The sequence below is a fragment of the Microcaecilia unicolor genome, chromosome 9, assembly GCF_901765095.1.
Source record: "Microcaecilia unicolor chromosome 9, aMicUni1.1, whole genome shotgun sequence".
Taxonomy (NCBI): domain Eukaryota; kingdom Metazoa; phylum Chordata; class Amphibia; order Gymnophiona; family Siphonopidae; genus Microcaecilia; species Microcaecilia unicolor.
In genome coordinates this window covers 185,304,854-185,593,211 of record NC_044039.1, presented here as the reverse complement: position 1 = coordinate 185,593,211, position 288,358 = coordinate 185,304,854, and the positions used below count along the sequence as shown (strand labels likewise).

At 44.2% G+C, this 288,358-nt stretch overlaps 2 protein-coding genes across 2 annotated transcripts; both read left to right on the top strand.

Moving 5' to 3' along the window:
• Window positions 1-114,037: 114,037 nt before the first annotated feature.
• On the top strand, window positions 114,038-229,598 carry LOC115477494 (inverted formin-2-like). The gene is made up of 5 exons (XM_030214405.1): window positions 114,038-114,225; window positions 205,717-206,134; window positions 219,903-220,018; window positions 225,812-225,971; window positions 229,561-229,598. Exons 2-5 carry the CDS (start codon window positions 205,732-205,734, stop codon window positions 229,596-229,598), a joined length of 717 nt encoding a protein of 238 aa, XP_030070265.1. The 5' UTR covers window positions 114,038-114,225; window positions 205,717-205,731.
• Window positions 229,599-235,306: 5,708 nt separating this feature from the next.
• LOC115477492 (inverted formin-2-like) lies at window positions 235,307-286,236 on the top strand. Its single transcript, XM_030214403.1, is given in 17 exon segments — window positions 235,307-235,828; window positions 235,831-236,151; window positions 242,921-243,063; window positions 243,494-243,555; window positions 247,425-247,527; window positions 247,962-248,047; window positions 250,869-250,969; window positions 251,101-251,171; window positions 251,294-251,401; window positions 253,238-253,308; window positions 254,769-254,886; window positions 261,319-261,483; window positions 264,739-264,841; window positions 266,085-266,249; window positions 269,212-269,961; window positions 275,211-275,270; window positions 282,139-286,236. Coding segments are annotated over 16 exon segments (2,847 nt in total). The 5' UTR covers window positions 235,307-235,401; the 3' UTR covers window positions 275,264-275,270; window positions 282,139-286,236.
• Window positions 286,237-288,358: the final 2,122 nt, after the last annotated feature.

Below are 288,358 nucleotides of genomic sequence, written 5' to 3'. Positions count from 1 at the left end.
CAGCACGGAGAGGTGCGGCTGGATTGTAGACAGCACGGAGAGGTGCAACTAGAGCGCAGACAGCCCGGAGAGGAGCAGGAGTCAGACATTTGGTGGCAGTGGTGGGATCGGTCGAGCCCGAGTTCCAGTAAGCCGAGGAGGAGGACGTAGGATCGAGACGGACCAGAAAGCTGGGGAGCTTGAACCCGAAGGCGAACAAACCTCCTGCTTCCGGTGAGCATAGTGGGAGCAGGGGGGGATTGGAGGGCGAAGTGGAAGTGTTGTGAAAGTCCACACTTGGGTTTTGTTTTCTCTTGTGTTTTCTTATAGGAAGAAGATTAAAGTTATCGGGATGGATCCGAAAGAGATGTTTGCCTTTATGACTCACCAATTTCAAAAGCAACAAGAGATGGCACATAAACTTATGGAGGAGTCGTTGGCAGCTTCCCGAGCACAGCAGCAGCCACTTTTGGACCTATTTCAGGAATTTCTGCGGACTGGAGGACGAATGTCCGGACCTAACGAAAATGGGACAACCGTGCGGGGCGAAGGGGCTGCTGGACTGGTAGGACCTGTGGGGGTGAACTGGTTACCTTGGGGAAAATTAACTGAAGCAGATAATATCGAAGATTATCTGGGGGCCTTTGAGAGGGTGGCGGTGACAGCAGGATGGCCTCAGGAGCAATGGACCCTAAGACTAGCTCCTGCACTGGCTGGGGAAGCTTTAGCGGCTTTTCGGGCCCTACCTACAGGACAAATAACAGACTACCCAAGGCTGAAAGCCGCTATTTTGGATAGGTTTGGGCTAAGCAAGCATACGTACCGAAGGAGGTTTCGGGAGTTCAGGTGGGTGGAGGGAGAGACACCTAGGGTACTTGCTCAGAAACTAAGTGATTTGGCAGGAAAATGGTTAGAGCCTGAAAGACGGTCCATGCAACAGGTAATGGAAGACCTGGTGCTGGAACAGTTCTTGGAGTCCTTACCTAGAGGGCTTCAGGTTTACTTGATTAAGCGAGGCTGCAGTACCCTCGAGGAGGCAATCCAGAGCATGGATTGTTTCCTAGAGTCGCAGCATTGTGCCCACAGGGGAACCCCGCCGGGAGGGGGAAGGGGAGGTCCAAAAGGGCATCAGGTTCCCGAAGGTAGGGGCATGAGAGTGTGGGAGGGGAGTAAAGGGGAAGAAAGAATGTGTTATCGTTGTGGGCGGAAGGGCCATGTGAGGAGAGACTGTGTGGTGAAGTTACAATTGGTGGCTGGAGGGGGAAAGGGGGGCAGGGAGGAGTTCTGCCAACGGGTAGAAGTTATGGGGGTGGGGGTGGAGGGGCTGTTGGACTCTGGAGCAGACCAAACTATGCTAGCCCAGTCCTTGTGGGAGAGGATCAGGGAAAAGGGGGTTGGGGGAGGGGGGAAGAAAGGGCGAGAGGTCACCATACAGTGTGTGCATGGGACTTCCAGTAGGTACCCGTTGCGGCAGGTGAGGATCGTAGGCCCTTTGGGGGCTCATTGGGTCTGGGTGGCGGTACTACCTAGGTTGCCTCAGGCCCTTATCTTGGGAAGGGATTGGCCCCCATTTTCGCAATATTTGAAAGAGAGAGAGGGGTTAGTGGTTACCCGGTCCCAACGGGGTGCGGAGGGGACGGAGCAGGAGCAGGCTTTGGCCCAGATATTTCCGTTTCAGATGGAGATATTGGGGAACCCGGGGAAAACCAGGGATTCGGGGGGGCATAGGAAGACGGGGCAGCGTCAGCGGGCTCAGTCTATGAAAGACTTGGAGCAGACGGCGGATTTCCCTGAGGAGGCAGGGGAGGTGCAGGAACAATTCCCCTCTTTTAAGAGGGAACAGCAAGCCGACCCTACTCTGCAATATGCTTGGACGCGGGCAAGGGAGGGGGACAGGGAGGTGCAGGGACCTGGGTTTGTGATAGAGCAGGGCCTTCTGTTTCGGACACCTGCAGGAAACGGAGGAGAGGGGGGACGGAGCCAGTTAGTGGTGCCGAGGGGATTTAGGAATCTACTGTTACGGGTAGCTCATGATCACCCTCTGGGGGGACATAAAGGAGCTCAGAATACGGTTTCCCAATTGTTACGGCGCTTTTATTGGCCCGGGATATATAAAGAGGTGGAAAAGTATTGTGAGTCTTGTCCTTTATGTCAGAAGGTGGCCGAACAGGGTCCAGGGAGAGTCCCTTTACATCCTTTGCCCCGCATAGGGACACCCCTAGGCAGGATTGCGATGGACATAATTGGTCCTCTTCCAAAATCGACTCGGGGGTTCTCCTATATCTTAGTAATTATGGATATGGCCACCAGGTTTCCTTGGGCCATTCCGTTACGAAGCATTTCGGCTAAAGTTATTGCTGCGGAACTTATTCACATTTTCTGTGAAGTAGGATTCCCTCGGGAGGTGCTGACTGACCGGGGGTCTAACTTTAGATCACGGGTTCTAGCACAGGTATGGGAGGCCTTCGGGATTGTTCACATTTGTACGGCTGCATATCACCCGCAGACCAATGGCCTGGTAGAACGTTTTAATAAGACCCTAAAGACTTTGCTTAGGAAGGGAGTGGGCTCTTGCACGGAGAAATGGGATCAATTGCTGCCCTTTGTCCTGTATGTCACGAGGGAGTGTGTGCAGGCCACCCTAGGGGTGTCGCCCTTCGAGTTGTTCTTTGGGCGGGCACCAAGGGGGGTCTTAGATATAGTGAGAGAAAGATGGGTACCCCCGGAAGCCGAGGATAACACTGTAATATCTTATCTGCATGATTTAAAGGGGCGCTTGAGGCGGTTGGGGGTTTACTCTAGGGGCCGATGGCAGGCGGCTCAGCAGTATCAGAAGGCCGCCTATGATAAAAAGACCCGAGTCCGGGAGGTGGCGATAGGGGATAAAGTGCTGATCATGGTCTCAGATAGTCCTCATAAATTTAGTGGGAACTGGAGGGGTCCGATGATAGTTACGAGGCGGTTGGGCCCAGTCACGTATGAAGTGAGGAATGAACGGGGGAAGAGGCAGACTTATCATATAAATTTGATCAAACCTTGGCAGGCCCGGGAGGTTTGTTGGGCGACTGCAGAGGATTTAACGGAGGAGGATCTCGGTCCTCAGATATCGGAGATGGATTCTAAAGGGGGGTTGCAGGTGGGAGAGGATTTAGAGGGACCCCAAAAAGATCAGATAAGGGCTCTTTTGGGAGAATTTAAGGATGTGCTGACTCCTTGCCCCGGGGCAACGAGATTGATTACGCACGATATTGTAACGGGGGAGGGAAAGGTAGTAAGGCAAAGACCGTATAGGTTATCACCCATGAAGCAGCAAGAGGTGAATCGGCAGGTTAAGGAAATGTTGGAATATGGGGTGATTGAGGAATCACACAGCCCCTGGGCCAGCCCGGTAGTGCTGGTGCCCAAGACCGATGGAACCTGGCGGTTTTGCATTGATTTTCGGCAAGTTAATGCTCTATCGGACCCGGATGCTTCTCCAATGCCGAGGATAGAGGAACTACTAGACCGACTAGGGTCAGCCCGGTTTCTGTCAACGCTGGACTTAACAAAAGGCTATTGGCAGATTCCGCTCTCTACGGCAGCTAAGCCCAAGACAGCCTTTTGTACTCCTCTTGGCCTGTTTCAGTTCAAGCGGATGCCATTTGGCTTGAATTCAGCGGCGGCCTCTTGCCAACGCCTGTTAGATCAGGTGTTGAGGCCTCATCAGGCATATGCCGCCGCGTATCTAGATGACGTCATCATACATAGCCAAGACTGGGGGTCTCATCTTCTACAGGTGGGGAAGGTATTAAAGGCTTTTCGGCAAGCTGGGCTTACACTGAATCCCCAAAAATGTTATTTTGCACAGAGGGAGGTGAAATATTTGGGTTACAAAGTAGGAAATGGCCAAATAAAACCATTACAGGGTAAAGTAGAGAGTATCCAACTGTTTCCCCGCCCGGAGACCAAGAAATTGATGAGGGGTTTTTTGGGGCTAGTGGGATACTATCGGAGATTCATTCCTCACTTTGCTACATTGGCCGCTCCTTTGACCGAGATGTTAAAGAAGGATAGGCCCAACCGGTTAAGGTGGGGGGAGGTGGAGCAGGGAGCGTTTGTGGCCCTACGGCAAGCCCTGTGTGAGGAACCTGTACTTAGGGCCGTAGATTTTGATAGAGAATTTATTCTACACACGGACGCTTCGGGCACTGGGTTGGGGGCAGTGCTGTCGCAGGTTTTTGAGGGGGAGGAACACCCAGTATTGTATTTGAGCCGAAAGTTGCTCCCTCATGAAACGAGGTATGCCACTATTGAAAGGGAATGTCTAGCCGTGAAATGGGCCATACAAAAATGTCAGTTCTATCTGGAGGGACGGACATTTAAATTGTTTACAGATCATGCCCCTTTAAAGTGGTTGTCCCGGATGAAAGATAGCAATGCCAGATTGATGAGGTGGTATCTGGCATTGCAACCCTTTCAATATCACATTGAGCATAAAGCAGGGAAGTTGTTGCCTCATGTAGATGTCTTGAGTCGGGTTGCTAGCCCGGGGAACGAGGGAAGGTTGGAAAAATGGGCTAGCAATCGCTTAAAGAGGGGGGTATGTGAGAAAGGGGGTGACAAACCGGAGGGGTGGTGGAGGAAAGGGCTATCTGTGCCCGCCAGGGATCAAAAGAAGAAAGAGTGGGACTATAAGAACTACAAGTCCCAGAAGCCCGAGCTGAGCAGGAAGCAGGAGTGGGAGGAGAAGTCCTCTCAGAGGGGGAAGGGGGAGGAGGTTGATTGGGAGATGAAGTCAGAGGGAGGGGATGAGGAACACCTGTGGGAGAAGGGAGTGGTGGAACAGATGGATTGGCAAGGGGGGGAAGGGGGAGGGGAAACAGAAGAAATGGATATCTCAGCATTTGCTCAGGGCCATGAGGAGAGGAGAAAGAGGGCTGGGTGTACTGGATCACAAAAGGTATGAATTCTTTAACCCGGTGGGTGGTTGTCAGGAGTTAGTGCTGACAAATGAGGGAGGTGGGTCTCTAGGTGTAGCCAGTATGCAGTGCTAAACCTAGAGGAATTCATACCGTAGGGGAAACTTTGGAACTTTATAGTGTTGCTTGAGAAAAGCTGAACTGTGTGATAAGCATTTGATTCTGAATAGAGACTCTAAAGAAAGGGGCCTGTGCCAGGAACAGGTCCCGGTCCCGAGGCCTGGTCGGGGACTTAATAGCCGGACTGGAAAGAACCTAGGCGGCTAGTCTATGAGGAGTGGGACTTCACCAGGAAACAGATACTTGCCAGTAGCCGGTAGGGGTTGAACTAGGGGGTGGGCTACTGGCTGGAGAGAACACAACGGTGTAAGCCTGAGGGAGGTTTGCATAACTTGCAAGGATTGCAGACAGCACGGAGAGGTGCGGCTGGATTGTAGACAGCACGGAGAGGTGCAACTAGAGCGCAGACAGCCCGGAGAGGAGCAGGAGTCTGACACTGTTTCACTGCTCCTGTCTAATCCTTTATACTCCAGTGCTTTTTGTACCATTTTTCGCCATATTGAGTGGTAGTTGACGGTGGTCTACACTTAAGATTTTTGGGAGGATGTCTCCTTTGTATGGACTAATGGGTCCTTGGTATAATTATTTATTTATTTATTTATATCATTTATACCCCACAATTTCCCACCACTGGCAGGCTCAATGTGGCTTACAACATTTAGTTAACAAACAGGAAAGCAGTGGCGTAGGAAAGGGGGCGGTGGGGCGGTCCGCCCCGGGTGCACGCCACTGGGGGGGTGTCAGCTCCGCTGGTTCCCTGCTTCCTCTGCCCCGGAACAGGTTACTTCCTGTTCCAGGGTAGAGAGAGCAGGGAACCAGCGGAGCCGACGCAGCTCCCAGCGACGTGCACTCGGGGGCGGATCGGCCCTCTCGCCCGCCCCTCGCTTCCTAATTCAAGTAAGAATGTGCTCTGGGGGGGAGGGTGCACTCCGGAGGGGGAAGGGTGCGCGCCAAGGGGGGGCACCGTGCTGCACCCGGTGGGGTGCGCAGCGGCGACCCGCCCCGGGTGTCAGCCGCCCTCGCTACGGCACTGCAGGAAAGTACAATAAATGGAAAGTGATACGAGGGGCGGAAAGGTACAGGGTTAAGAGAAGGTAGTTAAGTCCACAAGATCTTTAGAGGAGTTGGAGTCCAGGAATCACAGAGGCAGGAAGGGATCTTTAGGGTAAGCTTGCCCAAATAAGTAGGTCTTGAGAGACTTCCTGGATGCCTATTGGAAAAAACTTTATTTCTTTATGTTGGTTTATTACATTTTCATTACATGTTATTAGAAATGTAGTTACATTGCACATGGTTGATAATTAAGGGCTTCTTATACAGAGAATACTCATGATGTATAGAGCATTCAAGTGAGCCAATTTTGCGGCTAGGGTCACTGCTATTTATGCTCGGCTGTAGATTCAGCCTATACTGAACCTTCTCTTGAGCCCTTTTATTCAGGAGGTATTATAGTGTATTTTTCTTTAGGCGTCCGATATACCTCTTTATTTTGGGGATTGACTGTTTTTGAGTTGTTTGGAAACAAAACAGGAAGTGTTAACAGAATATCCTGTTTCATGTCATTTTTTTCTAAAAACATACAGAAGAAAATCTAAATATTGTCCCCCAAATCCTCTTATTCCACTGGTGGTCAAACTACTGTATCTAGATGAGACAGGTATTATCCCTGGTTGCTCCTGCCCTTCAGGTCTACTAACAACAAATGGTACCGAAGGGTCATTGCTGTGTACTTTTCTGTAGGAAGTGGGCTTTTAAAATTATTTCTTACCTTATTTGAGCAGATTGTGTTACCAGGTGTCTGCAGATTTTTTTTTTAATTAACTCAAGCATACTAACAAAGATGAAAAATGTCCAAAAAAATTGTCCATGTTGTTATGCATATTTTATGTTACTGATAGTTGACAGCTTGACTGTTTATTAATATTGCATTAGAATAAAAAGCCCCCCCCCCCCCCCCAATATTCAGCCACTGTCAGGCTGTGCAGTGAGTGCCCAACACTGGCAATCAGACGAGATAGTGAAGGTAACACACACAGATGATGTCAGTACAAAATGTCCAAAGGCCTCAGTTATTTCAAATCAGAAGTTCATACAGAAAAATGTAGTGGACTCGACATGAATCGTGTTTCGGCCACATAATACCGCAACTTAAAAGAGCAGGTGTGAGGGAGTCTATTAGGACACTGCCCCTTTCCCTCAGAGAGTCAGAACCACCTTAGGCCCCATAGTTCCGCCCAAAGAGGAAGTGACATGGGAGGGGTGGAGCCATGAGGACAGCTGCCAGGAAGTATAAAAGGCAGCATTAGAGTTGGCTTATGGAGACCCAGAAGGATGCCCCACGGCATATGACTCCACTACCTAGGTGTAAACTACAACAACTATAGTCAGGTAGGCCAAGTTCAACTTGGAACCTAGCAGACTTTGTATTTTGACCCAAGAATTGATAGAGACTGCACTGGTAACTGGAGAGCCAGGCCAGAGATAAGTAGAGTGTGCTGTTGTGCCAAGAGACAGGAACATATGCCATGGCCCTGCAGCAGAAGACATTGTCACATACAAGGATTTTTCTTTAAGTTTACCTTCTTCCTTCCTGTCAATTGAACCAGACCTCTTGCCCAACACCTTCAATAAATATTATTTGCCTTTACCTGTAATTGCTGTTTGGTCTGTCTTACCTGGGCCCTTGCTCATCGTACCACATATTGTGGCAGCAATGGGATGAGCTTACCGGGGCTCTGGGCCTTGTAGGACTGTCATGCAGGAGCATTGGGCAAAAGGGATAGCCCTGCTCTAGCTAGTGGGGGGGGGGGGGGGGAATATAGTTAGTCCTCGACAGGCAGGTTTTTATTTTTGTTCCCTGGTGCCATGTGCAGCTCGGGGTGCTAGCACTACAGCACAAATATGGAAAGGCTACTCCAGGCCTTAGTGGAGGGCCTGCAGCAGATCTAACAAGTGATACAGAGGCAATGGGAGCACCACCAGGCTTCCCAGAGATCCCTAGAAGCCCAGTAGAACTCTCTGACCCAAGTGGCACAAGCATTACAGACCTCTAGGTTACACACTCTGGTCCTGGTGTTACCAGAGATGTTACCGGAAGATGATCTGGACTATGTCCTGACCAATTGTGAAAGAACTGCCCACCTGGCTGGTTGGCCAGAAGCATCATGGACAGCTAACCTGGAGAATTTACTGACCGGTAGCAGCCAGACTGCTTTTCAAGTTGGCAACTCCAGTGGGAAGGCCACCTATGCAGAAGTAAAAGCCACAATTCTGGAGAGGGCAGGCTGTATACAAGAGTCCTACCAGCAGCAATTTTGGAAGATGTCTTGGCAAGTTAAAGAGAATCCCCAGGGTTCTTCTACTGACTCATTTCCAGGACTCAAGTGGCCTGGAAATGGCTGCAACCAGAAGGCAAGACCAGACATGCCTCACACACATTTGGTGTGTAACACAAGCATGTAGGTCCTCTCTCCAGCTCACATGCTTAAACTTCCTTTTCACACGCATTGGTAGCCAGCTGATATCAACCCCATGGACTGTCTCTTTCCCTTTAATTTTGCCCTTTGACATGGTGTCCCTCACCCCCCTTCCCCCCAGACTGCAAACCTCAAACCTTTCCTATACAGCCGCCAGCATCGCAGCCACGCTGTCTTCAGCCAGTGCAGGCACCACTACCATGTTCTCGGATGCAAGTTACATCAGAGGAGGTGGGATGCGGCAGGGGAAAGAGTGCCTGCACCGGATGAAGACAGCATGACTGGCAGCTCTATAGGAAAGGTTTGAGGTTTGCAGTCCGGGGGGAAGGGGGTGAGAGATGCCAGGCTGGGCTGGACTGACTCAGCTGGGCCAGGGAGAGGGGCGGTGGGGAGAGTGAGAGATGCAAACCACAGGAAAGGAGGAAGAGATGTGGGGCCTTCATATTTGTTGGATTTACACTGGCTACGGTGGAGCTGAGGGTGCAGTTTAAATTAAGGATTTTAGCTTTTAGGATTTTGCACAGTGAGGCTCCTTATTATCTAGTGAAACTGGTAAATATCTCTACTAGTTATAAGTCTGGTCATTTAAGGGAACAATGTTTATTATATTACCCGCCAGTGCATGATGTCAGATATAAGAAACAGCTGTCTACTTCCATCTCTTATAAAGCAGTAACATTCTGGAATTCATTACCAGTAGAACTTCAAAGGATACATAATTATTTACTTTTCAGGAAATTGTTAAAAACTATCTCATTTCAGAAATATATTCAGGATTAATTACTGGGTATTTTTTTTAACTCGTTCATGTTTATTGTATTTGTAAATGCAACTGATTTGTATTATTTGAACATATGGTTCATTGTTGACTTTTGTAGCCTGCTTAGAACTAATAATGGTGTTACTGAGATATAAGTCCAGTGTAAACTAAAGTAATGTAAAGTAAAAGAGGCAGAGCATGCTGGACCTGTGGGGGGGGGGGGCAGAAGGAGGGACACCTGCTGGACCCTGGGGAGCAGGGGAGAGGAGAGGAAGAGATACTAGGACTTGGGGAAAGGAGAGATGCTGGCCCAGGGAGGGGAGACAGGAGGGAAAGAAGAGAGAAGCAAGCTTCTAGAGAGGGGGGATCAGCAAGGAAGAAGGAGGGATGCAGGTTCACAGAGAGGGGCGTAAGCGGGAAGGAAGAGATTCAGGCACTGGGGGTGGGGGATTGTAGGAGGAAAAGAGGAATGAGGGAAGAAGCTGGATATATTGTATGCTATGAGTACAAGTGCTATATATCTCAGTGGGGTGGGGAAGACTTCGTAAGTGGAACTCAGCGAGTAAAATGTTGTAATAATATATTGGATTCTTGATAATGAATTTAAATGTTGGGCAGATTGGACAGACCATCTGCCATCATTTACTATCGTTACTATCAACTTTCAATCTCCTTCTCTCATGCCCCAGCTCTCCCATTTCCCCAGCCTCCTATTCCCTTCCATCTACTCCCCATTACTATATTTATACTTCTGTAGTCACTGTCTTCCTCTCGCTCATCTTCTTCCACATTTCCAGTACCTCCCCTCTCTCTCCCCATTCTTGTAGCACAGAATCTCCTCTTCCTCTCCTACTCCACCCTACATTCTTGGCCTGATATCTCCCTGACCCTTTCCCTCCATCCCCTAGCATCTTTTTATCCCACTTCTCTTCCCTCCTGACCGCCAGGGGTCCATCATCTCTCCCCCCACCTTCATGGTCAGTCATCTTTCCTCCCCTCCTTGCTGCCTATCACTTTCCTGCTTTCCTTCCCTCCTCCTACCCATGATCCAGCATATTTCTTTCTCTTTCCTCCCTTCATTCCATTTTTCTTCATTACTCCCTCCATTCCACCTCCAGGTCCAACATCTGTCTCTCTCTCATCCCATCCTCCCCCTTTCCTTCCATGTCTTGATCCAAAATCTCTCTTTCTTCCTGACTGCCCTCCCTCCTCAGCACAGCCAGATCTGACATCTCTCCCTTTTTCATCCCTCCCTGTATTCCATTAGCCACCATCTTTCTCTCTCTTTTTCTCTGTCTCTCTCTCTCTGCTTCTGGGCCCATCATTTCTTACTCTTCCTTCCCCCCCCCCCCCCCCCCATCCTGGTCCACCATTTTCCCCCCTCTTTAAACCCCCCTCAGCTCCAGCATCTATTGGTCAAGACCTTTTGGTCTAGCATCTCTTCCCTTTCTACCCACCCCAGTCCGATATGTCCCTCTCTGCAAATGTCATTTCTCCTCCTAGGGAGTGGCCAGCTTAACAGGAATTCTGATACACTGCCTGCGGACTCCCTGGAACTTTCCTTCTGCCATGTTCTGCCATTTCTGTTCCACCTGGGTGGAACGAGGCACAAGGAAAGCTCTTGGGAGGTCACAGACAGCTTATCAGAATTATTGTCAAGCCAGCAGCTACCTGAGAAAAGAAATGCCTTTTTCTGCCTGGGAGAAAGTCAGCAGAAGGAAAGCTCTAGGGAGGAAGCTGGCAGCATATCAGATTCACTGTCATGCGGGTGACCCCAGGAAGAGAAAATCCTTTTAAGGTAGACAAGGAAGGTGAAGGACAGGGAGGAAAATGTCAGACCAGGGTGGAGAGAAGGGGAAAAGATGCTGGACCACAGGGGGCCCCTGAAGCTGTGGGGTCCAAGGAGGCTGCTCTGTTTGCTCCCCCTAACGCCAGTTCTGGACATCCTGCATGCATTCTCACACTGAGGCGCCATAAGTTGGCACCTAAATTTAGATCACATAGCTACCAATAGCACATGTATATTACAGAAGTCTATCATATACATATGTCATTGACACCAATAATTGAAAGTTAAGCACATAAATTCTAGGCTTTATTCTACAACCAATGCACATAATTCACCCCTATGTCACTTAGGGTTAAATTCTATAAATTGCACCTAAAAAATCAACACCAAATAAAACCCACTTAAGCACTATTCTATAACCCGTGTCTAAAGTTAGGCACGGTCTATAGAATACTGCTTAAGCACAGAGTTCATGCGTAAATTTAGGCATGTCCATTTGCACCAAAAACAAATTTGGTTCAGATGCCCTCAGCTAGATTTACACATTCTATAAATGGCGCCTGAAAATTCCTTGTGGAAAAATAATATGCCTAGGCATATTCTCTATAGTAAACCTAAATTTTATAGAATAGGCTTAAATTTCCATGCAGTATATAGAATTACGCTGAGCGCCTCTCCACACAACCAAATCTAGTTGCAGCCATTTACACCATGTTTTACTTGGTAAAAATCCCAACACCTAAATTAGGCGCAGAGCGGGTGTATTGTATAACAACATGCATCGATTTTAGAAATGCCCACGCCCTGCCCCCTTTTCAACTATGTGACTTAGAATTTACCATGTTACAGATTACGCTTAGCGCATTGTGCACATAAATCTTAATTAATGCCAATTAGTGCTGATGATTGCTTGTTAGCATCCAATTAACAGTGCTGTTTAACTAGTTAAACAATTGAGTTACACACATTGTTATAGAATGCCCTTCGATTTCCACGTAGAAATTAAGACGCAATATATAGAATCCCGGGGAGAATGTTCTTATTCTGTAATTGTGCATGTAACTGGAATCCATATCCACGCTCTGCCCCAAAATGCCCATGACCATCCCATTTCCACACCCCCTTTTCTGGGACACAAATAAAATTTAGGCACAGATCATGCACCTAAATTTACATGCATACCTGTTAATTGATTTCAATTAGCACTAATTGGTGGTTAAAATGTCAGTTATTAGCACTAATTGGCTTGTTATTCAATTATATTGCACACATAAATTGAGCGCACTCCCAAATTTGAGCGTGCAATTTTTGGTGACTTTTATAGAATTAGGAGGTTAGCATGCAACTGCCTGGGGTTTACCTGTGGGCGGAGCATGGGTGTGTTACCAAGTGGCATGGGCAACATATAGAATACTATTAGTTGCACATGTTCCATTTATGCAGAAAATATCCAACTTCTTTTCAGTGATTCTCATTCACCCTCCAGTTATCCATCTATTTTAGCAAAACTGGATGCAGTTGCTGATTGGTTAACTGCTAATAGATTGAAACTAAATTCTAAAAAAAAAAAAAAAAACGTGATGATTTTACTCTGCCAAATTTCAGCATTAAGGATACTTCTCTCCCTTAACTGGAATTCTAGGCATTACCCTGGATAATACCTTATACTTTCAATCTCATATCTCAAACATAGCCTCCTCTTCTTTCATAACTCTTAGACTTATTCACTCTATTTGTTCCCTTCTTCAATATGATTCCCCCCACATTTTTTTACATTCATTAGTATTGTCTAAACTTGATTACTATAATTTACTTCTTATTGGTCTCCCTGCTTACCAAATTGACAGACGTCAACTGGTACAGAATACTGCGTTGAAACTCTTGCATGGTTTTTCCAAATCTGACCATGTTACCCCTCTCCTTATGTTTAAAAATTTGCTCCCAGTAGCATACAAGATTCCTTTTAAGCTCAATACTCTATCCTTTCAGATTCAGTCTTCGGGCCTCCCTTCTCTCCTTGACAATTTTCTGGTTCGTTATTCACCCATAAGAGACCCTCAATTCCTCACAGCAACATCTTTTAACCAGGGGTGTAGCCAGACTTCGTGATGGGAGGAGGCCAGAGCCCAAGGTGGGGGGGGACATTTTGGTCTGCTGCCCCACCGCCACCTCACCGCCCTGCCACTCCCCACCCACTACCGCAGCAAATACCATGGCTGGCGGGGGTCACCAACCCCCACCAGCTGAAGCTTTGTCCTGCGCTAGAGACCGGCACTGGAGAAGGCTTCAGCTGGTGGGGATTGGGGACCTCCCACCAGCAAAACCAGGGCCCAGAGGAAATTTGGGGGCCCCACGTAGCTACGCCACTGCTTTTAACAATCCCTTCTATGCAGCAGATTTTTCTTGATACTTACAGAAGTTCTTGTTTTAATGTAATGGCTCAAATCCTTTGGAATTTGCTTCCTCTTTATCTGAGGATGGAATCATTTTTCTCAAAATTTAAGTTTATTGAAGACCTGCTACTTCTCTATGGCATTTGACATGGACTCTCTTCCATGATTTTACTCCAGTTGTCTTTCTTGAACCTTAATTTTAAGCCGAGACCTCCTTTTTGTAATTTCCCTCCCCCTATTATCCCTACTTGCATTACAAACTCCCCCTTTCCTTTCATTCTTTCCCGTTACTGTTTGTTCTTGTTTTTGTTTTAAACCTTGATTATGTTGTTACACATGTCCTCCCTCACTCTTCTTTTACTTTGTAAACCACTTACTCTATATTTATATTTGCGGTATATCAAAGAAACTGAACCTGGTGCACATAGGCAAGCCAAGAGTAGCCTAATGATTAGTGCAGTTGCCTGAAATCCAGGGGAACGGAATTCAAATTCCCACTGCAGCTCCTTGTGACTTTGAGCAAATCACTTAACCCTCCGTTGCCCCACGTACAAAATAAGTACCTGCATATAACGTGTTAACCACATTGACTGTAGCCACAAAAAGGCAGTATATCAAATCCCATCCCCTTTCCCTTGAATAGTAGTAAATTGGCACACTGCAGCTTTTTCCTAGTAATCTATAACAACAAGTCATCAAAGAATTGACACAAGGTGGTGCCTACATGTTGGCACCAATTTATGATTATTATTATTATTATTTATTACATTTGTACCCCGCACTTTCCCACACATGGCAGGCTCAATGCGGCTGACATTGTAACAATATAAAGTACATAAGTACATAAGTACATAAGTAGTGCCATACTGGGAAAGACCAAAGGTCCATCTAGCCCAGCATCCTGTCACCGACAGTGGCCAATCCAGGTCAAGGGCACCTGGCACGCTCCCCAAACGTAAAAACATTCCAGACAAGTTATACCTAAAAATGTGGAATTTTTCCAAGTCCATTTAATAGCGGTCTATGGACTTGTCCTTTAGGAATCTATCTAACCCCTTTTTAAACTCCGTCAAGCTAACCGCCCGTACCACGTTCTCCGGCAACGAATTCCAGAGTCTAATTACACGTTGGGTGAAGAAAAATTTTCTCCGATTCGTTTTAAATTTACCACACTGTAGCTTCAACTCATGCCCTCTAGTCCTAGTATTTTTGGATAGCGTGAACAGTCGCTTCACATCCACCCGATCCATTCCACTCATTATTTTATACACTTCTATCATATCTCCCCTCAGCCGTCTCTTCTCCAAGCTGAAAAGCCCTAGCCTTCTCAGCCTCTCTTCATAGGAAAGTCGTCCCATCCCCACTATCATTTTCGTCGCCCTTCGCTGTACCTTTTCCAATTCTACTATATCTTTTTTGAGATACGGAGACCAGTACTGAACACAATACTCCAGGTGCGGTCGCACCATGGAGCGATACAACGGCATTATAACATCCGCACACCTGGACTCCATACCCTTCCTAATAACACCCAACATTCTATTCGCTTTCCTAGCCGCAGCAGCACACTGAGCAGAAGGTTTCAGCGTATCATCGACGACGACACCCAGATCCCTTTCTTGATCCGTAAAGAATTACAAAGTCGTAAGAAAAATATACAGTATGTAGGAAATGCAAAATCAGGGCTTTTTTGAGGGGGTACTGAGTACTGGCACCTTTTCCATTGTCTGCTAAAATTGACCCATGGACCCCAAATTTTAATGAAAGAGCTCAGGCTCTACATACCAATTCTGCCTTGTCATAGATTCTGTGAGTGGTTGCATGGGGCCTGGCTATTGTGGAGTGGATCCCTTAGTGATCACCCCACCCCTGAAGGGTGGCCTAGCTTTTGAGTACCTGCACCTTTTTTGCTAGAAAGAACGCACTGCGCAAAATTAATGGGGTTAACGGATAAGTAAATTGAACATAAGAGGAATTGGGTGCAGAAGGAAATGAGCGTTGGGAGGTGGGCATAGAAAGATGGAAAGGAATGGATAAGGGGTAACAAAAAGGATAATGGGAAACATGGTCAATTTATTGAATTGCACCATTAGGCTTTTCCCCATTCTTAGTGTACAGGAAAACAGCTTTGTAAATTCAGCCCAGAAAAAACAAAACCTACAGCCCTAAACCTTTTCCACTTAGGAGTGTTCCTACATTTATAAATAAAAAATAGATAGATCGATAAATAAATAACAGTTGTGCAGTGCATGTGCATTATTCAGACTGAACACTAATATGTGTTTCTATAATACACACGCGTTGCATTACGTGTTTTCAACAGTGTATCTCACATATATACACAAATTATCCATACTTAGATATATAATGTGAGCTAAAAAGCTTTGTAGGTACTTCACGCATTCCTTTTAAGAAACCCGTCTGGCTTGAACTTCAGATAGCTCTAATGCATTATAAATTATTACTTTCATTAGTGCTTGTGAAATCTGACAGATCCTGATGGATGCCACGTCCCTCTGCCAGCTGAGACATTTTCAAAGCACCTGGTGAGTTGAAAAGACTTAACAGACACTCTGGCACCTGATCCACAGTTAACACACATCTGTGTCAATAAGATAACTGCAACAGTTGATGTATTCTTAACCCCCACCAGCGCTGCTGCTCCCTAGGTTTCAGTGTTAGTGGCTTTATGCAGCAGTTCTCCGATAAGATTTTGCCAAATCTTCTCATCTCCCAGGAAAATAGATATGACATGGTAGAAACAGAGGGGTCCTTTTACCAAGGGTCCTTTTTACCGCAGCAGGTAAAAGCCCCCAGGTACACATGGCCATGCGGTAAGAGAAGTCTTACCACATGGCAATGCGACGGGGACCCCTTATCGCCACCCACTGAGGTGGCAATAAGGGCTCCCGTGCTAGCAGTAACCGGGCAGCGTACGGCGATGCCCGATTACCGCCAGGTTACTGATGCGCAAGTCATTCCCAGGGGTTTTCTTTTTCCCTGGAAATGGCACGCGGTTGGGGCAGGACTACCGCCGTTGGCCATGCTGGCCTGGGCTTACCACCGCTCTGTAAAAGGACCCCACAGTGCCCCCCCAGATCCATATATACTGTACATCACCCTAACCACTGGCCTAGCCATAGTGACATGCTGCACATCAGCTTGCTCCTGCAGAATCCTATTCATGTCACAGCATTGGGAACAAAAATACAGTCTTTGCCTCAAGGAAGGACTCACAACATCCATCCAGCAACTAGCATGTGTGGTCTTCTGTGGCCCGTGGAGCAGTGACAAAGGGATTGTTTTCTTGGTGATGCTTCAACAGTTCACATAAGAGCATTGTTTTAGTGCAAGAAAGTTGGACTAAACATTCCCATGCACATCACTTTCCTCTTTTCATAAACTATAACATCTACTTACATGTTTCATTCAGACATTGAGAGGAAATCCATTCACCCAGGCTACTACGTTTTGAAAACTGCTCTCACTCAGTAAGCCTAATAGTAGATGTAGTTTTCATTTTAGGCCCCTGCATGGACTTTTAGATGGACTGAGAGATTTTCATTGGGGGAGGGTATGTTCGGTGGAATCAGAAATCTATGAATATTCATTTTCCATAGAAATTTTACACACCAAAATACAGCTGCAAAAGTCTTTGGATACCTTGTAAAGGGGTAAAGGGTCATGGATGTGATATACTGCCTTTTTGCGGTACAACCAAAGCAGTTTACATATATGATATGCAGGTATTTTGTCCTTACTGGCTCACAATCTGTTTTGTACCCATGGACTTTGCAGCTAAGCAGACAGTTTGAAGCAGTGGCATAGCCATGGGGGGTTCTCAAGAGCCTGAGCTCCCTCACCTTTGGCTTGGGCCCCCTCTGCTTTAATGGCTGGCGGGAATGCCAAGACCCACCAGCCAAAGACTGTACGAGTCCCACCTGAGCTGTCCTAGCAGTGCTTAAGTCAGCAGGCATGCTTTGGACGCCAATGCTGTCTTTCTCGCTCATGTTCAATTCAGCGACTGAACTGAACATGTGTGAAAATACCAACATCAACAACTGAAGTGCACCACCAACTTGATCGCTGCTCTGGCAGCACATGCAGGATTGGCACAGGAGATGTCTTTGGCTGGCAGGGCATGGTAACCCCACCAGCCAAGGTAGATTTTAATATTGTGGCAGTGGAGGGGGGTGGCGGGAAGGGAAGGGGAGAGAATACCTGGCACACTGTGTTCCCCTCAGTCCACCTTTGGGTCCCTGAAAAAATGGAATTCTGGCTATGCCCCTGGTTTAAATTGTGTTCCTCTTCACCCCCCCCCCCCCCCCCCCCCCACCACAAACACACATACACAATTTTCACAAGGAAAATCATGGATGGCTACAAACTGACTGTTAGCTACCTATGACCTACTGTCCATTTCTCCTGCAGAAACTGTGATTACATAATAAGGCATTTTGTCACAAGTTATATTTTTTTGAGATGTGACTAAGATCCTGATTAAATAAACTTTTATCCCATAGACACAGAATAAGAAAAAAGCCTTAGCAGTACATTAACTAATGGTTCAAAATTCAAACAGCTAAACTAGAGATAGCCCTGCTAAATCAATGAGATTCAACTTTCTGTGTGCTCCCTAGACTCAGTGGCTCCTGACTTGCCTGTAGTGCACTGTTCTGTCTGGTGGGACCATAGGCCAGTCACTTCCTCTCAAGATAAGGCTCACAAATGCCATGCTGCTTAACCTCTGTACTGCTTTGGCACCATGGTCCTCTTGCCACGTCCAATAACCCTCTCTGGGTCGAGCTGCTGAACATTCATTCTCTTCATTCTAAAATGCCCCTTATCTCTGACCTCATTATGGGCCTCACTGAGACCTGGCTAGAGCATCTTGATGGAAGCATGTCCTTCTGGCTACAATTTTTCACACTTCAACAAATCTAATAAAATTGATGGTGGGGTAGCTATCATCTACCATTCAAGGTCTCCCCCACAAATTCAAACTTAGTGGGTGTGACCTGATTCTCTGTTAGAGGGGCAGCCTTCTATACCAGTTTTTCTTGAGAAATCCACCTTTTTTACAGATTAACTGGCTGTGCTGCAGCTCTGTCTGTACATTTTAGACTTAGCAGCTCTGTCTCTGAATCTCCCCCACAAATTCAAACTTAGTGGGTGTGACCTGATTCTCTGTTAGAGGGGCAGCCTTCTATACCAGTTTTTCTTGAGAAATCCACCTTTTTTACAGATTAACTGGCTGTGCTGCAGCTCTGTCTGTACATTTTAGACTGTGATAGTTCTTATATACCCTCCCAAGCAACCTAATCTGCCTGCAGATAACTGCTCTGTCTCTGTGTTCAGGCTCTTCACCTCCTTTCCTCCCACATTTTTCAAACATAGTGGGTGTGACTTGTTCTTACTGGGCAGTGCCTACCTGCCTGCTGCCTACCATTCCAGTTTTAAGCCTCTAATCCAGCTCTGCCGTTCTATCTATCGCTTAACACCTCAGTCACTACATATATACCCGTAACACCTCAGTTACTACTTATGGCCCCTTTACACATTCTTTTCCTTGCCCTGTCCCTTCCTAATCTTTTTCCCCTCCCCCTACCGCTGTCTACCACTGGAACTCACTGCCCACCCATGTCCTCTCCCATCTTGCTCACTACTGCAATACCCTACTCACCCCCGTCCCTCACCACCTCACCATCTCTCCTGTCCCCCTCCTCCTTCCTAGCTCTCAACCTTCAACACTTCCTTCCTGCCATTAACCCATCCCCATTCCTCCTAAGCGCATCCCGTCTTCGTCGCCTTCGTCGCCCTACCTCCCCCACCCTCCTCCGCACTCTCTTGCTCCTCCTCCTGCTATCCGCAGGAGACATCAATCCCAATCCAGGTCCCCCACACCTGTCCTCGTCCTATCCATGCAAACGTTTCCGGGATGTCTCCAATCTCATATCTATTCCCCTCCTCCCCCCCTCTTCCCTCCCCTTCTCATGTGCACTGTGGAATGCCCACTCGGTCTGCAACAAACTTCCCTTCACCCACGATCTCTTCATCTCTCATTCCCTTCACCTGCTTGCCCTAACTGAAACCTGGCTCTCCCCTGACGACTCTGCCTCAGTTGCGGCTCTATGCCATGGAGGCTATCTCTTCTCCCATACTCCCCGCCTAGTTGGCCGTGGAGGAGGCGTCGGGTTACTACTCTCGCCCTCCTGTAGCTTCCAACCCCTCCTCCTACCACAGTCTCACTGCTTCTCATCCTTTGAAGTCCACTCCATCCGTCTATTCTACCCGTTGCCACTCAGAGTGGCAGTCATTTACCGCCCCCCTGATAAATCCCTCCCTTCCTTCCTCACCGACTTTGATGCCTGGCTTTCTGTTTTTATTGAACCCTCATCTCCATCCCTCATTCTCGGAGACTTCAACATACACGTTGATGACCTGTCCAACTCTCACGCTTCTCAGTTCCTCACTCTAACATCCTCCTTCAACCTCCAGCTATGTTCCACCACCCCTACTCACCGTGATGGCCATTGCCTTGACCTCGTCCTCTCCTCTTCCGGCTCACCCTCCAATTTCCACACCTCAGCTCTTCCTGTCTCTGATCATCACCTGATCACCTTCACACTTCTTCACCCTCCCCTTCAGCCCCGCCCAACATTAACCACTACTTCCAGGAATCTCCAGATTATTGACCCTCCCACCTTATCATCTAGTATTTCTAATCTCCTCCCCTCCATCATGTCCTCCGAGTCTGTTGACGAGGCTGTCTCCGCTTACAATGCCACTCTCTCCTCTGCTCTGGACACCCTTGCACCATCCACCTCCCGTCCCACAAGGCGTACTAATCCCCAGCCCTGGCTGACCCCTTGCATCCGTTACCTTCGCTCCTGCGCCCGATCTGCTGAACGCCTCTGGAGGAAATCTCGCACCCATTCAGATTTCCTTCACTACAAATTCATGCTATCCTCCTTCCAGTCCTCACTATTCCTTGCCAAACAGGACTATTACACCCAATTGACTAATTCTCTCAGCTCTAACCCTCGTCGTCTCTTCGCCACCCTTAACTCCCTCCTCAAAGTGCCCTCCGCTCCCACCCCCCCGTCACTCTCTCCTCAATCACTGGCTGACTACTTCCGCGACAAGGTGCAAAAGATCAACCTTGAGTTCACTACCAAGCCACCTCCTCCTCTTCACCCTTCAACCCTCTCCCTCAACCAACCAACCCAGACCTCCTTCTCCTCCTTTCCTGATATCTCCGAGGAGGAAACCGCCCGCCTTCTTTCCTCCTCAAAATGCACCACTTGTTCCTCTGATCCCATCCCCACCAACTTACTTAACACCATCTCTCCTACTATCACCCCCTCCATCTGTCATATCCTCAACCTCTCTCTCTCCACTGCAACTGTCCCCGACACCTTCAAGCATGCTGTAGTCACGCCACTCCTCAAAAAACCATCACTAGACCCTACCTGTCCCTCCAACTACCGCCCCATCTCCCTCCTACCCTTCCTCTCCAAGACACTTGAGCGCGCAGTCCACAGCCGCTGCCTTGATTTTCTCTCCTCTCATGCCATCCTTGATCCGCTTCAATCCGGTTTTCGCCCTCTTCACTCGACAGAAACAGCACTTTCTAAAGTCTGTAATGACCTGTTCCTTGCCAAATCCAGAGGCCACTACTCCATCCTCATCCTCCTGGATCTATCCGCCGCTTTTGACACTGTCAATCATGACTTACTTCTTGCCACACTGTCCTCATTTGGGTTCCAGGGCTCTGTCCTCTCCTGGTTCTCCTCCTATCTCTCCCACCGCACCTTCAAAGTTCACTCTCATGGATCTTCCTCCACCCCTATCCCCTTATCTGTTGGTGTTCCCCAGGGATCGGTCCTTGGACCCCTTCTCTTCTCAATCTACACCTCTTCCCTGGGCTCCCTGATCTCATCTCATGGTTTCCAGTATCATCTCTATGCTGATGACACCCAACTGTATCTCTCCACACCAGACATCACCACGGAGACCCAGGCAAAGGTATCGGCCTGCTTATCCGACATTGCTGCCTGGATGTCCAACCGCCACCTGAAACTGAACATGTCCAAGACCGAGCTTATCGTCTTTCCACCAAAACCCACTTCTCCTCTTCCTCCACTTTCTATCTCAGTTGATAACACCCTCATCCTCCCCGTCTCATCTGCCCGCAACCTCGGAGTCATCTTTGACTCCTCTCTCTCCTTCTCTGCGCATATCCAGCAGATAGCCAAGACCTGTCGCTTCTTCCTCTTTAACATCAGCAAAATTTGCCCTTTCCTCTCTGAACACACCACCCGAACTCTCGTCCACGCTCTCATTACCTCTCGCCTGGACTACTGCAACTTACTCCTCACCGGCCTCCCACTTAGCCATCTATCCCCCCTTCAGTCTGTTCAGAACTCTGCTGCACGTCTCATATTCCGCCAGAACCGATATACTCATATCACCCCTCTCCTCAGGTCACTTCACTGGCTTCCGATCAGATACCGCATTCAATTCAAGCTTCTCCTTCTTACCTACAAATGCACTCAGTCTGCTGCCCCTCACTACCTCTCTACCCTCATCTCCCCTTACGTTCCCGCCCGTAACCTCCGTTCACAGGATAAATCCCTCCTCTCAGTACCCTTCTCCACCACCGCCAACTCCAGGCTCCGCTCATTCTGCCTCGCCTCACCCTATGCTTGGAACAACCTTCCTGAACCCTTACGCCAAGCCCCCTCCCTGCCCGTCTTCAAGTCTTTGCTTAAAGCCCACCTCTTCAATGCTGCGTTCGGCACCTAACCCTTACCGTTCAGTGAATCCAGAATGCCCCAATTTGACTGCCCCTATCGGACCGACCGTTCACTTGTCTATTAGATTGTAAGCTCTTTGAGCAGGGACTGTCTCTCTTTGTTAAATTGTACAGCGCTGCGTAACCCTAGTAGCGCTCTAGAAATGTTAAGTAGTAGTAGTAGTAAGGTCAACCGTTGGTCTTTTAAATTCCTTCATTTCTTTGAAGCCCATGTCTTGTGTTTCTCCTCTAGCTCTAAGTCATTTTTCATAGCATTGCTTCACCATCCCCTGCCCCCTCTGTTGCTTCCCTTGAAGACCTGACCTCTATGCTGCCTACTCTCCCCTTCTTATCATAGGTGATTTCAATATCATAGCCACTGGCCACCTTTCTGAGTTCTCAACCTTATTTACCAACCTTGGCCTTCATCAACACGTTTCCTTCCCTACCCATATCTCTGGCTACACTTTGGACTTAATCTCATCCCTTCTATCAGAGCCTTTGTACTCAGACAACTTGACATCACTCCCTCTCTCTTGGTCTGACTATCTTTTTTCTCTGGCATCCTTCTGCCCTGTCCCCTCCATTAGCCCCATAGATGCTGCAACAACTTGAACGCTTGATGTCCTAGGTTAGCTTAAAACTGACTTCTCTCTGCCTGCAGAGTCTTCTCTGGATACACATATATCTACTCTTTCAACAATCCTTTTAGACATGGGACATGATCTTGTGGTACCTGCTTTACAGCGGTTCAGACTAGAATTAACAAGAACTAGCGCTCTTTCCATTATTGGCCCTGTAGAATGGAACAAATTGCCACTATGGCTGAAAAATGAGTCACACTTACTTTGCCTGGCATATCATACATCTGATTGAGGAGGACTGCCTTGTATTGATTGAGGGAACTGTGGACTGGAACTTATTTGAAATTGTGCTGATTGTCTCTTTGCTAGGCAGACCCCCGAGTTGATGAACTCCCAGCATGTGACCCGCAATGGCACTGGCAGTGCTGTAGCCCCAAAGGGATTGGAAGGCTTCTCCTACATCAGAGGAAAGCTCCCCCCGGTAACCAAGAGCAACTTCAGCGGTACAATGAAGCCTTGAGACATGGAGCATAGAGCTGCCTGTGCTCTTCAGGCAATAGGACAGCAACAAACCTCAGGTGAGTGGCTGTACTCTGGGATTGCCCATTTTAAAAACTTCCCCAATCTCTATCACCACACCCCAACTTGGACCTAGGGGAATGTCTGTACTCTGCACCTGGTGAGTGCCTGCACTGACTAGAGGTGAATGTCCGGGATGAGTACCTACAGACCTGTGGTGAATGTCTGTACTATGTGATCAATCACTTCAAAGAATCCCCGGATCCCCAACCCCATTCCCAACCAAATGGATTTCAAGAAGGCACCAACAACTGTGAAACCAAAGGGAAAGGAAGCAATATTCCCCAACCAAATGAAATGCTCCATACAAGCACTGCTGACTATTTGGTGACCTGTCCCAATGACCCAATCCGCTGAGATGTGAGAGTGCTCATGAACAACAAACTAGCTGAGCCCTGCTACTCTCCTGCTTACATGAACCAGGAGTAAGGCATCATCTATGATTGGTTCAGCTCTTATCTGCCAACCTCATTTTTCAGATATCCAGTTGTGGTACTCTTTCCACATCATTTCTTGTCCCTACACTTTTCAATGCTTTCATAGCTGTACTGTCAGTGTTAATCCAATTCCTAGGCTGCAATCCCTACTGTTAAACTGATGATATATAGATTCTTTTCACTGTTTGGCCTTTTTCTGTTTTCATTTCCCCCCTCTTCAGCCCTGTTTTAATGCTGTTGCCAACTGGTTTGATGGAAATCATCTTTTCTTACACATTTCAAAATATGAGACCATTCACTGCCCCAGCCCTAAATCAGTGGTCCCCTCCCCTCATTAAGGATACTGTTCTACCGTTTAGGGACACAATACATGATCCTAAATTGTCCTTCCAAGCTTAGGTTAATGCCATGGTCAGATCTTTTTTTAAGTTCTGCATAGGATCAAGCCTGTCAAGCCTTTTATCACTTCAACCAACCTTAAAACCTTGCTCCTAATACTTGCCATCTCCTGTATCGAGTATTGTAATGTATTGTATAATGATATTCCATATAGTACTCTTCAACAACGTATTCAATCTGCTGCTGTTAAGCTAATTTATAATAACCATAACTACAATCATGATTTCCCTTTACTTAAGAAAGAATCCTGACTCCTTGTGTCTGCTTATCTCCAATGCAAGATCTTAATCTTGGCGCATTGTGTCCTTTACACGGATAAACCTAGCTATCTAGCCAATCTTCTTTCTTTTTACAAACCATCTTGTTTCTTACAATCTTCCCAGGCAGCTCTATTCTCTTTACTTCTTCCTTCATGTCTCCATTTGGATATCTCCAGGGGCTCAGCTTTCCCATACCTGGGCCTTCATCTTTGAAGCTCTCTCCCTTTTCACATTCGTTCGGAACCTTCTCTTCCTAAGTTTAAGAAAGCAGTCAATACCTGGCTCTACCAACTTTTCTTCAACTAACCCTCAATAGGAGCAGCCACTTACGTTGAGCCATTTCTCCTTAAACCTCCTTTATTTTATTCCTTTCCTTTCCTCCCTCCAAACCCTTTCCCTAGCCTTTCTTGTTTCTGTCTCTGCTATATTCTGGAATTCTCTAACTGTATTGGATTTTAGTGATGTAAACTGTGATGCTATGCCTTTGTAATAAATAAATAAAGTAGATTGTTAGCCACTAGAATATACACAAATTTTATAATGCATATACCTTTGGCCACATCATAATCACTGCAGAGGGGGTTTCGGAGGCATGGCTAGAAACTAGTACGAATGTGCAGCATTTTGTGTTTTGTTTTGATATCATTCTAGTGGTCTGTTTTTTTGCCATTTCCTGGTTTCTTTGCTTTTTTTGGGGGGGGGGGGAAGGGGTGGTTGTTTTGTTTTTAGTGTATGCTGGCTAATAGTGCAAACTAAAAATAGGAAATGTGCTGCTAAAATTATCAAAATCCCCACCACCACCACCACCACTCCCTCGGCATCTTACCCATCCACAGACTGCAAAGGGGCAGGAATGATCCCAAGTGCATCTATACTTTCAGCCCTTTAAACAAGTAAATATTCCAAGTTTAAGTGCTAAGGCCGCATCTTTAAACCAAGCCTAAAGGTTAAATAAGAGCATATATAAATTAAAAATATGAAAAGCTCTGTTAGTATATATCAGAAAACTGGAAGCAGCTGTCCTTCTCTGTTATGACACGGCAAAGCACATGGCCTGCTGCTCCCTTGTGCCAGAGCAGCTTGCTGGGTTTCTCCCTCATGATTGCTCAGTACATATGTTGCTACTTCCAGGGCTAATGAGGTTCTCTGGCTGAATGCACTTCTTCCTACATCCACTGAGACAGGGGAAGAGCAAAACAAAAGGCTCCCTGGGCACATGTTGGATCTGTTCAATTTGCAACCTGGATAGCCAGAGAATGAGCACCCGTCTGTATTAAACAGTTAATCTTTACTAGTCTAGGAAACGCATGCTCAACCTACTAATGTTACTACTACTTATTTCTATAGCACTACTATATGCACACAACACTGTACATAAACATATAAGGGACAGTCACTGCTCTACAGAACTTACAATCTATTCAAGACAAATAGCACAAATAAGAGATTAGGGGGCCCTTTTACGTTGTACGTGCAGGACATCAGACTCATAGAAATAGAAGCCTTGCGCCAGAAGAAGAGGACCTCAGCTGGCGGGGGTTGGGGTCCCCTGCCAGCAAAGGTAGCTGATGGCGACGGCAGGGGAGGGTTGGCGGCGGGAGGAGGGTCGAGAGGGTCGTCGGCAGGGGGGTTCAGGGCCAAATCTACGGGGGCCCAGGCCCCCGTGGCCCCACGTAGCTACGCCACTGGTACTCACAGGTTTTTCAGTGCCAGGCTGTACCCAATACCCGCAGTGAACATCCGAGTATTCAGCAGCTGCCAGAAGCTGATATTTAGCACCAGTACTCAGGAAGCGATCTGGGCAAGTTATCACAGCTATTTCTCTTCCTGGAGAGTTATCCAGGTACCGGCACTGAATATCAACGGTTCCCAGATAACGTCCAGCTCCACCCTGGACCTACTTCAGCACTACCCAAATAGTGCCGAGGCAGGCAGAGATAAGATTCAATGGTATTATCCAGATAGTGCTTCTTTCAAAAAGTACAAAGACCGGGGGACACTCAATGAAGTTACATGGAAATACTTTCAAAACAAATAAGAGGAAATATTTTTTCATTCAAAGAATAGTTAAGCTCTAGAACTCATAGCCGGAGGATGTGGTAACAGTGTTTAGCGTAACTGGATTTAAAAATGGTTTGGACAAGTTCCTGGAGGAAAAGTCCATAGTCTGTTATTGAGATAGGCATGGAGGAAGTAACTGCTTGCCTGGAATCAGTAGCATGGACTGCTGCTACTATTTGGGATTCTGTAGGTACTTGTGACCTGGATTGGCCACTGTTGGAAGCAGGATACTGGGCTAGATGGACCATTGGTCTGACCCACTAGTATGGCTATTCTTATGTTCTTACAATGATGTAACTGGCTGGAAATGGCTGTCACTTGTTCACAGCTATCCAGCCATTTTCAGTGGCACTTAACTTTTATCTTCACTGAAAATGACCAGTTAGCGCCAAATTCAAGAGCTGCTACCTCATGGGCACTCCAGGAATTGGGTTAAGTGCCAGTATTCAGCCCCTCACTGCATAAATTGGGCCGCATAAATAGCAGTCCTATCTTTAAACAGTTTGGCTTATGTGGTGAGGGGCTGAATATTGATATAACCGACTATGTACAAGCTCCTGCTTGTACCTAATTATCAAAGAGGAAGGATATGAGAACTTTCCCATTGAAAATTGCCATGGATCCTTGTTTGCATTTGGATTTAGCTCACGCCCTTTCAGAACTAAATGAGTTACATTTAGGTACAGTAGGTATTTCCCTGACCCCAATGACTTATAATTTAAGTTTGGAGCTACTACTTGAAACAAAATGAGTTTATTTGAACTTTGCACTTTGACCAAATTACCTAAAGTAATAACTAAAATAGAAACATGATGGCAGATAAAGGCCAAATGGCCCATCCTGTCTGCACATCCTCCACAACCACTAACTCTTCCTTTTCCTAAGGGAGCCCACATGCTTGTCCCATGCTTTCTTAAAGTCTGACACAGTTGTCGTCTCCATGACCTCCACTGGGAAACCATTCCATGCTTCCACCACCCTTTCCATGAACAAATACTTTCTTAGATTCCTCCTAAGCCTGTTTCCTCTTAACTTCATCATATGCCCCCTCATTCCAGAGTTTTCCTTCATTTCAAAAAGGCTCACTTCTTGTACATTCATGCCCCTGAGATATTTAAACATCTCTATCATATCTCCTCTCTCCCTCCTCTCTTCCAGCGTAAACATGTTGAGGTTCACAAGCCTGTCCCTATATGTTTAATGTCCAAGACCGCTTACGGATTGCACACAGTACTCTAAATGGGGCCTCACCAGAGACTTATACAAGGGCACTTTCACCTCTTTGTTCCTGCTGGCCATCCCTCTCCTCATGCGCTCTATAAAACCTGCAGTCTGTTTGTTCCGGTTCCTAAAAAAAATTATTGAGGATGTCTAGGCATCAACGTCTTCCATTATTATTACTTATGGTTAACCAAAGTTTAAGTTTAACGTTAGGACTGGTTCCTACATCTTACGAAAACCTTCTAAGGCTGATCTTGCTTCTGTACAAAATTATAGGCCTGTGTCAAATTTATGTTTGCCAACTAAAGTGGTAGAACAGTTGGTGCTCAAACAGTTTGAAGATACTAATGTTCTACCTCCTCGACAAGGGGGATTTCATAGAGGACACAGCACAGAAACAATGGTAAGTTGTTTTCTGAGTGAAACTCACAAGTTGTTAGATAGGGGGTACGTTGCACTTGCAGTTTCATTGGACTTAGCATAAGCTTTTGACCTTGTTGGTCATGACCTGTTGTTACAAGGATTAAGTCCTAAAGGAATTTCATCTACCGTTTTGACATGGTTCAGTTCAATTTTTTAACAATAGAATATATGCAGTGTCAGTAGACAATAATGTCATTTCCAAGAACTATCATTTAACGTGGGGTTCTGCCCTATTGCCAGCTCTCTTTAATATCTCTATTGCACCTTTACTAACGATTATTCAGGAATTTGGAGTTACGGACTATTGCTATGTGGATGACATATTAATAGTAGCAAAAATAGATCCTTTAAAGTTAGATCTGATAGTACTACAAAATTGTTTAACTGCAGCTGTCCAGTGGTTGAAAGAACATTGTCTGGTTTTGAATATAGATAAGACCTTGACATGTTGGATTACTGGTCAAGAATCTCAGTCAACCTTAGTGCCAACTTTGTTAGGTAAGGCTATTCTGTACATAGCTAGTTTTAAGTATCTGGAGATAATAGTAGATTCACAATTGACTTTTAATGATCATATATCAGAAGTTATTTTAAAAAATGTTTTATATATTAAGGCTATTGCACTCAGAGAAACATTACTTTGATGAACAAACTTTACATACATTGATTCATGCATTATTTATTTCCAAGACTGACTATGGTAATGTAGCATATGCTGGATGTTTAAAATCTAACCTCATTAGTTTCCTGCACTTAGACTATTTGGTAACTACAGAAAATATGATCCTATTACTCTGCTTTATTTGAAATGTCATTGGTTACCTATGAAATATAGAGCTTTATTTTGAAGAGTTGACTCTGGTCCACCAGGCATATTAGGCCCAAAAGCCAAGCTATTTACATTCAAAGACCATTCTGCATACTCCGGCCAGAGTCCAAAGATCTTTACAGGATCATAGGATGATTGTACCACAATTAAAAAGAGCTAAATGGGCCTTAACAAGAGTAAAAGCCTTTTTTTTTTATTTGGGGGCCCTTTTACTAAGCCGCATAGGTACCTACGTGCGCCCAATGCACGCCAATTTGGAACTACCATGTGGCCCAGGCGGTAATTTCATTTTGTATGCGCGTCCATAGGCGCACCGGATATTTTCCAGCGCACTGTGGTAATTGGCATTGTACCTGCGCTGATAATTACCGCTAAATCAATGGGTGGCAGTAAGGTCTCAGGCCCAAAATGGATGCGTGCCCATTTTCATTTTGCTGCACGTCCATTTTCGGCTGAAAAAAATACCTTTTTTGCAGGTGCGCTGAAAAATGAACCTGCGTGCGTCCAATACATGTGTCTATACCAGTGCAGGCCAGTTTTTGGCGCACCTTAGTAAAAGGACCCCTTTGCCCCTTCTTTGTGGAACGATCTCCCTTACTATATTCACGCAAAGGCAAATTTTAATAAGCTTACAATCTTATTGAAGACCTTTTTTTTAAACAAGCTTTTGATATTGATTTACAGGATTATAGTAATTAGTGGTCCTGCACAACACAGTCTTAATGAAAAATGAAGTATTTATATTTGGCTGATTCTTGGGTGAGTTTTTTCAGGCTTTTCTATTATATAAATGGAGTTCCTCGTGTTTTTATTCTATGAATGTTTACTGTAAACCGTTTTGTTTGATAACAGTTAAGTGGTATATTACATTTTTAAATAAACATAAGTGACTCACCCAAGGTGACAAGTAGAGTGAGAGGAACTGGAACTCTGATTTTGCTGATTCTCAGCCTGCTGTTCAATCCTACTGGCTCTCAATCCAGGCCTCGTACACTCCCAGCCAGTCAGGTTTTCAGGATATCCGCCACTATATGCAGATCTATTTCATGCATATTCATTATGGGTAACCTTAAAACCTGACCGGCTAGGTGTGTCCTGTCAACTGGACTGAGAACCACTGCTTTAAAGCAAAGGGAATGCAGCGTGTGCATTGAGGTTTTTTCACGCTAGCAGTTTATCAAACCTCGTGAAGAGAAGATTGTAATTCTAGGTGATAAAATTAAATGAATTCATTTCATAAATATAGCTACCTTAACTACACCATTGTTGCATCCCAATTATATTGAGATATACGGTTCTGTATTTCCCAGGAAAAAAAAACTGACAGTCTCAGCAATGCAGTTAGCAAGTTCCTGACTGTAGCTACTCACACCGAATGCTGATGAAGTCAGTAGAGCAGAGTACAAATACTGAACAGTGTCCCTCCTGCAGTACAGCCAGAAGCATAGCCAGGTTGAGGGCGCGGGGGGGGGGGGGGGAGCGGAGAGCAGACTGCCAACAGCATCGGTGCCTATTTTAAATGCAACAGAATAATAGACGCTGGTGCCGTAGGAAGTCCGATTGGGGGAAGCGACTGCTCCTCTGGTGACCCACCTAGCTACGCCTCTGAGTACAGCCATAGGTTTCACTAAGACGGTGTTTCCCAAGTCGGTCCTGGAGTACCCCCTTGCCAGTCAGGTTTTCAGGATATCCACAATGAATATGCGTGAAAGTGATACTTCATGCAGGGCCAGCCTTAAGCAAGAGTAACAGGGGCGGCCACATAAGGACCCATGCTCCTAGGGGCCCTCATGGGCATAGGGAGAGGTCAAGGAGGCATCACCCCAAATTTCTTAGCCACTGCTGCTATTCTCCTTTGCCCAGAGACATCTCTGCCTCCTACAACCCCCTCCACCCACCCACAAAGTTCATCATCTCCCCCTCCCCCTCTCTCTCAATCAGTGGCGTTCCTGGCCTGGATGGCACCCGGGGCGGAGCGCCGATGCGCCCCCCCCCCCCCCCGCTAAATGACACCTTCCCCCCTCCGGTCAAATGACCCCCCCCAGGTGCATGCCGCTGGGGGGAGGTGCCGCGGCATGCGCCTGCTCCGAGTTCGCTAAACTACGCTTCGCTGCAGCTCCCTCTGCCCTGGAACAGGAAGTAACCTGTTCCAGGGCAGAGGGAGCTGCAGCGAACGAGCGACGAAGTTTAGCGAACTCGGAGCAAGCGCGCGCTGCGGCACCCCCCAGCAGTGTGCACCCGGGGCGAACCGCCCCCCCCCCCTTGGTACGCCACTGCTCTCAATGTATATTCCGACGCTATCATTACGCCCTCAAAGCGAAATATACATTTTTTTAACCTCCTGCCAGATCCTTTCAGTTAGATTGAGCTCGCTCTTGAGCTTACTCTCATTTTATGACCTGTTTTGTAGAAAAAGGTTCCTCCCTCTGTGAGATCTATTAATGGTCTTTTGGGATTTCGTAAGAACATTTTTTTTTTGTTTTCGTTTAGCTGTTTGATGAGCTGAAATGCTCATTGTCAGGCTGGAACTGTTGCTTAATTGTATTTTGTTGCATATTGTACTGTTTTATTACATTATGAATGTATTTCTGTAACCCGTTCTGGGTGCTGTCAGGAGGATGGGCTCAATAAAAACATAAGAGTAGCCATACTGGGTCAGACCAATGGTCCATCTAGCCCAGTATCCTGTTTTCCAAATAGTGGCCAAGCCAGGTCACAAGTACCTGGCAGAAAATAAATAAATAAGAGTCTGCTCCTTTGCTTCTATTTGATCCAAAAGGAACACTCTTGAGATAAAGTGTGCATTCTTTTAAAAAAATTGCCTCCAAAATAAATAAAGTGAACAATCTTGTAAAAGTCAGGAACTAAACAAAATGTAAACATTTGTGGGCTGCACACCCGTGCTCTGTTTTGTTTCCAGCTGCCCCTACAGCACTGGCCTCCCTTGGGTTACAGTGTCATTAGACTTCATTTGCAGCTATAAGGGGGAATTGTCCTCCCGAGTTTTGTATCTTCCAACCAGTCCTCAGCCAGGGTCCACAATCGATGGGTTCCACCTGATCCTAGCCAGGTGGACGCCTTCTGGCCACTAGATGTTGCTGTAGAGCAAGGGTGGGAGTCCTTGCATTATTTTTGCAGCCGCCTCAGCCAGCATGTTGCATAGAGTCCTGCCTGGGAATCTTATCAAACACAGGGCTTCAGAATAACAACTTTACAGCACTGCCACTAAGCTATGCTAGCACTGGAAAATCTACTGGGGAAAAAAAAGCCACAACTTTGTAAATGTTTTCAGAATGCTCCCATGTTGTATTTTTTTCATTTCAGATTGCAATCATCAGCGTTATCCTATAAGGTGACAGCCACAGTAGATCGGGGTGGGGGGGGAGGTGAGTGGAATTTATCATCTGGATAACAACTTTGTGACCATTCAAACTATTTCAGGATGGAATTCAGTTAGAAAAAGCGGACTGGAGGAGTGGCCTAGTGGTTAGGGTGGTGGACTTTGGTCCTGAGGAACCGCGTTCAATTCCCACTTCAGGCACAGGCAGCTCCTTGTGACTCTGGGTAAGTTACTTAACCCTCCATTGCCCCATGTAAGCCACATTGAGCCTGCCATGAGTGGAAAAGCACAGGGTACAAATGTAACAAACAAAAAAAAGTGTTCTACAAATCCTTTATTGTGATGGTACATGCCTGGGACACACAAAAAGTAATATGTTAAAAATTCATAATTTTCCATGTATCCCATCCCACGGGATCATTGGCATCCCTTCCCCCTCCCCTTTCCTATTTATTTTGAAAGTTTTATGGGACGTGCAAATGAGAAAAACTGAAAAAGGCAACAAAGGTGCAACACTTGAGTTCATGCTCAATATTTTATAAGCGAATAAATGCGTTTTATTATTATCATTTTTAATTTGCAGGTACCTAGAATGGAAATGCTTTGGCAGTTTCATATCCATAGTATTTTGTTTTCATCACATTCTGAACTGCATGCAGCCATAACCACAAATACTTCACATGGTACTTTGGATTTAATAGCTCACGAGGGCTACTGTCTGAATTACTGCGTTTTATTTTACGACCAAATTACAATTATATACACAAGAGCACATTTAAAATACCCAACTGGGTAAAAGAAATGATTGCTTTGTTAAAAAATATAAATTTTTATGCAGGGAAATTATTGGGCCGCTTTCAGTCGGTAGTGCATTAATATGCATGAATTTTGGTTTTACTTTTTCCTTTGACCTTTATCTCGACACACTGTGGCGTATTATCTTCTAACTTTAATAAAACAGTAATTCACTGATGGTTTTTATGACCTACTAATTTGTCTGGGTTCATGTACACTAGGTTTTATAATTTCTCTATGCAAATCGATAAAAATCCTTTCATGTCTTATTTAAATCACTGAATACTTAAACAGGATGCTGGCACGCTGTCTGCTGTGCTGCACAGGCAGCAGGCACCGCTTGTGATGGGAATGAGAATGAAGCAGTCTTGCCGGGTTCATGTTTTCACCAGATTCGGGGAGGTTGGAAAGTCCTCTTTTAAATGTGGTGCCCTGGCACGAAGAGAACTTAAGACCGGCATAAATAAAGAGGTATTGACTGTCTTTATAATATGCATAAATATTGAAATGTGCCAAAATCTCACCATAAGCACAGAAAAGGAATGGGACTTGATATACCACCTTTCTATGGTTACAATCAAAGCGGTTTACATATTGTACACAGGTACTTACTTTTGTACCTGGGGCAATGGAGGGTTAAGTGACTTGCCCAGAGACACAAGGAGCTGCAGTGGGAATCGGAAAAAAATATACATATGTGTTGAACAGGAGAATCCTGCTTTCTGGAGAGAAGCACGTGCTTGAAGTATTTTACAGGTGTCCAGCTCAACATGCTCTTTTATTTGTGACTAGTACCTTGTTATGCCAAAGAAGCACAGAAAGATTTTTTCTTCTGTTGTCAACAGTTCTCTAGAAAGCCATAAAAAAGGTTTAAGAAGCTGAGAACTAACATCCTGCTTTTTTTCTAAGTGAATTTTTTTCCAAAGTAAATTCTAAGAGAATTTTTCTAAGTGCTGAGGTCATGGCTAATGGTAGCCCTCCTGTTGCCAGACACACACTGACAGTAACCGGCTGCCTCCCTGTGTATGGGCCAGGTGCTCCCTGTGCACTCAGGAGAGAGGGCTGTCAGCCGCCGACTGCAGGGGAGGCCACTTCTGCTCCCATTAAGGGTCTCCAAAGGAGGCAAGGCACTGTCAAGGAGAATGAGACCCAAAGGAGTACAGGCCAGTTGAGGTCTAAAAGCTCTCAATATGTAAATTTATGTTATAAAAGGAAAAGAAATGAGTGAATATGTACCAGACAATAAGCTAACTTGATAACACACAGCCCTTTTGCTATCTTATCACAGAGCGTGGATATGAAGGGTTTCATTTTCCAGTATGCCCCTACTTTCTAAGAACGACAGGGCACAGAGAACGGGCACCATTACTTGAGACTAGAGGAATCTCACCTTGCTCAAGCAAGAATACTGCAAACAGGCTCCATCCACTAGCTCGTGGGACCAGATCTTTTAGCTAATTTGCTCGTCGCTTGTGTACTGATAGTGATCTAGTTCAGTTTTGGAAGAAAACATGAAGAGGTCCTTTTACTGGGCAGTGGGGCCTTATTATGCCCTTCCACAGATTATTCCCGTGGACTAAGGCCAATTTTACCGCAGGAATAAAATGGTTGATTTTCAGAGTTTTTCAATAATGGCCAGGCCACACGTTAAAGTTCCCATTTGCGCCTGGCCATTAGGGTGTGAGCCCCTACCGCCACCTACATTATAGGTGGCAGAGGCCCACATGCTTAAATCTGTGCTAATGTTACCCCCTCCCTTTTTATAAAGCCATTTAAAGTGAATGGGCTGTGTCGGCATTATCACACTGGCAGCCGCTAGTGCGGCTTTGTAAAATGGGGAACCTTACTGCACGGCAATGTAGCTGCACTAACCAATTAGTGCAGAACACGCCCACTCTGTGCTCCCAGATGCACCCCCTGCGCCAAAAAAGAAATGTAATTATTTACGGATGAGTAGCACATGCGCTTGACAAAATTAACATGGAATGCCTCAGCACACCCCGCAGTACACCATTTCTTTCTGTGATAAGCACATGGAGTGGAGGAGTGGCCTAGTGGTTAGAGCACCGGTCTTGTGCTCCAGAGGTGGCTAGTTCAAATCCCACTGCTGCTCCTTGTGATCTTGGGCAAGTCACTTAATCCTCCATTACCTCTGGTACAAACTTAGATTGCAAGCCCTCCTGGGACAGAGAAATATCCAGTGTACCTAAATTCACCTTGAGCTACTACTGAAAAAGGTGTGAGGAAAATCTAAATTAATAAATAAACGTTAGTGCTTACCACAGCTTTGCAAAAAGGCTCCACCATGACCCTGACCTTGCTGTTTGCTTTGTTCAAGTCCACCTAGTAGCATCATTCCATGACTAGAAAATGTTTCTACCCTAGAGATTTCCATGCAGTGGAGGTAGTGCATGCTAAAGAAAAAGTCCATAGACCATTATTAAATTGGACTTGGGGAAAATCCACTATTTCTGGGATAAGTCACATTCTTTTTCTGTGCCATCTCTGTGTTGCATTGTATCCTTTTGACTTAATGTAAGCCACATTGCACCTGCTTATGTGGGAAAATGTGGGGTAAAAATGCACCAAATAAATAAATAGATAAGCAGTATAAAATGTTTTGTACTTTTTGGGATCTTGCCAGGTATTTGTGATCTGGATTGGCCACTGTTGGAAACAGGATGCTGGGCTTGATGAACCTTTGGTCTTTCCCAGTATGGCAATACTTATGTACTTATGTAGCTTTCCAACAGAAACTAAAGGGAGTCCTGCATTTCCTGGGCACATTACTTTCATATTTCCTTCCTTTAAAAGGAAGTTCTATAAATGCATGTGATCTGAAGGAAATATAATTCATTTACAAGTGATGCTCTCTTGTCAGAGCTCTTCCAATATCTCGCAGGCTATAGCTTTTTCCTAAAGAAATCTCATGGGGCAAGCCAAACACCCTGACTTTTCCATCAGACGATGGGTAAAGCTAAATCCTCAAATATAATCATGCCTCAAGAAATATGTTAGTCTGTATGGTACCATCAGCCTTCTACCTGGATAAAGGACATACATTAGCAGAGTTTAGATCTGTCCAAAAATGTTCTAAACACATTAGCATTTAACTTTCAAAAAGGAGACTATGATAAAATGAGAAGAATGTTAAAAAAAAAACTTAGAGGAGCAGCTGCGAAGGTCAAAAATTTACATCAGGTGTGGATGCTGTTCAAAAATACCATCCTGGAAGCCCAGGCCAAATATATTCCGTGTATTAAAAAAGGAGGAAGGAAGACCAAACAACAGCCAGCATGGTTAAAAAGTGAGGTGAAGGAAGCTATTAGAGGTAAAAGAAAATCCTTCAGAAAATAGAAGAAGGAACTGACTGAAAATAATAACTCACAGCATAAGGAATGTCAAGTCAAATGCAAAGTGCTGATAAGGAAGGCAAAGAGGGATTTTGAAAAAAGATTGTATTGGAGGCAAAAACGCATAGTAAAAATTTTTTTAGGTATATTAAGAGCAAGAAGCTGGCAAAAGAATCAGTTGGACCACTAGATGACTGAGGGGTAAAAGGGGCAATCAGGGAAGACAAAGCCATAGCGGAGAGATTAAATGAATTCTTTGCTTCAGTCTTTAACAAAGAAGATTTGGGAGAGATACCTGTGCCAAAAATGGTATTCAAAGCTGACAAGTCAGAGAAACTGAATTAAATCTCTATAAACCTAAAGGATGTAATGGCGCAATTTGACAAATTGAACAGTAGCAAAGCTCCTGGACCAGATGGTATTCATCACGGAGTACTGATAGAATTGCTCCCCAGCAGGGCCGCCAAAAGGGGGGCAAAATTCCCTGGGCCCGGGCTTCCCTGGGGGGCCCGGTGCTGGGGTCTCTCTCTCCCTCTTCTGCTCGGGAGCAATGGCGCGGTGAGGGCGATGCGCCCCTGCTTTAAAAAAAAAAAATCTCTCAATCGTCAGCACAGCACCTCACGTCTATGTGAAAGAAGCAGATTGCCTCGGACCCCAGCCTTCCCTCACTGTACCCTGCCCTTCTCTGATGTAACTTTCTATTTCCACAAGGGCGGGACACAGTGAGGGAAGGCCAAGCCCAAGGCCATCTGCTTCTTTCACACAGACGTGAAACACTGCACGCTGGTGCTGCACTGTCGATTGAGAGATTTTTTTTAAATGCAGGGGGCTGGGTGGCAGACAGAAGGGGGCAGTCGAAGGAGCTGATGGTAGGCAGGTGGAGACTGGGGGGAGCTCAGATGGGAGAAGGGGGCTGGATCTGGAACGGGGGTCTGAGAAGGGACAGGAGGGAGAATGGGGGCCAAGCCTGGGGCAGCGGCAGGTCAGAGAATGGGTCTGGGCTGAAAAGGGGGGGCAGATGAGAGAATGGGGCTGGGGCTGAAAAGAGGGGTCATAATGCAAAACAAGTGGAAGACGGGGACTGGAGCTGGGGGCTGAAAAGGAGGGTAGGTGGGATAAGGGGGCTAGTACTGGAACTAGGGGCTGAAAAGGGGCTGGGGATGAATCTGAGGACTGGTGGTGGGAGAAAAGGGCTGGGACTGAAACTGGGGACTGAAAAGAGTGGGCAGAGAGAGAGAGAGGGGCAGATCCTGGATGGAAGGGAGAGAGAGAGGGAGGGCAGACCCTGTATGGATGGGAGAGGGAGGACAATGGTGGATGGAAGGAGCAGAGAGAGAGGGTAAACTCTGGATGGAAGGAAGGGAGAGAGAGAGCAGACAGTGGTTGGAAAGGGGAGAGAGAGAGGGCAGACAGGGGTAGATGGTGGATGGAAGGGGCAGAGATAGCAGATGCTAGATGGAAGGGAGAGAGAGGGCAGACGACCTGAGGGGAAAAGCAGCCGCAGGGGAAGGACACGCAGCAGAACGAAGAAGATCAGTGTTTTTAAGATGATCTCTTCTGCTGGCGGGGCCTTGGGATCCCTGCCAGCCAAGGTTCTTAACAGTTGCGGCAGGCGGGTGGTAGCAGCGATCGGGGAGGGTGGGGTGGAGGCGACAGCAGTAGCGATGGGGGGCAGCAGCGATTGGGGGCAGTGGCAGTGACGATCCTGGGGGGGAGGAGGTGGCAACAATCCTGGAGGGGGAGCCCAGGCCCGGCTCAGTCTCTCAGTGGCGCTGCTCCCCAGAAATGGGGTTTAGATCCAGTAAATTTGTTTACAAAAGTCCACGTCACTGTGATGTCATTGAAGTAAGCTGATACCGCTTTTTTATTTTTCAAATAATAGTATTTTTACAGTGCAAACATTTTTGAACATGCAAAAATCACATGCTAAAAAGTCTGTAACTTCACCATGTTTATAGATAATCTCATTCCACTTGGCAAATAAACATGGATAGTGACAATAAATAAAGCTATAAAATTTCACATTGAAATTGCAAGCGGTTGCCGAGAAAACAGCAAAATATCTGTGCTATAGGTATGCTAATGTTTTTAGCATGCGGTAACACTAGAGATGCCCATGTGGACATCGCTAGCATTTAGCGTGCGCAAAAAACACAAGTGCACCTTAGCAAACAGAGCCATTACTTTTTTTAGCAAACAGATTATTTGGTTTAAAAGAATTTAGTTTGGCTTATATTGTATTTGGGGTTGTTTTTTGTTTTTGTTTTTTTTTGTTTCTACTGTACCTTTTGCTTTATTTAAATGTTAATGCCTCTGATACATGAGAATTTCTTCACTTGTTAACCACTGTGAACTCTTTGGGGATTAACAGACGGTATACAAAACTCGAATAGAATATAGATATATATATAGATATCAAATTACTCATACACTGTAAAAACAAACTATAACATTTGAACAGCTCTGAGCCCTTCCATTAAAAACTGCCATTTCTGTCATTTGGAGAACCCTCAAAGAGAGAACACATCCCACCCAACCCTGTAGAATTGAAACATGTGTTTATGTAAAAGCTTTTGTTGTTTGTTCTTCATGATTGATTAATACTTAATATTTATGAAGCTGCTGGATGGAACTGTTACAAGTTTAGAAGCAATAAATTAATAAAGTGTGGTATGATTTAAAAACAATGAGCCTGGCTTCTTAGTAAGTCTATTTGTCATTCATTCATTTAGAATTCCAGACTCCTGATGCAGATGCAGAACCCGACCCCCCCCCCCCCCCCCCCATCAGCACAGTCTCAATGGAGAAGCCATTCGTCTAAATCCAACACTTATTTTCATGTCAGGTTTCTAAATGACTAGACTAAGAAGCCTGACATATTATACAGTTATTTTTATTCATTAAAAATTTGTGTTGTGCACTTCAAAGGGAGGTTCTGGTATAAATTCCTCTTTGTGCTATCTCCAAAGGATTCTATGGTTCGACACTTTCCCCAATAATTGTAGCCATAGCCCTGAAAATCATGGCAGAATCTTGAACGCAGTGATCATCACAGAACAGTAGTGGATATGAACCGGGGCTTTTTTTGAGGGGGTACTTGGGGGGGTACTGAGAACCGGCACCTTTTCTATTGTCTGCTAAAATTAGTCCGTGTTCCCCATGTTTGTTTGTTTTTTACTTTTCCATCTTTATTTATATATTTTCAATTTACATCCAATGACATAAACAAAGAAATTCAGAATAATAAAGGGAGAATGAATTCTCCATACTCACAATAATTTAATCAAAAAAGAGAAAGTTTAAATTTGTCCACAATAAAGCAGTTGAAATTGGATCAAGATACTAGGAAACAAATATGTGGTCCCTAAGTTTTAATGAAAGAGCTCAGGCTCTACACACCAATTCTGCCTTGTCATAGATTCTGTGACTGGTTGCAGGGGGCCTAGCTATTGTGGGGTGGGTCCCTCAGTGATCAACCCATCCCTGAAGGGTGGCCTGGCATTTGAATACCAGCACCTTTTTCGCTAGAAAAAAAGCACCGATATTAACACCCTTTAGGACTGATCCACAAAGCTATACTAAGATTAATGCTACATAGCTTCCAGTTTTAGCATGAGGCATACAATTGGCATTAGCTAGTTACAACAGTCAAAATGAATATAGTATATGCAACAGGATGGTTCCACATGCAGTGAAGACATTCACAACAAAAGATGGTCTTTATTCTATAGAGGTGAAATATAGAGGAGTGGCCTAGTGGTTAGAGCACCGGCCTTGCAATCCAGATGTGGCCAGTTCAAATCCCACTGCTGCTCCTTGTGATCTTGGGCAAGTCACTTAACCCTCCATTGCCTCAGGTACAAACTTAGATTGTGAGCCCTCCTGGGACAGAGAAATACCCACTGTACCTGAATGTAACTCACCTTGAGCTACTACTGAAAAGGGTGTGAGCAAAATCTAAATAAACTAGCTGTTGAGCCTGTAAAAACGGGCTAGTATAGGAAGGGGGGGTTGAAAGGCCCCTCCCGCCACCGAGTTCGCCCCCCCCCCCCCCCAGAGTCGTCGACACCCACCTTCCACCCGGTCGGGCCCTTGCTCCGCTATTGAAACAGCGAGGGCACGCAGCTCTGCTGCTGAGCTGCCGTGGCCTTCCTTCTTCTTCTCTGCCTGTGTCCCGCCCTCGTGTGACATAACGTCGTCGAGGGCGGGACACAGGCAGAGAAGAAGAAGGAAGGCCGACGGCAGCTCAGCAGAGCTGCGTGCCCTCGCTGTTTCAATAGCGGAGCGAGGGCCCGATCGGGTGGAAGGTGGGTGGCGGCAGCGACTCCGGGTGGGTGTCCCTCGCAAATGCTCTCTGCCCCGCCCCCGCGTCAATACGTGATGACGGGGGCGGACCAGAGAGCATTTGCGAGTGAGTACGACACTCGCCACTTATATATATTGATGATACTAAAAGACTCAACACAGCACCATGTTTCAACCAATTGACTGCTTCAAGAGTCTGATAAACATCACTAAATGATATAAGGCAAAAATACAAGTGCTGAGAGTGCAGGAGTCTTTAAAAAGACTGTCAGTGCACTTATGGAAATAAAGGACAAACAGCCTTGCAAAGCATGTCAGGTCTTTTAGAATCTTTCACCTCTATAGAATAAAGACCATCTTTTAGTGTGAATGTCCTAACTGCATCATCATTTTTCATTGCGTGTGGGAACATCCTGTTGCATACATTACTCCTTTTGACTGTTCTTTACAATCTTAGTATTTTTGTTCTCCCACCTTGGTGGGTGTCCTATTATCTAGTAAGAAGCATTTGTGTACACTGCTATGCTAAAACAGTTGCAACCATTTTTGCATGGTCCATGCTAACCACCCTGTTACATAGGGTCAGTTATTATGTTAACAGAGAGCCTTTAAATCCTTGCTTTTCCCTCTCCCCCCAATCTCCAATCCCTCCAGACAATTTATTCATTTGTTTGTTTGTTTGTTGCATTTGTATCCCACATTTTCCCACTTATTTGCAGGCTCAATGTGGCTTACAATATTCCATCATGGCATTCGCCATTCAAGAGTAAAGAAACAATTGGTAATACATAAAGAACAAGTATAGCATAATAGAGTTAAGCAATCTGGTATAAAAAGAAGACAATCAGAATAACAGGTAAGTGGTGATGCGATACAATTCCTATTATTGATCATTGTGGTATGCCTTGTTGAAGAGATAAGTCTTCAGTGATTTTTGAAAGTTGATTAGGTTGGAAATAGTTTTCAGGTCAAGTGGCAGTGCATTCCACAGCTGCGTGCTCATGTAGGAAAAGCTGGACGCATGTGTTAATCTGTATTTTAGTCCTTTACAGCTGGGGAAGTGAAGATTTAGGAATGTGCGTGCTGATCTTTTAGCATTCCTGCGTGGCAAGTCAATAAGGTCTGACATGTAGGCCAGGGCATCTCCGTGAATGATTTTATGAATCAGCATGCAGACCTTGAACGCAGTACGTTCTTTAATTGGAAGCCAGTGTAACTTTTCTCTTAGGGGTTTAGCACTTTCATATTTTGTTTTTCCAAATATGAGTCTGGCTGCAGTGTTTTGGGCTGTTTGAAGTTTCTTGATGATATGCTCTTTACAGCCAGCATATAGTGCATTGCAGTAGTCTAGATGACTTAGCACCATTGACTGTACTAGGTTGCGAAAAATGTCTCTTGGGAAGAAAGATTTTAATCTTTTGAGTATCCACATTGAATGAAACAATGCTTCCTTCTTCACCAACCCAAAGATTTCCCCAAAGACCATGCATGACATCGATTTGCGTAGAATGGAGGCTGTGCGGGCAAATAGATCTCATTGCCAAGTCATTGGGGAAATCCTGAAAACCTGACTGGATTGCGGCCCTTGAGGATTGAGGTTGCCCACCCCTGCTTTAATACATCACCCCTTTGGCATACATATGCAAAATGTAAATGATATCATTTTATTGTACATATCATTGCTTTAGTGCCATGATTTAAATGTGAATATTTTATCTGAAAGGAATAAAATTTTGCAAAATTGATAAAAGATATACCAAAACAAGTGGGTGGGGCAGAGTTGCAGGAGAGTCAATACAGGGTACTACATAGAGGGTACATCACACAAACACAAGCAGCAAGGGCAGGATGGATATCTGATGCCCAATGTCTTAAATGTCATAGAGAAAGTAATACATTTTTACATGCATTTTGGAGATGTGATAGAATAAAAGTATTTTGGAGAGCGTTACAGAAATATCTTGAACACCTCTCAGGGCAACAAATAATTCCGTCCTGGAGAGGAATGCTTTTGAACAAAAGTGATGCGTATGGGATTTCAGATAAAAATTTGGAGTTATTATTGTGTAAAGCATACGCAGTGGGGAAAAAATGTATGCTAAGACACTGGATGCAAGAGGAACCGCCCTCCTTCTGCTATTGGAGAAACACACTTCATGAATTAATGCTCTGGGAGGCCAGGGGGGCATATGGTAATCCAAAGAAAAGAAAGAATTTTATCGCTGTTTGGAATAAATATTTGCAAAATATCTCCCATAAAACAAGAAGTGCTGTGCTAAATAAAATTGGAACACCCTAGATAACGGTGCACTCAGTAGACATGCACTACTAGCGTTAGACTGGTAAAGTCCTGTAGTGGACATTGGAAGGAATAGATACCATGAAGTAATGAGACAAAGGCGAAGATGCTAGGAGGGGAAAAGGGGGGGAGAAAAAGATGCAAAATATTGATGATGGAAGTTAAGATGTATGTATACAAATACGATATGTTATTACAATTGTAAAATGTTAAATTTAATGAGTCTGTTCAAAGTGTTGAATCATCAATAAAAACCGTTGAAACATAAATGCGAATATTTTGAAATATTGTGGAAACCACTACAAACAGGCATCATTTTGAAGGAGGCACCAACCTGGACAGCAGCACAGAAGGACCTCTGCAACTGCCAGCTAAATTAAAGAGCTCTGAAGACCCCAAGGTAGGTCCTGTGAGGGTTTGGGGGGCTGGGGTTAGGGTAGGGCTCTGAGGGGCAGGGTTTCCTTCAAGGGGTGGTGTCACTGAGTTCGGGCAGGAGGGGGTTTGGATCTAAAAAGGGTGATCAGGAAGGAGCTGATCTAATCGAAAGAGCAAGAGAAAACTATAATCATGGGAAGGAAGACATTGAGGAAAACTGGTGCTGTTGCATTTAAGTTTAAAAGTGACTCTGATAAAAATGAGTGGAGCCACATTGTAAGTTTTCCAGCTAAAGTTCACATGAATCATAGACGCTGTTTGAATGTATCAGCCGATATTCACAATTCACTTAACTGAGCAGTGCATAATATGAAATTCAATAAGGAAAGTGATGCAGAATAATAAGAAAAGGAGCCTAGATTACAAAACATTAAGCAATAATACAAGGGGAAGGGAATAAAACATTAAATTGTTAACATTAAATTAAAATCTAAGCCAGACAAGGAGGGAAGGAAATGCTAACAGAAGACAAGGACTGTGATAATACATTACTGTCAAGGGGGACGCCCAACAATGACTAGGTATGAAGTTGATTAGCTTGAGGATAGGCCTGAGTGAAAAAAAGAATGTTTTAAGAAGTATTTTAAATTTAGCAATTGAAAGTTCAAATCTAACTCCATAGGGAGGGAGTTCCGTAACACAGGTGCTACTACAGAGGATCTTGCAACATGCGATTTGATTTGTAAGTAAAATGTTGTAAAGAATGTAATGAGCAGAAAGGTATATAGGGAATAAGAGATCTATTCAGAAACTGAGGAACACCAGTCTGAAGAATCTGAAATACAAGAATAATCATTTTTTAAAAATTAGATGAAAAGAAACCAGTAACTAATGATCACTAATAAGTAAGGGAGAAGCATTCAAATTTGTTAGCACTGCTGTATTTTGAATTAATTGTAAACAGTGAATCTAATATAATGGGGAAGCCACTGCTTGCCCTGGGATTGGTAGCATGGCATGTTGCTACTATTTGGGTTTCTACCAGGTACTTGTGACCTATGGGACTCACTTCTGCCTATCACAGTAGTCAGTATAAAATGGATGCCACAACCTCCAGCAAGTACTGCAAGGCTGCTGCTAGAGGTCGCAGCAGTTGGCATTGCTTCTGCCCATACAACTCCTCTGGACCACCAGGCAGGCCCGGGGAGTCCTATAGGGGTAGAGGTGGGTTGAGAGGATGGGGGGATTGGGGTTGCAGGGGAGGGAGAGGGGATTTGGAGGAGCAAAGAGCACTTAATGCGCATCATGGCTGAATATCAGCCAGAACCTGCATAAGTCCCTGTGGCTTCCTTAAATTTACTTAGCCCTGGATATTCAATATCAGTGCTCGGATATGGCCCAGGATTGAATATCCAGGGTTAAATCTGCCAGTCTGCATATCCATATTGTCCACTATCCCTTCCTCTCCCATAGAGATCCTGCGTACTTGTCCCGTGCTTTCTTGAATTCAGATAGAGTCCTCGTCTCAATCACATTCACTGGGACACAGTGGAAAAGAGGGAAGTGCAAGATAGGAGCAGGCAGCAAAAGACTACGTTTATGGGCTGGCTCCTAAGTTCAAAGAAAATTTGTCTTGGACTGAATTACAACAAAATAACACGCAGAAAAACCCACTTTAAAACATAAGTAGAAAGAAGCAGATGTAAAAATGAAAAAAATAACAATAAAACAACAATCACAACCAAAGTAACTCTTCATTGCCACCATGCCACACCCTGGATTCCATAATGTCTAACAAGAGGAGTCAACTAATTACGCAAAAAGCCAGTCACCCCAATCATTATCCCCCTAATTCTATAAACTTGCACACCCAAATTTCCAACTAGCATGCAAATTTGTTCGTGCAAGTTATAGAATAAGGTCAGTTGCGTACATAACTTAATTTCATAATTGGATGTTAACTGAAGTGGGGGTAGGGTGTTGGATGTGCCTGATAATTTTTTGGTACGTGTGTTGGAACAGGATTGAAATTAATATTCAAGTGACAAAGCAGGGGTGGGAGGGAATATTAGGTGGGTTGTTCTGGGGGAACTATTCTTTTATTTTTTCTGGCTCCAACCAGAAGCCCCATCTCTTCAGCAATAGCAGGCCTATCTTATTGATCAGCTTCACTTGGAACATATCCCAATTACTGATTTACAGAGTGCTGAGGGACAAGCTTTTCAGTCATTGTGGTAACCCTTTTGGATCACTTTTGGGCTCATTTTCGAAAGAGAAGGACGCCCATCTTTCGACATAAATCGGAAATGGACGTCCTTCTCCTAGGGTCGTCCAAATCGATATAATCGAAAGCCGATTTTGGACGTCCCCAACTGCACTCCATCGCAGGAACAGCCAAAGTTCAAGGGGGCATATCAGAGGCGTAGCAAAGGCGGGACTTGGGCATGCCTAACACTTGGACGTCCTTGACCCATAATTGAAAAAAAAGGATGTCCCTGACGACCAGATGGACGTTTTCACCCGGACCTGTTTTTCTTATGACTAAGGCACAAAAAGGTGCCTGAACTGACCAGATGACCACCGGAGAGAATCAGGGATAACCTCCCATTACTCCCCCAGTGGTCACTAACCCCCTCCCACCCTCAAAAAAGAATCTTTAAAAATATTTGTGCCAGCCTTTATGCCAGCCTCAGATGTCATACTTAGGTCCTTGACAGCAGTATGCAGGTCCCTGAAGCAGTTTTAGTGGGTGAGTGCACTTCAGACAGGCAGACCCATCCCCATCCCCCTCCACCTGTTACGTTTGTGGAGGAAACAGCGAGCCCTCCAAAACCCACCAGAAACCCACTGTACCCACATCTAGGTGCCCCTTCACCCATAAGGGCTATGGTAGTGGTGTACAGTTGTGGGTAGTGGGTTTTGGGGAGGGGGGTTGTGAGGCTCAGCACACAAGGTAAGGGAGCTATGTACCTGGGAGCAATTTATGAAGTCCACTGTAGTGCCCCCTAGGGTGCCCGGTTGGTGTCCTGGCATGTCAGGGGAACCAGTGCACTACAAATGCTGGCTCCTCCCACAACCAAATGACTTGCATTTGGTTGTTTCTGAGATGGACGTCCTTGGTTTTGAAAATCGCTGGAAATCAGAGTCGACCATGTCTAGGGGCATCCATCTCTAAGGACGACCAAATTTAAGGATTTGGACGTCCCTGACGGTATTTTCGAAATGAAAGATGGACGTCCATCTTATTTCAAAAATACAGGTTTCTCCACCCCTGGACCAGGATGTTTTGCGAGGACGTCCAAATCGAAACATGGGCATCCCTTTTGAAAATGCCCCTCCACGCCTCATAAGGCTAGGAGCAGACTTTTGAATATATACGTACCTTTTTAGTGATTGCTCTGACTGGCAGTAGTGCAGTGATGATCCTTTATATTTTGTTCTTCTAACTGTGAGGGGGCAGAGGAAATGGGGTTGTTCATTGTTCGTGTTTTGACTTACCTTTGTCCTTCTTGATTATTGCTTTTTCTTCAATAAACATGATTTAAACATAAGATGTTCCGCCTCTGTGAGCCACATCCAGCCACATCCACCTTCAATCAATTCAAAGTGAACAATATTGTAAATTCCCTAGTGGCAGATTGGTGTTACTACCGCTTAGTTGGGGTTTCCCACTTTAACCAACCACTTAGGGGTTTCACAAAGAGAAGTGAGGAAGTGTGAAGTGGATTTTTGGAATCTGATGTTGAATATGTGCATGAACCTTTTACAGTACAATGGCAGTGAAACAGCACAGCATTGAAACCAGTTTCTCAGTTATTAAAAGCAGTGGCGTTGCTGGCCTGGATGGCACCCGGGGCGGAGCGCCGATGCGCCCCCCCCCCCCGGGTGCAGCACGCCCCCCCGCAAGATGACACCTCCTCCCCTCCGGTGAAATGACACCCCCCCCCGGGTGCACGCCGCTGGGGGGGGAGGTGCCGCGGCGCGTGCCTGCTCCTCCGAGTTCGCTAAACTTCGTTCATTCGCTGCAGCTCCCTCTACCCCGGAACAGGAAGTAACCTGTTCCGGGGCAGAGGGAGCTGCAGCGAACGAACGAAGTTTAGCGAACTCGGAGGAGCAGGCACGCGCCGCAGCACCCCCCCCCCAGCGGCGTGCACCCAGGGCAGAGCGCCCCCACCGCCCCCCCTTGGTACACCACTGATTAAAAGTTTTATTGCACAAGGGCTTTAAAAAGATAACTGGTTAAAAATACACATTAAAAAACAACAAAGGCAATAATGTTTAAAAGGTACAGCTGTTCAGTTAAAAATTGTTTAAAGTGCTTGGAATCTTAATTGCACAAAAATGAATAAAAAAAACTCTGAATTAACAGTGTTGTACAACCTTTCATTTTAACATTTAGCTAATCAATAGAAATAAAACAAAATAAAACACGGAAAAGAAAATAAGATGATACTTTTTTTATTGGACATAACTTAATACATTTCTTGATTAGCTTTCGAAGGAGTTGTGGAGTTCTATTGATTACCTCCACAACTCCAGCTTCCACCCTTCACATACAAAGAGATCCATTATTTACAGCCAAGCCACAAGATACCACCGTATCTGCTCTGACCCAAGGGACAGAGACAGACACCTTGAAATCCTGACTGCATCCTTTGAACGGAAAGGCTACAACCCCAAAATAATCTCCAAGAACATTGCCTCCTCCCTCAAAACACCCAGGGAAAATCTGCTACAGTACAAAGAAAAAAAAAGCCACAGACAGAATCCCCCTTATAGTGACATACAACCCAGAGCTGGGAAAATTAAGAAAAATCATAAAAGATCTATAGCCTCTACTCCAGGAGGATGAATTACTGAAAGAGATATTCCCATCCCCACCAGTGCTTGCTTTCTGACAGCCACCCAACTTAAAACACAAGCTAATCAGAAGTAAACTCCCAACACAGACTCAAAAAGAAGAGAATGGCGCACATCCTTGCAATATATCCAGGTGCAAGCTATGCCAAAACATTTCACAGGACCCCACAGTCATTCACAAAGGAAAAATATTCAACATAAAGGAATCCTTTATATGCTCATCTTCCAATGTGGTATACATCATTCAGTGTAAAAAATGTAACGAAGGATGCTATATTGGAGAAACATGCCAGATGCTAAAGACAAGATTTAATTTACATAGACATCACATGAAAAATGCCAGTGCCAGACAGGATTCCACCCCTGTGGGGAAGCACTTTACAAAACCAGAACACTGTACAAGTGATTTCATAGTAATAATCCTGAAAGGTAACTTTAAAACAATACAGGAACGTAAGACCTTTGAAGTCAAAATGATTGAATATTTTGACACCCACCAGACAGGACTTAACATTAAGTTGTACTGCTCTGTTTGTCACCCTCCTGTCTCCATGCATATCTCACCTATCCACCCCTATCCTATTAGACTATCACTGAAATGCTTTGATGTTCCCATGCATATCTCCTTGTCTCTCACTATCCACCCCCACCCTGTTAGACTGTCACTGAAATGCTTTGATGTTTCACTTTTATATACTGTCATCTACCAACACTTGCTTATTTCCAATCTGACCAAGAAGAGCAACCTTCGAAAGCTAATCAAGAAATGTATTAAGTTATGTCCAATAGAAAAGATATCATATTATTTTCTTTTCCATGTTTTATTTTGTTTTATTTCTTTTGATTACCTTTAAAAGTGGACTAACACGGCTACCACACTTCTCTACTCAACATTTAGCTACAATTGCTACTAGAATTCCTCTGAGACCCTTCATCTAACCAATTTCTATCATTTACAGAAATTCAACACAAGTTATGCATCAGATAAGTATCCCCTCTTTTTCTCCCTTTTAATTCTTGAGTTTTCTAAAACATTTTCATATCTCTTCCTATAAGAAAGGAGGTGTGGGGTGGGGGTTGTCCAAGGAGAACCAAAAATGAGGGCACACATTGGTATCTGTTTATCTGAGCTTTGAATATGAGCCTTGAAGTACAAATAACCTTTTAAAAGCACAGAGGAACAGCGCAGATGTGTGTCTGCAGTTCTGGTACTGTCTAGACTTGCACACATGAGCCTCACTTAATGGAAAAACCTTGTGTGTATGTGCCAGGCATGTAACTCCCCCTACGTTTGGTTTCAAAATGCAATTTAACCATGCATAAAATTTGAATATAAGCATCAAGCATCCCTTAGCTTGCTTTCTTAGCTGTTGTTGCATTATGGAGTTCTGTACTGTGGGCTTTAGAGCGAACATTTGAGCATCAACCTCTGTCAGAACTGATCCAAGACAAGAGCTGATTTAATTCTCTTTCAGCTCAGTTAAATTATCAGGGATTAGTCTCCAGATTTCCCTAACTCAGAGACACTTCTGGAGCAGAAGCCTAAATATCAGCACCAGAGCTTGCTTGCTTTATTTATTTATTTTATTGTGAACATTTATATCCCACATATTCCCAACAAGGCGGGCTCTATGTGGTGTACAATGTTAGGAGAAAGTACAACACAATAACAGTAGTGCAAAGCGGAAGAGAGAAAAGAAAAAAAAAGAGTAGATAAGGGGAGGGAGGGAAAACTGGAGGGGAAAGGAAGGCGGAGATGCAGGGATCAAGCTGCTGAGGAGAATGAACGATCACATAGGTAGGTCTTCAGGGATTTCTTGAATAGGCTGTGATCAGTGGTCTCTTTTAACGCTGATGGGAGAGCATTCCAATAACGGGGGCACTGGTAGCAAAATGAAAAGGCAAAGAGCTGCTTGTATCGTAAGTTCCTGCAGGTAGGAAAGTGGAGATTGAGGTAGGAGCGGGATGACTGCACGGCATTCCTGGGTGGGAGGTCGACCAGGCTGTACATGAGCGACGGAGCGTCCCCGTATATAATCTTGTGTGTAAGGGCACAGACTTTGAATTCAATTCGCTCTTTGATCGGGAGCCAGTGGAGCTTCTCACGAAGAGGAGTTGCTGCCTCAAAACGAGATTTCCCAAATAGCAGCCTCGCCGCTGTATTCTGCGCTTTCTGGAGTTTTTTAAGGGTATGCTCCTTACAACCGGTGTAAATACCATTGCAATAGTCAAAATGGCTCAAGACTACCTGAAGAGGGTAAATGGCAGGTACTGCTTGATACGCCTGAGGGTCCTCATGGACAGGAACATTCGCTTCATAATGGATGAGACTTGTAGATCAAGAGTCAAGTGGGGATCCAGAATGACCCCTAGGAGTTTCAAACTTGCAGCGACAGGAATGGAGAAGTTTTGCGCAGTAACCGTGCCCGGTATAGACTTTTTGAACTGGGAGGAGAGGATGAGGCACTGCATTTTATCCTGATTAAGTTTAAACTTGAATGTGTTAGCCCAATTGACCATGATGGCGAGACTGTCTTGGATTTCCGCTGAGATTTCGGCAATGGAAGACCGAAAGGAGATGTAGATAGTCACATCGTCAGCATAAATGTAGGGATTCAGGCCACGGTTGTGAAGGGCCATTGCTAGAGGCGTCAGCATGATGTTGAACAAGGTAGGTGAAAGGGGTGAACCTTGAGGAACCCCACAGCAAGATTTCCAGGAAGGTGAAAAAGAGGACTGGACCTTGACCCGATAGGATCGGCAAAATAGAAATTCCCGGAACCAATCCAAGACGGTACTACCAACACCATTTTCAGCTAGTAACATGAGGAGGAGATTGTGGTCAACCATGTCGAACGCACTTGACATATCAAACTGAAGAAGTAAGATGTTTTTACCAAACAACAGCTCTTTCCTAAAGTTGGACAGGAGAGTAACTAGCACCATCTCGGTACTGTGGTGAGGTTGGAATCCTGGAGCTTTCTCCAAAGAAGAAATCTGATTTTTTTTTAATATCAGCTTTACACTTCAATTCTCAGCTGTCTAACAGATAAAACATGAATAATTTCTGCCCCACAAACCACAAACTCAAACACAACAAACTCAGAACCGCTCCTGAATTTAATCAAGTATTGTTAATGGAGAAAAAATGAATAAAATATAGCAAAGCAGCGTCTTCCTATATTAGGCATACTCTGATCCTCCTTCTATGCCCCAGACTTGGTCAATATTTTGTATAAGTTGAATAAGCTTAAAACATGGGCTTTCAGATATTCCTTTCAAACAAATCAAGTCCTTTTATCTCTCACAAGGATGTCTTTCTTTTATTTCAAGCTTTCACAAGTCCTCCTTGCCTCAGAATTAGGGTTACCATATTTGCGAAGACAAAAAAGAGGACAGAAAAAATAAAAATGGTTGCTTCCTTTGCTAAAGAAATATTTAATCATAGCCTTTAGTTAATGAACACACATCAAACAATGACTTACAATACAGCAGTAGACAATCTACTTTTCAAGAAATTCTGGATTTGAGTCTGATTGAGTCTGAGCCCAAACGTACTTATCAGAAGAGCGCATATCCATCAACAACTTTGGTTGGCTTCTGAGATACATGTGAAAGTCTTTGCATGACAAATGCTTAAAATTGTGTTGCACAAACAAAGTTTTATTTGACAGATTCAACCAGCAGGGGAACAAAGAGGGGATCAGTAATGCCTTTCTCTCCCCTTAGCACCCCCATTGACTAAAAGGCCAGAGATGGTTTGTCTTATTATGTGGGTAGGTGTGTTGATCATAGGCACATAAAAGAAAAAGAGGACATTTCCCCAAAAATTAAAAATCCTGGAGGACATATCTGAAGAAGTCAAGAAAGAGGACATATGGAGGGGCATAATCGAAAGGGGAACCCAAGTTTTCCTGAGGACGGCCTCGCAGGACGTCCCCGCGAAAGGGCGGGGAAACCCGTATTATCAAAACAAGAGGGTCGTCCATCTTTCGTTTCGATAATACGGTCGGGGACACCCAAATCTTGACATTTAGGTCGTCCCTAGAGATGGTCATCCTTAGACTTGGTCATTTCTGATTTTCGTCGATAATGGAAACTAAGGATGCCCATCTCAGAAATGACCAAATGCAAGCCCATTGGTCGTGGGAGAAGCCAGCATTCGTAGTGCACTGGTCCCCCTGATATGCCAGGACACCAACCGGGCACCTTAGGGGGCACTGCAGTGGACTTCAGAAAAAGCTCCCAGGTACATAGCTCCCTTACCTTGTGTGCTGAGCCCCCCCAAAAAAACACAAAACCCACTCCCCACAACTGTACACCACTACCATAGCCCTTATGGATGAAGGGAGACACCTAGGTGTGGGTACAGTGGGTTTCTGGTGGGTTTTGAAGGGCTCACATTTACCAACACAAGTGTAACAGGTGGGGGGGATGGGCCTGGGTCCACCTGCCTGAAGTGCACTGCACCCATTAAAACTGCTCCAGGGACCTGCATACTGCTGTCATGGAGCTGGCTATTATATTTGAGGCTGGCATAGAGCTGGCAAAAAATATTTTAAAACATTTTTTGAGGATGGGAGGGGGGTTAGTGACCACTGGGGGAGTAAGGGGAGGTCATCCCCGATTCCCTCCAGTGGTCATCTGGTCAGTTCAGGCACCTTTTTGTGGCTTGGTCATAAGAAAAAAAGGACCAAGTAAAGTCATCCAAGTGTTCGTTAGGGACACCCTTTTTTTTCCATTATGGGTCGAGGATGTCCATGTGTAAGGCATGCCCAAGTCCCACCTTCGCTACGCCTCCGACACGCCCCTGGGAACTTTGGTCATCCCCGTGACGGAAAGCAGTTAGGGACGCCCAAAATTGGCTTTTGATTATGCCCTGTGAGAAGGACGCCCATTTTGCGATGCGTGTCGAAAGATGGGCATCTTTCTCTTTCGAAAATAAGCCTGATGGTAACCCTACTCATAATCAGTTTCAGCCTTTCTCTAAGGCCTTTTCTGGGCTTTTTACAGCTCTTTCTCTCTTTAGTGAATTATTGTTGGATAATTAAAATAACCAATTGTTATAGTGTTGTTAGTTTTCCTAATATCTTTTAGTATTTCATCTTCTGTCTGTTCTTTATGATCAGGTTGATGGTAGTTTAGCCCTACCAGTATTCTCTTTCCGCTCACACAGGGTCACATTACTGTTTCCTGATGAATTTTTATTCTTTCACTCAATTCCATCTTTAATATATAATGCCACCCCTACCCCTCCAATTTGATGCATCCTATCATTGCAATATAATTTGTACTCTGGTAGCACAGTATACCACTGGTTAACCTCCTTCCACTAGGTGTCTGAGATGCCTATTATATCTATGTCTTCATTTAGCGCTATATATAACTCACCCATCTCATTTTTTAGGCTTCTAGCATTTGTATAGAGACATTTAAAAGTATGTTTTCTATTTGTATCTACAACTTACTTAACAGTTGGCAGGGATATATTTGCTCTTTGTTTGCTCATCTCTTAAAGGTACCTGGACTACTTTTCACTTTGTTGCAACCTTTCTATCGGGATGCACTAAATTCCCTATTTTAACAATATCCTTCAAAGATTCCTTATTCTGAACTATGTGCTGCTGAGAAACTGCTGATTTTCTCCCAGGTTCTAGTTTAAAAGTTGCTCTAGCTCCTTTTTTCAATTTTGGCACCAACAGCCTGGTTCTACTTTAGTTAAGGCGGAGTCCATCTTTTCAGAGAATAGGGATCTCCCCTTTCCCAGAATGTTGCCAAGTTCTTAACCAATCTAAATCCCACGTCACTACAACATTGTCTCATCCATGCATTGAGACTCTGGAGCTCTTCTTGCCTCTTGCATCCTGCAGGTGGAACAGGGAGTATTTCTGAAAATGCTACCCTGGAGGTTCTGGATTTTAATGGTCTACCTAAAAACCTAAATTTGGCTTCCAGATACTTCCTTCTACATTTTCCTTTGTTGTTGATCTGACCTGTATCAAGACCACCAGCTCTTTCTCAGCACTTTATAAAATCTTATCTAAGAATAGCCATACTGGGTCAGGCCAATGGTCCATGTAGCCCAATATCCTGTTTCCAACAGTGGCTAATCCAGGTCACAAGTACCTGATAGAAAACTAAATAATAAGTGACATTCCATGTTACCAATCCCAGGGTGAGCAGTGGCTTCCCAATATCTATCTCAATAGCAGACTATGGACTTTTTCTCCAGGAATTTGTCCATACCTTTTTTTACCACATCTGCTAGCAACGAGTTCCAGGGCTTAGGTATTCATCGAGTGAAAAAATATTTCCTCCTATTTGTTTTACTAGCATTTTCATGTAATTTCATTGAGCGTCCTCTAGTCATTGTACTTTTTGAAAAAGTTTTTAAAAAATCAATTCACTTTTACCCATTCTACATCACTCAAGATTTTATAGACCTTAATCATATCTAGGTGACATGTGATGTCTGCCTCCTACACACAGGTAACCAAGCAATCCTCACATCTGCCAAACATCCAACTATCCACCTGTCTAATAATCAAACCTCCAACTAAAATGGCCATCCTAACCTTTCCTATTATGCAAAAGCCCCAGGAAACTCATCATCGGTGTGAAAGAATATTATGACACCTGGATGGCAGGCCTTAGCTACAAGATTTATTCCTGCATTACCAAGGTGATGCTCTCCTGTCAAGTGACCTCCATCTTTCAAGGCAGCACAAAGACAGCCAGACTAGAGGATGATTTCTCTACTGTATCCCTGTAGGTCTCCTCTCTATATCTGTCTGCTTCTGCTCCTCCAAGTCTGGTAGCCTCAAGAGATTGGACTCATTCTCTGAGAGCTAGGAGCTCCTTGCACCAGGTGCACACATACGACTTCTCACCAACTATTAACAAATTGGTGAAGTTCTGAGGGCAAAAAAGGCCCTCAGAAGTATCTTCAGCCTTTATGTCTGAAAGTTGCCCCTTCAATAGCTAAAATCTCATCAAGAAATAAAGAGCAATATACAAGCATCTCTTAATCTTAGAAATCATTTCTGGAAACAATTCCATTAATGAAGATCCAACTTCTACAGCTGAACGTTTTTTAAGTTTAAATGTAACCCAGTGGGTTAAAAAAAAAACAATTTGCAAAATGTTACCCAAGTCCGAGATTTGTGGTGGTGCTGCATGGGTCCCGTGTTTCCAAAGGATGCCGGGACTGCGCGGTTCAGTTGCACAGGCGATCAGCAGGTTCTCCAACACTCACTGTAAACAAGATACCTGTCCCAACTACCTAATGAAATCTGCCCCGACCGCTTCATAGCAGACCTCACATCCCACCTAAACTACATGCTTCAGCAAGGTCTCTCCCCGAAGGAAAATGGCAATATCCTACTCACTCCGATACCAAAAGACACCAAGAAAAAAACTAATGAAATCACTAACTACCGTCCAGTAGCATCCATTCTGTTGTCAGTCAAACTGATGGAAAGCATGGTAGCCAAACAACTTACAGACTATATAAACAAATTCTCAATATTACACAAATCACAGTCAGGTTTTCACCCCCTCCACGGCATAGAAACAGTACTATTCACTCTCCTAGCCAAATTCAAACAGGAAACAGCAATAGGCAAAAACATCCTCCTTCTCCAATTCGACATGTCTAGTGCATTCGACATGGTAAACCATAATATATTAATAAGATTACTAGATAAGTTCGGGATTGGTGGAAACATACTTAGCTGGATCAAGGGTTTCCTAACCACAAGAACACATCAAGTAAAATCAAACTCAAACATATCATCACCGTGGAAAGCAGACTGTGGAGTACCACAAAGATCACCGCTATCACCGATCCTCTTCAACCTAATAATGACCCCACTAGCCAAGTCCTTATCCAACCAAGGCCTTAACCCTTTCATCTATGCAAACGAAGTCACAATATTCATTCCTTACAAATCTAAATTGACTGAAATCACCAACGAAATCAAGATCAGCTTGAACAACATGGACTCTTGGGCAAACACATTTCAACTAAAACTAAACAAAGAAAAACACACAGTCTCATCCTCTCATTCCTACACAGTGCGGATAACCCCACAATTATCAACACCCCAGATTACACCCTTCCTATCTCAGACAGCCTGAAAATCCTCGGCGTTACAATGGACCGCAACTTAACACTAGAGAGCCAAGTGACATCCACAACAAAGAAAAAGTTCCACTCAATGTGGAAACTCAAACGCGTGAAACGCGTGTTCCCGAGGGGAACATTTCGCAACCTGATACAATCAATGGTACTAAGCCATGTAAACTACTGCAATGGAATATATGCGGGATGTAAAGAACAAACCTTAAAGAAACTTCAGACCGCTCAAAACACGGCAGCTAGGCTTATCTTCAGAAAAATGCGATTTGAAAGTGCAAAACAACTTCGCGAAAAACTACACTGGCTCCCAATCAAAGAACGCATTGTTTTCAAAATCTGCACTCTGGTTCACAAAATTATCTACGGTGAAGCTCCAGGATACATGACAGACTTGATCGACCTACCAACTAGAAACACATCCAAATCAACACGAACGTACCTAAATCTGCACTACCCAAGCTGCAAAGGACTCAAATACAAATCAACTTACGCGTCCGATTTTTCCTACATAAGCACACAGCTGTGGAATGCATTACCAAAAACCCTGAAAACTACGAACGACCACCTAAACTTCTGGAAAACACTAAAAACTAACCTGTTTAAGAAGGCATACCCTACCAGTCCAACATAAATGCCTGATCTCTACAACACGACAAAACTAAAGAACATAATAGACATAACACAACTCTTCCGTTGTACGATTCCCTAGTGTGGCTGTGCCACATGAACTTTATCTTACCACAACATCACTTTGTATTTGTTTACACCGGTGTCTGTAACGCCTCTCCGGTACTATGTAAGCCACATTGAGCCTACAAATATGTGGGAAAGTGTGGGATATAAATGTAACAAATAATAAATAAAAAATAAATAGAGTAAGTACATATGTATTGCCATACTGGGAAAGACCAAAGGTCCATCAAGCCCAACATCTTGTTTCCAACAGTGGCCAATCCAGGTCACAAATACCTGGCAAGATCCCAAAAAAGTACAAAACATTCTATACTGCTTAACCCAGAAATAATGGATTTTCCCCAAGTCCATTTAATAATGGTCTATGGACATTTTCTTTAGGAAGCCGCCCCAACCTTTTTTAAACTCCGCTAAGCTAACTGCCTTTACCACATTCTCCAACTCGTTTTAAATTTACTACATTGTAGCTTCATCGCATGCCCCCTAGTCCTAGTATTTTTGGAAAGCGTAAACAGACGCTTCACATCTACCTGGTCAACTCCACTCATTAGGCGAAAATGATTTCCACGCAGATTTTCCAGGCAGCATATATAGAATCTCCCCCTATGTCTTTGAAAATTATCCCACCCAAATTACAGTATCCTGCACAATGATACCTTCTAATTTCTGCAAAAAAATGTTTTTTTGTGGGGGGTGGGTGGATTTTATGTGAACATTTTTGAATATCCAACAGTATGCATGTAAATATAAACTTTTCCCCAATCCCAGGAATGTATCTGCTCACTGTGGTTGAAAGTATACATGAAACTATTTGCATACCTTTTACCTAATCAGGCAGGCAGTTATGGAAAAATGTCATTTCTGTTTGCACAATCACAAAAGAGAGGGTAATACAGCATACAACCATACAATATAGACAAGAAAAAGCAACACTGGGCCTTCAAGAAAGAGACAATGGCAGTCCTTTATTGTGAAAAAGACCCGACACTGGCCGTGTTTCGGCGCACAAGCGCCTGCCTCAGGGGTCAAAGTGTGTCTTCACAATATATAAGCAGGAATGTTCAGACAGTCTGAGTAAATTGCCAGCCACCACTGAGCGTTTGTTCAATCCTAACAGACGCTGTCTGTGTGAAAACTGCCAAGAGATAGGACAGACGCCATTACCAGCTCATTAATTAGAGGTGAGCAGTCAAAAATGTTTAGTTTTGTGTTGTTTCCCCTGTCTTTTATCGGAGTTTTCATTTTATTCATTTTTATTTGACCATTTTTCAGTTTGTCAGTTGGCAACAATAGTGCACACTATGTGGAAAGGTGGCACTCTCTTTCCTCAACAGGGCGTGCATACATGCACAAGTCTGCATAAGTGCACTGGTTTGCACATGTGTGGTTGTTCCATTAACAAGAAATGACAGCCCATCTCAAGTATTAATCAGTCACTGCAGCAATGATAATCAGAATCTTTGGTGCCTGTTTACGTATCTCATCCTTCAATTTATGGATCTTTGTCTCCCTCTGGTGGTGCAAGGTGGGCAGTGGAATATTTAGGTATAGTATGTTATATTCAGTCATTCTCTAGTGATAACTCAACCACTCCTTTAACACAAGCTATAGAAAATTCAAAGTTTGATTTCAAACTGCAGAAAGGATAAGGATTTGGGGATGGGAGAAAAGCATCTGGCTAAAGCAAGAAATGACGATTTTTCTCTAGACATTGTTTACCAAATCTGGGAACATAAGAATTATGATACTGGGTCAGACCAAATATCTATCTAGCCTAGTATCATGTTTCTAACAGTGGCCACTCCAAGTTACAATTACCTGACTGGAGCCCATAGAGTAGCAAAATTACAATTTACCTACACCCAATCCCCAGGGATAAGCAGTGGCTTTCCTCAGGTCTACCTCAATAAAAGTTTATGGACTTTGCCTCCAGCAAGTTGTCCAAACCTTTTTTTAAACTCAGCTATGCTAACTGCTTTTACCATATCCTCTGGGAATACGTTTGAGAGTTTAACTATACAATGAGTGACAAAAAATTCTCCTATTTGTTTAAATGTACTACTACATAACTTCATGACATCTCCCCTAGTCTTTCTACTTTTTGAAAAGAGTAATCAACTCATATTTACCCATTCCACTCTACTCAGGATTTTATAGATCTCTATCATATCTCCCATCAGCCATCTCTTCTCCAAGGTGAAGAGCCCTAACCTCAAAAACCTTAATCACTTTGGTCACTCTTCTCTGTAGTGGAACAGGTCATACGCACAGTAAACCCACAGGTATCATAGCACATTTGCCTCATAAGTAGGAAATAATAATATATTCATACATTTGGGTTACTTACCTGTCCTGGCTGTTCCATACTTACCACCTCCCCAACTAGACAAACTCCTCACATAAGAAGAAAGCCATGGCTTCCTCTGGCCCTAAACAGTCATAAATTGTAACCCATAGAAAGGATAGGGCAGTAGGGCACTATTAACATCCCTTCTACCCCTTCTGAATTAGGTTTAAAGTTTATATGTACAGGGACAAAATTTTCAAAGACATCCAATTATTTTTATTTATTTATTTATTTAATTTTTATTAGGATTTATTTACCACATTTTTGAAGACATTCACCCAAGGTGGTGTACAGCAAGTATAACCTGGACATGGCAATAGACAATTACATCAGTAAAATATTCAAATCAAAGTGCAAATCACAGCGTACTATGCTACATACAACATCACAATACATATTTAAATATCAAAATAGGCAGCAAAGGGGACAAACAGAGGTGGAAGATATAGACAAATGAGATACAGTAACAGGAGTTTGGGTAAATAAAGTTGACTAACTTGAAGAAAAACTGTTTTCAACTGATCTCAACTAGAGTAGATTAGATCAAATATTTAGAAAAATGTATCCCCAATGAGCAACTGCTTTGCAGGGAATTCTATGGGGAAATGTCCGTGGTAAATGCTTTCCATTCTACAATAGAGCCAGTAGAAGAATTTGTAAGCCATATCTTCTCTCTCTGAAGTAAGGAAACTTCATGTATTAACCCCCCTGTTCACAAAGCCTCGCAGCAATGGGTGGTGTCAGCAGTACTGAACCGAGGCTTAGTAAACAGGGGCCTAAAAGAGGATTTATGTATTTCTCATTCCGATAATGGCGATCGCCACTACGGCATAATGTAAGCCACACTGAGCCTGCAAATAGGTGGGAAAATGTGCGATACAAATGCAATAAATAAAATAAATTTAAGCATGGGTTTTTACAAGTCGTCTTAGGGTCCCTTTCACTAAGATGTGCTAGGCACCAATGCGCACCTAACAGCAAAAATGGCCTAACGCAGGGTGCACTAAGGCATCCTAGAAACCGTGGACCATGTTTCGCTAACCTGCTGTTTCAAGGGACCCAACTTTAACACCACATGTTGTCTGCAGAAAGTCCCGACTGACCCATTGAATAACTGACAAAAAGATACTACTACTACTACTTAACATTTCTAGAGCGCTACTAGGGTTACGCAGCGCTGTACAATTTAACAAAGAGAGACAGTCCCTGCTCAAAAGCTTACAATCTAATAGACAAGTGAACGGTCGGTCCGATAGGGGCAGTCAAATTGGGGCCACGGCGTTAGCTGTAATGCACGCTAACCCACGCGTTAACAGCCTAGAGTACTTTTGTAGAAAGGCCCCCAAAGTATGAAACAAAAAAAATAATAATTTCAGCACTGAGGACAAATGTATTTCCTCAGTCAACACGGCTGTCATTATAAGCTTTAAAAAAAAAGAACATCTCTGGAGGTTTCAAAAGAAACTGGCTTTTTACAAGCACTTCATTTGAGGTTATTGCTTCAGTGAAAGATATCACAGCTCACAGAATTGCAATTGATTTAATGAAAAAGGCCACATTTCAGGTTAATTGATTAGATGAACAAGATATGTGAACCCCCCCTCCAAGGGCAACATGGTAAACATTCTCAGGGAGGCAGAGGAGAGGAAGAAATTGACTTTGCCTTCCAGAGTGAAATTGCAGGACTCCTTGAGGAGACTGCGGCAGCTATCACAAGTTTGCTAAGCAAACTTAAAAAAAAAAAAGTTTAGAGATGAGGTAGCCGTGTTAGTCCACTTTTTAAAGGCAGTCAATAGAAATAGAACAAAATAAAACATGGAAAAGAAATAAGATGATACCTTTTTTATTGGATATAACTTAATACATTCTTTGATTTGCTTTCGAAGGTAGCCCTTCTTCGTCAGATTAGAAATAAGCAAATGTTGATAGATGACAGTATATATAAGTGAAACATCAAAGCATTTCAGTGACAATCTAACAGGATGAGGGTGGGTTAGGTGAGGGACAGGGAGATGCATGGAGGTCAGGGCTGCCGAGAGACTGGACCTGGGGCAAGGCCGGGCCCAGTGCCCCGCCCCCCCCAAGGTCGCCACCGCCGCTGCTCCCCCCTCCACCCCCCCCCCCAGGTCGCAACCACCGCAAACCCCCTCCGTCCGCCACCGAGCCGGGCCCCCTGCATTGAAATCGGAGTCTCACCTCCGTGAAAGCAGCGCTGCAGGCAGCAGAATGCCTTCCTTCGGCCCTCCTTCCCTCCTTGTGTCCCGCCCTCACAGAAGTTGTCAGACGAGGGCGGGACACAGGGAGGGAAGGAGGGCCGAAGGGAGGTGTTCTGCTGCCTGCAGCGCTGCTTTCACGGAGGTGAGACTGCGATTTCAATGCAGGGGGCAGACGGTCGACGACAGAGGGCGGGTGGGACTGCGGCGCCGGGCCCCCCTTACAGGCCCGGGCCAGGGGAATTTTGTCCCCCCTGCTCCCTCTTCTCGGCAGCTATGAAGAGGGTGACAAAGCAGTACAATTTTATGGTTTATAATGGGCTATAATGGTAAAATGGCCGATTTTTTTCTATTTTTAGTATTAATGACCACGCACTAATTTTCCCATTAGAGTGTGGCCATTAGCATTTAGGCGGTAAGAGCTCATGGGCTAACTATGCACACATCCGTTAGCATGCAGTAATGTAGCTGCGCCAACCGATTAGCACAGAACATGCCCACTCTCCACCCCAACCCACCCCAGCACTAAAAAAATAAAAGCACGTGGGGAGCATGCACACATCCAAACATTATTACTGTGAGATGTCTCAGCGAGCCCCGCGGTAAGGCATTTTTTTGCTGCAGTATGCACGTGTTAGTGCTTAGCTTAGTAAAAGAACCCTTATTACAACAAAAAATGCCCTACCTTTGTCAACAAAGCGATGCTAGATTGTACTGGAAAGGTCTGGATTCTAGAAAGCGGCACAAAACTAAAATTTCAATTAAGAAATTCACTAAAAATTGTGTGTAGAAAAAAAATGTCCTCTTTTTAAACTTATCATGCCAGTTAACGTAGAGCATCCTTTAAATTATTTGTATAATCTCTCTTGTCGTCCCCCTTCTCCACTGCTAACTCCAGGCTTCGTTCCTTTTCTCTCACAGCACCTTATGCCTGGAATAGACTTCCTGAGCCTGTGCTTCTAGCTCCATCTCTACCTGTTTTCAAATCTATGCTGAAAACCCACCTTTTCACTGCTGCTTTTGGCTCCTAGCCACTACTCATTTGCCTCCCCCCTTGTTCCTTCTCATCCAGTACTTCCCTCGCTCTTAATTGTCTTGTCTGTCTGTATTATTTTAGATTGTAAGCTCTATTGAGCAGGGACTGTCTATCCGTGTCAGGTGTTCAGCGCTGCGTGCGTCTGGTAGCACTATACAAATGCTAATAATAATAATAATAATCAACTAGTTATTAAAAATAATGCATCAATGTTCAAAGGCATTCCCACTGTCTGCAGGAGGCAACAACCAGGTAAGAGTCTTCTAAAAACATACAGATAACTCTTGTCCATATAAGCCACTATCCAGCGAAATTTATCCACTGTAAATTGGAGGGTGAAGCTTGGCTAGTCACCCGCAGGGGCACAGCCAGACATCGATGGGAGGGGGAGCCAGAGCCCAAGGTGGGGGGGGGCACATTTTGGCCCGCCTTCCCGCCACCGCTGCCCCCACCACTGCCCTCCTGCCAAAGGTACCTTGGCTGGCGGGGGTCCCTAACCCCCGCCAACTAAAGTGTTTCTCCCGTGACTGAAAACAGGATAGGGCGCTAGACAATGTGAGACCAGCGTAGGACAAACGCTTTAGCTGGTGGAGGTTGCGCATGCTTGGTTTTATTAAAACGAGCGTGCACAGTGACTCAGGACAGGGCACTAGGCAATGTGAGACCTGCGTGGGACAAACGCTTTAGCTGGCAGGGGTTGGGAACCCCTTCCAGCCAAACCAGGGGCCCTAGAGCCCATTTGGGGGACCCAGGCCCCCGTGGCCCCCCATAGTTATGCCACTGGGCTAGTGTAGTCCTAAACGTTATATGGAACTTGGTGAAATTCCGCTATTGTCCAGATAACGTATGCAGTCAAGTTTAAACATAGAAATAACAGGAATAACTTTTAAAATGTAGTTTTACAAAGCATTTTTCATATATACTGCATGTTTTATACACACTTACTTTTACTCAATTCATTCTTAGAGATGTAGTCAAGTATGGCCTATGGGTTATGTGGGGCCATGTTTAGAGACTCATTTTGGGGCTTCACTTGCATAAATCAGAGGGAACCAAAAAAAATCAGGTCCATATGAGAAAACCACAGCCACTGATGCATAGGGCCAGCCCGAGGTCTAGTTTGGATGGATCAGGGGTAGATATGTGATGTTTGCCTGCAAATGTCATGCCCAGTGTGGTCAACCAGACAGTCAGGGAAAAATATCCTGCAGTCAGCAGTGCACAGTGCAGAAACTCAGGTAAAACACAGGAAGGAGTTCAGCAGGTCGTTTAACACTGCGGTGTCCCAGAAAAATCACTTTAATCATTCAGATCATTGGAGTTAGCACAGAACAAATAATAAGGCTTCAGTTCATAATCCTAGCCCTCACTCAGAGGGCAGAAGTTTCTCAAACAAATGCAAACCCCAAAACGGGTGTGTTGCAGCAGGCTAGAGCCCAACAAACAGGGCCAACACCAAAACAGGCATATATTCAATTCTAAAACAGTGCTCACATTCTTAAAACAGTAAAAGAAAAACAACCCCTAATAAGTCTCTTGTCCCTCTTGGGATAAAACAAAAATTAGGGACAAGAGGAAGGAGATCTCTACCCAATCCTTAACTTGCACGACCCTCTTCAAGGACCTCCTGGCAGCAGCAACAAACAAAGTGAAACTCAGCAGGCCCAAATTCTGCCTGCTTAAAAAAAAACAGCCCATAATACAGCACCGGCTGTCTTTATTGCTGCCTCCAAAAGAAAAAAAACCAAGCCCAAAGTCCCAACTCAGGCTGTTCTCAGTTCTTATTCCCTTTACAAATAATGACCCCCATTGGTACAAACTAAAGCAGTCAGATCTACTGCCTTTCCGGTGTGAGAGTTCAAAACCAGGCAAACAGTCAGAGCAATCCAGGGCTTTGTCCTGTTTGGGAAAGGGTCCTCGTGGAAATACTTGCACCCCACACAGCTATGGAACTCCTTCTCTCAGGCGCAAACAGCAGCCAAGGAGCCCGGCCTAATAGGATGCCTCCCCAGTCCAACAACTGCAAATTCATTTTCAACAGCAATGAGAGCAGAAAAAAATTAATTCTTGTAGCTTCTGCGTCTCAGAAGGCCCTGCAAGCTCAACTATTACCCATGGCCAAATACCTCAAGCCTGCAGTTCACCTCTGAGCTCAGAGACAATTAAACTAGCCCCGTCTCCAAGGTTCTAAACTATGGAGAGGAAAGAAAATTAAAAGGATTTTAAGACCCAGTAACCCAATTTGGGGTATAGAAAATGTAGTGTTGTTAACACATTAGGTTCTTTTGTTGCATAAACATACATTTAAACATAAACTAACAACTGACATTTCTCTAACAGATGCAGTAGTATTGCTTAGGAACAACAGTGAAGCCATCAGATAAGTAGTAACCAAATTTTCTTATTTGCTCTCTCTTACTCTGTAGTTATAACTTTCCTTTGCAGTGTATGTCTCTTTTTGAACTAATTTATGTCTTTCAGGTGTGAACACCCAGATCCAGTCTCTAGGACAGATAAGTTAAGTTAAACTCAGAGACTTTTCAGTGTCCTTTCCTTAGCTGTGCATGGATGTGAAGACTTATCTTTCGTTCTTTCTTCTTGCTTGAACGTTGGCGCTCAGGTTCTTTTCTTCTAGTTCAGGAACCTACTGCCTTACACTGTAAAGAAAATCAGGGATAACTGTGGCTTTCTAGCTGACAAAATAAATAATAATTTTGCAACCTTAAATAGTTTTTCTATTCTTTTACTGTATACCCTAACTAAGGAAGGACATTCTTCACTGAATCCTGCAGTCACACTGCCCACAGAAACTGGGTCTCTCCAAAATCATGCAATCTTCCACACTAACACACCAGCAGATCATGCAGAACACACAAGCTGCAATACCCCTGGCCCAACTTTAAGCCTTGGAGACCAGTTTTCCTAGTGACTTAACTGGGATTAATCCACTTAAACAAACTTGTTGTACGCAGTCATGCACTTGGTCTCTCTACCTCAGTCTTAACTGCAAAATTTATAAACAACACTCAAGAAAGTTTTAAAAAATCAGTTTTAGATTTTTTTTCTCTGCTCAAATCCAACCCTTTTCACCTCCAGCTCACTTCACCTTTACTTGATGCTCAAACACTTGCAGAAAAACTCACTTTCAAATACTTTCTGTCTCAGAAATCCTATCATGCAGTCAGAGCTCCCTCACACACATCCTCACTCTTCGGTGTCTTCAGCCCCTCTCTCCACTCCCAGGTAAACTGTTGCTAAGGGAGACGGTGACTCTGAGTCACCAGCTGACCTCTGCTAGCCAATCAGGTTTCAGAACGCAGGATGTTTGCATCATGGACCCTAATTTTTCATAGTCTCCATTTTGGAAAATAGTTTCTCCATAGAAAATAATAGAAAAGTTATATTTTTAGAAACAAATACCATAAAATTTCTATACAATTTGATCAAAATATCTTATAACCATTAGTGCCGTCGAACTACACATCGCAGAAAATCAAGCCGTTGGGATGTAGGAGAAGACAGCTTTCTCAGTAGACTGACCACATAGACATTCCAAGAGAGCAATGAGGCACCCTAGGGGGCACTGCAGTGAACTTCCCTTATCTTATCTGCTGAGCCCCACAAAACCCACCAAAAACTCACTACCTCCAACTGTATACTACTGCAATAGCACTTATGAGTGAAGGGAGCACCTATATGTGGGTACTGCAGGTTTCTGGTGAGTTTTGGAGGGCTCACAGTTTCCACCACAAGTGTAACAGATCGGGGGAGGTATGGGCCTGGGTCCACCTGTCTGCAGTGCACTGCACCTACCACTAGCCTACTCCAGGGACCTGCATGCTGCTCTAATAGACCTGAGTATTACATCTGAGGCTGGCAAATAATGATTTTAATTACATTTTTGGGGGTGGAAGGGGGTCAGTGAACACTGAGGGAGTAGGGGGTGGTCATTCCTGATTCCCTCCAGTAATCATCTGGTCATTTAAGGTTCCTTTTTGTGCTTTATTAGTTATAAAAACAGATCTAGCTGAAAATGTTTTGGTTTAAGACCTGGACGGTTTTGTTTTGTTCCATTATGGCTGAAAAATGTCCAAGTTCCCGCCCTTAACATGCCCCTAACATGCCACCTTGTGATTTGAATGCACTTCTGATGGACTTCATAGAAAAATATCTAAAAAATGGTTTTGAAAATACCAATTTGGACATTTTTGTGAGAAAAACATCCAAATGCAGATTTAGGGCCACTTTTTGGACATTTTTCTCTTTTGAAAATGAGCCCCATAGATAGTATATATGTATCCAGATTTTTTTTCTTATAGGACACAGAGGGGCCCTTTTACAGAGTGGCGGTAAGCCCAATGCGGGCTTACTGATCGCTCTTCCGGGACTACTGCCGGCCCGATGTGGCTGCTGGCGGTAGTCCCGCCCCGAGCGAGCACCATTTCCATGGAAAAAAGAACCCCCTCCCCCAGAAATGGCTTGCACGGCAATAACCCTGCAATAATCGGGCAGCACGGGTTAGCGTGGGAGCCCTTACTGTCATCTCAGTGGGTGGCAGTAGGGCTCCCTGCCACATGGCCATGCAGTAAGAGTTCTCTTACCGCATGGCCACGTGCGCTAGGGGCTTTTTCACCCTCTGCGCAGGGTCCTTTTTCCCGCAGCTTGGTAAAAGTACCCCAGAGATAGGCAGACAGTCTTTATTCTTTTATTTCTTTAAAAATAGCCACAGGTACTGAAGATCCTCATTTGAAGAAAGAACAAGGGTCAGCCCCAATGTGGAAGAAAAAAAGAGAAATTAGAAGTCAGATAAGTCTTCTTCATCAGTGTACTCACATCACATGTAAACACTGAACCAAATACACTTTTAAGAGTGTTTTCACACAATTAAATGAGAGACTCTGAGTAAAGAGAAATTATACTCACCTGAGAAAAAAAAAGGATAACCTGCATAGAGTTATTGGATTGAAGGCAAACTTGCCATTCTCCTGCAAAGGAAGTAGGAGTCATAAGAAAAAGAACTGATATATTTTTAGGTTATCTGGAGGGAAGAGATAAACCTTTCAGATTTAACAAAATTGGTTATACTTAGCTGATATTTAGGTGTATTCCTTGTTGAAGAAATCTTCTTAACTTCATTGAGGATAAAAGCTGTTTTATGAGAATTTGAAGTGAAAAGGTTTTGTAAGAAAGTTTCAATGCACTTTCTGTAAAAAATCAGCTGAATTTATATATCTTTTAATTGCTGAGGTTTATATTTTTGTCTGGTTTAACTTTGGATTTGGTTTTAACAGCTTACTTGCCCCCGTGTTTAGTAAGCCACGTTAGCTAGTGGCTGATGGTGGGCTAATGCTGACATAGCCCATTTGAATGGTCTGTGTTGCTGCGTGGCTTAGTAAACAGGGGAGGGGAGGTTAAATATTTAAACTAGGTTTGTTCTTCTGTGTTGCCATGCACCACCCACCCGAAGGTATGGGCTGAGTATCTGTGAATTCCACAACAACACAACAATCCAGGTATGTCCAAAAACCCTTGGCAAAAGTCCAAAAGAATGCACCTCAAGCAAAACAATAGTCCAAAAGAAAAGGTCCATTCAGATCCTCCACAGCAAACAAAAGAGAGCCATCCACAATCCTTCACAGCAATCAATTGTCCAAGTAGAGGTTCATCCACAAGGTTCCACAGCAATCCTCCACTCCTTCTGGCAGAAAGCACACATCTCTCTCTCTCTCTCTCTCTCTCTCTCTCTCTCTCTCTCTCTCTCTCTCTCTCTCGGCTCTTCCCTTAAGGTCAGGGTGATTTTACAATTCTACCCTAGTCTATGCCCCCCCCCCCCCTAATTTGCCCTAATGTCCTTGGAAGTTCAGATCTTTCCCCTTTGGGTCTAACAGAGGCCTTTACTCCATTCTTTGGTCCTTTTATAAGGAATGTTCACAGAATTCTTCTATTCATGCAAACAGTATGCAAATGAAGATACTTGCTCAATCACTGGGCACCTATTGCTTGTCCCCAGCTGGCAGGGAATAATGTCACTAAGTCTCAGAAGGGGTAGTTTCCCCACCAACACCAACACCTGTCACCTCTCTTGTAGCTTTCCTTAGGGCAGTTGACTGAGAACCTGGGGAACTGGGTTTGATTATGGCTACCTGTGACCAGGGCCGCCGAGAGATTGGGCAGGGCCTGGGACAAGGCTGCCCCCTCGCCCCCGCCCCCACTGCCAACCCCCCCCCCCCCCGGTTGTCGCCGCCCCCCCCCCCAAGGGGGGCCCGGCGCCACAGTCCCACCCGCCTCCGCGCCGGGCCCCTTCCAATCGAACCCCCGCCAGCAGAAGTGCTGTCTTCTGATTCCGGCGTGCGCGGCCCACACAGACGTGCTCCTCTCAGTCTCAGCTGATCTTCGCTGTACTCTGCAGGGCTTCTGTGCGTCTGACGTCCTGCACGTGCAGGACGTCAGACGTACAGAAGCCCTGCAGAGTACAGCGAAGATCAGCTGAGAGGAGCGCGTCTGTGTGGGCCACGCACGCCGGAGTCAGAAAACAGCACTTCTGCTGGCGGGGCTTCGGGTGGAAGGGGTCCAGTGGCGGTGGCGGGTGGGACTGAGGTGCCGGGCCCCCCTTGGAGGTCCGGGCCCCGGGAATTTTGTCCCCCCTTTCCCCCCCCTCTCGGCGGCCCTGCCTGTGACCCTGGGCAAATCACTTTACCCTCTATTGTCCCAAGTACAAAAAAACGTAGATTGTAAGCCCACTAGAGACACAGTACCTGCATATATGTAAACTGCTTTGGCTGTACCATAGAAAGGTGGCATATCATATAGAAACATAGAAAAATAAAGACAGATAAAGACCATATGGCTCATCCATGCCATCTACCATCCTTTCCTCTCCCTTATAGATCCTTTATGCTTGTCCTAAGCTTTTTCAATTCAGATACAGTTTTCACCTTCACCAGGAGGCCATTCCATGAATTCCTAGAATCAGAGTAGAGGTCGACCAAAGAATTTCCAGCAATTGAGTATAAAAAACACTCTTTTATTGGCAAAGCACCAACAATTAGGACATGGCAAGTGCAACAAAGCCCATAGGAATTGAATAGGCTTTGTCGCATTTGCCGTGCCAGAATGCAAGCCCTCCAGGGGCAGAAAAATACCTGCTGTACCTGAATGTAGCTCACCATGAATTACAACCGATTAAAAGGTGTATGCTAAATCCAGAATCTCTGTTTTCCTTCCTTCCTTCCCTCCTGCCCCTGTTACAAATTGACTCCCATTTTTATTTATTTATTACATTTGTATCCCACATTTTCCCACCTATTTGCAGGCTCAATGTGGCTTACAGAGGTCTGTTATGGCAATGCCATTCCAGTGAGTCAGATACAATTGGTGATGTAAAGAGATTGAGAGTGGGAAAGAGTTCTATGAAGATAATTATTAAAGAAGAGTAATGTGGATGTAATATTATGCTATGGGTCCTCTTTGTAGGCTTTGTTGAAGAGGTACGTCTTCTGGGATTTGCAAAAGTTAGGTAGTTCTTCGATTGTTTTCAGGTCGGCAGGTAAAGCGTTCCATAGCTGCGTGCTCATGTAGGAAAAGGAAGTCGCATGTATAAGCTTATATTTTAATCCTTTGCAGTTGGGGAAGTGTAGATTCAGAAATTTTCTAGATGAGCTTTTGGCATTTCTGGGAGGCAGGTCTACTAGGTTTAGCATGTAAGTCGGGGCGTCTCCGTGGATGATTTTGTGTACACTCGTGCAGATCTAAATTAAACCATTATTAATAACAAGACTATATCATATATGATCATTCACTTTCATACAATAAAACATATAGATATAACAACTAATTGACTCTGTATGTATAAGTCATTTGGCAATGACAAACTTGTGTGTCAGAAAATTCTAACGTTAATGGCTCTTCAATTCTGAAAACCTTTGGTTTGGTATTCTGTGTGGCCTGTAGGTGGCGCTGTCATACAAAATGAAAAATCAAGACCCATGCTTTCTGTTTCAGCAAGATAGCGGCACTTTGACAACCCTATAAATCTACAGACCAAGATTCAAAAGAAGTTCTACATTCACCAGCAACTGTAAACATAAAGCTTGCCTATTATATTTTAAAACCTGCATGAATAGTATTGAGCTATTGAAATTGCTAAACAACCCAATGGTGAGAGCTGACCAAAAAATTATCTGGATAGCAGCTATATTTTGAAAAACTGAAAATGTATTTTGTTACCTTTTTCAGCAACATAGATACTGAGAGCCACAACTCCTGAAGATCACAAGTAGGACCACTGCTGGGCTAAACAATGCCCCTCCTCGTCATTTTACCCACTTTTCCAATGGCTCTGGTCACATATATGAATGATTTTTGCTCATCTTCCCCCAAAAAACTATTTCATCAAAGCTCCTTTCTTGCGTGAAAAAAATGCCTTACATGCTGAAAACCTTTATAAAATTCTCCTTTATGTCTATTCCAAAATAAAATATGTCTCATTCTCAAAATGATGTAAAAAGAAAACAGAATATCAGAGATTGTTCGAAAAGGCAATATCATTATGCCTCTGCATATAGATCATTGGTGCATCTGTAACTTGAATACTGAATGCAGGTCTGGTCTTCCCATCTCCGAACTGATATAGTAGAACCAGTTCAATAACAATGTTTTCAACTTAGAGCTCTATGTTGTATAATGACACGTAGCTGTTCACATTTCTGCTCACAAACATATTAACATAAGAATGGCCATACTGGGTCAGATCAATAGTCCATCTAGCCCAATATCCTGCTTCCAACAGTGGCCAATCCACATAGTAGCAAGATTCCATGCTACATAACCCAAGGGAAATCAGTGGCTTCCCCATGTCTGTCTCAATAGCAGACTATGGGACTTTTCCTCCAGGAACTTGTCCAAACTTTTTTTTAAACCCAGGTACGTTAACCACTTTAACCACATCCTCCGACAATGAGTTCCATAGTTTAATTATTCGTTGAGTGAAAAAATATTTCCTCCTATTCGTTTTAAAAGTAGTACCATGTAACGTCATTGTTACGTCTGTGCTCACCTCGCTCTCTGGTGACCAGAACCGGTGGCTGCTACGGACTATCTCCCGGTCCAGAATTTGGTCCAGTCCAGTCTGGATCTTCCAGGCTGCCGGATTTGTCTGTCTTGGTTGACCCTGCACAGCTCCCGTAGTTGCCTGGTGATTGCGGCAGCTAAGCCTCAGCTGCTGCTAGGCTTATTAGCCATTTGGAACCTCTCTGCCTTTGCATCGTCTAAGGCCCTGGTATGTTGGTGCTTGTTGCACTTCAGCCTGAGTTTGTTTCCTTGTTCTAGTTTCTTGCCTGAAGTTCTTGCCTGTTTCTAGTTAGTCTATGTTTAGTTTAGGGTTTGCTTTTTCTTAGTCTTGCTCCTTGCTTGTAGTTCTTTGTGTAGTGCTTAGGTTTCTGTGTTGTCTGTCTTCAGTGGCTGCTTGCAGTTTCCAGTTTCTGTTCCCTAGCTTGTCCTTTCCCTGCCTTGTGTTGTGTTGTCTATTCTGTGAGTCCTGGCCCAGTTTCCTGCCTTGCTGCCCATGTTTAGTTCTTTTCCCTCTGACCCTAAGTCCCTGAGCTGCCTAGCTGTTATCCAGTCCTGCCTTGCACAGTAAGTCCTGCTGGCCACCTGCAGCCAGGAGCTCAACTCCGGGTGAAAAGTGCAGGTGAAGTTTAAGGGTACCTGCTCTGCTTTAGTCCTGCTTGTTTGCCTCTGCTGCAACTCCAGTCCGGGGTCCAGTCCTGTTCTGCCTAGTCTCCGGTGTGGGGTGGTTTTGCCTGCCACTGCCACTTCTCGGAAGTGGTCCAAGGGCTCAAAACCCAGTTTCCAGCTTTGAAAACGTGACAGTCATTGAGCGTCCCCTAGTCTGTGTATTTTTTGAAAGAATAAGAGAAGTGTGGTAGCCGTGTTAGTCCACTTTTAAAGGTAATCAATAGAAATAAAACATGGAAAAGAAAATAAGATACATTTTTTATTGGACATGTATTAAATGTATTAAGTTATGTCCAATATAAAAGGTATCATCTTATTTTCTTTTCCATGTTTTATTTTTTTATTTCTATTGATGACCTTGAAAGAATAATCGATTCACGTTAACCCATTCTACATCAATCAGTAACATATGTTTGACATTATTTAAATACAATTTGCAGCTATCTCTGGCACGCACGTTGTTTCCTCTGCTAAAGCCCTATGAGCATTCTGTGCAGATTAATATGCGCACTATTCCGGCGCTAATTGCCCTTACCACCTACGGTTGGTTTTGAGAATCGGCCCCTGAGAGAGGTATGTTGATGGTGGAGGAAAAAACCAAAGAGGAGAATACTGGTGCTAATGAGTGCAGGCAATACCAGTGCTGGCCACATGAAGGGTGAATGGTTTGAAAGACAGACTAGTAGTGCATTGTGGGTAGGGTGTGACAGAGAGACAGATAGCATGTGATAATAGGAGTTGAAAGAAAGACAAACATGGATATATGATGTCATTGGCATGTGCCAGTCAGCAGTGCCACAGCTCTGATTATGTTTTAGTCAGGGATGAAATAGTCTAGGCTCAGCTAAGCCATCCCTTCCAGAAAGAACAAATGTCTGTCAGTAAACCTACAAATTGCACTCATACATTCACTTTCAGATTTACCATTACCAAGCCTGACAATTTCTGAACCATCTTGCTGATGGACAGTGAATTCTGAGCCCATCGGTTGGCACCTCCACTAATCTTATCCAGTTAGAAAAAGATATAGTAACCCGCAAAAAAACTGTAACTCTTGTCATAAGTACATAAGTGTTGCTATACTGGGACAGACCAAAGGTCCATCAAGCCTAGCATCCTGTTTCCAACAGTGGCCAATCCAGGTTGCAATTACCTGGCAAGATCCCAAAACAGTACAATACATTTTATGCTGCTTATCCTAGAAATAAGCAGTGGATTTTCCCCAAGCCCATCTTAATAATGACTTGTGGACTTTTCTTTTAGGAAGCTATCCAAACCCCGCTAAGCTAACTGCTTTTACCATATACTCTGGCAATGAATTCCAGAGTTTAATTACACATTGAGTGAAGAAGTATTTTCTCCGATTTGTTTTAAATTTACTACTTTGTAGCTTTCATTACATGCCCCCTAAGCCTAGTATTTTTCGAAAGAGTAAAAAAAGACATAGGGATGGCAATGAGTTGTAGGTACACAGGATATGAAGAGAAAGGCCGATGCAATGCTGCGAGAGGCTTTAGTGCACAACGTAGCGCAGGTTCTGCAGCCATTTTCAGCTTCATTATGACCATCCTATGCAGAGAGGCATTTAGTGCAGAAGAAAAGTGTGTGAAAAGAACTGTGTAATCATCAGCTCACTGCTCATTTCAATCCTGTGGTTACGAAGGTATTAGCTATTACACCCAGGTGCAAAGAGGCACACGTAAGACTTAACACTGGGGTTTGTAATGCTGAGGATTTAGTCTAATGATAAGTAGAATGTTAGCTTGCACTTCTGTGGCTTGCATTAGTGAGGATATGGTGTCAGTGTGTTTTCTCGTGCCAGCAAAAACTACCTACAGTTTTTCTCTTGTTTTATTGAAGAGGATGTGTAGACAATCTAGAGAAGAAAATAAGATTAAAATGGAAGAGGGATCAAGAGCAGAGGCGATCACTTTAGTGAATGTGAAATGATGGGTAAAGCACCCAACAACAGAAATCTACATTATATCATACCAATTCTACTTTTGTGTAGTACAAACATTTTGCGTTCCATATATGCACATCTAATGCACGTAGCCTGATATTCTCATAGGGGTCCTTTAAATAAGGTGCGCTGAAAAATGGGCTGCGCTAGTGTAGGCGCGTGTTTTGGGCTTGCGCAGATCCATTTTTCAGTGCGCTTGTAAAAAAATGCCTTTTTTTAAAAAAATTTGCCAAAAATGGATGTGCGGCAAAATAAAAATTGGCGCGCGTCCATTTTGGGTCTGAGACGTTACCACCAGCCATTGACTTAGCGGTAAGGTTTCTCCCGTTAACTGTGCGGTAGTCACCTATGCGTGTCAAGTTGGAGTTACCGCCCGATTTTCGCCACGTGCCAGAAAATAAAATATATTTTCTGGCGTGTGTAAAGGATGCGCGTAAAAAATTAAATTACCGTACGGGTCACACGGTAGCCAGGCGGTAACTCCAAATTTACAGACATTGGGTGCACATAGGCGTCTACGCGGCTTAGTAAAAGGGCCCCATATTGCGATATATGCAAATGCAATGCACCATCAGGTCCTGGTACAATCTCTGTGCAAAATGTTAAGTCTGCTGCTAATGCATTCCCAATGCATTATAATGTGTGTATGTTTCCTTATATAACCAAATAAGAGGCGTATGCAAAGCTGTATCAGCAGTAGCGTACCAAGGGCGGGGCGGTAGGGGCGGTCCGCCCCGGGTGTCAACGGGTGGGGGGGGTGCTCTGCTGGCGAGTCCCTACCAGCTTCATCCACCCAGCAGCTGTGTGGTGCGACGCCTTGTGCGACTCTGCACTGCTGTAAAAGAAGAAAATCGCCTCGTCGGCCCTTCCCTCACTCTGTCCCGCCCTCAAGGAAATAGGACGTTACATCAGAGGGCGGGACACAGTGAGGAAAGGGCCGACGAGGCGATTTTATTCTTTTACAGCAGTGCAGAGTTGCGCACGGCGCCGGGTGGATGGAGCTGGTAGACAGGTGGGGACTGGGTCGGGGGGGGGGGGGTGCGCACAGCAGCGATTCGCCCCGGGTGGCAGTGAACCACAGAACGCCACTGTGTATCAGTTATAAACTTTCCTCTAATTTAGACACCACCAAAACATGCATCTCCTGATTTACAGTACTCTAACCCTCTATCATCTCATGCTCAGATTTACACAGCTTCTGCTTGATTTGTGCACGCAAGTTATAGAGTGCTAGCAGTTGATGCCATTAATTAGGCTGTAATTGCTGCTATCAATAATCAGCATTAATTGCTGTTCATTGGCAGTAATTGGCACTAATTTAAATTTATGTTTGCAACTGTACTTAGTCCCTATTCTGCTTTCTTGAATTCAGATACAGTCTTCGGTCTCCACCACCTCCACCAGAAGGCTGTTCCCCACATTCACCCTCTTTCCATAAAGTAGAATGTCCTTGGATTACTCCTGAATTTATCCACTTTCACCTTCATCCTATGCTCCCTCATTCCAGAGCCTCCTTTCAGATGAAAGAGACTCACCTCCTGTGCACTTACTATGCATCTCTATCATATTTCCCTTCTGCTGCCTTTCTTCTAAAGTATACAAACTGAGATCCAGTCTATCCCCATGTGTTTTATGACGAAGACCACTGACCATTTTAGTTGCTGCCCTCTGGACTGACTCCATCCTGTTTATATCATTTTGAAGGTGCCATCTCTAGCAATTTAAACTTTACCCCAAATGAGGTCTCATCAGAGACATAAACAGAGGCATTATCGCCTCCTTTTTCCTGCTGGCCCTGATGATCAAAAGTAAATGTGGATGCTAGAGGCTATTAGCACCATAAAAGTCAGACGCTAGAGGCTATTAGCGCTATACTAGCGCCTGCATTTGCTCCCGCCCCATGATCTGAGCTGGCCAGCATGTGAAACAATGAGCTCACCAGCTCTGACCGCAAGTAGCGTGCAAATGGCATGCTAAACAGGACCTTACATATTCCTCCCCAATGCTCAGTGGGCAGCGTGCCAAACAAGGCTACTGCTGCCATGGCAAATTCTATGCCAGCTTGGAGATGGCGTTGGGGTTTGCAGAGCATTAGGGAGGAATGGGGAGCCCTGTCCAGCATGCATCTGCATGCTAGTAGGCTTCCCCATCCCACCCCAGGCCAAGAAGCCCCTCCCCACAAGCCATCTGTCATGGAGCTTGATCCCCCCCCTTGGACAGAGACCCCCTCAAACCCCCCTGGATATAGAGGGCCAGCCCTCCAGCCCACTCCCCCGGTGGTCTAGTGCCCCCAAACCTCACCCTTCCATACCTCGAAAAGATGGAGGAGGAAGTAGCACTCCAAAATGGTGGCACCCTGTCCTGCCCAGCGCATCCCAGAGGCCGTTTTTCGGTGAAATGGGTCCCGCTGTTTTTTTATGCAGCATACAATTTCTGTTGGTGTCATTTGAGCATATCTACACCATAGGCACTTTAAAAACTGATGCTGAACTGTTTAATGCTTAAAATATTTGGAAGAAAATGTAAAAACATATATTTCTACCTACAAGAGTGCGGAAAAGCACTGAATAAATTTGGACACCTTCTTCACACTATATTGAGAGATTTGTTTGCTTTTTAAAATCTAAGTACACCACATCTAACGCTCTCCCTCAATCTAACTGTCTGGTCACCCATCTTAGTGTCCACCAAGGGGTTCTGTGGAAGGTTTTGCAGTTATCAGGCTTTGACAGAAGAAGTCCGTGCGTGATAAGTGCAAAGTGTGAGCAGTAACTGTTGGTTGCCTGCCTAGCATGTCCTGTGCTTCTACCACACTAGTTCCATTATTTTTTTAATTAATTTTAAATATAATATCCATCCAAATACAGTACAGAATATAGTAAACTTCCATTCCATTAGAAGAACCATATGATAACAAACATATAACTAGATTACTGTCAAAGTTCAAAAATTCAAAGTAAGTATACAACAGGTATACAAAAATGGAAGTTGTATAAAAAGAAATGATAACTTAAAAGGAAAGACTAGGGACAGAGGGGAAAAGAAAGGGAAGAAAGGGGAAAAGGGGAAATCATAATATCGTGCTCAGATGGCTAACTAGTAGAATTTGATTCCAAATATTGCTGCAATGTTAGCCAAACGTTATGATGAGACATCTGGAAATGACCAATCTTGGCCATTCAATATTTATGAATTTGTAAGACATTATTCTACCACACTGCAGTAAGAAGACTGTTTACAACTAGTTCAGGGTCAATTCTATAACACAGGTGTTAATATGTATGGCATCTCCCTCTTCCGTTTAATTTCAATTATATTCCGTCTTTATAACACCAAGCTTCCCAAGGCAGGTTACAACAACAGTTAAGATGAATTCATCACGAAACAGGATATCCTCACTGAAATCTGGCCATCTGTATTGTATAGGACAGTGTAGAAAAATGGCACAAAATACAGAGTTTATATGCGCTGTTTCAACTACAATAATTTTAAAGCTATTTTAGTGATATTCAATTTTTATTTCATAATATTTATATCTAGATGCAGTAAGCTTTCAAAACAAATTGAAAAGCTGTCAAATAAGTTAGAAAAAAAGAAACTTTTGTCCTCCATCTTTTAAGGCACTGCCTATCCAACTGGAACAGCTTTAGACTTTTTACAGATGGGCCACGCATAGGCAGTCCGTTATTTCTAATAATCTTTTGCTATGGTTTTCAATAGTGTTTGCTATTGTTTTGGGTGAACTAAAATGCCAGCAAGCTCCGCCTACTGGCTTCAGCCCATATAATAGACTAGATAGGCTCACCTCGTCTCCTGTTTTCATCCAGCCTCCTTGGATGAAGCACCACCCACCGCTAGCAGCAATGCAGTTGGGGGAATCCTGCTCATCTTAGAGGGAACCGTGCTGGGTAGAGGTTGCTGCAGAGGCAGGCAGTGTGCCTAGCCCCAGAAGAAGGAGACATGGTCTTTGTGCAATGGTGCCCCCTAGTGGCTGTATTTAAGACCCTTGATTGCAAGGTTCTGGAAGCAACTCTTGTGCATGGCCACCAGGCAAAGACTGTTGCTGCAATGACTGGCAGAGGGGGAGTGCAAAAGAGGAAGAAATCCCCAGGCAAATGGCAAATCCCAGCCCTGGCTCTTACTAAACTAGAGAGATGTGGACATGAGTTACACAGCATAAAGAAAACAGTTGTAAGGCAGCCAGCTGAGCATTGCATTTAAAAAAACTAACTGGGGCAGAGCTGTGAGTCAGCTAGTGAATAATGATTTCATTTGTTAGAGCCCTTTGCCAACTTTTGTAGTAATGGTGTTCCTTAACAGAGTTCCCAGTGTCACAGGACCCGATCACCATGGCTAGTTCTAAGCTGGCCTATGCCAAAATGTCTTCCATCCACATTCAGCGTTGTTGTTGTAGGGTATAATAAAGCCATGGGCAGCATGAGTCATTTTTCAGTGGAAAGTTACAGAAGCATGTAATTGTGGGGCCATTTCTGGATGCTGTGCTTGGCATATCATGACATCCCCATTGCACTTCATTAAGGATCCCGGCATGACCTAGTTAGGACACTAAAAATAATTAGCACTTGCTAATCCTTAAACCATTGGAAGAAAACATAATTAAAACATAATTAAAGGGGGGGGGGTCTTGTTTTCATTGATGATACTTATTTATGCCCACAGAGCACCTCAGGATAAGCAAGAGCTAGGCCAGTTACCATAGCATAAAGCATTGCTTTAAATCAGGGCTGGAGGCAGTACATGCAAATCTCCTTCATGCATATTCATTGGTGTTATGTAGCCCTAAGGACCAGAATGCCCAGTGGGCACTGCTCACCCCTCATTTAAATGATCCCAGAGTCAGTGCTGCACACAGTTACAGAACACAGATTCCTTTTTGCTTTTGGCTGGTTACTTGCTAATGAGATCTGTAATGTCATTAGTGCTAATGAGGCACAGACTTCTCAGCAAAATGTCAGGCTTCTCTTCCCAGACGGATACGGATGTACAGACAAGACACTTTCCAGGCACAAGTCCAGTAGAAGCATTTTCAAGGGAAGAGAGATGCAGCCAATACTCTGTTTCTTCAGCAGCATTCGGGGATCTACAATGGTTTTGCGCTAAGCTACAGGTCATTTGAACATTACAAATTCAGCAGGTCTATTTAGGAAGGCTTTTCCTGGTCTAAAACTTCTTTAAGACTCGGAAAAGGGGCCTTTTCCACATAGCTCTGTTTGCAGTTATAAGGAGACTAATGAACACACTTATCCAATGGTAGGCATTCCCAGGGCTAAGCCGAGAAGGAGATACAAGGTCCCTGCAAACTTTATAAAACAGAATGCATGCACGCATTTACACCTGCCTGACAGCAGGTGTAAATTTGTGTATTTGAATTTGTGTGCATTCTAGGTACTTATTTTATAAAGGCACATAGGTGCCTCTATTCGCTTTATAAAACACAAGTAGAATATTCTGGTAAATATGTTTTATAATGAAGAAAAGGCAAATGTGTCACAATTACTCAAATAGCCTTCTACCATGAAACAAAAATTTATACTGCGGACTATCAAAAAAATTAGCACTAAATGACATCAAAATCATTTATTTATTTATTTATTGCATTTGTACCCCACATTATCCCACCTTTTTGCAGGCTCAATGTGGCTTACAGGGTGTTAATATGAAAAAGTCATTACATAATCTTAGATACAGTCGGTAATAATCTGGAGGAAGAAGAGGAATAAGTTAGAAGGTGTTCGGTGTTAGGTAAGGTCGTGTGAGGGTGTTTTAAAGCATTTGGGTGGTGTAAGGAGTGATTTGTTTCATTAAGGATTATTTCATTTATTTACCATTTATATACTGCCCTTGTCCAAAGCAATACACAGAGGTGTACAAAGTCCCAAAAAGTCTTAAAGCGAAAGGGGCAATAAAATGTTAGCCTTCAACAACTCAGCACCTATTGTATTAAACACAAGAAGTCATTTTTAAGTAAGTGAGTGCAAAATCAACAAATTAAGTCATATAGGAGCCTCGGCAGCAACTCGTTCCACACAAGGCTGTAACCCTGCGGCTTGCCAAGATCATCATCAGCTCCAAACTTTTCTACTTTCACCATTTATTTCCATCAATGCTTTAGACAATATCAAACTTTCAAATTTTACTTAGAACTTCTAAGACGTATCTGTATCATAAGATGGACCTCTGCCAATGTGGGCCATGTTTCGCCATGCTGCATCAAGACAAAAGATCCTTATAAACGATGCCACATTATTTCGGTGTCTACATTATGCACTTAGGGGGCCCTTTTACTAAACCACATAAGCATCTATGCATGCCCAACGTGCCAAAATTGAGTCACTGCACGACTACCGCATGGCTCTTGCAGTAATTTCATTTTTGGCGCATGTCCGATATGCGTGGCTGAAAAATAGTCTTTATATTCTGACACGCGTATTGGGTGCATGCCAAGTGGCATTTGACATGAGTAGGTCATTACCGCCTGTTTACCACGTGAGCCTTTACCACTATGTCCATGGCTGGCAGTAAGGACTCAGACCCAAAATGGACATGTGGCAATTTTCATTTTGCGGCACGTCCGTTTTCGGCAAAAAAATTTAAAAAGGCCTTTTTTACAGGTGCGCTGAAAATGATTCTGAGCACGCCCAAAACACGCATCTACTCTACCACAGGTTATTTTTCAGCGAACCTTTGTAAAAGGGCCCCTTAGCTAAGTGCCCTTACCATCTCCTCTTGAAGAGGTGGTGAAGGCTCCGATGGTAACCCGACAGTAATCGGGCAGTGCATGGCACTTGCCTGATTACCATCGGGCACACCTCTCAGTGCTAGAAAATAAAAAAGATATTTTCTAGCACAAGAAATAGCACAGGCATACCAGGAACAACCGTCAGGCTCCTGGACGAGCTCGGAGGTAGGGCCAATTTACTGTGCGCCAAGCTAGCAGTAACCCTACTGGCCTTTAGTAAAAGGGCCCCTTTGTCTCAGATCAGGAGAGTATTAATCTGACGTGACATTCCTGCTAGAGCTATGAAGAGTGTGCCAAAAACAATTTGAAAAATTGAAATGTGATCGGACCGTCTTCTTTCTTTTATTTTCAGGAGATGAATTCACATTTTGATATAACTGCACTGCTTCAGAGATATCATGTCAGATTAATAATCTCCTGACTGAGACAAAGTGAAATGTTCTACTGAAAAGATAAGTTTCTCTTGTTTGAAAACTTTGGAGTGATGAGGAAGCAATGGAGCTTAAATGATTTTAATACCCTTCAGCACCAATTTTTCTGATGGTCTGCGCAGTATAAAGTCTTTACAAAAGAAACATAAAATAGGCATATTATTTACATTTTTAGATGCCCTCATAAAATCAACAAGTAATGACAGGGTGTACAGAGTACTTGCATTTATGGGTTTAACCCCTAATTCTATAAAAAGCACTAAAAAATGTGCACGCAAATCTGGCCATGTACCCAAACTGCATGTGCAATTTAATTAACAAGCTAATTAGTGCCAATAATTGGCATTTTAATGAGCAATTATTGGCACTAATTAGAGTTAATGAACACGTACGCATGTAACTTTAGGAACGGGATAAATTTTACACGTGGTCCAAAAAAGGGGACATGGAAAAGGGAAGATCATGGGCCTTTTGGGACTGTGGTTTCAAGTTATGCATGTAATTATAGAATATGGGGCTCCACGCGCAAATTTAGGTACGGACATTTGCGCCACATTTGTGTTGGTGAAAATGGCCGTGCATAAAGTTAGGCACAACCCTTGAGTGTAAGCACTATTCTATGAACTGAGCTTAACTTTAAGCACGGTTTATGGAATAGTGCATTTTTTGGCACCATATATAGAATTTCCCTCTTAATTCCAAATACTTGGATTCTATAGGACATATAAAATGACACCATAAGACGTGTGCATTTTTTACTACCATTTTGCTTTATAGAATATTTGCATAGCTCTTATGATGCAATGCGAGGATTTGATTGCAGAATACTTGATGATCAAATAAAGTTGTTCTTGAGGAACAAATCCAGCATGGCACTGACAAGTAAAAGAGCAATCAGAAATGCCATCGGGTTACACCCAAATGCAACTGCAGGGTATTCCTTTCTATCTTTACTAATGAGCATTCCCGTTAATAAATGAATGTACACAGAGAGATGGTTCAATAATGGACAGCTGTTATGCTGCCTGTCTATAACCTCACAGTTCCACCAGCGCCTCACTCTTTTCCCCCAATTAACACGAGAAGCAGAATCTGTCTTGTATCATTACACCCAAACTTAGCTGCAACACTTCATTGTACCAGAAAATTGCAATGCAGATGTCACTGTTTTGAGCTAAAAGAACAGCCTGTTCTAGCCTGTTCCACATAAGCCGGCTTTTGATGCGGTTGCCCCAGATCTTTGGAATAAGATCCTCTTGCTGTTTTTGCATTTTAAATGTTTATTAAAAGCTCATTTTTTGACATTGGCATTTCCTGTTTTAAGTTTGGGGATTGAAGTTTGTTTTTTTTGTATTATAAGCCCCCGTACTAGCAGAGCAAAATATAGCAATGATGTTAAAAAGTCATGGTGTTTCCCCAAATAAACCGTACGCCAAACCAGGGAGGTTAACAATAAAAATAAGTTTTATTTTTAACATTTAAACATAAAATCATAGCATTCTACAGTGCTCATTGATTTCAGCCACATAACAAACATGGACATTCTGGAAACATTTTCAACCTCTCTTTTTAGTTTAACAATTACATTTTTCCAATAAAATATTTTGTTAAGTTAGCTCATTTAAAAACTTGACGCTGTAAATGTATGCTTATCTTTTGTCCTTCAGCCTGATTAGTGTCTACAGGACTTGGAATTCCCACCAGGTAAGTATTCGGTTCTATTTTTTCCCTATCTTTGCCCTTCGGTTCCTATCTTTGTGTCTATTCCTTTGTGTATATTTTCTCTATTGCTCAGTTACTTAACTCACAGGTCTTTTTTTTTCCTCTTCCAAGAGCTCTCTTGCATTGAGTAGCTTCTTTGAAAGTTTTCAGCAATGTCTTCTCCCAAGATTTTCACAGGTACGTATTGCACCACAGACTACATCCTACTCTCCTAACTCAACAAAAGGAAAGGAAGGAAAACCCTGTCTCCCTAATATGTCTCCTACTGTGTTCCAGCTATTCCCTAACAAATAAAATGAATGATTAAATACCATAACATTTTTTTTCAAACCCACAGTCGATTGCCATGTTTATATCTTGTATTTCTCCTCTCTTTCAAACTCTCTCTCTCTCTCACTGGCTTTGCTCAGTAAGTTTTTTCTATAGCCATCAAGCTCACTCTCACTCAAGTTTCAGGCTTCCAACATTTCTTTCCCAGATAGGGTCCTGCTTGCCCTCTGTCAACAGTCTTGAACTCAGCAGACATTCTTCTCAGTGCTTTCTGTCATAGGTAATCACCAACTCACCACCACAAACAATTTACCTCCAGCAGTGACCATAACAACTTTAAAGTTCAGTTTACCATCTCTTCATGCAGCATTCTGTTCAACTTTGAGCCACTACAATGCAGGGCTCTTTAAATTAATTACCATGTAATTATCACCCCTAACACAAAGTTTCTTTCAGTTTTTCCTTTAAATCTTTCACACTTATCATTTTTACATCCTCAGTCACACACATCTCCTCTCATTATTTCCCTCCCAACTGCCTGCTTCAGCAATTTAGAAACCTGCCCAATCACTGCGGTCTCGAGACCCTGTAATGGAAGATTTAAAGGATTGCTTTTCAACCCTGCTTTGATCGATAATGAAATCTGAAATCTTGTCTTTGACCGAAAGTAACTTTCCTTGTAAATACAAAAACAAGTTGGAATGTGGAAGATAAGGCACATTTCTGACCAATTCAGTTTGTGCAAGAGGGAAACAGGATATGCTCGGAGTTCAGGAGATGAGCCACCTGGCTAATGGTTTGTTTACTTGGGCCGGAAGTGTGTGACTGCATCCTCATGTACATTCTTGTAATTTTCCTTAGCTCTGAACATGAGTTCTGAGCCTAATAAAAAGGGGAGTTTCTTTCAGTGAAATTGGGGGCTCATCTGTGAGTGGAAGCACTGTACAGAGGACTTGTTCCTGGTCAAAGAAGCTCCTGGCTTTCACTACAATGCCCCCCCCCCCCCAGCTGATGATAAGAACCTGGATGATGTAAGGACCAGTGATGATTGTATGTATAGTGTATTATTGCTTCTTTTCCTGGTCTAAGAACTCTTAGCATTGCTTAGATGTAGAGACCAGTGATGTAATGATTGTATATATAGCTAATCATTGTAGATTTTAGCACCTCTAATAAAGGTCTCATTTATCTAATACGAATCGCTCCGCTTAACACAAGAGTATCTCTATTTCAGGAAGCAGGTGAAAGCATGGCTCTTCAACCAGGCCTGTAACAGAAGAAGTAACTAACTTTTTACTCTCACTCACACACACAAGGAGTAACTCGGGCTGCACATACTGCAGCAGGACATGTTTACCCACTCCTACCCTAACTGAGATAATATTTAACCATCTCTCTGACTTCATGTGCACATTTTTTTAAACCAGTCACCTTAATTTCTAACTCTTCTCACTCTCCTATCTATCTATATGTTCCATCTTTGCTTTACCCTCCACTATCAATTGAAATGTTCTAATACGTATTGTGTTGACATTGTAAGTAGTATACTATCAGGCTTATTTTTGAAAGAGAAGGGCGCCCATCTTCCAATACAAATCGGGAGATGGGCGTCCTTTTCACAGGGTCACCCAAATCGGCATAATCGAAAGCCGATTTTGGGCGTCCTCAACTGCTTTCCATCACAGGGATGACCAAAGATCACGGGGCGTGTCGGAAGTGTAACGAAGGCGGGACTGGGGCATGCCTAACACATAGTTGGCCTTGACCGATAATGGAAAAAAGAAGGGTGTCCCTGACGAGCACTTGGGCGACTTTACTTGGTCCTTTTTTTTTTTATGACCAAGCCTCAAAAAGATCCCCAAACTGACCAGATGACCAACGGAGGGAATCGGGGATGACCTCCCCTTACTCCCCCCAGTGGTCACCAACTCCCTCCCACCCTACAAAAAACCTTTTTAAATATTTTTTGCCAGTCTCAAATGACATACCCAGCTCCCTCACAGCAGTATGCAGGTCCCTGGAGCAGTTTTAGTGGGTGCAGTGCACTTCAGGCAGGCGGAACCAGGCCCATTCCCCCCCCCCCCCCCCCCCCACCTGTTACACCTACCAATTTCGGACACCCTAAAAATTCTCGGAGTTACCATTGATCGGCACCTAACACTTGAAAGTCATGCGAAAAATACAACCAAAAAAATGTTCAACTCAATGTGGAAATTAAAAAGAGTAAGACCATTTTTCCCAAGGACCGTCTTCCATAATCTGGTACAATCATTGGTACTCAGTCATCTAGACTACTGTAATGCACTCTACGCTGGCTGCAAAGAGCAAATACTCAAAAAACTCCAGACAGCCCAGAACACAGCAGCCAGACTCATATTCGGAAAATCTAAATATGAAAGTGCTAAACCCCTACGTGAGAAGCTACACTGGCTCCCACTCAAAGAACGCATCACATTCAAGGTGTGTACCATAGTTCACAAAATCATCCATGGCGAGATGGAGCTTGACATACCGGCTCAGGAAGTCTATTCCAGGCATATGGTGCAGCAAGATAAAAGGAACAGAGTCTGGAGTTAGCAGTGGAGGAGAAGGGTGCAGATAAGAGAGATTTACCCAGTGAACGGAGTTTCCGGGAAGGAACGTAGGGAGAGATGAGAGTTGAGAGGTACTGAGGAGCTGCAGAGTGAATGCACTTATAGGTCAATAAGAGGAGTTTGTACTGTATGCGGAAACGGATAGGAAGTCAGTGAAATGACTTGAGGAAAGGGCTAATATGAGCATAACGACACTGGCGGAATATTAGTCGTGCAGCAGAATTTTGAACAGATTGAAGAGGAGAGAGATGGCTAAGTGGGAGATCTGTGAGAAGCAAGTTGCAATAGTCTAATTCCAAGATGGATATCAAGATGGATACTTTTGGCCAGTCCTGGTTTTAAACTTATCAGTGGCGTAGCCAGACCTAACATTTTGGGTGGGCCCAGAGCTAATATGGGTGGGCACTATGTATATGGGTGTGAGTAGTGTTTCTTGGGACACTCCTAAATAATGCCTTAGAGTGCATTTGATGACAGATTTTTAATAAACAGTCTGCCCAGCAGTTGTCCTGCATCAACATAAACCACATACATACTTAGAACCTATGTTGCAAACCTTAATACCACCAGTTCTGAACACACAAATACCAATAACAGCACCTTTAAAAAGGCAGCAGTGAATATAAACAACAGCAATGTGTTCCATTGGAACAAAATAGACAAGTCAGACTGATACAGATCCCATACAAACCATATGCAAGCAGAATCTCTCACCTGGGTCACATGCAGAACACAGATTAACCCTCATCAATTGAGAATAGAGGACCAAGCTTTTGAAATTGGCCTGTAGCTGAGTATGGGAGCGAAAGGGGAGGATGGGGGGCAAAGGACATCACTACACATGGATGGGAGCGGGAGGGGAGGTAAGCATGGCGCCCTCTTGCCATGCTTACCTCGTGCAATGGAGCCGGCTCGCCCCATACAACAACCGGCTCGCAAGAGCTGTCAAAATTTAACTAGCGGCTCTTGCGAGCCGGTGCGAGCCGGCTCCAGCACACCACTGCTTATATCCCAAAGGTACGTGGTATTTGTAGTCCCTGATTCTACACATTGAAATCAGTGCTTCAGGTCCCATAATGCATCAGGAAGATGCTGCCAGAAATCCAGGACTGGCTCAAAATCTCTCTCCTGGAACTGGGTAATTTGGAAGCTCTGCTATCTTTCTTCTATTATTTAGAATTAGAATAAAAATTCCCACAAGTTCCAGGTTAAACATTTATTTATTTTATTCATGACATTTATACTCCACATTAGCCCGCTATAGACTCAAGTTCAAAGTGGCTTACAAACAAACAATAAAGTGAATAAAACATAATAATGTACAGAGTATAACACAAATTACAATAAATTCAAGAAGCAAATTAATACATGTGCAGTAAGTGACCAGTTTAGACTATCTCAAGGACAAACAAGTAATTAAGGGTGGATAGGTGAGGGCATAATTAGGCAGGTCTAGATGGGAAACGAGATTAAGAAAAGGGTGTGGATAAAATTCAAACAGAGTTCTTTGTATTCAGAAAGGCCAGACTGAAGAAATGTGTTTTTAGAAGACTTCTAAAAGTTAGGTAATCATCTGTAAACTTGATTGATTTAGGAAGAGAATTCCACATTTTGGTGCCTTGCTAGGAGAAATTAGCTGAATTTCAAAGCTGTCTTGTAGGCATCAATGCAAATTCCAAGCCATTTTGTATTAAATTAAGAGAGATACAAAGTCCGATCTTACAACATTCCATAATACATTTTGGGAATAACAGAGCTACCCAGTTCCAGGAGGGAGACTTTTTGTTCAGTGCTGGTTTTAAATTTACATCCCAATGCAGAAGTCCCTGATTCTACCCATTGAAATCAGTGCTGCAGGTCCCTTAATCCATAAGAATGAAGTTGGTTGAAATTATTATTTATTACATTTGTACCCCGCGCTTTCCCACACATAGCAGGTTCAAGAACCTCCTGGAACTGGGTAATTTGGAGGCTCTGGTACACTTTAAATTGTTTGCACCCATTCTGCTGTTTATTGAGCCCGGAGCCAAAACAGAAAGTGTGATCTTCACTGGGAAGCGCACTTAGGAGAGCAGGATTCTTGCCAGTCTGGGGAAAGACTCAGCAGTTCTAAGCAAATGACACAGGGGACTGCCTAAGTGCCCCTAAGTGCTTCACAGTACCTTCAGAAATCAGGCATTCGCTGTCTAATTGCCTGCTTGAGCCCTGTTGATGAAAGAGTGCACTGAGCCTGGTAATTTGCAACAGAGAAATAAGCACTTCAGAGCAAAACAAAAGAGTCATAAAATGGAGTGGGAAACCTTATATATGGTTTCTTTCCAGGGAAGACACAAAAACAATTGAATTGCAGAGTGTCTGATGCATGTGCAGGTATTTTCCAGCTAAGAAAACAAAAAAGGAATAAATGCAGATCAGTCAATGGAGTGGAGTAAGAGAATTCATAAGAGCCTGGGGCCCATCTCTGTCTTCCCCCTTCACGTCCCCTCCCTGTCTGTCCCCAGCCCATCTCTGTCCCCGTCTCTGTTTTTCCCCTTCACGTCCCCTCCCTGTCTGTCCCCAGCCCATCTCTGTCCCCGTCTCTGTCTTTCCCCTTCATGTCCCCTCCCTGTCTGTCCCCAGCCCATCTCTGTCCCCGTCTCTGTCTTTCCCCTTCATGTCCCCTCCCTGTCTGTCCCCAGCCCATCTCTGTCCCCGTCTCTGTTTTTCCCCTTCATGTCCCCTCCCTGTCTGTCCCCAGCCCATCTCTGTCCCTGTCTCTGTCTTTCCCCTTCATGTCCCCTCCCTGTCTGTCCCCAGCCCATCTCTGTCCCCGTCTCTGTCTTTCCCCTTCATGTCCCCTCCCTGTCTGTCCCCAGCCCATCTCTGTCCCTGTCTCTGTCTTTCCCCTTCATGTCCCCTCCCTGTCTGTCCCCAGCCCATCTCTGTCCCTGTCTCTGTCTTTCCCCTTCATGTCCCCTCCCTGTCTGTCCCCAGCCCATCTCTGTCCCTGTCTCTGTTTTTCCCCTTCACGTCCCCTCCCTGTCTGTCCCCAGCCCATCTCTGTCCCCGTCTCTGTCTTTCCCCTTCATGTCCCCTCCCTGTCTGTCCCCAGCCCATCTCTGTCCCTGTCTCTGTCTTTCCCCTTCATGTCCCCTCCCTGTCTGTCCCCAGAGCTGTGGAGTTACCCTGTCCTTGATTTCTTGACCAGTCCTGGTTTTGAACATCTATCCAGTGGTATTTGTAGCTCCTGATTCTACCCAATAAAGTCAGTGTTGCAGGTCCCATAATGCATCAGGATGTTGTGGACACAGACTGTTTACTGGAGAAACTGAGACTGAGTTATCAGGTTCTGTCTTTTATTGGTTTTGAGGATTTCTATCAAGTTATTGTGTTCATAAAAATAACAAAACTCAATTGTGGGTCCCGGTTTATGGAGCGCCTCAGGACTCTCGTCTATCCCCTCTTCTTTTGAATCTGTTTATATCATCTCTAGGATCGATTATGATGGAGAGAGATGAGCTTTTACTCTCTTATGCTGATGATATTTTTATGTTAACACTAGTATGTGATGATCTAATACAGACCATTACTAGATTATCATTTTGCTTAAATCGAATTAAAAAATGGACCTTGAGTAATATGTTAACATTGAATATGAACAAAACAAAGCAATTATGGTTTCATAGCTCTAATGTTTCTGTTCCTGAGTCAAAACTTTTGCCTTGTGACATGTCTTTTCCCATTGGCAATAAATCTAGTGTCTTAGGCGTTATTTTGGACACTTCATTACAGGGGCGTAGCCAGACACCCAAGTTTGGGTGGGCCTGGACCCAAGGTGGGTGGGCAGAACTCCGCCTTGTCCTACAAGTGATTTGGTTTCTCCCTCTCTCGCCTGCATGCCATATGGTCTTTCAAACATCCCCTCTCCCCTGTATACCTTTTAAATAGCAGGTTTTCACCGGCAGCAAACAGTTTCTGGGAGTTTTTGGCTGGTGGGGCTTGGGGTCCCTGCCAGCCACATTATAGGTGTGCTGCTACTTGGTGAGCCCTAACCTAAAGTGGGTGGGCCTGGGCCCATTCCGGCCCACCCTTGGCTACGCCACTGCTTCATTAACCTTTGAACCCCAAATAAATCATCTGTAGCAGAAAACTTTCTTTAAATTAAGACAGCTACACTTGGTGAGGGCTTATTTTGATCAATCCATCTTTGCTCTATTGATCCAGGTGTTAATTCTCTCTCATGTGGACTATTGCAATGTTCTATATTTGGGTTTATCATCTAAGTTAATGAATAAACTCCAGCTTATCCAGAATACCGCTGCTCAGTTGACCTATAGGCGAAAGAAATTTGATTGGGTTACTTCATGTCTTTCGATACTGCATTGTCCTGCGAGAGAGAGTGTGTGTGAGTGTGTGTTTTGAAGAGCCAAGCTTTCATCAATTTCCTGAGATAGTTGTGGTGAAATCGTCAGCAGCACCATCAGAAATAGAGATGTCTTGATTGTAATCAACAACTTGAATTTAGTATGATCAACAGCAAGTTCAATGGTATGAAAGTCCTTAATAAGCAACTGATTCAGTTCTTGAGTACAAGCAACAGGATGACCACGGAAAGCATCCAGGACTTCATTCATGATGAAATAACTAACTTCCGCAAATCTCTGAAGACACATCTATTCAACAAGGCCTACAAAGAGAACCCATAGCCTTACAAAACTACCTCACCAACTCACCCAATTATTACAGTCCACCTTATATCCTGCCTAACACCTTCCTTCTCTCTTCCCTCACCTAATCTTTGTACATCACTAATTGTGTCTGATATCAGGGAATGATTATGTCATAACCAAACTCTGTAAGCCACATTGAGCCTGCAAATAGGTGGGAAAATGTGGGATACAAATGCAATAAATAAATAAATTCTCATTATATACAGGATCTGCTTCAGGATAAAATAAAGAAGCTCCACCAACATTTTAGCATGATATGATGAATTTTCAGAGTTATTGATTATGCTGGATACAGAAATATAAAAATGGTTTGTTAAGATTTGTGACTTTAACTTGTCCAGACAGCAGATTTGGCACTCTCCTCCTGCAGACCATTCAAAGCCTGAAACAAAAACTGTTAAATGAACAACCAGAGCCCAACAAAAGAAGGTTGGGTTGATACAGAAGAGTTAATTACCACCATTCTCCAAAAAACAGGATCTGTATATTGACAGCAATCAAAGAGGCTGGGTATAACAACAGAAAAACCATCTACCTGAAACTCCCAGACAATGACCCTCTTATCAAGTACATTCTGGGATGTGTAAATCAATACTTGTTCAGCCTGGAAGCATGTGACCAGCTTAAACCAACTTTTCCAAGTGTCCATCTCCAAAACTAGAAAGACCCAGTTTCAAGTATCCCTGAATTGTGATTGGGTTACTACACACCGTGTAACTTCAGTTCCCAACAAGAATTATAAAAGTTCGACTCTCACTGAAATCGCTTTTTCTGGACCTTCACTAAATTTCTCTGAACTCCTCACCGAACTCTCTCTCTCTAGACTTTCGCTGGACTCCCCATCTACACACCAAGATAAGACTTTCTTCATGTTCCACTCCCATCCAATCTGCAAATCAAAGACTTCTCTTCCAGTGAGGATCACCATCAAGCTACAGATACAAGGCCTCCTTCAGCACTCCAACCAGCAGCAGAAACAAGAAACAATACATCTGAGCCTCAATCAGAGTGAGTTTACGCCAATCCAGCATAATTAAAAAGTCAGGCTTTCTAGCAATATTTATCTGGTGGCACATTTCCCTTGTATAAGATCCCTAAACTGAGTGCTAAACTTATTGCATGTTATAATTCTGCCCATGTTTCAGGCTCTCAGTCATCTCTCCGCCTGGTGGCTGGACCTGGTGGCTGCATTGAACTGGCTGGTTGTTGTCACCCGTTCCAGATTTCAGCTCGGTCCGGTCCGGATCCTCCAGACTGTCAGACTTGCTCCTTTCGTTTGAACCTGCACAGCTCCCGTAGTTGCCTGGTGATTGCTGCAGCTAAGCTTCAGCTGCTGCTGGGCTTATTAGCCATTCTGAGATCTTTCTGCTTTACCTTTGCATCGCCTAAGGCCCTGAGGTTTGTCGGTGTGCTGTGTGCACGTCTGCCTGATCTGGTTTTACTGTTTTGACTCTTGTTTGATTTCTAGCTAGTTTGTGTGTAGTTTGGTTTAGGGCTATTGTTTGTTTCTTAGTCTTGTTCCTGGTTTGCTGTTCTTTGTGTTGTTCTTAGGTTATCTGTGTTGTCTGTCTTCAGTGGCTGCTTGCAGCTTCTAGTTCTGTCCCTTGTCTGTCCGTATTTGTTTCCTGTGTTAGTGGCTGCTTGCAGCTTTCAGTCTCTGTCCCCTAGCTTGTCCTCTCCCTGTCTCGTGTTGTATTGTCTGTCTGTGAGTCCTAGCCCAGTGTCCTGCCTTTTGCCCATGTTCATTCCTTTCCCCTCTGACCCTCAGTCCCTGTGCTGCCTAGCTGATATTCAGTCCCGGCCCTGTACAGTAACTCCTGCCGGCTGCCTGCATCCAGGGGCTCAACTCCTGGGGAAGGGCGGCTAAGTGCAGGTGAAGTCTCACCGTTTGTCAGAGTTCTGCCTTGCCTCTGGTGTGGGGTGGTTTTGCCTGTTGCTGCCGCTCCTCGGCAGTGGTCCAAGGGCTCACAACCTAGTTCCAGCTTGAAAACGTGAAATATGCAAAGGCCATGAGCTCGGCACAATCACCCTACCTGCTGGGTCTCCGGCCTATGACTTTTTCTTTTGCTGGCACTCTGGGGTTCCAGTCTCTGACCTTGTTTCCTGTTGGCAGTCCTGCTCCCAGCCCGGGTGCAGCTCCTAGTTCCAGTTCGGATCCCAGTTCCAACCCAATTTTTGCTTTGGATCCATTTATGATGCTTTATGACTACTGGGTTAAACTTTTGTCTGATCCAGCCCTGAAGAATACTCCTGAGGCTGCAGCAGAGAGAAAGTGGGTCTTGTTGCTTGGGACCTCTGAGAACCCAGTGCCTGCTATTGATCCCTCTACCAAGCTCTTCCTTTACCGCATCAAACTTCTCTTGAGTCCAGCCCTGCGGGATACTCCGGAAGCCCAGGCTGAAGGAAGGTGGGTTGGTAATCCCGAGGTCCAGGCTTACCGGCAGTCCATCCTGAGGGACGCTGTCTGACGCAGAGAGGCTGAGTCCGGATCAAGTTGGGGGTCCAGCCAAGCTGCTGAGTCTAAGCCGAGTTCCAGCTCCAGCCGAGATGCGAAGTCCGAGCCGAGTTCCAGCCAAGCTGCTGAGTCCGAGCCGAGTTCCAGCTCCAGCCAAGTTACTGAGTTCACGCCAAGGGCGTAGCCAGACAACAGATTTTGGGTGGGCCTAGGCAAGAAGTGCGTGGGCACCAAGTGTTCTCCTCTACCACCACCACCAAAAAAATATCTCAGCTGGTGGGAAAACGCTTCTTTCCACCTTGGCAGTCTGCAGCAGGGATGCGCTGAAAACTGAGCATGCGCAGGTGCCAGTATCGTGAAGAGTAGTATTTTCATTACCATCAGGGGGAAGTCTTCAGCTGGTGAAGCTTGAGATCCCCATCAGCTACCACTAAACATGTGCTACTGTTCGGTAGGCCTAAGCCCTAAGTGGGAGGGCCCTTGTCCACCCAAGCCCACCTGCATAGTACCGGAACAAATACAGGGTGATGTTGTGGTAAGATCAAGTTCGTGTGGCACAGCCACATTAGGAAATCTTAGAACAGAAGAGTTGTGTTATGTCCATTACGTGCTGTAGTTTGGTTGTGTTGCAGAGATTAGGCATTTAAGTTGGATCTGTGGGGTATGCCTTTTTTAACAGGTTAGTTTTTATTGATTTCCGGAAGTTTAGGTGGTCTTATGTCGTTTTCAAGGCTTTCGGTAGTGCGTTCCACAGTTGTGTGCTTATGTGGTAAAAACTAGATGCGTAAGTTGTTTTGTATTTAAGTCCTTTGCAGCTTGGGTAGTGCAGATTTAGATAGGATCGTGTTGATTCGAATGTATTTCTAACTGGTAAGTCGATCAAGTCTGTCATGTAACTCAGGGCTTCTCCGTAGATGATTTTGTGAACCAGGGTGCAGATTTTGAAGGCGATGCTTTCTTTGATTCGGAGCCAGTGTAGTTTTTTGTGGAGGGGTTTTGCACTTTCAAATCGCGTTTTACCAAATATAAGCCTAGCTGCCGTGTTTTGAGCGGTCTGAAGTTTCTTTAAGGTTTGTTCTTTACATCTTGCATACATTCCATTGCAGTAATCTAAGTGGCTTAGTACCATTGATTGTATCAGGTTGCAAAATGTTTCCCTCGGGAAGAAATGTTTCACGTGTTTGAGTTTCCACATTGAGTGGAACATTTTCTTTGTTGTGGATGCCACTTGGCTCTCTTGTGTTAAGTTACCGTCCATTGTAATGCCGAGGATTTACAAGCTGTCTGAGATAGGAGGGGTGTGATCTGGGGTGTTGATACTTGTAAGGATGTCTGTCCTGTGTTGGGATGAGAGGATGAGGCAATGAGTTTTTAGTTAAAATGCATTTGCCCATGAATCCATGATGTTCAGGCCGAGCATGATTTCGTTGGTGATTTCTGACAGTTTGGTTTTGTAAGGAATGTATATTGTAGCATTGTCTGCATATATGAAAGGGTTAAGGCCTTGGGTGGATAAGGACTTGGCAAGTGGGGTCATCATTATGTTGAGTAGGATCAGTGATAGCGGTGATCCTTGCAGTACTCCACAGCCTGCTTTCCACGGTGATGATATGTTTGAATTTGATTTTACTTGCTATGTTCTTGTGGTTAGGAAACCCTTGATCCAGTTAAGTATGTTTGCACCAATCTCAAACTTATCTAGTAATCTTATTAATATAAAATGGTTTACTATGTCGAATGCACTAGACATGTTGAATTGGAGGAGAACGATGTTTTTGCCTGTTGCTATTTCCTGCTTGAATTTGGCTAGAAGAGTGAGTAATACTGTTTCCGTGCTGTGGAGGGGGCGAAAGCCTGACTGTGATTCGTGTAATATTGAGAATTTGTTTATGTAATCTGTAAGTTGTTTGTTTGGAAGGAGGTGCTGTAGTATAGCTACATCCCTGCCTTTATATGGTTGAAAACTCTCTATGAAATCACATGGTTTCTGCAGCTCTGGGGTGTAGTCAGAGAAGGTGGGATGAGATGTTCCCTCGGCCTATGGGGTGCAGCAGGAGTGTTCAAGAAAGTCTATCCTGTATTGAAATGGAAGCAAAATAGTGAGCCATTTTGTTCACATGTATACTGACATTTGAATTTCTACCACACCTCAATAGCAAATAATTTCTGCAAGAAGTTCACTTCCTGGAAAGGAATGAATGACAAACAGTGGCTCAGTATGAAAGAAATGTTTAATTTTTCTCAGGGTCAGCTCAACTATTAGGAAGAACAAGGCAACCGCCTAAAGCAGCAGCTTCTGGGGCATGCCAAAGAGCAGCTCAAGTCAAAGCAAAACAATAGATTCTGACACCCATACAAACCGAAATAAATAACAGGAGGTACTTCTACTTGTTTTCAAACAGCTTGGCAATAAAAGAGGGAAAATCTAATCTAAACAAACTATAAACTTTGCCAGAATATAGAGAAAAATATAATGTCATAAATCAATGAGGAGGAAAAAAAAAAGGACCTCAGACCAACAACTTCAAAAGTTCCATTTACTATGGGTAACTTTTCTTTCATTGGTCCTTTCAAAAAAAAAAAAATACTCTTCTAAAAATAATCACCATCTACTCTCCAAATTGGTCGTAAAACATCTTCACTTCTTTTCAGTAATATCGCAAAAACATTTCTATAATACTTAGCGTCAAAATAAAAGCCTTCTAATTCACTTAAACCACCCACAAAAGTCTTCGTTTTCCAAACTTAGCTGTATCAGGGTTATACCCAGTTTCAATCGTTTACTCATCAAAATGGTATTCAATCTTTATACAAATACTTTTGGATGAATTAGCCAATCAGAACACTGAAAAAAAAACCCCAACAACCAATCAGCATACACTACTTTTTAATCAAAAGCTTTTCAATAGGAAACTTTCCCATCCACACAGATTTTTAAAACATCCGGTATTTAACTTGGAAATCCATTGCTACTCACTTTGTAACATAGCATAGTAACATAGTAAGTGACGCCAGATAAAGACCTGAATGGTCCATCCAGTCTGCCCAACGGTCTAAATCGTTAACAATGTTTTTTCTCGCTGTCCCCCTCATGTCCATTCCAGTACTCTGTCCAAAACACAACAGCAAAGGTCCTCAAAATCATGTTTATATTATAAACGACGATAAGCTAAAGGAACTTTCAACTTCTAGTTGTTAAGACTAGAACAATGTTCAGTCAACTGAATTCTTAATAAGCAACTTGTTTTCCTGAGATCACTATACGATTTGTAGAGCATAGTAATGCATAACATCTTCCATCTCCCGGATTGATAAGTTTATTTATTTGCAACATCATTTTATAACTTTTACAATAAGAATGACCACCTTGTTTTATTGACTCCATAACGTAATAATTCTCTTCGATTCCTCCCTCTACTGTAAATAAACATAAACATGCATGAATAGAGAGAACTTTCCAACACTTCTTAATAATAGCTGTTATTCACAAAACCAATGGAGAATACTGCAATATACATAATTGGTTGCCATCAATCTGCTGCAAAGAGCAAAACTGTAATAACAAATCCCTATCATTAAAAAAGGCTCTGGATGGGGGGCAGCAAGATGGTATCAAAGTAAGATGTGACGGAAGTGACCTCCTGCAATAGCTTTTTCTTGGTTTATATTTTTCCTATCTATACTTAAACGAAGGGACAAGCTTGGAGGTACTTATATATTTCCTTCCAAGAGTCATGGGGTGAGTTTCATGGTATTGTTGGGGGGGGGGGTGTTTGGTTTTTTTTTTTTTTTCATTTTTGTTTCTAAAAGTTTCCTGTCAAAGGACTTTCTTTGTTTGTATATGTTTCAAATATAGGGCCCTGTTTACTAAGCAGCGTTATAGGCGAGTTAAAGTTTTTAACGCATGTTAACTATGTATGTGCCTACAAGATCCCTATAGGCACCTACATGGCTATTTGCAGGCTCAATGTGGCTTACATAGTACCGTCAAGGCAATTGCCAGGTCGGTTGATAACAAATACAAGGATGCATAGTGCTTGAATGAGGTAATTATAGAGGGTCGAAGTTAATGAAGATTGTATATTGTCTGGTACGATCATTGGTCATACTGTGTTGCTGGGTGAAGGGTTTACATTGGATCATTGGGGTAGGCCTTTTTGAAGAGGATGGTTTTTAGTGATTTCCTGAAGTTTAGGTGTAAACAGGGCCCATAATTTTTTTAAAAATGCTCACTTATAGGCTTGTTGAATAATCAATATTGAATATCCACAAGAAATAAATTTCTTTCACAGCAATGATTGTTGAATATAGTTGTCTTCCTGAGAACAAATCAATCTGAAACACAAAAAATGTGAAATAGGCAAGCCATTCTTTGACCTCTGTAGATAGCAACTAATGTAATTCGACAAAGTATTACGATCCTTTGGTTTGGAATAAACTGTTGTAGCAAAGCCCATCTTCACCAATCGCACAGAAACATTCAAAACATTCAGCTTCTTGGTACTATATTACGTATCAAATTGTATGACAAGAATGCATGAAATCAGCTAATCTAAAAAGACAGGAATGGGCAGCAAAAAAAAAGGGAGATGACATGTCTCTGTTTAAGTCTCTGGAGACTGCAACTTTAAAAAGATATAAATTGGATGGGATTGGTCCAGAGAGCAGCTAGCTAAGGGGACTTTTATTAAGGTGCTGTAGGGATAACGTGCAGGTAGCGCGAGGTAAACCTACAATACTGCCAGGGTAGCGTGGGCCAGTGGCGTAGGTACGTGGGGCCACGGAGGCCTGGGCCCCCATAGATTTGGCCCTGGCCCCCCCCTGTCGACGACCCTCTCGACCCCCCTTCACGCCGCCAACCCGCCGTCACCAACCTTTGCTGGCAGGGGACCCCCGCCAGCCGAGGTCCTCTTCTTCCTTTGTTCTGTTTCTGAGTCTGACGTCTTGCACGTTGTACGTGCAGGACGTCAGACTCAGATACAGAACAAAGGAAGAAGAGGACCTTGGCTGGCAGGGGTTGGGGTCCCCCGCCAGCAAAGGTAGGTGACGGAGGTGGCGGGGGAGGGTTGGAGGCGGGAGGGGGGTCCAGAGGGTCGGTGGCGGGGGGGTCAAAGTTGGTGGTTCGGTGGCCGCGGGGGGGGGGGGGCAGCGTCAGCGGGGGGAGGGCTAAAATGTACCCCCCTCACCTTGGGTTCTGGAACCCCCTCCCGCTGAAGTCTGGCTACGCCCCTGGCGTGGGTACCCAGCAGTAATTCCAAAGTTGGTGTGCCCTGTGTTCCACAGTAGAAAATAGTTTTCTATTTTCTACTGCGGGGGATGTTCCTGGCAGTAATCAGCAGCACGGCCACATCGACGTACACTGACTGATTACCGCACAAATTACACATGAGCCCTTACCACCAAGTAAACAGGTGGTGGTTAGGGCTCAGGCAGCAAATAGCCGCGTGCCATTTAGCGACCTGTTAAAAAAGACCTTTTTACCCGCCATGGTAAAAAATGGCCCAGCATGCACCAATTTCACGCATCCAAACTAGCGCAGGCCACTTTTTACCGCAGCTTAGTAAAAGGGCCCCTAAAATGGCCAATTCTTCATAAAATGTATGGGGACAGACTTAAAGGTCTAACCCCTGGATTCTATGTATGGCACCCAAACTTGGGCACGCTGCCAAGATGTGCATGCAAATTAATTGGTTAATGAGCTCTTAATCATCAATAATTGGGTGGCAACAACCAATTGGCACGCACATCTGGCTATGCACTATTCCATAAAATAGCATGCCTAACTCCCATAGTGCGTATTCCAAAAGGGATTGTGGCCATCGGAGGGACATTGGCATGCCAGGGGCATTCTGAAAAATTATGTGTCTATTTACAGAATACTGTGTAAGAGCACCTGACTTGGGTGCCAACATTTACACCAGGCTTCAGTAGGGGTGCCCTTTATAGAATCGTTCTTAGTGTTGGGTTGTCATTGTTTTAGTTGGGTTCCTCTCCCCCCCCCCCCCCCCCCCCCCCCATTTCTGAGCACTATTTATAGAATTCCTTCCATTAAGTATACTTTCTAGTGAAAGGAAACTCTGGAACAAGGGGTGATAAGATAAAAGTGAAAGAGTATAGACTCAAGAGTAATCTATGGCAATAATTTGGGGGACTTTCATGCTCATTTTCAAAGCACTTAGCCTCCCAAAGTTCCATAGAAACCTATGGAACTTAGCCTCCCAAAGTGCTTTGACAATATGCCTGAATGTCTCCAAATAGGATAGTTTTGCACATACCATGACAATAATGAACTACACTCCTAATACTTCTTAATGGAAAGCCTCCCAGTCAGTGGCATTCCTGGGGGGGGGGTCCGCGTTGCATCAGGGGGGGCACTGCACCCGGGGGGGCGGGGCGCATCGGCGATCCGCCCCGGGTGCCAGCCCCCCCCAGAAACGCCACTGCTCCCAGTGGAGGTAGTGGAGACATGGACAATATGAAACTCAAGAAAGCTTGAAGTATTAGAGGATCTCTGAGGGAGAAGAAAAAGCATTTTGCATGGATAGGCAGACTGGATAGGCCTTGTGGGGGGGTTTTTTGTTGTTGCAGTTGTGTGGGTCTTACCGCGTCTGATTAAGTGGAACCGATGTTTCAGCCATCGTACTTTGGCTGTGACGCCAGCAGCAGAAGCCTAGGAGAACATAGAACCCATGTGGTCTTTATCTGTCATCATTTGCTATGTTTCTATGATCAGGATGGAGAAGGGGGTAAACACGTTTATTTTGGCCTGGCCTGGGAAGCCGGAGATGGGGGCACTTGTATAGGAAGTTCAAATATTTGAAAGGTATTAATCCACAAACAAACGTTTTCCAGAGACAGGAAGGCAGCAGAACCAGAGGATATGAATTGAGGTTGAAAGGGGGGCGACAGGAATAATGTCAGGAAGTATTTTTTCACCGAGGTGGTAGATACCTGGAATGCCCTCCTGTGGGAGGTGGTGAAGATGCAAACAGTAATGGAATTCCAAAATGCATGGAATAAACACACAGGAATCTTGTTTAGAAGGAATGGATCCACAGAAGCTTAGAGGAGATTAGGTAGCAACACCAGTAACATAGTAGATGACGGCAGATAAAGACCTGTAAGGTCCATCCAGTCTGCCCAACAAGATAAACTCATTTACATGGTTTGTGATACTTTATATGTATACCCCAAGTTTGATTTGTCCATAGAATTCTACCCAGCACTGTTCTTGTATTAAGTTCTGGAGCTAACGCCGAAGCCCCTTAAAATTTACACTCCAGCCCATCCATATCTGTTCAGTCACAATCAGGGCATAGACTGTAGAAGTCTGCCCAGCTCCCATTTTGTTTCCTAATTACTGGCGTCCCCACCCAAGCTCTGCTAAGATTCCACGGAATCATTCCTTCTAAACAGGATTCCTTAGTGTTTATCCCACACATGTTTGAATTCCATTACCATTTTCATCTTCACCACCTCCCGCGGGAGGGCATTCCATATATCCACCACCCTCTCCGTGAAAAAATACTTCCTGACATTAGTCCTGAGTCTGCCCCCCTTCAACCTCAATTCATGCCCTCTAGTTCTACCGCCTTCCCTTCTCCGAAAAAGGTTCATTTGAGGATTAATACCTTTCAAATATTTGAAAGTCTGTATCATGTCACCCATTTCTCCTTTCCTCTAAGGTAAAAAGCCCCCCCCCCCCCAAATACCTGGCCATGCGGTAAGATTGCTCTTACCGTGTGGCCATGCAGGGAGGAGCACTTACAGCCACCCATCGAGGTGAGGGCTTCCACGCTAACCGGGTAGCGAGCGGTGCTGCCTGAGTACTGCCAGGTAACCCCCTACAGAAATGCTGAGCGCTGGGGGTGGAACTTCTGGAGCCTGCGTTGGGCCGGCAGTAGCTCCATATTGGCATACGGTAAGCCCGCAGTGGGCTTTCTGCTGCTTAGTAAAAGGGCCCCCTTGTGAGCTAAATCTAAATAAATAAATAAGTACTTTAAACTGTAGTATTATCATCTCACACTTTCATTTGCCGAGGTGCCAGCTTTGACCTTTCAGGGCTGCTTGGTACAGATGTTTCATTACAATCAAGCTCAGCGGTTGTTCTCTAAGATGCTGAAAACTAAAAGGATTCCCTTGTATTCCAGCTGCCTACTGTCCGTACCCGCTCTGTCACTAAAACAGAGATTTCAACATCTCATGCTGTGACACAGTAACCTGCACAATGGGGTTCTGTTCTTGCAACAGTGGATCGATTTATTAGAACTCTGAAATCTTTATGGCTTGACCTGCAAACTTATGCATTTATACTTTGTTAAACAATCTAAAATGAAGCACCAACAAGGGTACACAAACCTCCTTACTGTGGCCCCCTTTTATCAAGCCGCGTTAGAGGCTGCCGCACAGCGATGCTGACGAGGCCCATTCAAAGTGAAGGGGCTTTGTCGGCCTTACCACACCGGCAGCCACTAGGGCCAGCTTGATAAAAGGGGGCCTGTGTGATACATTGTACTTTTCAATTCAGTCTTCAGGGACATCTTGGCCGGTTGGGTCTTCAGGACATCCACAATGAAAGAATAAGCAAACAGTTTTAAAAGAAATACGTTTGTGAATTGGAAGTCAATGAAGCCTGGCAATATAAAAGGATACATTACTAAACTTATTAAGACCAAAAATACGTCTAACAGATGTATTTTGAATAACTCACTGATTTCGTGACGAGAAGGAGTTTACTTGTGAGAGTTTTTTTTCTGCTTGAAAACTGTGCACAGGGATAGCACGGTGGCTCAGCATATTGCTTCCAGCTAACAGCCGTACGCATTGTGCTACACTTCGCGACCCCTGACGCAGGTGCTGTGCGCCGAAACACGGACCGTTTTGGGTCCATTCTAGGATTGTTTCATCAAAATATATGATTAAAGGTTTTATCCCTTTTTTGAAGGCTCCTGGTACTTTTTGTTTTGCTCTTTGGATTTTTGTTTGTACTTTGCTCCCTCTCTTTGCTACACTTTTGAATAACTTGCAACTTCTTTGAGAGCTTAGCAGCAAGACCCTAATACAGAAATTTGCAATAGTCCAGGTATGGGAGTATGGTCAACCAATATTGTAGTGAAGCTCTGGGCAAGCTCTTTGGCATAATCAGATGCATGAATTCTTGAAAATAGAGTGAATGTTTGTGGAGAATGCTGGACTAGCAAATAAAAAGCATTTCTTGAAAGCCTGGGAACCCTTTCTGGGAGTGTTAGCACCTTGTACTGCTATGATAAATAATTTGGAAGTGTAATTTAGGTAGGAATACTCTGTGGGTTGGGAACAGGAAGGATGGGATAGCTACAGGCTTTGCAGTTATGTAACATAGTAACATAGTAGATGACGGCAGAAAAAGACCTTCACAGTTTCTTGCTTCATTTTGTAGTTGGTAGATTTTTTTTGTGATGTGTTGTTTTGGAAATTAATAAAATGCATTTACACATAGTGAAGCGCTGGGCAAACTCTTTGGCCAACAACTACAATGGGAGCCTGATCTGGGTGGGCTTATGTTTATGTTTAATAAGTATTTCATGTACTGCCGTTCAATCAAAGCGGTTTAGAAACTAAAATTACACTCTTAGGAAAGAACAACGAGATACTGATAGGAAAGTCAAAAGAACAAAGAAAATAGCAGTGTTGGTAGTAAAGTATGCAGCTGCTGTCAGAGAACATGCCTGCCTACCGCCCCACACACACACATACTAGGAAGTGCCAGAAAGAAAAGCTGGGCCTTCAGGGCCACTCTAAGGGGCCCTTTTACTAAAGGATTGCTACACGGCAACCCAGAACTACCGCAGGCCCAATGTAGCTGCCAGCATTAGTTCTGCCTCCAGTGTGTGTCATTTCCGACGCTGCTGGATTAAAAAAAAATATATACCACAGGGGGTTACCGCTGGTGTAGCGCGGGAGCCCTTACCACCATCTTAATGGGTGGCGATAAGTGCTCCCCCCCCAGTGGCGTAGGAAGGGGGGGCGGGAGGGGCGGTCCGCTCCGGGTGCACGCACTCAAGGGGTGCCGGCCCCGCTGGTTCCCTGCTCCCTCTGCCCCGGAACAGGTTACTTCCTGTTCCGGGGCTGAGAGAGCAGGGAACCAGCGGGGCCGACGCAGCTCCGAGTGACGTGCACTCGGGGCGGATCGGCCCTCCCGCAGGTAAGAATGCGGTCGGGGGGAGTGCGCCGCAGAGGGGGGGGGTCGCGCCGTGCTGCACCCAGGGGGGTGCGCAGCGGCGACCCGCCCAGGGTGCCATTAGCCCTCGCTACGGCACTGCCCCCCCACACACACGGCAATGCGGTAAGTGCAAGCTTTTTACCCACTGCAGTAAAAATGGCCCTGGTGCACGGCAAAAATGGCCGCTGCCACTACCACAGGGCTCTTTTTACCGCAGCTTGGTAAAAGGACCCCTAAATTTCTTGTAGGACTGTTCAGTACATAAAAGCTGGAGGGAGGGAATTCCATAGAGAGGGAGCAATGCCGATAAAAATAAAAAATAACCTAAAACAAAACTAGTTGATTCTAGATGGGAACAGGGTACAGAGAATGTAGTGGTGCACCACTGTGCACAGGACCAATATTTACAACACTCACAAAGACCTGCCATCTCCTCCTCTAGCCCCTTCCTCAGGTTGCCACTCAGGGGGCTATGGCATCTCCTGACCACTCCCCTTGGTATGCCAATGAGGGTTCAGAGAGTGTCCTTAGAAAATCCAATGAGCCAATAATGATATTGCTTCTGAACAGCGGTGATACTCTCCTGTACTGTAGGCCAGGACCCAGCTCTCCACCGTGGGCTAGACTGAATCCCCCCCATTTGCAATAATTTGCCCACCTCTGCTATATTCTTACCTTATTATCCATTCTGAAAATCCCTGAACGCTATGAGCATGTATGGACACCAGATTAGCTCTCAACAATCACCCTGCTTTCTAGGGAAATGCACAGCTGAGAAACATTCTAGTAGTTTCAAGAATTTTTCCTGATTATTTGGTTGTTCCTTCAGTTAGTTTCACACACTCATTTTAACAGAGAATTTTTAGTGTGCACTAAATGGATTTAAAGTGAACTAACCGATGAATTAAGGCATGCAACTGATTAATGTGCCTTAAATCAATGTAGGCCAGCAAACAGATGAAGAGAGCAAAATGCAGATTGAGATGATCCAAGATAAAATTTGTTGGCCAAGCAACAGAACTGGAGGGTGAACATACAGTGGTGGAAATAAGTATTTGATCCCTTGCTGATTTTGTAAGTTTGCCCACTGACAAAGACATGAGCAGCCCATAATTGAAGGGTAGGTTATTGGTAACAGTGAGAGATAGCACATCACAAATTAAATCCGGAAAATCACATTGTGGAAAGTATATGAATTTATTTGCATTCTGCAGAGGGAAATAAGTATTTAATCCCTCTGGCAAACAAGACCTAATACTTGGTGGCAAAACCCTTGTTGGCAAGCACAGCGGTCAGACGTCTTCTGTAGTTGATGATGAGGTTTGCACACATGTCAGGAGGAATTTTGGTCCACTCCTCTTTGCAGATCATCTCTAAATCATTAAGAGTTCTGGGCTGTCGCTTGGCAACTCGCAGCTTCAGCTCCCTCCATAAGTTTTCAATGGGATTAAGGTCTGGTGACTGGCTAGGCCACTCCATGACCCTAATGTGCTTCTTCCTGAGCCACTCCTTTGTTGCCTTGGCTGTATGTTTTGGGTCATTGTCGTGCTGGAAGACCCAGCCACGACCCATTTTTAAGGCCCTGGCGGAGGGAAGGAGGTTGTCACTCAGAATTGTACGGTACATGGCCCCATCCATTCTCCCATTGATGCGGTGAAGTAGTCCTGTGCCCTTAGCAGAGAAACACCCCCAAAACATAACATTTCCACCTCCATGCTTGACAGTGGGGACGGTGTTCTTTGGGTCATAGGCAGCATTTCTCTTCCTCCAAACACGGCAAGTTGAGTTCATGCCAAAGAGCTCAATTTTTGTCTCATCTGACCACAGCACCTTCTCCCAATCACTCTCGGCATCATCCAGGTGTTCACTGGCAAACTTCAGACGGGCCGTCACATGTGCCTTCCGGAGCAGGGGGACCTTGCGGGCACTGCAGGATTGCAATCCGTTATGTCGTAATGTGTTACCAATGGTTTTCGTGGTGACAGTGGTCCCAGCTGCCTTGAGATCATTGACAAGTTCCCCCCTTGTAGTTGTAGGCTGATTTCTAACCTTCCTCATGATCAAGGATACCCCACGAGGTGAGATTTTGCGTGGAGCCCCAGATCTTTGTCGATTGACAGTCATTTTGTACTTCTTCCATTTTCTTACTATGGCACCAACAGTTGTCTCCTTCTCGCCCAGCGTCTTACTGATGGTTTTGTAGCCCATTCCAGCCTTGTGCAGGTGTATGATCTTGTCCCTGACATCCTTAGACAGCTCCTTGCTCTTGGCCATTTTGTAGAGGTTAGAGTCTGACTGATTCACTGAGTCTGTGGACAGGTGTCTTTCATACAGGTGACCATTGCCGACAGCTGTCTGTCATGCAGGTAACAAGTTGATTTGGAGCATCTACCTGGTCTGTAGGGGCCAGATCTCTTACTGGTTGGTGGGGGATCAAATACTTATTTCCCTCTGCAGAATGCAAATAAATTCATATACTTTCCACAATGTGATTTTCCGGATTTAATTTGTGATGTGCTATCTCTCACTGTTACCAATAACCTACCCTTCAATTATGGGCTGCTCATGTCTTTGTCAGTGGGCAAACTTACAAAATCAGCAAGGGATCAAATACTTATTTCCACCACTGTACATGCACCTGACCCAGCCAAGTTTCACTCTATTTGGGTTGCCTCAGTGGCTGAAAACACCAAACTGGAGTAAAATTACTGAGAACATCAGGCTTGTTCAAAACTTGTCCCTCTCCCTCACAGATACAGGTCCTGCTGTTCTCTTGTTTACTGGTCTGGATTTTGCAGACTGACTGCCTTCTTGTTTCTTGGGTTTACCACAGACTAAGGGGTCCTTTTACTAAACAGAGCTAAATTTTGCACTTACCACATAGTTAATGCAAAATATACCATGTGATAAGTAAAAAGACTATGAGATCAATGCTAAGGACATGACCACCATCTGCCCTGCATTTACCATACAGGGCAGGACAGGTTACCACAGAGGCACCGCATTTCAAGCAGTGCCTGATTCTGCACTCTCAGGCACCACATGTAAAAAGGTGAAGGCCTGGAAAATAAATAAAAAGCTTAAAGCACCAATAGCATTCTCCTCCCTCTCTCAATTTCCCCAAATCAGAATACATCCCCCCCCCCCAAAAAAAAAAAAAAAAACCAGTTCTTCCTTTTCTGTTCGGAACACGATGACGGCAAGTGCAGCCCTCGCTACATGTTTCATTGATGTTCTGTCCTCCTTCTGTGCCCTCCAGAATGTGACTAGCCTTCTATGCCCTACAAGACTCTAATACCCTTACTTTCTCTTGTTTTCTATAATTTGGGAGCTGTTTGCATTCCCACTATCTATACAAATTCTCAACCATTCCAGCTCTCCCTTAATAATGTGACTTCCACAGTTGACCGTTTTCATGTTATCAATGCCTCTAAAATCGGAACCAACTTAACCTTTCCTGGGTTGAAATGTAACGTTTTCTCTTATGTCTCCTTCGTTTATACTGGTTGGTTTCTTTTAAGTGGAAGGATGACCTTTTCTTACATGCCCGCTAATGCCTCAGGAGGCCCATTCACTACTGGCAGGTTAACCACTGGTGCATTACTCCATTGGCCTATCCCTTCAGAATGCTTTAGTCATTTTCACTGCTCTCTTCAGATTGCCAATCTGGTTTGCACTTTGTTTCCAGGGCTGAGGCTGCTTCCCTCACCCTCTTTTAGTGGGTCTTCCCGGCCTAGTTATCCGACTGACCCAGCCTGCATGTGCATTAACCAAAGCCGTTAATTTGACCTATTCTTTTATTGTAACTTTGATTCAGGAAACTCATAGCCTAAGAAAAACAGCTATTCAAAACTGCTTGGTGATGATCTATTTTAAGAGCTAACCATGGATGAAAAGAGGGAATTTGTTGTTTCAACTTAACTGATAATAGTGTTTTCATCAAACAGAGACTGAATAGTCTCCAGAATTTGTCCTCTTAACATCCAATATTCAACTGCTAGTGATAGTTGGTTACATAGCATTACTGACTGGTTCACCAGTTGGATACCCTACATAGCATGGTTACGTAATTTGCTTTTAACATTTCTAGGACTCGTGGCAGTCCTTGTCATCTCCTGTTGTTGCTTACAGTGTTGCTGTTCCATATGGCAAATTCTTTGGGATTTACACCCGAAACCCAAGGTAAATATGATGATACAGCAAACTGTAACCAATGTATCCCATACCCCTTCTCAGACTGAACTGGCACATTTAGGCCAAATTACTGATCCCTTGTGGGTTCAAAGGGGGGAATCTGATGGGCCTGGAAATATAAGAACATAAGTGTCTCCATACTGGGACAGACTGAAGGTCCATCAAGCGTCGCATCCTGTTTCCAACAGTGGCCAATCCAGGTTCAAGTACCTGACAAGATCCCAAAACAGTACAAAACCTAGAAATAAGCAGTGGAGTTTCCCCAAGTCCATCGTAATAATGGCTTATGGACTTTTCTTTTAAGAAGTTATCCAAACCTTTTTTAAAACCCGCTAAGCTAAATGCTTTTACCACATTCTCTGGCCACGAATTCCAGAATTTAATTACACGTTGAGTGAAGAAATATTTTCTCCGATTTGTTTTAAATTTACTACTTTGTAGCTTCATTATTTGCTATATTTATGAGAGCACAACCCCACATGTTTAGGAGGAGGAGTATGAAGGTTTAGGGGTGTAAGTAGAAAAATAGGAAAAAAATGGTATGAGCAACTTGTGACTTGTATAAGTGATAAACATATCCTGTACAGATTATCAGGGATAAGAACACAGAACCAAATATATGTTAAACCCATCCTGCAGGAGATAACATTGAAGAGGACAAAGTTGAAGTCTTAATATAATTTTACTTAGCCTTGAACTATTATAATAATGTAAAGGTAATCAGTATTTGTTTCCTGCTATTGCTTGCTCATTTTACAAGAACAATAGCTGAACAGCAGATTTATGTGGAACAAATGTCACAGATGACCAAATAAAAGGAACAGAAGCAAAGTAGAGGGTTGAAGCGTTTGGGACTACCATGAACGTTTTTCCAAAAGCTTTTGCCAATAAGAAATTTACCTGTATTAGGGGTTTTATTTAAGAACATGCCATACTTGGTCAGAACAATGGTCCATCTAGCCCAGTATCATGATTCCAACAGTGGCCAATTCAGGTCACAAGTACCTGGCAGAAACCCAAACAGTAGCAACATTCCATGCTACCAATCCCAGGGCAGGCAATGGCTTCCCCGTGTCTATTTTAATAGCAGACTATGGCCTTTTCCTTCAGGAACCTGCCCAAACCTTTTTTAAACTCAGATACACTAACCACTGATACCATATCCTCTGGCAACGAGTGCCAGAGCTTAACTATTTGCTGAGTGAAAAAATATTTCCTCCTATTTGTTTTTAAAGTATTTCCGTGCAACTTCATTAAGTGTCCCCTAGTCTTTGTACTTTTTGAAAGAGTACAAAAATCAATTCACTTCTACTCATAATAAAGCACTCAGGATTTTGTAGACCTCAATCATATCCCCTCTCAGCTGTCTCTTTTCCAAACTGAAGAGCCCTAACCTCTTTAGCCTTTCCTCATATGAGAGGGATTCCATCAACTTTATAATTTTGGTCACTCTTCTTTAAGCCTTTTCTAATTCCAATATATCTTGTTTAAGATACGGTGACCACAACTGAACACAGTACTCAAGGTGGTACAGAGCTGAGCAGGTGTTCCGAGCAAACAATGCAGATTGTGAAAGTTGCAGGAAGACCTTAGGAAATTGGAAGACTAGGCATCCAAGTGGCAGATGAAATTTAATATGGACAAATGCAAAGTGATGCAGGCTGGGAAGAATAATCAGAATCATAGTTACCTGATGCTAGTGTCCACCTTGAGGGTCAGCACCCATTAGGGAAAGGGATGGTAAATAACACCAGGAATACTATAAGACCTCTGTATCACTCCATGGTGCAACCTCACCTTGAGTATTGCATTCAATTCTGGTTGCTGCATCTCAAAAAAGATATTGTGGAAAGGGGATGGAACTCCTCTCATATGGCTCCTCATCTTCTGACTCCACACAGTATACATTATGGTTTAAAGCAGGAATCTGAGGGCAGAAGCACAACACTCAGTTTCGGAAATAAAATCTCTTGAGGCGGTCATGCAACGAGTGTCCTCTAACTCTGCTGCAGGGTCGGCTCAGCTGAGCAAATCTTTTTAGAAACAGCACTGACTCAGCGTTCAGTGCATAAAGTCACTTCTCAGCCTCTTTTTAACTAAGGTCATATGTAACGTCACAGCCAGGAATGGAGGCCGAGCATGAGAACCTTTACAATGCGGAGGGAGCGGGAGGCCTTAATGCCCTGACATTCAAGCCAACTGGAGAAACAAAGGGGCTCACGTTCATCTTTTTCTACACTCAGAGCAGTGACGTTTCCAAAGCTGCACAGCTACTGTACAAGCATACGTGTGCCCAACAATAATGCACATATGTAAACATATGAGCTCCCCCAAATTCTATAAATGACACCTAAAGTTGGATGCAGATACAGATTTGGTGCACAACTCTGCCTTTATAGAATATTGGCTTAGCACCCAGTTTTTTGACACGTAACTTTTACTCAAAACAATCTTCAGGACAGTTCTTACATTAATCATACCATTGTATTATAGTACAAATATGTTTCTTTATTTCAAAAATCATTTTTCTAGTAGAGAAGCAAAGCAAACTAAAAGTTTGCTGTGCTACTCTACTAGAAAAATGATATTTGAATTAAAGAAACAGAACTATAATGCAATGCAGTGGCGTAGCCACAGGTGGGCCGGGGTGAGAGGCACTGTGATTTCAACGCAGGAGGCCCGGACCGGTGGCGGACGGAGGGGGGGTGGTGGCCTCAGGGGGGGGAGTGGTGTGGGTGGAGCCCCGGGGGCGGCCTTGCCCCGGGCGCGGCCCAGTCTCTCAGCGGCCCTGGTGAGCAAAATCCAAATAAATAAATATAACCCTTACCCTTTACACTCCCTTATTGGTCCCCAGTGACAGCTCTATTATGAGAGCTACAGTGCAGACATAAAACAAAGTATGATATGCATTTTGGCTTTTTCTGGGAAGAGTGATGATGTGGTAATCACTGTTATTCAATTCTATTTTCAAGATTTGTGGGGAAGGGGGGACTAGGGGCTTCAAAGTTACAGAGGGCCCTCTTCTGCCCAGTGGCTTAGTTATGTGGGGCCACGGGGGCCTGGGCCCCTGTAGATTTGGCCCTGGACCCCCCTGCAGATGACCCTCTCGACCCCCCTCCCCCGCCGTCCGCTACCTTTGCTGGTGGGGGACCCCAACCCCCGCCAGCCGAGGTCCTCTTCCGGCGCAAGGCTTCATTCTGTTTCTGTGAGTCTGATGTCCTGCAACGTGCAGGATGTCAGACTCACAGAAACAGAACTAAGCTTTGCACCGGAAGAAGAGGACCTCGGCTGGCGGGGGTTGGGGTCCCCCACCAGCAAAGATAGTTGACAGCTGGGGAGGGTTGGCGGTGGGAGGGGGTCAAGAGGGTTGTCGGCAAGGGGGGGGTCAAAGTTGTTATTGGTGGCGGCGGTCAGCAATGGCGGGGAGGGCTAAAACATGCCCCATCACCTCAGGCTCTGGTCCCCCCCCTCCCGCCGCTGTCTGGCTACGCCCCTCCTCCTGCCTACGGGGCCCTTTTACCAAACTGCAGTGAAAAGTGGCATTAGTGCATGCTAAATGCAGGTCATTCCCAAGTGCTAAGGCCATTTTTATTGAACGGGGGGGAAATGGCTGCTTTTTCTATTTTTTTAAATTAATGGCCACGTGATAATTTTACCAGTAGCGTGTGGCCATTAGTGTATGAGACCCTACCGCCATCTATTTTGTAGGTTGTAAGGGCTTACGTGCTAATCAGTTGGCTCACAGCAATGTAGCCGTAATGCTGAACACACCTAGTCTCCACCCTGATCCACCCCTTCCACTAAAAATGACGCGACAATACCAAAATTACCATAGGAGGCCTGAGCGTGCCTCATGATACGGTATTTTTAATTGTGGTAAGTCCCCAGCTTAGTAAAAAAAAGACCCCTATATCTTTCACCTAGGGATCTTGATCCAAATTCCTGTAACCTTTCTAGTCCATATAACCTGGTTTAAAAATTCATTGGGCTACATTCTGCTTGACATTCTGATTTTTTTTCTTTTAATGGGCAAGTTTAATCCTTTTGCTTTAGCCTGGAGTTTTTGAGGTGCAATTTATAACAGGGAGGAATAAGTGGCGCTGGTGTGGGGAGCCTATCAGTATTCAAAGGAAAGAGAAGTTGCCTTGACATAGAGCTGAAACCTGAAACGTGTTCACGGTGGTGGAGTTAGAAATACTACTGTTCTCCCTTCAGAAAAAAAAAAAAAGACAAAACTAGCATAAAGAGGAAGTGCAAGGATTTCTACACATCAGATAAGTGTGAAATTAAATTAATGGAGTGAAGTTTAAGACTACATTGATTTTGGTGGTGTCAAATTTCTATGGGATACTCCATGATTATATTTGCAGAAGGTGACGTTTGAAAATTATGAAGGTTTTTCCAAATAGTTTCTTGCCTCTGCTACCACCTCCATCTATAATAGAAAGGTATGTTTCATATAAGATGCTGAAGTGTCTTTGAAAAGCATCTACTGAGTTCGCTTCTTCTTCCTGAGTGTTTGGTATTGATCTTGGCTATTTTATAAAGCTAACATAGGCACCTATATGTAACTCTGCATTATTTTTATTACAGTTGTACCCCGTGCTTTCCCACTCATGGCAGGCTCAATGCGGCTTACATGGGACAATGGAGGGTTAAGTGACTTGCCCAGAGTCACAAGGAGCTGTCTGTGCCTGAAGTGGGAATCAAACTCAGTTCCTCAGGACCAGAGTCCACCACCCTAACCACTAGGCCACTCCTCCACTGTTGCTACTATTTGAGATTCTACATGGAATGTTGCTATTCCACTAGAAGTCGGCCCTTGCAGATCACCAATGTGGCCGCGCAGGCTTCTGCTTCTGTGAGTCTGACGTCCTGCACGTATGTGCAGGACGTCAGACTCACAGAAACAGAAGCCTGCGCAGCCTTCTACATGGAATGTTGCTAGTGGAATAGCAACATTCCATGTAGAATCTCTAATAGTAGCAACATTCCATGTAGAATCTCCAATAGTATCTATTTTATTTTTGTTACATTTGTACTCCGCGCTTTCCCACTCATGACAGGCTCAATGTGGCTTACATGGGACAATGGAGGGTTAAGTGACTTGCCCAGAGTCACAAGGAGCTGCCTGTGCCTGAAGTGGGAATGGAACTCAGTTCCCCAGGACCAAAGTCCACCACCCTAACCACTAGGCCACTCCTCCCTCCCCACTAACAGATCTACCATGTAATAAATAATGTGATAACAAAATTAAAACAGTGCCCAGCTCTTAACTATCCAGTTTGAGTCTACAATGCATTTACATAATGAGAGCAGTTTGCAGAAGCCTTTTTTTCCAGCAAAATGGGCTATTTGAAAACTACCGCTCTCACCCACCCCACCCTAGAATACTATTCCTTCTGTCATTGCCAGAGATTTTTGTTTCCCCCACTTCTGCTAGAAGGTTATCCCAGGTATCTGCCATCCTCTCCCTAAAGATCCACTTCCCTCCCGTAATCCTTCTTTCTTTCCTTTTTGCTGAATATGGGCAGCAGGGCTAGCCCAATCATTAGGCAAAACTAGGCAGTCGCCTAGGGTATCAGCTTCTGAGGAGAATCCAAGAGCAGCTACAGTCAAAGCAAAACAAGAGATCTTAACACAGCTGCACAAACTCAATGGGCAGTTTGAAATAGTCCATACATATATAACATAGTAGATGACGGCAGAAAAAGACCTGCACGGTCCGTCCAGTCTGCCCAACAAGATAAATTCATATGTGCTACTTTTTATTTGTACCTGTCCTCTTCAGGGCACAGATCCTTATAAGTCTGCCCAGCACTACAGTACTTGGGTAAATGACTTTTGGGGGTGGGAGTTAAGGCTGAAGGATCACCTAGGCGCCCAATACCCTCGTACTGGCCCTGAATATGGGAGGAATAGTCAGTAGCACAAATCCCATCTTCTTTCATCCCGGTCAGGGGGCAACGTGGGAGCCGGGAATTCCTGGCATTTTCTGCCCACCAGGCGGGGCTCAGCCCCGGAGCAGACGGCGATCAAAGCCAGGGGACACGGAGGGAAAACTTCCCAGGATCCGGAGTAGAAATGGGGGGGGGGGGATCCTGACGGAGGAACACTGACGGAAGACTTCCCAGCCCCCGGGGTAAAGACAGAAGGGACACTGTGGGAGCAGAGGGCGAGCAAAGCCAGAGATCCGGGGCGGGGAAGCAAGGTGGAGCCCCAGAGATCCGCGGCCGACACGTGGAGTGAGTCAAGCTCCCTCCCAGTCCCATCCACGCCCAGCACAACTTCTGCCTCCGCCCGATCGCCGCGGGCAGCCGTCACTCTCCCTCCTCGTCCTCGCACTGGCCAGCTCTAGCTTTCACTAGCCACGCATTGGGCTTCTCTCTTCAAGAGAGGAAGAGACAGCTGGGCACGGGACACACAGACTGTAAGTAAAACTCCAGCTCTTTTCTGGGGGATCTGGAACGATGTCACAATCTTCCCGTTCCTACCAAAAATAAAACCCTGAAAAATACGGCCATTTCTTAGATGTGCGTGGGGCTTTTGGTTAATCTCCCCTTCTCCTCAGGTCTAACTCATTGTTTTTGTTTAAGTGTTTCAGTCTGTGCTACTTAACTAACCTGGATTTCGGGTTATTGGGTAAACTCTGATCAGATGCTTTTCAGTTCGTGAGATCCTCTGGGCAGTCTTTTAGGATTTCCTATCGGACTCAGCCGTCGCATGACCAGAACATGAATGCTCAGCTGTAGGTTCCCCTCCCCACGACCCTTGGCAATCAAATCGACTAAATCAAGCTTTAAAATAAGTAAATGACCAGATTGAATAGAAATTGCTATGGAACTGTATAAATTGGGGTTTCAAAATCAAACTTCAGAAATGTACCAAACAAAATTAGGTATCTTGCTTAGTGCAGTGGGTGGAGGAGCATTTAGGGAGGGGCTGGGACGGGTCATCCAGGGTGGGAGGCGTCAGGTCAAATGCCTTCAACCGCTGGAGAAGTGGAATAATGTTCCAGCCTACACGGTGTTTAAGTACTCTGGCAGACTTGTTGTGACTAGATTTTAAATGGAACAGATTTTGAAAGCGACCTGTTGCATTTATTGTGTCTCAAAAGGAAAGTGTTTTAGATGCACAGTCCCTGGATGCAGAAATTATTCAGTTGTTGGCTTCATGCCATGCAGTGTGCTTTGAGGTGTGTGTCAAAATCGTTTAACTGGCTTTACATTATGTTTCGCGCATACCCCATCGGTTGCTCTGCACACCTCTGCAAAGCTGCCTAGTTACCCAGTTCAGGAAAGAGACTTTCTGGCCAGTGCTGGGTTTTGAACTTACATGTCAGTTCAGTGTGCTGTTCATAGTCCCTGATTTTACCCATTGAAATCAGCACTTCAGGCCCCGGCCATGATGCACTTAGGATAGTCAGAAATCCATGGCTGGCCCGTGTACTCCCTCTTGGAAATGGGTAACTTGGCAGCTCTGCCGGAGTCAGGACTGGTGAATAGCAGGATTTGTGCTGGGAAGGGGAGCTAGAATCTCCCCCTCCTCCAGGCCCAGATGTATATATAATATAGATAAGCTACAGCTTAGGGCTTTATTATTATTATTATTATGCATCACTTGATAATAATTGAGTAGTATAAAATGTTTTGTACTTTTTTGGGATCTTGCCGGGTATCTGTGATCTGGATTGGCCACTGCTGGAAACAGGATGCTGGGCTTGATGGACCTTTGGTCTTTTTTTGTTGTTGTTACATTTGTACCCGAGGATAGTGCTGGGCAGACTTATACGGTCTGTGCCAGAGCCGGTGGTGGGAGGCGGGGCTGGTGGTTGGGAGGCGGGGATAGTGCTGGGCAAACTTATACGGTCTGTGCCCTGAAGAGGACAGGTACAAATCAAGGTAACGTATACACAAAAAGTAGCACATATGAGTTATCTTGTTGGGCAGACTGGAGGGACCGTGCAGGTCTTTTTCTGCCGTCATCTACTATGTTACAATGTTACTATGTTACCCCACGCTTTCCCACTCAGGGCAGGCTCAGTGCGGCTTACATGGGGCAATGGAGGGTTAAGTGACTTGCCCAGAGTCACAAGGAGCTGCCTGTGCCTTTCCCAGTATGGCAATACTTATGTACTAATACAGACATTTGTATGTAATGTAATATTTTATGCATAGTCTTTTACAAACATGGGAAACTGTTAAACTAAAATTTACTTTCTGTTTAATCAAGGGGGGGGGCTCTGAAATGTTACAGCTTAGGGGGTCACAATACCCATTGCTCATACGTTAGCTTGGAGAACAACCGACTGACATTTTGGTTGTCTTTGCAGAGGCTGGCCTGTGTTTATCTTTATTGGTTGATTCCCCGAATTGCATCCTTTTTGCTAAGGTGCAAGCATAAGGCCTAGGGCTATGAGTCATCTTGGTCCTTTTTTAATCTTTCAGCAGAGATTGAAAGTGTGTAACACGAGGGAGTGGTTTAACACCTCGCCACCCAACCGCACTGAAAACTCAAGTACAATATGACCACGCTAAACCCCCCTGTAAAATAAACATGATGGCAGCAAAGCAGTGGAACCCATCATTCTGTTTAAAATCATTTCTGTCAAAATAATGCTTGTTGCTAATAACCTTGTGAGTTAATGCCACACCATGCCATGCAGTTTATTTTCTCAAAAGATGTGGTTAGTGGACAGGATCCAGTGCTATGTCCTCTTGTACAGTGAAATACCAAAATACTTTGTAGGGTGAAGGAATGTAACTTAGTATCCAATTCACAAGGCTTTCAGGCCATGTGATGCCTGTTTTGTGTGGATACATTCCAAACTATTGTCACTTTTATTTTTCAAGAGAATTCCAAGGAAGTTACTCCTTTACATGATCCCACAGATTTAAATCTTATGTGAGAGGAAGTTAAGGCACCCTGGATCTTATCTTAAAGCAAACAGTTAACCAATACAGCTCAGGTGGGACTGAGTACAACTAGAGTTTTGTAACCTGATCAACAATATCTGGCAACTGTAAGGAAATGCTTTCTAATTCTTAGCTTTCAGTCACCCACAGCTAAGCAATTTGGCAGGACTTCTAAGGCCAATACGGGTGTGGTTTGTGCTCCACATTTCCTTTAACAGTGACAGGTGACTTTTGCAACAGCAGCGCCAACCAACAACAAAAAGATCAGATTAGAAGATTAAACAAGACAATTACCAAGATCTCCCTTTTCTTTTCAGATTTTTATTTCACTTAGAAAGGATAACAGCTCTGCTTTGAAGTAATAATAACTAATAAAATGCAACTATGTGTCAAATAGTTTTTGCCACCACTGGGCATTATCTCAACCAAAAAGGGCTGTCCACTATTAAAATAAGCCAGTGGTTACAAATTTGTCCTGAAAGACAGCACAGTCAAGTGAATATGCAAATTGGTGTGATACTTGTGCAGACCCAGAACAAACACAGGCACAGAATGAAGAAAGAATTAACAACAGAAAAGTGGGCTCAGAGGAAATGTTTTACATAGTAGATGACGGCAGAAAAAGACCTGCACGGTCCATCCAGTCTGCCCAACAAGATAAACTCATGTGCTACTTTTTGTGTATACCTTACTTTGATTTGTACCTGTCCTCTTCAGAGCACAGACCGTATAAGTCTGCCCAGCACTGTCCCCGCCTCCCAACCACCAGTCCCACCTCCCACCACTGGCTCTGGCACAGACGTATAAGTCTGCCCAGCACTATCCCCGCCACCCAACCACCAGCCCCGCCTCCCACCACCGGCTCTGGCACAGACCGTATAAGTCTGCCTAGCACTATCCCCGCCTCCCAACCACCAGTCCCACCTCCCACCACCGGCTCTGGCACAGACCATATAAAGTCTGCCCAGCACTATCCCCGCCTCCCAACCACCAGTCCCACCTCCCACCACCGGCTCTGGCACAGACCGTATAAGTCTGCCCAGCACTATCCCCGCCTCCCAACCACCAGTCCCACCTCCGGCTCTGGCACAGACCGTATAAGTCTGCCCAGCACTATCCCTGCCTCCCAACCACCAGTCCCACCTCCCACCACCGGCTCTGGCACAGACCGTATAAGTCTGCTCAGCAAAAAAAAAAAAGAAAGAAAGAGGGGTTGTGACCAAAATAAAGATGCACATGTTTTAGTCAAAAGAGTAGAAGAATATAAAGGAATAAAATATGAGTAGCCTAATATGAGTTCAATTCCCGCTGTGGATCCTTGTGATCCCGAATAAGTCACTTAGTCCCGGATTCTAGGTATAGTGTTTTCTGCGTGCTCCTGAGATGCATATGCAAATTGACAAATGAGCTCATAACCATCAATAATTGGGTACTAGCCGTCTTACTGATGTTAATTGGCACCCAATAAAATTTGCGTGTTCTGCTGGTTGCGCACTATTCTGTAAGGCAGGGCAACTGAGCAGAGAATTTCAACATATCAACAATGACACCTGGATCCTTTTCCTGGTCAGTGGCTCCTAATGTGGAAACTTGTATCACGTAGCTGTAGTTCGGGTTCCTCTTTCCCACATGCATCGCTTTGCACTTGCTCACATTAAACTTCATCTGCCATTTGGATGCCCAGTCTCCCAGTCTTGTAAGGTCCTCTTGCAATTTTTCACAATCCTCTTACCATTTAACAACTTTGTGTCGTCAGCAAATTTATTTACCTCACTAGTTATTCACATCTCTAGAGGAATCCTGTGCAGAAGGAATGGATCCTCGGAAGCTTAGCCGAAATTGGGTGGCGGAGCAGGTGGGGGGAAGAGGCGTTGGTGGTTGGGAGGCGAGGATAGTGGAGGGCAGATTTATACTGTCTGCCAGAGCCGGTGATGGGAGGCGGGACTGGTGGTTGGGAGGCGGGGAATCCTGCTGGGCAGACTTATACGGTCTGTGCCCTGAAAAAGACAGGTACAAATCAAGGTAAGGTATACACACATGAATTTATCTTGTTGGGCAGACTGGATGGACCATGCAGGTCTTTTTCTGCCGTCATCTACTATGTTACTATGTTACCTAACTCCCATAGCGTGCATCTCGAAAGGCAGCATAGCCATGGAGGGGCAAGGACGTGCCGGGGGCATTCCTAAAAGTTATAGTCGTAGTGATTGAATACTGGGTCAGCATGCCCAACTTTGGCACTAGTATTTATACCAAGTTTCAGCAGGCATAAGTCTGGCACCTAATGTTTGGGCACGGGAACTGGCATTAAGCTCAATTCTGTATAGGGCACACAGCCTTACAGAACCGCGCTTAACACCAATCTTTTTCAGCATCCATTTCCGAGTGCTGTCAAGTGCAGTTGACAGTAGATGACCGCGGAGGTTTTTTGAGCTGTATGGGGGGGGAGGGCTTAAGAGGGGATCCACCGGAGTCTAGCATCCAGCGGCCTCCCCCCCTTTTGAGCCCCCCTTCTAGAAAATCCATGGTGGTCCAGTTGATCTCCTCCTGACCCCCAGGCCCCCCAAAAAACCTGGTCTAGTGGCCTCCTCTTGAGTTCCCTCACTCTAATAATCCTATTCCCTCCCCTCCCTATACCTTAAAATGTTGGAGGCAGGAGGAACACCTCCTCCCTCCTGCCTCTGGGCCTGCCTTTTGCAAAATGGCAGCACCCAGCCCATGCTGGGGCTAAGCACCATATTCTCTCCCAAAGGTGTAGCTCTCAGGGCTACTGCCTTTGGCTCCATCATGCTCCCAGACAAGGTTCTACTGCTTCACGCCTGGAGCACTCCTCCACCTCGTGTACTGGCAGAAATCTCCACTTAGTTCAGTCTTAGTTTCTTGAACCCATCTAGGACAACGCCCTCTCCACACAGAGGGGTGCTGCTGGACAGGGCAAGAATAAAGATACAGAGAGGGGAGGTGCTCAACATGGCAGGAAGATAGGGACAGGGACACAAAGGGGAATTGAATGATGAACTTGGACAGAGAAGAAATGCCAAATAGACCAGGAAACCCTGGCAAAGGGGTTAAGAGAAGACAGAAGAAAGCAGAAGCCAGAGAATGGGACCAACATGATCACAAAAATTAAAAGATCAGACAACAAAGGTAGAAAAATGAATTTTATTTTCTATTTATTGATAGCAGCCTTAAAGAACTGAATCAAATCGAAAATTGATTCATATAAGTGAATCAGATCAAAAACCTTTGGGCAAATTAGATAGCAATAGTCTGGAGATTTTACTTTCCATCATGTTGGTTCCAGTTTCTCTTTTCTGCTTTTCTGTCTGTCTTCTCCTAATTCTCCTTCAAGCGGCTGCTATCCATTTGTCTTTTCTCCTCTCTCCTGTCTTGCTCCTTTCCCTCACTACACCTGCCTATGACATACTGACATTCCTTTTTAGCTCTCCTGTTCTCCATCTCACTCCTTCCCCCAGCCTTCCATTCCTTTTCATCTCTTATCAACTTCTCATTTTAACCCCCTGTAATCACTATCCTTCTCGCATTCATTTCCTTGCCACCAACTCCTCCCCCCCCCCCCCCCCCCGGCCTCTCTCAAATAGTTCCACCATTTCTAGCATCTTCCTCCACCCTTCTAGCACAGCACCTGCTCCCTCTTTCTCCCCTCCCCACCCTTTAACTTGACATCTCCCTGTCCCTTCAACTCCCCCCCCCCCAGCATCTTCCTGTCTCTTTTCTCTTTTCTCTTCCCTCCTCTCTGCTGTGTTCTGCCCAGGCAAAAACAGGAAGTTGTGTCGAATGGGGGTGGTATGCGGCAGAGGGGAGGCTTTCAGGTTAGCTGCGGGCAATGTGTGGGAATCACTGCTGCTGCTGCCGGCAATCCTTTGACTTGAGAAACGTGAAGGAAGGGAGGAAAGCAGATTCAAGACGCCCCCCCCCCCCCCCCATGCCAGCACTGCCAAATTTGAGTCCTGGGATGTTATAACACAACAGCGATTAATGTGTGCTAAATCAATTTCAGTTATACATTGCCTATATGGCACTTGTGGCGCTTCAAATATTTGGGGGCTCATCGTGCTGCTGAGGACTCTTTTTTTTTTTTTTTACAAAAAATGTATATTAAGATACATTGTGGTTATTTTACCCCTTTGGTTGTGTCTCATTTAGTATAGAGAGGTTTGGTTTATTGATATTTAGTTTCTCTCATCAGAATGTTAGTATTGTGGGGATGTCAGAGGCCGAGTCAGAGGGGCAGGGCTCAGGCCGAGAGGTGGTTAAATGATCAGGGAGGCCCTGAGGAAAGAGGTCTCTAGGCATGGGCGTAGTTTGGGAGGGTAAGGGGAAACATTCCCCCCCCCCCCAAAAAAAAATGCAGGGCCGGCGCAACCCGGCTGCAGGCAGCTCTCGGTCCCCCCTGCCCACCCTCATCTCCCCGACAACCCTCCTCTCTGTTCCTGCCGCCCTGCATTTAAACTTTTTATTTTAAGTTGCAGCAGTGGCAGTGAAAAAAAAAACAGCACAGCAGGCTTGCCTCAGCCTTTCCCTTCTCTCTCAGCTTCCCGCCTTCCTCTGATGATGTATTTCCTGTTTCCATGAGGGCGAGACACAGAGGGAAGGGAAAGGCTGGAGGCGAGCCTGTTGTGCTGTTTTTTTCACTTCCGTCGTTGTGACTTAAAAGGTTTAAACGCAGGGCAGCAAGAATGGAGAGGAGGGCAGGCAGGTGGGGCTGCGTTGGAACTCAAACTCGGGGACTGAAAAAGGGGGGACTGAGGCAAGTCACTGGACATGGAGGGGAGGATAGGGAGCAAAGGAGAATTGTTGGACATGAATAGGAGGGGAGGGCAGAGGAGAATCGCTGGACATGGAGGGGAAGGGCAGAGGAGATTCGCTGGACATGGACAGGAGGGCAGGGGAGAGAAGAGAAATCACTGGACATGGAGGGGAGGTCAAAGGAGAGAGGAGAATTGCTTGACATAGAGGGGGCAGGGGAGAGAGGAAATTTGCTGGATATGGATGGAGGATAGGGCAGGGGAGTATGAAGTTGCTGAACTTGGATGGATGGATGGATGGATGGATGGATGGAGGGGAGGGCAAGGGAGAGAGGAGAGTTGCTGGACATGGAGGGGAGGGCAAGAGAGAGAGGAGAGTTGCTGGACATGGATGGAGGGGAGGAAAGGAAGGAGATGCACATGGATGGAGGGAAGGGAAGAGAGGAGAAATATTGGACAAGGATGGAGGGAAGAAAAGACAAAGGAAGGAGATGCACACGGATGGAAGCGAAGGGAGAGAGGAGACATGCTGGACATGGATGGAGGGGAGGGAAGACAGAAGAAGTAGATGCACATGGATGGAGGGGAGAGGAGTGAAGAGGAATGCTGGATATGGATGGAGGGCAAACTGCTGAATTTAAGGGCTGGATCAGAACACTTTGAGGGCAGATGCTGAAACTGGAGGAAGGATAGGGACAGGGCTACGGATGTTAGACAGGATGCATAAGGACACAGGAGGATGGTGGACATGGTGAGAGCAAAAATATCAAATGGAAAGATTCTCACTAGGAAATGCAGAATTTAAAAAAAAAGTAAAGAGGTAAAAGAGAAGATTCTGTCAGCCTGCTCAAGAATAGTGTCAAAGAAAGTGATTGAGTAGAGATGTTTATATTTATTATGCAACTTTATAATGCTGCTTAATTTGAAGAACAAATTTACATGAATCCAAATAAATAATATAAAGGAAAAAGAAACTCCAGCAAAATACAGGAAAGACACAAGCGTTCCAAGAATCATGCAGTCAATAAATAAATAAAATAGTACAGTAGCTACCTGTTAAACATCGAACCATATTAATGAAGTCTGACTCCTGGCCAGGACCCCGATGAGTCTCCAAAAGCAAGCTGAAAAAGTGTATTTTCAGAGCAGTCTTAAAAGGTGTCAGATTACATTCCAAATGAAGGGTTAGAGGGAGATTATTCCAAAGAGAGGGAGCTAAGAAGAAGAAAAAAAAAAAAGCTGTATTTCTTGTATTGTCCCATTTCGCCCTAGAGGGTCCAGGAAGGACCATTCTATGATTATTGATGGATCGTAGAAAACGCGTTGGGACATAAGGCATAATATGCAAAGCTAAGTAATCAGGGAGACCAGTGTGTAGTTTTTTTAGGAGTCAATAGTAAAATCTTAAACTTGATTCTAAAGATTACCAATGTAGGTGCTGAAATAATAGGGAGAACCTATATATGGCCAATGAATGCTATAGGACTGCAAGTTCCCTCACCCTGCAGGATATAAATCAGGGACTCTCAAACTTTTCTGAGAAGGACCACATAAGACATTTCAAGTCACCGGAGGAGCTGGTGGGAAATGTCCCTGATGAGGGGGTGGGTTCTCCTTGGAGTATGCTAAGTTTGTCACCATGTCGTACTGTCTTCCATTTCTTTGGCTAATGGAGCCTGGGAACCTTGCTAGCTTTGCCACCTTCGACATTACTGTACATGAAAAAGAAAATCTTTCTCCATGGGCTGGGTTCAGCTGAGAGTATGAAAAGGAAGATGGTTGAGAAACATGATCTCCACTTAGTAGGCTGCATTTGACCCACAGGCAGGGCCACCGAGAGGGGGGGGCAGTATTCCCCAGGCCCGGCGCTGCTGCTGTGTCAGTGCTTCAGCAATCAGCAAGGCTTCCTGGCAGTCAGGGGTGGCGCTGGCAGCCAAGCAGACAGAAGAAAGAAGGCTGCAATACATTCATTGGTTTCCTGGGTTATCTCATTAACACGTTACGTGTCGCGTTGTCTTCTCTGCCGCAGTAGGTCCTCGTCCTTCTAACTCCTGCCTTGCTCCTGTCACTTCCTGTTTACACACCATGGGGCACAGCAGGAATGATCAGCGTGCTGTGGCGGCAGAGAGACTCGGGGTTAATGCGATAACCCAGTCCAGGCTGGCACACAGCGTGAGCGGCAGTGCAGCGGGAGATAGACAGATGGTTCTGTGTGACTCTGAGGGGGAGTATTAGTCTGTAGACGCTGAGGTAGTTTCATCATGTTTGATAGATAAAGGTTTTAAAACCCCATCCTACAGGTTGATAATTTACAAGATAGCGACCCGAGCGGATGGGGCAGTGGAGGTGTTGGCTGTGGCCCTGTCCCAGGCCCAGCTCTGTCTCTTGACAGCCCTGCCCGCAGGCCCTAGTCTGGGAACCCCTATTACAAATAGATGGAGAGGTGCATTCTTTTATTCTCACTCCAGCTCTACTTCTTTAAGGCACAAAGAGAGAACACGGGTCATAACAGCCCAAAGGAAGTCATTGTAACTGAGGAAGTATATTCATTTACCCCTTGTTGATTTGTCCTACCACATACCTCCTTTGTTGATCCTGATACTACAGATTGTATTCTCTTGTTACTATGTAAGCCGCATTGAGCCTCCGATGAGCGGGAAAGCGCGGGATACAAATGAAATAAATAAATAAATGTAAGAACAAGTGGCATGTAACACCACCTCTGTGTAAAGGGTGACCACTAAATGATGTCTAGCTGAGTACTGTATGTGAGCAGGAAGAATACAGGTAGCCCTAACCTGAGATCAGAAACAGTGGCAATATGCCAGCATGCTTGTGCACACAAGGATTAGGAATGATTAATATTGTTTCTGCTGGTCTTAGACTTGAAATGGCCCATAAGATAACACAGTTTACAGTCTCCTCAGCTGTCAACATGAAGAAATTATTCTTAACCTCAACAGCTATCTCCAAATGTCTTGTTTCTTGTTGGGTTTCCTCTCTAGTATCTCTCTGTTGTGCTTCTAACCTAAATATGCTCATGACACATTAGCTCAATACATTAATCTTGTATTTATTTACTAATTCCAAGACCTTAAGACAGGGGTTCTCAATCCAGTCCTCGAGACACACCCAACCAGGTTTTCAGAATGTCCACAATGAATAGTTCTTGAAATAAATTTGCATGCTCTGCCTCCAATCTCATACATATTCATTGTGGGTATCCTAAAAACCTAACTGGCTGAGCGTGTCCCTAGGACTGCCCTAAAATGTGGTCTTGAGAAAAACCATGAGCCAGTGGTTTTCATACCTGTCCTGGTACTACCAACCAGTTGGGTTTTTAGGATATCCCTAAAGAATAGGCATGAAAGAGATTTGCATATAATGGAGTTGACAAGCATGCAAATATGTCTCATTCATATTAATAGGGATATCCTGAAAGCCCAGCTAGCTGGTGGTCCTCCAGGACAGGTTTGAGGACAACTGCTGTCAGTTGTTTGAGGCTTGTGTTGACCATGAATCGGTCTCTCCAATTGGCCATCCTAACTGGAATTCACCCATTTTATATACCCTGAAAAGCATGAATTTGCTGCTTGGCCAGCATGTAGATATCTTGGTATTTATGGTTGTTACTTTTTCTAATGCCTTGGTTTCAGATGTAACTTAGACTCAAGGTCCCTGGGCTGATCATTTTTTAGCTGGCTTTACATTGAGATGTCTATGTTTAGAGAAGAGTTTAAAGAAGGCTAAACAATTTTATTACTCTAGAGGTAAACTTGGCTGTAGTTAATTTTGGACAGAATTAGCTCCATTTTTGGAAATCACTGAAGTAATTTAGAAGCTGTGTTATGGAATAACTCTATTAATTGAATTTTGATGAATTAGCCCTAGTAAGAGGAAGCCCTCTCCCTGGTTCCATGAAAATCTTTTACATTTAAAACAGGAGTGTCATAAAGTCAAATGTGGTTGGCAAAAAGAAGGTAAACCAGAACTGAAATAACAATGGGCTGAGAAACAGGCTGCTTTATAAAAAATATATATTCTTAAAGCTACAAGAGAATATTATTTTAAACTAGTAAAAAAGCCCCGTTTCTGATGCAAATGAAACGGGGGCTAGCAATGTTTTGTTCTGTGTGCATGTGGGAGTGTGTGTGTCCCTGCCCTCTGGCCTCTCTCCCCTCCCCCCTCTGAGTCCTTCACTGTTACAGAGCCAGCGATTTGATTTCATGCTCTGCTGTTTTCCTTCACTGACTGTGTTACAGAGAGGGCGGGGCAGACACTCATAGGGAAACCGGATATCTCGCCCCCTTCACACTTCTGGCTGGAGGCTTCATAGAACGTTGGTGTTGCTTTTTATATAGAGAGACTAGTAAAAAAGGCCCGTTTCCGAAACAGATGAAACGGGCGCTAGCAAGGTAATCCCCCCTTCCTCCCTCCCTCCCTCCCTCCCTCCCTCTTGAGTTCCAGAGCCCCCCCCCCCTCGGCGCATCACCGGAGCCCCTCCCCCCCCTCCCCCCCGGGCACATAAACCCCCCTCGCCACCCGCAGCCACCAGTACTAACACAGTCCAGCCGCTGCTGCTTCTCCTGTTGAGCAGCAGCGGCCTGAACAAAAAGAAAAAAGCAAGAAATCATTTCAAACCTGAAACAGTGCTCTGTAGACAGCCAGCTGGCATTGGCTGTCGTCTCTGCAGCCGCTCCTCCTCTCCCCTGCACGTCTCTGCCCCTGGAGGAAGACCCCGTAGGAGCGCAGCGATATCACGGGGTCCGCGTGTTTCCCTACTCCTCCCCTTGCCTTGGAATCAGCTGTCACTGACGTCTCTGATGTCAGTGCGTTCTATCCTGCCTAGAAGACCACCTCTGAGGGAGCCACGGTCCCAGGCAGGTTAGAACATTGGAGGTGTGTATTATTATATATGATTAATTAGAACTGATCCAGTTCATCATAAATTGTTATGTAGGACACTTGGCAAGTTATGCCAGACAAATGGCATTACTTCTTGCTGAACCTGTCTACTCCAGCTGCAGACGAGTTAACCACCTATTTTAAAACTTAAATTGAGATAATTAGGCAGGAGATTAAAAATGTACATGCCCTGCCTGAACAAGAGAGAGAATTTAGGGCTGATATATTAGGATTCTATTCCTGTTGATAGAAAAAAAAAAAGTTGAAAACCTAAGAAATATTTACTTGGTTAATTTTGTTTAAAATGTTATTGTTTAATCTAGGACTACCTAGTTTCTATTTTGTGATCCGCATAAAACCATTTTTTGGTAGCTTGCGGAGCGGAATATACCAGTAAGTTTTACTTGTATTGCATTATATTGTCAGTAAACAGAGTCCTGTGTACACTATTTCTGAAAGACTGTTCCCAGGTGTGTCCAAACTCGGTTCTCAAGGGCCACAACCTAGTTGTGTTTTCAGCATTCCCTCAATGAAATACAGTGGTGGAAATAAGTATTTGATCCCTTGCTGATTTTGTAAGTTTGCCCACTGACAAAGACATGAGCAGCCCATAATTGAAGGGTAGGTTATTGGTAACAGTGAGAGATAGCACATCACAAATTAAATCCGGAAAATCACATTGTGGAAAGTATATGAATTTATTTGCATTCTGCAGAGGGAAATAAGTATTTAATCCCTCTGGCAAACAAGACCTAATACTTGGTGGCAAAACCCTTGTTGGCAAGCACAGCGGTCAGACGTCTTCTGTAGTTGATGATGAGGTTTGCACACATGTCAGGAGGAATTTTGGTCCACTCCTCTTTGCAGATCATCTCTAAATCATTAAGAGTTCTGGGCTGTCGCTTGGCAACTCGCAGCTTCAGCTCCCTCCATAAGTTTTCAATGGGATTAAGGTCTGGTGACTGGCTAGGCCACTCCATGACCCTAATGTGCTTCTTCCTGAGCCACTCCTTTGTTGCCTTGGCTGTATGTTTTGGGTCATTGTCGTGCTGGAAGACCCAGCCACGACCCATTTTTAAGGCCCTGGCGGAGGGAAGGAGGTTGTCACTCAGAATTGTACGGTACATGGCCCCATCCATTCTCCCATTGATGCGGTGAAGTAGTCCTGTGCCCTTAGCAGAGAAACACCCCCAAAACATAACATTTCCACCTCCATGCTTGACAGTGGGGACGGTGTTCTTTGGGTCATAGGCAGCATTTCTCTTCCTCCAAACACGGCGAGTTGAGTTCATGCCAAAGAGCTCAATTTTTGTCTCATCTGACCACAGCACCTTCTCCCAATCACTCTCGGCATCATCCAGGTGTTCACTGGCAAACTTCAGACGAGCCGTCACATGTGCCTTCCGGAGCAGGGGGACCTTGCGGGCACTGCAGGATTGCAATCCGTTATGTCGTAATGTGTTACCAATGGTTTTCGTGGTGACAGTGGTCCCAGCTGCCTTGAGATCATTGACAAGTTCCCCCCTTGTAGTTGTAGGCTGATTTCTAACCTTCCTCATGATCAAGGATACCCCACGAGGTGAGATTTTGCGTGGAGCCCCAGATCTTTGTCGATTGACAGTCATTTTGTACTTCTTCCATTTTCTTACTATGGCACCAACAGTTGTCTCCTTCTCGCCCAGCGTCTTACTGATGGTTTTGTAGCCCATTCCAGCCTTGTGCAGGTGTATGATCTTGTCCCTGACATCCTTAGACAGCTCCTTGCTCTTGGCCATTTTGTAGAGGTTAGAGTCTGACTGATTCACTGAGTCTGTGGACAGGTGTCTTTCATACAGGTGACCATTGCCGACAGCTGTCTGTCATGCAGGTAACGAGTTGATTTGGAGCATCTACCTGGTCTGTAGGGGCCAGATCTCTTACTGGTTGGTGGGGGATCAAATACTTATTTCCCTCTGCAGAATGCAAATAAATTCATATACTTTCCACAATGTGATTTTCCGGATTTAATTTGTGATGTGCTATCTCTCACTGTTACCAATAACCTACCCTTCAATTATGGGCTGCTCATGTCTTTGTCAGTGGGCAAACTTACAAAATCAGCAAGGGATCAAATACTTATTTCCACCACTGTATGTAGGAGATCTATTTGCATGTACTGCCTCCGCTGAATGCAAGCAAAAGTCGTATGTATATTCAGTGTGGAAATCCTGAAATCCCAAGTAGATTTAATCCTAGAGGACCATGTTTGGACACCTCTGACCTGATCTATACATAGATCTTTAATGACAGAGTTTGGTTTACGTAGCTGAAAACTAAGGATGGCCAAAATATTTCAGATTAAATCCAGTGGAGGGGTTTTCTAGCAAAAAAAGGTGCCAGTACTCAAATGCTAAGCCACCCTTCGAGGGTGGTGTGATCACTGAGGGACCCACCCCACAATAGCCAGGCCCCCTGCAACCAGTCACAGAATCTATGACAAGACAAGAATTGGTGTGTAGAATCTGAGCTTTCATTAAAACTTGGGGTCATGGGTCAATTTTAGCAGACAATGGAAAAGGTGTCGGTACTCAATACCCCCTCAAAAAAAGCCCTGATTAAATCAGGAGGAGTGGCCTAGTGGTTAGAGTGGTGGACTTTGATCCTGGGGAACTGAGTTCAATTCCCACTGCAGCTCCTTGTGACTCTGGGCAAGTCACTTAACCCTCCATTGCCCCAGGTACAAATAAGTACCTGTATATAATATGTAAGCCGCATTGAGCCTGCCATGAGTGGGAAAGCGCGGGGTACAAATGTAATTAAAATTTTAAAAAAATCCAAATTAGGTAGAGAATTACCACCAAACCTGATGGCATTTTCCAGTTTATGAAGATAGTGGCAGTATTCTCTGTATCTGCACAGATGATCATAGGCTTTTGTCAGGCTTATTTATTTTCCTGCAAGGAATTCGGGACATTTTTGACCCCTGACGCTGGCGGACTCTCGCTGAAACATGACCCATGTCGGGACATTGTCTGAATAAATTTTCATCTATTGTCCGAGTCTTGAAAGCCCTTGTGTGCTTTTTTTTTGTTTTGGACTATAACATCAACATATGGATGAAATAACAACCCCCACACTTCACGTGCTTTGGCTCTTTGGTATGTGTGATCAGTCCACACTTAACTTGGAGAGAAGGATTTAGAAATGTAACCAGGATGCTCCTGAAAGTACATGTCAGCCTCTTTAATGTACCTCAAGTAGGTGGGGTGATGTATATCCCCTGGCAAAATAGCCTAATGAACCCCAAAGCTCCTCCTGGAAGCATACTTGGGATTTTTTGTTTTTCTTTTGTTTTGTTTTTGATGGCGGATAATTTTGACAAAGTAAAAATTCAGTGACGTTTCTCTTTATAGTAATGTGAAAAGTATTCCCCCCCCCCTCGATTTCCCCTATTATTGTACATGTGTCACACTGAATGGTTTCTGATCTTAAATGTAATATTAGACAAAGGGAACCTGAGTAAACACGAAAAACACGTAACACAGTTCTTACTTTATTTGGGGGCTTATGTTCAAAGCACTTAGGTTCCATAGAGGGGCATAATCGAACGCGAATGCCTATCTCCATGGGCGTCTATGTCCGAAAACGGGTACGTGAAGAGGCGGGACAGACCGTATTTTCGAAAAAATGGACGTTTTTCAGCTGTGCGTTTGTTTTTTTTAGCGATAATGGAAACTAAAAACGCCCGGCTCAAAAACCTCCTAATCCGAGCCATTTGGTCGTGGGAGGGGCCACGATTCGTAGTACACTCGCCCCCCTGACATGCCAGGACACCAACTGGGCACCTTAGAGATCAGTGCGGTGGACTTCAGACAACGCTCCAACATGCATAGCTCCCTTACCACGGGTGCTGAGCCCCCAACCCCCCTCCCCCAAAACCCACTACCCACAAATGTACAACACTACCATAGCTCTTAGGGGTGAAGGGGGCACCTACATGTGGGTACAGTGGGTTTTGGAGACCTCCTATTTACCAGCACAAGTGTTACAGGTAGGGGGGGATGGGCCTGGGTCCACCTGGCTGAAGTGCACTGCGGTACCCACTAAAAGTGCTCCAGGGACCTGCATACACGCAGGCCTCTAGGACTTGTTGCTGCTATATAACATTGGCACACCAGTTGACACCTGAAGACTAATCTCTCCGAAAACGTCCTTTATTGGAATAAGCACGCTTACTCACAGTTAACTGCAGATCAGAGGTTGTGCCCCACTGGCAACGAGTCTCCCTGGTACTGAGATTAGCAGTAGGTCAGAGCTGGCAGAATGCTGTACAATGCCCTCTTTCAGCCACATTCAAGGTAAGAACTAAGTTCTGTAACATGGCTAACACGTGAAAGGGATCTAAAACTGGCTTACAAAAATGGCCACTACCTCATGGACTACTGGAAACAAAACAGGGCACACTCTGACCCAGTAAGCAGGGGGAAAAGCACCGTGGGAGCAGAGCCTACCTACTACCAACATCGTGAGCATTTGCCACAAGCTAGTGGAATCACGGAGCCCAATACCCTACACCCACCACAATGCATTGCTGATGTGACTCTGCAGTGCGCATAACAGAAAAGGTATCACACTCACCCGAGAGCCACATCAGAACCAGGGAAAGGCTGTCACAGGATAGAACACATTCTGCTGTCATGGAGGTGGGTACGGCATTTGAGGCTGGCATAGAGGCTGGGAAAAAAGTTTTTAAAGTGGGGTTCTTTTTGGTGGGAGGGGGTTAGTGACCACTGGGGGAGTCCGGGGAGGTCATCCCCGATTTCCTCCAGTGGTCATCTGGTCAGTTGGGGCACTTTTTTGGGACCTGTTCATGAAAAAAAGGGTCCAAAAAAAGTGACCCAAAATCGCTGTAAAAACGCCTTTTTTTCGATTATCAGCTAAAGACGCCCATCTCTCCTCGGCCGATAACCACGCCCCAGTTCCGCCTCCGACACGCCCCCGTCAACTTTTCCCGTTTCCGTGATGGATTGCAGTTGGAAACGCCCAAAATCGGCTTTCGATTATACCGATTTGGGCGCCCACGGGAGAAAGACGCCCATCTCCCGATTTGGGTCGCAATATAGGCGTTTTCCTATTTTGATTATAAGCAGGATAGGGTACTATGGGGCTAATTTTTAAAAGAGAAAAACGTCCAAAAAATATCATAAAGCACCATTTGGACATTTTTTTTGTCAAAATGTCCAAATTGGTATTTTCAAAACCTGTTTTGCAGATGGTGCAGCCAGTTATTAGGGGGTAGTTAATTTTCCATATGGGCGTTGGATAACTTAGTTCTTTAAATAAATGACATAGAGGGGCATTGTCAAAAGAAACGTCCAAGTTGCGATTTGGACGTCTTTGTAAAATGTCCAAATCTGGTAACGGGGAAAACCGTATTTTCAAAACAAGATGGACTTCCATCTTTCGTTTCGAAAATACCGCCAGAGATGTCCAAATCCAAGGATGTCCTTAAATTTGGATGTCCCTGAATTTGGACGTCTTTGACTTTCGCCGATTTTCAAAACCAAAGACGTCCATGTCAGAAACGACCAAATGCAAGCCATTTGGACGTGGGAGGAGCCAGCATTTCTAGTGCACTGGTCCCCCTCACCTGCCAGGACACTAGCCGGGCACCCTAGGGGGCACTGCAGTGGACTTCATAAAATGCTCCCAGGAACATAGCTCCCTTTCCTTGTGTGCTGAACCCCCCCAAAACCCACTACTCACAACTGTACACCACTACCATAGCCCTTATGGGTGAAGGGGGGCACCTGTATGTGGGTACAGTGGGTTTGTGGTGGGTGTTGAAGAGCTCGATGTTTCCTTCACAAATGTAACAGGTAAGGGGGGTATGCGCCTGGGTCTGCCTGTCTGAAGTGCACTGCAGTACCCACTAAAACTGCTCTTGGGACCTTCATGTGCTGTCATGGACCTGAGTATGACATCTGAGGCTGGCACAAAATATTTTTAAACATGTTTTTTGAGGGTGGGAGGGGGTTAGTGACCACTGGGGGAGTAACAGGAGGTCATCCCTGATTCCCTTCAGTAGTCATCTGGTCATTTCGGGAACTTTTTTGTGCCTTATTCGTAAAAGAAAACGTCCAAGTGTTCGTCATGGACATCCTTGCTTTCTTTGATTATGGGTCAAAGACGTGCAAGTGTTAGGCACGCCCAAGTCCTACCTTCGCTACACCTCCGACACACCCCCTTGAAATTTGGACATCCTTGCGACGGACTGCAGTTGGAGACGTCCAAAATCGGGTTGCGATCATACCAATTTGGACATCTCTGGGAGATGAACGTCCATGTTCCAATTTATGTCGAAATTTATGCCCTTCTCTTTCGAAAATGAGCCTGATAATAATGTAAAGCCTATGTTATATGTTTACTCAGATTCCCTTTGTCTAATATTACATGTTGGTTAAAGATCAGAAAACTTTAGGGAAAATCAGGAACGGAAGGGTAGGCATTGTTTCACATCACTGTATAACTTGTATGTGCTCCTATATACAGAATATCTGAAAACACCTTTGTGAATACAGTCCTGGCAGTCGAACCCCCTTGTTTCCTCTTCTCATTTTCCTCTGGAGAATACATACTCTATACAGAGGGTTTTCAGCAGGTCATAAACAAATAGAGACCCAGGACTCTGGCATGTTATAGTGATGCAACTCGTGGTTTGAGTTGGAGAAAATAAAACCAAAGATCACGTGGGAAATAGAAGGAAATTTTTATGTTTGGAGCTGCAGCAGTTAGTGAGTCACAGACATATTTGTAAAGCAGATACAAAATATTCACAGTGGTTGGCAAAACTGATTGGCACGAGAGCTGGTTTTCCCAATTAAATTGACTCGCAGATGGAGAATAAGATGTAATGTATATTAAAAGTAGGAAAATAGCTTTCTTCCTTATCAAAAATGTATGCATTTATTTAAAAACATTTTAACCCTCTGTATTATACAATTCACAGTGGCTAACAACTCAACATACATAATTAATCTTAGCAAGAAGCAGCCAATAATACAATGAGTGGCATAATCGAACGGGGTGCCCAAGTTTTCCTGAGGGCGTCCTCGCAGGACGTCTCGTGAAGGGGCGGGGAAACCCGTATTACCGAAACAAGATGGGCGGCCATCTTTCGATAATACGGTCGGGGACACCCAAATCTCAACATTTAGGTCGACCTTAGAGATGGCCGACATAAATGTTGAGATGGTCAACCTTAGAGATGGTCGTCCCCGGTTTTCGGTGATAATGGAAACCGAGGACGTCCATCTCAAAAACGACCAAATCCAACTCATTTGGTCATGGGAGGAGCCAGCATTTGTATTGCACTTGTCCCCCTGACATGCCAGGACACCAACTGGGCACCCTAGGGGGGCACTGCAGTGGACTAACTGATGCACTAACTGAACGGAAAAAGCCCTTCCCTTACCGATCCCTTAGTGATTTGGAAAGGAACGGGCATGCATGAAGGCAATCGCATGCAAATGAGCTGCTCACTGTTAGCTCATTTGCACACGATTTCCTTCCTAAGAAGGGGAAGCCAGTGCAGAGCAGCCAAGCATTATGCATGGCTGCTCTGCGCATGCCAAAGACGACTTCATACATGCAGACAAGCTGTGTGTATAAAACCCGTCTACAACCTTAAATAAATTGCCATCTACAATCTTAGAAAAATACAAGTCCAAGTGCTCGTCAGGGACGTCTTTTTTTTTTTTTTTTTTTTTTTTAAGAGTATGGGTGAAGGACGTCCTTCGCTATGCCTCCGTCCCTGCGACGGCAGTTGAGGTCATCAAAAATGTGGATGCTTCTGTAAGAAGGGCGTCCATGCATGGATGTTTCTATGAAAAGGACGTCTATGCCTTTGCTATGCCTCCGACATCCCCTTTATTTATTTGGATTTTGGATCACAAGTAGCAGCAGTGGGATTTGAACAGGCCACCTCTGGATTGCAAGTCCAGTGCTCTAACCACTAGGCCATTCCTCCACTCCACGCCCTTGAAATTCCTCCACATATGTAGCTGGTGGGGGGGGGGGGGGGGGCTGTGATGGACCTGAGTTTGACATCTGAGGCTAGCACAAAATATTTTTTAAAGATGTTTTTTGAGGGTTAGAGGGGGTTAGTGACCACAGGGGGAGGGAGTCATCCTCGATTCTCTCTGGTGGTCATCTGGTCATTTTGGGCACCTTTTTGTGCCATGGTCGTAAGAAAAACACGACCAGGTAAAGTCGTCCAAGTGTTCGTAAGGGACATCCTTGTTTCTTTCGATTATGGGTCGAGGACGTCCTAGTGTTATGCACACCCAAGTGCCGCCTTCGCTATGCCTCTGACATGCCCCCTTGAACTTTGGTCGTCCCTGCAACGGAAAGCAGTTGGGGACGTCCTTGTTTCTTTTGATTATGGATCGAGGACGTTCTAGTTTTAGGCATGCCCAAGTCCCCGCATTCGCTACGCCTCCAACACGCCACCTTGAACTTTGGCCGTCCCTGCAACGGAAAGCAGTTGGGGATGTCCAAAATCGGTTTTCGATTATACCGATTTGGACGACCCTGTGAGAAGGATGTCCATCTTCCGATTTGTGTCGAAATATGGGCATCCTTCTCTTTCAAAAATAAGCCCGTGTGTGTATGGAGAAGATAGTCAAGATGCAAAGGAAGAAAGAAAGCTTGCTCCAAGGCAACATCGGTGAATTTAGCCGATCCCCAGATCCAATCCCTCAGATGATGTAAGAGACATGCATTATTATACATCTGTTCATAAGAACATAAGAGTAGCCATACTGGGTCAGACCAATGGTCCATCTAGCCCACTATCCTGTTTCCAACAGTGGCCAAGCCAGGTCACAAGTACCTGGCAGAAACCCAAATCATGGCAGCATTCCATGCTACCAATCTCAGGGCAAGCAGTTGCTTCCCCATGTCTCTCGCAATAGCAGACTATGGACTTTTCCTCCAGGAACTTGTCCAAACTGTTTTTAAAACAGATAATCTAACTGCTATTACCACATCTTCTGGCAAAGAGTTCCAGAGCTTAACTATTCACTGAGTGAAAAAATATTTCCTCCTATTTGTTTTAAAAGTATTTCCGTGTAACTTCCTTGAGTGTCCCCTAGTCTTTGTGCTTTTGGAACGAGTAAAAAATTGATTCACTTCTACTCGTTCTACACCACTCAGGATTTTGTAGACCTCAATCATATCTCTCCTCAGAAGTCTCTTTTCTAAGCTGAAGAGGCCTAACCTCTTTAGCCTTTCCCTCATATGAGAGGAGTTCCATCCTCTTTATCAGTCTGGTCGCTCTTCTTTGACCCTAGTGAAATAGAATAATAATTTTTATGGTCCTTAGATATCTGAGCCATAACCAAGCTGTATATCAACTGTATTCACTTCTACAATGAAGAATCAATAAAACTTGATTATGGAGATCTTCAAGGGCTTTCTAGAGCTGTTGGGCTAGAAATTGGCCAGCCGTTTTGTAGTGGATGAAATTAAAAAAAAAAAAAAAAGAGACATTGGCTAGCATATCAGACTGTTTAATAAGGCCTCCATTTACCAAGTGCTTCACTTCATTTTGTGCCTGTTAGAGAATGACATGGGGACAAAATTTGTCCTCGTCTCCATCCCATACCTGTGGGTTCTGTCTCTGTCCCCATCCCGCCCCCGCATGCCCTGTCTCCAGCCCTGCCCCATCCCCGTTGGCTGTGTTCTCATCTGAAGCCTTGAACACTTATGATTTTATATTTAAATCTTTTTATTAAAGTATAAAAAGGAACAATATGCTGTGCAACTGCTGTATGTAAATTACAAACAGAAAACAATAATAACAACGTGCAGCTATAATAACCCTCCCATCATCACCACCCTCTATCTTTCCAACCCCAACAATAGCTGACTTCTGCTACCCCAAGGAATCCTAATCCACCCTGTTAAAATGTCCAGGGGTACAAAATACAACCCATTCTGTATGCCCTAGAGGGGAGAAATATGCCGTATGAAGCACTGTTATGACTTTTTAATCTGTGGATAAATAAGTCATCAGCAATCTCAGGATTCAGTCTAGCTCTCCTGTCTTCCACAGTCCTTCCTACAATAGAAGATGTCTTCTTAGAAGATGTGCTGGAAGAAGGATGTACAGGATCCTTCAGGCAAATTTTGCTAGTTGTGGCCAGCATGTTTGCTTGTTTTTCCAAAAAAATCAAAATATTGTTGCCTGCATCACTCCAACATAAATAACAGTCCAGTTCATTAACAGGCTTCAAAGTAGAAAATGACACAGGAACAGTTTGTCCTGTCCTCGTGGGATCTGTCCCTGTCCCCATCCCCGCAGTTACTGCGGGTCCCCTTGTGATTCTCTAGCTACAGCGAGCACGCACTAGCGCTTACCGTAGCTTGGTAAAAGGAGCCTATATTGATGTGTGCTTTCAGAGACTCAAGAGGCACTTTGCTGTCTTCACCATCATCATCATATGACACTGTCAGGCTTATTTTCGAAAGAGAAGGGCGCCCATCTTCCGACACAAATCGGGAGATGGGCATCCTTCTTTCAGGGTCGCCCAAATCGGCATAATCGAAAGCCAATTTTGGGCATCCTCAACTGCTTCCTGTCGCGGGGACGACCAAAGTTCACGGGGGCATGTCGGCACCTTAGCGAAGGCGGGACTGGGGCGTGATTAAGAGATGGGCGTCCTTGGCCGATAATGGAAAAAAGAAGGGTGTCCCTGACGAGCACTTGACTGACTTGGTCCATTTTTTTCTTGCGACCAAGCTGTGAAAATGTGCCCTAAATGACCAGATGACCACCGGAGGGAATCAGGGGATGACCTCCCCTTACTCCCCCAGTGGTCACCAACCCTCTCCCACCCTAAAAAAAAACTTAAAAATTTATTTTTGCCAGCCTCAAATGTCATACCCAGCTCCATGACAGCAGTATGCAGTTTTAGTGGGTGCAGTGCACTTCAGCCAGCCGGACCCAGGCCCATCCCCCCCCCCCCCTACCTGTTACACTTGTGGTGGAAAGTGTGAGCCCTCCAAAACCCACTGTAACCACATGTAAGTGCCCCTCTTCACCCCTTAGGGCTATGGTAGTGGTGTACAGTTGTGGGGAGTGTGTTTTGGGGGGCTCAGCACCCAGGGTAAGGGAGCTATACACCTGGGAGTAATTTGTGAAGTCCACTGCAGTGCCCCCTAGGGTGCCCGGTTGGTGTTCTGGTATGTCACGGGGACCAGTGCACTACAAATTCTGGCTCCTCCCACAAACAAAGGGCTTGGATTTGGTCGTTTTTGAGATGGGCATCCTCGGTTTCCATGATGGCCAAAAACCAGGGACAACCATCTCTAAGGTCGACCTAAATGTTGAGATTTGGGCGTCCCCGACCATATTATCGAAACGAAAGATGGACGCCCATCTTGTTTTGATAATAAGGGTTTCCTCGCCCCTTCGCTGGGACGTCCTTAGAGATGGGCGACCTTAGAGATGGTCATCCCCATTCAATTATGCCCCTCTTTGCTATTTCATTAATAAATATGTTATTGTTACCACCCCTCTCGGCTGGACTATAGTGATTTGCTCCCAGATACCTGATTGTTGTAGTCGTGGCGAATATCCAGGGAACACACACTCGCACTCTCAAAGAATAAAGGAGGAAAATAAGCTAAATTTAGGATTTGTTCCTGAACTGGAAGAACTGCACCTTCAGATCTGCAAATTATCTTTTTCTTTATTGAATACAAATGCAAACAAATTTTCATTCAAATAAACTCAAATTCACAATTAGTGTGTGGCTTAATAGAACTGCAATAACATATTCAACATTCAAATGTAGTTTTACATGTATACCCTTAACTTTTTCTGTTTCTTTCAACAAAATCACCTAAAGAGGCAGAAAAGGACCTTTTCAGATAAATATTTAAATTGTCTTTTTATCAAAATCAGATATTTGTTTTAATACTCTTTCCTTGCTATTGATGTCAGAATTTGAGTCTTCATCATGGGTATTATGGATGTTTGTGCAAGGATCTCACTTGAACCCAGAACACTTAGGCAAGTCAGGAAAACATGGATTTTTTTTATATTTGATGTTGTTCTTTAGCTTTCCATTAAGATGTTGTGAAAAAATAATATATTCCTTTCAACACCCTTGGCAATGTCACTTAGCTGTAGTTGAATTTATTTAGGTGATGTCTTTCTTGCGTTGGAGCTCACCTGGAACCCTTCAGAGGATGACTCCCCCAGATTTCTTCTTCCTAAACCTCACTTATAAAGAAAATAACCAGGGAAGCAAAATCTTAAACTCCCTGCTTGTCCAGGAACTGACTCCACTGTGGTGACAATTAATCAGTTCTCAATACTGTGGCCACTCTCTCTAATTGAAATAAAATAAGTTAAAGGTTTTCTCACTACAAAACCTATTTCTCACTGTTAATTCCGTATTATAAACTGTTGCAGAAGAAGGCTTTTGCACTGCATTCAGGGATCTCACACAGTAACCCATTCCATATTCAAATAGTAATACAACATTCCATCTCACAGACGTCACATAAAATCATAACATTTCCCTGCACAGCTATCAGATCAATCTGGAGAATACAGCACACTCATACAAAAGCAGTGCTTAATCTGCCCCCTGACAACCCTTGCACTGAACTCAGAGCACTCACAAACAACACACCTTTTCCACAGACACAGCCTAAAAGTTTCTTTCTCCAAATAACAGATTCACCTTCAATTTCCCCTTAATCCCCCTTTAAATTCTAGCACATTTCTTTCCCTGACACCCTTATAGTTTCTCTCACTTAGTATAATTACCAGCAGAAATCACAGTCTCCCACACTTCTACCAGTCTCTCTCAACATGAGTCTCAACTGCTTTTCCCTATTCTAAAAAGAGTAGGCAGGCATGTGTCCACTTAATACCTTAGCATACAGACTCTCATTCCACAAAATTGTAACTCACTTTTTATCTCTTGGAACCCAGTTCTATCTCTGAAACACCCTTCACACTCACCTCAGCTCACTTTCAATATCAAAGTATCCTTTTTCAATGTCACATTTCACTTTAAACTCATAAAATATACTGTTTTCTCTTACATTACACAGACACACACCATACGTTTTTCTTTCCCAGTGCTTCCCTGCAGGGTTGCCAGGTGGAAAAATTTTTTCCCACCCAATCCCGCACAAGAAACAGCCCAAAACCCGCCCAAACACAAACCCCGCCCCTGACACCCCCATCCCCGCGTCATCAACCCCGCCCCTGCCGTCACCGGCCCCGCCCCCGCCGTCACCGGCCCCGCCTCCCCCGTCACCGGCCCCGCCTCCTCCGTCACCGGCCCCGCCTCCCACGTCATCGGCCCCGCCCAAAATGTCACTAACCCCGCCCCCCGCGGCCGAAAAAAAACCCGCCCTGAAGCCCAAAAACCAGCCCAAAAAACCGCAACCCGCCGCGGGCAAAAATTTCCCGCGGCGGGTCGCAGAAAACCGCCCAATTGGGCGGTAAAACCGCCCACCTGGCAACACTGCTTCCCTGCTCTCATCTTCTCAGCAGTCTTCCTGGCAACTCACCCCCACTAGAGGAACCTCTGACATCACTCAACCAATCAGCTTGTCAGCTAAACACTGGGTTTTTTTCTTATCTGTTTGGTTTAGAATCTTGGCTGTCCCTTCCCCCCATAAAAGTAACTGCAAAACTTCCTACACAAAGAATTTCAAAGTCAATTTTAACCTGACTTGTACCCAAAACAGCAAGAAACATTTTATAGTAATCATGGTTTATTTCTTGAAAAATAAAACCATATTTAAGAAACATCTCACACTTTCTTCACCTAACTCCATTAAAAATTCCCAAACTAACTTTAAACCTTTTCCAGCCAGCAGCATCCACCAAAACCCTGGAACAGCCCCCCCCCCCCCACAGATATTAATAAGTATAAACAGTTAGTCCAATAGGTGTAATTAAAGGTTGATGCAGTGTATCAAGATTTTCAGAAAGCTTTTGGCAAAGTTCCTTATGAGAGGCTCCTGAGAAAATTAAAGAGTCATGGGGTAGGAGGCAAGGTTCTGGTGTGGACTAGGAATTTTTGGACAAAACAAAAGGTAGAGTTAAATGGTCGTTTCTCTCAATGGAGGAGGGTGAATAGTGGAGTGCCGCAGGGATCAGTACTGGGACCAGTGCTATTTAACATATTTATAAATGATATGCAAATCGGAAAGATGAATGAGATGATTAAATTTGCAGATGACACAAAACTATTCAAAGCTGTTAAAACACATGCAGCTGTGAAAAATACATAACATACCCTTGCAGGACGACCTTAGGAAATTGGAAGACTGGCAATCCAAATGGCAGATGAAATTTATTGTGGACAAATGCAAAGTGATGCATATTTAAAAGAATATTCCGAATCATAGTTACATGATGCTAGGGTCCACCTGGGGGATCAGCACCCAAGTAAAAGATCTAGGTGTCCTTGTAGATAATACGCTGAAATCTGCTCAGTATGTGGCGGTGGCCAAAAAAGCAAACAGCATGCTAGGAATTATTAGGAAAGGGATGGTGAATAAGACCAAAAAAACTATAATGCCTCCGTATCGCTCCATGGTGCGACCCACCTTGAGTATTGCGTTCAGTTCTGGTCGCCGTATCTCATAAAAGCTATAGCGGAATTAGGAAAGGGTCAAAGAAGAGCGACCAGACTGATAAAGAGGATGGGACTCCTCTCATATGAGGGAAAGGCTAAAGAGGTTAGGCCTCTTCAGCTTGGAAAAGAGACTTCTGAGGAGAGATATGATTGAGGTCTACAAAATCCTGAGTGGTGTAGAACGAGTAGAAGTGAATCAATTTTTTTACTTGTTCCAAAAGCACAAAGACTAGGGGACACTCAAGGAAGTTACATGGAAATACTTTTAAAACAAAGAGGAGGAAATATGTTTTTCACTCAGTGAATAGTTAAGCTCTGGAACTCTTTGCCAGAGGATGTAGTAACAGTGGTTAGCATATCTGGGTTAAAAAAAGGTTTGGACAGGTTCATAGAGGTAAAGTCCATAGTCTGCTATTGAGACAGACATGGGAAAGCCACTGGTTGCCCTGGGATTTGTAGCATGGAGTGTTGCCACTATTTGAGTTTCTGCCAGGTACTTGTGACCTGACTTGGCCACTGTTGGAAGCAGGATACTTGGTTAGATGGACCATTGGTCTGACCCAGTATGGCTGTTATGTTCTTATGTTTTTACTAGGGCTGCAAGGGTATGTTATGTATTTACATGTTTCCCCCACTGCAGCCCTTTGTGACTCTGGGCAAGCCATTCAACCCTCCATTGCCCAGAATCACAAGGAGCTGCAGTGTGTGTGTGTGTGTGTGGGGGGGGGGGGGGGGGGGGGGGACATAACTTTAATGACAATTACAAATTATAATCAAAATGTAGTCCTAAATAAATTAATAAGAAGTAATGAAAAGATAAGAAACACAAATATAAATTGGCAAATTACAAATTAAAGAATTTAAAACAGCATGCAGAATAGCTATAAACAGCCTTACAGTTCTTACAACCTACTTCACAAATGCAGCCCTACCTACAACCCATATTTCTACAGTGGCTCTAAATCAAAAGTTTAAATGTTATATAACAGCAGTAGCTTCCACAGGTGGGGAACATGTCTGAACTGTAGACAGCTTGTCCTGCGTCTGGCTTACTTAGGGTTGCTAAATGTGAAGCAAAAATTAAAAAAAACCCTCACCAAATGTGGACACACCAAAGCATATGTATTAGGCCCCGTTCTCCAGCTCACATGCCAAGGCCGCCTCCTCGTACGCATTTCATCAGTGGCAAGGGAAGCTAAAATGGAAAGGCAGGGTGGGACCTTTCTGTCTAGGTCACACTGGTAGCCTGCTGTGGCCCCACACACTCCATAACAGAAAGTCTGTGTGGTAGTGGGTGGTGACACAGCAGGCCTCCAGTGTGACCTAGACTGAAAGATCCTACCCTTCCTTTCAATTTTAGCTCAACTTGCTATGAGTTCTGCCTACCAACTACAGTGGTAAGGTAGGGGAACTGCTGGGGAAGGAAAAAGGGGAGATACTGGACTGTGGCAGCAATGGGAGAGAGGTGAGGAAAGGAGAAGAGAAAGAGAGAGAAGGGAAGATGCTGGGACACTGAGGTTAAGTAGGAGTTTCTGAACTATTGGGGGATAGGGGCAGGGAGATATAAGACTCTGTGGGGAAGGAGATGAGAGACAGGAGATGCTGGATCACTGAGGAGAACAGGAAGGTGCTGAGCTACTAGGAGGAAGGATTATGGAGTGCAAAGGGAGGAAGAAAAATGGAAAGTGGCTATGCTTGACTGGGGTGGAGGATTGTGGGAAATGGAGATAGAACACAGAGATGCTGGACCATGGGGATAGAGGGAAGGGAGAGGAAATGGAGAGATGCTAGACTACAGGAAAAGAAAGGAGAGATGCTGGACTGGTGTGGAAGACTGAGGGAGTGGAGAAAGAGCAGGAGGGAAGGAAGAGGAGATGGAGAGATGCTAGATGGGGGAGGGGAGAGAGAGAGAGAGGAGAAGAGATGCTAGACTTAGGGAGATATCTGCAAAGGAATACAACAGATAAATCTTTCCAGATTTGTACTCTAATGCACCATAACAAAAACCTCACTCATTGGCTTTCAGTCTTACTCATTAGAGTAGTGCATCTCACTCTTTGGTGATAGACCACCCGGCCTTGGCAAACTGCAATGACTCCCCCCTCCTCCAATATGGAATGTCCAGTATCAGGAGAGATGAGCTGCCCCTGGCCCTTCCTTTTCCTTTGCCAACAGACAGCAGGAGAAGGAGGAGGTGGGGCTGCAGAGAGCACCAGAGCTCCTGCTTCCTCGCTTCTCATGTAGGCTACTGTGGTCCTGCTGTCCACTGCATTTGTGAGTCTTTAGAACAAAGCCAGCTTGCAGACAGAGGGAGTCAGTTCCAAACTAGCTTGTTAGTTTTAATAACTTGTCCCGGTAGCCAGCCAGATTGGATGGGAAAAAAAAAATGGCCATTTGGCAACCCAAGCCTTTGATCGGCCTTTCTCCTGGCAGACCCTGTGTCCTCACTGGTTGTTCTGAAACCTACTGGAAAATCTCCCCTAACTCTGTGGTTTGGTTGTGTTGGAACATTAGGACATTTTAGTTCAGAATTATATAATGACTCATAAAATTGGCTGTAATAGTTTATACTTTGTGAGGACTTGTACGATGCACAGGACAAAAAAAATCAATTACAAAGTACTTCAGGGCCCAAAATTCAGTGCCATTTAACCAGCCAGGAGCGGTTGTTATTGCTTGTTAAGTGCTGTTATCAGCGCTCATTAGCTTCTTCAGGGCCTCTTTTACCAAGCTGCGGTAAAAGGCGGCCTCGGCGCTTGTTTTTGATGCCTGCTGAGGCCCCCTGTTACTGCAGTGGGTAAAAGGTAGGTCTTTCTTTTCTTCAGGAAATGGCCGTGTGGCAAGTGAAGCACTTACCATGTGGCCATTTCAGGGGGGAGCCCTTACCATCACCTATTGAGGTCATGGTAAAGGCTCCCGCGGTAACCAGGCAGCACGCAGCACTGCCCGATTACCGCCAGGTACACACTGGCGCTACAAAACTAAAAAAATATTTTTGTAGCACCGGATATGACGGTGTGCTGGGGGTGGGAACTACCGCTTCCTTTTTAGCAAGTGGGAAGCCCGCACTGGGCTTACTGCTGCTTTGTAAAAGGGGCCCTCAGCTTGTTAAGTTTCATGCATTGTTATAGAATCCGCTTGGATTTTGACAGGGATCACTAGGCGCTGCATAGAATCTGGGGGTTAGTGCTTAAACCGAAACCAGCTATTTTGTGGGCGGCCGAGGGGTGGAGTCAGCACTCATCTGCTTAAGTGCTGATATTCAGTATTTAACCAGATAAATTAACCCGATAAATAGGACCATACAAAACACAGTCCTATCATTACCTGGTTTAACTTATCTGGTTAAGTTTTGAATATCGCAGTTAACCGGATGTGTTATCTGGCTATACATAACTAGATATTCAGTGCCAGTGTACGGACATGGCCTGCATTGTATACCCATGGATACTGCCAGCATCAGCCAAAAAAATACTGACCACTAGTGGATGAATATTGACCCCTTAATTTATATTCAGGTACAGTAGCTATTTTTCTGTCCCTGAAAGGCTTACAGTATAAGCTTGTACCTGAGGCAGTGGAGGGTTAAGTGTCTTGTCTACCATCATTGAACCAAGCTCTCCTGCTTCTCAGCCTGCTACTCTTAGGTTACTCTTCTACTCCAGCTCTATATGAGTGAGCCCAAAGTCCTCAACAAACCTACTACTACTTATCATTTCTATAGCGCTACCGGACGTACGCAGCGCTTCACAGTCCCTGCTCAATAGAGCTTACAATCTAATTATGACAGACAGACAGGACATATCAGGGATAGGGGACAGTTGAAGGTTTAGGAGTTAAAAGCAGCATTGAAGAGGTGGGTTTTTAGCCTAGATTTGAAGATGGCCAGAGATGAGGCTTGGCGTACCTATGCCATCTCACTTTTCTCTCTATCATCCTAAGAGATTATACAGTTCAACCAGAAAATAAATACCACTGGCATTAATTGCAATTGCATGTCATAAGCATAGGAGCCAACTTGATTGGGGGGTGTGAAAATCAGTGGAAATGACCCCTCCCTGGACACAGCTAAAGAGTTTGCTCAATATTAGGAGTGCTGAAGCACCCACAGCACTGGCACCTATGGTCATAAGGGATGTATTACTCCAGTTCTGGTATTACTTAATCCCACGCTTCCTCTTCATGCATGCAGTCTGTGGTGAGTTTCTGGAAACGTCTGATGTCATTCCCCTCCCCCCCCCTCCACTTCAGCTGACCTGAAATTGGAGGCCCTTGGTGGCCCAGAACTAAAACCATTTGTTTTCCTTCAGGAAATCAGTATTGTATGTAGCTGAGTAAAAACCAGAGCTGATTCTGTCTAGTCAGCATGACCTGGAAGTGTGAGCAGTCTCAACAGAGAAGCCAAGGGCTGAATGGATGAAACAGAGTTATCCTCTGAGCCCCCCCCCCCCCCCCCCCCCCCCCCCCCAAAAAAAAAAAAAAAATATATATATATATAGTTTTAAAAAAACATAATTATGCAAAATTTAAAATTGTTTTTCTGGATAATTATCCCGGTATTGTCCTCCAGTAGAACTACATATCCCAGAATTCAATTTGACGAGGCTGGAAATACCAGGACTTAGTTTGGCTATCCCCACCTTAGGTAGTGGTTTCTTGGTTTGCTACAAAAGGGGCTGAACTGTGAAAAAGTGAGTTATGAAATATGCTGTGCTTGAACCTCAGGCCCATCACTTCTCAATGGAAAATGGGACAACTAGACTTCTTTAAATGCATCTGAATGAGCATGTTTTAAATTACTTTGAAGTTGTTGCCAACACATACACACATTCTTACTCAGCTCTGAGTCTCCACCCAAAGCAATACCAGCTTACACAAGTGCTTTTCCATTTCCTGTTTTGGAGACAAATTTATTACAAACAACTGATAAACACAACTACCTTGCAATTGTCTTTTGTACTAGGTTTGCATTTGGTGGGGGAGGGGGGCGATGGGGAAAAAGTTTACTCTTTTTGCTTTCTGTTGGCAGGAGATTAGGGAGTTCCCCTCTGATTATAGGGATCAATCAGTTCTTGAGACTTGTGGCCATGCTCAGAGACTGAAAGGCAATCAGAAGTAATTTCCATCCTTTCTGTACAAGTCATAGGGCTATGATTTCCCTTCCCTTTCTGCAACAAGTCAGCCATGTAAACCTTATGCATCAGTAACTCTATTTAAAGGATAAAACCGCTATTACAGTATCTTCCTACAGTACCAGGCCTGATGGTGAGGATGATTCATCTGTGCTCCAGAAACTTCTCTCTTAGCTGAGCACTTCCTGGAGACAGGCACAGAGTGTTCCACTCCGTTTTAAGATGTTTCTCTAGTGATGAGTCACTTTTTAGAAATGAGACTGGCAAATGTTTTGAGGTGTGTCTCGGAGGGAGAGTGGAGGAGCAGCCTAATGGGGCCCAGTTCAAATTCCATTGATGCTCCCTGTGATTTTGGGCAAGTCATTTTAACCAGTGTGTTTTTTCTAGTGAAAAAGGTGCCGGTACTCAAATGGCAGGCTATCCTTCAGGGGTGGGGTGATGACTGAAGGACTCACCCCACAATAGCCAGGCCCCCTGCAACCAGTCACAGAAACTATGAGAAGGCAGAATAATTGTGGTGGCTGCCTTAGTCCCTTGGATATGTGGAAATAAGGAGCAACTGTCCCTGACACCTTCAAGCACGCCGTAGTCACACCTCTCCTCAAAAAACCATCACTTGACCCTACCTGCCGCTCCAACTACCGCCCCATCTCCCTCCTACCCTTCCTCTCCAAAATACTTGAGCGCACCGTTCACAGCCGCTGCCTTGATTTTCTCTCCTCTCAGGCAATCCTCGATCCGCTTCAATCCGGTTTTTGCCCTCTACACTCGACAGAAATAGCACTCTCTAAAGTCTGTAATGACTTGTTCCTTGCCAAATCCAGAGGCCACTACTCTATCCTCATCCTCAATCTGTCCGCCGCTTTTGACACTGTCAATCATGATTTACTTCTTGCCACACTGTCCTCATTTGGGTTTCAGGGCTCTGTCCTCTCCTGGTTCTCCTCCTATCTCTCCCACCGAACCTTCAGAGTACATTCTCATGGATCTTCCTCCACCCCCATCCCGCTCTCTGTTGGTGTTCCCCAGGGATCTGTCTTTGGACCCCTTCTTTTTTCAATCTACACCTCTTCCCTGGGCTCACTGATCTCATCTCATGGTTTCCAGTATCATCTTTACGCTGACGACACCCAGCTGTATCTCTCCACACCAGACATCACTGCGGAAACCCAGGCCAAGGTATCAGCCTGCTTATCCGACATTGCTGCATGGATGTCCAACCGCCACCTGAAACTGAACATGGCCAAGACCGAGCTTATCGTCTTTCCACCTAAACCTAATTCTCTTCTTCCTCTGCTCTCGATCTCAGTCGATAACACCCTCATCCTCCCTGTCTCATCCGCCTGCAACCTTGGAGTCATCATTGACTCCTCCCTCTCCTTCTCTGCGCATATCCAGCAGACAGCCAAGACCTGTCGCTTCTTCCTCTTCAACATCAGCAAAATTCGCCCTTTCCTCTCTGAGCACACCACCCGAACTCTCATCCACGCTCTCATTACCTCTCGCCTTGACTACTGCAACCTACTCCTCACTGGCCTCCCACTTAACCATCTATCCCCCCTTCAATCCATTCAGAACTCTGCTGCACGTCTTATATTCCGCCTGAACCGATATACTCATATCACCCCTCTCCTCAGGTCACTTCACTGGCTTCCAATCAGATACCGCATACAGTTCAAGCTTCTCCTTCTTACCTACAAATGCACTCAGTCTGCAGCCCCTCATTACCTCTCTACCCTCATCTCCCCTTACGTTCCCGCCTGAAACCTCCGCTCACAGGACAAATCCCTCCTCTCAGTACCCTTCTCCACCACCGCCAACTCCAGTCTCCGCCCATTCTGCCTCGCCTCACCCTATGCTTGGAATAAACTTCCCGAGCCTGTACGCCAAGCCCCCTCCCTACCCATCTTCAAATCCTTACTCAAAGCCCACCTCTTCAATGTTGCTTTCGGCACCTAACCTTTATACCTTTCAGGAAATCTAGACTGCCCCAATCTGACGACCCCTACTTGACTGTTTGTACATTTGTCCTTTAGATTGTAAGCTCTTTGAGCAGGGACTGTCCTTCTATGTTAAATTGTACAGCGCTGCGTAACCCTAGTAGCGCTTTAGAAATGTCAAATAGTAGTAGTAGTAGTAGAATTGGTGTGTAGAGCCTGAGTTCTTTCATTAAAACTTGGGGACCATGAGTCAATTTTAGCAGACAATGGAAAAGGTGCCGGTACTCGGTACCCCCTCAAAAAAAAAGCCCTGCATTTAATCCTCCATTGCCTCAGGTACAAACTCAGATTGTGAGCCCTCCAGGGACAGAAAAATACCTACTGTGCCTGAATGTACACTGCTTTGATAGCATTTTGGCATGCAGGTAGAATATAAAAAATGAAATAAATATTCTCATAGTGGTGGCCTTATGCTTATAGTAGGCTTTTCCATATTTAAAATGAGTAAATAATTGTGGTGGCTGCCTTAGTCCACTTGGATATGTGGAAATAAGGAGCAACAAGCAAATTATAAGTGAGATCTTTTTATATGGACACCTCTTTTGAGAGGCTCAGATTTAGATCCTACCAACTGTGCAAATTATAGACCAGTGGTTGAATATTCCTTTTCTGGCCAAAATGATAGAGGCAGTGGTAGGACTCCAACTTCAGAATTACCTATGTAAACATCAATTATTGAACCCAATGCAATCTGGATTCTGCGCCCATTATAGTACAGAGACATCATTATTGGCAGTGATGACAGATCTGAGATACGATCAGGATAAGAGCATTTCAACTCTGATTGTGCAGTTAGATTTGTCTGCAACATTCGATCTGGTAAATCATAAGACCCTTCTTAACAGTTTAGCCCGTTGGCATTTCAGATAAAGTGTTGCGGTGGTTTAAAAGCTTTTTACAACATTGTACTTTGCAGGCGTAACCCTTGGTTAGGATGGAGATTATTGGCGGTCCTGGGTGGGAGGGAACCCAGTGCAGGGAGAATTATGACATTCACTGTAATAATGAAATTCCCTGATTTGTAGAGCCCCAGACTGGGGAGGAGTTGGTAGATAACTCACCTACTGAAAAAGGTGTGAGCAAAATCCAAATAAATCGTAATAAATAGAGGGAGAAAATGCAGGAGATTGTCCTCGGTTGCCTGAGCTCTTAAGCTACATATTGCCTTCTTAACTGGTTAAGGGGGATTTTGAACCGCCAACTGCAGTTAAGCTGATCCAAGAGAGGAACAGTGGCAATCAAGTTTGTACAAGCTGGTACAGAAGTCAAACCTCGGGTGGATTGGGGAGTCCAGTCTGTAACCTGTGCTCAGGGTACGATGTGCTCTGCCCACTTCCGGGTGTAACCATTCAGTAACACCCACGGATGGCGATTAGCTACATAAGAGGTCCCAACCCAGTGGTGTAAGGAGTCTATGGGGAGAAGGATAGGCATCACAGGGTTGTGCCTAAGTATTGTGTTCAGTTTTGGAGGCTGGAAGCGGTGCAAAGAAAAGCCGCAAAAATGGTATGGGAATTTTGTATTGCAAACCGTATGAGGAGAGACTTTCCGACCTGAACCAGGGGCGTAGCAAGACCTCGAGGTTGGAGGGGGCCAGAGCCCAAGATGGGGAGGGGGCACATTTTGGTCGCTGCCCTGCCACCGCCTCCCACTCTGCCGCCCACTGCTGCCGCAGTAACATCTTGGCTGGCAGGGGTCCCCAACCCCCGCAAGCTGAAACACCGCTGCCGCAAATACCTTGGCTGACGGGAGTCCCCAACCCCCGCCAGCTGAAGACTTCGTCCAGTGCTGGTCTCCGGCACCGCCACATTGCCTGCCTTGCTCTCTCTTCCCCTCATGTCAGGCACGTTCCTTTTAGTAAAACTGAGCATGCTTAATTTCACTAAAAGGAGCATGCCCGATGTGAGGGGAAGAGAGAGCAGGGCAGGCAATGTGGCAGCGCTGCCACAGACCAGAGATGGATGAAGTATTCAGCTGGTGGGGGTTAGGGGTCCCCACCAGCCAACCAGGGGCCCAGAGCAAACCTGGGGGGGGAGGGGGCTGAGGCCCCCATGGCCCCACCTAGCTATGCCACTGACCTGAACAATGTATACCTTGGAGGAAATGAGAAACAGGGGTGACATGATATAGACGTTCAAATATTTGAAAGGTATTAATCCGCAAACAAACCTTTTCCGGAGACGGGAAGGTGGATGAACTACAGGACATGAATTGAGGTTGAAGGGAGGCAGACGTAGGAGTAATGTCTGGAAGTATGTTTTCATGGAAAGGGTGGTAGATACGTGGAATGCCCTCCCGCGGGAGGTGGTGGAGATGAAAATGGTAATGGAATTCAAACATGCGTGGGATAAACACAAAGGAATCCTGTTTAGAAGGAATGGATCTGTGGAATCTTTCAGAGATTGGGTGGCGACACCGGTAATTGGAGAGTAAAACCAGTGCTGGGCGGACTCCTACGGTCTGCGCCCTGATCGTGGCTGAATGGATATGGAAGGGCCAGAGTGTAAATTTTAAGGGGCTTCCATGTTAGCCTCAGAACTTAGTACAAGAACAGTGCTAGGCAGACTTCTATGGTCTGTGCCCTGAGAATGGCAAGGACAAATCAAACTCTGGTATACATATAAAGTATCACATACCCTGCAAAATGAGTTTATCTTGTTGGGCAGACTGGATGGACCTGTCGTCATTTACTATGTTACTCTCTGGGGTTCTACATGGAATGTTGCTACTAATTGGGATTCCGGAATCTTGTAACTCTTTAGGGTTCCAGAATCTTCAGAACTTTTAGTACAAGAAGAGTGCTGGGCAGACTTCTACGGTCTGTGCCCTGAGAAAGGCAAGGACAAATCAAACTCTGGTATACATATAAAGTATCACATACCCTGCAAAATGAGTTTATCTTGTTGGGCAGACTGGAAGGACCTTTCAGGTCTTTATCTGCCGTCATTTACTATGTTACTATGAAAGAGAAATCGCTCTCTACTAAAACTCCTGCTGGGTGTGGAAAAGAAGTGCCCACTGCCAACTGAAGTTGATTAGGAGTTACAAAAGCCATCTCTATACTGACTGTGCTAGAGAAGATCGTTGCTACAGAGTTGTTATTTTGTTACAGTTCAGTAAAGTTCCAGTTATCCTTAACCTCCTGTTGTGGCATAGGCGGTCGGTGGCCCAACTGTTTGGGGAGGCTAAAGGGGGCGGGAGTAGGGGTGGGGCCAGGGGTGGAGCTTAAATCCATAATTGTCTGATAACACACAGAAATAAATAAATAAAAATAAAAGTCACAATTAATACCTTTTATTAAATTTAGATATTAGATATGTATCATATGTCAAAGAATAAAGTGGTTGCTCAAAGCATATTCTAAGCACAATCGCTCAACTGCAAAACACTATGCACAACTTTGTGCAAAAACACACTCAGAACCTTACTGTACCATAAATATTACACTGGGCAGAACCTAATACACCAGTATACCACCCATACGGAAAATGCAGACTGTCAACAATATGAAACAAGGGATCATATTTTCACAATTCTCATGTAGAGCCACAAAACACCCTAACTCATGTTTAATGTGGGATAAAAAGCCATAAATAAGTAAATAAATATAAACTTTTAATGTTGAGCACCTGATTCTCAAAGTGGACATATTCCAAACACTATAATGAAAATAAAATGATCTTTTCTACCTTTGTTGTCTGGTTGTCCGATTCTGCTGCTACCTGTTCTCAGTGCAGGTCAGGAAGTCATCCTCCTTAAATATCTCCCTGGCAACCCAGCCAACCCCCTCCCCCTGCTCTCCCAGCAGTAAGGTAAACAAACCATAAACCAATTTCTACAGTTGGTTACACAAGGCTAGAGGGCTTTCACTGCAGCTCCTGCTGTGAGGATGGAGGTAAATCAACAATTTAAACCTCTCAGAGCACAGCAGGGGAGGCTTAGCCTGTCTAAGCCTCTTATACTGGGCGCCTATGTGTTGTGGTGTGTGATTCCTGATCTGGAAGCTTCAGGGAACCAGCCTGTGGACCAAGTCTACCCAAGTCCCAGCTATTCATCCGGATCTGTGTTTAAGAGGTTCCGGAGATTAACTCGGGTGAGACTCGGGTTACACAGGTAGTTTGGAATAATTCTGTTTCTGATTCTTGGCAAATGTTGCAGGGGGTACCGCAAGGCTCCTCACATTCCCCAGTACCTTTCAATATGTATTTGAGTGGTTTACAACAAGTACTTAAACATTTTATAATTAAGCTGTTTTCATATGCTGACAATATCTCCCTGTTATTTCCAGTGAAATCTAATCTACAAGAAACTTTTGATGTGATATCAAATGTATAAAGCTGGCAAATGGACGCTAGCTCATGATTGGAAAATCAACCGTGACAAAACTAATATTCTGTAGATTGGGGGAAAGGGTGAAGATCTATATCTCCCTGTTATTTCCAGTGAAATCTAATCTACAAGAAACTTTTGATGTGATATCAAATGTATAAAGCTGGCAAATGGACGCTAGCTCATGATTTGAAAATCAACCGTGACAAAACTAATATTCTGTAGATTGGGGGAAAGGGTGAAGATCTATCCCAGTATAGATTAAAACTGGCTACTAAAGTAACTATACAATCAGGTATTAAAATATTGAGAGTGATATTAGATTCAACCCTAACTATGGAGAAGTATGTTGATGAACTAATCAGGAAATCTTTTGCTAAACTGAAATTCTTACGTCAAATTAAACCATTCCTAGAATCCTCCCAACTGGAAAAGGTACTATTGGCAACCATCATGAGTTGAATCGACTATTGTAATGTTGTCTTGCTGGATCTAGCTGACTCGCTGTTTAGGTGCCAACAGATTGTCCAGAATGAGCAGCCAAGCTGATTTTGGGGGGTAGTGCTATAGACCAAGTCACTCCATTATTGATAAGGTTACACTGGCTTCCGGTTAAAGCAAGAGTTAATTTAAAACCGTTGATGTCTATCTTTAAGACATTATACGGCCTTGTGCCCTAGTACCTTTGGGAGTCAACTGTAATGTACTTGGTCTTTAGAACATTTCATTCTACACAGGAAATTAGACTCTCGATACCATCTAATACCGTGGGTCACACAGTATCTACCAGAAGACTTATGGAATAGATTACCTTGTAATATAAGATCAATTATGTATTACCTGATATTCAGAAAACAGGTGAAAGCTTATTCATTTGACCTTTATTTGTTAAATAGTTAGGAACTTATTTTACTTTATGCTGAATTGATCTACTGGTTATTTTTTAATTTGTCTTTTTCTGTATCTATTGTGATCCGCTTTGAGCCACGTCCAGGTTCGGTGGAATATAAATACCTAGATTAGATTATATTTCATTAGAGTGGCAATACACCCGTAACCAGTTTTCAAGTTATCCTCTCTTCTCTGGGTCAATGAAGAATCAAAGATACAGTGGGTTTAGTCAGTCCTCAGTTCTTTGCTACTGGACTATTCAAATTCAACTGGATGAAGAGAGAGTCACAGTTTCTTTAAGAGACACCCTTTATTTCTCTCCCTCGTCCCCGTGCACCAAGCTGCAAATGGCATATGGGAGCCACCACAAGCATGATCGTTTCCATGACAAGCCCTAAGCGGAGTGAGGTTACCTGCACCACCCCTGGCCACTTCAGGGCAACGGAGGGTTAAATGACTTGTCCAAGGCCACAGGGAGCCGCTAGTGGAATTTGAACATGGGCATTCTGGTTCCCAGGTTTCTGCTCTAACATTAGGCTGCTCCTCCACCTCACCCTTTTTTCTAGACTTTAAAATGAAATATCCTCCTTATTCTTGGTGGGACTTTTCTCCTCAGGTACCTCTGTAGGTGTCTGGTGGGATTTAATCCTTTAAACTATATTTTCTTTGAACCTGAGAAACTCAGTGAGTAAGGAGTAGAGAATTGAACCGTGAATATTTGTGCTATGCATCGGCTGCGCTCAATGAAGATGCCATCTGCCTCTGTTTCTTTAGTTAATTTCTGAATTTTTGTTCTCTTATTGTTACTTTGATCTTCGGCAAAATTGTGGTCTAATAATTGATTCTGTTTCTTCTTTAATACTCATAGTTATTTTTTTCTTGATTTTTTCCAAATTTATGTATATGCATGAATGTAATGAGAAAACTTATAAATAAAAAATTTTAATAAAATAAAATGAAATATCCTGATGACCTATGGCCCAGGGATCCTTTTGATGCCTTTCACCCCTCAAGGCTTAAGGCTTAAATTCAGTTAACACAGAACTCCTTGGTTAATGCATGGTGAAGCTGAAACAAAAATTCAGAATGTGGTGTTTCTTGAAACAACTTTATTTTATTTATATGATGCAAAACAAAGGTTTCTAAGCCACTAACAATAGAAACATATAACTTATGATATATGTTTTTATTGTTAGTGGCTTAGAAACCTTTGCTATGATCTTCAAGGCTGACATTCAGCAGGGCATTCTGCTTAAAGAGAACTGAATAACTTAAGAATATCTGCAGACATCATCTAATATAATAAAACGCACCGTGAACGTTCTGAAGACAACGTTCTGAAGCCACTCAAACACTCCCTGGCTGTAGGGTTCGTGGATTCGTGGTGTGAAGCCAGCCAGCCGTCTCTGCCCCGCCCTCGCATCAAACGTCATGACGTCGAGGGCGGAAAAATTTTTTAAAAAAACGGATCGCACCCACGCACGCGGTTCCGGCAGCGCAGCATCAGGGAAGGAGGCGGCGCTCCCGACATCTCTAGCCTTCCCTTTGCTGTGTTCCGCCGCCTTCTGACGTCAAGGATGACGTCAGAAGAAGGCGGAACACAACGAAGGGAAGGCTAGACGTCGGGAGCGCCGCCTCCTTCCCTGACGCTGTGCTGCCGGAACCGCCACGGAGGTAAATTTAAAAAGAAAAAAAAAAAAGGGGGATGTTGGGGGGAGAGAAGAGGGTGGGCAGTAAAGTTGAACAATGGGAGCGGAAGGGCAGGGGAGAAACGACAGCATAGATGCTGTTTTAATTTCCCCCTCTTGGACCTCTTTCTGACTCCAGATCACACGGGGGACTAAAGATACCTATTTTACCTAACAGGTTCTGTATGGTTTCTCCAACCTCCATTGTCACCCAATCACAAGGAGGTCTGCTCTGGGTTTGCATTAGGGGCTGTAATCGAATTCTAATTCCCATAACTACTGCTTTCTGTCTTCCTGGATCTAGGTATACTCTGGGCCATTTATGTTCCCAGATAATGCCTAATAAAAATCTGTCTAAGTTTCTCCAGAGACTGAGTGTATGTAATCTGCCTTGTAAACTAAATGTAAGGTAAAGAGAAGATAGAATAAAGACAGAGATAGATTTGAATAAATAGATACATTTTATTTCTTACCCAAAGACAAGTCTTCAAGTTGGTACAAGTACAGACATCAGACTTTAATCAGGTACATTCAGCAGACAGATTCTTGGTACAATCGGACAGAGCCCTGCCGTCTGAGAGAAGCGTTGGGGCGGATACCAAAGCTATGGCAAATTGTCCCCTCTTTTATACACAAACTCTCCATAGAAGTCAATGGTGAGATACCTAGCTCTCAATTTCTGAGATGATACTTTCCCATGCAGTGTTATCAGCATGTTTTGGGAAGCTTTGAGATAACAGTTCCACATCTGTCTGTGTCGCAATACTTTTCACGCCATCTTAAGAACCCTGTATAACCTTGTATAACCCTGTATAACCTCTGTTGCCTTTTATACAAAAGTAATAGACTCCATTTTGTTCATCTGATTTAAAGTGACAGTTGTACCAGTTTGTGTCAGGACTCATTGTTCAGACCTGCTTTTTTTTTACAGATTCTGAAATATTAAATCATTTACTTGTTGTTTGGCCTAGTCAGTACTTTTTCAGTTATTTTAGCTGTTAAAGGTATGTAAATTGACCCACCACTATTCCAGTGGATGGATCCCAAGCGGGGACACATATTAACTTACAGGAAAAGCAAGTCCTTGCGCAGCCAGTCATAGATTTTTAAACCTGGCTGGTATTTTTACAGCCTGGGTCCTAAAATCTGGCCTTCCCACCCTTCCGGTGGGCATCCAGTGAGGGTCTCTTGCTGTACTATAATTATACATTCCCCACTTGTCACCCCCTCTGAGGAGGGGTGACACAAAGCTCGTCAAGCTTGTCATCATCCATTCCAGAAGGTGGCAAGCTTTCAAACGAGAGGGGGAGTTTTGCTCTTATGGATTGCTAGCAGATATTATGCCAGACAGAAAACTTCATTCTTAGGTGGTATATTTCTGGGCATATGGAATTCCCTTTATATTACCCAACCCCTTGGGCCTTAATCTTGATGTTACCCCTCTTGAGGCGTACTCAAACCTGTAGTGATAGAGGTTTTATGAATGGGACAAAACCATGAGTTCATCTACAAACTCTCATGAAGTATAGGTCATACTAATACTTTCAGGTCTTTCTATGACTTCTATTGTATCTGTTGCATAGTACATAGGGAGATAATCTAATGTATGTATCTCAGTAGTCTTGAGAAGGAACAGTGGTTTCGATTAAGCATTGTTATGGTGGCTCAACAAATATATAGTTAGTATTCAGATTGCAGGCTGTTTAAGGCTGTAGGTATTCAGAATCCTTAAACAGGTCGGAATTCTTGGATCTTACTATTACTCATCATTGGCATCCAATCATGAGCACTAATAAGTGGATAGCAAGTATGAGGTTGCCTCATACAGCAAAAAGGGTAACAAAGGTCATGCATGGATCTTGACATATGCATAATGACCTGGAAGTATGGGAAGCAATTTATATACTCATTACCCCACTTGGAGCTTAGTCAAACCTACAAAAAGACATGCAACGTAAGTAAGCCTACACCAGAGTTAAACAATTGCATAACTGGTTGATACTCGTATCTGAGCAATATCAACTTCCATTCAAATTACATAAACAGAAATAACAGGGAAATTCTTAGAAAAACAATTAGAACAATAAAGAACAATAAAGAAAATAATAGAAAAATAAAAATAAAACCTTTTCAATATCTAGACAGGATTACTGCTAAAATAAAACAAAATATAAATCTATAATGTCCATAAACAGCAACAGTAGTTCTCAAATTAAGTATCAGTTCTAAAGTCTCTTTCATCGATCATGGTTGAGGCGGTGGAAGCGCTGAAGAATCTGGACGGAGATCTAACAGGGCTGGGTTTTCAGGCTGGCTTGCTGAAGGAAGTGGCTGGTCTTGAGATGGTTGGGGGATCTAACATCATTTGGGCCTGGATAGATCTTGAAGACGTACTTGTGGTGTACAAATTGGGATCTTTCCATGTCTTTATTCTAGGCATGCAGCATCATAAACAGTTCATCAAGAGTCAGAGGTTGTCAAAGGAATATGCAACATGACTGTATGCCTGAATGATACATTGCTATATCTTAGTGGGCACAGTCAGGGTGAATTGAATAGACATGAAAGTCAATGTAAACATTGGGGTTCAATAATGAAAAGCCAATTTACATAAATAGCAATAGTATATATGAAATTGTATCTACAAAAAAACAATTAGAATTTAGAGATGATGGTAAATGTTCAATTATTGATGTATGGAGGGCAATGCGTTGCAATTTATCGCCAATAGATATGGAATCTTCACCTACGATGACTACCATTCACCAAGGGTTGAGCCCTCAGCTGCAGGAGGCCAGTCTCCTCGGTGAGGGACGTCAACGGAATTCCTGTATCCATCTGAGGAAAGGCAAAACTTAAACAGACCAGTAGTGCAATTTATGTGGTTAAGTTATTGAAAGAAGTCAGAATGCTAGGGGCCAGGAAAGAGGCTTGGTAAGAAACAAAGCATCGAAAATGAAAAATTATAAAAAATCCCCCCCCAAAAAAATAAAATATATAAAAATAAAAATAAAACAAAATATTATACATCTGAATTGCAGCAAGGCGTATTCAGACGGCAATGCAAGAAAAAGGTTCCTCGAAAAAGACAAATGGAAGAAAAACATTAAAAGTGCAGCCACTTGATTGACCTTCACATAGAGTTTAAGTAACCCTTTTCAGTCAGTCAAAGAAGTAGAGAGAAGCATATCGCTTTAAGACAAAGCCACCATGTGGTAAGAGTTAGTTGAAGCAAGGTGTTAGTTAAATACACAAAGCATAAATTCCAGGACCGCTGCACACGAATAATGTACACCAGTTCTTCTCACAATCACTCACAGTGAAAGACAGAGAGATAAAAAGAGTAATAGTTGCCATATTGTGAGAACCTGTTTTGAATAGAAAGGAATCAGAAAGTGGAGTGTATAATTTTCCCAATTTATGTTTGAAAGCTTCACCAATTCTTAGTCCAAGAATAGTACAAAATCTATGATCAGCGCAAAATGCTTCCCCAAATGGCCAGTTCAGGGGAATATTTTTCGCATTCATTCCATATAACGGATAATGGTTATTAAATATTTCTTCTTTCTTAGACAAGGAAATAATGAAAAGCTTTCAGATGTCACACATATCATAGAGAAATTTCAAAAATGAAGGCTTTATATTCATGAAAAAACTAAAGAAGTGAATGTCACATTAATTTAAACAGCATAACAGTTAAAGCAGAAAACATTTTAAAAATGTGCAATACACAGCTTTTATTTAAAAGGGATCCCGTATAGAGTAAAATGGCATAAATAAGTCAGTTAAGGTTTATATAAAAAACATAAAATGAACATCCTCTGGGGATCGCTTATCCCTGCAGTTGATAAGAACTCCCCAGGGAAGGTATGCAAAAAAAAACAAATAAAGAACTTGCTGACTCAGTTAGGTCATTTGTATGGTACCATAAACATACACTTGCAATTAAACCTAAAAAAAAATATAAGATAACGACATGTCACCTGTAATAGAAACAGAAACATCACACCAATACATATACAGAGAAATGGTTTCTGGATACTAAATGAGGAGCTGAGTAGTATGAGTGACTGAGAGCAACAAAATCAAATCGGGTTTGGGGTAACGCCTAGTCATTATGGGGTGGGTAATATTGATCCCTAAATCTGTGGTCACTGCGGACGGTGTTGATCCGGGTTCCATAAAGGGAATGACTGCCGTTCAGGGGGATTTTGACGGACCTGCGATTTTCTAAATCTATATGGCTGTGTCTGAAGACATTCAGCAGCATAATGACCATATTGTTGGCAGCGATAACAGAGCACATCAGGATAGCGATCAGGGCTAGGCCGGGAACGGTAGTCTCGTTGTCGCCTAGTATCCTCAAGAGGGCCCCTTGGGGGACCTCGTTTGGGTAGAGAGCGACGACCCCGTTCTTCTGGGTAATCAATTCTACGGTCTGGGCGGTAGGGCCGATTTCGGCCATTATTGTCATAGCGTTGGTCAGCATACATAACAATAACAGGGGGAGAAGTGTCAGGAGTATTGGTATCAGGGTCAGAGCTCCTAGAGGCTCTTTTCTCTTTGAGATCTTCAGTCTGCAGCACTTCCAAGTTAGTGTGTACTGTCTTACGATGTTGGGCTTCATTTTGCTTGCTTTTAATGAGTCGTCTGCAATGATGAAGGATGTGTTCACGAATTTTAGGCCATTTTTCCAGGTGGAGACCCACGGTGTTCTCCAACTTAAGTTTAATTTCTGAAGGTAAGGTTCCCTTCAGTAAATGGTAGAATACTGGGAGGGCATTATCAGAGTCAAATTTTTCCTCTGTTTCTTCCTTATATAGGTCTTGGAGTCTGAGTAAATAAGCCTCAATAGGCTCTGAATCCATTTCCCATCTTTGGGAAGTGATAACCGAAAAGTCTTTAAGGGTTGGATACATGGTCCGGATTTCCTGAAATATTTTTGTCTGAATTTCAGTCAAAGGGTTACCATCATATTGGGTATCTGTAACAAATTTTGCATAGCCCGATTGAGTGAATATGTCAGTGACACTAGCGTGTGGGGTTCTGCCCAGGAGCGCTTTCATGTCGCCGACTGACAGAGTGGTCCCCAGGGTTATGTCTTGCAATTTCTTTAACCATCGATTACCTCCCTGTGCAATATCTGGGAGCTGTAGTATGAGGCTGTTCAATTCAACCGCTGAAAGTGGAGTATATTCCGTATGAGGGACACCTCCGGACATTTTATTCAACAGGGGAAAAAGTTTTACTTTCTCCAATGGTTTTGTGGCGGTTGGAGGAAACTGATTCTCATACTTTTTCCAAACCTGAAAGCCCTGGATTAAATAAAGTGTTGTCTTCTGATCCCAATGGGGGTCAGGGTGGTCATAAATTAGATCTCTTACAAGTGAAAGTTTGTCAGAACGTAAGGATCCTTCACGCGGGAAGAGGGCGGACTGGGGCTGGAGCGCCTCAGACCATCCTGCAAGGTTATCAATCCATGGTCGAACATAATGCCATGAATTCTCATGTAATGCCACATATTGAGCAGGTGTGCTAGGTGGATCAGATAGGATAGGTTCTGTACTGGTATTTAGGGCGGGCAAAACTGTAGGATGATGGGGACTATCAATGACTGTAAGGCAGCGGTTAGATCCCTCATTAGTAAAATAACTTTGAGGGTGGCGTTGTCTGGTATGATGAGAAATAAGATCATGTTGTTGAGGAAAATCAGATTTTGGTGCAACAGATACCACGGTGTCCGGGGTATCAGGGCGCGGTTGTGTTGTCAGGGACTTGCGTAAGGAACGAAGTCCCTCTGAAACAAACGCGAGGCCATCTCCCATACTAGCCAATGCGTGACCGTATTGTTCTTCCGAGGGGACTGGGGTATTAGGTAACGTAAAACGAGGTGAATCGTCTGCAAGGGAAGGGATTACTTCACTATCTGAAAAAGGGGAGAAATGGAACATCGGAGGAGGCTCGTTTCGAATATCCTCTATGTCCGATTTTGTGGGGAGTTGTTGTTTTAAAACTTCCCATGCTTCGTCTAATGGGGAGAGTCTAACCTTCGGTCGCTCCTTATTAGCTGGTTTGGCTGGGAGTACCAAGGGACGCATTGGCCGTGCACCTAACGTGTCCCATCTAGGGTTCACTGGAGCAGGGGGCGGTTTAATGAAACCCCGATCATAGAGTTCCTGACAAATAGCCCGTGTTTGTGTAGCAGGACTACATGGAATGAAACCCATTTGTCGCAATTGGGATAGGATAGACTGTAGGGATTCAGCGGGCAAGGGACCAGTTTGGACAGAAGAGTCCAAACGTAGTGGTGGAGGTGATGTTTGAGTTGGGTGCCCTATATGTGGGTAGGTAGTCGTTTGGGTGGTCATGTGTGAGGTGAATCCTGATCCTAGACCAGGACAAGTGGAGGTCTGGGCAGCCACATCAATTTGATTGATGGCAGGGTGCTGGACGGTGACCGGAACCGGTGGGTTCGGGACACAAGGGTATTGCTCAATAATGGGAGGGGGTATTTCAAGCTCATAGCCTCCAATAGTACGATATACATGAGGCGGTGGTGGGGTTAGCGTCTGGGTTGTTGCTTGCATCGTTGGAACAGTAGTAATAGTAGGCAATTGGGCGGTGGTCGTGGCCACTGGGGTTGTTGAAGGGGTTAAGGGCGTCTGGGTTTGTACTGACCCCTGAGATATTGGAATTGGGTCTTTTTGTGATGAGGGAAGAGATAGATCAACTAAACCGGCAATGTGTACGGTAGTAGGTGGGTCAAATCTGATAGGAGCGGGATGTACCGCAGGCAGCGAAGGTATCGCTGTCTGTGATCCTTGAGATGGGGGGGTCTGTGTCTGAGATCCCTGAGAAATCTGTAGCTGAGGTTTATCACAATATCCCGGGGGTATTGGGGTGTATCCCACTGCACATGGTAGGAGCTTGGTAGTACCTGCAGCGGTAGCAGCATCATAGGGTGGAGGGGCCGTAGGTGTTATTGCCTCTTGGCAAGGGGTTTGATCGCAATCAGACCTTGCTAGGGCTCTGTCATGCTGGTTTTGTGCAATAAGTATGAATTTATTAATAGCAGCTAAATGCTTATCCCTAGATTTTCCTGTTTTGTTGGATTCATTGTAGCAGATCAAGGCTTGGAGTTTACCCTGATCAAATGAACCCTTTGTTGGCCATTCTAGTCCTGGGTCTTTAGCGGACCAAACGGTGTGCCAGGTCTGACATAAACGGGAAAGTTCTTTTTTATCAGCGGGGAAAAAGTTAAGAACTCTTTCCAGGGGGCTAGTAGAGGACTGAGTGGACATAATGGATTTAGAAGTAAGGGGAAAGCAATCCACATAGGTGGAGGTGTGCAGTGTAAAATGGCAAATTAAATCTCAAATTGGATCCTAGTTCGAAGAATTATAATAGGTACCTCTATAAATATATATACATAAATAAAAAGGGTGCAAAAGAAGATCATTCAAAGGAAAACATGCATCATGCGTATAGAAAACACCTTTATACTCACGCGTCTTCAAGAGCGTCCCAGAAGTGGAACCTAAAACATAAATTACTAATTGGCGGAAAGCCCTATGCTTTTGCCGCAGGTTATATTAACAAAGAAATGATAGCCATAAATATGAGAATAGTGCAGGAGTCAGTTGTGTCACTTACTATATATAACCTACTCTAAAAATACTGCCCTCCAGAGTATGCTTCTATAGAAATTGACCATGGGATAACACTCGCCTTGGATTACATATGGGATAACACTCGCCATGAATTTGATATGGGATAACACTCGCCATATTGAAAACCCCAAAAGTGGGGGAAGCAAAAACTCCAAAAAAGATTTTAGCGAACAGCGAAAATAAGTTCTCTAAAATTAAAGGGCAGCGATCTAATTGGTTTTCGCCGGTTAGAAATATGGGAATACACTCGCCATATATGGGAATACACTCGCCATTTTGTCGCTAACCCCCAATAGATGCTTAAATATTCGTCTAGAAGAGAACAAAAATTTAGGGCCCCAGTCAACCTGTATACACTCGCAACGAAAGTCGTTAGACGTCTCTTTATTAACCCCGCGCTCATCTATACAAGTAACTTATAGGTGGGCAATAATGCCGAAACCGCAGGCCACTCCGAAAAATGGAATGGAAGTCTGCTCAAAATCTAATAAATGAGATACCGTCATCCATTGGAGCACCCTCAATGGATGTAAGTCCCAGACATCGGTATCAAACCCAATAGTTATAGCGTGACACTGGTATATAAGAAAACAATAAAAGTATAGTATGTCCCAGGGAAAAGCCCCTGAAAATTACTATAGAAGTGATAGAAAAATAGAGAGAAAAACGAAATATTCCAAAGCAAAACAAAACAAATGTAAGCTCTTTGGGAAAGTCACAGTCATAAAAAGAGCCTTTAGTTGGAACACCTTAGTCAGGACAAAAAATGTGAAAAATTCCACGTTCATCATTCACTAGACAATATATTTTCCACTCAACAAACCAGGAGAAGGAAACTCAAAAGCATTAGAGCGGAACAGTAACAATAAGAAAGCCTGCAATACAAGGGCAAACAGTACAAATAAATTCATTCATACCTGTAGTAAAAGAAGAAAACTAATTAGGAAAGATAAGTGTACATATTATATGATAAAAACTGGGCCTACCTAATTTGTAATGTAAGGCAAAAATAAGCTGTAAGGGTAGGTTGAAAGCTGTATATGAAAACAAAATATAGATTTTAAACAAGACATGAAACTACTACATACTATAATAAGAGTAACAGAGGAGAACCATATATGTAACTGGAACATCGAAAAGGACAAATTAAAACATGTGATTCTTACATCAAGAACTTCCAATGATACAGCATAAAACATACATACTAGTCAGTGATTGTGATGACAAACAGAACAGCTGCAGCATTAGAAGGAAAGAAAAGGTGGGTTGGGTTATAAAGAACCAACAGGAAATAACTGAAGAAGTGAAGCAACGCTGTATTCTCATGGCACGCAGTCATCATCTTCTCAACAGAAAAGGGAAAACATATTTTATATGCATATCTATTAAGGTCTTTAAAACGAGTACGTCATTAAAACAGAGCACAAGAAACCTGAACTATATGAGAATCTTATCTAGAGAGTGAATAAGATCCCCTCATATCTAGCGCAGTATAACACAAACAGTAAAATAGATAATGCAAGCAATAGAAGCTGATGGGCGGGGACAGCATAGCGCCTAGCTTATAACGGGAGCAAGATATAATCCATATAGCGTCTAAGCAAATTTCAAATAGGAAAATAAATAACAAACCTTAAGCATTAATTAAGAGTAGGACAAGTACAAATTTAATAAAACAACTGAAAATAGTAGCCAAGAGACTATCAAAATTAAAAAGGAATATATTTAAATAAGTGGCAGAGAAGAGAACGTAACTTTACAAACAGACAGGCTATACGTAAGAGCAGGAAGCATAGTCAGGAGAAAAGAAGGGTGCCGTTGCCGTACAGGGCGAAAGGTTATTACCGGAGATTATTAGAAACAGGATAATGCATTCCTAAGCTAGAGATTAACAGATACGAGAGACAGAGAGGGCAGAGAATGGAGGGGAAGTTATTTATAAAACAGCCACAGAAAAAGAGGAAAATAGACAGCTATGCACTTGTAAATGGGGAAAGCAAAAATACAGAGAAATGAGACTGCAAGTATAGGGCGAGAGGTCTCAGTCATAAAAAGCTGAGAACTTGAAAACAGCCGTAGAGAGGAAACAGACCTTTCCTTTATTAGAGAGAAGTAAAACAAAAGTGGCTAGAGAGCTGAACGCCGTAATCGGTGCATCCAGCTAACGGTGAAAGAAAGTTATAAATAAACAAATAGAATAAGGAGACATACAAGCGGGTACGAGGAAAAAGGGACACACTCCGAACAGCAATCTTATCAGGGGTGTGCACAGAACGAAACTGTAATAACAGGAGGAAACAAAGGTAGCTGTGCAGTTTTAAATAGAATGCAGGAAGTGTGGTTTATAGCTAGAAAGGTAGCAAGAAAAAATTTTGTTTTAAAGAGAGAAAAACATGTAAGCTCTTCGGGTAAGGCACCTTAGTTTACAGTGTATACTAAGGTTGCCACACAGCAAACTATGAAAGGAAAGCTTGAGGGTGGTAGAGCAGAACAGAAAGGAAGCTAGGGCAAGCAGTACAAAAGCAATCATGCAGGACAAACAAAGCTGAAAAAGTCTGAGAAATCCTTAACCTTGTAGAACAGTTTTGGTATACGTAGCTTAGTGTTAAAGATTATAGATGGGCAGCGGACCAGCACTGCCATCATAGAAGTAAAAGTCATGAAAATTTGAGCACAAATATTTTTACAAGAAAAAGTCTGTAGCTAGCATGCTCTGAAAATCACGCTATATTCCTGTATTATAGAGCACAAGCACAATATGATAGCATTTAAATGTAACAAAAACAGTTGCTTCTCAACAATATAACCACAATATGCAGCAGTCTTCCTAAAACACTACCAGTTAAGCATTCAGCAAGAAATACATGCGTATTAATCATAGCAAGGTAAATGTGACATTATAGTGGAACATTAAGACATATATCTATGCAGGGCAAAAGAAAGTAACATCTGTAGGAATTGAATAATACCATTTAAAGTACGAAAACCAGGATCATGAAGCATAAATCATGGGGGGCCACGTAAATGAACTATCAGCATAATACGAAAAACAGATTAAAGAAGTATTGCAACATAATTACAGAAAGCTACACTAGGACAAAGAAGGAGAAAGTTCCAAAGGGGTAAGTTATGTATGTTTGAAGGAAAGATACTCTTGTAACACTTTGTAAACACATGGTGTAGCACAATGAAGTCTATCAGGCTGTCAGTAGCAGTGCAAAAATAAAGAAACCTGTCTCGGGTTTAAAAGCATGACTCAGAGACAGAGTGAGAAAGTATTAGAGTAAAAGGAGAATGCAAAGTAAGACTAAGATGCAGTGCCATAATCGTAGAAGTGAAAGCAAAGATGCATCCGTACATTCTTACATGCTCAGAAGTGCGCGTATAACGGACTTGGCAGCATGAGGAAATATACCAGAGAATTAGATATAGTTAGATAAATTTAGGAGCAATACAGTTGACGGAGGATAGACAGCAAAAGGTTCACAATATCCCTGTGTAAATGATTGGTTAACTTGTACCGCTTCAGCATAGAACAGAAAAAACGGACGGAGAAGGGGAAAAAAAATTACTTTCTGAGCTTTTAAAAGTGAACTGTAGCCTCTGCCAAAGCAGTGCTGGACTGACTGATAAGGCAGCTAAAGTGGGCAAGCTTCCCAGATTCTCATGTCCTTGAGATAGAGAACTACAGCGCTTGTTAGGGAAAACTCTTAAAAGTTACAGAAATATGTGAGGGAAAAAAGGGTTTAGAACTTCAGCTCTTCGGGCAAATGTAAATGGATTTATAAAGGCAGAGGGAATATATGTATCAAATATGACAGTTACTAGTAATGTAGTAAGCTTTGTTCCGGAAAGAAAAACAAAACTCACAACACATGGGACTGAGAAGGAAAAAGATTAGTTTTATAAGGAAATCAAAAAAAAAGATGATTTCTAGTTTACACCAGAAGCCAAGAAGGTGTATGTAAGGTGTTAAGTTACCCCAATTGGTATCGTGCGGGCCACAGACATATGGTATAGAAGTCGGTAGAGCATCAGAGAAGAGGGCAGGGAGGAAGGAATTCAGATTGGACTTAAGGGAAAAAGAAATGGCCATGGGGGTGGGGTGATAGCACAGAACTGAGCAGCTGTGAAAAAGAGCAGTCAGTTGAACTACGCAGTAAATAATAAAGAACAGAAAATGCGCTTCAAAGTGAAAAAGCCAAGCCAGATTTAGACAACGGCATACAGAGATAAGAACTAAGAAAAGCAGAGACGGAACAGTATAGTTCACACAAAAAATCCAAATTAGACGGAGTGCAGAGACATACAAAAAGATGCAAAAGGAAAAAAAGACGGAATAAGAGATACTACGCAGTCATTCATAACAGCTGAAAAGATAGCACCGGAGCACCGGAGTATAAGATAGAAACTATATATCTGTAAGGAGAAACGGAAATCAGAGGTTATAATGCAGTGTAAGGAAAAATAGCCGAGAAAAATGTGGACAGGAAGGGGGGCTGTGGGCTGTTAGAGGGAAAGCATAGTTCAGAGAACTAAAAGAACTGAATAGGGTCTTATGGGAAGTGTAGTGCACAAAGATGTGAATACAGCTTGCACTTGTTCAAAGTCATGGGAGGCAAAGATAAGGGGAAAACAGTAGTAGAACGGCTACAAAGCTGAGCCCCGTAATTAATGTTTGCAGCTGAAAAGAAAAACAGAAAAGAAAAGTTGTAGGAAGTAGGAGGGACAGTCCCGAGGCATTAAAAAAAAAATCTCGAGGGTCAGCACAAGTAAAAGTATGTGCCGCACACACACAGAGTGAAGACAGTAGCAGATGTGAAAAGGTGGGGGCTGTCAGTGTTAAAGAGTGAGTATAGGAACGGAGAAAGCAGAAGGATTTTTAGGGGACAGCAATCTGAAAGCGTGCTGTTCTCCCAGAGTAAAGAAAATTCCCCCGATCCGGGAGCCTACAGAGAAGAACGGAGCAGGATTAGAGCCAGGGGATTAATAGGAAGAGGTAGGCAGAGGAAGTTAGGATGAAGGAGAACAGGAGAAGGGATTGGGAAGGAAAACAAAGTCGACAGAAAAAGAAAGAACAGAATAAATGGTGAGAACAGGGGGACAGGGATTTGAAAAGGAGGGATTAAGACAGAACACAAGATGGAATGGGAAACAGAGAATGCCCAATCTCTAAGGATTGTTAAGCGAGAATGCTAGCATAAAGACCAATCCAAAGATTTTGAACATTGAAATAAAACTTACAGCAAACCCCAAATCGCAGTCGCCTGGATTCGGTGTTATGCCCCATTCACACAACAAGCACAGTCTTGCGTACATCACGCAAATCAAAGAGATGGACAGGAGAGGAGAAAGAAAAGAGGGCGAGAAAGAACAGAATATAGAAAAACAGAAATGAAAATTTGAACTCAAAGAATCAGCATAGAAAAGGGCAGAGAAGCAGGTGTGTTAGTTCAGCGCAGGGCATGAAGAAAATCAGGGAAGAAAGTAAAAAGACAGAAGAATAGAAGAGTATTTAAAGTAGGGGTGAGAACGGACAGAACATTGGTGCCCAATACCCCTGAAGTGGGCAGTGTCCGTGATAGGGGAAAAATGAAGAAATAACAGCAGGGAGATAAGAGAGAAAGAGAAAAAGAGATGGACAGATGACATAGAACATTTGAACGCACAACGATATAAGTATCCCCTCTTGCGTTCAAAAAAAGAAGAGAAAGAAGGATAGAGTGAACGGTTAGCATACGGCTGGTCACCACTGTTTTAATTTCCCCCTCTTGGACCTCTTTCTGACTCCAGATCACACGGGGGACTAAAGATACCTATTTTACCTAACAGGTTCTGTATGGTTTCTCCAACCTCCATTGTCACCCAATCACAAGGAGGTCTGCTCTGGGTTTGCATTAGGGGCTGTAATCGAATTCTAATTCCCATAACTACTGCTTTCTGTCTTCCTGGATCTAGGTATACTCTGGGCCATTTATGTTCCCAGATAATGCCTAATAAAAATCTGTCTAAGTTTCTCCAGAGACTGAGTGTATGTAATCTGCCTTGTAAACTAAATGTAAGGTAAAGAGAAGATAGAATAAAGACAGAGATAGATTTGAATAAATAGATACATTTTATTTCTTACCCAAAGACAAGTCTTCAAGTTGGTACAAGTACAGACATCAGACTTTAATCAGGTACATTCAGCAGACAGATTCTTGGTACAAGAAGGGGGGGCATGAATGCGAAGGGGGGGGGGGAGAAAAGGGCGGGCCAGGCTGGGACATGGGAGAGAGAGGAGCATGGATGCGAGGGGGGGTCATGGAAGGGAGAGAGGGGACTTGCTGGAAAAGGATGAATGGAGGCGGCAGGGGACAGAGGATTGGGAGGACAAGGCTCAGGGAGAGAGGGGAATTGCTGGATAGGGATGAATGGAGGGGGCAGGTGACAGAGGGGCATGGATTGGGAGGGCAGGGCTCAGGGAGAGAGGGGAATTGCTGGAAAGGGATGAATGGAGGGGGCAGGGGACAGAGGAGCATGGATGGGCATGGATTGGGAGGGCAGGGCTCAGGGAGAGAGGGGAATTGCTGGAAAGGGATGAATGGAGGGGGCAGGAGACAGAGGAGCATGGATGGGCATGGATTGGGAGGGCAGGGCTCAGGGAGAGAGGGGAATTGCTGGATAGGGATGAATGGAGGGGACAGATGGGCATGGATGGATATGGATTGCAGGACAGGGCTCAGGGAGAGAAGGGAATTGCTGGATAGGGATGAATGGAGGGGGCAGGTGACAGAGGGGCATGGATTGGGAGGGCAGGGCTCATGGAGAGAGGGGAATTGCTGGATAGGGATGAATGGAGGGGACAGATGGGCATGGATGGATATGGATTGCAGGGCAGGGCTCAGGGAGAGAGGGGAATTGCTGGATAGGGATGAATGGTGGGGGCAGGTGACAGAGGAGCTTGGGAGGGCAGGGCTCAGGGAGAGAGGGGAATTGCTGGAAAAGGATGAATGGAGGGGGCAGGGGACAGATAGGCATGGATTGGGAGGGCAGGGCTCACACTCTCTCATATACAATGTCTTTCTGACTCACACTCTCACACACTCTGTCTCACACTGTATCACATTCACTCTCTATGTGCCACACAGTCACTCACACACTCACTTGGTCTCATACACTCACTCTCACAGAGAATCTGTGTCTCACACACACACTCTCTCTCTTGCACACACACACACACACACACACACTCTCTCACACTGTGTCTCACATACACACTTGCACACACTCTCATTCTCACAAACACACTCACACCCAGACTCACTCACTCTCTCACACACACACACTCACACTTTCACTCTGTCTCTCACACAGTCACTCTCACATACACTCTCCCAAACATACACACTCCGAGGAAAACCTTGCTAGCGCCCGTTTCATTTGTGTCAGAAACGGGCCTTTTTTACTAATTAGATAATACTAGCAAGCGAAAAACATATTCTAGTCTTCGTAGTGTGGGTCCCATTAGCAGGAATTTTGATTGCTTAAACAGCACTATCTCAATATTAAAAGAGATGGCAGTCATGCCAGTTCACATCTTGGAAAGACCAAGTGGCAGGTCTATGGTATTATTAGTCATCCAGGAGCAGTGAAAATCTGGTAGCAAACAGATTTGGCACTTCGGTTTAACTGTTTACTGCTGTGGCAAGTCATTCTTCCCAGATATGTTCCAGAACCTGGCCTTTAGCCCTCATGACTATCACTGAAGGTAACCTTCACATCAGAGATGGTGAGGTCTCAGACTCTTTTCATGTCAGAATTGGAAGAGGTCACATATTGTCCACCTGAAACCAGCCTGCTGTGTTCTGATGAAGGGAGAATAAAGTGGAACTAATCCAAGCCTACTCACCTGTCCCTGACCAGCAGCACCTGGGGCAATTACAACAGAAGTGAGCTGGAGCCGCTCTATACATAAGGGTGGCCATATCCAGTGCTGACTTTATCTTGGTGAAGGCAGGGAGATGTGCTGTTTTCTTTGGAAAATCAGATGTACTAGTCCTGTATGCAATGGGGTGATAATGAAACCAGTTGGCAACCCATTATACATTCATATATGGAACAGAGATCATATGCTAACAGGACAGCAAGCCCATCTGTACTAGTCAGGGCAGATTTGACTTCAAAACGCTAGTTAAGGAGCAGGGTGAATTAAATTTAAATCATCAGTCAGAAGATTCTATGTAGTCATCATTTTCTAGGAAAAGTGCATTCTTTTTGTTTACTATAACCTTATTAAATATTCATCAGGATAGGATCCAATTTTTCAAAATGATTGAAGGTGCTAAGCCCAATGGAAATTACCCCTCCCTGTCACAGTCAATGAGTATGTTCAGTATCGGCGATGTTCAAGCACCCACAGAGCTGGCTGCTGTGTTCATCAGTATGTTTATTAGATTCTTGAAATCTATTGCCTTTCTGTAAACTACATGGTTTACATATTATATGCAGGTACCTTCTCTGTCCCTAGTGGGCTCACAATCTAAGGGGCCCTTTTTACTAAAGCTTTGCCCGTTCTGACGGATAATAGCGTGCGCTAAGAGGCGTATTTTCAAAGCACTTGGACTTAACAAAGTTACATGCAGGCTCATTTTCAAAGCACTTAGCCTCCCAAAGTTCCATAGAAACCTATGGAACTTAGCCTCCCAAAGTGCTTTGAAAATATGCCTCATGGTAATCTATGGAACTTTGTAAGTCTAAGTGCTTTGAAAATGAGCTCCTAAGTGTCTCATGGCCTATAGGTATAAAACAGGGCACTATGCATTTACCCACAGATTCTATATAGCACGCCTAGAGATCCGCACCAAGAGACTTTATAACAGTGCGCACAACTTAACAAGCTGAACAAGCTAGTGAGTGCTGATAACAAGCAAAAATGAGCATTGATTGGCACTGATTAGAATTTACATGCACAACTCGCTAAGCGTATTCTGTAACGAAGTGCGCTGAACTTCTAACGTGTGCAGGCAAAAAGGGGTGTGGTTGTGGGCGGGGAAATGGGTGTTTTGTGGGCATTCCGAAATTTATGTGCGCTGAACTTCTAATGAGCGCAGGCAAAAAAGGGTGTGGTTATGGGCAGGGAATTGGGTGTTTTGTGAGCATTCTGAAAATTATGTGCGCTGAACTTCTAATGTGCGCAGGCAAAAAGGGGTGTGGTTATGGGCGGAGAATTGGGTGTTTTGTGGGCATTCTGAAATTTTTGTGTCCTGAACTTCTAATGTGCGCAGGCAAAAAGGAGTGTGGTTGTGGGCGGGGAAATGGGTGTTTTGTGGGCATTCCGAAATTTATGTGCGCTGAACTTCTAATGTGCGCAGGCAAAAAGGGGTGGTTATGGGCGGGGAATTGGGTGTTTTGTGTGTGGGCATTCCGAAATTTATGTGCGCTGAACTTCTAATGTGCGGCTTACATTATGCCGTAATGGCGAACGCCATTTCCAGAACGAGAAATGCAAAGTATTGTTACATTAAAAGTTCATAAATGTTAAGGTAAATTGTAAAATAAGTTGGATAAACAGTTCATTTCAGGCATAAGAGATAAAGGGGTAATGCGTTAATGTTCATTGGTGACAAATTGATTGATGCAATCAGGTGTAAAGAATTCGGCTTTATCTGGTTCTGATAGAGTTTTGATGTAGGTCATTTATGATGGTTCATTATGATATGTCTTCTTGAATAGGTTAGTTACTATGTTACTATGAGGGGCATTTTTGACACGATGTCTAAGTCCGACTTTTTGCATAAAATGTCCAAAATCTGAATAGAAAAGAAGGTCATTTTAGAAAAAGAAAAAATATGTATATATTTTTTGAAAATACTTCTTCGAACAAGGTTTTATGCTTTGGACATTTTGTTTTTTGGTCCATTTTGACCCCCCCCCCCCCCCCGAATAAGTGCAAAACAGCGATATTCATGCCAATGGGATGTAGGAGGAACCAGCATTTTTAGTAGACTGTTCCCCCAGACATCCCAGGAGAGCAATGGGGAATGCTCCCAGGTACACATCTCACCTTTGCTCCCTTATCTTATGCCCTGAGGCCTCCAAAACCCACTACCCCTCTCTGTACTCCACTACAATAGCCCTTATGAGTGAAGGGGGTACCTATATGTAGGTACAGTAGAGTTTTGGTGACTTTGGGAGGGTTCATGGTTTCCACCACAAGTGTGACAGGTAGAAGGGCATAGGGACATGAGTTCCCAGTCCATAGCACACAGCACCGACCACTACACTACTCCAGGGACCCGCATGCTGTTCTAATAAACCTGACTTTAACCTTCTGAGGCTGTCATAGAGACTGGTAAATCATATTTTTATTCACATTTTTGGGGGGTGGGAGAGGGTCAGTGATTCCTTCCAGTGGTCATCTGGTCATTTAGGGCATCTTTTTGTGCCGTATTCATTATAAAAACAGGTCTTGCTCAAAATATCTTAGTTTTAGTCCTGAACAATTTTGTTTTGTTCCATTATGGCTGAAAAATGTTCAACTCTTAGGAACACCCAAATCCCACCCTTACTATTATTCAAAGTCGTTAACTCACAACAGGATTGTAAAAAATTACAGAAGGACCTTATGAGACTGGGAGACTGGGCGGCTCAATGGCAGATGACGTTTAATGTGAGCAAGTGCAAGGTGATGCATGTGGGAAAAAAGAACCCGAATTATAGCTACGTCATGCAAGGTTCCATGTTAGGAGTTACAGACCAAGAAAGGGATCTGGGTGTCGTTGTCGATAATACACTAAAACCTTCTGCTGAGTGTGCTACTGTGGCTAGGAAAGCGAATAGAATGTTGGGTATTATTAGGAAAGGTATGGAAAACAGGTGTGAGGATGTTATAATGCCGTTGTATCGCTCCATGGTGCGACCGCACCTAGAGTATTGTGTTCAATTCTGGTCGCCACATCTCAAGAAAGCTATAGTAGAATTGGAAAAGGTGCAGCGAAGGGCGACTGAAATGATAGCGGGGATGGGACGACTTCCCTATGAAGAAAGACTAAGGAGGCTAGGGCTATTCAGCTTGGAGAAGAGACGGCTGAGGGGAGACATGATAGAGGTACATAAAATAATGAGTGGGGGGCATGCGATGAAACTACAGTATAGTAAATTTTAAACAAATCAGAGAAAATTTTTCTTCACCCAATGCATAATTAAACTCTGGAATTCGTTGCTGGAGAACGTGGTGAAGGCGGTTAGCTTGGCAGAGTTTTAAAAGGGGTTAGACGGTTTCCTAAAGGACAAGTCCATAAACCACTACTAAATGGACTTGGGAAAAATTCACAATTCCAGGAATAACGTGTATAGAATGTTTGTACGTTTGGGAAGCTCGCCAGGTGCCCTTGGCCTGGATTGGCCTCTGTCGTGGACAGGATGCCGGGCTCGATGGAACCTTGGTCTTTTCCCAGTGGGGCATTACTTACGTACTTATGTACTTACTTATGTACTTAACATGCCCCCTTGAGATTTGGATGCATTGCAGAAGAACAGCATAGAAAACCATCTAGAAAATAGGTTTGAAAAATATTGATTTGAATGTTTTTGTGAGAAAAACGTCCAAATGCTGCTTTATGCCACTTTTTAGACATTTTTCTCTTTTGAAAATGAGCCCTTATCTGATGTAAATAGCCATGTAGAATTTGCTTTCATAGATGTACCCAGTTCCATTTCTCTCCAGTTTTATAAATCCACTTTAAGAAACATTGCCAATGATGTGATGTATTCACTAGTGACATAGCTACGGGGGGGCCATGGGGGCCTGAGCCCCCTAAATTGGCTCTGGGGCCCCTAGTTTGGCACGTGATATGAGGAGAAGAGCAGGGCAGGCAATGTGGCAGAGACCTGCGCAGGACAAATGCTTCAGCTGGTGGGGGTTAGGGTCCCACTTTTTGCTCTGGACACCCCTCCCCCCCCCTACACACACACACCCACACCACACTACACCACACATCGAGGTCTGGCTATGCCACTGGTATCCACATGTTTTATAATGGACCTTACTTGCCACCAAAATTCTTCAACAAATACAGTCCGTTGCTTAAGTACTCATTGGCAATGAAGCAGAGTGGTAGCAATTTGGGAGAAACTGTGTGCTTCACTGTTTTCAGAGCTGCTGCCTTGTTCCTGAACAAACTAATCTGGCTCCAGCATCTTGTCATGAGTTTCCTTTTCCTGTGGCAATGGATTTCCTTGCCCTTATTGCTCTTGCAAAAGTGGTCATGGAGTAGCACTTTCGAAAGTGGCACTGTTTTTCTTAATTCAAGAGAAATGCCAGTATGGGAAACACAAATAACATTTTGGGTAATAAAACACCTATCCCATTCATATTAGAACTTGCATATTGAGACCCTAATGACAGTGGCAGTGAATCCCAGCCCAGACAATCATTATTCTCTGCTGAAAACTGTATTTGCTCTTGGGAAACTGTGCTGCTCCTGTTTACATCTGTACATTTTCAAAGAACTAGTAGACAAAATGCCAAATGAATGCAAGTCCAATCTTGTCAAAATGAAATTCCTACAAATTTCATTTCCATAGTAGGTGGAAGTCAAAGCGTACTCCGATAATCACAGGAGCATGCCAGTCTGCCGCCTCCTGTACATGGAACAGGAATGTTGAATAGACAGGTGTCCACACTGATATCTATATTTACATAATAGCCACTGCCCAAAACCTGATATTCTCCTGGGCATTGGGAAAACCTCACTGGCCCACAATGCTGCAGACTTTTGTACTGGAATACAGGAATACATTGGATTTAAGGTTGCCAACTTTTCCGAAGACCGTAACTGAAAACCAATCTCAGGGGAAAGGGGAGGGAGGGAGCTTGCTGTAAAAACACATCCAGATTTTAGGAACTGTGAAGGGGCTGTCTCAGGGACTACTTGTATGGGTTAGCCTGGGATAAACAGCTTTCATCTGCTTTCAACTGTGTACAAATGGAAATTGGTCCACCAGGGATGGAGGTTGGCGTGATAGGACTGCCTCCTCATCCTGAATCCCTTCTCAGTTTTTTTTAACCCTATTCCCCCCCCCCCCCCCCCCCTTTCTCAATCTCCACATCCCAAATCAATCAATAACAAGCCAAGCCCTAAATTTGTGTTCTTGTCTCCAACTGAGTTCTTACTTGAGTCCCTGCTCTCTCACCCCATATTCCCAGTTAGCTGCCACCCTCCTCCTCCCCAAAATCTGCACCCTGCATTTCCCCCTACTCATTCTCCCGTTCCCCAGCATCCAACCACCTGCCTCTCCTCCTTCCCCCAGCATCAGCCCCCCTACTTTTCTCTCTTCCTACCCCAGCATCCATTCCTCCTCCTCCCGCTATCATCACCCCCCTCTGCCTCCGTACCTTTCAACATCTAAGACTCAGACTCACTCTCTCTCTCTCCTACAAGTATCAGGCCCTCCTCCATCAACCTTCAAAAGTGGTCCTCTCCCTTCCCCACTGCTCCAGAACATTGCACCTGCTCCCTTACCCTTAGTGGGGTTGCAGCCTATTCCTGCGATTCCCTCTATCAGAGCCGCCGGGACGCTGAGCCGGGGCAGTGCCGCCGCCGGGCCCATCCCCCCTCCCCCTGGATCGCTGCCACCCAGCGCAGCTGGAAATACCTTGGCTGTCAAGGATCTCAAGGCCCTGCTCGCAGAAGAGTCTTCTCCTCCACTCCAGTGCTGCTCTTCTTCACAGTTCTGCCGCGTGGCCTTCCCCTGCAGCTGCTTTTTACCTCAGGTCGCGCATGCTCGGTTTCAAAACAGAGCGTTCGCGCCTGAGGTGAAAAGCAGCCGCTTGGAAGGCAATGCGGCAGTTGACTGTGAAGAAGAGCTCTTCTGCCTGCTGTATCTGCTGCTCCTCCGAGTCCTCCCCAGCCTCCAAGAGAGACCCTGGCGTCGGGCACCCAGATTTTGCCCCCCCCCCCGCCCCTCCCTCTCGGTGGCCCTGCTTTCTACTGTACAGCCTCCTTAGTCAGCATGCTGGTACTAGGAATGATTTTGAAGCTCCTATCCAGTCTTATACGGTCTGTACCAGAGCTGGTGGTGGGAGGTGGGGCTGGTGGTTGGGAGGCGGGGATAGTGCTAGGCAGACTTATACGGTCTGTGCCAGAGCCGGTGGTGGGAGGCGGGGCTGGTTGTTGGGAGGCGGGGACAGTGCTGGGCAGACTTGTACAGTCTGTGCCAGAGCTGGTGGTTGGGAGGCGAGGATAGTGCTGGGCAGACTTATATGGTCTGTGCCAGAGCCGGTGGTTGGGAGGCGGGGCTGGTGGTTGGGAGGCGGGGATAGTGCTGGGCAGGCTTATACGGTCTGTGCCCTGAAGAGGACAGGTACAAATCAAGGTAAGGTATACACAAAAAGTAGCACATATGAGTTTATCTCGTTAGGCAGACTGGATGGACCGTGAAGGTCTTTTTCTGCCGTCATCTACTATGTTACTATATCCAGGACCTCCCTGCTGTTTATTTGATAAGATCAGCGGTGCTTATTACTATTATTTATCAAGTAATGTTTATAGCATCCAAATCTTCATCGGCTCTTCCGATTACCTCCTCCTCTCTAATCTTTATTTAAACATTTACTTCACTTGTTGTAACTTCAAATAACCATACTCATCTTATGGATTGTGTCTGGCTCAGGGGTAGGAGCGTCCGACACGCATGTTGCGCCCTCCCTCGGGCTGTCTCAAGGACATTCCCCCTTAGCCGTATCTAGCTCCAGCTCTGCTGCTATTCACAAGGGTAACCCCTAGGCTTCGGAAGAGCCGACGAAGATTTGGATGCTATAAACATGACTTGATAAACAATAGGAATAAGCACCGCTGAGGTTCTTTAACATCATTTGAAGGAAGATAACAATATATAGTTATTTGTTGAAAGCAAATAATAGAAGTAGAGAGATAATTTGGAACTGGTATATTATAAGGGAGTATCATTTATTGGCTCCTTGCAACATTATTTAAAGATTTGCCAAGGAGATAGGTTATTTGATAAGATCAGCAGCAGGGAGTGCTTGCTAGTTTCCAGAGACTGCATGGTGCATACTGCATGTGAGGGTGAAGGCAGAGCTATGGGGAGTTGACAGAACAGGTTCCCCCTACTTCTCTGAATCGTTTTGGCTGGTGGAGTTCCCCACCAGCTACACGGCTTTGCTCTGCAGTTCCTGTACTCTGATTATAGCTGTGAACCTGCTGCAGGTCAGATCCAGACATTACCGTGTCTAATTACGATGGGGGTACAAATGTAACAAAAATAAAATAGATACTATTGGAGATTCTACATGGAATGTTGCTACTATTGGAGATTCTACATGGAATGTTGCTATTCCACTAGCAACATTCCATGTAGAAGGCTGCGCAGGCTTCTGTTTCTGTGAGTCTGACGTCCTGCACGTACGTGCAGGACGTCAGACTCGCAGAAGCAGAAGCCTGCGCGGCCACATTGGTGATCTGCAAGGGCCGACTTCTACATGGAATGTTGCTAGTGGAATAGCAACATTCCATGTAGAATCTCAAATAGTAGCAACAGTGGAGGAGTGGCCTAGTGGTTAGGGTGGTGGACTTTGGTCCTGGGGAACTGAGGAACTGAGTTCAATTCCCACTTCAGGCACAGGCAGCTCCTTGTGACTCTGGGCAAGTCACTTACCCCTCCATTGCCCCATGTAAGCCGCATTGAGCCTGTCATGAGTGGGAAAGCGCGGGTACAAATGTAACAAAAATAAAATAGATACTATTGGAGATTCTACATGGAATGTTGCTACTATTGGAGATTCTACATGGAATGTTGCTATTCCACTAGCAACATTCCATGTAGAAGGCTGCGCAGGCTTCTGTTTCTGGTAAATAGAACACCGACTGACTAGTTCAAAAACTAGGTAGTTAGCCAGGCAGTGTCAGTCTGATAAAACTGCAGAATACTATAGCTTTATACTAAAAAAAAAACATACTTTCCCTTCTCAAAGTGTGGCTGTACTAATGGGAGCTACTTTTAAAATACAGAGTATGTTATTTACAGTAAGTAAATTATTAAGGCCTACTGGAAGAGTTCTCAAACAGTGCAATGCATGCAGGGGAGGCGGGTGGTGTTCTGTTTTGTTAGTCACTCAGAGGTTTGGAATGCTTGTTTTTTGTTTTTTTTTTAAAGGCCAAAGCCTGCAAACTTTACTGGAGCTGGATCAAAGTTGGACTCAGCAACTTGGGATGCCTGTAAAAATGTCTGGGTGTGGAGAACATTTCTTCTAGAGCCAGGCACAGGTTTTTCACTGTTACATCATTGGAGGATCCAGAAGGAAGTGCAGCTGCTGTTGAGCAATCCTTGTTCCTGGTTTAACAAATATATATATTGTTAAAGCAATAGTGATGGCTATAGTTGCCTTACTCCTCTTTTTAACCTATTCTGTTTCTAACGTAGCCACACCCAGGGGTGAATAGGTTCTCCCGCTGTGACAGGCCGATGCTCAGAACTTCCGTGTAAAGCCAACAGCGCAGTGCTCAAACCAAATGGTATTCAAATTATATGCTCACTGTAAAAGTGAAAGCAGGGGGGGGGGGGAACATGCTTGGTGCATGTGCAGAAAAGTTTGGCAATGAGGTCAGCTCATGTGCGCATGCGCCAGGAAAACCCAAAAACGAAGCACGCATTAATGACTTTTCGCATTTGTTGTTGTTACATGGAAGGCTTATATTTAAGGGCAGGAAACGGGCTTTCATTTTTAGGGTTGCTTGGACTTGCATACATTTATTTCTTAGTACCAGCACTTACAGGCTTGCACGGACTTTCTTCCTCCAAAAGAAATCAAAACTGGCAAATTTTAAAGAAAAAATCATGAGTGGCCTAGTGGTTAGGGTGGTGGACTTTGGTCCTGGGGAACTGAGGAACTGAGTTTGATTCCCACTTCAGGCACAGGCAGCTCCTTGTGACTCTGGGCAAGTCACTTAACCCTCCATTGCCCCTGGTACAAAATAAGTACCTGAATATATGTAAACCACTTTGAATGTAGTTGCAAAAACCTCAGAAAGACGGTATATCAAGTCCCATTTCCCTTTCCCTATTTGAGATTCTACATGGAATGTTGCTATTCCACTAGCAACATTCCATGTAGAAGCCTGCCCTTGCAGATCAGCTGCGAAGGCTTCTGTTTCACAGAAACTGAAGCCTGCGTGGCCGCATTGCTGATCTGCAAGGGCAGCCTTCTTCGTGGAATGTTGCTAGTGGAGGAGTAGTCTAGTGGACTTTGATCCTGGGGAACTGAGTTCAATTCCCACTGCAGCTCCTTGTGACTCTGGGTAAGTCACTTAACCCTCCATTGCCCCAGGTACAAAATAAGTACCTGAATATATGTAAACTGCTTTGAATGTAGTTGCAAAAACCACAGAAAGGCAGTATATCAAGTCCCATTTCCCTTTCCCTAGTTGAGATTCTAGATGGAATGTTGCTACTATTGAGATTGTGTTGCTACTATTTGAGATTCTACATGGAATGTTAATGTTGCTATTCCACTAGCAACATTCCATGTAGAAGCCTGCCCTTGTGCAGCCGCGCAGGCTTCTGCTTCTGTGAGTCTGACGTCCTGCACACAGAAGCCTGCGTGGCTGCACAAGGGCAGGCCTCTCTCTACATGGAATGTTGCTAGTGGAGGAGTAGCCTAGTGGTTAGTGCAGCGGACTCTGATTCTGGGGAACTGAGTTTGATTCCCACTGCAGCTACTTTGGGCAAGTCACTTAACCCTCCATTGCCCCATGTAAGCTGCATTCAGCCTGCCATGAGTGGGAAAGCGCGGGGTACAAATATAACAAAAAAAACAAACAAACTTCAAACACCCTAATGCCTGCTCCAAGGTGGTGTTAGGTTTTCAGTGGTAAGTGTAGCTTTGTTTTGTGCGCTGTTCTCTGAGTATTGGGAGGGAATAGGAAATGACCTCATTAACATCTTTTTAACTACATTTGCATGCTGTTTGCACTAATTAAAAAAAAACTTTTTATTTTCCATATTTCAAATTATACAATCAGATCACAAAGAATGTAACTAAAGAAATGTAACCTGATATTATATATAAAAAGAAAATTAACAACAAGAAAATATTCCTTAAACCTGCGTCCACTAGATTAGGAAAATAGGATCAAGATGTATAGAAAAAGAAATAAATAAAAGGGAAAATAAACTATATCAAGAGCAAACACCTTTCACAAACAAAGACCAGAGCCAATTAACAGTGGCCTCCAATCCCTCTATAGGTTGTCATGTACAGTGGTGGAAATAAGTATTTGATCCCTTGCTGATTTTGTAAGTTTGCCCACTGACAAAGACATGAGCAGCCCATAATTGAAGGGTAGGTTATTGGTAACAGTGAGAGATAGCACATCACAAATTAAATCCGGAAAATCACATTGTGGAAAGTATATGAATTTATTTGCATTCTGCAGAGGGAAATAAGTATTTAATCCCTCTGGCAAACAAGACCTAATACTTGGTGGCAAAACCCTTGTTGGCAAGCACAGCGGTCAGACGTCTTCTGTAGTTGATGATGAGGTTTGCACACATGTCAGGAGGAATTTTGGTCCACTCCTCTTTGCAGATCATCTCTAAATCATTAAGAGTTCTGGGCTGTCGCTTGGCAACTCGCAGCTTCAGCTCCCTCCATAAGTTTTCAATGGGATTAAGGTCTGGTGACTGGCTAGGCCACTCCATGACCCTAATGTGCTTCTTCCTGAGCCACTCCTTTGTTGCCTTGGCTGTATGTTTTGGGTCATTGTCGTGCTGGAAGACCCAGCCACGACCCATTTTTAAGGCCCTGGCGGAGGGAAGGAGGTTGTCACTCAGAATTGTACGGTACATGGCCCCATCCATTCTCCCATTGATGCGGTGAAGTAGTCCTGTGCCCTTAGCAGAGAAACACCCCCAAAACATAACATTTCCACCTCCATGCTTGACATTGGGGACGGTGTTCTTTGGGTCATAGGCAGCATTTCTCTTCCTCCAAACACGGCGAGTTGAGTTCATGCCAAAGAGCTCAATTTTTGTCTCATCTGACCACAGCACCTTCTCCCAATCACTCTCGGCATCATCCAGGTGTTCACTGGCAAACTTCAGACGGGCCGTCACATGTGCCTTCCGGAGCAGGGGGACCTTGCGGGCACTGCAGGATTGCAATCCGTTATGTCGTAATGTGTTACCAATGGTTTTCGTGGTGACAGTGGTCCCAGCTGCCTTGAGATCATTGACAAGTTCCCCCCTTGTAGTTGTAGGCTGATTTCTAACCTTCCTCATGATCAAGGATACCCCACGAGGTGAGATTTTGCGTGGAGCCCCAGATCTTTGTCGATTGACAGTCATTTTGTACTTCTTCCATTTTCTTACTATGGCACCAACAGTTGTCTCCTTCTCGCCCAGCGTCTTACTGATGGTTTTGTAGCCCATTCCAGCCTTGTGCAGGTGTATGATCTTGTCCCTGACATCCTTAGACAGCTCCTTGCTCTTGGCCATTTTGTAGAGGTTAGAGTCTGACTGATTCACTGAGTCTGTGGACAGGTGTCTTTCATACAGGTGACCATTGCCGACAGCTGTCTGTCATGCAGGTAACGAGTTGATTTGGAGCATCTATCTGGTCTGTAGGGGCCAGATCTCTTACTGGTTGGTGGGGGATCAAATACTTATTTCCCTCTGCAGAATGCAAATAAATTCATATACTTTCCACAATGTGATTTTCCGGATTTAATTTGTGATGTGCTATCTCTCACTGTTACCAATAACCTACCCTTCAATTATGGGCTGCTCATGTCTTTGTCAGTGGGCAAACTTACAAAATCAGCAAGGGATCAAATACTTATTTCCACCACTGTATTTATTTTCAATTCTTCCTTTGAAACCACAAATTCCAATAATTGTTTGGGTTCATTAAAGATATAAGAATTATTTTGGTAAGATATATAACAAGAACAAGGAAAATGGAGCAAAAAAATTCATACCCAGAGCTGGCACCCGAGGGCGTAAAGCCAAAAACTCCTGGCTCCTTCTGGAAAGATCAGGAAAAACCCTTATCTTAGAACCCATAAATTCACAATGCATAGAGGGGCCTTTTACAGATCAGCGGTAAGGCCCAATGTAGGCTTACCGCTCACTCTTCCGGGACTACCTCCGGCCCAATGCGGCCGTTGGCGATAGTCCCACCCCGAGTGCACGCCATTTCCGGGGGATAAAGAAAACCACCAGAAATGGCTTGTAACTCAGAAGTAATCGGGCATCGCCTTGCTTTGCCTGGTTACTGCTGGGTTAGGGCAGGAGCCATTATTGTCACTTCAGTGGGTGGCGGTAAGGGCTCCCCGCCGCGTGGCCATGTGGTAAAAGTTCTCTTACCGCATGGCCATGTGTGTCTGGGGGCTTTTTAACCACTGTGATAAAAAGGGCCCTGGCACGTGGGAAAAATGGCCCCCACCACTAGCATATGGCCCTTTTTCCCGCAACTTAGTAAAAGGACCCCATGATGAAAATACAGTTTGAGAGCCGTATCCCTGTCTGGCTCTAACGCAAAAGTCACCAAGAGTGTAGTTCTTTGAGTAACTAGGTCCAGAGAAGATGACTCCAAGAATTCTGTCAAATTTGCCTCCTGAAGGCCCGACCCACTCTTACCACCTGGGAAATAGTTACACTAATCTTTGATACGCACATTGTCTCCCACGGTAGAGCCCTCTGAGTATTCTGCGCTCACTAATGCCTGCGTTAGTCCGATGTTAATCAACTCCAGCGCTTGCATTACATTTTGAACATTGGCCTGTGAATGAGCTTTCTGAAGGGAGCTGTTCCTGAGATGCTCAGAACCTAATGCCAGCTCTAGAGGACAGTTAGTGCCGAACTAACACCAGCATTAAGCTGCACAGAATGTTCCGAGAGCTATAGCTTGAGAAACTACCCACCCGCCAAAGATCAGCGCAAACTATATTTAAATGTAGGCAAACAGATGATAATGAGCTCATTTCCATTCCCTCTGAATGCTCAGAGAACAGAGCACAAACTAAAGCCGCCCTCAACGCTGGGAAATCACTGCCATCCTGGAGGTGGTATTGAGGAGAGGATTTATTTAATTTTTCAGATTTTGGAAGTCAACTTTCTTCCCAAATTAATAATACAAGCAAAAACACTGTACTTTTTTTGCCAGCCTCAAATGTCATACTCAGGTCCATCGCAGTAATATACAGGTCCCTGGAGCAGTTGTGGTGGGTGCAGTGGACTTCAGGCAGGCAGACCCAGGCCCATCCCCCCCTACCAACAACACTTGTGGTGGAAAATGGGAGCCCTTCCAAACCCACCCAAAACCCACTGTACCCACATGTAGGTGCCCCCCTTCACCCCTTAGGGCTATGGTAGTGGTGTATAGTTGTGGGGAGTGGGTTTTGGGGGGCTGAGCACCCAGGGTAAGGGAGCTATGCACCTGGGAGCTATTTTTTAATTTCTTTTTTAACTTTTTAGAAGTGCCCCCTAGGGTGCCCGGTTGGTGTCCTGGCATGTGAGGGGGACCAGTGCACTGCGAATCCTGGCCCCTCCCACGACCAAATGCCTTGGATTTGGTCGGATTTGAGATCGCCGGCTTCGGTTTCCATTAAGGGCAAAAACCGATGCCGGCCATCTCTGACATTTGGCCAGCCCCAACCGTATTATCGAAACAAAAGATGGCCGGCCATCTTTTTCGAAAATACGGTTGGCTCCGCCCACTTGCGGAGCCGGCCCCGGAGATGGCCGGCGTCGTTCGATTATGCCCCTCCCACATGAATCACATCAAATGCATTGACATAGGAATTTCACACAAGGGCAGCGACACAAAAACTGCTATATTATTAAAGCCGGTTTAAGAGAAGGGTCTGTGAGGGAGAGGAAGAGATAGTAGATTGCATGGATGGGCAGACTGGATAGCTCATATCGTCTTTATTTGCCTCCATTTTTCCTCTGTTTCTAAATAGGTAGAAAGCAAAGTTAAGGTTAGGACATTTGCAGCATTTCTAATTCAGGCCATTGATAAATAATTGCTTTCAAACTGTCTGTTGCATTCTTAGGATTCATACTGTCACTCTCTCCCATGGATCCATGGTACCAAAAGACTGTCTAGTTCAGGGGTGTCCAACCTCAGTGCTCACAGATCTGGTTTTCAGGATTTCCCCATTGAATATCTATTGGCATACAGTGGAAGCAGTGCATGCAAATAGATCTTTCATAGTCATTGGGGAAATCCTGAAAATCCAACTGGATTGTGGCCCACAAGGACTGAAGTTGGACAACCCTGGTCTAGTTCTGTGCACAGTTAACAGATGCCTACTTGGGCCCCCTTTGGAAATACAGAGCCATTCAGCCAAATGACTAATAGCTGGTGATTGAAAGGGCACTCTTGGTAAGTGCCAGCTAGATGCTTACACTGTTGACTCTGGGAGGTAACGGGAACTTCCTCAGAAGTGCTGCAAGAGTGACAGATGAAGTATACATGCAAAATCACTGACTCTATTATCCATAGAGACCCACCTACCTAGAGGTTGCGAAGACTTCCAATCCTGCCTGCAGCACAGCTAGCAGCCATGTGCAGAAGGGATGGAGAGATGATACCCCTCCAGCAATTCAAGCTGATTTCAATTTCCTTAGCAGTGCTCTCTAGTCTCTGCAGACCTGCCAAGTTATGTCGTTTCAGGAAGGAGACTTTTTGGCCAGTCTTGTTATTGAACTTACATTCCCAATTCATTGTGGTATTCATAAACACGTGGAGGGGCATAATCGAACGGGGCGCCTAGGTTTTCCTGAGGGCATCCCCGCAGGATGGCCCCGTGAAGGAGCGTGGAAACCGCTATTATCGAAACAAGATGGGTGTTGATCTTTCGTTTCAATAATATGGTTGGGGACGGCCAAATCTCAACATTTAGGTCGACCTTAGAGATGGTCGTCCCCGGTTTTCGGCCATAATGGAAACCGAGGACGCCCATCTCAAAAATGACCAAATCCAAGCCCTTTGGTCGTGGGAGGAGTTAGAATTCGTAGTGCACTGGTCCCCCTGACATGCCAGAACACCAACCGGGCACCCTAGGGGGCACTGCAGTGGACTTCACAAATTGCTCCCAGGTGCATAGCTCCCTTACCTTCGGTGCTGAGGCCCCAAAACCCACTCCCCACAACTGTACACCACTACCATAGCCCTAAGGGGTGAAGGGGGCACCTAGATGTGGGTACAGTGGGTTTCGGGTGGGTTTTGAAGGTCTCACATTTACCAGCACAAGTGTAACAGGTAGGGGGGATGGGCCTGGGTCCGCCTGCCTGAAGTGCACTGCAGTAAGGGGAGGTCATGCCCGATTCCCTCCAGAGGTCATCTGCTGAGTTCGGGCACCTTTTTGAGGCTTGGTCGTGAAAAAAAATGGACCAAGTAAAGTCAACTAAATTCTCGTCAGGGGCGCCTTTCTTTTTTCCATTATCAGCCAAGGACGCCCATCTCTTAAGCACACCCCAGTCCTGCCTTCGCTACCCCTCCGACACACCCCCGTGAACGTTGGTTGTCCCCGCAATGGACTACAGTTGAGAGCACCCAAAATCGGCTTTCGATTATGCCAATTTGGGCGACCCAGAGAGCAGGACGCCAATCTCCCGATTTGTGTCGGAAGATGGGCGCCCTTCTCTTTCGAAAATGCCCCTGTAAGTCTACCTACTGAGATCAGTACTGTAGGTCCCATAATGCATCAATAGGGTTGTTAGAAATCCAGGACTGGCCAAAAAGCTCTCAAGTTTTAGACTTAGTTCACTCTTGGCCAGCATATCAAGATATAAATATCTGAGCAGTTTACAATAAATCAATAAATTCTAATGTAAGGAAGTAGAAATGAACTACAAATCAATAGAAAGAACCGGACAGTAAAGATGTCTATAGGGTTAGAAGAATGCTTCATTGGTCTGCTCTTCAAGAGGGATGAAGGTGGAGGAAGGCAGTTGTAATCAGCATTAGTTTGGACTACGGTTCAATTGTGGAATGAACTGAGAAATAAGAAGGCTTTCAGTTCTGATTTAAAAGGTGAGGGGAAGGTTGTAGTCTTAAGGATAGTGGTAACGAATTCCACAGAGTGGGAGCTGTTACACTGAAAATGCAAGCTTGAATAGTGTCTAAAGCTATGATATGAAAAGTGGGGACCGTTAAACTGGGTAACTTGTGTATGCCTCTGGGAAGAGGAAAGGAAACATGACTTCTCCTGGACACTCACCTACTATAAAACCAGTTTTCCCTTACAGATTCTCGCACTCCCGATTTGAGAAAGAAAAACCCTTTGTCCTCTTTCACTTCTGATTGGCCAAGTCTCTCTTTATGCTCCAACTAGCCGTTAAGCCCGTAAAAACGGGCGAGTATTGCAGCCCTCCTTTCTCCCCTGGCCTCACCCTGTCCACCGATCCTCCCCCTCCCCCCATGTCCAGCAACTCTCCTCTGTGCCCTACTCTCACCCCAAGTCCAGCAACCATGGCCCCTCCCCCCATGTCCAGCTACCCTCATCGCCACCGCTCCCTCCACCCTCCGTGCCGGGCCCCCTGCACTGACCTGACAGCGCCTCTCACCTCCATGTGAAAGCGCTGCAGGCAGCAGCAGATCGCTCTGCTGCTGCCTGCAGCGCTTCCACACGGAGGTGAGAGGCGCTGTCAGGTCAGTGCAGGGGGCCCGATACGGAGGGGGGCGGGGAGGGTGGAGGTTGTTTCATGCGATGTTCCTTTCCAGGCGGCAATGGCGGCGTCCGACAATTTGACTCCGTCCGTTTCCCTCTCTGTTCCGCCCTCTGACGTCATGACGTCTTGATGCGAGGGCGGGACAGAGAGGGAAGTCTGTACTGCGCATTTGCAAGTGAGTACGGTCACTTGCCGTTTATATGTTTGATTGGCTATCAGTCAGGTGGGAAAGGGGAAAGTGCTGTTCCATGATTGTAAACTAAAAGCCCTGATGTTCCAACAAGCCTTTTGTTGAAATATTTGAGCTTTGTTTAGAATTTATCATTTTTTTTTAGTTTTATTATTTTAGTTTGTCATACTTTTGGTTTTATGTTATTCATTTTTATTATATATGTCAAGTTTGTGAACCACATGGATAGTACGGTATATAAGCTGTACAATAAATAAATAATTAGGTGCAGCCATTTGTAGAAGATCATTCAGTGTTCAGGACTCAACCTTCAAAAATGTCTTGGTTGCACTCATTTAAAAGGCACAACACCTAGAGATGTTGCACAGGGAGCAAGATAGGAGGATACTACTCTTACATGGCTATGGGTTTTTTAAAACAGTAGAAGGTGTGAATCTCACAATGCCCCACTGTGTGACTATATGGTATTCTGATGAGGAATGCCTAGTGGCAGAGGGAGTGGCTACCTAGACAGAGTATTCACAAGTGTCTCTTCAAGAATACAGTGGAAATTAGAACAGAAAGGAGAATTTTGCTTTTATTGATGTAACTGGTGTTAAGAGTAATGCCTTGGCACCAGTTCTAAGTAGTCAATGATCAATCGTGTTGTAATGCTGTGCTTCTCAACCATTCATAAATTTTTTAATGAAGATCAGTTCAAGATTTTAGTGCAATCCATTATTTAAGTCAATTAGATTACTGTAATATTGCTTGTTTGGGTTGTACGAAGTATTTACGTAAAAGGATTCAAACTATCCAAAAGACAGTTTTTCAACAGATCTATTTTCTGGAAAAAAAAAATGAGATAGATTGTCTCATTGCTACATTAAGCTGCACTGGTTGCCAGGGGAGGCAAGGGTTTTATTTAAATTGTTCTGTTCTTTATATAAAGTCCAATATGGTCTAATTCCTTCCTATTTTCACAGTCATTGTAAGATAGTAGAAGGTAAGAAGAATTATAGGAAAAGGACTGAAAATTTATTTTATTTTTCCATCTCCTAAAGGAGTGAAAAGACAAAGAATTTTGATTTATCTTTTGGCTTTTCAGGCCACAAGGTCTGGGAAAGATATTTTGCCTATTATTAGTCAATCTGCTTTATATGGGGAATTCCATAGAAATGTCAAAATATTTTTATTTAGGAAATATGTTTTAATGCCTCCTTAATTGGTGATTCAATGAAATGTTTCTGTTTTTATTATTGATTGTCACTATTGTAACTTCCTGGATATGTCCAGCTTCTTGGTTGTTTTTGGCCTCTCTGAACTGTAAGGCCTGAGCAGGCTTTAAGCTTTGATATTATTATTATTAAAGTGCAGCCCAGCACACTGCTGTGGTTTGGGAAAGTCCTCTGTGGCAGCGCTGGTAGCCCAGGCCCCTGATTCTGTGGACCTGACTCCATTTGCATGGCCACGCGAAGCATGCAACTCTCTGGAGGAAAATTAGAAGCTTATTAGAACCCACTGCTTTTAAATTAGTAGCGCACAGTCTAATTTGTGGGTAATGTACGTTTGGGAAGCTTGCCAGGTGCCCTTGGCCTGGATTGGCCGCTGTCGTGGACAGGATGCTGGGCTCAATGGACCCTTGGTCTTTTCCCAGTGTGGCATTACTTATGTACTTATTGATGATATCCCTATGGAGGGCCCACCTAGGTCGCAACCCCAAACATAGGTTTCGTGGCTGCATTTGAGGTCATGACCCACAGTTTTGGGAAGTCCTGTCATATTGGGCTTACCACCGCTTAGTAAAAGGGCCCCTTATAATGTTAAGTTTAACGGTACTGTCTTTTGGAGGACAAATTGTAGGGTTCTGCAGGGATCTGCTCTGTCCCTATCATTCTTTAATGTGCTGATGCTACCTATAGAGTTTTCAGTTATGTGGACGACATCACGGTATTCCTGCCAGTATTTCAGTGAGCTGACTTAGTATCTAAGTAGATTTCATGCTGTATAAAATTACTGGAGTTCTGGATTACTTCTCGTTACTTAAAACTGAATACAGAAAAAAACAAAGTTTTTGATGATCGGGCAGACTACAGATATGTGGAATAATAATATACTGAAACTAAGTAATCTCTGCTTTAAATTCAAATCCACATTAAAGACCTTCAGGGTATTACTATTCACTGTCGCCTGAACCCCAAATAAATGCATTGTTTAGAAAAACTTTTTACTTAGGGGTCCTTTTACCAAGCTGCAGGAAAAAAGGCCCTGCGCTAGCGATGGGGGATTATTTTTCCTGCGCACCAAGGCCCTTTTTATCGCAGCAGGTAAGAACCCACCAGACATACATGGCCATGCAGCAGGGAGCCCTTACCGCCACCTATTGAGGTGGCAATAAGGGCTCCCACGCTAACCCGATTATTTCCAGGTTACCACCATGCAAGCCATTTCTGGGGGGGGGGGGGGGAGGGTTCTTTTTCCCATGGAAATGCCACACACTTGGGGCGAGACTCCTGCTGGCTGCCACATTGGGCCGGCGGAAGTCCCAGAACAGTGCGCAGTAAACCCGTGTTGGGCTTATCACTGCTCTGTAAAAGGGCCCCTTAATAAGGAAATTGTGGAAAATTAGACGCTTATTAGAACCCTCTGCTTTTAAATTAGTAACGCAAAGTCTGATTTGTTGGTAATTAGACTACTGTAATGTGATCTATATTGGGTTGCCCAAACTGTTTCTTGAAAAAATCGCAGACAATTCAGAACATGGTAGCCAGCTTAGTCTTTTCTTAATAATCGTGTGTGACCCCTTTACTGGTAAAATTACGTTGGCTGCCTGTAGAAGCGCACACCCAATTTAAGCTGTGTGTAATGATTTTTAATATTTTATATGGCAATTCTCCATTATACGCGTTAGATTTAACTGGTTTTCCTAATACTGCTAGCATAGGGGTCTCTAGAAATCCTTTCTTGCTCCAGTATCCAAGTGCTAGGAATGTTCATTGGAAATAGCTTTTTACTTCTACTTTCGCCTTTTTAGCTGCTCGTATCCAGAATTCTTTACTGGTCCAGATTAGGATTCTGAATGGCTACTATTTCTTTAGAAAACTTTCAAAATCTTTTATATTTAAGAAATTCTTGGCATGTTAAAGAGCTTTTTAGGTATTATTTTTACATTACTGTAATTCTCCGTGATTTGTAATGGATTTCTTAATTTGTAATCCGCGCAGAACTTCTCAAGGTGGCTGCGGATTATAAGGATTAATGGGATGGGGAGAGGATCAAAAGAGCAGGATAAAGCATACCGGGGCTCATTAGGGGATGTGGGGGTAAGGAGAGCAAATATAAAATAATGGAGAGAGAAGAGCAGGTAGGAGGGGAGGGAGAACCCAGGAGGAGGAAAAAGAAAGGACTAGGGACTGGGGGAGAAGAGTAAGAAGAGCAGAAATGTACCTGGACAAGGGGCAGAATGATAGGGAAAGAGGGACCTGAGAAGGGAGGGAAATGTGAAGGGGGAGAGAGTGGAAGGGGGAGGACTGGGAAGACATGGAATAGATCTGGGGATGAGGGCAAGGGGAACAAGGAGAAGGAAGACCATGGATTGAAGGTGAGGGAGAAATAAAATCGAATAGGTAGGAGGGAGAGGGTAAGAGTGCTGGGTATTCAGTGGAAAGGGAGGGGCCTGCGATAGCGGAGACAGGGAGAGAGGCAGTGGACCAGAAAAGAAGAAGGTTGGGGATAGAAAGTGAGTGAGGACCCCGGATTGTAAACTCTAAATTATATATGGCTGCATCAGAGTGTGCCATAGCTTTTTCTGGGTTGCACAAACATGTTATCTGGCTCAAATACTTAAAAATCTTTTCAATTAGAGAGAAGTTCATCTGATACAGTTTATGAATTGCCAGGTAATGCCCTTTTTATTTCTTTATTTTACTGGCATTTTTCTGGAATACTTCAATTTAATTGGAAACATGTATAGACATGTCTCTAGATCAGGCTGGCTAATTCCTTTGTTCTGAGAAAATTATGAAATCTGTGGGCCCCCGGGAGCTTTCAGTTACGCACTGGTGCATATTCTACAGCTTTGGTGTGTTAAATAAAAATGCTAAACTATACCATTTATTACTTTATTACTTTTTAAATCTACTGAATGTAAACTGTTTTTAAATATTAAAATTCCACTTAAGCTTATTGATGAGGTTCTCTGAGGCACATTGGCATGGAACGTGAAGCTTTTCTCATATTGGAATTTTATGACCATGCTTGGAAAAGTCTGAGATGTACGTTTTTCAGTTTTATAGCAATTTGTTTCAAAGCTTGTTTTATTTCAGATAATTTATCAGAGAAGATTGCCAATCCAATTTCCTGTCAAACTTTACAAATCATAGGACTCTTTGCAGGCTGGGATACCTTGTGGGAGGTCTGACCAAAAGTGTTGTAATCTGTAGATATGAGTAGAGAAATTTCCAGTTCTGCAGTCACATCTGAAGAAAAGCTCTGTAAGGTCTTGGAAGCTCATGGACTACAACAATAGTTCCCAACCTATGATCTGTGAGGGGATCCACAGGACACAGAGAAGAAAAAATATATATTTTCTCATGCTGCTGTAAGGCATGTGAGCAGAGTACAGAAACTGATGTACAAGGGGGGGAGAGGGAGGTATGGATCGGAGATGGCTGCACTGAAAGGGAAGAGAGACTGGTGGAGACAGGAGTGGATGAGAGACAGAGGACTACTGGAGACAGGTCTGGAGCTGAGGAGAAAGGGTCTGGAAGAGTGGTATGGAGGAGCATAAGGTTCCTCCCCCCCCCCCCCCCCAAAGGTATCCCGTTTCTTCTATTGTATTATGGACATAGATTTTGTTTTTCTGTTGGAGCTGCCTTCTCAAATCAAATTCACATGACATCATAGATCAGTTATTTCTATCCCATGTTCACAGGGGGAGGGGTTAATTTATTCCAACTTCCATCTATGGAGCTTGATCCCTTGTAAGATATTATTTCTTATCTAAGAAGGGTTTCTCTCTTTTACTTTCTACTGGAACATCATGGGTAAATGAGCATACATGATTCTCTATTTAGTTCTCCCCAGCACCCTTCCCTTCCCATTTTTAACTAGGAAGCTTTGTAATCGTCTAAATACCTACCAATATTTGTGTGGCTATTGCCCAAACATGGCCTCCATGTGGCTTTTGTGGATGGTACCAAATTGCCACTAGTTGGCTCTGACCCTTCCTGTCTTTGAGGAGATCGGAGCTTTATTTACATACTTACAAATTTAACAATTGGCAATAATCATGTCATGATTACGTTCACTTCCTGTAGGTTCTGTGTACCTTATCAGAGAGAACTGCACAGAAAGTGCCACACCAGGACTCAGAGTATTGAGAGACTACTGCTGCTGCTGAGGGACGGACATTAAATGGGAGATAAGTCAGCAGTGAAGAGTAATGGTTTTAGTCTGCGTGAGCAGGGAATGAGGAATGTTTCTTAAGTATCAACAGAGTCTGTGTTTCCAGATTAGATTGACAAAACACTTCTTGGGGAAGACTTCCTTGGATCTTGTCTTACTTGGGAGGATAAAGCTCCATGTCCAAGAGATAATCTGAACTAGTTCTGAGTCCTATGTTTAACCCATTGCATGCTTGCCAATATAGTTCTCATTTCCACAAGAAAAGCAAAACTATATCTCTGTATAATAGGGTGAAACCAGAAACAGACCAACTTCTCCTCCCCCATCTCACCCCCCCTCATATGAAATATGCAGTTTACCCTACTTATAATCTGCTCTCTCACTAAAGAGACTGGGGGAATGTATGCCCCAGATTTTCCTACCCAAAATCTTATATTTTTTATGTCACCTGCAAAAAAGGAAAGTTTTTTTTCTTGTGACTACCCAGCAATATCACTCACAAACATACAAAACAGAACCAGCGCTAGAACCGATCCCTTGGGTATTCCATTCATCGCCCTTCTTTCTTCAGTGAACTGGATTTACCACCTTAGGTCACACCCGTCAAGTTAAGCCATTGATGTGGGGCAGTATCAAAAGTGCTGTCGAAATACCGAGTATATCGCCTCCAGTGCCTGCTCCCAATCTGATTCTCTGGTAACCCAGTTGAGGAGATGGATCCAGATGTGGCTCATCCTCTGGTACAACCGTGCTTCCTCAGTTATTGCAACTCTGTCTTTAATGAGCAGGAAGAGTTTTTTTCAAAGAAGATGCTTGAAAAACAGCTGTGTGGCGTAACACCTTCGCTTTAAACAAGTAATTCACCCACTAGCCACAGCACCCTTTTCATTATTTAATGCTAATTGCCTTCCTTGCAGATTTGAACTTTTCATGGACTCTCTCAGCTCAATATTCAGTCTACGGTAGTCGACATTTCTGTGGCTTTTTATACCTGAATATTCTGTACTGGGCTGGACCCAGATATGGACTCTGAATATCCAGGTATACTGTAGCTGCTGGCACTAATCTAGATATTGTCAATATTCAGACTTGTATCCGGTTAAAGTTATAAATTCTTTTTTGTTCATCTAACTTTTTCCAGACAGCTATCTGGGCACTGGTCCGAATACTGCTGTTAATGGGGTAACTGCTGGCTCCTCCCAGACTCTGCCCTGGCGTTACACAATCCGTCAGAAATCCAGGTATGACCTGGACCGGGCTTATCCAGGTAGGAGTGACTCTTACCTGGATAAGTCCCGCTGAATATGGCCTGTGGTGGATGGTGCTGCCTATTGAGATGCCTTGCTAGATTTTGAGGACATATTTATTTATTTATTGTGCCCATTTAACCGGCCAGGATCGTCGGCACCATAACCAGGTATCTGGTGACATTCAGCGGGGTATATTCGGCTATCTCCCACTGAATTTCACTGGTTAGTAGCTAGCCGATAGCCAGTTATGTTGACCAGCTATCTGCTGATTTTTAGTCCACTTTAGCAGCTATATTTGGCTGCCTAAATATTTATTTATTTATTACATTTGTACCCCGCGCTTTCCCACTCAAAGCGGGTTCAATGCGGCTTACATAGTAATAGGATTACATAATGTTGTTAGAGAGAATATAAGTTACGTATATTAGAATGCTGAAAGAGAGGGGGGGATAGGGAAATTGATGGGAGATATAATTTTGGTCATTGTCGTTGTTTCTTGGATATGTGTTGGTAGATGGGTTCATAGGGTTAGTTTGGGTAGGCTTGTTTGAACAGATGGGTTTTTAGCGATTTCCGGAAGGGAAGATATTCACTGATTGAACAGATGGGGAGGGCATTCCAGAGTTGGCTGCCTAAGAAGGAGAAGTTGGATCCGTAATATGTTTTGTACTTGATTCCTTTGCAATTGGGGTAATGTAGGTTGAGGGAAGGTCGCGAAGTTTCAGACATGTTTCTGGTAGGGAGGTCAATCAGATTAAGCATATAGCCCGGGGATTCACCGTGGATAATCTTATGTGGGATAATCTTACGTGGATAATAAATATGTGGGATAACCGGCTAAATCTGCAAACCAACATAGCCGCTTATTTTCTAACCGGCCAAAAAGAAACCAGATGTTCAATGCCGGTCACCAGAAATGGCCCAGCATTGAATATCCGAGATTAGTGGTGACAGCGGGAGTTACCGAGCTAACTCTTGCAGTGTGAATATCAGCCCCTGTATATATTTTTTTCTTTATCTGTCAGGTACTACCTTCCAATTTTGTTGTCCTTAATAGGCAGCAGCTCACCAATTCATCTGGCAGATGCAAACATTTCTTGCACATAAAATTTATGCAAGACTGATAGTTATGCACAGTACACCGATGCAGACATGTTCTAGCACTTTCATGATAATACAGTAAATGTCAGCAGATAAAGGCCCACATGGTCCATCCAGTCTGCCCAACAAGATGACTAGAGTTGTATCTGGCACTCTGGGCAGGTTCCACTTCTTCATAATTAAATACTGGCATCGTAAACAGGGCAGTAAGCCACTTGCCTTGCCAACCTCATATGGGAAGTTATATGATGGAGTCTTGGAACTTAATACCACGATACTGTTGTTTGCAACCTTAAGAATGTCTTCTCCTCCCGCACCGCTGACTAGCATCACTTATTCACTAATATCAGCTTTATGATTCTACCCATCCCCCATAGAGATACACAGCACCTGCAAGCATAGTCTATGCTTTGAATGTGAGAGATTAAGTATGTGTACATGACACATCTCTCCCTGCCAGTTTTGGGACACAGACAGTAAAGTCTACCCTGCACCATTTCTTCTTCCCCACTACTGCCGTCAAAGTCCACTCTGGCCTTGATCTTGATCTGATTTTGCCGTTCACGGGACCTGTTTTTGTTCAGATACGCACATGAACTGTTACCTCCCGTCTGTCTTTTAAAGTTGCAGGCACTTGTTCTGGTCACTGACAAATGGCAAAACTGTTATTTAAACCCCCAGATCTGGCAAATTCTCTCAACCAAACCTTCTGTGCAGCCCTGAAGCTAGTAAAAAAAAATGTGCACTTTTGTTTGTGTGTTAAAAGGCACTGTTTCCTTAATGGCCTCATTACCATATATGTGTACCATATGGGTTAACTCCTGCGCTCAACCCCTTTCATCATTTTGTGCCCAGAAACACGTGCATACACTCCCTGGTATCCGCACACTTTGGTCACAGTCGCTTTCTGTATTGGCCTCTTACTAACTCAAGATGAATTACATTTAGATATAGTAGGTATTCCCCCCCCCCCCCCCCCCCCGAGGGCTCACAATCTAATTTTGTACCTGAGGCAATGCAGGGCTTCTTCACTCAACTACTACTACTTAACATTTCTAGAGTGCTACTAGGGTTACGCAGCGCTGTACAGTTTAACAAAGAATGACAGACCCTGCTCAAAGGAGCTTACATTCTAAAGGACGAAATGTCAAGTTGGGGCAGTCTAGATTTCCTGAATATGGTATGGTATGGTGGTTAGGTGCTGAAGGCGACATTGAAGAGGTGGGCTTTGAGCAAGGATTTGAAGATGGGCAGGGAGGGGGCCTGGCGAATGAGGCAATGCAGGGTTTCTTCACTCAAACCCTGGAATTCATTGCCAGAGAATGTAGTACAAGCAGTTAGCTTAGCAGGATTTTAAAAAAGGTTTGGATAGCTTCTTAAAAGAAAAGTCCATAGACCATTATTAAAATGGACTTGGGGGAAAATCCACTGCTTATTTCTAGGATAAGCAGCATAAAATGTATTGTACTGTTCTGGGATCTTGCCAGGTACTTGTAACCTGGATTGGCCACTGTTGGAAACAGGATGCTGGGCTTGATGGACCTTCGGTCTGTCCCTGTATGGCAATACTTAAGTTCTTATGATTTGTCCAAGATCACAAGGAGCAGCAGTGGGATTTGAATCAGGCTTCCCAGAAGAAAGAGGGTGAAAGATTGTTTTGTTTCTCTCAGTAGCATCCCGGTATAACGTCAGGAATGGCAAAATTGCTTAAAAATTCAGAATGCGTTAATAGAAATGTTGCATTTCTCTCTTTTATAACAGTACAGAGAGGGTTCAAAATACAAAAGAAAGTCCAAAGTACAGCAAGAAGCACCAGGAGCCTTCAGAAACGGGACACTGGAATAGCGATTTTTTTTTTAATAGAACTGTGTCCCATTTCTGAAGGCTCCTGGTGCTTCTTGCTGTACTTTGGGCATTTCTCTCTTTTGTCATTGCATAAGATGAAATATCCGCACCTCGTGTGTGCCTTCCTTTCTGCAATTCAGCAGGTACAGAGTGTGTTCTGTATCTAAAAATACTCATGCAGCTTGGAAGCAATCTCCACCACCTGCCACCAATAGCTCTAGCACTGCAGTACTTTTAAACAGTTCTGGCCATTTTATTTTCCATCTCTTCCCTTTTTTTTTCCCCCTGTTGGGTTTTGCACTCTGGCATTGCAGAAATGGTCCTCTCTGCAGAACACTTGAAAGACTGCCTGTCTAGTTTTTTTTTTGTTCAAGAAGTACAAAGCCTACATTTCAAGATGCGTGTTTGCTCCTTCCTGTCCATCTGTCTTCAGTGTCCATCTGTCTATGAGATTCTAAACTCCATCAAGCAGAATATGTTTCTTTGTGTCTGTGAAGTACGGTATGTACACTGTAGCACTGTATAAATATTTTTAAAAGTAGTAGTTAATATTAGGGAAGCAATAATTTCTGGAACATTCCAACAGGATGCATTAAAGCACCTGGCCATCTTAACAGTACCTAAAAATACTTTTGTTCGAATCAAATGCTAATCTGACAACATTGCTGTACTCTATTTACTTATACATTTAGGAGCTGATATCCAAAAGATTGTCCTGCCTGGTTAAACCCCACTGAGCTGATCATCAGGCAATATTCAGCGTCAGTTACATGGTTAGTGCCACCGAATATTGCCTATGACTTCCCACACACAGTCCGGTTAGTTCCAGGGTGGAGCTTGAACTTAACTGGTTAGCAGTGATATTAAGTCCATTAACTGGCTAAGGGGCTCATTTTCAAAGCAGTTGGACTTACAATGTTCCATAGTAGCCTATGGAACTTTCTAAGTCTCTAACCTGCTTATTTTCGAAGGAGAAGGCCGGCCATCTTCCGACACAAATTGGGAGATGGCCGGCCATCTCCTAAACCCGGCCAAATCGGTATAATCGAAAGCCGATTTTGGCCGGCTTCAACTGCTGTCCGTCGCAGGGCCGGCCAAAGTTCAAGGGGGCATGTCGGCAGGGTTCCGAGGGCAGGACGGGGGCGTGGTTACGAGATGGCCGGCTTCGGCCGATAATGGAAAAAAGAAGGCTGGCTCTGACGAGCACTTGGCCAGCTTTACATGGTCCATTTATTTTTAGGACCAAGCCTCAAAAAAGTGCCCCAACTGACCAGAAGACCACCGGAGGGAATCGGGGATCACCTCCCCTTACTCCCCCAGTGGTCACCAACCCCCTTCCACCCAAAAAAAAACATTTTTTGCCAGCCTCAAATGTCATACCCAGCCCCATCACAGCACTATGCAGGTACCTGGAGCAGTTTTTAGTGGGTACTGCAGTGCACTTCAGGCAGGCGGACCCAGGCCCATCCCCCCCTACCTGTTACACTTGTGGTGGTAAATGGGAGCCCTCCAAAACCCACCCGAAACCCACTGTACCTACATCTAGGTGCCCCCCCCTTCACCCATAAGGGCTATGGTGGTGGTGTACAGTTGTGGGTAGTGGGTTTGTGGGGGGGAGCTCAGCACACAAGGTAAGGGAGCTATGCACCTGGGGGCAATTTGTGAAGTCCACTGCAGTGCCCCCTAGGGTGCCCGGTTGGTGTCCTGGCATGTGAGGGGGACCAGTGCACTATAAATGCTGGCTCTTTCCATGACCAAATGGCTTAGATTTGGCCAGGTTTGAGATGGCCGCCATTAGTTTCCATTATCGGCGGAAACCAATGGTGGCGTTCTCTAAGGCCGGCCATCTCTAACGCCGTCCCAAATGTTGAGATTTGGCCGGCCCCGACTGTATTATCGAAACGAAAGATGACTACTACAATACAGTCAGGTATGCTGCTTTGCGGGGCCGACCTTAGAGATGGCCGCCCATATAGATGGCCGGCCCCGTTCGATTATGCCCCTCTAAGGGACCTAGTTTACCAAGATGCTTCAAAAGGGGGTCTGCGCTGGTGTTGGCATGTGTTTTTGATGTGCACCGAGGCCCCCTGTTACTGCAGCTGGTAAAAGGGTATTCTTTCTTTTCTGCAGGAACTGGCCGTGTGGCAAGTAAAGCACATTGAGGTGGCAGTAAGGGCTCCCGTGCTAACCAGGCACTGCCTGATTATCACCGAATACACCCCGGCACTACAGAAATAAATATATTTTTGTAGCACCAGATATGATGGCGTGCTGGGGGTGGCAAGAGCCCTGCTGGGCTTCTGACAGGATTGTGGAAATTTGATCACATTTCTTTGACTTTGAAGGAATTGCACTGGTTTCCTGTATTTTGGCAAATTAGATTTAAAGTGTTGACCTTGATTTTTAAGGCCTTGAACAATGATGCACCTCTGGCTTTAGCAGGCTTCATCTTTTTAAGACTGGATCAGCCCATCTTGAAGTCTGTGTTCTTTCGATAAACTTTTATTGGGTACTCCTTCCTTTAAGTGCATTAGGCTTGGAGCTAACCATTCAGCAATGCTTTAGATTGCAGGCACAGCTATTTGGAATACTTTGCCTGTGAGCTTATTTATTTGGATTTTGCTCATGCCTTTTTCAGTAGTAGCTCAAGGTGAGTTACATTTGTTGGATTATTTGTAGTAAATAATTAGCAGATTTTAGTACACACAGCTTCAGCTTTAGAAATGTTAATTTCTTTCTTCATCTCTCTCTCATTCACCCCTGAATAATTCACTGCTGAGTCACTTTAAAGTTGAAGTAACAAAACATCTGTTTACTCACAGTTTGTAGTTAGATTATAATCAGACAGGCTTATATATACATATTACTATACATTTGTATTATCAGCTCCTTCCATGTGCTTAGATGGTAATGGATGCTCACACCACCATAGATCCTCTCAGGTTAGGAGAGATCATGAGCTCCATGTGCTCCATGTGCTCCATGTGCTGCATCTGCTGTGTGTAACCCCCACAGGAAGTTGCATAGCTGTGTGACCTCTCTAAGTAATTCACATCAGAGGTCACAGAGTAATCACAGAGAAATAATAGGTGACAGGCAATGCATGTAAAATACAATTACATTCCAACAAACCCCTTCTCATGCATAACTGTCATGCAATTATTTATTCATACAAAGTCCAAGCTTTATACGCAGATTCACAAAATGTTCTCTGGGTAACGGTTTGGTCATGATGTCAGCTGTCATCTCACTGGTGTGACAATATTGTAGACTGATGACCCCTTCTTTTGCCAACTCTCGCACGTTGTGGTATTTCGTTGCGATGTGCTTGGTGCGTGACTGAACCTTGTCATTCTGTGACAGTCGGATGCAGCTCTGATTATCTTCCATTATCTGGATTGGTCTCTGTTCAGCTATTCCAAAATCCAGCATAAGTTTTTCAATCCACATCAGTTCTCTGCACGCTTCCGATACGGCCACATATTCAGCTTCTGTAGAAGACAAACTCACAATACTTTGTTTATGACTGGCCCATGAAATTTGTACATTTCCATACATAAACACATATCCACTTGTGGATTTATAATCAGAATGATCCCCTGCCCAATCTGAATCACAGTAACATATTAGTTTTGGATTACTATTGGCTGAAATCTTTAATTTACAATCAATGGTACCCTTTAAATACCTTACCATCCTTTTAACTGCAGTCCAATCTGATTTGGTAGGTGAGCTGACCCTTCTGCTCAAAATTCCTACTGCATTTGCTATATCAGCCCTGTATGTGGTAGCTAGATATAAAAGCTTACCTATGGCTGATCTATATTGGATGTTATCTGGTAAAGGTTCTCTTACTGTTTCATCCTTCAGAAAATCAGTGATCATGGGAGTGCTTACAACTTGGGCATCTTGCATACCTAAACTTTCAATAAGCTCATTTATTTTCTGCTTCTGGCTTAGAAGATAAGAACCATCATTTTGTTTCTCAATTTCTATACCAAGATAGTATGACACATTACCAAGTTCTTTTATCTCAACATTGAGGTTTAAATATTTTACAATGTCCTTGTACTCTTGCTCACTTTCGCTTGCAATGAGCAGATCATCAACAAAAGCTAAAATGTATGCATATTGTCCATTTGTGCACCTAGTGTACAAGCATTTATCTGCTTCACCTTGCTTAAATCCTAAATTTGTCAATATTTCATGCAATTTTTCATTCCAACATTTTTCACTTTGCTTTAATCCATAAAGACCTTTGTTTAATTTACACACTAGCTGTCTTTGTTTTGTATTTATGAAACCTGTTGGTTGTTCCATGTACAAGTCTTCAGTTATTTCTCCATGAAGAAACGCTGTTTTCACATCAATGTGTTTGACTTGCATGCCTTTTGAGACTGCAATGCTCAGAAGTGTTCTAATTGTCGTGTGTTTCACTACAGGTGCAAACACTTCATCAAAATCTTCTCCATATTTTTGAAGATATCCCTTTGCGACCAATCTGGCTTTATACCTTTCCACTTTTCCTTGTGCATTCCTTTTTAACTTGAATACCCATTTGCATCCTATAGCTTTCTTGCCAGGAGGTAATTTTGTAAGAATCCAAGTATTATTTTTATCCAATGCATCAATTTCTTCCTGTGCAGCTTTATGCCATTCAGCAGCTTCTTCTGCTGGCATTTTCTCAATCTCATCCCATGTTAAGGGCTCTTGAGCTTCTGCTGACTTTGTTAGGTAAGACAGTCTTGGGGGTGGAACACCTTTGTTTTCCCTGGATGAGCGTCTGACAACAGGTTGGTCTGACCTTTCCGCATCCTCAAAATCTGAGAGTCCTTCTCCAATTGATTCCCCTTCTCCAACTGTACTGTCTTCTTCAATGATCCTTTCTGTGTCTGCTTCCTCTGCCTGTTCCTCGTTAGATACAGGTGAGTTGCTTTCAGACATCTGCCTTGGTATGGCATTTATATACACTGGCATGTCTATTATGGTTCTAGTTTCATATTCTGGATGATAAGGCTCATCTGGGATAATCCAGCCTTTATCAACCCTTTTGTTTTCATCAAAATATGTAACATGTCTTATGCCAACAATGCCAGTTTTCAGATTCAAAATTCTATATCCTTTGTGTCCTGGAGCATAGCCAACTAAAATGCCCCTTTCTGTTGTGGAATCCAGCTTATGCCTTCTTTGCTTTGGTATATGAGCATATGCTGTACTTCCAAATGTTCTTATGTGTGACAGGTTTGGCTTCCTACCATGCCATGTCTCATGTGGTGTGCGCTCAGCGCCTTTAGTTGGCATTCTGTTTTGTAGGTACACTGCTGTGAGAATGGCTTCCCCCCATAGTCTTTTAGGGAGATTGCTATCTGACAGCATACATCTGGTCATTTCCACAAGTGACCTAAATTTTCTCTCTGCAACAGAATTTTGCTCTGGTGTATAAGCTACTGTTGTGATATGTTGAATGCCTTCTTGTTCTAGAAATGTGCGCATGCTTTGTGAAGTGAACTCACCACCATTGTCGGTCTGAAGAACCTTTGGTTTTCTTTCAAATTTATTGCTCACCATGGCTACGTATTTCTTCAGCATGTCTGTGACTTGACTTTTTTCTTTCAGCAAATAGGCCACACAATATCTAGAGAAATCATCCAAGAATATTAGCACAAATCTGTTATTTCCCAATGATGGGATATTAAACGGTCCACATAAGTCACTGTGTATTAAGTCCAGCACTTTATTACTCCTATTTCCTGTGTATGCAGGAAATGAGGGTCTCACATCTTTTTGAGTAACACAGTCTATGCATTTCTCAATTTTACCAGCATCTGCACTTATCTGAATGCCGGTGGCTAGTTGCCCACTGTGAAGATCCTGGATCACCTTAAAATCACGATGTCCCAGGCGGCGGTGCCAGATTTCCAGACTACATTTACCATCATTCTTCCTTACTTGCGCCATATGTGAGGCTTCACCTGAAATGCTCAGTTTATAAACATCATTATGCATAAAAGCTTCAGCATACACTTCATCATTTTTAGAGATTGTGCACTTACTGTTTTCAAAATGAATCGCAAATCCCTTCTTATCTAATGTAGATACACTAAGCATATTGCAAACTGCTTGGGGAATATACAAGACATCACTTACAGGAATTTCTTTAACTTCATTAGACACTTTGCATTTTAAGAATCCAATACCTTTTGCTTGGATCTTAGCAGTCCCTGCGTTTGCAGTTTTAAGAATACCTTCCTCTGGACACATTTCCTGAAAGAAATCTTTACAATTGGTTAAATGGCATGTGCTCCCCGAATCCAAAATCCAAGTACTTTCATTTGAATTATTATTTACCATAGTCAAAGATTTTTCTGCCATTAGAAAGCCCTTGTGTTTATCTTTGTCCTTCATACATTTCCTGGTTTGAAAATTCTTTAGTTCCATTGGCTTAGGTGAGCTAGAGGGAGTGTTTTGTGTTTCCTTACACCATTTAGATACATGTCCCTCCTTTCCACATGAGTAGCAAATCAGCTTGCCCTTGGGTGGAGTTTTCCCATAGCTCCGCCTTCCTCTGTTCTTTGCCAAGAAATTTGTTTCATTTCTCTCTGACTTGCTTTGAGAACACATCTCCTCAGAATCATTTATTATGCATTCCTGCCTTAGTTTTGATGTTGCCTGTTCAAAAGATTGCCCTTCAATGGCCTCATTTACAGACCTAAAAACATCAAACTTCTTTGATAGTGAGGTAAAAAGAAATGCTCTTTTCAATGCATCACACATGGGAATTCCAGAAAGTTCTAACTTTTGAAATGAAGACATAAGATGCATAATGTGATCATTACATTTACTTTTATCCCTTAATTTGGTTTCATTCAACTCTGCTAACCAAATTGGTTGCTGCTTTGCATATGTAGTTGCATACATAGTTCTCAGTTTATATAAAATGTCCTTTGGTGTATCTTTTCCCTCCACTAATATGGCTTGTTTCTCTGAGAGAGCTTCCAAAAGCATGCACTTCACATAATAGTTTGCATTGTCCCATTCAGCCATATTTTCAGCTGTTCTGTCTTGGTCTAAGCATATATTTAATCTTTTTGCTCGAAGGAGACATATGAATCTTAGTTCCCACTGCTGATAATTAAACTCAGTTAATTTAGGCACCTTGAGAGAATAGAACAATGGTGAATTTCTTCCCTCAGCCATTTTCTTAGCCTTCTGTCTGCTGTGTGGGGGGAGAGAGAGACAGACTGAATCTTTCCTTTAAAACTTAAGAGAAAAATGTGGCCTTTTTTTCTGCCTGGTAATATTTCTCTTCTTTTTCAATTCCTGGACCCTGGGCCCATAACCCTTTTGTTGGATTATTTGTAGTAAATAATTAGCAGATTTTAGTACACACAGCTTCAGCTTTAGAAATGTTAATTTCTTTCTTCATCTCTCTCTCATTCACCCCTGAATAATTCACTGCTGAGTCACTTTAAAGTTGAAGTAACAAAACATCTGTTTACTCACAGTTTGTAGTTAGATTATAATCAGACAGGCTTATATATACATATTACTATACATTTGTATTATCAGCTCCTTCCATGTGCTTAGATGGTAATGGATGCTCACACCACCATAGATCCTCTCAGGTTAGGAGAGATCATGAGCTCCATGTGCTCCATGTGCTCCATGTGCTGCATCTGCTGTGTGTAACCCCCACAGGAAGTTGCATAGCTGTGTGACCTCTCTAAGTAATTCACATCAGAGGTCACAGAGTAATCACAGAGAAATAATAGGTGACAGGCAATGCATGTAAAATACAATTACATTCCAACAACATTCAGATACAAAGACCTAAATAAAGTTACATGGAAATACTTTTAAAACAAATAGGAGGAAATATTTTTTCACTCAAAGAATAGCTATGCTCTGGAACTCATTGCCAGAGGATGTGGTATCAATGGTTAGTGTATCTGGTTTGGACAAAAAGGTTTGGACAAGTTCCTGGAGGAAAAGTCTATAGTCTGCTGTTGAGACGGACATGGGGAAGTTATTGCTTGCCCTGGAATTTGTAGCATGGAATGTGCCTGCTATTTGGGTTTCTGCCAGGTACTTGTGACCTGGCTTGGCTACTGTTTGGAAAACAGAATACTGGGCTAGATGGACCATTGGTCTGATCCAGTATGACTATTCTTATGTTCTTATGCATTAATTTTATTATATTTAGATATGATACACTTTTTTGCTCTATTTTTCTGTTTTAAGGTTTTAATACAAAAACAACTCGAGGTGCCTTTTATTGAAAGCTAAATTTAATTTTTATCACCAGCTGGGCAATTCTGACTTGTTTAATGTTTTCAGCTAAGGGATCTTCTGCATTATCGACCTCTGCATCCCTAAACAGAAGCTCCACCACCACTTAGCAATTCTCTTTAAAGCTTTGAAAAGACTATGGGCATGCAGAGAGGCTCGTGAATATCTAGGTAGCAATGATAACTTCTCAAAAATTAATGTGGGGATTTATTTTCTTCCCTTTCCAGGAACACCTATGAAGGATGGCTTTTAAGAAAGCTGGTGCCCAAGCTGGTGCCCACAAATGGGCTGTCTTGAAGGAGAAGCTGGGGCCTCAGGACTCAGATCAGACAGAGGCCAACCTTGAGAATGCAGAGCCCGAGCTTTGTATCCGCCTCCTCCAGATCCCCTCGGTCGTGAACTACTCCGGGCTGAAGAAGCGGCTGGAGAGCAGTGATGATGCCTGGATGGTACAGTTCTTGGAGCTGAGTGGCTTGGACCTGCTGCTTGAAGCTCTGGACCGACTTTCAGGGAGAGGAGTGTCCAGGATTTCCGACGCTCTTCTACAGCTCACCTGCATTAACTGTGTCCGCTCCATCATGAACTCCCACAAAGGAATCGAATACATTGTGAGCAACGAAGGCTATGTTAGAAAGCTCTCTCAAGGTAATAACCAGCCTGGGGTCTTCTTAGAACTCACTTGAATGCAATATGAAGCATGGTTGCGAAACTTACCCCTGACCATATTCTGTTCTGCACTGAATATGCTGAGAATATTTTTTGTTTCCCTCCTTCTCTCACCTTGAGCTACAACTTAAAAAAATTCTGCAAGTGTAAACCAGAAGCAGAGGCTGAGGATACATGGCAGTGTAAAGGAAGAAAAGGCATATGCGTAATTCAAAACCCCTTCCCCTTCCTATCCTGTCAAAATTACATGGGTCCCCCACTGAAAAAAATAGTGAAGATCACTGATATGAGGGGACAGTAGGGCAATGGCTGCTTTGTAAAGGGGTGAAAGAGGCAAGATAGCAGATAAAGAGGACATGGGGATGCGAGAGAGCAGTGACAGGCTCAGACTTGGACAGAGACTCTAGGATTGGGTGGGATAAAAGAAGAAGACAGACTCTTAAGAGTGGCTGGGTATTGGGAGTGTAAGTGGGGATTAGGGCTTGGATGGGCTTGTAAGTGAGAGGGATTGGGTAGGATAAAACAGTGGGCACTTGGGAATTAGGTGAGGGTATGGTGGAGACTAAGAATTTAAGCAGGGATAAAGGAAGACAGTGGAGACTAGGTGACTAGTACGAGTAGAGCTATGAGACTGAGTGCAGAAAAATGAGGAAGGAAACACCTGGGGAGTTTAGGGATAGATTGGGATGCAATTGAAAGAGACCAAGGTCTACAGAGAGGGTAAAAGACACGGGAAGGAGACAGGCCTTTGAAGGAGGTAAGAGAGGGCTTATGAAAGGGACTAGAGGTAGAGGGGGATGAGTGACAGGGAAGGAGCTGGGCCTTGTAAGGGGATGAGAAGCAAAGGAAGGTAGATGAGCCTGGAGAGGGGATAAGCAAAGAGGTTAGAAATGGGGGCCATGAAAGAAGGTGGGGGATAAACAACTGGAGAAGGAGTAAGAAATGGGGAATGGGAGAACTAGAGAACTAAAAGTAGGAAATATAAATCTGGTAAATAGGTGCAGGTAAAAAGAGGGAGACAGAAGACTAGAGGGGTCAAGAAGGAATGAAATCTAGATGTAGGTAAATAAAAAGGGAAATGAGAGAAATGGAGAAAAAAGATGAAATAGAAGGATCAATGTTAAAGATAAATGTAGGGGTAGAAAAGAAGAAGACAGGGAGTGAGAAGAAACAGAAAATGGAAATGAGATCCTGGAGAGATCAGGACTAACCCAATGGGAAAAATAAAATGATTTACAAATTCAGGTACCTTCCAGTGTAGGTGGGACCATTTTTGTGGCATGAGCCCTGAGGCTGCACAATTCATAACTTTCTTCTTTCTTCCCTCACGTTTCAATGATTCTTCAGCCTCTGCTTCTACTTATACTTGAGAAAACATTTTAGGTCTGGTTTGGGAATGTTACAGCTTGTGTAGGTAGACACATCCCATAATCTATGAGAGGAAAAGCCAAAAGCAAAATTATTTTTTTCCGTAAAGTAGGTGAGTGTTGCATTAACCAACTTCCTCTTGTTCCCCAAAATATAGTTGTGTTTTCTGCTACTAACTACAAATTTGTTCAACTGCAAAGAGAGGAAGATCTGATTAGACTAAGCACGTTTTTTTCACTTGTGTACATTGTGCCAGTTCCCAAAGGGAAACCATCTGTAATGTGCTCCTTTTGAAAATGAGCAGCTGCAGAATACACACATTGAAAAGTTGTCCGCATATTTTGCATCCTCTGTTTTGTGCGGGTAGCGGAAAAGATGAAATAGCACATGTACTTTTGGAAATCCCATGTACCTATGGTGTTTTACACCCTTAAACATGCCCACAGGAACACCTCCTTTTAATATGGTAACAGTACACATGCTCTGAAACCTGCATGCAAGTGTTAACCAGATTTGAGCAGCAGAGTTCTCATTCAGGCCATTTTACCCAGATAGATACCAAGTCAGTGACTGCAAAAATATTCCCAAGTAAATCCATAGATGAGATCCAGCAGAATCTAGCAGAAAGAAGCTTTTCCTAAAAGATAGAGTGGGACTTGGGGGTGATTGTTTCTGTTGACCTTAAGGTGGCCAAACAGGTAGAAAATGCGACGGTCAAAGCCAGAAGGATGCTTGGGTGCATAAGGAGAGGGATGACCAGCAGGAAGAAAGAGGTGATAGTGTCCCTGTATAAGTCTCTGGTGAGGCCCCATTTAGAGTACTGTGTGCAATTCTGGAGACCGCACCTACGGAAAGATATAAACAGGATGGAGTCGGTCCAGAGGGTGGCTACAAAATTGGTAAGCGGTCTCCATCATAAAACATATGGGGACAGGCTTATGAACCTCAACATGTATAAGTTGGAAGAGAGGCAGGAGAGAGGGGATATGATAGAGATGTTTAAATACCTCAGTGGCATCAATGTACAGGACTTGAGCCTTTTTCAAATGAAGGAAAACACTGGAATGAGAGGGCATAGGAAGAAGTTGAGAGGAAATACGCTTAAGAGGAATCTAAGAAAATACTTCTTCACAAAAAGGGTGAGGGATGCGTGGAATGGCATCCAGGTGGAGGTAGTGGAGATGAAGACTGTGTCAGATTTAAGGAAGCGTGGGACAGGCATGTGGGATCCCTTAGGAAAAGGAGGAGTTAGTGGTTACTGAGGAAGGGCAGACTGGATGAGCCATTTGACCCTTATCTGCCTTCATATTTCTATGCTTCTATCAGTGAGACTATCTTGCCTGAAGAGTCCAGCAGAGGGTGAAATAAGCAAACTGGACCAGGGTTGTTAATACAACCCAGAACTGTATGATCTGTACATTGCAGGTCAGAGGCCAAAAGTCATCTGTTTGAGCCTGAAGGGGAATTGAAAATTATTCTCTCTTTTACTGCAGAGCCCAGAGCAGAAACTTAGGATAGACACTCCAATCCTGAATCCTCTCCTTCTTCTAACAGTCCATTCCTGAGTTCTCTCTTTTCCCCTCCCCCAGGTCTTGTTCTGCTACTGCCATATTGTATCTTTGATCCTGTCTCTCCTCCTCCTCCTCTTCCCATGCCCCATGCCTCTTTCCCAGGTTTGTTTGTTTTGTTATTTTTTAACTGCCTTTATAAAGAGATTCACCCAAGGCTCTCTGTTTTATGCCCTAATCTCCACCCCTACCTAAGTAAAGCCCACCCCCCCCCTACCTAAGCCATGAACTCTTGGCCTCTTCCTGAGTCCTCTATATCCTATGACCCCCCCTCCCCATCCCAATGCCAAACTTCACCTTGCCCAATTTGGCTGGTCCTGGATCAAGCAGAGATCTTCAGGCTGTTGCAAAAGAATAAGAAATTAGCCCGGGATCTGTGTGAGTGCACACCAGCTCACAGACCCCACACTGATTTTCCCTCTTGTTGATTTGATTTATTGGGACTTAATTAATCATCTTTTCAATGTATAAAGTTACATAAAGCACCATCAATTGTAAGAAAAGAGGAAAGGAGATAGAGGGAAGAGGTCGTAGCTGGAAGCTAGTGGACTCAGGGGGCTCCTTCTGGGCCAAGATGAATAGAGAAGGTCCTTTCAAACAAAAAGGTCTTCAGGAGAGTGTTGAATTTAGGAGGAGCATTCCAACTGGATTGAAGCAGGTAAGGAGTTCCACAATGAAGGGGCTTACCAGAAAAAGGCACAAGAGTGTGTGGAGTCTTTTAAGGAAGGGATTCTAAGACAATTGTCATGAAGTGAGCGAAGGACTCTGGGAGGGGTATATGAAACCAAGGAAGCAGTAAGGTAGGATGGGCAACCTGAGTAAAAAAACTTTGTGAGCCAAAATTAGGATTTTGTAGTGAATATGAAAACATATAGGTAGCCAGTGTAATTGAATAAAGAGGAGTGTGATATGATCGAATCTAGAGGCACGTATGAGAATCCAAGCAGCAGGGTTTTGGATCATTTGGAGACGCTGGATAGCATATTGTGGTAGTCCTGAATAGATGGAATTACAATAGTCGAGGTGAGATGTCAAGAGTGCATAGAGAAGTGTCTTTTTGTGAGAAGAGGTCTAAGTAGGATCTGACGGACTTAAACTGTCGTAGAGTGAGGAAACAAACCCAAGCAAGAGAAGCAATTTGGGGAGTAAAAGAAAGTTCCTGGTCAAGTATGATAGATATTTGAAATGGGGAGCCAGTAGTATGTAAGTGTTATGGAGTATTGGAAAAGGTGGGGTGCAGAAGAGGAACCAGTTATCCCACAAGTGACAGTTTTAGACAGATTGAGAACAAGATGATTGTCAGATAACCAGGATTCCATTAAGGCCAAGTCTGAATTGAGAACAGTAAGATCAGGGTTGATAGAAGAAGTCTCAAAACAGAGAAGAGTGTCATCGGCATAATAAAAAGCATGGATACCTAGAGTTTGGATTAAGAATGCAAGAGGGCTAAGGAAAATATTAAAAAGAAAGAGAGCCAGGATAGAAACCTGGGGGACACTGCATTCTAGGGGTAGGATTTAGAGGACAGGCAAGAATGGAAGACATGAAAAGAGCAATTGGTAAGGAATGAAGTAAGCCAAGAAAGAACAGTGCCAGAGATACCAATAGAGTATCTTCTGGAGAGAAGTAGATTGTGATGGTGAAGTCAAAAGCTGCAGTGAGGTGAAGAGAAACAAAAAGGACAATTTTTCTAGAATCAAGAACCTTGTGGAGGTTGCTAAGAAGGGCTGTCAAGATCATTTCTCATTTGTGGCTTTGGCAGAAGCCAGACTGTCAAGGGTGTAGAATGTTACAAGAGTCTACATGATTTGACAATTGACAAATTTGAGGTGATGCAAAGATTAGAAATTGGGCAATAATTAGTGGCTATTTCTGGGTCATGGTTAGGCTTTTTTAAGAGTGGTCTGATGACAGCATGCTTCCAGTGATCAGAAAGAGAACCAGATGAAAGACTAGAGACTACCATATTATATAACAGGGGAAGAAGAAAATAATGGGAAATAGAAAGCCAAGTCGATGGGATAGGATCAAGAGAACAAGTGAGTCTAATGGAGCTGAATATTTCTGTGAAAGAGGTAAATGATGGGATGGAGAAAGCATGCCAGGAGTGTGTCTTAGGGGCAGAGGAAAGCAAAGGAGTGACTGAAGGGGGAAGAACAAGAGGAAGGGATTGAAACAGGGCCCTAAGATTCACAATCTTATCAGTGAAAGACTGAGCAAGACAGTCTGGAGTCAAGAGAGATGAAAGAGAAACAGATGGTCTTGGAGAGGTGAGTTCCCTAAGAACAGAAAATTTTTTTTTTTTTTAGGAATATTAAGAGATTTTAGAATTTGTGACAAGAAATAATGTCTTTTTGCTTCCTGAAGTTTATAGTAATAGTGACAGTAAGAGGTCTTGTAGGAGGCAAGATATTCCTCCATACCTTTTCAGCATGATGTATTTGACAATGGAGAAGGAGTCCACTATGAAACCAAGTTGACAAGGGGTACAGGGGGAGGAATGTGTCCGAGGCTTGGGGGAAAGGAGTGGTAATTGCGCTTGGCGAACAGAGTTCCAGAGAGTAGCTTGCGTGTCGAAAGGAGCAGTTAGAAATTCATCAGGAAAAGCAGCACCCAGGTTTCCACCAGTGGTAAGCTTGTCTGTGACTGGGGTGATGTTTCTTTCTTTCACCTCCAAACTGGCCTGTGGGACCTTTTACAGCATAGAGCCCCAAGCAGTTGCCCTGGTTGACTCCATCCCACAGCACCAGCCCTGATTATATGTGTATCCAGATTTTCCCAGGACAGTTCTGGTTCTGATATCTTTAATTTCTGCCCCTGCTGGAAAGCTGAATTTGGCAGTAGGTTCCCAATTTAAAAATGCATTAGCCTTGTAGTTGAAGAGTCTGCCATGCGTTTCAAAAACCTTGTGTAACAGCAGAAGAGTGAGCTAAATGTATGGAAGCCAAAATCAATAAAAAATCATTAAAGCAACAATAAAATAAATTGTTATCAAATAAGGTACAGAAATATTATGCCAAAATATCAATCATAAAATTGGCCAACATCCGACATAAATGAACAAATTCAGAACCCCACTATGGATTCAAAATTTAAGATTATTGTCTTTATTGTTGATCATTAATAAAATTCCTGTAGGCTTTGCATGTTGCCTTTCCATACGATCAAGATGTTCTCAATGTATCTTTTCCAAATGACCTTGTTGTTTTGATACAGATGTATTGTAAACGGGACTGCTGCGCCAGTAGGGGGAGGAAGGAAGTCTCCTCCCCAGGATTAATCCAAGCCCCACAAATTGCCACCAGCAGATACTTTCAAATATTCTTTTCTTTTTATTTTGTTTCCAAGTTACCAACAAAAGCTTCAGTCCAGCCCTGGGTTAGGGCTGCCCCAGGCAGGGTAGTGCTGCCCCTCCCCCAGCAATCCAAAGTCTCTGCCCTTTCTTGAGGGCTGCAATAGTCCCCTTTGGAAATACTTCCTTTTCAAAGTATGTATCACAAGCAGTGCTGGCCTTTCAGCAGATTGTTCCCTCCTGTCCAACCAGGGTTTCCAGCTCCCACAGTCCTTACACAACAATCAAGAGCAGCTGGGGAACCAGACTTATACTCTTCCAGCCCCCCCCCCCCCCCCCCCCCAAACAGTTCTAATCAAAACAGGCTTCTTCCTTACAACAGGTTTTAAATCAAAAAAACTTTTAAACACATAGCTTTCCACCTTCAGGTGCTACCTTCCTCAGGGCTCCCCAGCTCCCATTCCATCCTGCCTTCTGCTTCTTGCTCAGCCTCTTTAACCCCCTCCTCCACCCAATCCATCCCCTCCTCCTCCTGCTTCTCACCCCACCCTTCCCTCTACAGGTGGGAGGCATGATGTATTGATTACGGAGCCAGGGGAACTGGGCTTCTTCCTTCGCCCTCCCTCTTGTGGTCAGAGTTGGTATACAGCCATCTTGTCTATCCCTGGGGCTCCCCTTGCTGGGACAGGCAATGCATTCTGGGAGACGTAGTTCAGGATTTTGTTGTTTCATTTTGTACCTCTGGGCTGTAGCCTTGTCATAGTATAAACACAGCTTTTTCAAATTTGGCTGCATGCAGATGGCTATGTCAAGGGCCATAGTGGCCCCCATAGCTGTCCCTTTTATCTATTGGTAGAGCTAGTCCTGATATTTTTATGACCCCAGTCCTGTTGCCTGCTAGCTTTGCTCCTGAAGAATTCAGTATAAGTTCACATAAATGTCTGAGATGCAGTCCTACAGCTAAAAGTGCTGGCGAGGGTGTGGCAGATGGTGAAGAAACTGATCCCTGCCAAGTCTTGCTACAGCTGCTCATGATTTTCCACTTTCCACTCTGGAAACATAGTAACCCTCTGTTCATTGTAGTTCCCCATTATGGGGCTTGTGGCAAACTAAAGTAACGAGCGAAGGGAAGTACATAGGCAGGATTTAATACCACAAGTCCTGAATTTGAAATTCAATGGACAGTGCATTTAGTTCCCCAGATCTTGGGGTGGAGAATTAGCATGCAGCCTGCCACAGTGGGTGTGGATAATACCAGTGCAAGCCACTCTCCCAGCAGGGCAGTATGGTTTTCTTAATGGAGTGTGCTGGCAGTGATTTTTTGCACAGAGAAAACGTTTAAGGGAGCTATGGTGCTGGTTATTGTTTTTCATGGTCATGTCAGCACTGCCGGGTTGCTACCAAGGCAACTATCACATCTAGCATATGGTATTTTGCAAATATGCTAACAACAGGATTTAAAAAAAACTATGATTGATGGGGGGTTTTTAATTGCCACATCCATTGTGAGAGCATTTTTTCAAAGCCATGTGCCCAGGTCTCTCCTTTCCTCTGCTAGAAGGATATGCAGAGGCCCTTGGTGTGTATACTTTTAGCTGGATTGATGGGAGGTAGTCCTGAGGGTGGGGTAAGGAGATACCATAACCTAGCAACACTGTAGATGATGGCAGCCAAAGGCCAAAAAATGGCCCAGCAATATGCTTAGGGGTTGTGACTGCTGCTGTGTCAGGTAACTCTCCCCCCCTCCTCCCTCCCCAACTCTTTCCAATGCCATCGTAGCAAAAAGACATCTCACTGCCTTTTGAGTCAAAATGCTCGATGTTTGGTTTCCATCCTTCTGCCTTTCGGGATCCTACTACTACTACTATTTAACATTTCTAAAGCGCTACCAGGGTTACGCAGCGCTGTACAATCTAACAAAGGACAGTCCCTGCTCAAAGGAGCTTACAATCTCTGTGTATATCCCACTTTTTGTGCTCCATCACATTGTTAATGTTACCTCTCTAGTGTGTGTAGATTGACTGTTCAAATTTACACATGTACAGTGCTATTCATGCAGATATGGTTCCAAAAAAATTGTGCGAACTACAAAACCACAAAAAGCGATGCATTGTTTGAATGAGAAATACAGGGTTAGGTTCCAGCATTCTTGTCAGGCAATTAAAAAACAAAAACAAGTGCTTTATTCTCAATTCAGTTCCACTCTCAAAATTGAAATGCAGTTCACAAACAGGGTTCAGGCCGGGTTCACAATTCCAGCCAACCTTCAGTTCCTCAACAGTTCAGGCCCACTTTGCACTACCTCCCCTCTCTCTCAGAAGGGCTCATTCAGAGTTCAGCCTGCTGTTCTATACATCCCAATAATTCAACCCTTTCACAAACAGTCTCTTCAAAGGAAACCACTATTTAATGCCCCTGTCCTCTTCACAGCACCCAGGAGGACCCTGTACCAAACAGGGCTGGCAGCTTTCCTCCTACCTCACAGCACCACACCCCTGTGGCCTCTCACACTGCCTTCATGTGCTGGACAGGGCTACATTTACATTCTCCCACTCCATGGCAGCTTACTCTCCCCCCCCCCCCCCCCCCCCAGGGAAGCTCCAGTGGCAGGCCCTTTCTGTCCTCTGCCTACTCCATGACAGCTTCTCTCTCAGTCAGTTTCCTCTCCCTCCTGGTGGCTGAGAGCCACCCAGCAATCTTCCCCCTCTCACAGCTGGAGGGAATTATATACCGGCGATGCAGCTAAGGGACTGAGCTTCACCTCCCTTTCTCCCTCTAGTGGGGAAGGGAGTAACTGGCTCCCCTAGCACTGAGCCACTGCTCCCCCTGCTGGGGTTGGAAATCCATTCCATCCTTTTGGGGCTACCCTCCTCTCTCCTGCTTGCAAGGGCTTCTGGGAACCGTAGTTCAGGGATTAGCTGCTTCTCTGTGGGGCCCCGAGTGCTAGCTTTGTCACAATGCACAGAAAATAATACAGGAAAATAAAACAGGATTACACATCAACAACTGCAGGAGCTGGAGAGAGAGAGGTTTGCAGCTCCTGCACAGTAGGAGACAATGAAGATGTTGACACTGGCAGATCAATTTCAGGAGAGGTTTGCACTTCCTGCAAAATAGAAGACAATGAAGACAGCGAAGCTGGCAGATCAACCTCTGGAGCCTGGCTCTTGTGACTCGTTGACTGGAAGAACTGTGTCAGAATTGTCTCAAGTTCTTAAGCGTCTCAGTGTAAGGGGCAAATGCAGAGTTTGCAAGACTCTTAAAGTTTAGACTGCCCTCTAGCATGGGATCACAGTCCTCCATTTCACTGAACATTGTATCCAATGTTGATGCCCACTCCACAATTTGTACCGCTGTGAGAGACACAATTTTTAGAGCCTTAGGCTGATCATCTTCATCATCATCATCATTGCTAACTCTGATGCCTTGTTGTGCCTTCTCGTCTAGATCGTCATTGCTGGGCTCTGTTGCCCTCTCAGCCAAAATTTCCTCCACATCTTCTTGTCTCATGTCCTCAAAGTCCACTCCACTGATTCTTCGCGCAGAGCACATTATGTTTTCTGCACCTTTTTTCATGTTTTCCGCAACACTTTTAAATCCCTCAAAGTTTGTTACACAGGCCAAGTTTTTTTTCCCATTAGTTGTTTATAGTAGCCTGCATTAGGCTGTCTCAGGCCAAAATAGTCAATTATGTTGCATATCATCACTGTCTTCCAGTAATCAAACATGGTGGCTTCACAAGGCTTTGCTGCAGTGATCCTTGAAAGCCTTTATAATTACCTGATCGAGAGGCTGGATAACAGAAGTAATGTTTGGGGGCATAAAAAGGACTTCTATATCTGGGTGAGCATTTTCAAGGGCTTTGTGACAGTGCACTGCGTCATTATCCAAAATCAGCAAAACCTTGAAGGCAATATCACCAGTGCTGTACCACTGATTAAGGAACCAGACTGGGAGCCCTGTGCTGACCAATGCAGCTGCTGCACGTCTTTTCTAAATGTCAGTCTCTGACCTGGATCCAGCCCAGAACCTTGAACCTACTGCTGCTTCTCTCTTGGGTCTTCCTGTGACTCCCAGTACTGACTCTGCCCATCAGCATCCCTGTAACTCTCAGTAGGTCTATACTTGTGCTTCTGCCTGCTAAAATTGGGCCAGCCTGACCAATGGGCCATTGAAGGAAGAAAAAGAGAGGTCAGGTCTACTTCTGTAGTGAAATCCAATGCCTTTTTTGTCTCATAAGAGAAAGGTTTGAAAGACAGAAGGGGGTAGTGGGGCGCAAAGGTGGGTGGACTTGTATCTTAGAAGGATAGGAAAGAAGGAATGGAGGCAAAAGGGGATAGAAAGGAGATTGTAGAGGCAAGGAGGAGTTGTGGGTACACAGGGGAGGATTTAAACATAGAAACAAGAGAAAAATGACCATATGGCCTAACCAGTCTGCCCATCCATGCCATCTACTCTCCCTGTGACTCCCTTAGAGATCCTATCTACTTGTCCCAAGCTCTCTTGAAGTCAGATACTGTTTTTGTCTCCAACACTTTCACCAGGAGGCCGTTCCATAGTCACTACCCTTTCCGTGAGGAAGTATTTCCTCAGTTACTTCTGAGTCTATTTCACCTTCATCCTATGCCCCTCAATCTAGAGCTTCCTTTCAATTGAAAGAAACTTTCCTCCTGTGCATTTGTGCTGCCTAGGTATTTAAATGTCTCTATCATATCTCCCCTTTTTTGCCTTTCTTCCAAAGGGGAGAATTTAGGGTGTCAAGAGGGCAAGAGAGAAGGGGGCTGTGTGGAGTAGGACGGAAAGAGAGGAATGTGAGGAGAAAAGGAGGGGAAAAAGAAGGGAGGAGGGGTGATGGACAGTGAGGGAAGTTTGGGGCACAAAAAGGGAATAACAAAGGGAAAGGGACAGAGAGGAATTTTATTTTATTTATTTTATTTTTTGTTACATTTGTACCCCGCACTTTTTCCCACTCATGGCAGGCTCAATGGGAATTGTGGAGTGGGGTCAGGAAGGAAAGGGAGGGAGTATGGCAACAGGAAGAGAAGGTAATATGGAGTGAGAAGATAGAGGAAGGGAGAGAGAATAGTCAGGATAAGAGATGGGGAGTATGGGGTGAAAGGATGGGAGAGAAGTGGAAGAAATTTAGTGGGCGAGAGAGAGAAATAGAAGGAAACTGTTGGTTGCAGTGTACATGGCTACCAATACAATACAGGGCTAAATTTAAAACTCTATGTCAGATCTTCAAGGCCCTGAAAGGAAAGGGCCCTGAGTATCTAATGAATAGGATGATCCTCCACACACCACCAAGTACACTAAGGTCCTCCCAAGGACTTTCACTAACTACACCCTCTCCAAAGGACATTACACGATGTGATACCCGCAAGCGAGCCTTCTCTGGAGTAGCCCCCACACTCTGGAATGCGCTGCCTGAAAGGCTCCGCTTAACACAAGACTATCTCTGCTTCAGGAAGCAGGTGAAAGCTTGGCTCTTCAACCAGGCCTTTAACGGAAGAAGTAACTAACGTGTTAGTCTCACTCACACACACAAGGAGTGACTTGGACTGCACATACTGCAGCGGGACATGTTTATCCACTCCTACCCTAGCTAATATTTAACCATCTCTCTGACCTCATGTGCAACTTTCTTCAAATCAGTCACCTTACTTTCTACTCTTCCTACTTTCTTACCCATCTATATGTTACAACTTTGCCTTACCCTTCACTACCAATTGTAATGTTCTATTACTTATTGTGTTGACAATGCAAGTAGTATACCATGCCATACTTTGTATTGTTAGTAGAATATTTTTACTGCTGTAATTGCCTATTGCTCATGTTTGATCTATTCTTACTGTACACCGCCTTGAGTGAATTCCTTTAAAAAGGCAGTAAATAACTCCTAATCAAACATATAAATGGCAAGTGACCGACTCACCTGCAAATGCGCAGTAGAGACTTCCCTCTCTATCCTGCCCTCGCGTCAAGACGTGATGACATCAGAGGGCGGAACAGAGAGGGAAATGGAGTTGGACTGTCGGACGCTGCCGCTGGAGCCTGGAAATGAACATCGCGCGCACTGACCTGACGGCGCTTCTCACCTCAGTGTGGAAGCGCTGCAGGCAGCAGCAGAGCGATCTGCTGCTGCCTGCAGCGCTTTCACACGGAGGTGAGAGGCGCTGTCAGGTCAGTGCAGGGGGCCCGGCACGGAGGGAGGAGGGAGCAGCAGCGAGGAGGGTAGCTGGAAAACTCGCCCGTTTTAATGGACTTAACGGCTAGTAAATAAATAAATGGAGAAAAAATCTCGAAAAGTTGGCCAGGAAGTGGACGGCAGATATACAGAAACAGATTAGTATAGACGTATTAAGGAGCAGCTTGAGGCAGATCAGGGGACGGATTAGTAGCGCGGAATTGAGGGAATGCCAAGGAAGAAGTATTTACAGGGCATACACTTCATTGTCAAGATTATATCAAATGGGTAGGGCAGAATCATCAGCTTGTGGTAGGTGTGGAGATCCCAATCATAACTATTATCATGCTATGTGGGCTTGTGCAGCGATATCCGCTTACTGGGAACAAATAGCGAAGTTCTTAGGCGAAATCCTGGGGCGGAGGGTGACATTGACACCGGAAACGGCCCTTTTGGGGGTCGATTTACTGAAGGGGAAAGGTACCGTTAGTCATAACCTGCTAATCTTTAAAGCATGTCTCGTGGGAAAAAAATGCATTTTAGTTAACTGGATACATTTAGAGGCACCATCGTTTTGGCAATGGCGCAACAGGTGGCATGCGTTGCTACTAATGGAGCTGCGAGATTCATATTATAAACCCAAAACACAGCGTAAATTCTACTTAATATGGGAATCATATATCAATGCTTTAGCCCCTAGGGCCCGAAGTTCCATCCTTAATCGACTGAGCTTGGACCCAGCGAAATTAGCTACAGGTTTTAGATAGTGAATAGGTCAATTTCCCTGGGCTATTGGAGATATGTAACTGCCTGGAAGGGGGGTGGACAAAGGGGGGAGGGAGGTTACAGGGGGGAGGAATATTAGAGGGGTAAGGAAGGGCAGAAGGGGGGTTGCGGGGAGGGATATAGAGGTATGGATAAAAGAGAAATAGCTGGGAGTAGAGAGGGAGGAAGCTAAAGAGAAAAGTGATGGCTACCTCTATTTTGTGATTGCAAGTTGTTCATTTGTTTCCTGATGTATCTTGAACATAGCGTATGAATATTGTATTGTCTGTGATAGGTCATCAATAAAATTGTTTAAAACTAAAAAAAAAATAAATAAATAAATGGAGAAAGAGAATTGGGAAAGGATACTGGTAAGTGTTTTTGTGGGGTAGAGGCTGCTATGTTGGGACCACCGTGTCCCTCTAGATGTGTTTACTGGAGTGGGAGGTGTAATATTGGGGTCTCCCAACTCCTCTGTTGGCATACTTACTGAATCCCCTACTGTAACTGTCACCATACGCCTCTGGAATTTTGTAACTGTCCCTCTTGTTTATGCTTTTTTTAAAGCGCTGGACACCTCTAACGTTATGGTGAAGAAACAGGTATTTGAGCTTTTTGCAGCACTCTGTATGTATTCAATGGAAGGTCACGACTTGGCTCTGGATGCCCTGGAACATTATAAGGTGAGTACACATAGCAACGTATCTAATGGCGGGGTTTGTTCTGGTTGTCTCTCTGGCAGTGGGGCAGGTTTAATGATTGCACAGCAGTCTGGAGGATTGCAGAATGGAGAAGGGGCTCTGGCTGGAAACTCTGCTCCTGTTTCAGACCATTCTCTTTGCCGGATGCAGTGGATAATTCTTCTGTGATCTAACGAAAGCCTCACAATCTCTGTAAAGAGTTCAACTTTCTCCAGGACCAGTATGGGGCTTTTACTTTGCTGATCCAACTTCTTATACCACTGAATCTCTGTGGTTATTCTGTCATTGCCATTTTCTCTTTAAAATTTTGGGGCATTTGTGTTAATGTGTTAACGCACGTTAAAACACCAAGTTCGGTAAAGCTAGGAGTCTAAATCTAGGTGCTCAGCCCTAGTAAATTTCAGAGGGGCCAATTTAGGAGACTAAATCAGCCTAATAGACTGAAAATCGGTGCCAAATCCCCGAGTTGCTACTGGTACCTACATTTAGGTGCTCATCAGGATGTATTTCTAGAGACCTCTTGTGGCTCTACCAGGTAAATGAGTGGTATTTTTTGTTTCAGTATATTTTATTCAAATTAAAAAGCTGCAACAAGAAACAAATAATCATATCCAATTTGACATATCAAGTTGTGTTTAAAGAATGGCAGTTTATATTTAGAAAAAAACAGAAATTAACAATTGCCCGCCCACCCACCCCACCCTGAGATTATGTGCCAAATACAAATCCAGAGACTGGACTCTTATACCTCTGGATATCTCGCTTCTCCCTTCCAATTATAAATGTAAAGAATTTGAAATAAAACTTCTCACTTTAGAAGCCAAAGTTTGAATATAAGTTTTTCCCAAATAGAGAAGAACAACTTTCTACGTTTGAAGGTAAGGTTCGCCCCTCTTAGTTCCAACAGCATTAGGTTATGAAATTGTATTCGCCATTGCCAAAATGATGGAGGTTCAGCTTGTATCCATTTTTGCACAACACATTTTTCCCCACAATGCAGGCTTTCCTGACAAATATATCTGCACTCTTACCATGAAGATGTAACACTTTGTATTTTTCAAATATAATCCCCAATGGAGAAAGAGGTATATTCTGACCAATAATATTCCCTAGCTAGTCTACGACACTAGTCCAAAACCCTTTTATAGGGGAACAGTTCCAAAGGACATGAAGAAAGGTCACATCTGTTTGTTGACATTTAAAACAGGCACTGGAATTCAGAACACCTATGCTTGTTTTTGAGTAGCATAACCTCGAAGTAGAACTTGAAACTGGTATTCACACATGTCAGCAGCATGAATCAAAACTGGTATACCTGCTATTATGCATTTAAAATCAGTAGTCAGCTGAGTATCCCAGATCCTTCTGCCATCTTCTTACTATATCAGAATGATCAACCCCCCTCAATTTCTGACTCCACCACACACGTAATTCAGAAATGGAAAGTCTGTCATTAGAGGGACATTTCAAGCATGCCCATAAGGATTTACCATTCAGGAATTTCAGTCCTTCACAGAGCAGGGAATTGACATAATGTTTTGATTGGTAATGTGTTAAAGAAATCTGAGGGTCTAGCAGAACTGATCTTTAAAATGTCAGAAAATGGCATAATATTCCCTTGTTCTGTTAAAATATGTTCCAAGCGAGTGATACCCCCTTTCTCCCATCGAAGAAATACCTCTGTGTCCATGCCGCTCATCCATTTTGGGTCTGAGACCTTACTGCCAGCCATTGACTTAGCGGTAAAGTCTCACGCGGTACCCGGGCGGTAATGACCTACACATGCCACTTGCCGCACGTAGCTGATGTGCGCCAGAAAATAAAAAATATTTTTGGGCGCGCGAATGCATGCCAAAAATGAAATTACCGCAAGGGCCACACAGTAGCCGTGTGGTAACTCCATTTTGGCACACGTTGGGCGCGCATAGACGCTTACGCAGTTTAGTAAAAGGGCCCCCAGATTTGCAAATGGCTGACACTTCAGGGATACATGAAAGTTGGGAATCCAAGATGATTCCGAGATAATGAAAACTTTTAATCGATATAATTGTAGTATCTAGAAGCAGGAAATCACTTTCAGGACAAGTATAGAAACAAGAAAACCAACATGCAATAGTATTTTCACAGTTTAAAATAAGATGATGGTTAGTTTCTGTGTTTGAAGTTAAGCCTGCTAAATTGCAGGTCTGTCTTTGAATATACTGTACAACTTATCCTTTTTGTGGCTGAATATTACTACTAATGGTAAGTCTACAATGAGGCGCCTATTTTATGGAACCAAAAACGAACCTATTACATTCCTTTACAACACGTTAGTATGACAGGTCAAAAAGACACCTGTATTTTAGTGCGATCACGTGCACCAGCCATAGAGCTGGTATAAATGCTCAATCCTAGACCATGAAAGAACACGTATAGATTATAGTATTTTATAATTATGCAAGTAAGTGAACACCCTGCCCACAATCTGCAAAATTCTGCCCACACGAACACCCCCTGTAAAGGATGCGCCATTGCTGCGAACAGAACAGAACACTGTGTAGCTGGAAAATGGCCATTTACTTGGGGTATGTGTGCAGACACATGGGTAAATGACTAGAATACTGGTATTTATGTGCATTCTTGCTGCCTGAATCTAGCACTTATACTACTACTACTACTTATCATTTCTAAAGCGCTGCTAGATGTACGCAGCGCTGTACACTTGAACATGAAGAGACAGTCCCTGCTCAACAGAGCTTACAATCTAATTAGGACAGACAAACAGGACAAACAAGAGGTAAGGGAATATTAAAATGAGGATGATAAAATCAGGGTTCTGAACAAGTGGATAAGGGTTAGGAGTTAAAAGCTGCATCAAAAAGGTGGGCTTTTAGCTTAGATTTGAAGACGGCCAGAGATGGAGCTTGACGTACCGGCTCAGGAAGTCTACTCCAGGCATATGGTGCAGCAAGATAATAGGAACGGAGTCTGGAGTTAGCAGTGGAGGAGAAGGGTGCAGATAAGAGAGATTTACCCAGTGAACGGAGTTCCCGGGGAGGAATGTAGGGAGAGATGAGAGTGGAGAGGTACTGAGGAGCTGCAGAGTGAATGCACTTATAAGTCAATAAGAGGAGTTTGAACTGTATGCGGAAATGGATAGGAAGCCAGTGAAGTGACTTGAGGAGAGGGCTAATATGAGCATAACGACACTGGCGGAATATTAGTCGTGCAGCAGAATTTTGAACAGATTGAAGAGGAGGGAGATGGGACATGAATGTAACATTTATGAGCTTGAGTGCACTGTGCACGCTCAGTGGTATTCTAGAATGTGAACACGCAGGGAGCATAACACGTAACTGCAAGGGGGCGTTCACAGGGTGAACGGACGGGTCCCACACTTGGGGATGGATTCTATAAATGGCACTCAAAATTAGTTGCCGGAAAAAATCCGCATTAAGTGCTATTCTGTAAAGGGTGCCCTCCCCTTACAGCGCTTAAGTATGGATCTCGTGCCTCACTTTGGGCACCTGCTTAAATCTGATGTAAGTGCTGGCACTAACCCAGTGTTCTATAACTAAACGCACAAATGTTCAGAATGCCCCTGGCATGCCCATGCTCCTCCCATGACCACGCCCCCTTTCAAGATACACACTATCTGGCTTATTTACAAAAGAGAAAAAGTCCAAAATGTGGTATAAAGCGGCAGATGGATATTTTTTTCTTGCAAAATCATACAAATTGCTATTTTCGAAACACATGCATAGACATTTTTCTGTGCAGTTCATCTGCAGTACATTCAAATCACAAGGGGGCTTGCTGGGGTCAGGGTTTGGGTCGTTCCCACAACTTGGACATTTTTCTACCTTAATGGAACAAAGCAAAATCCTCCAGGGCTAAAAGTTGGTTGTTTTGGTGTGGATCTGTTTCAATTACAACTAAGTCATAAAAAGGTACTTTAAATGACCAGATGACCACTACGAGACTAAGGCATGACCCCCCACCCTTTTCCAGTGGTTACCGACCCCCTCCCACCCCCAAAGATGTGAAAAAAAACAATACATGCCAGCATCTATGACAACATCAGATGTTATGACCATTCCTATTAGACCAACATGCAGGTCCAGCTTCTCAGTACCTCTCCACTCTCAACTCTCCCTACACTCCTCCCTGGGAACTCCGTCCACTGGGTAAATCTCTCTTATCTGCACCCTTCTCCTCCACTGCTCCACTCCAGACTCCGTTCCTTTTACCTTGCTGTACCTTATGCCTGGAATAGACTTCCTGAGCTGGTACATGAAGCTCCATCTCTGGCTGTCTTCAAATCTAGGTTAAAAGTCCACCTTTTTGATGCTACTTTTAACTACTGTTCAGTACCCATGTTTTATCATTCCCACCTTAGTAATTCCCTTATCTCTTATTTGTCCTGTTTATCTGTCCTAATTAGATTGTAAGCTCTGTCAAGCAGGGGCTGTCTCTTCATGTCCAATGTACAGCACTGCGTACGTCTAGTAGCGCTATAAAAAATGATAAGTAGTAGTAGTAGGGTGGGGGACAAGAGGGCAAATAGTGTGAAGGAATATTAAAAATATGACTCCAGAGAAAGAGAGAGAGGCAACCCCATTAGCAGGCAGTTTCTCGTTAAATTACAGTCAGAAAGACAGTTCCTGCCAGATTTAGGGCTACATTTGGTTGGCCAATGTAGGAAGCTAGTGCTGAAAATCAGCACTACTTGCCCAATGTCCCAGGTTTGAACAGCTAAAGCGAACTTTGAGTGAAACTGTAACCACCCAGCTGAGGAGCATTTTCAAAGACCAGTTAAATCTGTGCTTATCTGATCAGATATCTTTTGAAAACTCACCTCTTTGATGGACTGTGTTTTCATTGAGAGGTACTAACTTAGCACCAGTGGCGTAGCCACAGGCAGGGGGCCTTGGAGGCCTGGCCCCCTCATTTTGGGCTCAGGCCCCCTCCAGACCTGTAGCACCTGTTAAATGGCTGGCGGGGATGACGAACCCCTGCCAGCCAAACAAATTCGCTGCCCGAGCCACTCACCTCCTACTTGTGCTGCTGCAGTTAAGAGGAAGTCAGTGGCCTACCTCTAGCCACTGACATCAAGACTCCTCGTGCATGCTCAGTTCTTGCATGAACTGAGCATGTTCAGGGAGTCCCAGAGTTGGCAGCTGGAAGCAGGTTACTGACTTCCTTTTTACTGCAGCAGCACAGGTAGGAGGGGAGTATCTCAGGCAGCAAATTGGCTGGCAGGGCTTCAGCATCATCACTAACAAACATAATATCTTTAATGTGTGAAAGGAGGGAGGAACTGTGTTTCCTCCTCCCCACTGCTTGGCACTTTTAACCTTATAAAATCCCATAGAAGCATTTGAAGCTGAATGGGTTTCTTTTGAGACGACACAAGAAAGTATGCAAGAGTTTGTATTATAATGCTTCTGGAGGACAATAGAAGGAAGCCTAGCTCTTCAGCAACAAAGAATTCAAACAGAAGATGTATGCTTCAGCATACAAAGAATTTCATTTTTCCATTCTGATTTATCTCCGATATGTCACCAAACACGTTTCCCTTCAATTTCGCTGGTACATATTTGTTCTGCTTACCACCAATGTCCACCCTCACCACCAGATCCTCAGTGCAACAGCTCAGAAGGCGTAGCAATAGATTTATTCACAATGAAGGCAGAATTTGATACTGGGCACGTCATGTCAGACTTTAGTTTTTGGGTGAATAAGTTCCACAAGGAAGGCAACTATGTGTTTATTTTCTTTCTGTGTCCGCAGACGGTGAAGAGTCAACAGTACCGCTTCAGCATAGTAATGAATGAACTCTCGGCAACAGACAACGTGCCTTACATGGTTACGCTTCTAAGTGTCATCAACGCCATCATCATAGGATGTGAGGAATTGCGACAGCGCACGCAGCTCCGGAATGAATTCATAGGTAAAGTTTCTTGTTTGCACAATGTTCAGATATTGTTAAACAGAAAGGGATCAATATTCAAAGCAACTTAACTGGCAAGGAAAGGCTCCTGCCTGATTAAATTATTCTGGGCTGCCCAGGAGCTGATACTCAGTGGCGGCCCGACCATTAGGTCACCTGAGGCGGGGTCTCAAGCAGCACTTTTCAGGAGCGGAATCTCCCCAGCATTACCTGGCAGCGGCAACGATTCCCATACAGTGGGGGAAATAAGTATTTGATCCCTTGCTGATTTTGTAAGTTTGCCCACTGACAAAGACATGAGCAGCCCATAATTGAAGGGTAGGTTATTGGTAACAGTGAGAGATAGCACATCACAAATTAAATCCGGAAAATCACATTGTGGAAAGTATATGAATTTATTTGCATTCTGCAGAGGGAAATAAGTATTTGATCCCCCACCAACCAGTAAGAGATCTGGCCCCTACAGACCAGGTAGATGCTCCAAATCAACTCGTTACCTGCATGACAGACAGCTGTCGGCAATGGTCACCTGTATGAAAGACACCTGTCCACAGACTCAGTGAATCAGTCAGACTCTAACCTCTACAAAATGGCCAAGAGCAAGGAGCTGTCTAAGGATGTCAGGGACAAGATCATACACCTGCACAAGGCTGGAATGGGCTACAAAACCATCAGTAAGAAGCTGGGCGAGAAGGAGACAACTGTTGGTGCCATAGTAAGAAAATGGAAGAAGTACAAAATGACTGTCAATCGACAAAGATCTGGGGCTCCACGCAAAATCTCACCTCGTGGGGTATCCTTGATCATGAGGAAGGTTAGAAATCAGCCTACAACTACAAGGGGGGAACTTGTCAATGATCTCAAGGCAGCTGGGACCACTGTCACCACGAAAACCATTGGTAACACATTACGACATAACAGATTGCAATCCTGCAGTGCCCGCAAGGTCCCCCTGCTCCGGAAGGCACATGTGACGGCCCGTCTGAAGTTTGCCAGTGAACACCTGGATGATGCCGAGAGTGATTGGGAGAAGGTGCTGTGGTCAGATGAGACAAAAATTGAGCTCTTTGGCATGAACTCAACTCGCCGTGTTTGGAGGAAGAGAAATGCTGCCTATGACCCAAAGAACACCGTCCCCACTGTCAAGCATGGAGGTGGAAATGTTATGTTTTGGGGGTGTTTCTCTGCTAAGGGCACAGGACTACTTCACCGCATCAATGGGAGAATGGATGGGGCCATGTACCGTACAATTCTGAGTGACAACCTCCTTCCCTCCGCCAGGGCCTTAAAAATGGGTCGTGGCTGGGTCTTCCAGCACGACAATGACCCAAAACATACAGCCAAGGCAACAAAGGAGTGGCTCAGGAAGAAGCACATTAGGGTCATGGAGTGGCCTAGCCAGTCACCAGACCTTAATCCCATTGAAAACTTATGGAGGGAGCTGAAGCTGCGAGTTGCCAAGCAACAGCCCAGAACTCTTAATGATTTAGAGATGATCTGCAAAGAGGAGTGGACCAAAATTCCTCCTGACATGTGTGCAAACCTCATCATCAACTACAGAAGACGTCTGACCGCTGTGCTTGCCAACAAGGGTTTTGCCACCAAGTATTAGGTCTTGTTTGCCAGAGGGATCAAATACTTATTTCCCTCTGCAGAATGCAAATAAATTCATATACTTTCCACAATGTGATTTTCCGGATTTAATTTGTGATGTGCTATCTCTCACTGTTACCAATAACCTACCCTTCAATTATGGGCTGCTCATGTCTTTGTCAGTGGGCAAACTTACAAAATCAGCAAGGGATCAAATACTTATTTCCCCCACTGTACACTGCCCTGCTGCCGGCACCCGCTTCTTCCCTTTACTGCGGCCACCTCTCTGATGTAACTTCCTGTTTCATCAGAGGCTCAGGCAGCCGCAGAAAAGGGAAGAGGCGGGTGCTGGCAGCAGGGCAGCATATGGGAATCGCTGCCAGGTAACACCACGAAGGGGAGATGCCGGGTGCTGGCGGCAGGTAGGAAGGGGGGCAGCATCTCGGCCCGGGTGGGGGTGGCATTCTAGCTCCGCCTCAGGCGGCATGTTGACTTGGGCCGGACCTGGTGGCATGTAACCAGAGAATGCCGCTAAATATCAGCTCAACCGCTGCAGCACTTGCTGTTTAGTGCAATAGCAATCCAGAGTCGAAATCAGAGCCCGGAATACCACACAAAAGACATTCATAACTTTGCTCTGTTAGCTGTGCAAGATTGGCAATGAATATCTGTCATACTTGCATAATTTTGGGGCACTGCTGAAGACCTGGATATTTAGTGTTAATATCTGGAGAAGGCCTAGCACTGAATATCTGGGTGTAAATTAGCTTGCAGTGGGCATCGTTTAAAGGATATGAAGACAGAGTAGGTATGCTGATATCTCTGGGATGTGTAGCACTGGCAGTGCACTGCATTTTGTGCTTCCTTCCTATTTGAAATATTTTTTTTTTGTCTAGGGACTGTTGTTTATACTCAGGGCTTTTTTTGAGGGGGTACTTGGTGGTACCCAGTACCAGCGCCTTTTTCCATTGTCTGCTAAAATTGACCCATGGACCTCGTTTTAATGAAATCTCAGGCTCTACACCCCAATTCTGTCATGACGTAGATTCTGTGACTGGTTGAAAGAGGGGTACTGGCTATTATGGGGTGGATCTCTCAGTGATCACCCCACTCGTGAAGGGTGGCCTAGCACTTGAGTACTGGCACCTTTTTTGCTAGAAAAAACACACTGTTTACACTATTGGACCTTTCCTCATAAAAAGACTGATTATAGAGAGTTTTAGCCATTATGTATTCTGAATAGTGTTATTAGCTTTTTCAACAGTGGCTTTTTTCTCCAATAGTGTTTTTGGAGTTGTTTTTCCAACTGTTGTTTTTGCTATGGCACTAAAGCCAGTCATAGCAGCCTCTTTTGGTGGCATTTTGTTTTACAAATACACAAATCTGAATTATCTTTAGCCATCAAAGTTAGACATTCCTTATATTTTGACAAAGTGTGGTTGCCTTTAAAAACTTATCTTTCTTTAAACAAGAGTTCTCCATAATATTTAGTGTAAATTGCAGGTTCTGTTTTGAATATATTTATAACTTGCTTTCCCCTAGCCCCCCCCCCCCTCTCTCCTTTACCTTCCTACCTTTCCCTCCTCTGTTACTTATATATTGATAATCTTTGATATGACTATTTGATTATTCCTTGTATTTTGCATTTCTTATCCCTGTATCATTATAAATTAATACAAAATTTCAAGATAAATAAACAAATGCACATTAATGATTGTACATCCCTACTTCATTGATAACACCAACTCCAAAACAGCCTTATAGCCTTCTATAAAAATTGGGTGCTTTTTTATTCTAGTTGATATTTTTGATAGGAAGTTAGATATTAAAAAGCTGTGAAGAGGGTCCCTTTTAGGATAAATTACAAAGGACTTTGGTACATAACGTTTAGGTAGCTAGAGAGGAACAGTGGAGTGGTGATGGAATATCGGCCCTCAGGGCTGATCCTTCAGCGTTGTGCAGGTCATTACAAATGCTGTTGCTTTCTGTTTTGTAGGTCTTCAGCTCTTGGATTTATTAAACAAATTAAGGTGAGTTCCTTTTCTAAAGGGCAAAATTTCCCAACGTATAGTGAACACATTTCTTTGTCTGTTTTGATATTCTCTAGTCTGTCCCACAGACATTTGCGTGCCCCTTAATGACCAGATGAAGAGAGTGTGCTCTGAAACTTACATACTCTGGGGTTCCAGGGCAGAAGCTAAGGAATCCAGTGGGCTGTGCATTTGGTTTGTTTTCAGTTCATAAATGTTATGCACAGAAAGAATGTGCACCAAATCAAATTTGCATGCATAAAATCTCCAAATTAATGTGCATGAAGTTGATTTATGCGTGTTAAGGCATTTTCAGGCACATTATTCAACTTTTACCCACATCAATTTCTGAAAGAACCTGAAAAAGTAGGTCAAAATTGGCCAAAAAGTTCACCAACAATCTGAAAACGAACCATATACTTTTCAAGTGCACAGCCCTAGGGCTCAGTGTGTGCCTGAAGCCCTGAAGGCCTGCTTCTCATGGTGCGGGTGCCCCAGGCACCTGCCCTGCTTGCCCAAGCCCCTGCTAAAACAGACTGTACTCAGTCTGAAATGTACTCGGTTCAATCAATGAAAAGGTTTCACCTGCAGAGCTTTATCTCACTCTGAGCTTTTCATACAGGAGCACCTTAAATGTGAGAAAAATCCAGAACCTGCCAGAAAGGACAGGAATATGAGGCAGCAGTACATACTCTTCCTCTAAACCCTCTTTAGTACAGAGTTGGCTACATCCATCAAACAAATTTACTTTCTGTATTTACATCAGGATGAGGGGATTATTCTGCATCTTTAAGTATATGTTGGATATGTTATCCTGAATATGTTGTTATTTCAACAGAGCAGCTTGTAATCAGATGACTTCCTTGGATGGGTGGTGTCATTCTCCCACCACATAAAATGTGAACCAGCTGTACCGAAGACGCATGTCAGAGGCTCTCCCACCTTTGCCTTCCTTTCGTTCTCCCAAATGGTGGCACTGTGAGCAGTTCCAAATTTTGTTTGATTGCTGGGCTGAACTTAAAACTGCTCATGGTGCTGCCATGTGGGATAAAGCATTCCCTGTTCTACATCGTTTTTATAATACATCGTCTATACTGCTAAGCCTAAGTTGGTGCCAAAATAAACACTGATGAAGGAAAGAGCATTTACTTAGGATTTATTACATTTTTGCTAGAATTAAATGACCATTTCAAAAAAGCATCTATAAATTGAATTCTCCTTCATAACTACTTCAGAGCAAATTGAACTATAATCATCAGTTATAAGGGGATGTCCTCATGTGTTGTTTCCACAACTGAATCCTGATTTAGAGACTTGGAGGATGACGACCTGTTGATCCAGGCTATTGTGTTTGAGGAGGCCAAGTCGGAAGATGATGAGGAACTACTCAAGATATCTGATGGGATTGACATGAGCAGTCATCGAGAAGTCTTCTCTGCTCTCTTCAATAAAGTGAGTGTGTGTCTGTGTGTTGGGGGTAGTAGGGCGTCTTTTACTGGAAGCCTTTAGATCAGGTATCTATATAATAATTGGTAACTCTGCTTCCCTGGATGGCTGGATTCGTAACAGCACGCTGACATCAGCTCGCCTCCAGCGTTCCCTTCCATCTCAGTGTCCCGCCCTCGCGGGAAGATGAAATGATGTCAGAGGAGGGCAGGACACCGAGAGGGAAGGCTGGAGGCGACGCGAGCACAGCCTGCAGCTGCTGCAACCTCAGGTAAGATGAATGGCTTAAAGGCAGGGTGGCAGGAAGGACAGAGTCACTGGCCATGGAGGAGAGTGGAGAATCGCTGGACATGGAGGGGAGTGGAGAATCGCTGGACATGGCGGGGAGGCCAGAATTGCTGGACATGGAGGGGAGGGCAGGGCAGAGGAGAATCGCTGGACATGGAGGGGAGAGCAGGGGAGAGAGGAGAAATCGCTTAGAGTAGAACCTTCCTAGGGCCCATTTCATTTTTCACGAAACAGGCTTTGTTGCTTGTTTGTTATATTCTTGTTGGCAGTGGCAGACTGAGATGATGCTTGAGCTGCCAAGCGGTTCAGTTTCTGCTGGGGGAAACTTGATGCACTTTGACCCTGGTGCAGGGCTGACTTCTAATCAGGGAAACAGATCTATAAATGCAACGATCAAGAGTGGTCAGAAGCAGGGGCGTATCTGGAATCCGGCGGTAGGGGGGGCCAGAGCCAGAGAGGGGGGGCACATTTTTGCCTCCCCCCCCCCGCCGCCGCCGCCGCCGCCTCTCTCCACCCCCCTCCCCGCCGTCAACCCTCCCCCGCTGCTTACTTTTGCTGGCGGGGTCCGACCCGCAATCTCCATATTTCGGCTTCCTCCGTGGCCATGTGCTTCCAGGAAGTAACGCTGCAGCGCTGATTCGTTGAATCTAGTTCGGCGTCTGACGTGCTGGGACGTCAGACGCCGAACTGGATTCAACGAATCAGCACTGCAGCGTTACTTCCTGGAAGCACATGGCCACGGAGGAAGCCGAAATATGGAGATTGCGGGTCGGACCCCGCCAGCAAAAGTAAGCAGCGGGGGAGGGTTGACGGCGGGGAGGGGGGCCAGGGCGAAATCTGCGGGGGCCCAGGCCCCTGTGGCCCCACGCAGATACGCCCCTGGTCAGAAGTTTTCACTTTGGAAGGGAAAGCCCTGAGTAGCTGTGTAATGGGTCCATGATCCTCATCGAGGTTGTTTCATTGCAGGTGAGCAGCTCCCCAGTCTCAGTACAACTGTTGTCCATCCTTCAGGGCCTCCTGTGTCTGGACCCTTGCCATCACTCTGGCTCTCTGTTGTGGGGAGCTCTAGAGATCCTTGTCAATCGTGCTGGTTTGCTTGCAGATGCTGGTGAGAATGGAATGATTCTTTTTCTACTTTAACCCTTTTGACTTGGCATGCCATAATTTTCCTTTCCTTCTGGATGGAGGGTAAAAGCTACATTGTGCATACAGGATTTCAGAGAAGGGGACAGCTTTCAAGCTTAGCTAAAGCCTCAGGTCCATGAGCCCTAGCTATAACTTCTAGCACAGGAGTGTTCAAACTATGGTCTGCAGGCCATGTCCAGCCTGCAGGCCCTACCTTTGATCTGGCACATACAACCAGCCTTAGTGCAGCTTTCGCTCCAACTCACTGAACCAGCTGTGGGTTCGAGAGAGCCTTGACGTGAAGGAACCAGTGTTGCAATGTATTTCAAGCCTCCCACTTTCCCACCTTCCTCTGTTAAGCTTTCTGAGGCAAAAGGCAGGAAGTTAGTGACGGAAGATCAGCAGAAATTGGGGCTCTGACTCACAGATATCCTTGCATCAGCAGTGGTCACTTACACAAGTAAATGCCTAGAACACTGCCATTTACACACCTTCTGCTCCTTATAGAATTAACCTCGTATTGCTTTGTCTATATTTTTTTGTGTGGATATAGGCAGAAGACTACCTCTTAATGGCTCTATGTAACCATCTTTAATTGAGTAACTAATAAAGATATTCCCTTTCCTCTCCTGTTTATCAGACTGGTAGCTGATTTATATACAGTGTTGTAACATGTTGAAAAGTGTACATCCTTTTGCACTTTTCCTTTCCCTACAGTTTGCTACTGTCTCCTTCCCTGTCACCCAGCCATGTTTTACCCCTCTCCCCCTCCCTTACCACCCACCTTGCACTCTGTTTAATTTCCCTGCTGCCCACTTTCACTCCCTCCCTTTCCCTATCCCTATCCCTTCTTCCACTCTACCCTACCTCCCCTGCCTCCATTCCTCCCCTTCTCCTCATCTCTAACTGCATTTCCTCTTTTCTTTGCCTTCTGTCTAGCACTGCCCTTGCCTTTACCCTTGCCCCTTTATCGCACCCTTCTGTTCACCTTTCCTCATCTCTAAACATACTCTCTATGCTCTGCCCCTTTACCCCTCCATTCCCCTCTTTCCACCCCTTTCCTTCCACTCCATCCCTTCTCCTTTTTCCTCTTCTCTAATTCCACCCATTTTCCTTATGTGTCATCTCTCCTTTTCTGCTAATTCCACCCATTACCTGTTCTCTGCCCCTCATCCCCATCGCTTTTCCTCCCCTCTAATCTTCCTCTAAGCTCCATCCTTAATCTTCTCTTCTACTTTCTAACCCCACACCTTTCTTTCCACCTCGCCCCTTCCTTCTGAAGCTCAGTTTAACTGCCAACGGGACCTACTACTACTACTATTTACTATTTAGCATTTCTATAGCGCTACAAGGCGTACGCAGCGCTGCACAAACATAGAAGAAAGACAGTCCCTGCTCAAAGAGCTTACAATCTAATAGACAAAAAATAAAGTAATCAAATCAATTAATGTGTACGGGAAGGAAGAGAGGAGGGTAGGTGGAGGCGAGTGGTTACAAGTGGTTACGAGTCAAAAGCAATGTTAAAGAGGTGGGCTTTCAGTCTAGATTTAAAGGTGGCCAAGGATGGGGCAAGACGTAGGGGCTCAGGAAGTTTATTCCAGGCGTAGGGTGCAGCGAGACAGAAGGCGCGAAGTCTGGAGTTGGCAGTAGTGGAGAAGGGAACAGATAAGAAGGATTTATCCATGGAGCGGAGTGCAGAACCTGAGAACTATTGCCAGCTCTTCAGCACACAGTTCTGGTCCTGTCTGCCAGTGGGATTTGGGGACTCCCCTCAGCTCTTCACTGTGCAGCTCTGCTGGCGTGGCCTGGGGACTCCCACTGGACCTTCACATTTCCCTCCCTTTCCTGAAGCATACCCATCTGTTTACACTTGCAAAAACAAACAGATTGATATAGATCAATGGACAAACAGATGGATAAAGCCTCCCCAATAGGTGCTATCACTTAAGTGAAATGTGCCTAGAAATGTGTTGGGCTCAATTTGGATGAAAGATATTAGGTGTATTCAAAATATGAAGGGGTCAGTACTCAGATGGCCATCATATCATGTTAAATGGGGCGAGTCTCCACTTCTCTATATGCCAAAGAGTCTGTGGCACTCTCAGTTTAGGTAGGATCACTCAATACATGGGCCTAAACTTAAATGGAAAACTTATCCTTTCAAGCTGGAATCCTCCTAAACAGATAATGATTGAATAGTGCTAATATTGGGATAAATATTAACCTCACATACACTTAAAATGGATACATTTTGGCTGTACATTGACTGCTATGGCCAAAGTCTATCCATTTGCTGGTGGGAAATGATCAAACCAAAGCACTTATGTGGTTAATACTCGGTGCTTACTGTATAAATGTTTGTAAGTATTGACCTATAAATTTCTAGAAGCCTCCCTATATCTTGATTTTAAAGGATACAGTAAGTGATCAATTTCTAGTCTCTTTAAAAACTGGCAAGATTTTAAAAAAATGTTGCAATAAGGAGAGTTTTAATGTTACCTGAAATAAAATTAAGGTTTGATGAAAGCATTTGAAATGAATTTTGGTTTCATGCATTGTAAGATGTTTGTGACTGACTTTGTGTCTTGTTTAGTTACCTTTTCAACATGTTGTTTTGATAGCACAAGAAGGTACTGTTGAAGAAGTCATGGAGCGACTATTGATTCAGAAGAATCGTTCAAGCAAACAAAATTCAGGCCAAGACAATTTTACAAGAGTCAGTAAAAGTACTCAAACTGAAAAGAGCAGTCAAGAGTTTCCCGTGGAAACTCCAAGTCTTCTCCTGCCCACGTATCAGCCTGAAAAAGCCAAGATATCTCCACAGGATCTTCCGTTAACATCACATTCCTCAGAAAATGCTTCATGTGCTCAGATACTGGCCTCTTCCAATTCACAAGAACAGGCACCTCCATCTCCTCCACCAGCTCCACCACTGACTGGGACACTCAATGAGCCACCCCCAGCCCCATCTCTCCCTGGTGGGCCTCCTCCAGCTCCCCCATTACCCAGCACAATTGGACCACCTCCTGCCCCTCCACTGCCCAGCATATCTGGCGGACCACCTCCAGCCCCACCACTGCCTGGTGGGCCTCCTCCAGCTCCCCTGCTACCTAGCACATTTGGCGGAGCTCCTCCACTGCCCAGCACATTTGGCGGACCTCCTCCAGCCCCACCACTACCTGGTGGGCCTCCTCCAACTCCCCCGCTGCCTGGCATGTTTGGAGGGCCTCCTCCAGCTCCCCCACTGCCTGGAATGTTTGGAGGGCCTCCTCCAGCTCCCCCACTGCCTGGCATGTTTGGAGGGCCTCCTCCAGCTCCCCCACTGCCAGGCATGTTTGGAGGGCCTCCTCCAGCTCCCCCACTGCCTGGCATGTTTGGTGGGCCTCCTCCAGCTCCCCCACTGCCTGGCATGTTTGGAGGGCCTCCTCCAGCTCCCCCACTGCCAGGCATGTTTGGAGGGCCTCCTCCAGCTCCCCCACTGCCAGGCATGTTTGGAGGGCCTCCTCCAGCTCCCCCGCTGCCTGGTATGTTTGGCGGGCCTCCTCCACTGCCAGGAAGTTTTGTTGATGAAGTAGTGGTTGCCCGTACAGATTTTACTCTGGGATATTCAAGACCATCCTACCAGAAGATGATGAAAAGGCCAACATTAAAAATGAAGAAATTGAACTGGCAGAAGCTTCCCCCAAAAGTAGTACAAGGTACGTATATGCTTCCAACCAATGTCCGTCCAGATTCTTTGCAACAAAGGAGAGGGAATCCAAGGCGCAGAAAACGAAGCCAAACAACAAAGCACAATAAGCCTTCAAGAGTGGGTTTGTAGCCAAACTTTAATGAAGGACTCAACAAGAGCTGTGTTTCAGCAGAATACCTGCATCAGGGGAAATCAGTCTCAGTAACACAGTCAGGGTGGTGCTCTCTTATCCTTTCTATATCTATGGGCAAAATCACCACACAAAAAAGTGAGAGCAATGTAGCCTGTCCTTTCAAAATGCTATTAAAAAACACTGCCAAGACTCAAGAGCCTGAAATGGAGAGTCTCGCTGTCACAGCAGTGAAAAACATTTTGAAAGGACAGACTATGTTGCTCTCACTTTTTTGTGTGGTGGTATTGCCTGCTGACACAGAAAGGACAATGTCCAAGGGAGTAGGGTAAATAGATGGCTCTCCAAACACAAACCAGGGAATTGCAGGTCTGTTAAAGTGTAGAGATGAAAAATATATTGAAAAATGTGTGTTGAATAGACAAAACACCTAAACGACAATCTTCAGAAAGCATGGTGCTGCCAAAAAGAATTGCAAAAAATGCCGTTCTGCGGAAGCACTGAGAAAAACCACCGTTACTGTATTACTGAGACTGACTGATCCCTGACACAGGTGTTCCACTAAAACACGGCCTATTTCAGGACCCGCGTTAAAGTTTGGCTACAAACCCACTCTTGGAGGCCCATCGTGCGTTGTTTGGCCTCCAATTTCTTCATCAGCAAATGGAATGATTTTGTGCTAGTGCAGATATTTCAGGACTACAATAATGAGTGAGAAAGAAATGTTCCCATTTGTAGAGGTAATAGATAACACAAAACAAAACATAGAAAACAAAATAAGATAATACCTTTTTCATTGGACTAAATTAATACATTTTTGATTAGCTTTCAAAGGTAACACCTTCTTCTTCTGAGTAAATATCAGAATATATAAGTGAAACACAAAAGCATTCCAATGACAGTCTCACAGGAAGAGGGTGGGGTGGGTTAGGTAAGAAACAGAGAGAGCTGGGTGGGTAAGAGACAGGGAGAGATGGATGGCTGATAAGAGGATGACAAAGCAGTGGGTGTCTGGTGGGTGTCAAAATATATAATCAACCAAGATGTCACTTCTGTGGGACAATACTGCATCAATGATGTTATGGTGAGAATACTAAAAGGAAATTTTAAGACAGTCCAGCAACATAAGACCTTTGAAGTCAAAATGATGAACTATGTTGACACCCACCAGACGGAACTTAAAAAAGATCTGGGTTTTCTATCCCATTATAAACCTAAAATTATACTGCTTTGTCACCCTCCATCTATCCCTGTCTGTCACCTACCCAACGTAGAGAAGGGGACCCAAGCCCATATCCCACTCTAACTAGTACACTTGTGGTGGAACATGTGCACTCCCCAAAACTCACCCAAAACCTACTGTACCTACAGAGAGGTGACACCTGCAGGCATAAGGGATATTGTAGTGGTGTACAGTTGGGTATAGTAAGTTTTTTGATGGCTCAACATACAATATAAGAGGGCAACAATGAGATGTGTACCCGGAACCATCTTTTTTTTTTTTTTTTAAAGGTCCAAAAAGATGCACAAAGCACAACAATGTCTAGGAAATGGCCATTTTTAAAAAAAGAAATAGACATTTTTCAGGCTCAAAAATGGCCATGTTCAATACTGGAGTTTTGGACATTTTCCGCAAAACATCCAAAGTTGGATTTAGACGTTATATCGAAAATGCCCCTCCACATAGGTGCCGACTCCGTGGGTGCTGTGGGTGCTCGAACACCCCCAATATTTGACCCACCGGAACGGTAGTTCCCAACCTGCGCGCCCTCTTCTCCCTCAACAGTCCTCCGCCTGCCCCTCGTCTTCCTGCGTGACACTCAGAATTTAAAAGTCATCTTACCTCGGGGTCCCGGCGGCAGCAGTGAAAGGCAAGCAGGCTCGGTACTTCAGCCTTCCCTTCTCTCTCAGCTCTGCCTCTGGTCCCGCCCTCATTTCCTGTTACCGCAAGGATGGAACCAGAGGCAGAGCTGAGAGAGAAGGGAAGGCTGAAGTGTCGAGTCTGCCCGTCTTTCACTGCTGCCGCCGGGACCCAGAGGCAAGATGACTTTTAAATTCTGGGCGGCACGCAGGAAGACGAGGGGCAGGTGGAGGACTGTTGTGAGAGAAGAGGTCGGGCTGGGGTCAGACTGGCACTTGGAGGAGAGGGGGGCCTGGAACTCGGAGGAGAGGGAGGGAGGCAGAGGGGCCTGGAACTCGGAGGGAGGGAGAGGTGGGAAATGCACCGCCTGTAAAAAAAAAAAAAAAAACAATTTCAGCACCCCAAATCATTTTGAAAAGTTGGCTCCTATGCCCCTCCACATGTCAATCCTCAAACATATCACCCATTATAAATTGAAAAATAGAAATACTTTTTAGGACCCTCAGAGGTGAGATTTCTGCGTTTTCACTCTAAAAAAGCACCTATTTCTTCATTAGGTCAGATTTTTCAAATTTTTATATTGTCCAATATAAATATTATCAAGTGCAGAAACAGCTTAATACTCCATCATATTCTCATAAATCAATAGTGTATAAACGCATATCTCTTTAATTACTTATCTTGAAATGGCTCGATAGCACCATAAAATCCACTTCAAAGGGATATTTTCTGCAAATCTCAGGGAGACATTGTCTGACATGGTTTCATGTTTTGCTTACTGCTTCTTCATAGAAAAGTCTCCTAGAAACACAAACGGAAGTATTAAATGTTATTGCAACCATACAATTCACTACCACAACCTCTATTATGGGTATCTTATTTTAGCTATTAGCCATGCTATGCCGCTTTCAAAATGCCTGCAGCGTTTTTTCACTGGATTTAAATAACCACTCCCTATTTATTTATTTATTTATTTTATTGCATTTGTATCCCACATTTTCCCACCTATTTGCGGGCTCAGTGTGGCTTACAATACATTGTGAATGATGGAAAAACAGTTTGTTACAATTCGATTATGGGTTACATTATGAAGAGTTATGGGAAGACAAAGTCAAAATATCATTAGGGGAATAGAGCAATGGAATGTACCAATGGGAAAATGGTAGGGCGATAGAACAATAGCAAGAGAATATTTGGGTATGACAATTTTATCTGTGGGTAGAGTTTTAAGTGTGGTGAAAATACGGGGGAAGAGAATTCAGAAGAGAGTGTATTGATGCATTTCTATTAGTGTGTATGGACTTCATGTGTTTTGATCCTTGCGATAAGTTTTCTCAAAGAGATGAGTCTTCAATAGTTTGCGGAAATCGGTTAATTCGTAGATCGTTTTCAGGTTGCGTGGTAGTGTATTCCAGAATTGCGTGCTCATATAAGAGAAGGTTGATGCGTGCAGTACTTTGTATTTTATGCCTTTGCACTTATAGGTGTATAGCTAATCAGAATCAGGACAGACCACGGTCATCCAATCCACTTTGTTCAGTCCTCGTGGTACCACCAAGTCCAATTTATAGATCCAATATTGGTCTTTAAAGTTTAATATTTGTTCAAGAGGTACCACCCTCCTACCCAACTTGCAAAGTCTATAATTTGCTTTGTCCTTTGATGTATGTTGGTCAGAGTATGCATATGATTTGACTGAGTGAGCATAAATCGAGAATAAATTCGGGAAATACACAAGACTTATTGGCTCAGTATTCGATTAATTATAATCTCCAAATATTGGATATTAAATGGCGAATTATAGACTCTGTACAAACGCTGACATGTAAGACCCCATGTGGAACTCAACCCAAACCAGTTCAGACCTTCCCACCCCTGGCACCCACAGGGGGCTATCTGTGGTGGTCTAGAGGGTAGCAGGAGTGAACCCCAGCTGCTCTTGTTCATCCTGTGCCCAGTCTTGCAATACTACTGCTAGAGGTCAAGCCTGCCACATAAGGGACTACTGTTACTACTAGGGGTCATAGGTGCCATTTTGAGTTTGGTGCAAGACAGAAAAGAAGTAACTACCGTATTTTTCAGATTATAAGACGCACTTTGTTCCCCCGAAATTTGGGAGGAAAATGTGGGTGCATCTGATAGTCCGAATGTAGCGTACCTGATCGCTGTGGGGGGGGGGGGGGGCGGCCAGGGCCGGTCTTAGGCCGAGGCGAGCATTACGACTGCATAGGGCCCCGTGCAGCATGCCTCAACTCCACCCAGTGCTTTTTTTGTGAGGTCCGACTCACCTGCCCGCTCCCTTCCGTTCGTGCACCCGTGCTCCCTGTTTTGAAATCTTTAATTTACCCGAAGTCGCGGCGAACCAGCAGTAAAAGTAGCAGGCAGGCTCACCTTCTCGTCGCTTCCCTTCCCTTTCAGCAAGTCCCGCCTTCCTCTGATGTAACTTCCTTTCCGCGAGGGTGGGACGTGCTGAGAGGGAAGGGAAGCGACGAGGAGGCAAGCCTGCCTGCTGCTTTTACTTATGCTGGTTCGCTGCGACTTTGGGTATGTAAATTAAAGATTTCAAGGCAGGAAGCACGGTTGCACGAACAGAAGGTCGGGCAGCTGAGGGCAGACAGGCAGGTGGGCGGGGGTTTGAACGAATCGCTGGACATGGGGAGGGGAGGAGAATTGCTGGACATGGAGGGGAGGGCAGGGGAGAGAGGAGAATCGTTGGACATGAATGGCAGGGGAGGACAAATTCCACTGCAGAGCCACACAGGTTGTGCAAAACTGCTGTCCCCATACAAGAGTGTGGCACAACCTGTGGTCCTCCAGCAGATCTCCGCCACACTTTTTGCTTCAGAATTTTTTTTCCTATTTTCCTTCTCTAAAACCTAGGTGCGTCTTATAGTCCGAAAAATATGGTAGTCATTGTTTCTGGAGGGAGAGAGGGGGTGTGGCTTACTGCCATATTTTCATCTACATTTCTGCTGGGAAAAAGATCAAGGTAGGTATGGGGACTGGTGGGCAGTTTTTCAAAATTTCTGTTCCCCTTCCTTCTGGCAAAGGAGAGTTTTGAAAAACTGCCCACCAACCCCCATACCCCCTCCCCCTTGATCTTCCTCCAAGATCAGGCCCACAGCTGGGTTTTCTCACCTTGAATTATGACTGTTGGTAGGAAAGAAAATGTGATTGGGGCTCAGGGAGGTTTAAGTACTGCCGAGCCAAATTTTAAACCTGCTATTGCAGCACCTAGACTTGACACAACCAGTTATTTGGCCAAGGCTGAAAACTAGACCCCACAAATAAGGAAACAACGCTGCCAGGGCTGTATAGCTTCAGATAATTTGTCTGGCTCTCCAAGCTGCCCAGAGAGCCAGACAAATGATCTGAAGCTATATAGCCCTGGCAGCGTTGTTTCCTTATTTGTGAGAGTTGAATACGTTCACCCCTGATGCAGGTATTTGCCAAAACATGAACCATGTCGGGTCCTTGAATAAAGCTGCTTCCTCTGTATCCTGACTCCGCCTCGTTGTTCCGCCTCCACCTCGTTGTTCCGCCCTCTGCACTGCTATTGCTGCACATTCTTCTGTGTTGCTGTTTCCCTCTGATCTGCTGGGTTTGAAAACTAGCCCCAGCCAGCTCACTTCTTTCCCTGCCCTTAATCCCACCCAGAATTTCAGCAGATAAATTGAATCGCTTAGATCAATGGTTACAAAACTGTGAATTGTAACCCCCAATGGAGTCACATCATCAGTGGATGGGGGTCACAGAAACAAGGCTTGATCCCCTCCCTTACTGTGACTTATGCCTGGTAGTGGGATCTATGAGTTGGTGAACATTCAGAGTCCCTGCCCCCTTTTTGTGGACTTTGAGTATAGAGTGCTGAGTTTGTGTATTATGTACACTGCACACAAGACCCTGGGGCCAACAGATAGCCGCGTGTTACAGCCAACTCTGTGTGCGGCTCTACCACAATATTAGCAATCTGAAAATACTGTCGCATGCTATAAGCAATGAGCATGCAAGTTACTGCCATGCTAAAACTGCAGCAGTAATCCACAGCTCATTGCTAATTGTAACCTTTCCTGTCAAAGCAAAAAATAAAACACAAGAGCTGCAAGCAAAAAAAAAAAAAAAAAAGCATGCTACTGCACTTCACATTGGCTCTTCCCCCTCCCCCAAACCGACGCCCCCCCATCAAAAAATATCACTGTAGTCTGGTGGCACCCACTATCCTCAGCATGACCGACCCCCCAAAAACATTATGTTGTCTAGTGACCCCCCTGCCTCCCACTCCTGCCCTATCTGACTTGACTTTAAAAAAAAGTCCCTGATGTCTAGTGGGGACCTCCCACCCCTCCAACCCCTTGCCCAGGGTCCCCAAACCACATACTCGAAATGAGTGATACCTACCTGCTCCTGCTTCCAGTGCCGTCATCTTCAAAATGGCAGTGCCCTGCCCAGCACAATGTCCTGGGATGTACCAGACAGGGCCAGTCTGCCATATAAGAGAACTTTTCCCTTATATGGTAGACTTACCCTGTGCATGAATCCCAGAATGCATCTTGTGGAGCAGGGTGCTGCCATTTTGAAGATGACGGTGCCAGAGGCTGGAGCAAGTGGCTATCGCTCCTGCCTCTGCAAATATTTTCCTGTGTTTGTTTTTATTCTATTGTAGAGTTTTTGTCTGTTTTAGAAATTATTCTAAAATGTTAATTAAAAAAAATCGTGCTATATAATTTGGCAGGGATGAAGGGAAGACTTTTCTCAGCCTTACCTACAAATTTTGTGCCTTTTCAGACAGACACTCAATGTGGGCATCTGTGAGCAGTAGCAGCGAAAATGTAGAGCCCAATTACTCCAGCATAGAACAACTGTTTTGTTTTCCTCAAACAAAAACGAAGGAGTTAGAAACAGCACCAGTGAAGAAGGAACCAAAAGAGGTGCCGTCCTGCCTTTCCACTTCTTTCATTTTTATATGTGTATCTCAAGGGCATTTATGTACAGGAAGAGAGCCTTTTTGAAATGAAGGAGAGCTCTGGAATGAGGGGGCATATGACAAAGTTAAGAGGGAATAGGCTTAGGAGTAACCTAAGGAAGTATTATTTCACAGAAAGGGTGGTGGAGGCGTGGAATGGCCTCCCGGTGGAGGTGGTGGAGTCGAGGACTGTTCCAGAATTTAAAAAGGCATGTGATAAGCATGTGGGATCGCTTAGGAACAGGAAGAATTAGGGGTTACAGAGGATGGGCAGACTGGATGGGTCATATGGCCTTTATCTGCCCTCATGTTTCTGTGTTTCATGACAACTTTAAAGAACCCTTTGAATGGTTGATTTAAATTGTTTTTTGTTTTGTTTTTGTCTGTATGGACAGATCACTTTTCTGGATTCCAAGAAAAGCCTCAATTTGAACATATTTTTGAAGCAATTTAAATGGTAAGAATGTGTCTGAATTCATCAACTTTGAAAGAAAATAGTGATATTTTCAGTTTGTCAAAGCATTTTTTTTCCAATTTGCTAAAATGATTTTTTGTGTGTGTGCATACCAGATCTACATGGCACTATACAGAAATACATGGTGGCAACTTTATAAGGACTCATGCATATTCATTTTGGCCTTCAAGGACCATGGTTGCCCACCCCTGGGCTGGACCATGTGGAATAGTATTTTACAAGCTCAAGTGGGCACTTCCAAAATTGCCCGGGGCAATACATATATAAAAATAGATGCTATGATATATGCATAAGCATTTCTAAAATGGGCAACTGGAGTGGGATTGATGATTAAACATACGTTTCAGCAAATACATAGAGGGGCTCATTTTCAAAAGAGAAAAACGTCTTTAAAACAGTATAAAGTGGCATTTGAATGTTTTTCTCTGAAAAACTTCCATATCACAATTTTCAAAATTCAGATTTGAGACATTTTTCATTGCAGTGCATGTAAATCACAAGGGGGCGTTTTGGGGGCAGGATTTGGGCATTCCCAAAACTTGAAATGTTTTTCTGCCATATTGAAACAAAGCAAAAATGTCTAGGGCTAGAAGTCATTTTGGTCTAGACCTGTTTCAATTACAACTAAGTCACAAAAAGGTGCCCTAAATGACCAGATGACCATTGGAGGGATTAAGGCATGACCCTCCCCTTACTCCTTAGTGTCACTGACCCCCTTCCACCCCCCAAAGATGTAAAAGAAACAGTACATACCAGGCTTTATGACAGCTTCAGATGTTATGGCCAGTCCTATTAGAGCAACAAGCAGGTCCCTGGAATAGCTTAGTGGTCAGTGCAGTGCATGTAGAGAAGGGAACCCAGACCTATATCTCATGCTAACTGGTACACTTGTGGTGGAACGCTGAGCCCTCGAAAATCTACCAATAACCTACTGTTCCTACATATGGTGACACCTGCAGGTATAAGGGCTATTGTAGTGGTATACAGTTGGGTTCAGTAGGTTTTTAGTGGGTTTTGGAGGGTTCAGCATACAGTATAAGAAGGTAACAGTGAGATGTGTACCTGGGACCTTTTATATGAAGTTCACTGCAGTCTTCCTTAGGATGCCCCACTGCTCTGCTGGGATATTGGTTTGGCCAGTCTACTAAGAATGCTGGCCCCATACAATCCAACGGCTTGATTTTTACTTTTTATTTTTTGCATTTTTCCCTTGGACTTTTTTTTTTTATGGTCCAAAAAGATAGATGCACCGAGTACAAAAACATCTAGCAAACGGCCATTTTCAAAACAAAAAGTTGGATGTTTTTCTGGTTTGAAAATGTCCATCTTTGTTAATGGATTTTTGGTCGTTTTTCCTAAAACATCCAAAATCTGATTTAGACATATCGAAAATGCCTCTCATAATACATCAGTTCTTACCAGCACATACACATAGGGTTACACCTGCTTGACTTTATGCAGGAACTTTCAGTGAAGCAATTTTATAAAGAAACATAGGTATGTACGTTACCTTTATAAAATAAACTCAGATCAAACAGCCACTTCATAGAAAGGCAGGCCTATTAAACAGTTACCCCCATATCACATAAAAGTGGGCATTCAGGTAGCAGTTCTATAAATCAGTTCCTCCTTTTAGGTACCACAAAGGGGTACACTCAGTGCCAGTTCTATAACGGCTTAAAGGCATGGCTAAGCCATGTTTATAGGGGAGTCTGTATTTATATGGTCCCCTCTGATAATCGCCTAGTCCCAGAGAAGACTATAATAGGTGGAAATTCTTTCTCTGATCCTTCTACTTACCATAAGAAATATACCAATAGGGTTTCTGCCTCCTTACACCCACCCCAAGGTACAGTGGACCGGCCACCCCCAAGATATGGGGTGACAGAAAAGACAGAGACTATGTTCCTTTGGAAGGGAAAGTCTTTATTCCTCACCAATTTAGATAATAATAAAGCAATAAGGCAAATAACAATTTGTTATGAGAGGGAGTGAGAGAGACAAAGAATTACTCACTGTCAATCATCTCAGCCTTTGTCTACATACAATACAACAGTGCCTTATATACAGTGGATTGGGCATCATTTCTCTCCCAAATCATACAGCCTTGCAACTTCAGCTAATTTCTGTCTTACTTTATTATTTACATAAAATGGAAAACACTATCTGAATGTTATGGAATACAGAACGCAATATCTAAATGTTTATGGAACACAGCATTTTATAACAAGTCCAAGGTTTCTTCCACAGGAGATTGTAGTGCTATTTTGCTACAGGAGTCCATCCTGGACCCAGGTCTTATCATCGTTTTGTCTAGAAACCTCAACACATCTTCACTTTCAAACTGTGTACATTCTTAGTGTCCTTGTGATATCTGAGTCAGCCAACTCTGTCAGGGAGGGGAAGAGTGCTCCTTGCTGGATCAGCATGACCTCGAATTTACAGCTCTCAGCAGAAAGTAAAGATGCAGCTTTCAGGCATTTTAGAGCCCTTAGCTTATGCAGTTCATGGGTCATAACTGACTTGCCAGTGGTCAGAAAAGTGCAAATCAATTCAGCCATCATATAATGGTCGTACAAAACCACATTGGCGCACCAAAAATTAGGTAAACTTACGTATGACAGGCCAACGGCTGCTGTAAGTGGGTGCAGCTTAGTGCACCATGCAGTGCATGCAACTGATAGTATTCTGCAAGTTGTGTACACTGCATTACCCCATGCCCATGATATGTCTGTGTTCCACCCACATGTACAACTTTCCCTGATAGTTGCACCCTAAGGGCCAAATTCTAATATGGCACCTGAAAAATCGGCACCGAAAAACTACGCGCTTAGCGCTGTTCTATATATTATGCCTAAAGTTAGGCATACTTTACAGAATATGCGCATGTACCATTCTTGCATCGAAAATTTAGGCACACCCATTTAGGCCACCTAAAGCCAGGCCTAACTTAGGAACACATCGGGTGTATTCCATAACAGTGCACGGTCTGCCCATGACCACGCCCTCTTTTCGGCTGTGTGCATTAGAATTTAGGCGCACCACATTATAGAAAACGCCTAGAAAGTTGTACACGTAAATTCTAATTAAAGCCGATTAGTGTTGCTAATTGGTTAAGTACCAATTATTGGTACTGTTTGGTATGTTAATCAATTAAGTTGTGCCCCCTACAGGAATTAGGGGAGGTTATCACAATAATTCCCCAATGCTAGATGTCCACACTGAAAGCAAAACTGGCAAAGGATACTGGGCTCTGTGACAGGTTTGGGAAAAATAAACATTTGTGTTTCAAAAATGGTAAAGGTAAACATTTTATGGCTATTTCTCAACATGAACACCTATGCGCCTATTTTGACCCATTAATATTTAAGATATGTAAGCCGATGCTCCTGCCACATGTATAAAATTCATTTCTCCCTGTTTTTTGGAACAGGCTCTTGGCAGATTTGGTTCTAAAATACTATCAGAATTTGAGACATCCCGACTGGGCATCTTGGTTCTGATTTGTACATCTTTCAGAAATGCCACTCTAAAAAGCACTCAGATATTTGGTGCCATGCTGAAGGTCTAAGTTCTTTTCAAGTATCAGAATCATTTTGTTTTGCTCTGAGCTATGTTTCTGTTTCCTTCAAATCTACAGAAATTTTTCACCCTCCGTTGTCTCAGATACAAAACTAGCTTCCCTTGTGCCCAGAGGGCTTCCAAAGTCCTAAAAGTAACTCATCTTGTACTATCAACAAGAGGGCCTGAGCAAAGTGTAACTTATGCAGAGCTATGAATAGCAGATTGTCTGTACTTTGGGGGAAATTCCAGTTCAGGGAAAGACCTAAGACTATCTGTCCCCTCTGCAGCTCCAATAAAGAAGTGGTGGATATGATCGAGAAAGGAGACAGGACCAAATTTGATGTTGAAATCCTGAAGCAGTTGATGAAGTTACTGCCTGAAAAGCACGAGGTAAGTATTACTGTGAAATACACAAGTGTGCACATATCTGTTTATGAGTGCACAGAAAGTTGGCCATAAAAATAACGCAAGACCTAACTATCTTCCGAAGGCTACTGGAAACAGATCTGTTCAAGAAGGTATACCATAAACATCCATCTTAAATACTAAATAACAAGACTTTACATGACATAGACACAAATAGAATCTTACCACTTGACTGATTACCTCTCTGTTCCAAATATGCTATGTTACTTGTATGTTACCATGTATGTAGGTGTACCGTTATCTGTTCCACGTATGCATTACCAATTGTAATTCTGTTACCCGGAAATGGCAGCCGCCATTACGGCAAATGTAAGCCACATTGAGCCTACAAATTGATGGGAAAATGTGGGATACAAATGCTACAAATAATAATAATAATCTTGATTTCTTTCTGTCAGATAGAAAACTTAAAATCATACCAAGCAGAGAAAGCAAAATTAGCAAATGCAGATGAGTTCTATCTGCTGCTCCTCTCTGTGCCTGGGTAAGTGATAGTTTTTCATTTTTTGGCTGTTTCCACCTCTTGTAATTTTTCTTTTTTGATGTCTTTTTGTTTTCTAGAAAAAAACGCTTTAGCTTTGACACAGTCGTACAAGTCTTGATATATCATCCATGAAAATACTGTCCACACTATGGTGTAGAATCTGAAGGAATGTGTGTTTCCTCTCTAACGACAGCTTCTAGAAAAAAAATCTCATTTTACAGCATCCAGGAAAACAAAACTAGTCTGGATGTGTCGCCCTCCTTTGTTTTTACTGTTTCATTCCTACTAGGGATGTACACGGGCAAACCTTTTTAGGGGCCCTTTTACAAAGGTGCGCTGAAAAATGGCCTGCGTGCGTGTTTTGGGCGTGTGCGCAGAATCATTTTTCAGCGCACCTGTAAAAAAAAATGCCTTTTTAAAAATTTTTCTGAAAATGGATGTGCGGCAAAATGAAAATTGCCGCACGGCAATTTTGGGTCTGAGACCTTACCACCGGCCATTGACCTAGTGGTAAAGTCTCACGCGGTAACCAGGCAATAATGACCTACGCGCATCAAATGCCACTTGGCGCTCACCCAATATGCGCATCCGAAAATAAAAATTATTTTTTGGACGCTTGTATTGGACGCACGCCAAAAATGAAATTACCACAAGAGCCACGCGGTAGCTGGGTGGTAACTCCATTTTGGCATGCGTTGTGTGTGCGTAGACGCTTACACTGCTTAGTAAAAGGACCCCATAGTTTGTACTTGGATTTTTTTTTGGTCTTTTTTTTCTGGTTCATTTCAGACATTTGTGTTAATAATAATTTAAAAAATCATATGCATTAGAACTTATTAATGCAAGAAAGTCAATTGTATGTGTGTTAGGTCGATTTTGTGCTTACTATATTTAAGGCATTCTAACAAGTTAAATGCTTGCTGAGGATTGCACACATCTTATCCCTACCTTTCCTTAATTATTCATAAGTACATAAGTATTGCCATACTGGGAAAGACCAAAGGTCCATCAAGCCCAGCATCCTGTTTCCAACAGTGGCCAATCCAGATTACAAATACCTGGCAAGATCCCAAAAAAGTTCAAAACATTTTATACTGCTTATCCCAGAAATAGTGGATTTTCCCCAAGTCCATTTAATAACAGTCTATGGACTTTTCCTTTAGGAAGCCGTCCAAACCTTTTTTTTAACTCCGCTAAGCTAACCGCCGTTACCACATTCTCTGGCAATGAATTCCAGAGTTTAATTACACGTTGAGTGAAGAAAAATTTTCTCCAATTCGTTTTAAATTTACTACATTGTAGCTTCATCGCATGCCCCCTAGTCCTAGTATTTTTGGAAAGCGTGAACAGACGCTTCACATCTACCCGTTCAACTCCACTCATTATTTTATAGACCTCTATCATATCTCCCCTCAGCCGCCTTTTCTCCAAGATGAAGAGCTCTAGCCGCTTTAGCCTTTCCTCATTCCATTGGACTAACTCAAGATTTGTATGATGATCATGCCATTAATGCAAAACAACAACTCAAGAGATCTGACAACATGTTAATTATACTGGCTTAATAGCAATTGGTACTACATTTAATGTCTGAAAGCTTACAGTCCAAAACAAGGTACTGGGTTCCCTGGGCAAATGAGCCTTGTGTCCAGATGACCAACTTCTACAACACATAACTTAATTGCTGATCTTCCGTAAGGCCAGCGCTGCAACTGTGTTGAAAACATAGCGCCAACACTTCCTAATGTTGAACTCATGCATTTCGAACGTGCTTCCTGTGGTAGCCTCTAGGAAGAGGAAGAAAAGTGGTAGGGAGCCACCTCACAGGCTTCTGCCACCCTGCCTGGCCAACTCACTTCTCTCTTTAATGAGTGGAGCATAGGGATCCCCACCAGCCATGTTGTTCCACACAGCTATTTGCTGCCCCCTCCAAAATTCTGCCACCCTAGGCAGTTGCCTCTGTTTGCCTAGTGGTAGGGCCGGCCCTGCTACAATCTTGGTGAGAGAGATCTTGCATAGTAACATACTAGTGACTTGGGCAGATAAAGACCTGCAAGGTCCATCCAGTCTGCCCAAGTCACATTCATTATAAATTCATGATTAAATCAGCAATGAATGTGATATTATATACTTGATATTTGTCTTACTTTGGTGTTTCTGAGACATAGACATTAGAAGTCCACCGAGCTCTGTCCTTATTTTCCAACTTTTGGAGTTGCCATCAAAGCCCGCTCCAGCCTATCCGAATCTGTCTTGTCATTTGTGGGACCCAGACCATAAAAGTCTGCCCAGCATTGTCCTCGGTTCCAGCTACTGAAGTTGTCGTTGAAGCCCTTTCCAGCCCATACTAAACTGGATTGCCATATACAGAACACAGGCTTACAAAATCTGCCCAGCACTGGCCTTACTTCTTCACAGCTGGAGTCAAAATCTAAGCGTCACTCAGAACATCCACACACATGGAACTATTTAAGGGTTGTTGTTTTTTTTGTTTTGTTTTTTTAAATATGCCATCCATTTTAAAATTAGAGATCCTCTGTGTTCATCCCACGCCTTTTTAAATTCTGTCACTGTTTTTGTCTCTACCACCTCCCTCAGGAGGGCATTCCATGCGTCGACCACTCTTACCATGAAAAAGAATTTCCTGACATTACTCCTACGTCTTCCACCCTGCAACCTCAACTCATGTCCTCTAGTTTTACTGTTTCCCCTTTTCTGGAAAAGATGTGTTTCTATATTAATACCTTACATGTATTTAAATCTTTTGCCAGCACTAGATACTTCCGGTAAAACAATGCATTACTCTTCTGATTTCTTACACTAGGTACCAGCTCCGGATCGAGTGTATGCTCTTGTGTGAAGAGTCGGCCGTTATCCTGGATATGCTGCAACCCAAAGCACAGCTTATTAACACCGCATGTGACGGTAAGTGCAATAAAAGTGTCCATACGCTACCCAATGCCGAGCCAGGGTTATCAAATGCAGAAACAGACGATGAAATGTTTAATAGTAGTAGTAGTAAACTGACAGCTCAAACTTTTCTGCTTTATTTTCAGGGCTCCTCGCCAGTCATAGATTACCGCTTTTCTGCCAGTTGATTCTCAAAGTTGGGAATTTTCTAAACTATGTACGTAAGTTCTCTCCGTCCCTCGCTTGTACAAGAAAAATGAGCAATGTCGGCAGTCATGAATAGCTACGGAGAAACTGGATAAGTGTATTCATTGTCTTTTTGTTTCCTGCATCTTTCAGGGAAGCCACACAGGCAATGCAGACGGCTTTAAAATTAGCACCCTGCTGAAACTCACCGAAACAAAAGCCAACCAGACACGCATTACTCTGCTCCATCACATCCTGGAGGTACTCAGTATCCTAGCGGAAGTTTTGGGAATGTTTTCATACATCGGCAGAGTGTTCACTGTGGAATGTATATAGCCTGATATTGAGCAGGGTATCTGGGGAATAATTTGGAATACCTGTTCCAGTGGCATAAGCAGAATTTATGTGTTTTTGTTTTTTGGTGTTTTTTTGGTGGAGGCTTGAAGTTAACATGGAGGGCATTAGACGGTGCAGATATTGGTACCGTCTCTGGTTCTTTCACTGGCCCATGCCTCCTGCTGCTGACTGAGTGGGCCTGACTCCAAAAATGGTCAAATCTAGACACTTCAAATTATTTATATATTAAAGGGTCATCTTACTAAGGTGTGCTGAAAAATGGCCTGCCCTAGTGTAAGCGTGTGTTTTGGACACACGCAGATCCATTCTTTAGCGCACCTGTAAAAAAATGCCTTTTTAAAATGTTTGCCTGAAAATGGATGTGCAGCAAAATGAAAATTGGCGCGCATCCATTTTGGGTCTGAGTCCTTACCGCCACCCATTGACTTAGCAGTAAGGTCTCACACATTAACTGGGCAGTAATGGTCTACACGCATAGAATGCCTTTTACCGCCCGGTTAGCGCCACGCTCCAGAAAATAAAAATTATTTTCCTTAGTGCATAATGGATGCAGATAAAAAATGAAATTACCGCTCGGGTCATGTGGTAGCCGGGCGGTAATTCCAAATTGATGCACGTTGGGCATGCATAGGCACCTACATAGCTTAGCAAAAGGGCCCCTCAGTGACGATAATTGTATAAAGGGAGGGCTATTTTTAGGCATCAAGAACACACCTAAACATATACATTGTTCTCTGCCCCCAGGACTGCCTCTTCAGTCCACATGAAGAAGCGCCTACATCGTTCATTGCAGGGCCGCCGAGAGACTGGGCCGGGCCCGGGGCAAGGCTGCCCCCCCCCCCCCGATGTCGCAGCCACTCCCCCCCTCCACCCGCCCCCCTCCGTCCGCCACCGGGCCAGGCCCCCTGCATTGAAATCACAGCGCCTCTCACCTCCGTGTGAAAGTGCTGCAGGCAGCAGCAGGGCAGCAGATTGCCTCCCTTCGACCCTCCTTCCCTCCTTGTGTCCCGCCCTCGCGGAAGTTATGTCAGACGAGGGCGGGACACAGGGAGGGAAGGAGGGCCAAAGGGAGGCAATCTGCTGCCCTGCTGCCTGCAGCGCTTTCACACTGAGGTGAGAGGCGCTGTGATTTCAATGCAGGGGGCCCAGCCCGGTGGCAGACGGTCGACGACGGAGGGTGGGTGGGACTGCGGCGCTGGACCCCCTTGGAGGCCCGGGGAATTTTGTCCCCCCTGCCCCCCTCTCGGCTGCTATCGTTCACTGCAGGTACTTTTATCTCATAAAGGTTGAGCATTTAAGGGTTTTCATTATTGCCCATTTTATTTTCAATAGGGACATGCACAGGGGCAAAACTTTTTGGTTCATTTGGGCTTTATTAATAGCTAAATTTTTCATGCATATTGTAACTGTTTAAAACAAGTTAATCAACAATGCGTAGTAATTTGTATGCTAACGTGTTGGTTTAGCACGCGCAGAATTTTTTTAAGGCATCCTATCAATTCCATATCACAAATTTTCAAATGTGCTTGCGCTACTTAGTGCTGACTTGGCTGCCTGCACAAATTGTAGGTTCAAAGTGCATAGGTGATTTTTTTTTCATGCGCACCCTGTCGCTGCTAATCATTGAGCGGCAACCAAGCAGGTAAATGAACCACAATGTGTGTGGAAGAAGTGCATGTCTTTGTTGCAAACAGTGCAAGCTATTTAAACTTGCTTCTTACACTCTTTTCCTTTTTTAAGGAGGTTGAGAAAAACCATGTTGATTTGTTGCATCTTCCAGATGACCTTGAACTGGTTTCAAAAGCAGCTGGGTAGGAGTCTGTTTCAGTACCCTTTTTTCCCTATGAAGGAAAGTTTAGTTTTTGGGTTAGAGCGCTGAACTACAAGTGAGCAAATTTCCTGACCTGGATCCTAGCTCTCGCAGTGTCCCTGCGCTTCCTTTAACATAATTATAATTCAGAAATATAAAAAGCACACAAAAGACATGATGATCTACAAGCAAACAACAAGAAACAGACCAACAGACGTGCAGGTCGACAATTTTATTAAAACAAACACCTGAAGTGACCACGTTTCACCCAAAAAGGCTGCGTATGGGGTAGAGCTGTTAAGCCAGACATTTGAATTAATTAAAAACATACAAATAAATAATAAATATCAAATCACATCAAAATTAATTTCAATGTAACATCCATAAAAATAATCAAACAAATTAATATAATAGTACAGTAGTAAGTAAAATAAACATGACATACCACAATCATATAACGTGCATAAAAACAAGCCACATTAACAAACCACTTTTCAGACTTATTTTTAGGCTGTTTTGGATGTACCTTTGCTAATAAGGGGAAAGCTTGTTTTAGTTCCCTTTTAGGTATGTGTCCTTTTTGGTGCTACTTCTGCTTGTTTACATGGAAAAGTTTCTGTTTATAATCATAATAATTATGAATGTTTGTTAGCCATTGATTTTGCATTTGACTGTTACCTGTTGCACTTTTAGTCAATATGAATAATTGATGCACATTTTATACACTTGTTAATGAGGTTTGTTTTTTCTTTGCATGCTATATGTTTGTGATATGTCATGTTTATGTTTTGTTTACCACTGTACTATTATTTATTTATTTTATTTGCATCCCGCATTTACCCAAAGCGGGTAACATACATACATACAATTAATAAAAGCACTAAAACATAACAAACAACGATAGTCAACAGCAATTAATACATCAACCCAATTAACTGAAAAACAGTTACTTCAATACACTTCATTCTTTTAGAAAGGCCTTTAAAAATAGTGAGTCTTTAAGAATCATTTGAAATGCTGAATATTATCACAGAATCTTAATTTCTCTTTGATTATTTTTATGGCTGTTACATTGAAATTAATTTGATATGGTTTATTATTTATTTGTTTTTAATTAATTCATATGTCTGGTTTAACAGCTCTACCCCTGACGCAGCCTTTTTGGGTGAAATGTGGTCACTTCAGGTGTTAGTTTTAATAAAATTGTTTACTTTCATGCTTGTTGGTCTTCTTCTTGTTGTTTGCTGCTATTCAGAAATATATATACATATATATGTATGTGTTTATTACTTGTCTCATTTTTTTTATGGAAGATAGAGCAGAATACAAATATTTAAATAAATAATATAAGGTGAAGCTTTTATGGTTCAGCATTCTTACCAGAATATCATTTTCCTAGTATAATTTCCTAATATCCTAGGCATCCTGTTAGTTACTTGGTTTAATTGTTCACCATTCCAGAATTAACATTGAGAATATATACTCTGAAACAAGTGGCAACTTAAAGAGACTGCTGGACACAAAGAATAAAATTTCATCAAATAATGACATTCAAGCACAGTATGAGAAACCCATTCAGGTGAGTGACTGAAGTTTTGTCATCTCTTTATAGTTTATACTGTAGGTAGGGCTCTGGACTGGCCAGAGGCAGTGTGTCTTTAGTCCTGCTGGCCATAAAGGCAAGTTTGGAGGGACCCAAGAGAGGAGGAATGAGAGTGAGAGATGCTGAGGAGAGGCAGGCAAGCAGAGGTGCCAGGATATACGGGAGAAGGAGAAAGAGAGAGAGATACAGGACTCTTGGAGGGACAGGGAAGAAAGAAAGGGAGATGTTGGACATGAATGGAGGGAAGGGAAGAAAGAAGGAAGGGAATACACATGGATTGAAGGGAAGAGAGAGGGAAGAAATGCTGCCTATGGATGGAGGGAAGGTGAAGGGAAGAGAGAAGGGAGGAGGTGCTGCCCATATACGGAGGGGATGGGAAGAGGTGCTGCATATGGATAGAGGAGAAGGGAGAACATGCTGCCCACAGATGGGGAGGGGAAGGGAGGAGATGCTGCTCAGGGATGGAAGAAAAGGGAAGAGAGAAAGGAAATGCTGCCAATGGATAAAGGGGAAGGGAAGAGATGGAAACTAGATACATTTGAGAAGGAGGTAGGAAATAGAAAGAAAGTTGGATGTGGATGTGAAAGATGGATATAGAGCAGGAGAGAAAAGAAATGGAGAATGGACAAGAGGCCTTAGAAGCAGAACCAGAGACAGGGAACAAGACAATTAGAAAAATAAAATCACCAAACAACAAAGGTAAGAAAAATGATTTTATTTTCAGTTTAGTAACTGAAATATGTCAGGTTAATGTACATCTGATGTGTATATTTTGCACTGTACAGGAGGAAACGCAAGGGGGAGGCTTTATTTGATTAATCTTACAATTAAAATTTTTAAGCATGATTAATAGATCAATTAAAATGTTTAATCAATATGCAGCACTATTATTGACTGATTTAACCTTCTGCTATAATTCTCTAATTACAACATTCTTTGTATTCCGAAGTCTGGCTTAGAACAAGGACTTGCTTTATCAAGTTTTGTTCTGTTTACTTTTTATGTTTTTGGGGTTTTTTTTTTAATTCACCTAATAAGATTGATAAAATAATGGAGCTGGTATTCTAAGGCACTTATCTGGTTGGCAGGTGCTTCTAACCAGTTAGTGACGCTGAATGTCCCCTCTGAGCACCATGGCACTATCCAGATGGCGCTGGGGTAGTCCACGGGGAGACAGAAATTATCCCGTTAGCAGCTGTATTCAGACCACTAAATACAGAAGCGGCCCAAGGCAATCTGCCGCCTGAGGCGATTAATGAGATGCTGCACCCAGCCCCCACCCCGAGTCCAACGTCTCTCTGTTCACACATTCTCTTTCTCCCCCAAATCCCTGCCCCGCCCTTCCTTCCTCAACCCCCTTCCCCAAATCTACCTTCTTTTCTTGTTTTCTAAAAGGCGGCAGTGATTCCCATATGCTGCCCTGCCGCTGGCCCGGGCCGCTTCTCTCTATTGCGGCCCGCCTCTAAGAACTACTACTACTATTTAGCATTTCTATAGCGCTACGAAGCGTATGCAGCACTGCACAAACATAGAAGAAAGAGCTTACAATCTAATAGACAAAAAATAAAGCAAACAAATTAACAGGGGGTATGGCAGGAAAGAGTACTATCTAACAAGAAAACAGGAATTTACACCAGAAAGGCGGACTGCAGTAGAGAGAAGAGGCTGGTGGCAAGGCAGCCTAAGGGAATCACTGCTGATGCTGACTTTTGAAAAACAAGAAAAGAAGGTAGATTTGGGAAAGGGAGTTGAGGAAGGAAGGGCAGGGGGAGATACCAGACCACAGCCGGTGTGGGGGGATGCCACTCCATGAAAAGTGCTGCCTGAGGCCCCTGCCTCAGTTGGCCTAATGTTAGTGCCACCACTGACTAGCCAGATAACTAACCAGATAAATACAGCAGAAACCTTTACCAGTTTGTTGTCTAGTTAGCAGTCTGAATATCACCGCTAACCAGATAACATTTCCAGGTTGGTACTCAATAGAAACCAGATGTCTGAAAACGGTAATGGAATTCAAAAATGCATGGGATAAACACAAAGGAATCCTGATTGAAAGGAATGGATCCAACAAAGCTCAGCAAGATTAGGTAGCACCCACTAATTGGGAAGCAAAGAAAGTGCTGGGCAAGACTTCTAAGGTCTCTGTCCTGATTGTGACTGAATAGATTTGGATGGGCTGGAGTTCAGCTTTTCAGGGGCTTCGACAGCTTCAGAAATTTAGAACAAGGACAGTGCCAGGCAAACTTCTATGGTCTGTGCCCTGAAAATGGCAAGGACAAATCAAGATCAGGTATACATCTGAAGTATCACATTATAAACTCATTACATAGGGTATCTTGTTGGGCAGACTGGATGGACCATACATGTCTTTATCTGTCATCTACTATGTTACTTTCAGGCTTATTTTCGAAAGAGAAGGGCGCCCATCTTTCGACACAAATCGGGAGATGGGTGTCCTTCTCCCAGGGACACCCAAATCGGCATAATTGAAAGCCAATTTTGGGCGTCCTCAACTGCTTTCCGTCGCAGGGACAACCAAAGTTCATGGGGGCGTGTCAGAAGCGTAGCGAAGGTGGGACTGGGTCGTGCCTAACACATGGGCGTCCTTGACCGATAATGGAAAAAAGAAGGGCGTCCCTGACAAGCACTTGGGCGACTTTACTTGGTCCATTTTTTTCTTGCAACCAAGCCTCAAAAAGGTGCCCAAACTGACCAGATGACCACCGGAGGGAATCGGCGATGACCTCCCTTTACTCCCACAGTGGTCACCAACCCCCTCCCACCCTAAAAAAAAAAAAACTTTAAAAATATTTTTTCCAGCCTCTATGCCAGCCTCAAATATCACACCCAGCTCCATGACAGCAGTATGCAGGTCCCTGGAGCAGTTTTAGTGGGTACTGCAGTGCACTTCAGGCAGGCGGACCCAGGCCCATTCCCCCCCTACCTGTTAAACTTGTGGTGGTAAATGTGAGCCCTCCAAAACCCACCACAAACCCACTGTACCCACATCTAGGTGCCCCCTTTCACCCCTAAGGGCTATGGTAGTGGTGTACAGTTGTGTGGAGTGGGTTTTGGGGGGGTCAGCACACAAGGGAGCTATGCACCTGAGACCTCTGAAGTCCACTGCAGTGCCCGGTTGGTGTCCTGGCATGTCAGGGGGACCAGTGCACTACGAATGCTGGCTCCTCCCACGACCAAATGGCTTGGATTTGGTCATTTCTGAGATGGGCGTCCTTGGTTTCCATTATCGCCGAAAATCGGGAACGACCATCTCTAAGATCGACCTAAATGTTGAGACGAAAGATGGACGCCCATCTTGTTTCGATAATACGGGTTTCCCCGCCCCTTCACGGGGACGTCCTGCGAGAATGTCCTCAGGAAAACTTGGGCGCCCCGTTCAATTATGCCTCTCCACGTAACATGCGCTAACTGGATAGTGCAGCGTTAATGCGGGAACACTTACCGCTTTCTAAATAGGAGACACTGCTCCTGCCTTAACTTTTTCCAGGTAGCATGTGCTAACGTGAAAATTAGTGTGCAACCTGAAATGGAAATACAGAAAAACCCTTTAAAAACTGCCATGTATCGATTCACACGTCGGATATGTTGCCTATCTGTGGCAATTTGTCCTTCAGGCCGGGGATGGAAAATAAGACATTTCGGGTCTGGGGGCACTTGGGTATCAGTTGTCTGGAACATCTGTTAAATGAGCAAGGGAGGCTGTTAAATCTGGGAGCTCTAGGTATTGGCTACGATATGAACAACATTTTCGCCTATCACCAAATAGCACACTATGTGCGGTCCCTAGATTTGGAAGCTTTGAGAGACAGGCGTTGCCATCGGATGAGACAATTTTTAGATAGAGTAGACACGGATCGACTCAGTCTCAAAGTTGTATAAGATATTAGGGAAATTGCCACTTCAGAAGGACAGAGAGTTGATTAGGATGAGGTGGGCTAAAGATTTGGCCAGACCGGGGTTATCCTTAGATTTTGATAAACTGATTTCTCGGATCCCGGAGATGACTGGTAATGCGGGCCTCCGTGAATGTCAATACCGGATTCTCCATAGAGCGTATCTCACAAAAACTCAGCTTTTTAAGATGGGAGGGGTGGAAGACCCGTTATGTGAAAAGTGTGGGAGAATGCCGGGCTCTCTGTTCCACTGTTTGTGGGAATGCTTTCAGGTAAAGCGCTTTTGGATGGCTGTTTTGAACTATCTGTCACTTCTCCTGGGCTCTAGGATTACATGTTCTCCGATGGGTGTACTGCTGGATAGACACGAGATTTTTGTCTTGAGTACAACTGGGAAACACCTAGTTCGTAAGGCCTGTCTGGTTGGTAAGAGGTTGTTACTTTGTCAATGGGTGGGCAGTACCCTCCCGGACTTCTGGCACTGGAGAAATAGATTTCATGAGCTGATGCTTTGTGAACGCCGGGGAGTTAGAGGCTCCTCTAGGAGGAGGAAGTCTTTTTTGGACGTTTGGAGCCCATACATTCAGTCGTTGCACACAAGAGGTAGAAGTTTAGTACTAAATTCCCTCTGAATTTGTTGGAAGAGAGCATGGTTTATAGGGGGGGTTGATTCTGGAAGATACCTTGGGAGGGGTTGGTAAGGGGGGGGAGGGAAGAGAGGGTAGGTATAGTTGGGGAGTGGGGTAGTTTATGGAAGTCGGATGGGATAGTGGCTCCATACAGATGCGATGTAACTCTCCTGCTAAGGGGGTGATAACTTGCTGACTGGCAGAACCACAGTATAACAGAACAATGACCTACAAACCAAGAACACAGAATGGCACCAGTGATTTATATTTATTTTTAAAACTTTTGTTGCATAATGTTCAGGTTGTTAGTTGATACATCCCAAAAATAACATGCAGATTTATTGATAATAGTTATGTACAACACTTTTGCAGGCACATGCCATTGTTAATTAATATAGTAATACGGAAGGGGGAGCGGAGGGGGGAAGATAGGGGGGAGAAATACAAGGGGGGAAAAATTGATGATAGCAGTTTCACTGTATTAGTACAGGTTTACAATGTTAACTGTCTGAGTTATCTTGTTTAACATGGAATTGTTTTATCTCTGCATTCATCAATAAAAAATTATTAAACATAAAAACTGCCATGTTTTACTCAGCTGCGTAAGCGCTTATGTGTGCCCAACATGCGTCAATTCCGAGTTACCGCCCGGCTACCGCATGGCCCAGGTGGTAATTTCATTTTTGACGTGCGTCAGAAAATATTTTTATTTTCTGGCGCGCGGGCAGTAATCGTCATTTGAACACGCATTGACCATTACCGCCCAATTAACACATGAGACCTTACCGCTAAGTCAATGGCTGGCAGTAAGGTCTCAGACCCAAAATGGAAGCGCGCCAATTTTCATTTTGCCGCACATCCATTTTTGCCCCCCCCCCCCACCCCCCCAAGGCATTTTTTACAGGTGCGCTGAAAAATGATTCTGCGTGCAGCCATAACACGCGCCTACACTACTGCAGGCCATTTTTCAACGTTCCTTACTGAAAGGACCCCAATACGTTTTAGTAAAAGGGCCTCTTAGTGAACACAGTCATTCAGAATAATTTACATTAAAGAAAAAATACAGAGTAAAACCAGAGCTATAGTAAGAATAAAAGATTAAGCATAGGCCTGGGTAAATCAGAGTGTCTTCATCCACTCTTATAACCCCATTGATCATTTATTCCACCCAGAAGGACCCCTTACTCCATTTCACTTGCCTCAATCTTATTTATGTGTTGTATTTAAAACAAGAAATTAAAAAAAAACTCAATAAAGCAAGCCCTTGTTCTGAACCAGACTTAGGAATACAAAGAACGTAATACTTACAGAATTATAGCAGACGATTGAATTCAGCCAATGTCGGTGGGGATAAAAAGGAAAATGGTGCTTACTGTTTGAACGCTATAAAACACTGGGGGGGGGGGGGTCCTTTTACAAAGGCACACTGAAAAATGGTCTGCGGTAGTGCAGACGTGTGTTTTTCCCAAAAATGGACGTGCAACAAAATGAAAATTGCCGTGTGTCCATTTTGGACCTGAGACCTTACCGCCAGCCATTGACCTAGGGATAAGGTCTCATGCAGTAACCAGGCAGTAATGGTCTACGTGCATAAAATGCCAATTACCGCCTGATTACTGCCCGCATGCCAAAAAATGTTTTCCGGCGCACGTAGCAGACGCGCGTCAAAAATAAAATTTCCGCAAGGGCCATGCGGTAACCAGGCGGTAACTCAAAACTGGTGCGCGTAGGCGCCTACGCAGCTTAGTAAAAGGGCCGCTGGGTCCAATATTCAAAGCCACTTATCCAGGTGGCACTAACCAGTCAGTGATTTTTAGCGGCATTTTCCAGATCTGAACTGTTTCTGATATTTAATGTGTTTCCAGGATAGTATAAATGCATTGGAGGAACTTGACAAGAAGCTTAAGGAGATCGACGAGAAGAAGAAGCAACTTGCTGAATACCTCTGCGAAGATGTAAATCAATTATCTTTGGAGGATCTGTTTACGACCATGAAAACCTTTAGGGAACTCTTCCTCAAAGCACAGAAGGTTTGCATTTGGGCATGTCAGTACATTACTTGAAATGTTTCACAGAAAGGGTGGTGGAGGCACAGAATGGCCTCCCAATATAATGGAAGAGTCATGTAATTTAAAAAAAACATGAGATAAGCATGGAGGGTGCCTAGTTACAAAGAAATGGGGGAACTGGGGTCTACGGCAATGCACCAAGTGTAAAAGAAGGCTGACTAGATGGGGCTTACCACCTTGTCTGCTGTGTTTTTGTGTCACTGTACATCTCAGAAAGGCCTTTTGCACAGAGCCAAATATAGGTTTAAAGTCTCGTACGTGTCAGTCAATATATTATTTAAATTAAAAAAAAAAAAGACTCAAAACTGCAACCTTTTCATAAGAAATCATAGCCATGTTCAGGGATTTAAAAATTCCCCGAGGTCTTTCTCACCAAGGGTGAAATAGACTCTTTGGGCCAGATTCAGTAAACGGTGTCCAAAGTTAGGCACTGTTATGGTCCACAATAAGCTAGTATTCTGTAAAGAGCAGGGGCGTAGCCAGACTTTGGCAGATGGGGGGTCCAGAACCCAAGGTGAGGGGGCACATTTTAGCCCACCCTGGAATTGCCCCCCCCCCCGCCATTGCCGACCCGCTGCCGCCACCACCACCTTGACCCCCCTCCGGCCGCCAACCCTCCCCCGCCGTCACCTACCTTTGCTGGCGAGTAACCCCAACCCCTGCCAGCCGAGGTCCTCATCTTCCTTTGTTCTGTTTCTGACTGACGTACGTCAGACTCAGAAACAGAACGAAGGAAGAAGAGGGCTTCGGCTGGCGGGGGTTGGGATCCCCCGCTAGCAAAGGTAGGCGACAGCGGGTTGGCGGCGGGAGGGGGGGTCAAGAGGGTCGTCGGCAGGGGGGGTCCAGGGCCAAATCTACGGGGGCCCCACGTAGCTACACCCCTGGTAAAGAGTGCCCTTTACAGAATACTAGTTTGATGTGCTTCTTCTGCCTAACTTTGGGTGACAGCATTTATGCCAGCCAGAAGCAAGTGTAAAGGGAAAGGGGATGGGACTTGATATACCACCTTTCTGTGATTTTTGCAACTACATTCAAAGAGGTTTAAATAGTGTATACCAGTGGCGTAGCTATATGGGAGCCTGGGCCCCTGTAGATTTGGCCCTGGACCCCCCTGCTGACGACCCTCTCGACCCCCCTCCCGCCGCTAACCCTCCCCCGCCGCCGCCGTGGGCTAGCTTTGCTGGCGGGGGACCCCCAACCCCCGCCATCCAAGGTCCTCTTCTTCCCGCGCAAGGCTTCGTTCTGTTTCTGAGTCTGACGTCCTGCACATACGTGCGATCCAGTATGGCTATTCTTATGTTCTTACTCTTGACCAGGGTTTCTCAACCCAGTCCTCGGGACACACCTAGCCAGCCAGGTTTTCAGGATACCCACAATGAATATGCATAAAGTACATTTGCATACCAAGGAGGCAGTGTATGCAGATGCATCTCACACATATTAATTTAGGGTAATCTGAAAACCTGACTGTCTAGATGTGTCCGTAGGACTCTAGGCCAGGGGTTCTCAACCCAGTCCTTCGGACACACCAATCCAGTCTGTGTTCCAAGATATTCACAAAGAATATATGTATGAGATAAATGTGCATGCACTGTCTCCTTGGTATGCAAATCTGTCTCTTGCTTATTCATTGTGGATAAGCCTGAAAACCTGACTGGCTGGTTGTGTTTCGAGGATTGGCTTCAGAACCACTAGTCTAGAGTTTCTAGCCTAGTGGTTAGTGCAGTGGACTTTGATCCTGGGGAACCGAGTTCGATTCCCACTGCAGCTCCTTGTGACTCTGGGCAAGTCACTTAACCCTCCATTTCTCCTGGTACAAAATAAGTACCTGAATATATGTAAACCGCTTTGAATGTAGTTGCAAGAGCCTCAGAAAGGCGGTATATCAAGTCCCATTTCCCTTTCCCTTTCCCTATTTGAGACTAGACGTTGAGCCCGTTAAAATGGGCTAGTATTGGAATGGGGGGTTTCCAAGGCCCCCCCGAGGTCGCCACTACCGGTACTTCCCCCCCCCCCCCGGAGTCGCCACTACCGGATATCCCCCCCCCCCCCGGAGTCGCCGCTGCCACCCCTCCACCCGGCCCGGGCCCTCTCTTCGCTATTCAACTTACATCGCCGCAGCACGCAGATCAGCTGAGCCTTCTCTGCCTGTGTCCCGCCCTCATGTGATGTAACATCGGCGAGGGCGGGACACAGGCAGGGAAGGAAGGCCAACGGGAGCTCAGCTGATCTGCGTGCTGCGGCGATGTAAGTTGAATAGCGAAGAGAGGGCCCGGGCCAGGTGGAGGGGTGGCGGTGGCGATTCCAGGGAGGGGGGGATGCCGGTGGCAACCTCGGCGGTTCCCTCCCTCACCTTTGCGCAGTTTCCCTCTCTGTCCCGCCCCCGTCATCACGTATTGACGTGGGGGCGGGACAGAGAGGGAAGTCTCTACTTCGCATTTGCGGGTGAGTACGGTCACTTGCAATTTATATGTTTGATTCTGCATGGAATGTTGCTACTATTGGAGATTCTAGATGGAATGTTGCTACTGTTGAGATTCTGTTGCTACTATTTGAGATTCTACATGGAATGTTGGTATTCCACTAGCAATATTCTATGTAGAAGCCTGCCCTTGCAGATCAGCAACGCGGCTGCGCAGGCTTCTGTTTCTGTGAGTCTGACATCCTGCACATACGTGCAGGACGTCAGACTCACAGAAACAGAAGCCTGCGCGGCCGCATTGCTGATCTGCAAGGGCAGGCTTCTAGATAGAATGTTGCTAGTGGAGGAGTAGCCTAGTGGTTAGTGCAGTGGACTTTGATCCTGGGGGGACTGAGTTTGATTCCCACTGCAGTTCCTTGTGACTCTGGGCAAGTCACTTAACCCTCCATTGCCCCTGGTACAAAATAAGTAACTGAATATATGTAAACCGCTTTGAATGTAGTTGCAAAAAACTCAGAAAGGCAGTATATCAAGTCCCATTTCCCTTTCCCTTTTCTGTATGACTGACTGATGCATTCTTGGATTTCTTAAGGACACAGAAACGTGAATCTGTTCTTCTCAGTTGAAATAGAACCTGTCAACCACCCAGGACTTTCCCAAAACCCTCTGTCCTGAGATATATATATTTCTCATTTTGGTTGCCATGTTTAAAAGGTTACCCCAGTGAGGGTGGAGGATGAAAAAATGTTTTAAAATAATCTTTTACTGAATACACTCTCCTTATCTTAATGTAGGATAACAAAGATAGAAAGGAGCAAGCTGTAAAGGCAGAGAAAAGGAAGAAGCAACTTGCAGAGGAGGAAGCTAAGAGACAGAAGGGAGAGAACGGAAAGATCAGTAAGTTGAAGTGAAAAGTCAACCATTTGGTAATGGAGGCAGGAGCAGGGCTCTTGTGATTTTTGTTCTGGATATTACCAGCTGTCCGCCAATTTTCAGTCCCACTTTAGTGGCTATATTTGGCCGCATGAATGCATGGGATATCTTTGGCCAGTTTCAACATAACCAGCTAAGACTGAATATCAACTTTGCTGGTTATGTTCAAACAGACCAAAAAAAAAACTGGTCCACCAGCAATGGCCCGCCATTGAATATTCAGATTTAGCACTGACTTGGGAGTCAGCCAGGATAACTCCAGTGATCTGAATATTGGCCCCAGAGTGTGGCCACTAGTCGAGGATCATTACTGCAATTGCCAGGTTAGGCGGGGATTATGCAGTAGCAGAAAAAAACCCCTTGTATTCCCCATGAAGGCTCACGGTCCTATAGGACAACAGAGACTGGTTTTGACTGAGCTGGAAGCAGTGGCGTAGCTACAGGGAGCCAATAGGGTCTGAGCCCCCTCAAACTGGCTCCGGGGCCCTCGGTTTGGCTGGCGGGGGATCCCCAACCCCTGCCAGCTAAGGTGTCTGTCCCGCGCTGGTCTTACATTGCTGGCGCCCTGTCCTGCTTTCAGCGCCGCATGCTCAGTTTCATTAAAATGAGCGTGCATGGCGCTGAAAGCAGGACAGGGCGCCAGCAGTGTAAGACCAGCACGGGACAAATGGTTTAACTGGCAGGGGTTGGGGAACCCCACCAGCCAAGGTACCCTCCAGCGGCGACGGCTGCAGGGGGGGAGCGACGGTGGTGATGGGAGCAGAGGCGGCGGCGGGGAGGCAGAAACAGCAGAGGTGGCGGCAGCAAGGAGACAGGCCAAAATGTGCCCCCCCCACCTTGGGCTCTGGCCCCCCTGCCCATCGAGGTCTGGCTACGCCCCTGGCTAGAAGACCTAAAATAGAGCAGGAGGAAAGCCGCCAGGCAAAACAAGCAGAAAATTTAATATGAGCGTGCTGAGGTATTCTGTGAGTTAACATTGGATACATGCTGTTGTGTGAAAGCAGAATATGTATGTGTTTATCCAACCAGGATCACATGGCATGAACTAGAACAGGAGCTATGAATAGGCAATGGGTCTGCACCTCCTAGACATCTTTCCCTGTGTTCACCCTACGAGGCGTTAACGTAGAAAATAGAAATTTGCCCCTCCGACCTTCAAAATGTTCATGGCTCATAATAAAATGATCTTATTTCTTTGTATTGATAGTTCGGAAAGGAGGTGTTAAGTTAGAGGAAGGCTGCATTATTGATGCCTTGCTAGCGGACATCAAAAAAGGCTTTCAGCTGCGGAAGACCGCAAAGGTCAAGGGTGAATCGGAGAGCGTTTCAAAAGTGGCATCTCCCGAAGCTCCCAAAAGCAAAGATGAGTCCGGTAAGAGCAGAGCTGTGAAGACACATCCTATCTCCATTCGGGTTTGTAACTTTCCATCGATGTTGTAAATGTGAGCCTGGGTGACTGACAGCTTTGCTTTTTAAACTAGGGGCACCTGTAATTAAACACTGTGGAACAAAAAAAGCAGGACTTTTGTATTCCACTACCTTGTTTTTTTTTGTGGTGGTGATAGTTTTGAATTTTTCTGATACCTGTAGATCAGTTGTGTATTGGTATTTATTTATTTGTTACATTTGTACCCCGCGCTTTCCCACTCATGGCAGGCTCAATGCGGCTTACATGAGGCAACGGAGGGTTAAGTGACTTGCCCAGAGTCACAAGGAGCTGCCTGTGCCGGGAATTGAACTCAGTTCCTCAGTTCCCCAGGACCAAAGTCCACCGCCCTAACCACTAGGCCACTCCTCCACTCCAAGGTAACAGATAAAACTCTGTCTTGTTGGCAATATGGAGAAATTTACCCCTTATATGATAATTTCCTTTCTGTGAGTTCTGCTGGGCCAGTTCAGACTGATGGATTATGTTCCCCTATCAGCAGATGGAGGCAGGGCTGCCGAGAGGGGGGAATGGGGGGGGGGGCAAAATTTCCCGGACCTGGCCTCCAAGGGGGGGGGGGGGGCCCGGCGCAGGCAAGCTTCTTCCTGCCTGCTTCCGGGATGGGTCTGTCTTCGAAAGAGGTTGATTTCTCTCCTGCCCAGTACCCAGATGATCGTATTAACGCGATATTGCATTAATGCAATCATCCAGGTCCTGGGCAGTGCGTGCAGCAGGAGAGGACAGTGGCAGTCGATAATGGGGCAGGCTGTGCAAGATGGTGCAGCAGTGGTCCGAGTGGGGGGGCGGTGCGGCGGTGGCAGTGACAGCCCAAGTGGGGGTGGGGGGAAGGGTGCAGTGGTTCGATCCTGCCCCAGGCCCGGCTGGGTTTCTCGGCAGCCCTGGATGGAGGTAGAGACTTGAAAATGTCTATGACGTCATGAGTGTAACAGCCAAGGAATGCAGCCAGGAATATTCCCAGTATTTCTCTGCCTCCAGCACAGATGGTGCAGGTTGCAATAGGGAGGGGCCATTATTCCATTTATTTCATGGACTGGTCTAGTTTTTATTTTTCAGCACAGAAATTATATGCTTTTGAACTTTATTTTACACATTCTTAGGTCTGATTTACATATGTATAGCAACACTGCTCTATAGTGGATGAATTACTGAGTTTAGAAAGAGAAAGCCAGTCATCTAATATCACAGCAAGTGGGTAAATCATAGCCCTCATTTTATAAACTGTGTGCACATTTACAGAATACCCACTTACGCATGTGACTTAACTAGTTAATATGCCCTTAATTGGTGCTTAACTGGTGTTAACTACCACTAATTGACAATAGTATTTATACATGTAAGTGCGTTAGGTACCTATTCTATAAATTCAACATGTAACTTCTATAGCGTGCTTCTGAAAAGAGGGTGTTGATGTGGGCAGGGTATGAGCAGGTCATGGGTGTTCTGACTATGTTGCTGCGTACTTTATAGATTTCTATCACTTATGCGCACAACTGCCACATTTAGGTGTGAATGTGTAAGTGGCATGTGATTGCCAACTTATGCTAGTATTCAATAATGGCTTATGCGTGCAAATGTACTATTATATACTGGCTTAGTGTGCAATTCTTCAGCACCTAACTTTGAATGTCCTTTGTAGAATTTTCTCCCCAACAAGAATTGTCTGTGATGCTAGGAAAATGGTTACATACTAGACCTGATGAATTTTGAACACTGTAGGCTTTAACTTCCAAGAATATTGGAGCAGCTGGCAGAGAACCAGAGAGCTAAGGTTCCGATTCTGCTTATGACCTTGGGCAAGTCACTTCATTGCTTCCCCTTCAATTACCTTAGATACAGATTTAAATTGTAAGCCCTCTGGGGACGGGGAAACATCTGCTATGGCTGAATGTAACTCACATGGAGCTATCACTGAAAAGGGGTGAGCTTAGCTAACCCCCCAAATTTAAAGAAATTTTGAAAGTACATTTTGAAAAGCCCTCCTAACATTCATCTATACAGCAGATATGATTTATTTCTCTTGTATTTTGTAACACATGCAAAGGGCAATTATTTAATCTAGACACTCACATTTATGTGCCCCTTGTATGTGCAAATATCTAGAATACATCACGTATCCACATAAGTGCTAGCAGGTCACTTGGGGCCCCTTTTACACACGCGTCAAGACCCCTTTTACCGCAGCTGGTAAAAGGGAAGTCTGGCCTTCCTGCAGGAAATGACTGTGCGGCAAGTAAAGCACTTGCCACGCAGCCATTTCGGAGAGGGGACCCTTACCGCCGCCCATTGAGATGGTGGTAAGGGCTCCCACGTTAACCCGGTGGTAACTGGGCAGCGCGTGGCACTGCCCGATTACTGCCAGGTGCACTCCATGGCTACAAAAATTAAAAAATTTGTAGCGCCGGGCTGCTGCAGTAGCCCGGCGGTACTTCCTGTATAGCGAGCAGTAAGACCGCGTTGGGCTTACTGCCACTTAGTAAAAGGAGCCCTTGAGTACTAGTCCACAAATACCCACTTTACTTACATAGCATGCATTTTTTTGCACTGGGGATCAGCATGGGCGGGACTCGGGCAGGGCTCCCACTTACGCACGTAACTTACAGCGTATGGTAAGTTGTGTGCATCCCTGCTGCATTTATGTTCTCACATTTATGTCAGGTCTTTGGTTGGTGTAGCTGCAGGCACCTAAATGTCAGGCACACCACCACCAGGTTATGTTAGTATTATATAATGAAATCTGGGCGCCCAACAGTCTTCTACCGCACATTCTTGGGACACCTAGATTGAGGCTTCTACTGTTACAAGTGTCCCTACACTGTGCTTTATGGCTCATAGCTAATGTCCCATTCAGTACTGATCATGGTATTTGGTCCTTTTTTTTTTTTTTAAGGAAAAATGGACCACTCTGCAGAGGAAGAAATGAAAGGAGGGTCATCCCTGGCGAATATGACACAACCCCAAATCGCTGAGGGAGCTGAAGCTGCTATAACAAAGGTTCCTGGTGTTGAAGACAGCATGCAGCAGTCTCCTGGAAAATCAGCAGCTGGTGAAGAAAGTTTTCAGGACCAGCCATGCGCCAATAAACATTCCTTACAACCGTGTGACAATGAGGGCCTTCAACAAGGGACCAGTGTGGATGGAGTCCAACCCACAGAGACCTGTAGCACACACAGCCCTGAGGAAAACACTCAGAGCATTTCCCCTAGCTCTAATCAAAGTGAAAATGGATCCTCTCTAAGGGAGAACTCAGGCACTGGCATGGTTTTAATCGAAGAGAGTAGTACAAACCGCGTGGAAGAAAGTGAACACCTTCAACAAAAAGCTCTTGTAGAAGATGACAAAAGATCATTGCAGCCTGAATGTAAAGCAGAAGAAAAGAAAGGCCAAGGAGAACCTGCAACGGAAAGTCTCGGAGGTGTCCTAGAGATGGGCACTGAAAGAAATTCGGATGAGAAAGAAAACCATGACCTTAGTAATCAGTCAGTCTTAGACATATCCATTGAAAGATCTGCTGGTGAAGAGGTGACAGACTCCGCAGGTCTTGCAGCTGTGCCCCAAGTGCAAGAAGATTCCGAGAAGTTAGTCAAAAGAGGCTCAGGAAGAAACAAAAGCAAAAAGAGACACAGCAAAAGTGAAGAAGGTAATTCTTTTACACCTGCAACTCACTTTTCTGTCTTCACTTTGCTTTTGGTCTTGATAGGGTTGTGCTTTGCCTTTCTTGCTCTGTATGTCTGCTTTCTAGAATTACAGTGTTTGATTCTTCAGTATTTTAGCCTGTTGGATGAATAAAATGGATTTTAAGACCAAAATGCTGGTTAGAAGTGGATGCATTTATTTGTGGGGACAAAGAGCAGCAAGGACGGTAAGCAATCTGAATGTTCATGGATGCAGTAAAGCATTCCACATTTCAGTATCCAACCATACAACATAGCTGGAAATATATTACAAACAACTATGAAGTAACCAGGCTTTATTCTAGGCATCGTATAAAAACCTGTCAGTAATCTATCTAATAGGATATTTCTCTCAAACATTATTAGATTCAGTGGGATATTACACACTTTGGGGGTCATTAATTATAAAATGGAGCCTATTTGATAAAGCAGCATAGGTACTGATGTTGCTTTCCAAAATAGGGTCCCAAATCCAACTCCATTGGTGATAAAATATGGACATGCAGATTTACACTTCTCCAAAGTGTAAAGTTATGCATTCATTCTACATGTGGAAAATTCAGTAATATAGAAAACCCCCAACAAAACTAAATCAAAATGCACTAAACACAAAAATACTCTCATTATACTTCTAGAAAAAGACGGATATCAGAGAGATAAACATAACAACAACAATAAATGTTTTGATAGTTGAGTTCTCAGTGTAGAGATTCCAACTGAGATAAAGAGACAATGCTCTTCTCAGATGCACAGCCGTATGAGATAATATTCACTACCACAGCTGAAACCATCATCGGACACAACTGTGTGCTTTAATAGTGAAAGTGCACCAAAATAAAAGTGCAGTAACAATGATGGCTAAAGTTAACAAATCTCTCTGAAATCTTGTCAATATGAATTAAATGCCAAGTCTCTGTATGCTGTGACCATGCTAGTTCATGATAATAGACAATGTTCATTGATCAGCCAGTCAAACTTTACAAAACACTTTTGTAAAGTTTGACTGGCTGATCAATGAAAACTTATCTTGGCGATAATGCAAGTCCACAAACGGGTTCTACAGAGCTCCGTTTCAGAAGCCTCGCCTTCACCAGGAACTCCTGGATTGAACTTTCAGATCAGAATGTCTGTACATGGAACACACTGCTCTTCAAGAAGAAACAATAACAGTGAAATACAGCGAAGATGACAATGAAATCACAAGCAGTCATTTTGGTGCTGATTCAACTTTAATCCAAACAAGACACAACTCGACACGGGCCTGTGTTTCGACCACCTGGCCTGCTTCAGGAGTCCAATCTTGTAAAAGATGTTGTACACAGATCACTACACACTAAAAGGCGGTATCGGACAAAAGATGTCAACAAGAGTATGGCTATCACTCATGCTTCTACTAGCGCTCTACAAACTCTGGACCTGCTGTTTCATTGAAGCACAAGTGACAGCTGTGCTCTTGTCGACATCTTTTGTCTAATACTGCCTTTGGTGTGTAGTGATTCGTGTATAACATCTTTTACAAGATTGGACTCCTGAGGCAGGCCAGGTGGTCGAAACATAGGCCCGTGTCGAGTTGTGTCTTGTTTGGATTAAAGTTGAATCAGCACCAAAATGACTGCTTGTGATTTCATTGTCATCTTCGCTGTATTTCACTGTTATTGTTTCTTCTTGAAGAGCAGTGTGTTTCCATGTACAGACATTCTGATCTGAAAGTTCAATCCAGGAGTTCCTGGTGAAGGCGAGGCTTCTGAAACGGAGCTCTGTAGAACCCGTTTGTGGACTTGCATTATCGCCAAGATAAGTTTTCATTGATCAGCCAGTCAAACTTTACAAAAGTGTTTTGTAAAGTTTGACTGGCTGATCAATGAACATTGTCTATTATCATGAACTAGCATGGTCACAGCGTACAGAGACTTGGCAATTAATTCATATTGACAAGATTTCAGAGAGATTTGTTAACTTTAGCCATCATTGTTACTGCACTTTTATTTTGGTGCACTTTCACTATTAAAGCACACAGTTGTGTCCGATGATGGTTTCAGCTATGGTAGTGAATATTATCTCATACGGCTGTGCATCTGAGAAGAGCATTGTCTCTTTATCTCAGTTGGAATCTCTACACTGAGGACTCAACTATCAAAACATTTATTGTTGTTATTATGTTTATCTCTCTGATATCCGTCTTTTTCTAGGAGTATAATGAGAGTATTTTTGTGTTTAGTGCATTTTGATTTACTTTTGTTGGGGTTTTTCTATATTACTGAATTTTCCACATGTAGAATGCATGCATAACTTTACACTTTGGCCCATGTCGAGTCATGTCTTGTTTGGATTAAAGATCAATCACTACTACTACTATTTATCAGTTTTATAGCACTACTAAACGTATGCAGCGTTGTACACTTGAACATGAAGAGATGTCCCTGCTTGACAGAGCTTACAATCTATTCAGGACAGATAAACAGGACAAATAAGAGATAAGGGAATTACTAAGGTGGGAATGATAAAACAGACATGGGTACTGTACAGGTGAATAGGGGTTAGGAGTTAAAAGCAGCATCAAAAAGGTGGGCTTTCAGCCGAGATTTGAAGACGGCCAGAGATGGGGCTTGACATACTGGCTCAGGAAGTCTATTCCATGTTTACGGCGCAGCAAAATAAAAGAAAGAGAATCTGGAGTTGGCAGTGGAGCAAAAGGGTACAAATAAGAGAGATTTACCCAATGAACAGAGTTCCTGGGGAGGAGTGAAGGGAGAGATAAGAGCGGAGAGGTACTGAGGAGCTACAGAGTGAATGCACTTGTAAGCCAATAAGAGGAGTTTGAACTGTATGCGGAAACGGATAGGGAGCCAATGAAGTGACTTGAGGAGAGGGCTAATATGAGCATAGCAACACTGGCGGAATATAAGTTGTGCAGCAGAATTTTGAACAGATTGAAAGGGAGAGAAATGGCTTAGTGGGAGACCTGTGAGAAGCAAGTTGTAGTAGGCTAAGCGAGAGGTGAGAAGAGTGTGGATAAGGGTTCTGGTAGTGTGCTCAGAAAGGAAAGGACGAATTTTGCTGATAATATAGAGAAAGAAATGACAGGTTTTAGCAGTCTGTTGGATATGTGCAGAGAAAGAGAGAGAGGATTCAAAGAGAACCCCAAGGTTACGAGCTGATGAGACAGGGAGGGACTGCTTGTGATTTCATTGTCATCTTCGCTGTGTTTGACTGTTATTTATGTATAAATGTGAACACCACGGGGTGTTTGTAAATGCCTTGCCTAGCCCAGCCAAAGAGTATGAATGCACGCTTCCCCTCACTTGGCTTCTGGATTTCTACAGCCCTAATCATGTTGAGGATTATGCCTGCTTGCATTCATAACAGTATGTGAAATGTTTTGACAACTTCTAAAAAAAAAAAAAAAAGAAAAGCATAAAAAAAATCCTCCCAAAAAGGTAGAGCTGGGAAACTACAATATTACATTGTATTAAGAAGTGCATATAAGAAAAGAGGTCCCCAAGATGCATTCAGAAACACTTAAACACAGAATTTTCCATAAAAATGACCAGATTTAAGAGGTGCAAAATGTTTCAATTGGCTATTGTTGTAGCAGACTTGTGACATGCCCATTACATTAACCCTTCCATCCATAATAATAAAAAGTTATTTTTTTACACTGTCTACTTTGCCGAGATGTTCCTTATGTAACTGCTCAATATTAATACTTTTAATTTAAAAAAGAATAACATTTTCAAATATATATAGCAAAGTTGTTGTTTTTTCCCTATGATTCACTTTTGCCATGCTCTCCTATTGATTTTCCTATGCAGAATGAGGGCAGCATATCCTGAAGAGAGAGTTGTTAAATAGTTACCCATAAGGCAGATATGTAAAAAAAAAAAAAGATTTCCCCTTCTGCCATGTGTTTCTGACCCTTCCATTCCAATAATTGTGCAGTTGATGGAAATTAGCAGTTGAGTCACTTTCCTCGTAGCGTGTAACATGAAACTGTGTAAGACAATATCAGGCATATTTTCAAAGCTCTTAGACTTACAATGTTCCATAAGTTAGTATGGGGCTCATTTTCAGAGCACTTAGACATACAGTTCCGTAGGTCACTACATAATTTTGTAACTCTAAGGGCAAGATGCACTAAACTAAACGAGCCTTTAACGAACAAGTTTTAAACCGTGGCATGCACTAAAGGCCATTTTCCAACGACGGTAGCAGCTAACGAAAACGGAATGCAGATGAGGAAATTGTGCAGAAGCCCTATTGTAATGAGATGCACTAACCTTTTCTGATTGCCTTAATGGTGGAAATCACCAGAAAATTTAATGAGAGGTTGTACCTCTCGTTGGGGCTGCGCTAGATCGAAAAATTGTCAAAAACGTATGTCATATACGCCGCCCACCTCCCCATTTTTCAATCAGCTGATATCGGAGAGTGCAGTTGAAAGCGTCCATCAGAAAAATAGCCTTCCATTTTGGCCAGGTTTTCAATCAGCTGATATCGGAGAGTGCAGTTGGAAAGCATGCATCACAAAAATAGCCTTCCATTTTGGCCGAAAATAGCCTTCCATTTGGCCAAATAATAAAAACTTCCTTTTTGGCCGTGCTTCACTCAGCTGAGAGACCTGGAAGTCTCTGAGCCAATCTGTGATTGGCTCAGAGACTTCCAGATCTCTTAGCTGACTGTGAAGCATGGCCAAAAAAGACATTTTTATTATTTGGGTGTGAATAATGGCCAAAATGGAAGGCTATTTTTGTGATGCACGCTTTCAACTGCACTCTCCGATATCAGCTGATTGAGAAACGGGGGTGAGTGGCGCGGTGTCTTCGGGCAAGGTGATATCATAGGTTTGGCGATTGTGCGCATGCGTTTCCTATACCACTGGCGGAGATTACACCAGATTAACGATACTTTCATGCATCCGACGTTTGAATACGGCGCCGAACATGTGCGTCTTTTATTTTTAGTGCATCCTTCGTTTTTTTTCTAAAATGGTAATGACTTTTACGTTTTCGGTTGTTTTATGTTTTGTTGATGCATCTTGCCCTAAGTGCTTTGAAAATACGCCTCGTCACATAACTTTGTAAGTGCTTTGAAAATGAGCCCCATGGTACCCTATGGAACTTTATAAGTCTAAGTGCTTTGAAAATGAGCCTCTACGTTACATTTGTACTACCCACCACAAGCTGTATTACAGTTTCTTTTTTTCATTCAACAACAGCTGTTGCGATTGATACTGGAGGTAATAGACCAAAATGGTGTGTGATACAGTGAGGTACAGGTATGTAAGTATAGAGAGACGCTTTGTGTGAACTAATTACAGCCTCTGGGACTTTAACTGCACTAAACGACATTGTCCAGAATTTGATCGCTGAAACTAATCCTGTGTTTCAATATCTAACAATAACAAATGTTGTATTCTGGTGTGTGGTTGAGGTTTCTGCGCCGTCCCAGTTGTGCCTCCTGGAACAATATCAGCTAACCTCCTTGCTCTTTTTCTTGCCTTTAAAATTAAAACCAGTCTGGTGGAAGTTCTCACTGCCTTTTAAAAGTGGCATCTCGAGTGACGGCTACTGTTTGTTTCCTCTGCAAAGGGGAATACAAAAACATACATGCAAAAATTCTCTCTTTTTCCATCTTTGAAGTTTTCTTCTTAAGTAGCTTCTGCCAACCAGCTTTTGGTTTTCTGCTTTACTTTCTCGCTCTCGCTGGATCTGGGTTTTGTTTTTAGGCTGCTATGTGGGGCAAATACAGGGATTCATAGTGGCACATAGAATTTGAAACAGTATTCCTCAACATTCTTCACAAGAAGATATTTAGGGGGCCGTTTTAGTACGGCACGCCGAAAAAATGGACTGTGCTGGTGTAGGCACATGTTTTGGATGCTTGCAGGTCCATTTTTCAGTGCACCTGCAAAAAAGGCCTATTTTTTTCGTGGCCAAAAAAATGGATGTGCAGCAAAATTAAAACTGGTGCAGGTCCATTTTCAGCATGAGACCTTACCACTACCCATTGACTTAGCAGTAAGGTCTCGCAAGTTAACCAGGCGGTAATCGTCAGCGTACGTACACTGCCAATTACCGCCAGGTAAGCACCACGCTATACAAAATTTCTACCACGTGTTTTGGACATGCGTCAAAAATGGAATTACCGCCCGGGGCACATGGTAGCCGGGCACTAGTTCCAATTTGACATGCGTTGTATGCGCATAGGCGCCTATGCACCTTCGTAAAAGAGCCCCTTAGTTACATTTTATTTTAATGGAAACTTTGGAATATGCTTCCTATATCCTAAGAAGTGCCTTGCTTTTGAAAGAGTGTGAAGAATTCTTGAGCTCCGGAGGTTCCTCTTTGTTTCCATCTTCAAAGACAGACAGTCTTAATGAGTTCACGATACATCACTTTGTATGTAAGGCTTAGCTACATGCTATGAATACATTTTAAACTTGCCTACATGCTATGAATATATTTTAAAACATTAAATGTAAATGCTACCTGTGCAGGGCAGAGGAGCACAACCATTTATTTATTTAGATTTTGCTCACACCTTTTTCAGTAGTAGCTCAAGGTGAGTCACGTTGAGGTACACTGGATATTTCTCTGTCCCAGGAGGGCTCACAATCTAAGTTTGTACCTGAGGCAATGGAGGGTTAAGTGTCTTGCCCAAGATCACAAGGATCAGCAGTGGGATTTGAACCTGCCACCTCTGGATTGCAAGACTGGTGCTCTAACCACTAGGCCACTCCTCCAGATTTGCAGATATGCCTGGTTTTCTGATATGAACTATGAATATTCATCAGGCATATCTGTTTACCTGTGAGCTGAGAACCAGATTAATTTGCACAGCTTGGTTACAGAAACCCAAGCCTGCAGGGCTGGTGCAAGAGTATTGGGCAACCTAGGCAAAATTTCATCCTTACATTCCTCCCCCCCCCCCCCCGCCCACTTGGCTCCCCCCTCCAAGATTTTTTGATGATTAAACTCTACAATCATAGTCGCACTACAACAATTCTATAAAAACACATAATTGAATATCATGTTTTTAAATATTAAACTATGTTTGCAGGTACAGGTAAGCATTGAAGCTTCTTTGAGCTTGGTGGCTGTCAGAATTTACTGTTGTGATTTGACTTTAGCTGCTTTTTGCTGTGCCCCCTCCCCCTCCAACTCTGTCACCGTAGATGACTGTCTAGTCTTGCCTAGTGTTTAGGCCGGTCCTGCAAACTTGTTTCTGGCCCTCCAGTAAGCAAAGTCCCAGTGGCGTAGGAATGTGGGGCAGTCCGCCCCGGGTGCACGCCGCTGGGGGGGGCTGTCGGCTCCGCTGGTTCCCTGCTCCCTCTGCCCCAGAACAGGTTACTTCCTGTTCCGGGGCAGAGAGAGCAGGGGACCAGCGGAGCCGACGCAGCTCCCAGCGACTTGCACTCGGGGGCGGATCGGCCCTCTCGCTCGCCCGCCCGCCCCTTACTTGAAAGAATGCGCTCCGGGGGGGAGGGGGGGCGCCGAAGGGGGGGGCGCCGTGCTACACCCGGGGGGGTGCACACCGGCGAACCGCCTCGGGTGTCAGCCGCCCTCGCTACGGCACTGCAAAGTCCTGCAGTTATGATTTAAGGTTTCAGAAAAGCTCACCTTGGGGCAATTTGTGAATAGCAACCATAACAACTTTTTTGTGGGAGGAATGAGAAGTAAAATGTGGTACTGGGCAATGTGCCTCGTCAACACAAGGATAGAGAAAGATCAATCCAGAAATGGCCATCTGTATGCAGCTCTGAAGACTCCTAAACCAAGACGCACATTACTTTTCTGATGGCTTTGTGATTCCGTATGTTGAACAGACCTTTCTAAAAAAGGTTTTCTCTTACATATAACGGGATGAATTCTATATATGGCACCTAAAAAATTGGCGCGGTTTACAGAATGCACCTAACCCCGTGACTAAAATTTAGGTGCGGCCATTTACACTAAAAACTTGATGTAAATAACCGTGCTTAACTTAGGCGCAGATTGGGCGTATTCTGTATCAGTGCACAAACGTTTTAGGAACATCTATGACCCTCCCATGGCCACGCCCCCTTTTGAGATCCACCTGGTAGAATTTACATACACCACTTTACAGAATATGCTTAGCAAGTTGTGCGCATAAATTCTAATTAGTGTTGATAATTGCTTGTTAGTGGCCAATTATCAGCATCAATTGGCATGTTAATTAAGTTCCATGGCCAATTTGGCAGCATGGCCAAAATTGTGTGCCTAACTTTAGTTGCCATATGTAGAATCCAGGGGAAAGTGAGTGGAATTGGCCAATGCTGCTACTTCCATAGATGTCAGCTTCTCAAAATGATTTGGGGTGCTGAATACAACACAAATTTCCCTTCCTGGAACCATTGAAGAAGGTTACTCAATATTGGGGTAGAGCTGTCACCTATAACTCCTTTGCTTTCTTACTCACTTTCGGTCTGCGGTGTCCTTGATTGAAGTTTAACATACTGGTCTTTATGTCTGGATATAATATTTTTAAAATGTGCTTGTCGGCTTAAGGTATTGATGAATAGCAACAGTTGTATAAGGGCAAATGTTTTTGTGCTGAGCAACTAAAATCTACTTCATATCAAAAGTATTGGGGATGTGCAGGAGGAGGAGCCACCATAGACACTTCCTTAATGTTCTGTACCACGAGTACAGATGCACTCATAAACAACACACTGAGGGGCCGATGCACAAAAGGTCCCAGAAAGAACCGCTAGCTATTTCCAACTCAGTAAAAATTACCGAGGTAGAAATAGCGAGCGATTCTCAAACGAAATCGCATGCAAATGAGCTGCTCGCAAAATCAGTGAGCAGCTCGTAGGGAAAAAGCCAGTCACTAAGCTGCACATGCACAGAACAATCACTAAGCATGGCTGCTTTGCACATGCTCAGTGTGCTACCCACGGATTTCATACACGCATACAAGCTGTGTGTTTGAAAGTTGTGGGTGGCTTTTTTTTTTCAATTTTTTTTTGATCGCTGCCACAGCTCCCCAGTGTCTCCCAAGAGTTTGAGACCTCCAATCTCCTGCCGCCATCACCACCAAGAAAGAAAAAGGAAAGATCCTGCAACATTCCCCCTTCCCCAGAGCAATATCTGGTCCTTTCCCCACCCCTCCCGTGCAAATTTCACCTCCCCAGGGGCTGCGAGGGAAAGAGCTGCTTCGTAGAGCCGAGACTCTGCCACCACCAGGAAAGAGGGCATGAGGGAAGCAGTGGCACTGACTTCCTCCCACACTTCAGCACTGCGGTCTCTGCACTCTGATCTCCAGGCTGTGGGCATGTCTTGTCTTTCCCCGGGTCCTTCTCTTCCCTGTCCTTGGTCTCCCCCCCCCCCCCCCCCCCCCCCGATACACATGAAGCTGCCCCCCAGCCCTCCAGAGGAAGAGATGGAGCCGCAATTGAAGGAGAAGTATGAAGTGGGCAGGAACGGACCAGCGGCTGAGCTGTGGAGTTTTCAGAGGCATGCAGGATCTCTGAGCCCAGAGGGATGCAGTTATTTTTATTGACTAAAATCACCAAATAACTTTTAGTTATAATTTGTTTTTAAATTCAGTTTGGGTGAATTGTGCTTTTTTCTGTAGCAACATAGTAAAATAACTTCTGATGGCATATGTTTAAAATCCAGCAGTGTGTGTGAGAGAGAGAGAGAAATTGTGGGTGGGGGGGAGGGAGAAGTTCCACCATCTCCTGCTTCTGCCTCTCCCTGCTCAATTGGAACCAGGCTGGAAATGGTGTCCTTAGCTTTCATTCCCACTGCCTGGGAATTTTTCCCTTGTTTCATATCCCTTCTCTGCTCTCCCAGTCTCTTGGTTAGGCCATTAGATCAACAAGAAAGGCCAGTGCAAGAGTGTTAGATGCCCTTCAACTTTGCAACCCCCAACCCAAGAGCCATGGCCACCAGAGATCCTGCTAATTAAACTAGTCATGATCACGGTAACACCACTCCACCAGAACAATACTTTACAAATGCAAAATTGGGCTTTTTGAAAATTGCCCACCCTCCTTGCATGCCTTGACAGCTCTTATGGGATGATATTCAGCGCTGCTTAATCAGCCAGGAATATTCAATGTGGTTATCTCCACTGAATAGCGCATAGTGCGGCATAACCATGAATATTCAGTGCTTCGCCTGCAAAGTTTAGCAGCCAAAACAGACCACCTAAATAGTTGTCCTATCTTTGCCCGCTATAAACTTAACTGGCCAGCGCTGAATATTAACTTGACCGGTTAAGTTTAAAGTGACCCAAAAAAAAAACAGATATTCAAGTTCAGGTCCTAGAAATGGCCCAGCACTGAATATCCAGGCTCACCACCTAACGCGGGACTTAGCTGGCCTGCTTCCCGTGGGCTGAATATCAGCCTGTTAGAGTTTGTGGCCATCTGGACCTATTTTTGACCGCAGCTGCTCGTTGCAACCCCCCCCCCCCCCCCCAGAGGCTGCTGCATAGGTGACTGCTTAGTTTGCCTAGTGTTAAACTGGTCCTGTTGATGGGCCTGGGCTGGAGGATACTGGGTCTGGCTGTCTCCAGAATCTGGTCACTATGAGCCTCTAATCAGTCATCTATCAGTTATTCAATGGCCACAACTTTCCTTCCTCCCAGGAAGGCTAAGAATGCTACCTCCATGGCATCTCTAGCCCAGGTCAACCTGCGGGTGATCTGGCAACTGAAATAGGAACTTTCCACATGAAAGTGTACAGTTGTAACCATCTCAGACAGCCACATAGGATGACCCTGAATTGTTTCAATTCCATAGATCTTCAGACAAGACAATTCAGACTGTGAAATTCAGAGGTGGGCATAAAAGTATACTCAAGACAGGATGGGCCTGATATTCAGCCGGTGGCAGTGAGTGTTTTGCTCACCACCAACAGTTATTCCAGGATATTCAAAGCCAGGTCCTGTCCGGGCTTTAGCTTTGAATATCCAGTTATTTTGGGGCCGGCTAACGTACAGCTGCTTATGTCAATGGAGTAGCACAAAAAAACAGGACAGACTTTTTTGAGGTCCCTTAAACCTGGCCATTTAAGGGCTGAATATCAGCACTTAAGAGGACGTGTGCTGACTCTGCCTCTGGAATGCTCCCAACATAGCCGGCTTTGAGTTAGGAGCTAACCGTGAATTTCAGCAGCACTTAACCGGTTAAGTGCCACTGAAATTTAGTGGCTAGCCCAACCAAGTGATTTAACTGGTCAACGGTCAGCTAAATTGCTTTGAATGTTGGATGAAATGTTCCTAGGATGGAACCTCGCATCCACCATACTTGCCCCAGTATCTATGATGAAGTAAGTCACAAGCTGGATTTTGTGAGCATTTCATTCACTTCTGCAGCTGAGGCATTGTGCTGAATAAATGAAATGCTCACAAAATTCAGCTTGTGAATAAACCAATGCACTTTTCATTTTAGGAGAAGGGTGAATATTATTACTGATAAGCACTGACAGCCCATACCAGGGCTTCTCTTGGGGACCCTCCAGCCAGTAAAGTTTTCAGGACATCCATATGCGTGACAAATTACCACGTTTCGAGTTTCCATTGTATGCATATTTATCTGCTGTAGACTCCTTGTGAATAGCCTGAAAATTCACCGGCTTTGGGGGAGCCCGGGACAGGTTTGGGAAACCTAATGCCATAAGTTGAAGCACATATTTTGAGAATTGCTAAAGAAAAAGCTAGTGCAGATGAGAATATGGGTCCAGTGAGTGCTGGAAGCTTGAGGGCATTTCATGAAAAGACCCAGACTGTATGAAAAAGAATAATCTTGCATACATCCCTGGATAAAAAATGGAATTTATTGCCAGGGTTGGAGAGGAGCCAGCAATGAATATAATTGAGTTTTATATAATTATTCAAATATATTGGTGTTAGCCAAATACAGAGCCTTGACAGTGATGAAAAACCCTCTTGTGGCACCATGCAAGGGTCAGGCAAGGCCTGGATCTGAGGAACAAATTCCCAAAGCTACTCTCTTGAATACTGAGATCTCTGGCTCTCCATTAGGTCCAGGCCAGGTTTTCCTGCAGGCACATGTATGTACCAGTTTCTTAATGAAGCGTCTTTTAGAGGCAGCTGAACAGAGAGCTTTTCCTCTTTCTCATTTTGTTTTGTATCATTGTTTTCTACAGGTATGGCGAGAACGAAAATCAAGTAACAAAGATTCAGTTAAATACTTGGTTGGCTGGCACTGATTTTACTATGACGGTCTAAGATGCAGTCCAAAACTAAGGCTTCAGCAGGAAACGGCTTTGAGACACTCTTGCTGACACAGACCTCCTGTAAATGCGTTTTGAACTAATGGTGAAAGATTTATGGCCACCATTGCACTGACTAATGATTGGATTACTCTGATGCTTGTGTCATTACCGTGTAGCTGTGCTGTACTCCTAACTGAACCAGAAGCAATTGGAATGGCCTTACAGTATGAAAAAAAAAAAAGGAGGTAGCAGGAATCCCAGAACAGTATGATTTTGATTTTAGGGGGGGAAATGCCTTTTAAAAATGTATTACTTATTTTTGATGTTTTAAGAACTTTACGTATGTGGCGTAAGAGACTCCAGGGTGTATGGAATATACAATGCTCCCCTTTGCTAGCACGAATGAGTGTGTTACATTTTAGAACTCGGATATATGGAAAGGGGATGGGATTTGATATACCACCTTTCTGTGGTTACAATCAAAAGCGGTTTACATATTGTGTACAGGTACAAATTTTGTACCTGGGGAGGGTTAAATGACTTGCCCAGTGTCATAAGGAATTATAATGGGAGTTCAACTCTGTTCCCCTCGTTCTCAGGCCACTGCACTAACCATTAGGTTGTTCGTTCCTCCGCTCCATCCATTGCTTTTGGTTGTGGAAGTACAGTGAGCCATCATGCTGGGTGAAGTGCTGTGCAACAGTTGTCCTTGAAAGACAACAAGAACTGAGGAGGCTCCCTGGGCAGGTAGAAAAGCTCTGGAATGCTTGCCGACAATGGTAACTGGTCACACATTGTTCAATGTATCTACCATTGAGTTCCAAAGCCTGAGAGTCTAAAGGCAGGCTGCTGTTGCTGGTGTTGCCTTCAAGCAGCAAGCCACAATCACCGCTTTCTACAGGGTAAATCTCTGGAACACATTTCCCATTCCCCACCTCCAGTTGATCGATTCCACTGCCAAGGACCTTAACTGCCTGTTACGCTGTACGTAGGTATCAAGTCCTACTGTGGAGTTACTTATGGAGTATACCTGGAGGGGGACATTGTATATTTCAGGCTGTTTGGACCTCACTACTGGGTGAAAGTATTACAGCGTGACCCACATTCCTGGCACAATGATATTACAGTACAAGTGTCCTTCCAAACATATATGAAAACTAGGGAACCCTTCAACACCTCATGGATCAAGACATTTTGGTGCTGTCTGGTAGTTAATTGCATTGAGCTCTGAACCTCTGCTCCAGGCGGGAAGTCTTTGGTCTTTTAAGGGACTTAGTAATACTGAATGCTGCAAACTCACTTAGTTGAGATAATTTTAAAACAAAACACTGCCTGTTCAAAAAGTTTGTTTTTCTTTTTTTACATCGACCTTACAGATTGACGTTGTAACTTGTATGGTATCATTGGTGCACAGGTTTGCACAAGGTAAGTATCCCTGCTCCATAGACCTTGCAGTGCAGTCTGTCTCATTCTCTGTTTCGTGGTAAAGTGGTGTAGTAGCTGTGTTAGTCCACTTTTAAAGGTAATAAATAGAAATAAATCAAAACATAGAAAAGAAAATAACATAATACTTTTCTGTTTCATGGAAAATCTGTTTCTTAAGCATTAAGTTCTTTCAGGATTTTAAGAATCGCCAAAGTCACAAAGCTTCCATTTCAGTTACCACACAAAATGACTATTCACTTAATTTTAGTAGTATAAAATAAAAATGGACTGGGAAAAAAAAATTATAATCTAGTATTCAGCCACAGATGGGGTGATGTACCATATCAAAACCACAAGAAAGGGACCCCGTTTCTTTGCAATACAATAAGCTGAAACACTAAGAAAATGCCCGGTCTATGAGTGGGCATTACAGTGGCAGATTGCATAGTTGAGGGAGGGAGACTGGCAGGCCAAATCTAATTTAAATAAAATACCAAGGGGCCCTTTTACTAAAGTGTGGTAAAATTTGCAGTTGCTACAACTTGACATGGGACTTTTCTGCACGGTAGCAACAACTTTAATGCAGTAACTGTTGGGGACGTTCACATTATCATACACTTACACCATTCTAAAGTCTATAACAGATTCAGCACGTAACTGAGCTGTTATAGAATACTAGCCTAGAGCCCAGTTTATGGCGCCTAACTTTTAGCGCCCTTTATTGAATTGATCATTATCCCCCTGATTCTATAAAGGTCACCAAAATTTGCGTGTGCAAATTTAAGCAAGGCCCCAATTTGCATAGGCAATAGAATAATGAGCCAATTAGTGCCAATAATTGGAGCATGGTTTTGAGTTACACACGTAATTACAGAATATGGGTGCTCCACATATAAATTTGGGTGTAGCATTTGCACCACAGTTTTGTTGGTCCAAAGGGCAGCACCTAAATTTACGTGTGACCTGTCCACTTAAGCATTACTTCTATAAACCGTGCCAAACTTTAGGGGGGTTTTTCAGCGCTAAATTTTTAGGCACCTAAGTGTCTTTTTTTAAACACAGTCTTCACCACTTTTAGTCTAGGATGCTTGATACTTTTGGAGGGGGCGTGTCATGGGCAAAAGGTGGGTGTTCCTTTGTTATCCGGCTAGTGCATTATTACCGTGTGCTAACTGGATAACGCAGAGTTAAAACAGGAACACTTTGCACCTCCCGTGTTAATTTTTAGCAGGTACCACGTACTAAAGGGAACATTAACGGACAACTTGCAATTAAAACTACAGAAAAAGACCTAAAATATGCCGCGTTCAATCAGGCTAAGCTCATGGGAAGGTCCCACAATATACTGCAGCTTAGTAAACTGACCCTGAGTGTTACTACAGCAAACTATGAAGGAACTTAACGAACACCAAATACCTTAATTATTAACACATACATTTATACATCCACTGTGGTCTTCATTTACTAAGCTGTATTAATGTGAGTTAATGCAGTTTTAACACATTAAGGGTCTCATTTCAAAGCATTTAGACTTACAGAGTTCCACAGATTACATAGTAACTTTGTAAGTGCTTTGAAAATGAGCCTCTACAAGCCCCATTATTCTCAGAGGGGCCAATTTACTAGCTATGCACATAACTCACACTGAGAAAGCATTAATGCAGCTTAGTAAGGGGACCTTTTACTAAGCAGCAGAGGGCACTAGCATGTGCCTACCACGCACCAAAAAACACTACCACGGGACATGCTGAGATGTCAAGCAGTAGTTCGCTGATCATCATGTGCCAATACTGAGCTAAAACATAGGTTTCATTTTTTTAGTATTTATGGGCAGAGCATAAGCATTTCCCTGCACTTATCGGTTAGCGTATGGGTATTGCCACACGCCAACCGATTAGTGCCGGATTAGCGTGGGAGCCCCTAGCACTTACTAAATAGATGGCGGTAAGGGCTCCCGCACTAATGGCCACACGCTAATTGGGAAATTAGCACGTGACCATTCAGGGGAAAAAATACAGCCATTTTACTACCACGTTAAATGTGGCCTCAGTGCACGGGAAAGCCATGTGCTAAAACTACCACAGGCCACTTTTTAGCACAGCTTAGTAAAAGGGCCCCTAAATGAAGGGACAGTCTTTGCTAATCAGTAATTTTTTTTTTAATTATTTGGAAATCTGCCATAAGTATTGTTATGATCGTACAGGATACAAAATCAAAATTCTTTGTATTTTCATTTTTTAATTGATATTTTTATTGATGTTAATTTTATAATCCAGGAATCTGCCAAACGATTTTATAATGATTCTTAATATCTCTCCATTTATGTTTGTATGTTTGGGGGTAAGAAGCATGGAAATAATGCAGATCATTCAGTTTCCTTTCATCCTGATCATATGCTTAATTGTCTTTCCAGTGTATTGTGTTCAGTCGTAATTCTTTTTTATCAAATAGTTTGCATATTCTACTTCATATCTCAATAATGTTTTATTGGACTCACTTTGTTTACGTCGGGCCGTGTTTACTAAGACGCTAGAGTTTTTAGCACGCGCCAAGAATTAGTGCATACTAACCGTGTAGATGTCTGTAATATTCTTATGGGCGTCTGCACGGTTAGCATGCACTAAAAACACCAGTGCACCTTATTAAACAGGGCCCTTTATTTATAAGAGCAATGTTTTTAAATAAACACTTGATAATTGTATACAGGAGCAGGTCGGATCAGTAACCTGTCTGCAGATATTAATAGGAGGGCAAACTGAAAGTATATCATTTAAAACTGGGGCTGGTTTAAAAAAAAAATTGTTCTCTAGAACAACTGGAACAGAGCCTTCCCAAATCAAGAGCTCTTTTTACAAAGTGTTGCAACTGATTAGCAGCGCTGAATGCAAAGAAGCTCATTCAATTCCCATGGGCTTCTTGGCATTCAGTGCAAGCAAATCAGTAGAACCACTTTGTAAAAGGAGCCCAAAATGTTTGCCGAATATTAACCAGTTTCCTTTATGCAGAAGAAATTGCATCATTGTGCAGGTTTCTAATGTGATCTTGCATGCTATTTATGAAATGTTATGCTGAAGTATATCATGTTTTGGAAATATACTCAATAAAAATGCTACATTTGCACTGTCATCAGAACATGCTAAGGCTTTAAATAGGAAACAATGTCTTAATTTACAAAAAAAAAAAAGCAAATAAAGATTTTATATTGAAAAATATAATTAAGAGAACTTGCTGTATTCTTTTGTTTTCAGGCACTTTTCCCCAGTCTAAATAGTACATTCACTTTCTGATTATCTTTGGGAACCTCAGGATAAACAAGTCAGGCTTTCGTGGAAGAGACACAGATTTGGGGGGCTCTATTTACCCAAGCAGTTTTCGGTCTTTTCTGTGCAAATAGCATCAGTCCTCTAGGTTTTCCCAAGTAGCTGCTGTTTTACTGAGGAGATATGGGCTATGGATGTGCTTGACAAATTCCCAGGTTCCTTGCAAAAGTGGCACATAGTAAGGCAGAGTGCTATATATGAGAAAGCTGCAGGGAATGCCTGCAGGTCAGATATTATGTCTTCACTACAGGTAATGGTGTATATAGCAAAGAGCTAAACCTGACCATCTTGAAATATGAAGTGGATAGAATGGAACAAAGCTTAGCTGTCAAAGGGCCCCTTTTACTTAGGCGCACTATGCCCTAACTTGGGCTTAGCATGCCGAAAAAGGCTTATCACAGGTTGCACTAAAGCATCTTGCAACAAGTTCCCTTTTGGCATACAGTAATTGCATGTTATTTTTTGAGGGGGGTGTGGCATGGGCATGGAAGCATTATCCAGCCAGCAAGTTCACATTACCGCATGCTAACTGGTTAATGTGGGGTTAACAGAGAAACAAATGAAGGCAGATAGACCATGTGGCCTATCCAATCTGCTCATCCATGCCATCTACCACCCCTTCCCTCTCCCATGGAGCTCTTATGTACTTGTCCCCAGCATTCTTGAATTCAGATGCTGTTTTCATCTCTACCACATCCTCCGAAAGGCCATTCCACGAATTCACTTTTTCCATGAAAAAGTATTTCCTCAGGTTATGTGCGAGTCTGTCCCCTTTCACCTACATCCTCTGCCACCCCCCCCCCCCCCCCCCCCATTCCAGAGCTTCCTTTCAACTGAAAGAGACTCATCTCCTGTGCATTTATACCACGGAGGTATTTAATCATCTCTATTATATCTCCCCTCTCCTGTCTTTTTTCCAAAGTATACATATTGAGATCTTTAAGTCTATCCCCAAATGCTTTATGATGAAGATCACTGACCATTTTAGTGACCAACTCCCTCCTGTTTATATATTTTGAAGGTGCAATCTTCAGAATTGTACATAATATTCTAAATTAGGTCTCACCAGAGTCTTATACAGGGGCATCATCACCTCTTTTTTCCTACTGGCCATTCCTCTCCCTACACACCCAAGCATCCTTCTAGCTTTTGCTGTCACCGTTTCTGTTTGGTCATCTTAAGATCATCACATACGATCACACCCAAGTCCTGCTCCTCTTTCATGCACAAAAGTTTTTCGCCCCCTACACTCTACCGTTTCCTCAGGTTTTTGCAGCCCAAATGCAAGACCCTGCACTTTTTAGCATTAAATCTTAGCTGCCAAATTCAGGACCATTCTTCAATTTTTGCTAGATCCTTCTTCATGTTACCCACAGATTCAAGGGTATCTACCCCACTGAAGATTT

Coding starts and splice junctions, on each gene's coding strand:
- LOC115477494 (XM_030214405.1), top strand. CDS start 205,732: ATGGCTTTTAAGAAAGCTGGTGCCCAAGCTGGTGCCCACAAATGGGCT. Junction 220,019..225,811: donor ATGCCCTGGAACATTATAAG/GTGAGTACACAT, acceptor CTGTGTCCGCAG/ACGGTGAAGAGTCAACAGTA. Junction 225,972..229,560: donor GCTCCGGAATGAATTCATAG/GTAAAGTTTCTT, acceptor TCTGTTTTGTAG/GTCTTCAGCTCTTGGATTTA.